This window comes from Lepidochelys kempii, chromosome 5 (genome assembly GCF_965140265.1).
Source record: "Lepidochelys kempii isolate rLepKem1 chromosome 5, rLepKem1.hap2, whole genome shotgun sequence".
Taxonomy (NCBI): Eukaryota; Metazoa; Chordata; order Testudines; family Cheloniidae; genus Lepidochelys; species Lepidochelys kempii.
In genome coordinates this window covers 3167301-3448580 of record NC_133260.1, presented here as the reverse complement: position 1 = coordinate 3448580, position 281280 = coordinate 3167301, and the positions used below count along the sequence as shown (strand labels likewise).

At 56.6% G+C, this 281280-nt stretch overlaps 4 protein-coding genes and 1 long non-coding RNA gene across 8 annotated transcripts; 3 read left to right on the top strand and 2 right to left on the bottom strand.

Annotated features, from left to right (window-relative positions):
• Nucleotides 1–359: 359 nt before the first annotated feature.
• Nucleotides 360–17045, bottom strand: GALT (galactose-1-phosphate uridylyltransferase). 2 transcript variants are annotated; one of them, XM_073343350.1, is made up of 11 exons: nt 16767–17045; nt 15124–15293; nt 13643–13718; nt 12063–12111; nt 10959–11088; nt 9667–9723; nt 5784–5906; nt 5242–5374; nt 2048–2131; nt 1692–1846; nt 360–1391 (listed from the first exon to the last, which is right to left on the bottom strand). In XM_073343350.1, exons 1-11 carry the CDS (start codon nt 16840–16842, stop codon nt 1326–1328), a joined length of 1119 nt encoding a protein of 372 aa, XP_073199451.1. In that variant the 5' UTR covers nt 16843–17045; the 3' UTR covers nt 360–1325. The 2 variants fall into 2 exon arrangements, with proteins under 2 accessions (XP_073199451.1, XP_073199452.1); XM_073343351.1 differs by lacking the exons at nt 360–1391; nt 1692–1846; nt 2048–2131 and adding an exon at nt 2138–3596.
• Nucleotides 17046–19506: 2461 nt separating this feature from the next.
• LOC140911078 (sigma non-opioid intracellular receptor 1-like) lies at nt 19507–29841 on the top strand. Its single transcript, XM_073343352.1, has 4 exons — nt 19507–19693; nt 23798–23998; nt 24755–24847; nt 26289–29841. Exons 1-4 carry the CDS (start codon nt 19546–19548, stop codon nt 26513–26515), a joined length of 669 nt encoding a protein of 222 aa, XP_073199453.1. The 5' UTR covers nt 19507–19545; the 3' UTR covers nt 26516–29841.
• A 4200-nt stretch (nt 29842–34041) lies between these two features.
• LOC140911076 (sigma non-opioid intracellular receptor 1-like) lies at nt 34042–42814 on the top strand. 2 transcript variants are annotated; one of them, XR_012158824.1, is made up of 5 exons: nt 34042–34325; nt 35081–35281; nt 38319–38411; nt 39098–39457; nt 40345–42814. XR_012158824.1 is itself a non-coding variant. In XM_073343349.1 (4 exons), the coding sequence occupies exons 1-4, from the start codon at nt 34178–34180 to the stop codon at nt 39322–39324; spliced, it is 669 nt and encodes a 222-aa protein (XP_073199450.1). In that variant the 5' UTR covers nt 34042–34177; the 3' UTR covers nt 39325–42814. The 2 variants fall into 2 exon arrangements, 1 of the variants encoding a protein (XP_073199450.1); XM_073343349.1 differs by having other exon boundaries at nt 39098–42814.
• A 28333-nt stretch (nt 42815–71147) lies between these two features.
• On the top strand, nt 71148–213467 carry ARID3C (AT-rich interaction domain 3C). 2 transcript variants are annotated; one of them, XM_073343341.1, is made up of 8 exons: nt 71148–71395; nt 73306–73821; nt 164425–164497; nt 195478–195661; nt 196850–197094; nt 197862–198116; nt 209098–209187; nt 213235–213467. In XM_073343341.1, exons 1-8 carry the CDS (start codon nt 71369–71371, stop codon nt 213384–213386), a joined length of 1542 nt encoding a protein of 513 aa, XP_073199442.1. In that variant the 5' UTR covers nt 71148–71368; the 3' UTR covers nt 213387–213467. The 2 variants fall into 2 exon arrangements, with proteins under 2 accessions (XP_073199442.1, XP_073199441.1); XM_073343340.1 differs by having other exon boundaries at nt 71173–71395; nt 197865–198116.
• On the bottom strand, nt 111063–114500 carry LOC140912001 (uncharacterized). The gene is made up of 3 exons (XR_012159198.1): nt 114439–114500; nt 113306–113400; nt 111063–111532 (listed from the first exon to the last, which is right to left on the bottom strand). It is a non-coding gene; the product is annotated as an uncharacterized lncRNA (long non-coding RNA).
• Nucleotides 213468–281280: the final 67813 nt, after the last annotated feature.

Below are 281280 nucleotides of genomic sequence, written 5' to 3'. Positions count from 1 at the left end.
GGCCACGTGAATGCCGGGGTACAACAGCTCAGCCAGACAGGCCCTGCAGGATTCCCTGCCTGCACCTCCCACGAGGGGCTGGGTCCTGGCACCGGCAGGGCAGGGGTGCTGGAGACATAGCGCGAGAGCAATCGAACTAGAGTGCTCTTCACACCTCGCACACTCGAGGGGGAGACGGCTCTGGAGGGCGCTGCACCTGCTGGCTGCCTGCCCCCAGGCAGCGAGACACGTACAGCCCCCACCCCGCAGCCCCAGACGCTCTGGGCCAGAACCTCAGCTGGCATATACCCCCGGAGAGCTCCAGGGAGTTACAGCGGCTGAGATCTGGCCCCTGAGCTCCAAACCAGCATGAGGCAGCATTGCTTTGGTTTTAGGGTTTATTGAAGCGAGTGAAAAGCCAAGCGCCCACAGGCAGCTCCGTGGAGAGCTGGTGAGAGGCAGCAGGCGAGCAAGCAGCCGCTGGCCATGGCGCACAATGGCAGGTGGGCGGCAGGGGCAAAGGGTGGGAGTGAGGAGCTAAACCCCATCATACATCGGGCTCTCTGAGCCCACCAGTGGGGTAGGGGCTGGCCCTGGGGTTGGCATGTGTGGGGCTGGAACTGTGGGCATCAAGAGCTTAAAAAAGCTACAGAGAATTTGTCCCTCAGCAGCAGGCCCAGGGACTCTGGACCACTTCCCGCCACGCCCCTGCCTCCCACAAGCCAGAACCAGGCCCCTTGCTGATGCACATAGGAGCCAGGAGCCCACAGGGGTTACTGGGTGACATCACTCCCTGAGCCCTCCGGAGCACCCTTTCAGTATATGCCACAGCGCGCCCCACTGCTGACACAGTAGGCTGACAGCAGCTCTCCACCCGCTGCAGCCTGGGAGCTCCCATGGGGTGACAGCCCCCAGAGACCCAGCTCTGAGGCTGTGGGGAGCTCACACAGCCAGTCACCCACCCTAGGAGCCAGGGCCCTGGGCTCCGAAATGCCACCTCCAGCGAGCGCACGGGGGATGGGACGGGAAGCGAAGCCAGTGGGACCTGTACTGGTTGCTCCTCTACAAGGGGCAGACTCGGATGCCTTCTGAGACCTGCAGAACTTTCCAACTGGCTCACAAGTTTGCAGGTCTCAGCCTCACCTTGAGTGGTGACTATCATTGCCCGTAAAGTGGCCTGTCGAACAGACTCCACCGTGCTCTGCCCACCAGCGCCTCCAGCTGCAGAGAAGATCCCCCCCAGCCCAATTCCCGCTGGTCAGAAAAACAAAGTAACTGAGTTCCGGTGTGCGGCCGGCGGCCCCCTCTGCAATGTGCCAGCTCCCCTCCTTGTGTGACGCGGCTCGTCACGCTGCCTCCCGTGGCCTCACCCTGTGATGCTCCTCGGGCAGAGCCCTCAGGCGCTCAGCGGCCTGTGGGGAAAGGGAGAGCACGGGTGAGACTTCAGCAGGGAGCCGAGGGCACTAGAACCGGCACCAAGGCCCCACGTGGCTGCTCCAACTGGACGGGCAAAGAAATCGGGGGCTGATTCCTGCAGTTCAGAAGCACGGCCTATTGGGGGCACCAAACCCCTACGCCACAGCCCACCCTTCGGGGGGTAAACTCCCAGCCTGCAGCCCCACACCCGCCCCTGGGTGCCCAGCCTAGGCCACTCCTAACAGAGCCCGCTCCCGAGAACACCCTGCCCCCGATCCAGGGCTCGTGCCGCTCACCTGCTCCGGCGTCAGGTCCCGCTGAGCCTGGGCTAGCATCTCGTAGCCCACCATGAACTTGCGGACAGTGGCCGAGCGGAGGAGGGGCGGGTAGTAGTGGGCGTGAAGCTGCCAGTGCCCACAGTCTTCTCCCAAGTGAGGCCCCGTGGGGGCACCTGCCAGACACAAGCCCAGCAACGATTCCAGGTACCGATCACAGGACTGAGACTCTGCTCACATGGCCCCCCGAGCAGCCACCGTGACCGGCAGGGGCTGGATTTGAACCGTCAACCCCACATGCCAATCTCCTGAGCCACCCGGTGCCCTGACTCGCCCAGCACTCACCTCCCCGGCCCCCCCACCCCCCAGCCACGTACCATGCCAGCCCATGGAGTAGGGGAAGGAAACCTCAAAGAGGTTGTCGTACTTGGTGAGAAGCCTTTTCATGATTGAAGCCAGACCTGCAACACAAGGACAGCGAGTGATCTGTCACCAGCCCTAATCCAACCCGCCCGCAAGCCCTTGGCCCGTGTGGTGGCACAGATAACAGGAGGGTCCCTGGCGCAGACGGGGGGGCAAAGCTTTCAGAGGAAAAGCACAAAAACTCTTCCCTGGGTCGCATCTGGCCACGGGCAGAATCTCACGCCCGCCTGCGAGGCAGCTCAGTGCCCTGGCAGCGACCCAGTCAGCAAGGGGGAAGCTCTCCAGAACTCACGTTCCAAGCCAGAGCTCACAGCAGTCTGACACCTCGGGCTGGGCGCCCACCCCCGGGCTGGGCCAGTTTGGGTCGCAGCTATGGAAACACAAACTGGGGCCTTGCCCTTATGGGACACAGCGAGTGTCGACTCTGGAACCTAACGACAATGCGACCACCAATGCCCTTAACTACTTCACTGCTGGGCAGAGCTTGCAAGGGAGAAGAGGGATCATGTCACCGATTGGCTGGATACAGAGAACACCTCACCCTGGCACTGCTTGAGAAGGGAACGCTGCTCATCCTCCCTTCCCACCCACCAACCTAACCCCTGGTTCAAACTGCTCCAGTGCCTCTGGGGTGGACCCCAAACCACAACCCTCCTCTGCACAGCCACGCCTTCCCTAGTGCCTCTGGGACAGGGGAATCTGCCCTGAGATTAACCCCTTGTTCACTGGGGGCCAGGCAGTGCCCCTGCCCCATCCCAGTGCTTTCCCAGAATCCAAGGCCAGATTGCGATCATCTAGTCTGCCCTCCTGTGGAACACAAACCTGGAACTGCCCCGTAATAAACCCTGAAGCAGATATTTTGGAAAAATACCCAGTTTTGATTTTAAAATTGTCAGTGATGGAGAACCTACCATGACCCTGGCTAAATTGTTCTAATGGTTAATTGCCCTCATTGTTAAAAATTTACGCCTTTATTTCCAGTCTGAATTTGTCTCGCTTCAACTTCCAGCCATTACATTATGTTAGACCTTCCTCTGCTAGACTGACGAGTCCATTGTTAAATATTTGCTCCCAGTGTAGTTACCTATAGGTTATAATCAAGTCACCCCTTAACCCTCTCTTTGTTCAGCTAAAAAGACTGAGCTCTGAGAGTCACATGTCACTCTCAGGCAGGTTTTCCAGTCCTTTAATCGTTCTTGTGGCTCTTCTCTGAACCCTCTGCAATTTATCAACATCCTTCTTGGATTGTGGGCACCAGACCTGGGCACAGGATTCCAGCACCGGTTGCACCAGTGCCAGGTACAGATGTAAAATTACTTCTCTACTCCTACTTGAGATTCCGATTTATGCATCCCGGGATCGCGCTAGCTTGTTCGGCCATGGTGTCGCACTGGGAGCTCACATGCAACTGATTATCCACCATCAGCCCCCAATCTTCTTTAGCTTCACCGCTTCCCAGTAGAGAGTCCCATATCCTGCAAGCGTGGCCTGCATTCTTTAGTCCTAGATGGATTCATTTCCATTTAGCCCTAAGCCCTATTAAAACGTAAGCACATTGTTTGCTTGTGCCCAGTTTACCAAGCGATTCAGATGGCTCTGTATCAGGGACCTGCCCTTTTCATTATTCACCTCAACCCCAGTCTGTGTGACATCTGCAAACTTCCCAGAGCCCCAGGACCTGTTGGGAAAGCTTGTGCCTCGCATACCGAGCCACCTGACCTCAGCACAGCGTCGGCCGCCCCCACCTCCCAGCCTAGTGGGCCGAACATAGGGCAGGCAGGCAGGACGCCCAAGTTTATTCCTTACTGTCAGGGAGTTGCGGGACACACCAAGCACCAGCCCAAGCCTGGCTCTGGAAGCTTCGCATGAGTGGCATGGCACCATGCAGGGACAAGCATGCGGGACTCAGCCTCCCAGCACCCCCACATCCTGAGCCCAGCTCAGCACAGAGCACCTGGGGAACTGAACAACAAAGAGCTGCCCTCCAATCCCTCGTGCTGGGCACACAGCCGGAGCTGCTCCGCCACGCTCCAGAACCCCCACTTCTGATTTCATACAGTGCAAGAGAAGGAAATGGGAACGGGGGCTGGGGACCCTGCAATCCACCAGCAGTCAAAGCGGGGGGTGGGTGGGACAATGGGAAGCAGTGACTGGAGCTGGTATGAGAGACAGGCACGCTGCCTGCATTGCAAATCCAGCATTTCCCAGGAACCTTTAAAGCTCCGGCTGCCTCCAAGCGAGGATGGGACGGGACTGAAGCGGACTCCCCTAGCAGCTGCCTTTGAGACTCTGGAGAGCGCAGTAACGCTCTGGTCTCTTTATGAATGAGAAACACAGCCCACTGCAGCACATCTGCCCGAGTCTGCGGACAGCCTGAAACAACGGCTCTGAGATGTGCAAGCTGTCCCCACTCATCTCAGTCGGGTGTTCCCTCTGAAGTGGAATGATGACATTACATGTTCATATGATTAACTCTCATTGCTGATCAGAGCACACAAGAAAGGGGAGGGTCGCATTGTGCAGATTTTCATAATAGGCTATAAACACTCTCATTCAGGCATCCAAAGTGGGTAGAGCTTGAGTGTAACAACTTCTTCCCACCCCCACATCTGACCCCCGCATTCGCGGGGCTCAAAGCAATTTACAAACCATGACACCTAACAGCTGCCTGCCAGGCAGGGCAGCATCATTACCCCTATTCTACAGATGGGGAAACTGAGGCAGGAAAAGCTAGATTTCCTTGCCTGGTGTCAGAGCCAGGAAAAGAACCCAGAGTCCCAGCTCCTGGTGTTAGGCACCGTGCCATTCTCTGATTCCTTGTTCTGCTGTTAGCCACAAGAAACAGATGCCTCAAGCTGCTTCTCAGCCACTGAACAAAGACTTTTGGTGAAGGATGGGCCAGTGGGCTAATCAGTGGGGAAGGTTTAAGGTCCAAGCCCTGCCTCTCGCCCCCAGCTGGAGCATGGCAGGCGTGGGTGAGAGCAGCTGGGAGGCGGGGCCAGAGGACATTCTACCCCCGCTCCAGGCTCCTCCCCATGGTCCATGGAGCAGGGGTGGACGCATGCAGCAGCTGGCTCCAGAGCAGAGCATGCAGCTGGGGCAGAGGGAGGACATTTCCGCCCAGGGCCAGGAGCGGGCAGCCACTTACTATCCCTTTCGCTGTCGCTGAGCTCCTGGAGGCGGCAGATGTGACGGCGGGGCAGGAGCAGGGTCTGGAAAGGCCACACGGCCCAATAGGGGACCACCACCAGCCAGTCCGCGTTCTCCACCACCAGCCGCTCCTGCAGGGGACAGAGCACCATGCTGAAGGGCTGCAAAGCCCTCCACACTGGGAGGGGGGGCTAGTCCTGCCAGCCCTGCCCAGACACAGTGAAGCGGGGGGCAGGACCCAGGGGTGCTCCCAGGCCGCAGGTCTCTGCCATGCAAGCTAGGGCAGATCTCCCTCACATGGCAGCAGTGGCAGGTGCTTTGAGCTCCCTGCACATCCTTTTGCAAGAGGGTCTCACACAAACATCGAGCTCTCTGAGCCCCATTACAGAAAGAAGCTAATCTTAGGAGAAGGGGCCTTGCTTAAAAGGAGTCCAGACCTGGCCCCAGCAGGATCTGGAGCTGGTCCCCTCCCTGTTGCCTCCCGGGGGGAGCCATGACCACCCCCAGACAGAGCCAACGCCCCTGCCCACAGGCGGCTACCTTCCTCTGGGCCTCCAGCCGGGCGTACTCCAACAGCATGGGCACGCCGCGCTCCTGTAGGTGCTGCCGCTGTGTCCGGTCCTCCAGCCGGGCTTCGTTGGGGAGGAAGTTACTGGCCCAGACCTGGGGGGGGGGGCAGGAGAGAAGCAGTCGCTGAAGGGGAGCAGCTGAGATACCCCGCGGGGACAGTGTGAAGCGATGGGTGGGTCTGCATGGTGCAGCTGTGCTCCACGCAGCGGGCGCCAGTGGGGACAGCAGAGGCCCCCAGCTGTGGTACCAGAGCGCCACCTACTGGCAAGAACAGGGCTGAGCACCTGGTGCCCTGCTATTTCCCTACCCGCTCCCGCTCCCCGTGTACGGCAGAGTCCCCTTTCTGATTCTGTGATCCCCCCCAGCCCCGCATGGGCCGACAGACAGGGATGGCACGTCTCAGCAAGGAATCGAGCCCAGCTCCTCCCCCACCTGCCTCATCTCCAGGGCCCATCCCTTCCCTGGCCTCACGGCCACCAAGGGGGCCAGTCAGCGCGTGCCCTGATGGTGGGTTCTGCAAGGTGGAGACCCACCAACCCCTGCCACAGCCATCGGGTGGGACCGACAGCATCCCCATGGCACACAGCTGGGGGCGGGGGAACAGCTGAGCGGTCTCAGAACAGCCCCTCCCCCAGGGCTTCAATCCACCTAGTTTAGATGTCTCGAGACGGCGCTCCCACCCGGCGGGCAGGACAGGGACCATTCCCCAACCTGACCCCGCTCACTGCAGGGAATGTTTTTCCTGAGATCAGCCTCAACTTCCTCTCTCTAAATCTCAGCCGGTCCCTCTGCGCTGTCCCCTAGGAATCCTCAGAAACTAGAGTCAGATGTTGGGGCCACAACAACCGCTGTGATCATCTGTTCGGACCTCCCGCATAACCCAGGCCGGAGAGCCCCACCCAGAGATCCCCACGTCCAGCCCAAGAGCATGTGACTCCTCACTCCTAGAGGTCAGCTTCCAGCCCCTGGATCTTGTTCTGCCTTTGACTCGGATAAAGGAGGCTCTGCTACAATAAATCATCTCCTGCGCAGGCACTCACAGACCACAAGCCAGCCAGCCCATATCCTTCCCTTCGATAAGACTGAGCTCTGCAAGTGTCTCGCTGGCACCTTCCCATGACAGGCCCCACGCCCTGCCACTCCTGGATGTCTGTGTGACAGATGCTCCCCGAGATGTCACGCGGCCAAGCCTAGCAGATTCTCCTCCCAACCCCCTCAAATCAGCCCCATTGATCGATGGCTTTTCCCTGGTCTCCCTCCAGCTCATCACCAGGTAAGAAGAAGCCAAGCCCCGAACAAACTCCACAGCCCCAGCCCCGAGGCCCTCCCCACAGACAGTCCCCCTCTCAGCATTTCACCCGAGTCACTGGGCACAACACGTCTGAGGATGGGAGATCCAGGAGCCGGCTACTCAGCTGGGCCCAGCCCCTCGGGACTGGGTGGTTCCTGCACGGGAGACAGAAAAGCTCCCCCCATTCCGTGCCCCTTTCTATACTGGGTGCCCATTGCTATAGCATTCAGGGGGTGCCCGACACCCACCTGTGCTGAACTGCAGCCAGCCAGAGCTGCAGGGAGCATCTCAGCAGCCCGGCGTGAACCCTGCTTGGGGGCTGTAACTGGGGGATTTCTATGCGCACAGTGGAGCCTGAGGTGGGATCTTTAGATGCCGTTTGGCAGGCAGGGCTGCAGTGGACACCTGACCAGCAACAGGCCCTTTAGGCGTCCTGCCCCTGGAGGACTGAGGGCACCGGGGAACAGATTACAGCAGACCCTACAGTGGTTAATGGGTTTCCCTGGGCACTCTCCCCAGTCTAGGGAGCTGGCATCACCATTCCTCATGGGTACACTCCGCTGGCTCCCTGGGCAGATGCAGATGGCACATCCCATACCCCCGGAGAGTCACCAGGGTGGAGCTCCAGAAGTCTCTCCCCACACAGCTAGTGCGGGGCTGAGTTCCCAGCTGGGAAGCAGCTCCACAGGGAGGGCTGAGGCAGAAGGTGGCACCTGTGGGCTAGCAGTGGGCCCCCCCAGGGAGGTGGGGGGGGCAGGAAAGCCCACCCTGCCCCTGCAATAGCTGGCAGGGCTACACTAAAGGCTGATGCTAGCCAGAGCCGGAGAGACAGCTTTGGAAGCTAAAGGGCCTTTCGCTCCCAGCTGTATCCCGAGGGCGGAGGCCTCAGCAGCTCTCTGGGAGCACCAGGAAGGATCGCTTCACATGCTCCCCACTTAAAATGCTCCCAAGCGGATGGTACAATCCCCCCCCTCAAACCGCTCTATTCGGCAGCAGCCTCCCCACCTCCCACCACAGGCACAAGGTTGGGGGAGGGATGGACTGGGGAGGTTGCTCAGAAAAAGCAGAACCTGGAACGGCCAGGAGAAGAAGCCAGTTGCAGGTTTATGCTGCCACCTGATGGTGAAATTGTGATCCACAAAGGCTGAGGCTAAACAGCGGAAAACATACAATAAGCCTCATCGTGAAGTATAAATGCACCCGTAACATTTCCCAGATTAGAAAAGACTGGGGGGGAGGAATGGGAGAGAAGGGAGTTGCTCTCAATGAGAAAAGTATTTTTTGAAGATGGACAGCGAAGAGGTTTTAGATTTTTACAAGGCATTTGGTCTCCCCTCCGTTTGCTTTGCACAAGGTGTGCTTTCAACCAGCAACTGTGTGCACTTCCAGGGTTTCATCATTGTAGGGTCCCTCGCAGTGGCTATGAAGTTCTATTAACTCCTTTCTAGTTACCGCTACAGCTGTCCCCCCTTCCGCCAAACAAAACAGAACAGGGAGAATCGGCATGTTTTGTGGGAGGGTAACATAACCCGGGGCCCACATACAAGGCCAGATCTTCAGCTGGCACGAAGAGGCATGCCCCTTTGAAGTCAAGTTAGCTAAGTCAAGATCTACACTGGGTAGGGATCAACCCACAAAAAGTTACCCGGGCAGCCAGACAGTTTAGGAGGAACAAATGGGAAGGTGCATTTATGGGCCACCCAATCTTAACCCTGACCCAATAGGGTGCACTAAGCAGCTCCCATATCAGAAGGAACACTGAGAGGATTGTACGAGTGAGATTAGGGCAGTCCCTCGGCTGGGCTGTCAGCGCCTGGGACCAAGGAGGCTGAGGGAATCCCGAGTCTGGTTCACTTCGCACTGGTGATGCTGGCCCTTTTCTTTTCGCCCTGCCCTGGGTTTGGACAGGGAGATGGCAATAATCAGTTTCACTTGGCAGCTAGTCAGTTTCCCTGCCCACCCAGGTGCTCAGTGCTCAGCCCACACCCCAGTGCTCAGCTCAGTGCTGTCACCTCTGGCTCTCAGTGGGAGGGAGAGGCTGAAGCAAAATCTAGTCAGGAAAGTGGCTGTGCAAAACGGCACCCCCGACACAACGCTCAGCCCACACCCCAGGCAGGAGGCAGGTCCCTGTGCAGAGGAGCTGCAATCAGATACCAGGGTGAGGTCAACCCTCCACCAGCCCAACTGCAGCATCAGGGCCCTAGATGATGGACTTGACTGCCAAGTGAGAACTGACCAGACCTGAGGAAATGGAAAGCATCGGGGGGCAAGGAGGCAGACATGCGTTAGGATTCAGACTCCATGGCTAGCCCTGCGTTGCTGTCTGGACAGCTCAGATGTCGCGAGGGAGAGGTTTAAACACTCATTTGTTGAAGGAGATGCCACAGGAGCAATTTGAACATTGCAAAGCTGGGGGCTCTGCCAGCAGGGCTCACAAGAGTCACTTTTCAGAGAAGATCAAGGGAGGAGCAGGAGGGTGCTGGGACACCCCTTCCCCTCCCCATAACACAACACACCCACCCATGGCACAGTCCCCGGGGTGCGAGCAGCTGGTTCCCTTACCTGGCAATGAGGGTGAGGGTTGGAGCAGCCCATCATGGCCCCTTTGTTCTCAAATATCTGCAGAGAGAAGGGAAAAGAAGCTCTCGGGACTATTCTAATGTCAGCTGTCGGCAGCTGCTGGCAAGGAAGCACAGCCTAGCAGTTGGAGCACTGCCCTGAGAATCTGGACTCCATGGTCCTATTCCCACCTCTGCCCCTGAAAGGCCTTTGCAAGTCACTCACCTGCTCTGTGCCTCAGTTTCCCTATCAACCACTTGGGGGGTGATAGTGACAGTGACCGGCCTCTGGGCGGAGCGGTTCAATGCACAGATGTAGCGAGACTCCGAGACCCCAAGTGGATGGGGAAGGAGGCCAACCAAGCTCAGTGGGTGCACTGCAGAATCCCTTTGCTCTAGATCAGACTCTTCCACACGGGGAGAGGAAGGTTCTCTCCTTAGACCCTGGGAGCGCACATGACCAATGGAGAGGGGAGCCCTGAGCCAAAGGCAGTGGTCTAGCAGCACGGGGAAAGTCTCAGGCTGGGAGCGAGGGGGCTCAGAGACCCGCTCACCAGTGAATCAGTGAGGACCCAGAGAACTGGGAGGAAGCTTGGTCTGGCTCTCCAGACCGTTAGGCACAACTCGATGGCAGCACCACTCTGGCTGGGATACAAAACTGGTGACGTCGCAGACAATCTGCCCAGCACAGACCATGGGGGGCAGGTGGGGAACGGTAAGGGGCACAGCAGGGGCAGGAGAGGCTCATAACACGCCCACTACCATTTTGCACGTCTAGTGGCTCTCAGCAGCACGCGATGCTGCACCAGCGTTAATAGATTTGGCCTCACAACCATGCCCTGGGAAGGTGTGGGTCATTCTCCCGATTTCACAGGTACGGCTACCGAGGCACAGAGCCGTCACACAGGTGAGCCAGTGGACTAGAACCCAGGAATCCTGGCTTCTCACTGCTAGAGCCCACATAACGGTGACAGCACTCCCTAGCTACGCAGACCCTTGCCCCACGTTGGAGGAAAGTCGTTCAGAAACTAACCCCCTGCAGCAGGCGGAGAGCACCGAATGCCACTCAGAGACACACATATCCAGGCACGTCACAGCTTGCGGCTTGGTGTGAGGAGCTGCCAGCTGTCTGATCCCCCCCAAGCCTATACGCATGTGCCCGGAGCCTGCATTCCCCTCACCCACCCCTAGAGGGTGCAATGCGTCTACGGGGGGGTTGGCCTGCCGCTGCCCATGCTGCACCCCTGCAGGACCTTTCCCCACCACCCCATTGGAGAGGAGGGGGGAGGCACTGACCTGCACCCAGGGATAGGAAGCGCCCAGCTCCGCCGTGAGCTCCGCCCACTGGTCAATCACTGCCCGGATCTCGGCCAGCGACATGAGCGGCAGCGTCAGGTCAGACCAAGGATGGAAGCACAAGACCTTGCTGCGAGAGGGCAGGGAGAGACGGCTGTGAGTGCACGAGCCTGGGGGGGGGGGGGAGGAAGGTGTCTTCCTCACTACAGCCCAGTCACCACCACCACCACCCCCCCGCTTTCCCAGCCGCCCCCAGTAATCTAGCCCCACAACAAGCGGTCCCTGCAGCTGGCACTCAGCCCCCAGCCCCACCCCGGGCAGCTCAGCAGAGAGGCCCCAGACTGAGCAGGCCACAGAGACAGAGCTGCCCCACCACCGCCACCCGGGATGGCCCCATCACAGGTCTCCGTCTCCTCTCACAGCTCCCCCAGGTTCCTACACACCCAGAACAGCGGGTCTGACCCAAAGCGATGGAGACGCTGGGCTATTTGCCAGTGTTTCTATGGGACCTGCATCCTCAGCAAGCGTGAACGCGCTCAGCCTCGCAAGCCCATGTCCCCCCCTCCCGCACCCTGGGAGCAGCGGGTAGGGCAGAGCACTGCCCCTATTTAACAGGGCCCAGAGAGGGCAGGTGACTTGCCCAGGGTCACCAGCCGGATGGTGGCAGAGCCAGGGCTGAAACCTGGGAGCCAGCAAGGGGTTTCGGGGTGAAGGAAATAGCTTTCAAATGCCCCACAGCATTAACCCCTGCGGGGACGGCACCATCATGTGATTCTCCTGCCAGGACCCAGCTGGAGGGGACAGTGGACAGGACACGTGCCCGGGAGGGGAACCAAAGCCAAAAGCAAGAAAAGCGTCCATACAGAACACCCCGCTCCGCACATGTCCCGAGGCCGCGTACGGAGCGCCGTCCCTTCCAATCCGAAGCAGGGAACCAGGCAGGGTGGGGGCTGGGGCTGGTGCCAGCTAGAAAGCCTACCGAGCTGCAGGGCCCCAGAGCAGCCTAGGGATAACACTGTTCCCTCATTCTGCTCGAGTGCCGCATTTGGCGTTAGGCCCCTAAGGGATTAATGGCCTCAGCCGAGGCCTTTAGGCTTCATTTACCAAACTCCTTGGGCGGATGCTGCTCGGAACAAGGGGTGGCTGCAGGCGTCTGGGGAAGGAGAGAGAGGAATGAGCCAGAGATGGACGGTGAGTGGGAACAGCCCAGGTCAGGGATGAGCAGCACCAGTCCTAACCTAGAGCAGCGCAAGCATTGCCTGCCTGGCTCCGCCGACGCCCCTCAATCCCGACCCGCAGCTTCTCCTGCTACGCCAGCTTGGAACTCCCCCTGCACACACAGCACAGCTTCACCACTGCCCCTCGGTCCCAACCACAGCTCCAGCCCCAGGCCCCGACTAAGACAACACACACAACCACACCAGCAACAAGCACCCCAGGGGGCGTGCCCGGGTTCCAGGGCTGGCCGCAGGGGCCGGGCTCCCGGGGCAGGTGAGCCCTGCAGGGGGCGTGCCCGGGTTCCGGAGCTGGTTGCAGGGGCTCGGCTCTCGGGGCAGGTGAGCCCTGCAGGGGGCATGCCCGGGTTCCAGGGCTGGCCGCAGGGGCCGGGCTCCCGGGGCAGGTGAGCCCTGCAGGGGGCGTGCCCGGGTTCCAGGGCTGGCCGCAGGGGCCGGGCTCCCGGGGCAGGTGAGCCCTGCAGGGGGCGTGCCCGGGTTCCAGGGCTGGCCGCAGGGGCCGGGCTCCCGGGGCAGGTGAGCCCTGCAGGGGGCGTGCCCGGGTTCCAGGGCTGGCCGCAGGGGCCGGGCTCCCGGGGCAGGTGAGCCCTGCAGGGGGCATGCCCGGGTTCCGGAGCTGGTTGCAGGGGCTGGGCTCTCGGGGCAGGTGAGCCCTGCAGGGGGCGTGCCCGGGTTCCGGAGCTGGTTGCAGGGGCTGGGCTCTCGGGGCAGGTGAGCCCTGCAGGGGGCGTGCCCGGGTTCCGGAGCTGGTTGCAGGGGCCGGGCTCCCGGGGCAGGTGAGCCCTGCAGGGGGCGTGCCCGGGTTCCGGAGCTGGTTGCAGGGGCCGGGCTCCCGGGGCAGGTGAGCCCTGCAGGGGGCGTGCCCGGGTTCCAGGGCTGGCCGCAGGGGCCGGGCTCCCGGGGCAGGTGAGCCCTGCAGGGGGCGTGCCCGGGTTCCAGGGCTGGCCGCAGGGGCCGGGCTCCCGGGGCAGGTGAGCCCTGCAGGGGGCGTGCCCGGGTTCCAGGGCTGGCCGCAGGGGCCGGGCTCCCGGGGCAGGTGAGCCCTGCAGGGGGCATGCCCGGGTTCCGGAGCTGGTTGCAGGGGCTGGGCTCTCGGGGCAGGTGAGCCCTGCAGGGGGCGTGCCCGGGTTCCGGAGCTGGTTGCAGGGGCCGGGCTCCCGGGGCAGGTGAGCCCTGCAGGGGGCGTGCCCGGGTTCCAGAGCTGGCCGCAGGGGCCGGGCTCCCGGGGCAGGTGAGCCCTGCAGGGGGCATGCCCGGGTTCCGGAGCTGGTTGCAGGGGCTGGGCTCTCGGGGCAGGTGAGCCCTGCAGGGGGCGTGCCCGGGTTCCTGGGCTGGCCGCAGGGGCCGGGCTCTCGGGGCAGGTGAGCACTGGTACCACCCTCTGCAGATTCTGGAGCTGGCTGCAGGGGCTGGGCTCTCGGGGCAGGTGAGCACATCAGGGGCCCTTACCGGGTTCCGGGGCATCTGGCTGCAGTGCTGGGAAGTCATTGTCGAAGACAAACGTGCTCGTGTACTGCGGATTCACCTTTACCAAAAGAATGAGAGGCGGGTTATGAGGGCAGGGCCCCAGGGCTCATGAGAGAAGGCAGCCAGAGCCCCCAAGTCCACACCACACCAGAGCTGCGAGTATCCTAACCCACAACCCTGGCATACCCACAGCTCACAGGCATGGAGCCCCTTCCTGCCATGGCCACTGTCCATCAGAGCCATGTGTGGGGGAGGGGGAAGAAAAGGGTGCCCAGAATGCACTGCAGTGAGGCACACCCCTCCAAAGGGGATTGTTTCCGCTGCCTCAGGGGCCACCTCCTTTGCTCCCCGTACACGTTTGGGGGCAGGGAGAGAGATCCCATGGAAGTCGGTTGCGGGGGGTCCTGCACCCTTCCCTCTGCACATGGGACCTGTTCCCCCCCATCCATGAATCCAGGAGCAAAGGAGCTGAGCTCAGCACTGGGCCTGGTGCTTGGGCTTTCCTGCGCCACTCAGTGCAGCCCAGAGGACTCAAGAGAACAGCACGGAGGCTCCCAGGCCAGCAAGGGGCACCCTAGAGAAAGAAGTGCCCGCTACACCCTCCCATGCAGGGCCCACCCGCCCATGCAGAGCCTGGGCTAGGGCCACCCCTCCCCCCGCAAACACACACACTCCGGGCCATCTATGGGCCTGCACTACCCAAGCCCTGCTGGCCTTGACAAGGGGCTCCCAGCAGGGGCCTGAGGGCAGCGCTTTCTGCAGGAATTCCTGGCTCCCAGGAGATGGTGGCGTGGGGAGGAGGAGAAGAGATGACCAGCCACAAACCACCGGGAAATGCAGAGAACTAGAGGGGATGGATAAACTGGGTGCCTCCAGCCCATTTCCAGGGCTACAGCTGAGCAACGGGGCTTCCCTTCGGAAGGAAAAGCTCCATGTCCCAGAGCCATCCCCCTGAGCCACCTGGCCCGGGCCTGGGGGACATGGCAATCTTCACAGGTGGGAATTTACACACATCAAGGAGCACACCGAGATTCCAACATGCTTGACGGGGATCCGCCAGCAGCCTAATGAGCTCTCTTCTGGGGGTCAGACATGCCAACGGTGACGCTAATGCCCATGGACGCTCACGGCTCTCCCGCTGAGAAGATGCCAGGTGTGGAGTCTAGTAGGTTGGGGCTGAGAGCCAGAACTCCTGGGTTCTATTCCCAGCCCTGGGAGCAGAATAGGGTCTAGCGGGCTACAGCAGTGCAGGGGTTGGGAGCCAGGACTCCTGGGTTCTATTCTCAGCTCTGCCAGATTCTCTGCGTGATCCAGGACGAGTCACTCCCACTCTCTGCCCCCAGCTGTTAACCCGGCTAGCGATACCCTTCTCCCGCACACAAGCACAGCTCCATTCATTGGTGTTCACTTCCTGGGAGGTCCCCAAGGGCCAAGCTCCACTCCCCCACCCCCCGGCCCAGTACCTCCCCGTTGGCTCGCGCTGCTCCAGGGCACAGCGGGTTGGACAGGTCACAGCGAGGGACGTCCTCTCGTGGGGGTATCTCCACCTGCCCCTGCCAGGGACGCCTCATCCGGTGGGCGGACACCAGCACCCAGTCATCCCGCAGGGGGTTGTAGCGGACGTGCTGGTGCTCTGGGGGGAGGAAGGGGTCAGAGGCATGAATGCGGCAGAACCTGCTGGGCTGGGAAATGCTCTGCTAAGGGGCCATTGCCTCCACCCAGGAACACCTGCAGCAAAAGTAACTGACCCGTATACGTCTGTGCTGAACATCCCCGCGGCCCAGACACCGACCCAGCCCACACGGGCAGATGGGGAGGGTGTCGAGGGTAACACCTGACAGAGGAGCTGAGCCTCACTCCTGTTACTCCCACAGCCCCCTCTGCTCCACACAAAGGACCTCATGTTTTAAGGGGGGAATAAAATCCTTCCCCATTGCTGTTCAGTGAGAAAAGCGTCGGGGAGCAATGTTGGAAAAACAGACCGGGAAGAGGGGGGCCTGGGCACTGCGGGACGATGATGGGGGGGGTGGGCTGGGGGTCCCAGGAGCTAGGGGGAAACGCTGGGGAGATGGGATGGGGAACTCATCACTGGGGAGGGCATGGTGGTGCTGGGGGAGCGATGGGGAATGGAGGGGGCAGGTACTTAGGGGGAATGATGGGGGAATGGGGCGTGCCAAGCACTAGGGAAGCTTGGGGGCCAGGTGCTGAGGGCGTTAGGGCACGAGGGGGGGACAATGGGGGACCGGGCACCAGGCGGAGGGGAGCCACGGGGGGGGGGGACAATGGGGGGCCGGGCACCAGGCGGAGGGGAGCCACGGGGGGGGGGGGGACAATGGGGGCCCGGGCACCAGGCGGAGGGGAGCCACGGGGGGGGGGACAATGGGGGCCCGGGCACCAGGCGGAGGGGAGCCACGGGGGGGGACGACAATGGGGGACCGGGCACCAGGCGGAGGGGAGCCACGGGGGGGGGGGGACAATGGGGGACCGGGCACCAGGCGGAGGGGAGCCACGGGGGGGGGGGGACAATGGGGGACCGGGCACCAGGCGGAGGGGAGCCACGGGGGGGGGGGGGACAATGGGGGACCGGGCACCAGGCGGAGGGGAGCCACGGGGGGGGGACCGGGCACCAGGGGGAGGGGAGGCCACGGGGGGGGGCGGAGGTGGGGGACCGGGCACCAGGCGGAGGGGAGCCACGGGGGGGGACCGGGCACCAGGGGGAGGGGAGGCCACGGGGGGGGACGGAGATAGGGGACCGGGCACTGGGGGGAGGGGGGCCACGGGGGGGGACCGGGCACCAGGGGGAGGGGAGACCACGGGGGGGGACGGAGATAGGGGACCGGGCACTGGGGGGAAGGGGGCCACGGGGGGGGACCGGGCACCAGGGGGAGGGGAGACCACGGGGGGGGACGGAGATAGGGGACCGGGCACTGGGGGGAAGGGGGCCACGGGGGGGGACCGGGCACCAGGGGGAGGGGAGGCCACGGGGGGGATGGAGATAGGGGACCGGGCACTGGGGGGGGGCCACGGAGGGCGGGGGCGGAGGTGGGGGGACCAGGCACCAGGGGAGGGACTCGGGCGGGGCGAGCCGAGCCGAGCCCCCTCCTACCGCGGGGCTGGAAGGACCCGACCGCCGGCCGCGTCTCGCCGGGCCCCGAACTCGCGGGCTCCGAGCGCGCCTCCATCCGGCCCCGCACCGGCCGCGGCTTCCGCCTCACGTGACCCCCCGCCGTTGCAGGGGCGGCCGCAGCAAGGGGACCACGTGCTGTACGTCACTGCGTACGCGCCGCCACGTTCCCTCCCCCCGCGCGCTGAGCCGGGGGCGGCCGCTCTGAGCCCCCAGGGCAGGGGCGAGACCCTCCGCCCGGGCCTGCGGCGCACGAGCCCCGCCCCCGGCCTGTCCCCGCCCCGCCCCCGGCCTGTCACTCCGAGCCAGTGCCCGCTCGGCCCCGCCCCCGGCCTGTCACTCCGAGCCAGTGCCCGCTCGGCCCCGCCCCCGGCCTGTCACTCCGAGCCAGTGCCCGCTCGGCCCCGCCCCCGGCCTGTCACTCCGAGCCAGTGCCCGCTCGGCCCCTCCCCCGGCCTGTCACTCCGAGCCAGTGCCCGCTCGGCCCCGCCCCCTGGTCTGTCACTCCGAGCCAGTGTCCGCTCGGCCCCGCCCCCGGCCTGTCACTCCGAGCCAGTGCCTGCTCGGCCCCTCCCCCTGGTCTGTCACTCCGAGCCAGTTTCCGCTCGGCCCCGCCCCCAGCCTGTCACCGCCCCGCCCCCGGCCTGTCACTCCGAGCCAGTGCCCGCTCGGCCCCGCCCCCGGCCTGTCACTCCGAGCCAGTGCCCGCTCGGCCCCTCCCCCTGGTCTGTCACTCCGAGCCAGTGCCCGCTCGGCCCCGCCCCCGGCCTGTCACTCCGAGCCAGTGCCCGCTCGGCCCCGCCCCCGGCCTGTCACTCCGAGCCAGTGCCCGCTCGGCCCCTCCCCCTGGTCTGTCACTCCGAGCCAGTGCCCGCTCGGCCCCGCCCCCGGCCTGTCACTCCGAGCCAGTGCCCGCTCGGCCCCGCCCCCGGCCTGTCACTCCGAGCCAGTGCCCGCTCGGCCCCGCCCCCGGCCTGTCACTCCGAGCCAGTGCCCGCTCGGCCCCTCCCCCTGGTCTGTCACTCCGAGCCAGTTTCCGCTCGGCCCCGCCCCCGGCCTGTCACTCCGAGCCAGTGCCCGCTCGGCCCCGCCCCCGGCCTGTCACTCCGAGCCAGTGCCCGCTCGGCCCCGCCCCCGGCCTGTCACTCCGAGCCAGTGCCCGCTCGGCCCCTCCCCCTGGTCTGTCACTCCGAGCCAGTGCCCGCTCGGCCCCGCCCCCGGCCTGTCACTCCGAGCCAGTGCCCGCTCGGCCCCGCCCCCGGCCTGTCACTCCGAGCCAGTGCCTGCTCGGCCCCGCCCCCGGCCTGTCACTCCGAGCCAGTGCCCGCTCGGCCCCGCCCCCGGCCTGTCACCCCGAGCCAGTGCCTGCTCGGCCCCGCCCCCGGCCTGTCACTCCGAGCCAGTGCCCGCTCGGCCCCGCCCCCGGCCTGTCACTCCGAGCCAGTGCCCGCTCGGCCCCTCCCCCGGCCTGTCACTCCGAGCCAGTTTCCGCTCGGCCCCGCCCCCGGCCTGTCACCGCCCCGCCCCCGGCCTGTCACTCCGAGCCAGTGCCCGCTCGGCCCCGCCCCCGGCCTGTCACTCCGAGCCAGTGCCCGCTCGGCCCCTCCCCCTGGTCTGTCACTCCGAGCCAGTGCCCGCTCGGCCCCGCCCCCGGCCTGTCACTCCGAGCCAGTGCCCGCTCGGCCCCGCCCCCGGCCTGTCACTCCGAGCCAGTGCCCGCTCGGCCCCTCCCCCTGGTCTGTCACTCCGAGCCAGTGCCCGCTCGGCCCCGCCCCCTGGTCTGTCACTCCGAGCCAGTGTCCGCTCGGCCCCGCCCCCGGCCTGTCACTCCGAGCCAGTGCCTGCTCGGCCCCTCCCCCTGGTCTGTCACTCCGAGCCAGTTTCCGCTCGGCCCCGCCCCCGGCCTGTCACCGCCCCGCCCCCGGCCTGTCACTCCGAGCCAGTGCCCGCTCGGCCCCTCCCCCTGGTCTGTCACTCCGAGCCAGTGCCCGCTCGGCCCCGCCCCCGGCCTGTCACTCCGAGCCAGTGCCCGCTCGGCCCCGCCCCCGGCCTGTCACTCCGAGCCAGTGCCCGCTCGGCCCCTCCCCCTGGTCTGTCACTCCGAGCCAGTGCCCGCTCGGCCCCGCCCCGGCCTGTCACTCCGAGCCAGTGCCCGCTCGGCCCCGCCCCCGGCCTGTCACTCCGAGCCAGTGCCCGCTCGGCCCCGCCCCCGGCCTGTCACTCCGAGCCAGTGCCCGCTCGGCCCCGCCCCCGGCCTGTCACTCCGAGCCAGTGCCCGCTCGGCCCCGCCCCCGGCCTGTCACTCCGAGCCAGTGCCCGCTCGGCCCCGCCCCCGGCCTGTCACTCCGAGCCAGTGCCGCTCGGCCCCGCCCCCGGCCTGTCACTCCGAGCCAGTGCCCGCTCGGCCCCGCCCCCTGGTCTGTCACTCCGAGCCAGTGCCCGCTCGGCCCCGCCCCCGGCCTGTCACTCCGAGCCAGTGCCCGCTCGGCCCCGCCCCCTGGTCTGTCACTCCGAGCCAGTGTCGGCTCGGCCCCTCCCCCCGGCCTGTCACTCCGAGCCAGTGCCCGCTCGGCCCCGCCCCCTGGTCTGTCACTCCGAGCCAGTGCCCGCTCGGCCCCGCCGCATGGCGTCAGCCTGCGAGCTGTGATTGGTCGGTGCCCTGGGCCCCCAGCGGTGCCATTGGCTGGCGCGGAGCGGGCGGTCCCGCCCCCCGGCGAGGCTCGGCGCGCGCCGCGGCGGTTGGCGGCGAGGGGCGCGCGGGATGCGGGCGCTGGGGTCGCGGGCGCTGCGGGCCGGGCTGGCGCTGCTGGGCCTGGCGCTGCTGGCCCAGGGGCTGCGGAGCTGGGTCGCCTCCCGCCCCTTCGAGTTCCGGCCCGAGGAGATCGCGGCGCTCGGGCGGCACCACGCGGGTGGGTCCGGGCGCGGGGCTGGGACACCCATGGGATGGGGGGCTGGGGGGTAACGCGAGGGGGGCCCGTTGGGTGGGGCCCCGGGGCGATGTGTGGCTCTGAGGGGGTGGGACCCATGGGATGGGGGGCTGGGGGGTAACGCGAGGGGGGCCCGTTGGGTGGGGCCCCGGGGCGATGTGTGGCTCTGAGGGGGTGGGACCCATGGGATGGGGGGCTGGGGGGTAACGCGAGGGGGGCCCGTTGGGTGGGGCCCCGGGGCGATGTGTGGCTCTGGGGGGGTGGGACCCATGGGATGGGGGGCTGGGGGGTAACGCGAGGGGGGCCCGTTGGGTGGGGCCCCGGGGCGATGTGTGGCTCTGAGGGGGTGGGACCCATGGGACGGGGGGCTGGGGGGTAACGCGAGGGGGGCCCGTTGGGTGGGGCCCCGGGGCGATGTGTGGCTCCGAGGGGGTGGGACCCATGGGATGGGGGGCTGGGGGGTAACGCGAGGGGGGCCCGTTGGGTGGGGCCCCGGGGCGATGTGTGGCTCTGAGGGGGTGGGACCCATGGGATGGGGGGCTGGGGGGTAACGCGAGGGGGGCCCGTTGGGTGGGGCCCCGGGGCGATGTGTGGCTCTGAGGGGGTGGGACCCATGGGATGGGGGGCTGGGGGGTAACGCGAGGGGGGCCCGTTGGGTGGGGCCCCGGGGCGATGTGTGGCTCTGAGGGGGTGGGACCCATGGGATGGGGGGCTGGGGGGTAACGCGAGGGGGGCCCGTTGGGTGGGGCCCCGGGGCGATGTGTGGCTCTGAGGGGGTGGGACCCATGGGACGGGGGGCCGGGGGGTAACGCGAGGGGGGCCCGTTGGGTGGGGCCCCGGGGCGATGTGTGGCTCTGAGGGGGTGGGACCCATGGGATGGGGGGCTGGGGGGTAACGCGAGGGGGGCCCGTTGGGTGGGGCCCCGGGGCGATGTGTGGCTCTGAGGGGGTGGGACCCATGGGACAGGGGGCTGGGGGGTAACGCGAGGGGGGCCCGTTGGGTGGGGCCCCGGGGCGATGTGTGGTTCTGGGGGGGTGGGACCCATCGGATGGGGGGCCGGGGGGTAACGCGAGGGGGGCCCGTTGGGTGGGGCCCCGGGGCGATGTGTGGCTCTGGGGGGGTGGGACCCATGGGACGGGGGGCTGGGGGGTAACGCGAGGGGGGCCCGTTGGGTGGGGCCCCGGGGCGATGTGTGGCTCTGAGGGGGTGGGACCCATGGGACGGGGGGCTGGGGGTAACGCGAGGGGGGCCCGTTGGGTGGGGCCCCGGGGCGATGTGTGGCTCTGAGGGGGTGGGACCCATGGGATGGGGGGCTGGGGGGTAACGCGAGGGGGGCCCGTTGGGTGGGGCCCCGGGGCGATGTGTGGCTCTGAGGGGGTGGGACCCATGGGATGGGGGGCTGGGGGGTAACGCGAGGGGGGCCCGTTGGGTGGGGCCCCGGGGCGATGTGTGGCTCTGAGGGGGTGGGACCCATGGGACGGGGGCTGGGGGGTAACGCGAGGGGGGCCCGTTGGGTGGGGCCCCGGGGCGATGTGTGGCTCCGAGGGGGTGGGACCCATGGGATGGGGGGCTGGGGGGTAACGCGAGGGGGGCCCGTTGGGTGGGGCCCCGGGGCGATGTGTGGCTCTGAGGGGGTGGGACCCATGGGATGGGGGGCTGGGGGGTAACGCGAGGGGGGCCCGTTGGGTGGGGCCCCGGGGCGATGTGTGGCTCTGAGGGGGTGGGACCCATGGGATGGGGGGCTGGGGGGTAACGCGAGGGGGGCCCGTTGGGTGGGGCCCCGGGGCGATGTGTGGCTCTGAGGGGGTGGACCCATGGGATGGGGGGCTGGGGGGTAACGCGAGGGGGGCCCGTTGGGTGGGGCCCCGGGGCGATGTGTGGTTCTGTGGGGATGACACCCATGGGACGGGGGGTTGGGGGGTAACGCGAGGGGGGCCCGTTGGGTGGGGCCCCGGGGCGATGTGTGGCTCTGAGGGGGTGGGACCCATGGGATGGGGGGCTGGGGGGTAACGCGAGGGGGGCCCGTTGGGTGGGGCCCCGGGGCGATGTGTGGCTCTGGGGGGGTGGGACCCATGGGATGGGGGGCTGGGGGGTAACGCGAGGGGGGCCCGTTGGGTGGGGCCCCGGGGCGATGTGTGGCTCTGAGGGGGTGGGACCCATGGGACGGGGGGCTGGGGGGTAACGCGAGGGGGGCCCGTTGGGTGGGGCCCCGGGGCGATGTGTGGCTCCGAGGGGGTGGGACCCATGGGATGGGGGGCTGGGGGGTAACGCGAGGGGGGCCCGTTGGGTGGGGCCCCGGGGCGATGTGTGGTTCTGTGGGGATGACACCCATGGGACGGGGGGTTGGGGGGTAACGCGAGGGGGGCCCGTTGGGTGGGGCCCCGGGGCGATGTGTGGCTCTGAGGGGGTGGGACCCATGGGACGGGGGGCTGGGGGGTAACGCGAGGGGGGCCCGTTGGGTGGGGCCCCGGGGCGATGTGTGGCTCTGAGGGGGTGGGACCCATGGGACGGGGGGCTGGGGGGTAACGCGAGGGGGGCCCGTTGGGTGGGGCCCCGGGGCGATGTGTGGCTCTGAGGGGGTGGGACCCATGGGATGGGGGGCTGGGGGGTAACGCGAGGGGGGCCCGTTGGGTGGGGCCCCGGGGCGATGTGTGGCTCTGGGGGGGTGGGACCCATGGGACGGGGGGCTGGGGGTAACGCGAGCGGGGCCCGTTGGGTGGGGCCCCGGGGCGATGTGTGGCTCTGAGGGGGTGGGACCCATGGGACGGGGGCTGGGGGGTAACGCGAGGGGGGCCCGTTGGGTGGGGCCCCGGGGCGATGTGTGGCTCTGAGGGGTGGGACCCATGGGACGGGGGGCTGGGGGGTAACGCGAGGGGGGCCCGTTGGGTGGGGCCCCGGGGCGATGTGTGGCTCTGGGGGGTGGGACCCATGGGATGGGGGGCTGGGGGGTAACACGAGGGGGGCCCGTTGGGTGGGGCCCCGGGGCGATGTGTGGCTCTGGGGGGGTGGGACCCATGGGATGGGGGGCTGGGGGGTAACGCGAGGGGGGCCCGTTGGGTGGGGCCCCGGGGCGATGTGTGGCTCTGGGGGGGTGGGACCCATGGGATGGGGGGCTGGGGGGTAACGCGAGGGGGGCCCGTTGGGTGGGGCCCCGGGGTGATGTGTGGCTCTGAGGGGGTGGGACCCGTGGGATGGGGGGCTGGGGGGTAACGCGAGGGGGGCCGTTGGGTGGGGCCCCGGGGCGATGTGTGGCTCCGAGGCGGTGGGACCCATGGGATGGGGGGCTGGGGGGTAACGCGAGGGGGGCCTGTTGGGTGGGGCCCCGGGGCGATGTGTGGTTCTGTGGGGATGAGACCCATGGGATGGGGGGCTGGGGGGTAACGCGAGGGGGGCCCGTTGAGTGGGGCCCCGGGGCGATGTGTGGCTCTGAGGGGGTGGGACCCATGGGATGGGGGGCTGGGGGGTAACGCGAGGGGGGCCCATTGAGTGGGGCCCCGGGGTGATGTGTGGTTCTGTGGGGATGAGACCCATGGGACGGTGGGATAGGGGGTAACGTGTGGGGGGACCTATGGGGTGGGGGGCTCTGGCGGGGAGAGCCAAGTGTGAATTGTTGGCCAAGCCTGGGGCAGGCCTCTGGGTCCCCGGCAGCCCCTGGGGCGCAGCTGCACCGATTCGTGCCAGGTGCCCACTTGCCTGGTGGGTGTGACATTGGGACCCAGCCTATCAGCTGGTGGGGCCGGGTCGGGGGCTGCCTGCCCAGGGGAAGGGGCAGAGAATAGACTCGAGGTGGGGCGGATGTTCGATCCCATCCCTAATGTCTTATTCCCCGAGTGAAGCAAGGGTCCCCATTTATGTTCTCTGTGTATATAAATTTTCCCCCTGTATTTTCCACTGAATGCATCCGATGAAGTGAGCTGTAGCTCACAATAGCTTATGCTGAAATAAATTTGTTAGTCTCTAAGGTGCCACAAGTCCTCCTTTTCTTTATTCTAAATTTGGTGTCTCATATTGGTGGGAGCCAGGGAAGTGGCGGGGCCATGGGCATCCTGGGGGTGCTGACTTTGCCCAGGTTTCTTGGTGCTGCAGGGTTGGACCATGAGCAGGCCTTCTCCAAGATCATTGTGGAGCTGCGGAAGAAGCACCCAGGCCACATCCTGCCAGACGAGGACCTGCAGTGGGTGTTTGTCAACGCAGGCGGGTGGATGGGCTCCATGTGCCTGCTCCATGCCTCGCTCACTGAGTATGTGCTGCTCTTTGGGACGGCCATCGACACCGGGGGGCACTCAGGTAAGCAGGGCTCAGCTACATTCAAGCAGAGAGGCTTGGGTTGAGGGGCTGCTATTGGGTAGCCAGTGTTTGGAGCTCACTTTGATCTCCAACTGGGGTTCTTGCACCCCAGCATCGAGTGTTGCAGGCATGACCCTAGATCTGCAGTCTCTGGGGTCGTACTCGCTGAGGATGGAGGCAGAACCTTTCCCCCAAGGCTCAGCCTGAAGAGGGCACATAGAGGGAGCCTGTCTTGTGTCTGATTTCTCTCCTCCCCATGGGGAGTTGACTCCAGCACGTTAGCTGCTGAGCAGTGAAGCCAAGACTAATGAGAAAAGCCCAGGCTCCAGAGACCACTGGCCAAGGATGTCTGACTGCCTGTCCCTTTGATGGTCCATGCTCGGGGTGTGCTGATCAGCAGAACCCTCCAGCCTCCAAGAGCCAAAATGAGGGGGAACGCAGCTGGATCCCCAAGAATGGAGGAGGCAGAAGCAACTCGAGACCCTTTCCCTTTATCCTGCAGCCAGCATCTCAAGGTTGCCTCAGAGCCCCTGCTCCCTTTGATTGCCTGTGGCAAACGATCATGGAGAGGAAGGTGGCAGCATGCGGTTGGGTGGGCTCCTGTCCTTGGCAGAGCCCCTGGGGATGCAACAAGCAGCCAGATCCAAGCTGTGGGTGGAAGGGATTTATTCCATGAGGTTTTGGAGACCTGGATATTAAGGCCCCACCTTCCCCCATAGCCGTGTTGAGATTTCACACTGTGTGCCTCTCTCGCAGGTCGGTACTGGGCTGACATCTCCGACACCATCATCTCGGGGACCTTCAGGCAGTGGAAGGAGGGGACGACCAGAAGTGAAATCTATTACCCAGGTGCTGTTACCCAGGGTTCTTTCAACCCAAAGCTCTTCGTAACCTTACTCTGTGCGAGGTGGTGTCAAAAAATAAATCAGTGGCGACACGGCCGTCCAACCGATAGGTGGCTGGCACAAACAGGACAATACAAGAGTGTTCACACTTAAAGCTATACTTTACTTAGTCTTAAACACTTACAAACATCCGCAACAGGTTGGTAAAACACCCCAAAAAATCCCAGATGCATATTTACCCAGGGTCTTGAGGCAGTCTTGAGTGGATAACTACAACTGTCCAGTGGCCAGCCGGATGTCTGTAGGGAAGCTTGAGAGGTGTCCAGGCATTGAAGTGTCCATCAAGCTCAGATTTCTTCCTCTTTTTATATCCAACTTCTTAGTATTAAGTAGCTTGTTCATTAACAAAACTGCTGAGCAGAAACCCAGATAAGGGTGGAGATTTCCAGACTGTCAGGTGGACAATTTTCCATCAGTCAAGCAGGAAAACTTTCCATCAGTTAACTGGCTGTATAGCAATAGTTAACTATTGCCAGACTTTCCATCTTGCCAAACGGCATGCTTCAGAAAAGCAACTCCAATCAGGAGGGCAGAGGGTCATGTTTACTCCTTGCGGTCACTCACTCCACCTTCCCCTCCTGGTCTGTTAGTTGTGCCAGGGTTTCAGAAAGGCCTCCTCTTAGCTGCTTTCAGCAATAAGCATAGCAATTGGTATGCCAGCCGCTGGCAGTGATTTAAACATGTTACTGGGCTCTGGGCTATCAAAACTCTGCTCCCACAGTGCATTTGGCACTGTCAGCACCAGCCCCACCCTTTCGTGCTCGAAGATCTCCCCTGCGTGGCTGCCTCTGCAGGGCTGGTTGCCTTGGGCTTTTCATGTACGGATTTGAACGGATAAGGCTAGAGCTTCGTTAGCCCCACAGGATAGAGGGAAGCTTGCAGGGGACAGCAGATTAGCCTGCAGAACACCACACCACTAGATCTCATGGAGGCCAAGAGTTGAGCAGGATTCAAGGAAAGCATACACACTGACGGGTAATGAATACATCTCCCTCAGGTGGGATTAAAAAACATGGGTGGGATTAGAAAACATAAAGCCTCCTGGTTCAGAGCAGCAGCCAGCCACTGAGTATCAGGAGGAAATCGCCCCTGTGGGAAGGCTGTTCCATGATTCTACACCAGGGTACACGCTTGCAATCTTCCTTGGAAGCAGCTGGTACTGGGCTCTGTCAGGGACAGGCTTCTGGATTAGCTCCGGCCCCACCCCCCTCTGGCAGCTGTCCAGCATGGTGCTGAGCATTCCCCTTGTCCCGGGCTTGGAGTGGAGGTTCATCAGGCCCACAAAGAGCCCTGTGTGCTGTCTCTGGAGACATACCAGAGCAGCACGTTGGAACCAGTATTTTTCAGAATAACGGCCAGTGCTATGTCTGTCTGTCTGCCTGCAGGGGACACCATAGTGCACCAGTCTGGAGAGGCCACGGCTGTCCAGTGGAGCGCTGGCACCTGGATGGTGGAGTATGGCCGTGGCTTCATCCCCTCCACGCTCATGTTCGCCTTGGCCGACACCATCTTCAGCACTCAGGACTTCGGCACCCTCTTCTGCACCCTCCGGGTTTATGCCAAAGCCTTACTTCTGGAAGCCAGTGCCTATTTCAGCCACCTGACCCAGTGAGACCACCCTCCCCAAACACCAGCACGGCGTCACAGGAAGGGGCATCCTTTTCCCATCCCCCACCATCATGCAGATCTTACCAGAAAGGCAACGAGCAAGAGCACCTCTGCCCCTTCCCCCGTGCACACGCAGGTGTGCCAGGTAGGCTGACCATTAGCTGTGTCGTCCGCCTGCCGCAGTGAGCACTCAGCCGGGTGAGAAACAGGCAATAACAGATAAACCTAGATCGCTATTTTTTTAATATCCAAATGTTCCTCTATATTTCTGTAACTAGACTGCAGCGACTGAGCTGCTGCCCACATCTGTGTGTGTCCATCCCCTCTGTCTGCAGCGGTGTCTCGTGTGCTTTGAAAACCGGGGGGCCTACGAAAATCCAATCATGGGGGGGGGGGGTGTGACAGGGATCATCCTGTGCATACACACTCTGGACATGAGAGAAACCATGCCCAGCGTGTGTCTACATAGACTAGGGCCAACTGCTGAGCTCACTCGTCCCCAGCTGAACCCGGAGTAACTGCAGTGGAGTAAATGGGGTTCAGCTAGTGTGAATCTGGTGTCTAGCCTTGGAGGTAATATACAGTAGGGTGGGTCTGACTTCCAGGCGCTGTCTGGGTAAAGTACAGATTGTATATTAGCCACTTCCCATCTCTGTTTCTCAGTGGACAGCGTCTGGTGTAAAGTACCTGTAGATGTGCTCTGTGTGGTACTTCATGCACTCAGTATAGATTGCGTAGGATACCCGTGTGTATCCTGTAATCTGCCTAGTCTTCTATTTACTGTTTCTACTATAGAATCTGTCTGATTTAGAGTTCGCTCTAATACCCAGTGTCACTAGATGGCATGTTCCGTTAGATACTAGCATCGAGTACCATCCGCAGTAACATGCTGCGCTACGTGTTGAAAGGCCTGTGGTTTGTGCACCTCATGCAGTCTGCGTCTGTGTCACCCTGCCCTTGTGTCCTGTTTTGTGTATGTACAATCTGCCTCTTTTGCAAGGCTCTGATGCAGGGAGATTAGGGAGGAAGGCCAGAGACTGGAGCAGGGGCCCTTTCCATGGTGCACATTCTGCAGAGGCCCTGTTATTGTTTGTTCCTATGATGGGGAGAGCCACCATCCATCGCCTTAACAGACAGCCTTATTGTGGTGGCCTCCTGGGCTATGCACGTGTCTGTACCTCCTGGTGATGGTGCCTCGGCTGCGGGGCAGTCTGTGCCCCTAAAGGGATCTGTGTGGGCTGAGCCCCAGGGCTGGGGCGCACATGGCGGAGCTCGAGTGGAGCCAGCCTGCCCTGTGGACTGTCTCTTGTAACCAACCTTTGATGGTTATGGGGATTTGCCCCCATAGCTGTTCCCCAGTCTGAGATACCTCATTCCTCTGTCCCATGTGGCCCTGGCTCTCTCCCAAGCTGATGTACTGATATTTGAGAAATGGACGTTACTGAAGACTTTGGGGCAGGAAAGCAGTTGTTCCAAACCTGAGGGCTACTTTCCCTGTAGGGCTTCACAGATTTTACTGCTGGGGGGAATTCTGCGCCACTGCATGCATGGAGAAACATGTCCCACCGCAGACTTTTTGCTCTCCCCCAGAAAAATGGTTTCTGTGGGGAAGCAAAAAGAAGTGGCACCAGCGCTCGCTCACCCCTCCCCTGCAGTGCAGGTGGCCCAGAGGAAGAGGTAGGTCACTGTGGGGGGGCAAGGGAAGGAGGGAGGATCTGGTGATGCCTTAGCCACCCAGGGACATGTGGGGGAGGGGAAGGAGGAGGAAGTACGGAGACAGAGTTCCTTCTCTGCCTTCCCTGGATGGAGCAGCTGGGGCTGGGTCAGATCAAGGCCAGATCAAGGGGTTACTGTACAGTGAGCTGCTCCCCCTGTCCACCCAACCTCCATCTGGATCTCCCCCGTCAAACCTCACCCCCCACACATACATGGAGTCCCCCCTGCATCTGGAGCCAACATACCCAGAGGCCCCTCCCCTCACCCAAACCCCCATGCTCCTGAGCCTCACCTCTGGCATCAGGTGCACCCCCACCCCACCAAACCCCACTCCCCCAGCATGCCAATGCCCCACTGAGTCCAACCCCAGACACTGGCCACCAGCTGAGCCCTAACCACCTTCACCTAAACTCTCCTGCAGAGTCCCATTGACCTGGCACCCAAATGAGCTCCTGTGCATCCAGATCCCCTCCCCCCAACCAAGCTGCCCACACCAAGATTGCACCATACCTAACCTTAGCACACAATAGCAGATTTAAAGGTGGCCGTCCTGCAGCAAAAAACCTTCAGGACCAGACGTCAAAGAGAAACTGCTGAGCTTCAGTTCATTTGCAAATTTGACACCGTCAGTTCAGGATTAAACACAGACTGTGAATGGCTCGCCAACTACAAAAGCAGTTTCTCCTCCCTTGGGGTTCACACCTCAACTGCTAGAAGAGGGCGTCATCCTCCCTAATTGAACTAACCTCGTTATCCCTAGCCTGATTCTGGCTTGCGTATTTATACCTGTCTCTGGAAATTTCCACTACATGCATCCGACGAAGTGGGTTTTCACCCATGAAAGCTCATGCTCCAATACATCTGTTAGTCTGTAAGGTGCCACAGGACTCTTTGCTGCTTTCACCGATCCAGACTAACACGGCTACCCCTTTGATACTTGATACCTAATCTTGGTCCTCATGAGGGAATTCTGCACCAAAAATTAAAAATTCTGTGCCTACAAATTCTGCAAAAGTTGCACATTTTATTTGTGAAAAGAACGCAATATAATCACACCATTCTCAATTATTTGCTGACAAGTATTTTGAAATAAATTACCAAAATAATTGAAAATGGTGTGATTATGTTGTTTTCTTTTGAAAAATAAAATATGCAGCATTTTAAAATATTGTGTGCAGAATTTTTAATATTTTTGGCACAGAATTCCCTCTAGTATTTTACAAACCTTTGGTCTCTTACTACAAAGGGGTGGCCCCTGGAAACTACAGGTCCTAGCATTCAATGCAAGCAGTCTAAGATGCGGTGTTATATGCTGGGCCTGCAGGTTGCCTGTGGATGGGCTAACTGCCTGGTTACATCTGAAATGGCTTTCCCCCGTGAAACTGTCCAGGGGCCAAATGCTGGTTACTTGCTTTTGGCAACCACGTTTACAGCCTCTTTAGCCCTTCTTCAGTAATGTCCGTTTCCAAACGAGCATCGCCATGAGAGTCAGCCGGCTCCAGAGCATGCGTCTTGTTCCTGGTCCTTGGACTGTCCTCCTGCCTTGGTACATGTACGGCCTGGAATCAGTCACTCTTATTTTTATCAGTGTCAAGAATAAACATGCTCATCTGGCTTAATGTTTTTATTTATTTTGTTTTGAGAGTGCGAGAGAATAGCTGGCCCGTGCAGACCTTTCCTGTATGCTTTGGGGACGGTGAGGGGGAAAGGTGGTTTTCTTGGTGGTCAGTAATGAAAAGTACTGTGAATCCAAGGTTTGTATAATTTCTGCCAGAGAAGCCGAACTGACCCTAAATAAGGCTATGATTTTGTCATGGAGGCAGTGGGGGCCCCAAAGATCTGGGTCGTCGTGGGGGACCGCCACCGCAGGCAACATCAGGTACCCTGCAGTTCCCGGCCGCCACAGGCAGTAGGGGATATCCCACAGCTCCAAGTCATGGTTGGAGGGGACTCTTGGAGCTGTCAGCCCCCATGGGTGGTGGGGACCCCTGCAGCTTCCTGCCAGCCCCTGCAGCTGCCCAGAGGCTTCCCATTGTGTCACCGGTATTTTTAGTAAAAGTCAAGGACAGGTCATGGGCTTCCATGAATTTTTCTTTATTGCCAGTGACCTGTCCCTGACTTTTACTAAAAATATCTGTGACAAAATCTTAACCTTAACCTCAAGTTGCATTGGGGGAGGTTTAGGTTGGATATTAGGAAAAAGTTTTTCACTATGAGGGTGGTGAAGCACTGGAATGGGTTCCCTAGGGAGGTGGTGGAATCTCCTTCCCTCGAAGTTTTTAAGGTCAAGCTTGACAAAGCCCTGGCTGGGATGATTTAGTTGGGGATTGGCCCTGCTTTGAGCAGGGGGTTGGACTAGATGACCTCCTGAGGTCCCTTGCAACCTTGATATTCTATGATTCTATGAACCTTAATCCTAAATAATCAACTCCAGGCTACAAAGGGGGGAGGGGCAGCCAACATCTCATAATGTGCAACCCTGCTCCCTAGGAGTAGCCAGGGTCCTGTCTCCTGAGGGGACCGCCACAAAGGCCTGGTCTAAACAGGAAGGTTTTAGCAGCATAGCTATTGCTGGTGGGGGGGGGAATCACCCCTTCAAGTCATTAGCGTCACTCAGCTGTGAGTGAGTCTGCTTGTGATGCATAAGGCAAGACAAACCCCTGCCACAGTCCATGCATTCCTCTGGGTACAGTCATACCACCCAGTGCCAGCCTTCCCCTCCTAAAGACTCCCTCCCTCATTGGCCTGTCAGTAATAGGCTCCAGCAGTCCATGAGCCCCTTCCCCGGCTCTCCAGGCGTCTGGCACTTTCCGTGTCTCTGGGAGAGTTTGAGCTCCTTGAGGCAGGGATCGGCTGTGGCGCGCTGGGCCCCCTTCTGGGTCAGTGACTGGGTGCTGGTGCTATTTCGTTCCTTCTCAAGAGCCCAGTCACTGAGTTCCCAAGGAGACTTTTGTTGCTCTTCTAACGTCCAGGCTGCCCCTTCCTGCTGGCCCCTCACTGCCTCAGGCAAGGAGATTCTGCAGTCAGAGCCATCCTGTCCTGTGAGTCCAGGAGAGAAGCCGGCTCTGGCCATAGCTAGATCCTCCCAGGCAGGTGTAATGGGAGTTAACATGGCCAATAAAGTCAACAGTTGGGGCTGAGGTGCACAGGGAGGAGGTGTTTTTCTGAGCCCGCTTTTCCCTCTCTCTGCCCTTACATGGCTTTATCTGCACCCCTCCTACGCCCGCGCTTTTCACCTATACAGGTCCTAGAACTAGCTGTGGACAGGAGCCCTCCCACATCCAGACTGTCCCTCACACCCCCAGTGGGTTATTTCTGGCCCACAGGTGACCCCTGTTCCCTATTGTCAGGGACCCTGAATTACTCTGTGGCCAGAATTAAACTCCCCGATGCTCTCCAAGGAGCTGAAGGGAGGTGGCCTGTGCCCTAGAAAAGGGTTTTTTCCAGACAGATGAAAGAAGGGGCCATATCCTCATGGAGCTGTGAAGATTTACACCTGCTGAGGAGCTGAGCCGAGGGCTTTCATGTCACCTTTGATTTCCCAATCCCGAGACAACAGCAATTCTTCCAGGGCTGTGACGAGAGCTGGATCGTTCAGCCCTCTGATGGGAAAACTCATGATGCTTTTTTTCCAGTAGATTTGTTATCATTACTAATGTACATAGAGACTGAATGAATAGAGCTCGTTCTCCTCCTCCATTGTAGCGCTGCTCTGCCACCACCACCCCCCCCCGACCCCCCCCAGTTCTCTTGCTGAACGTCAGCCTTGCTAACCTGGGCACTAACGAAACATGCCAGCCAGTAACTCCTCCACGGGCAGGGGGCTCAGCGAGCTGCAGCTCCTGCCCACAGAGGTCTGTTTTCATGCTTGTAGGCGTTGATGGAGGGAGCTGGAGTTTCCCAGCGGGCACGAGATTTAGAGCTAACTTTTTGATGCCAGATTCTGTGGGCCTAAATATCGCTTTCCTCACAAACGCTGCCTGGGTGGGAAGTAGCTTTTTGTGAAGGGGAACAGGCTGTCTTCACGGCTCCATTTCCCATGGAGGTGACTCTTACCAAGCTGAACAAATCTATTGAAACGCCCTAAGGCAAAGAAAAAGCGTCCACTGGAACCTTTCTCTGGGAGTTACACAAAAACATTTCATTGTGGCCAAGGCCCCGCAATTAGCTTGAAATGTGGGGAGGATTGTCTGCTTTGGGCTCCACTCATTCTCCAGGCTAGCAGGGTTGACCTGATCTTTTCGCCATTTTCTGCGTGGGGCAGACTGTGTCACAAGGCGGTCAGGGATGTGTCTTGGGGCTGTCGCTGCTCTGAGCCTGCTTGCACCCCACAACAGCGTGGGACCTTGGAAAATCCCACAATGCTTTGCTGCAGAGTAGGTCATGCTGTTTCTGGAGGCTGATCTTCCCAAAGGAGCTGCCAGGCTGTTTGTGGGCACAGCAGTTAGGGAGGGGAGCAGCCCCTGTCCTATGTCTAAAGACCTACCAAATTTGTGGCCATGAAAAACGCAGTATGGACCATGAAATATGGTCTTTTGTGAGCTTTTACCCTGTAACATACAGATCTCACAGGGGGAGACCAGCATGTCTCAAACTGGGGGTCCTGACCCAAAAGGGAGTTGCAGGTGGGTCACGGTATTGCCACCCTTACTTCTGTGCTGCCTTCACAGCTGTGTTGGCCAGGCGCCCAGCTCTGAAGGCAGGACCCTCCCAGCAACAGTGCAGAAGGGTGGCAATACCATTCCATGCCACCTGTACGTCTATGCTGCTGCCTTCACAGCTGGGCGGCTGGAGAGCGGGGGCAGCAGCACAGACATAAGGGTGGCAGTACCATACCATGCCATCCTTGCTTCTACGCTGCTGCCAGCAGTAGCGGAGAAGGAAGGGTAGCAGTGCCGCGACCTCTCCTGTGAGAACTTTGCCACCACGCCACAGCTCCTGGTTTTGGGTCAGTCACTCCGAGCCAGTGCCCGCTCGGCCCCGCCCCCGGCCTGTCACTCCGAGCCAGTGCCCGCTCAGCCCCTCCCCCGGCCTGTCACTCCGAGCCAGTGCCCGCTCAGCCCCGCCCCCGGCCTGTCACTCCGAGCCAGTGCCCGCTCGGCCCCGCCCCCGGCCTGTCACTCCGAGCCAGTGCCCGCTCGGCCCCGCCCCCGGCCTGTCACTCCGAGCCAGTGCCCGCTCGGCCCCGCCCCCGGCCTGTCACTCCGAGCCAGTGCCCGCTCAGCCCCTCCCCCGGCCTGTCACTCCGAGCCAGTGCCCGCTCAGCCCCGCCCCCGGCCTGTCACTCCGAGCCAGTGCCCGCTCAGCCCCTCCCCCGGCCTGTCACTCCGAGCCAGTGCCCGCTCGGCCCCTCCCCCTGGTCTGTCACTCCGAGCCAGTGTCCGCTCGGCCCCGCCCCCGGCCTGTCACTCCGAGCCAGTGCCCGCTCAGCCCCTCCCCCGGCCTGTCACTCCGAGCCAGTGCCCGCTCGGCCCCGCCCCCGGCCTGTCACTCCGAGCCAGTGCCCGCTCAGCCCCTCCCCCGGCCTGTCACTCCGAGCCAGTGCCCGCTCGGCCCCTCCCCCTGGTCTGTCACTCCGAGCCAGTGTCCGCTCGGCCCCGCCCCCGGCCTGTCACTCCGAGCCAGTGCCCGCTCGACCCCGCCCCCGGCCTGTCACTCCGAGCCAGTGCCCGCTCGGCCCCGCCCCCTGGTCTGTCACTCCGAGCCAGTGCCGGCTCGGCCCCTCCCCCCGGCCTGTCACTCCGAGCCAGTGCCCGCTCGGCCCCGCCCCCTGGTCTGTCACTCCGAGCCAGTGCCCGCTCGGCCCCGCCGCATGGCGTCAGCCTGCGAGCTGTGATTGGCCGGTGCCCTGGGCCCCCAGCGGTGCCATTGGCTGGCGCGGAGCGGGCGGTCCCGCCCCCCGGCGAGGCTCGGCGCGCGCCGCGGCGGTTGGCGGCGAGGGGCGCGCGGGATGCGGGCGCTGGGGTCGCGGGCGCTGCGGGCCGGGCTGGCGCTGCTGGGCCTGGCGCTGCTGGCCCAGGGGCTGCGGAGCTGGGTCGCCTCCCGCCCCTTCGAGTTCCGGCCCGAGGAGATCGCGGCGCTCGGGCGGCACCACGCGGGTGGGTCCGGGCGCGGGGCTGGGACTTGGGGCCGTGAGGAGAACCTATGGGCCTGGGGATGGAGTCCCGGGGGATCCATGGGGCAGGGGCTCGGGGGGGACCCATGGGGCAGAGGGTTGGAGGGTCTGGGGGGGATCCATGGGGCAGGGGCTCGGGGAGGGTGTGGGGGGACCCATGGGGCAGGGGCTTGGGGGGGTCTGGGGGGATCTATGGGGCAGGGTCTGGGGGGGACCCATGGGGCAGAGGGTTGGAGGGTCTGGGGGGGACCCATGAGACAGGGACTCGGGGGGGGAGGTTTGGGGGTGACCCGTGGGGCAGAGGGTTGAAGGGTTTGGGTGGGGACCCATGGTACAGGGACGTGAGGGTCTGGGGGGGACCCATGAGACAGGGACTCGGGGGGGGAGGTTTGGGGGTGACCCATGGGGCAGAGGGTTGAAGGGTTTGGGTGGGGACCCATGGTACAGGGACGTGGGGGTCTGGGGGTGACCCATGGGGCAGAGGCTTCGGGGGGATGGGGGGTTTCGGAAGGGGACCCAAGGGGCTGCAGCTCGGGGCTGGGGGGGAGCAGCAGAGAATAACTGGAGTGGAGCATGTTAGATCCTGTCTCTAATGCCTGATTCCCTGAATGAAGCCAGGGTCCCCATTCTGGGTTCGGTGGCTTCTATTGGCTGGGCACCAAGAAGGTGGCAGGGTTATGGACCGGGGTGCGGGCATCCTGGGGGTGCTGACTTTGCCCGGGTTTCTTGGTGCTGCAGGGTTGGACCATGAGCAGGCCTTCTCCAAGATCATTGTGGAGCTGCGGAAGAAGCACCCAGGCCACATCCTGCCAGACGAGGACCTGCAGTGGGTGTTTGTCAACACGGGCGGGTGGATGGGCTCCATGTGCCTGCTCCATGCCTCGCTCACTGAGTATGTGCTGCTCTTTGGGACGGCCATCGACACCGGGGGGCACTCGGGTAAGCAGGACTCAGCTACATTCAAGCATCGAGGCTTGGGTTTGGAGGCTGCTGCCTTTGATTTCCTGTGGTAAACCATCAGGGGGATAGCAGGTATCTGGGGCAGGAGAGCTGCAAGTCCCAGCCAGGTAATGCTGAGATGCATTTTGATCCACCGCCTGAGCAGAAGCAGGGGCTGGCCACATCAGTGTGGTCAGCAGCACTACCCATAGAATATCAGGGTTGGAAGGGACCTCAGGAGGTCATCTAGTCCAACCCCCTGCTCAAAGCAGGACCAATCCCCAATTAAATCATCCCAGCCAGGGCTGTGTCAAGCCTGACCTTAAAAACTTCTAAGGAAGGAGATTCTACCACCTCCCTAGGTAACGCATTCCAGTGTTTCACCACCCTCTTAGTGAAAAAGTTTTTCCTAATATCCAACCTAAACCTCCCCCACTGCAACTTGAGACCATTACTCCTTGTCCTGTCCTCTTCTACCCCTGAGAATAGTCTAGAACCATCCTCTCTGGAACCACCTCTCAGGTAGTTGAAAGCAGCTATCAAATCCCCCCTCATTCTTCTCTTCTGCAGACTAAACAATTCCAGTTCCCTCAGCCTCTCCTCATAAGTCATGTGTTCCAGACCCCTAATCATTTTTGTTGCCCTTCGCTGGACTCTCTCCAATTTATTCACATCCTTCTTGTAGCGTGGGGCCCAAAACTGGACACAGTACTCCAGATGAGGCCTCACCAATGTCGAATAGAGGGGAACAATCACGTCCCTCGATCTGCTCGCTATGCCCCTACTTATACATCCCAAAATGCCATTGGCCTTCTTGGCAACAAGAGCACACTGCTGACTCATATCCAGCTTCTCGTCCACTGTCACCCCTAGGTCCTTTTCCGCAGAACTGCTGCCTAGCCATCCACTTTGTACTGCCCATTGTCTGCTAGTGCTGATGGTCTGGGGACCAGGAGTCAGTCTGACCACACCTGCTCAAGCTAGTGCCCTAGGAGGTATGTTGTTATGTGTGCGCAGCTCTGTACCTTATGACCTGCTAGTTAATTAAGGGGGGAGGAGATGCCACTAACCAAATGCAAAGAGAGCTGGAAGATCTTGGAGAACCAGGAGAGCAGAAGTATCAGGAACTTTATTCCCTGGAGCTAAGAACTAGCCTCTCCAAATGCTCTTTCTGTCTGTGCAGCCCTGTGTCTGGGCACTGCAAGAGTGGAGAGAAGCAGCCAAGGATGAGGCAGGGGGGTGGTTATCCTTGTGCTTGTGTATCCTGTCCAGATGCCTGTATTTATTATAGGTCCCTCTGCGGTGGGCTCAGGGTTTTCTGACCATTTAATAGTCCGTGAACAGCCTTTGGTAGCTACCAGTGTTTAAGCCCCTGTGTCCTGTTTACTGACTCAGGTCACAGCAGCCTCTCCCAAAAGGCAGAGAGGGCAATAAACCAGGGTATCTGGCTAGCGGGATTAAAAGGGGCTAACTCATCCACTGTATGATATATCAGTACAACACAAGCATCTTCTCTCCCAGGGGTGCTGGTAACGCCTAGCTCTGGTCTCGTACTCTCCATCCACACACTTTACAAAGAGGGGAGAGTCCATGTTGCTCTCCCCAGTGTACAGATGGGGAAACAGAAGCACAGAGAGGGGCAGCTAGCACGTCCATGGCAGGGGTGAGACTGGACCCCAGGTCTCCCGAGTACCAGCCCAGTGCCCGGTCACTTAGGCCAGTACATCTTTCGGTGGGTGGGTGGGTGGTTCCAGGAGCAGGCTTGGTTGGGCTTCATTTAGCACCTGCCACTGTAGCTTCATGCACATTAATACTCAGCAACCACAAACCAGCTTCACCTGCTCAGCAAGTAGAAGCTTTTCCCTGTGGGTGCAACTTGTTTCCCCCTGTGTTAGCGTGAGAACAGGGAGGTGGGATGAGGGAGGGTGGGGCCTTAATATCCAGGTTTCCAAACCTGGTGCAACAATCCCTTCCACCCACAGCTTGGATCTGGCTACTTGTTGTGTCCCCATGGGCCCTGCCAAGGGGAGCAGTTTCCCCCCCCCCCCCCATGTGCTGCCACTTCCCGCTCCCCTCTCCGTGCTGCTGCCTGTGCATGGAACATCCCAGTGCTCCATGCCCCCACCTATGCCTTGCCCACAAGAGTGGCTGGGTCGGGGGCAGAGGGTTGCCAAATCGCTGCTTGTGGCTGCCGAGCCAAGCCTGCCTTCTCTTCTCCTAGCCTCACCACCACGGGGGGTGAACATGGGCGGCCTTGGCTGCAGCATCCACAAACCCTGTGCAGAGTCTGGCGATGCAGGTTAACCAACGTGATTCAGCCCCAGGCCATGGGGATTCTTTCCATTGACTTCAAAGGGCACTGAACCAGGCCCGCAGAATTGTGGGCAGGCATCTTGTCTCCGAGCAGCCCTGTGAAACCTGTACTGCTCCCCTCGAGGTTTCTAGCCCAGGCCAGTCTCAAGTAACAGGATTTCAAAGTGGCAATGTTGAGGTTCCTATCTCGCTTTGCTTTTCCCCTCAGTTTCAGAGGGGTTTATGCAGCTGCCCTCTGAGGAGCAGCTGCAGCCAGAAAGCCAGCGTGCTTCGTGTTTTACAGACCAGCCTCCCAGCTTCCAAACAGCAAATCGTGGGTCTTCCCCCTGCTGGCTAGCGAGGGCTTGTCTGCCAAGCTCTGAAATTGAGGGTGGAGCCCCAGGGGGTGAGAAATGCCTGGTGTGGGAATGACCTGGCTTGAGATCTCTGGGCTGCCAGGGATAGGAGCACACCAATTCCACTGAGAACCAGCAAGCTGGGATGTGCAAGGTCCTGGATTTGGCTCTTTGACATTGGTCCAAGACTGAAACTAGCAACTCTAGGCACTTGGACTAGCGTAAACCGCCTCTCCCTACTTGTATGAGTGTTGAAGCCTGCTGATGTTTTAGGCTTGTTCTGTGATGGCTGAGCCAACGCACAGAGCAGCCTTCGGGGCTCGTCGGGCACTAGCAGTGGGCTGTCTTGCCCCATTGCTCAGATTTCACGCTTTGTGCCTCTCTCGCAGGTCGGTACTGGGCTGACATTTACTATGCCATCGTCTTAGGGACCTTCAGGCAGTGGAAGGAGGGGACGACCAGAAGTGAAATCTATTACCCAGGTGCGTGTGACACTGTCAGCGCCAGCCCCACACACTCGCAGGCCTCCCCTGTGTAGCTGCCTTTGCAGGGCTGGTTGCCTTGGGCTTTTCACGTCGCGATTTGATCAGGTAACACTAGAGCCTCGTTAGCTCTAGCCCTGGGACACAGGGAAACATACAGGGTTACAGCAGATTAGCCTGCAGAACACCACACCTCTAGATCTCATGGAGGCCAAGAGGTGAGTAGGATTCAGGGAAAGCATACACACTGACGGGTAACAAGCACATCTCCACTCCCATCAGGTGGAATTGAAAGAAAATGGGGAGGGTTATAAGGCCTCCTGGTTCAGAGCAGGAGCTCTGTGTCAGGGGGAAACTGCCCCTGTGGGAAGGCTGTTCATAATTTTCAACTAGGGGACGTCCTTGCATCTTCCTTGGAAGCAGCTGGTACTGGGCAGTGTCAGGGACAGGCTTCTGGATTAGCTGCCCTGCCCTTGGTCTGGCAGTTCTCCAGTGTGGTGCTGAGCTCCTCCCAGGCCCCTTGTCCTGGGCTGCTCAGTTGAGGGTGCTCAGCATCTTGCAGGATCAGGCCCACAAAGAGCTCTGTGTGCTGTCCCTGGAGATATACTGGGAGAGGCGCTCTGGAACTGATGATGTCTCAGCGTTCAAAATAACGGCCAGTGCTGTGTCTGTCTGTCTGCCTGCAGGGGACACCATAGTGCAGAAATCCGGAGAGGTCACAGCTGTCCAGTGGAGTGCTGGTACCTGGATGGTGGAGTACGGCCGAGGCTTCATTCCCCCTTCACTCATATTTGTGTTGAGCGACACCATCTTCAGCACTCAGGACGTCGTCACCCTGTTCTCCACCTTCCGGATTTGTGCCAAAGCCTTCCTTGTGGAAGCCAGTGCCTACTTCAGCCAGCTGGCCCAGTGAGACTACCCTCCCCAAGCACCAACACAACCTCAGAGGAAGGGGTTCCCCTTTCCCATCCCCCACCACTTCCTGCAGATTGTACCAGAAAGGCAATGGGCAGGAGCACTTCTGTCCCCGTGTGCAGGTGTGCCAGGTAGGCTGAACGTTCACTGTCTTGTCCGCCTGCCGCAGCGAGCACTCAGCTGGGGGAGAAACAGGCAATAACAGATAATGGATATACCTAGATCGCTATTTTTTTAATATCCAAATGTTCCTATATATTTCTGTAACTAGACTGCAGCGACTGAGCTGCTGCCCACGTCTGTGGGTGTCCGTCCCCTCTGTCTGCAGCAGGCAACCCTAGCCTGCGTGTGAGTGAGAGACACCCGGGGCTCTGCAGCCAGCCACCCTCTGTTGCCTGTTGTTGCTGTCTCTTGTGCTCTCTGAAAGCCGGGGACCTATGAAAAACCAATCGGGGGGAGGGGGATGTGTGATATGGATCATTGTGTACATACACACTCTGCATGTGATAGAAACCATTCCCAGCAGGTGTATACCTAGCATAGGGCCAGCTGCTGAGCTCACTCATCCCCAGATGAACCTGGAGTAACTGCAGTGGAGTAAATGGGGTTCAGCTAGTTACTGAAGACTGTAGGGCAGGAAAGTCGCTGTTCCAAATCTGTGGGCTGCCTTCCCCATAGGGCCTTACAGCTGTTACTTCTGGAGAAATCCCGCACCACTGCGCATGCGCAGAAATATTGTCCTTCCGCAGCTTCTCTTTGCTTGGCTGCAGAACAATGGTTTCTGTGGGGAAGCAAAGAGAAGCTGCACCAGTGCTCACTCACCCCTCCCCAGCAGGTGGGCGCATGTGTTCAGGCACTCAAAGCAGCTGGGGGAGAGGTAAGTCACCACAGGGGGAGGGCAAGGGGGAGTCTGGGGATGCCCTGGCCACCCAGGAACATTAGTCCTGGCTGGGGGGCAGGGAAGGGAGAAGGAAAAATCAAACCAAAAGCAGCCTTTTAAGCTTTTTTTCCCCTGCAGTGTGCTCATGGACAGAGAAGAGGATCGCACGACCAAGAGTCAATCATGCTCTCCATCAGAAAATTTTTTTATAAAAAAAGAGGGAGCCCCACCCCCAGGAAAGCCACAAAACAAGCAGCAAGCAAAATAGACACAATAGCCTAACAGACAATTACACGAAGAAAGAAGCCAAAATCTGCTTACTGTGAACGGGCTTGGCAACGGGAGGTGAGGCTTAGGGGAGGGGGTCCAGCTTTGTGGGAGTTGGGCAGATGGGAAGCAGCTGCCTATACAGTGACTCTCCCCCCACTTACTGGCCCTATCGCTTCTCAGTCACAGGGAGAGGGGTCATTATAGGGGGAGCTCCTCTCTGTCTGCCTAACCCCCCTTGTATCTGGACCCCCTGCCAAGCCTCACCCACCCTGCACCTGGAAACCCCCGTGCATCAGGAGCTCATCCACACCCCCAGAGCCTCACCCCCTGCATCAGGACTCCGCACAGCTAGACCCCCCACTCCACTGATCTCAACCAGGTGCGTCCTGACCCACACACTACCATGCCACTAGCACCCAGATTTCCCCCCCCCCCCCACTGAGCCCTAACCACCTTTACCTGGACTCCCCTGGAGAGTGCTATTCCCCCTGCACCCAGAACCCCCCAGTGACTTGCTGTGTATCCAGATCCTCCCCCTCCTCCCCCCCACCAAGCTACCCGCACTGAGACTGCGCCACACAGAATCCTGGTGCTCTTGAGGGAATTCTGCACCAAAAAAGTAAAAAAAAAATTAAATTCTGCATATTTTATTTGTCAAAATAACTACTGCTGAGGGAGTTCTGCACCACTGCGGATGCGCAGAAAGATCCCCTGGCCTATTCTCTTTCCTTCCTGCAGAAAAATGGTTTCTGTGGGGAAGCAAAGAGCAGCTGCACCAGTGCTCGCTCACCCCTCCCCAGCAGTGTGGGCGCCCCTGTTTGGGCAGCTGGGAGAGAGGTAAGTCACCCCCGGGGAGGCGGTCTGGGGATGCCCTGGCTTCCCAGGGACATTAGTCCTGGGTGGGCAGAGGAGAGGAGGATGACGACAACAGAGTCCAAGCTCCCACTTTCTCTCCCCTGCATGGAGCAGCCAGGGCTGGGTCAGAAACCTCCCCTGGCTGCAGGAAGATCTGCACCGTGGGGTGGGGGGTGTCTGGGTGCAGCGGGTGAGGCTCAGTGGGTTGGGGGTATGGGTGCAGGGGGGTCCGGACATAGGTGCTGACTTTTATCTGCCTTTGATCTGCCTCTTTCTGCCCCACTCCATCCCGTCCCCGGGGCCCCCACCCACCCAGCGTTCACTGCTCTCTGCCCTCCCCAAGCCATCGATCAGCGGTTTGGCAGCGCCGCCAATCATCTGTGGATAGTGGGTGCTGAGCATCCACTATTATTTTTCCATGGGTGCTCCACAGAGTTAGTGCCTATGCGTCTGGATACACAAGTGTTGGGTGGACAGGGGGAGCAGCTCCTCGGATAGTGACCCTCCACCCCCTTTCTGGGCCCATTGCTCCTCAGCCACGGGGGGAGGGGTCACTGTACGCCGAGCTGCTCCCTCTGTCCCCCCAATTCTTGTGTACCTGGACACCTTCCCCCGCTGAACCTCACCCTCCCTGCTTCTGGAACCCCCCTACCCCGAGCTGAGCCTCATCCCCTCCATCAGGACCCCTCCACACCCAGAACCCCCCACCAAGACCCTGGTACCCAAATCCCCCCTCCCCCAAGCCTCACCCACTGCATTGGCACCCCCCACACCCCACTGACCCCAGTGAGCTGCACCCTAACCCCACCAAGGCCCACTTCCCTAGCATCCAGTCCCCTGCTGAGCCCCCCACACCCAGACCACCCCCCCCCCGAGCTCTAACCACCTTCACCTGGTCTCCCCTATAGAGTCCCAATCCTGCTGTACTCAGAACCCCCCAATCAGCCCCTGTGCATCCAGATCCCCACCGGGCCTCCTACCGAGCTCCCCACACCCAGACTGTACCACACAGAACCCTGGAGCTCCTGAGAGAATTCCGTGGCAAAACCATAAAAATTCTCCGCTGCACATTTTAAAATTCTGCAAAACTCTGCACGTTTTATTTGTGAAAAGAACACAACATAATCACACCATTTTCAATTATTTTGATAATTTATTTCAAAATACTTGTCAGAAAATAATTGAGCCCTTCTTCAGTAATGTCTGTTTCCAAACGAGCATCACTATGAGAGCCAGCCGGCTCCAGAGCATGTGTCGTTCCTGGTCCTTGGACTGTAGAGTGACCAGATGTCCCGATTTTATAGGGACAGTCCTGATATTCGGGGCTTTTTCTTATATAGGCTCCTATTACCCCCCCACCCCCGTCCTGATTTTTCACACTTGTTGTCTGGTCACCCTATTGGACTGTCGTGGCTCGGTACGTGTACGGCCTGGAATCGGTCACTTATTTTTATCAGTGTCAAGAATAAACATGCTCATCTGGCTTGATGTTTTTGAGAGCGAGAGAATAGCTGGCCCGTGCAGACCTTTCCTGCATGCTTCGGGGACGGTGAGGGGGAAAGGTGGTTTTGTTGGTGGGCAGTAATGAAAAGTACTTTGAATCCAAGGCTTGTATCATTTCTGCCAGAGAAGCCAAATTGATCCTTAATGATCAGCTCCAGGCTGTAAAGAGACTGGGGGGAGCTAACGCCTCTTAATGTGCAGCCCTGCTCTCTAGGAGTAGCCAGGGTCCTGTCTCCTGAGGGAGCTGCCACGAAAGCCTGGTCTACATGGGAAGGTTTTAGCAGCATAGCTATCACTGGGGGGAATCACCCCTTCAAAATGCTACTGTTACTCAGCTGTGAGTCTGCTTGTGATGCACAAGCCAAGACCAACCCCTGCCACCTTCTATGCTGTCCTTGGGGTGCAGTCAAACCACCCAGTGCCAGCCTTCCCCTCCTAAGACTCCCTCCCTCATTGGCCTGCCCATAATAGGCTCCAGCGGTCCATGAGCCCCTTCCCCAGCTCTCCAGGCGTCTGGCACTTTCCGTGTCTCTGGGAGAGTTTGAGCTCCTTGAGGCAGGGATCAGCTGTGGTGCTCTGGGCCCCCTTCTGGGTCAGTGACTGGGCTCTTGAGAAGGAACGAAATAGCACCAGCACCCAGTCAGTGAGTTCCCAAGGAGACTTTTGTTGCTCTTCTAACGTCCAGGCTGCCCCTTCCTGCTGGCCCCTCACTGCCTCAGGCAAGGAGATTCTGCAGCCAGAGCCATCCTGTCCTGTGAGTCCAGGAGAGAAGCTGGCTCTGGCCATAGCTAGATCCTCCCAGGCAGGTGTAATGGGAGTTAACATGGCCAGTAAAGTCAACAGTTGGGGCTGAGGTGCACAGGGAGGAGGTGTTTTTCTGTGCCCACTTTTCCCTCTCTCTCCTTTATGTGCCCCCCCCCTCTGCATTTTTCACCTATATCCAGGTCCTAGCACAGTGATTCTTAAACGTTTGTACTGGTGACCCCTTTCACATAGCAAGCCTCTGAGTGCAACCCCCCCTTATAAATTAAAAACACTTTTTTTTAGAACAGATTTAATAATTTTATTAAGATGTTGAAATAAAAAGAAAACGGTACAGAGTTTAAGCATAGAAGTTTCTGGATATCAGGGAATAAGGTACAGATTATCAGGGGGTGCGAAGTTCGGTTTAGGAACGGGTGGCCTAAGGAATACATAATCTGCAATCTCCCCGATTGGGGGTAAAAGATTAACAGGTCAGAGTACAGACATTGAGATATGGGGGTATGTTGTTCATATAATGGTTATGTTCAGGTGTGGAGTATAATGAGTGGATACAATGATGAGGATGGATTTACCCTCCTTTGGTGAGATTTAATGTTCAGTGAGTTTATGTTTCCAGTTCATATGGTCCAATGGAAAAAGTCTCTCAGTCTCTTTCTCATAGTTGATGCACGATGTCGTACCGGCTCACACCTCCTGGTACTGTCGGTGGCCAGTGATGTGTTTGATGTAGGTGTCCCTGGACCATTGGATGGTTTCCGAGACCATGAGACGCCATTTAACACCATTATAAATGCTGGAAGCAAAGCAGGGTTTGGGGTGGAGGCTGACAGCTCTCAACCCCCCATGTAATAACCTCGTGAACCCCTGAGGGGTCTTGACCCCTAGTTTGAGAATCCCTGTCCTAGCACCAGCTGTGTACAGGAGCCCTCCCACCTCCAGACTGTTCCTCACACCCCCAGTGGGTTATTTCTGGCCCACAGGTGACCCCTGTTCCCTATTGTCAGGGACCCTGAATTACAGAGTTAAACTCCCCGATGCTCTCTAAGGAGCTGAAGGGAGGTGGCCTGTGCCCTCGGAAAGGGTCTTTCCAGACAGCTGAAAGAAGGGGCCATATCCTCATGGAGCTGTGAAGATTTACACCTGCTGAGGAGCTGAGCCGAGGGCTTTCATGTCACCTTTGATTTCCCAATCCCGAGACAACAGCGATTCTTCCAGGGCTGTGACGAGAGCTGGATCGTTCAGCCCTCTGATGGGAAAACTCATGATGCTTTTTTTCCAGTAGATTTGTTATCATTACTAATGTACATAGAGACTGAATGAATAGAGCTCGTTCTCCTCCTCCATTGTAGCGCTGCTCTGCCACCCCCCCCAACCCCCCCCCAGTTCTCTTGCTGAACGTCAGCCTTGCTAACCTGGGCACTAACGAAACATGCCAGCCAGTAACTCCTCCACGGGCAGGGGGCTCAGCGAGGTCTGTTTTCATGCTTGTAGGCGTTGATGGAGGGGGCTGGAGTTTCCCAGCGGGCACGAGATTTAGAGAAAAATTTTTGACGCCATATCCTGTGGGCCTAAATATTGCTTTCCTCACAGACACTGCCTGGGTGGGAAGTAGCTTTTTGTGAAGGGGAACAGGCTGTCTTCACAGCTCCATTTCCCGTGGAGGTGACTCTTACCAAGCTGAACAAATCTAGAAACACCCGCAGGGGGGAAAATCATGCGCTGGAATCTTTCTCTAGGACCTACACAAAAACCTGTAATCGCGGGCAGGCCCTGCCCTATATTGGCTTGAAGGGTGGGGAGGGTCGTCTGTGTTGGACTCCACTGCTTGTTCCCCAGGCCAGTGGGGAGGGTCGCTCTGATCTTTTTGCCGTTTGCCTTGTGGGGCGGACCGTGTCACAAGGCGGGCGGGGAGGTGTCCTGGACCTGATGTGGGACCCCTGCTGCAATTTCCTGTCCCTCAGCCCAGACGCGGCGCTTCCCGTGTAGGCCATGTCTGTCCCATTGCAGTGACGGGGCAGGATGGTGGTTATGGGCCCAATCCTGGAAGTCACAACAACAAGTCGTGTGGTTTGGTGCAAGGAGCCCAGCTGCACTCTGTCAGGTTCGAGCGTGTGTCAGGACTTCCCAGCGAGAGCTAGGCCGCAGAAGCGGACGTTAGGACCCCAGCGTCGGGTGCGGCCTAGTCTCCGTAGACAAGGATCAGAGCCACCAAACCTCCTCCAAGTTAGTGTCGCCCGCCTGGCTCTTCCTGCCGCCTGGAGCCAAGGCAGCGCGTCACCCCGATGGGAGGGGAACTAGCGATGCTGGTGGAGCCAGCGAGGAGCAGTCAGAGTTAGAGGCTGTTTAGCCTTCTCCTGTCGGTCATATCCCCCTGTGCCTGGCAGGGCAGAGAGCAAGGGGGCCTCTACCCCCCCCCCCGCCCCGTTCTGGATTGTATGGGGGGGGTGCCAACAGGGTCCAAAAAAGAGACCCATGTAATACAGAGACGCTGGCACGGAGGGGGGACTTTAGCAGAGGGATCTGAGAGGGGAGAACAGTCCTGTGGGAACGAGGTGCATCGAATCACCTCCTCTGCATTAGCCCCGCCTGGATCTGGCTGAGGGCTGGGGAATGACAGCAGTCCTGGCACGGCATCCGGCAGGGGACCAGGCTGCTCTCATGCGGCACAGTTGGTTTCAATGGAAGGACACAGCCTCGAAGACCTCACCACGAGGGTATCCCCTAGAGTCCCCTCCGGATTCCAGCCTGTGGTGAAATCCCAATCCAGCAGGGATCCCGCCCCTATCCAGCATCTGCGCTGATCCCCCGGCCTGGTGGGGATCCCTCCCCCTGCCCAGCATCTGCACTGATCCCCTGGCCTGGCTGGGATCCCTCCCCCTGCCCAGCGTCTGCACTGATCCCCCAGCCTGTCCGGGATCCCACCCCCTTACCTTGCTGATCCCCAATTCTCTTTCCCCACATGACGGTCCAGCAAAGGCGGGGGGAGACCTTTACCCAGCAAATCTTTCCTTGGCTGTGGGCAGCCTGTCCCAGGGTCCCAGCTGCGGAGGAGATAAGAAAAGGCAGTGCCCAGGACACCAGGCGCCCCTGGTGGTTTTGTGGCAGAGGGATGGGAGGGACTGGAGGAATTTTGGGGCTCAGCGGACCTGCGCCAAAATGGGCCAGTTTGGGTCTGACCCCATTCTCTGTGGCCCAGGCCTAGTAATGGCAGCTCTCTTGTTTATGCCCACGTACTCTTACTCGCTGGGATAGGGCCCGGGCAGAACTGCCTGGCAGGGCCACCAGTCTGTCACTTGGCACATCGGCCCCAGGGTGCCGTTCTCCCGCTGGCCCCTGGTCGATGGACAATGTGGAAGCCCCTCCTAGGCAAGCTCCATAGGTGGCAAGCCTGGGGGCGGGGGCATGAGGGAAATCTGAATCATAGAATATCAGGGTTGGAAGGGACCTCAGGAGGTCATCTAGTCCAATCCCCTCCTCAAAGCAGGACCGATCCCCGACTAACTTATCCCAGCCAGGGCTTTGTCAAGCCTGACCTTAAAAATATCTAAGGAAGGATATTCCACCTCCTCCCTACGTAACGCATTCCAGTGTTTCACCACCCTCCTGGTGAAAAAGTTTTTCCTAATATCCAACCTAAACCTCCCCCACTGCAACTTGAGACCATTACTCCTTGTTCTGTCATCTGCTGCCACTGAGAACAGTCTAGAGCCATCCTCTTTGGAACCCCCTTTCAGGCAGTTGAAAGCAGCTATCAAATCCTCCCCTCCCCCCCCCCATTCTTCTCTTCTGAAGACTAAACATCCCCAGTTCCCTCAGCCTCTCCTCATAACTCATGTGTTCCAGACCCCTAATCATTTTTGTTGCCCTCCGCTGGACTCTTTCCAATTTTTCCAAATCCTTCTTGTAGTGTGGGACCCAAAACTGGACACAGTACTCCAGATGAGGCCTCACCAATGTCGAATAGAGAGGAACGATCACGTCCCTCGATCTGCTGGCAATGCCCCTACTTATACATCCCAAAATGCCATTGGCCGTCTTGGCAACAAGGGCACTCTGCTGACTCATATCCAACTTCTCATCCACTCATCGCCATGAGTTTTCAAAGATAATGTCCAATGGCTCTGCAATCACATCCGCCAACTCCTTTAGCACCCTGGGATGCAGTGCATCCAGCCCCATGGACTTGTGCTCGTCCATCTTTTCTAAATAGTCCCGAACCACTTCTTTCTCCACAGAGGGCTAGTCACCTTCTCCCCATGCTGTGCTGCCCAGTGCAGTAGTCTGGGAGCTGACCTTGTTCGTGAAGACAGAGGCAAAAAAAGCATTGAGTACATTAGCTTTTTCCATATCCTCTGTCACAAGGTTGCCTCCCTCATTCAGTAAGGGGCCCACACTTTCCTTGACTTTCTTCTTGTTGTTAACATACCTGAAGAAACCCTTCTTGTTACTCTTAACATCTCTTGCTAGCTGCAACTCCAGGTGTGATTTGGCCTTCCTGATTTCACTCCTGCATGCCCGAGCAATATTTTTATACTCTTCCCTGGTCATTTGTCCAATCTTCCACTTCTTGTAAGCTTCTTTTTTGTATTTAAGATCAGCAAGGATTTCACTGTTAAGCCAAGCTGGTCGCCTGCCATATTTATTATTCTTTCTACACATTGGGATGGTTTGTCCCTGTAACCTCAATAAAGATTCTTTAAAATACAGCCAGCTCTCCTGGACTCCTTTCCCCCTCATGTTATTCTCCCAGGGGATCTTGCCCATCAGTTCCCTGAGGGAGTCAAAGTCTGCTTTTCTGAAGTGCAGGGTCTGTATTCTGCTGCTCTCCTTTCTTCCTTGTGTTAGGATCCTGAACTCAACCATTTCCTGGTCACTGCCTCCCAGGTTCCCATCCACTTTTGCTTCCCCTACTAATTCTTCCCAGTTTGTGAGCAGCAGGTCAAGAGGAGCTCTACCCCTAGTTGGTTCCTCCAGCACTTGCACCAGGAAATTGTCCCCTACATTTTCCAAAAACTTCCTGGATTGTCTGTGCACCGCTGTATTGCTCTCCCAGCAGATATCAGGGTGATTGAAGTTTCCTATGAGAACCAGGGCCTGCGATCTAGTAACTTCTGCGAGTTGCCGGAAGAAAGCCTTGTCCATGTGGAGGAAGTGAGTCTGCCCAGGATCCTTGTGCTGGTCGAGGGGCAGCAGGGAGCAGAGACTGCCCTGCCCGGGCAGTGGAGAAAATTCTCCAGCGGCAGAACCAGCTGGGGGATGCATGTGCTGAGAAGCTCTGTGGTGAGCCTGGGGAGAGGCTGTGGCAAAGCCCCAAGACGGGGCAGGGTAGGAAGTGACCCAGAGAGGCAGCTGGGGGTCTGTGCAGTCAGGCCTGGGCTGCTCATTAAGGGGGCCCTTGGACTGGACTGCAGAGGAGAGGGGCGGCCAGGGCTCCCCCGCTCTCCAACCCAGGAAAGTGGAGTAGAAACCCCTGGTGCCGGGAGGGGTGAGGGCTAGTGAGTCCAGAGTTGGACTGCAGGCCCACCATGCGGTCTGAGGACTATTACGTGTTGGGCCCCGAAGGAGTGGGCTGTGGGTGACCTGCCCGGAGGGTGCAGTCACAAGAAGGCGGGGGCTCGGCAGACTATTGTTTGTGGCTAGCGGATCTGGAGCTAAGGAAAAGCCAGGCATCACACAGAGCTGTCCCCAGGCCGCCGTGCTCAGACACAGCTGGTGGCTCTCTGGCTCCCATGCTGACACAGCCTCGTGGCTAAGTCGCAGCCTGGACAAAGCCAAGGGGCTGGTGCCCGCTGCGTGGCGCTGAGCAAACCCCGATCTCCAGCAGGAGCTGCGGCAGGCTCGGGCCCAGAATCGGGCCTTGCTGTCGGCACGCCTGACCAGCAGGTGGCAGCGTCGCCATTCCCTGAGCCCAGCGGTTGCCAGTGTCCTTTGGCAGCTGCAGGAGCTGGGCACAGACCCCAGCGCTGGGCACGCGTGGGGGTTCTGATCTGTACGGCCGGGCCCCCCGAGGCTCTGTCCAGGCCGCCGGGGGCTCTGGAAGCGGGTCGGAAATCAGAGTCTGCAGAGCCCACGTTGGCCCGTCAAGTTGTCCTTTTGCCATGTGGCTGGGACGTCACCCCTCCGTCCTCCCAGCCGCCAGTGTGGCAGGAGGCCCCGGGATGCCCTGCTGGTGCTGCTCTGTGCCCATGCCCGACGGGAGAGATGCCTCGATTCGCCCAGCATGCCCTGCTCCGCGCCGTGCGGATGCCGCTCAGCCGTGTTTGGCGCACCCGGCTCCAGGCATTGCTCCGGCCTCAGCTGGAAGCCCCCCAGAGCAGAGCTGTGTACATGGACCCAGCTCCAAGGGCAACCACGGCCCCCAACTCCCAGGGAGGGCGGGGGATCCTTCACCTGCAGCTCCGGGGGAGCCGTGTCTCAACAAGGCTGTCAGGGCTGGTCTTGGCAGGCACCGTCCCCCAGCCCTGGACCCTGCACCTCTGCCCCCTGCCTGGTTGATTCCCCCCACATCTAGGCCAAGGCTGAAGCTGGCCTATTCCTCCAGAAAGGTGTTCGGATTCACCTTTGCTTTCTGTCCAAGCCACTCTCCAGGCCCAGACCCCCTCTCATCTCCCGAACACCCGCCTTGCCCCATGCTGACGGGCATCATCTCTCTGGCCAGGAGTTTGCTCCCCATCACCCCCGGCCTTGACTTCATTCCCCAGCTCGCCTTCCAGAGACCCATGTGCAGGAATCTACAGCTTCTCGAGCGAATGAGCCTCTGTGGATGGGGCCCAGAGGAGGACACAGCACATGCTGACCAGTGGGTTCCACTAACTTCTCTTCCCCCCGTCTCCATGCCCTTTGCTGCTCTGTCTCTTCTCACATGAGCCCCAGAGGTGCCAACCAACGGGATGCTGGCAGAGCTGAGCTGTAGCTAATTAAGGTGTCGCTAACGATGTAATATCCTTAGACTTCTGTAAGACGTTTGACTTGCTACCACATGACATTTTGATTAAAAAACCTAGAAAGATGTAAAATCAACATGACATACATTAAATGACTTAAAAGCTGGCTACCTGTTAGGTCCCAGGGTGTAAATGAGGGATCCACATCAAACAGGTGTGTTTCTAGTGAGATCCCCCGGGGCTCGGTTCTTGGCCCTGTGCTATTTAACATTTTTATTAATGACCTGGATGTAAACATAAAATCAATCACTGATGAAGTTTGCAGATACCACACTCACTGATACTGAGTGATTTGGATCACTGGGTAAACTGGGTGCAAACAAGCTATATGTGTTTTAATATGGCTAAATGTAAGCATATGCATCTAGGAGCAAAGATTGTAGGCCACACTTACAGGATGGGGGATTCTATCCCAGGAAGCAGTGACTCTGAAAATAATTTGGGGGGTGGATAATCAGCTGACCATTGTAACCTCAGAATTTGACATTACTGCAGCTAGCCATTTTGTGTGTCCAGTCACGGCTAGCTGAAAGCCAAATGCCACGTCGCTAGAAATAATGTTACGCTCTGAGAGGCAAGGCCACACAGCTGCATGTTTGCAGTTCTGCAAATTAAAATTTAAAAATGGAACAAAAAATTCATGTGCCATAAAAATAAAAAAAAATTAAACAATCAACCTTGGTTAAATGCCAAGCATAGAATTTTACTGTTACAATTAAAACCACTAAAAATTCTTTAATAATAAATAATAAATAGTTTGCTAAAACTGAAAAAATTGGTGACCCACTCGGAGACACTATAAGTTACGTGCTTTGTTTAAGTTAGGTATGAAAAAATTAAGCAAAAAAGATTCTTTGAAGCAGTTCAAGGAAGCTTTTCCTTGGGCAAGGAGCTGGCACCTAAACTCCCCAGCAGCAGGGTGGAAGGAGGGCCCCCTGGAAGGCTGGACTCCTCAGAACTATTTCAAACGCTGGGTATATATAAATGTTTGGAATGCTCTCACCCTACTGCACCAGCATATATGTGAGTGTGTGTGCTTAAGACCTAATAAAGAGTAGGTTTCAGAGTAACAGCCGTGTTAGTCTGTATTCGCAAAAAGAAAAGGAGGACTTGTGGCACCTTAGAGACTAACCAATTTATTTGAGCATGAGCTTTCGTGAGCTACAGCTCACTTCATCAGATGCATGCCGTGGAAACTGCAGCAGACTTTATTTATACACAGAGAATATGAAAAAATACCTCCTCCCACCCCACTGTCCTGCTGCTGGTGATAGCAGGAGAGTGAATTTGTGTGGGGGGGTGGAGGGTGAGAAAACCTGGATTTGTGCTGGAAATGGCCCACCTGATGATCACTTTAGATAAGCTATTACCAGCAGGACAGTGGGGTGGGAGGAGGTATTTTTTCATATTCTCTGTGTATAAATAAAGTCTGCTGCAGTTTCCACGGCATGCATCCGATGAAGTGAGCTGTAGCTCACGAAAGCTCATGCTCAAATAAATTGGTTAGTCTCTAAGGTGCCACAAGTCCTCCTTTTCTTTTTGCGAATAAAGAGTAGTTTTAGGTAAAAGCATTCTGTTTCGCGCCAATCATTTATCAGACGAAGGAGCTGTGTCCCCATCGATTCATTCCTGTCAGTGCATAAAAAGAAACAGTCCAGCTACCACTGCTTTGGGTTCTGAAAACCCTGGGTACCTCCATGAGCTCCCAGGGCGATGCTGTGGCCAATGGGTCTAATGCAATCCTGGAATACATAAACAAGGAACTCTTGACTTTCTGTCTGTCATTGGCACTGGTGCGGCCGCGGCTGGACTCCTGTGTCCAGTTCTGATGCCTGCAATTCAAGAAGGCTGTTGATAAGTTGGAGAGAGGTCAGAGAAGAGCCACAAGAAAGACAAGAGAATTGCAACACATGCCTTGCAGTGATAGCCTCAAGGATCTCAATCGATAAACAAAGAGAAGGTTAACAGGTGACTTAATTACAGGGTATAAGTATCTACCTGGGGAATAAATATTTAATCATGGGCTCTTCAGTCTAGCAGAGGAAGATCTAACACGATCCAATGGCTGGAAGTTGAAGCTAGACAAATTCAGTCTGGAAATAAGGTCTACATTGTTAACGGTGAGAGCAATTAATCATGGGAACAATTTACCGAGGGTCCTGGTGGATTCTCCATCACTGCCAAGTTTTAACTCAAGATGGGATGTTTTTCTAAAAGCTCTGCTGGGGTGATGACTGCCCTGTTGGGGAGGGGCACTGGGGAAGGGAATGACATGTACCCTGAACCCTTACACCCCTGTTTTACTGAAGGCAAGCAGCAGGCCTGCTGGGGGTGAGAGCGGGAGGTTGTGATTGCATCTCCCTGCTGGGGGTTACCCCCCGATGGTACCCTCTCCTCCCGGCACTTTGCTGGGACGGAGGTGGACTGAGTTTCTCTCACATAGTCATGGCCCCGTTTTCCTGAGCCGGATGATGTCCCTGGCATCGCAGCAGCCCCGGCACCTTGACACGAGTGTTACAGCACCACCGCCCGGCTGGGATCTCTCTAGGATCTGGCAGAGATCCCATGGGTCGCACAGCCCTTCAGCAATACCTGCTGGCCACTCAGGCCAAGAGAGTCCCAGGGGACTGTGTCCTCCACTCTGGCAATGAGCAGTGTGTTTATATCACTCCCCAGTGGCCCAGCGAGGGTACATTACACGCCGTGTAGACAAACACATTGCACAGTGTGTGGGCTTGCTACCGCAAGCTCTATTTTGTGCAGTTTAGAGTATTTTGTGTGTGTGTGTTGAGTGTAATAATGTATCTGTGTATAATGATTGAGTGTGTGTGCGGGGAAGATTGTACACACAGATTTTACACATATACAATCGACACAGACACACACTCATTCTACGTCTGCACAATGATCGTACACACACAGATTTTACACATATACAATCTACACACACACACTCATTCTACGTCTGCACAATGATTGTACACACAGATTTTACACGTGTACAGTCATTGTGCTGATGAAGAATGTGTGTGGGTGTGCACAGACTGATTGTGTGCCTCACAAACGTGTCTCACTCTGCGATAACTATCCTTCCGTGCGCTCTGCGGTCTTGGTCATTTAGCGTAAGATGCTGTCCAGGAATATGAGTAATTTTTAATTTGTGTCTGCAGGAAGGCGGCTGAAGTCAGCAGCTCATATCAATACAGCTCCACTTACAGTGAAGGGCGGCGTAATGAAAATCCAATGGCATGCCGGTGGGAGTAAATAAGTATGCCATTAAAATGAGAAAATCAAAGCCCCGGACAGGTCTTTTCTCTTGCCCATTGATTTCTTTTATTATGGAATTATTGCTGCTAAATAACATTAGTGTGAACAATCTGGACAGTGTTTTCCGTAGATTGTGGGTCAATGGCTTGCACACGGGGAGGGGGATCCCATTCGCGGCTGTTGGGGGGGGAGGAGACATCAGCACAAGAGTAAGGGCCATTCCTTTGGTACCCCACATTGTTCAGCAGATTAAGCCGCATGTTCGGCTGGGTGGGAAGGTGCTACACGAGGCATTGATGGCACCATCAGACCATAGCCTGGCCTCCTGTCTAACCCCAGCCCTCAAACTTCACCCGGTCCCCCCTGCTTATGAAGCCCAGGGCCTTGCCCCGCCCCAGACTTCTTCCAGAAAAGGGTCTCTGAGCACTAGGACGCTGGTAACTCGTTTGGCCTCACAAGCCTGGCCCCATTGTACAGGTGGGGGGACCGGTGGCTGGAAGAGGTAGTGGCTTTGCCCAAAGTCACACACTGAAGCAGTGACAGAGCCGAGCATGGAACCCAGGAGTCCGGGCTCCTCGTTCACGCCTCTCCCTCTTGGAAACCCACACGCAGAATGGCACTGGGGGCTCGCGTTACAGAGCCGCCTGCCAGCAGGACAGGAACAGGCACGACCGGCATGGGGACCCAGGGAGCTGAGCCCAGATGCAGTGTATCACCCTGTGCTGGCTGGGTCAGACCCTCTGCCTCTCTTTACCGCCACCTACATAGCTGGGCATGCCGATAGTCTCGTCGAATTCAGCTGGGGAGGTTTGTGATGTTGTTTCTATTTTACATGTAGGAGGGAAACTGAGGCATGGAGCCGAGCACGGGGAGAGAGTGACTTGCCCCATCATGCGGCAGCTCAGGTGAGCCAGCAACTAACCCACCTCTCCATGCTCTAGTTCCAGGCTTCGCCCAGAAGACCCCTCTTCCTCTCTCCCCAGAGGTGCCTCGCCACCAGAGAGGAGGCCCACGCATGCTGGATCAGCCGCTACTGTGCGTCCTGTAAAGGGCTCCCTGTGACTAGCACCGCCCCAGACTAAAGAGAGAGGAAACTCCCCGATCCTGCTCTATGACAAAACACGAGTGCGTCCCGGCGTCATCTGTCCTCCGCCTTGCTCTCCTAGCTAGCCAGCCCCTGCGAGCTTCCGGGCGTGGCTCAGGCAGAGCCCCCTGCTCGTGGTAAACGGGGGACAGTCCGGGCGGGAGTGGGGAGGGGTTAGCTGTTATCCTGCGGGGCGGAGGGTGTCTCTATTCTGTGGCACCAGGGGCTCCCCACAGCACTGAGCAACTCACAGCAGTGCCCGGGGAAGCCCTGGATGTCCTGACCACCGTGGCTGGCAGACCCCTCCCTGCCCCTTTTTCTTTCGCTTAGTGTCCTCGCAGGGGCTGTTCCCCTCCTGACTGGTTACAAGGCAGCTTTGTGGCGGTTGTGTCTAGGTGCCACGTTCTCCTGCCACGGGCATTTCTCAGGGGGTGACTCCGTCTTCCCGGCCTGGAGGTCGCTGGCCGACCCCCTCGCCCTAAGCACTCTGGGGACTTGCAGGGGCAGGTGTGCGTGGCCACGTAGCGACTAACCACAGTACATTGCTCCCACGCATGCCAGGCCTAAGCAGTGCTGTCCACAACCGTCCACCATTTCTTCGATTGCCCCCTGGTTCATTCCTCTCGCTCTGATTTTCAGCGCTGCTTTTCCCAGGCCACTGTCTATTCTGGGACAAGACATAGTGCCAGGACCTGGGGTTCAGAGGGGCATGAGGGGCTGCCTGATGGGAGCCAGGCTGCGGGTTGATTTCACCTTCTACATGTTGCCCGGCACTGTGGACGCCTTTCAGCTGGACTGGTGTGTTAGCTGTGTTTAGACAGGGCTGGTGACGGGTGCGTGAGTGAGCCGTGTCCTGCCTGTGTGGTGGCTTTTAGTTATTTATCCCTTTGAGTGCAGGATTGTAACAGCGTCACTCTTTCCTGGGACTCACGTTCACTCAAGGCGTTTTCACCTTTCTTCCTTTGTCATTGGACGAGGGAGACCTTCACCTTCCCTCAGCAGAACCCCGCCCAGCAGCCGGTGCTGGGGCCTCCCTGATGGGGAATAATAATTGAGGTCAGGTGATTAATTCAGGCCAGGCCTGGGGATGGAAGGAAGAGAAGACGACAGGCTCTTGGGGTACTCGCTTGAAAGGGAGCTCAGCTCTCCAGCTCAGGGCTGGGAATGCCAGGCAGGACAGGAACTGGGGAAGTTGCAGCTGGCTGGACAAAGCAGTGGCTGGAAACGAAGATGCAGTCTGAGCTGAGGACTCTGGACTCGAGGAGCTGGAGTGGCAGTTGGAGGCTGGAGCAGAGAGAGGGGAGAAACTATATTTTTGAGTTTATTTGGACTCAAGGTAGACTCAGCAGGGGACTTTTGTCTCATACCTTTGGGACTGTGTGGAATAATTCAAGGAGTGCTGAAGAGGGTAAACTGAGGCAGGATCACCCTGAGGCCATGAGGGAGTATGTGGGAGGCGGGTGACTCTGTTACACCATGTAACCAATATTACCTCGATAAGAATAAGAAATACTTTGATCTATCTGCACTCGAGTGAAATAAAGTTTCAACCCAAATAGATTCAACGTCTGTTGTGTACATGTGTTATTGTGAGCTAGGTGAAACCTTGGCATGAGTTGGAGTCAAAATCTTGTTCAAGCAGAGGCGTGAATAAGTCCTCCATTTAAATGTAAGCAGTGTCAGGATGAGCTCCACCCTGACATCTGGTGGTGAGGTGTGGCAAGTTGTGGAAAAGAACTTCAGGGGCCGATCTCATTTGCATAGGCACACCCACCCCGCCTAGAATGAGGCCATAGCTGCCCAAATGGTCACTTTGGCTGCTGTGGGATCCCCAGCGTCTCTGTTATTGGGGCAGGAAGAATAAATTGTTATTACCCTGATTATGGGAACTGTGCTGGGAACTGTACGTGGCCTTTTGTTATGATGGAGGGACTCACCATCAATTAAGTAGCACTCGCTAGCCAAGGGTCATGGGTTTTAAAACTCTGTGAATGGAGAGAGGCTGGGGATAAGTATTAATACTTAGAGGTATGGGCCCCTTGGTGGGGGCCTTACATGCTAATTGCACTTCTTCCTCTCTCCACTGTGGAATGTCAGAGCTAATTTTGATTTCATTAGGAGTCTAGTTACAGGCTGCTGAGCTCGCTTTGGGCTAATGGTGCACCAGCACTGGGGCTCCCCTACTGCAAGCTGAATTCACCAAAGAGCTGAACTGACTAGGAGCTGAAATCACTGAGCGTTGTGTTCAGTAGTGGGGGAGCCTGAAGCTATATTGTGGAGAAGTTTGCGGGACGGCTGTAGTGCCTTGTGGACCGGCTGGTGGAGCAGTTCGTAGGACGGCGGGAGCTGCTTGTGGGCCGCGGAGCTGAGCGAAGCAGTTCGTGGGGCGGCTGGCGGAGCAGAGCGAAGGCCTATGGAGCTGTGGGGCGGTCAGCTTCAGGTCATGTAAGGTGCCTTTTACCCCCGCCCCCATCTTCACCCAGGTTGGGAGGTAAAGCTCCGCAGATAAACTTTCGAACTCTGGGGCTGCCCTGACCAGGGACAGAGACTTTTGGGTCATTGGACTTTTGGGACTTTGGGTGATTTGGGGTTGCTGGATTCAAGAACCAAAGGGAAAGGACACGCCCCAATTTGCTTGGGGTGGGTTTTTTTGCTCATGGGTTGTGTTATGAATCCTGTTGGTGGTGTTTCCCCAACATAATGCCACATTGTTTCTCTCTGTTATCAAAAGGCTTTTTGCTACACTCAGACTATGTGCTTGCAAGAGGGGAAGTATTGCCTCTTGGGGGCGCCCAGTGGGGGTGGTATATATTTGTCCCAGGTCACTGGGTGGGGGCTCGAGCCGGTTTGCATTGTGTTATTGGAATGGATGCCCCAGATATTGAACCCGGCCCTTGTTGCTGCCAACTCTGACGGGCAGAAGGGTTACATAAGATAATGCTAAGAGACAGTGAAGGGGCCAGACCTAAAACAAGGCCAAAGAGAACATAAGAATGCCTATCCCAAGTCAGACCAAAGATCCATCTAGCCCACTGTCTTCCGACAGTGGCTGGTGCCAGATGGTTCAGAGGGAATGAACAGAACAGGGCAATTATCAAGTGATCCATCCCCTCTCATCCACTTGCAGCACCTGGGCTTAGGGACACCCAGAGCATGGGGTTGCTTCCCTGACCATCTAGGCTAATAGCCACTGATGGACCTATCCTCCAGGAACTTGTCTAATTATTTTTTGAACCCTGTTATAGTCTTGGCCTTCACAACATCCCCTGGCAAGGAGTTCCACAGGTTGACTGTGTTGGGTGTAGAAATACTTCCTTTGTTTGTTTTAAACCTGCTGCCTATTCATTTCATTGGGTGACTCCCTGGGTCTTGTGTTAGGAGAAGGAGTAAATAACACGTCCTTATTCACTTTCTCCACACCAGTCATGATTTTATAGACGTCTATCATATCCCCCCTTAGACGTCTCTTTTCCAAGCTGAACAGTCCCAGTCTCTCCTCATACAGAAGCTGTTCCATCGCCCTCATCATTTTTGCTGTCCTTCTCTGCAGCTTTTCCATTTCTAATCTATCTATTTTTGAGACGAGGTGACCATAACCGCACGCAGTGTTCAAGGTGTGGACGTGCCATGGATTTATATAGAGGCAACATGAGATTTTCTGTCTTATTAGCTATCCTTTTCTTAATAATTCTCAACATTCTGTTTGCTTTGTTGACGGCCGCTGCACATGGAGTGGATGTTTTCAGAGAAAACTGTGACTCCAAGATCTCTTTCTTGAGTGGTAACAGCTAAGTTAGACCCTATCATTGTATATGTAGAGTTGTGACTAGGTTTTCCAATGTGCATTACTTTGCATTTATCAACATTGAATTTCATCTGTCATTTTGTTGCCCAGTCACCTAGTTTTGTGGGACCCGTTTGTAACTCTTCACACTCTGCTTTGGACTTAACTATTTTGAGTCATTTTGTGTCAGCTGCAAACTGCCAGCTCACTGTTTACCCCTTTCTCCAGAGAGTCTGCTCAGAAGCTAGCACCATGGGAAGTAGCTTGCCTGGTTATTGGGATTAGACGTGCGTGTGTGTCTCTGGGCTCCCAGAAAGTAACTGGGACCAGGCAAGACTGGGAGAGGGTGAAAAAGCAAGAAAGCCAAGCAGCGCCTGTGTGCTCAGCGGTGTCCACACTTCATTGTGAAGCCAGGCCTGTGGGAGCCGGGCGTGTGGACTCAGTGGTTTCAAGCCTCACCACTGCATAGTAAGTCTGGGTTCACTGCCATGCACATCCATACTGTGCAATGCCGACCTTCTGACTCCAGTCTGCAGCTTGACCTGCATCCACACTACAGAATGACAGGGCTTGGCTTGAGTCCCGGCTGAACTCTGGCTCTGACCCATCCTCCTAGCAGGGTGCTGAGTGCTGACTGACCTGAATCAGACGGATTTGCGTGTGGACAGAGTGGGGACATGGGCTCAAACCGGAGTTAGAGCCCGGGGTTAGGGTGCAGTGTAGACATACCCAGTGTGACCCTGGCAAAAGCTAGAGAGATCTTTTCAACTTGGTGTTGGCTTGGGGGACTGGTAAGCTAAGAAACTGCTCCTTTGTGTCCTTGTTTCTTTCTGCAGTCAGAGGTATGGGACTTGATTCATTCCTTGTAAACGAGCAAGATTGTATCAAAGAAAATACATCCATTTTTATTCCAACCGGAGCATGCCCAGGGCCCCCAACTTTGACTAGCCACTTGGCTCCAACGAGCCAGCGGTGTCAAAGCTACCAAAAGACTGCAGCTGGACCCAGGGCAGTGACTGTACCAGTCCTGTGCCTCCCACCGACTCCAGCTCTTTGCCTCGGAGGCTAAGCAGGGTTAGGGCAAGTCATTAGCGTTAGCGGTACTAGCCTTGCTATTCTCTGCCGGGGACACCGGAGATGCTTTCATGAGTAGTCCGGACATTGGTTTCACGGCCCAACTGGAGGGCAGCTTCTTTGTTCATCATGCTGCTGCCATGCCCACTGATTCACCCTCTCCCATGCCAGCCAGCCATTCAGGGTGTTGCTCTGGCTTGCCCTAGGACTGGTCATGCAATGAATTTTTGTTGTGGATAGGAATTGGGTAGTATCCATTTGTGAGAGCTCGGCTAATGCTTCCTTCAGTGTCCCTGGAGTTTCTATTGCATGTGACTAAACTAAAGAACTTTGCATTGTCCCCAAGTGTTGCTCACCTGACAGCACCTGTCACAGCACAGAACCTTGGGGCCCCCCTCCTTACCCTTCTTCCACGGTACAAATTCATTGCTTCGTGATCGTGGCTCTCTGTTTCTTAAACCGCAGCCTGACCTACAGCAGAACTTTACCCCTGCCCCCCAGGAATACTGTACTTAGCCCTCAATAGCCTCTTGCGCGGGACTTTATCGAGGTTTTCAAAAGTCCGAATAACTGTTATCGACCAGTTTTCCTTGAGCCGGTAATTTGCTGATTGCCTCGGAGCCCAGCTTATCGCAGAAATATGAGCTGGCTGCGAGGTGAGGACATGGAGCAGGCCCTGCTGCAGTTTGGTTCTGAGCCAGCCCTAGGCCCACAGTGCATGAGCTAGGTGAGTGCTTGATCCAAACCCATGACAAGAACAAATCCATGATGCTCCCCATCAAAACACATTCTCTCTGCACCTCTCTCTATCTTGCTGTCTTTCTATGCTCAGGCAGCTATTGATCTGCCTACAGGATCTATCTATCTAAAGGGTCCATCTATCTACAGATTCTTTCTGTGGTATCTATATATCTAGTGCATCTCTCCATCTCCTCCGTCTACAGTATCTGTATATCCACAGGGTCTATCTATCTCACTGCAGTATCTACCTTCTGATTTACCGACAGCATCTATCAACACATGGCGTTTAGCCGTGATATTTATCTGCAGGATCTCTGCTCAGGCTACAACTTGTAGCTTCTTAGGCCTGGTCTGAACTTTACCATTAGCTCGACCTAGCTACGTTGGTCAGGGCTGTGAACAGTTTGTGCCCTGAGTGCCATAGTTAAGTCAACCCAACCGCGGGTGTAGGTGCAGCTAGGTCACCAGAAGAATTCTTCTCAGCCATGCAGGGAGCTCTGCTGTCGGGGGTGGGGTCTTGAAACATCTTGACGAAGCAGCCTTTGCTCGAGAGGAGTCAAGGTAAATGGATCTTATACGAGACAGTGTCTGGGCAATGCCGGGTTAAAGTATTTGTACAAAACCTTAAGTCAGTGGAAATGTTCCCTTGATTTTTTTCAAGGATGTAACATGAAGCTCCTTGGGTCATGGACTATTCCAGGGGGTGGCCAAACTTGCTGCCCCTCCGAGCCACATACAACAATCTTCAGAGAGCTAGGGCGCGCCTGCAAGGGCTCAGAGCTTCAGTGTAATAGCGGCAGCCCCAAGACACCCCCTCCCCGCTGGGCAGAAGCCAGAGGTGATACATGGGGAGGGGTCATGTGGGATCACGTGCCCCCCTCCCGATTTTTGCCAGGGTTGGCTGGCCCCATTTAGTCACATGGTGCAGCCTGGCCCCCTCCTTGCATGGCAGCTGCAGAAGCCAGCAAGCTGGGAGCTGCACCCATGGGGCAGTGGAAAACACCTGGGGGCTGCAGGGAGGGGCCTCTGAGGGTTGGGGGGGGCATGCCTGGGAGGGAAGCCGTTGTGGGGGGAACCTTTAAATTGTGCCCCCCGTCATCTCTGGCAGAAGCCCCTTGCCCCACCACACCACAGGGCAGAATCCCCGAGCTCCCCCTCCCCCAAGTCTGGTAGGCGGAGAATGGGGTGGGGGGGACTCCATGAGCTGCATGTTAACTATAAAAGAGTTAGATGCAGCCCACAAGCCCCGGTTTGGCCACCCCTGGACTATAACTTATTCCCTGTGGGTACAGCCCCCAGCACAAGCCTGATTTTGGCCGTTAGGCGCTGTGGCAACATCAACGATGCAATTAGTACAGGGTTTATGGGGGTTTGGGTCTCAGCCCTCCTCTCTGCTCTTTGCAAACCAAACATTTCAGCCGGATGCTGGGGCCAGACAGCCAGGGAGGGGAACAAAAGTGAAAATGACCCATCTGCTTTCAGTGAGCCAGGGGCGAGGAGCTGAGGGTTTAAACCCTGTGCCTTTGATTAGTAACCCAGAGAATGAACGGCAGGGTGCTAATCCAGGAATTTTAATCGGCGCGTGTCCTTTTAAAACAGACAGACACGACTGTACCTGCTGGTGTCCAGCCATTTGAGATAATGGCCCCGTTCTGCTGCTCTCGTTTCCTCTCTGTCTATCTGGGCGCTCCTATGGCCCCATAACCGTGGTCGCTGAGTGCTTGAACCCTCGCCAGGGGAAACGTGCATCTGCAGCTGTTAATGGGAGGGCGGCTGACGTGCAGTATCTGTCATTGCTGTGTTACGTTGGATCAACTTCTGGCCCAGACCCTCGCGTCTGCCCGAGCTCTGGGAGACTCAGTCTGATGGAGTCAGATCTGAACTTCCCAGCTCAGCTTAGACGCTAGTTAAACTTCCTTCCAATAACCAGCCCAAAGCCCCTTTGGTCCCCAGTCTTCCTCCGTCTGGGTCTCTGCCATGCCCTCATGCGGCTCCTCTACCCCAGGGCTTCCTTGCCAGGAAAGGGTTTGTCTCGGCCCCTGCCTGGCTCCAGCCGTTAGCAGGGATGTTCCAGGGCCGATCCCCATCCTGTCAGTAGGTGTCACTATTAGACCCCGTCCTTTCTGCTGCTCCGTGGAATAGGCGCCGGCTCTGGTGTGAGCCCCTCTGCCTTTGACAGGTTTACAGCTGGGATAGAGTGGGGAGGGGGGGAGAGGGACGGGATCTCTGGGCCACCCGCAGCTCTGGCGTGCACGGGCTGCGCCCCCTTGGATTTATCTAGGCCAAGCTGGTGGTTTCGGGGGCCCCCTTTGGGATGTGCTGAGCCTGGTTTTCAGAGATGCTGCGGACGGGCCTGGAAGCTCCTTGGGGCAGGGATTGTTCGTTCTGTGTTTGCGCGGCACCCGCCCCCTGGGGTCCTGGCCCGTGACTGCCACACTCAGTCCAAATAATACAGAGTAGTCATCGGTCCCGCTTTGGCCCTTGGCAGTGGTTGAACCCAACACCTTCAGTGTTAAATGCATGAGCCCCTGCTGCCAGAGCTAAAGGACTAATCCAGTTAGCCAGCAGCGATCATAGGTTCTTATCTGCTTATGGGCACCAGCCCCTAGAAGGGTGAGAGCACCTGCCATGCCTTTCACTAAGTGTCTTGCCTCGGTTAAGCCTGCAAGAACTGACCCCAGCAGCTCCTTTCCTGACTGTGTTTCCCAGGACGAGGATCGCAGAGGAATCCCAGAGGCTGAAGGAGTTCAAAAGCACCTTCTCTCCCCTGCCCAAACCTATCTGCTATGCACTGCCATGTGCCATTACCAGCCCCCTGCACCTCACCATAGTGACACACTTTCTCCCGGCCTTCACCCGGCAACCTGCATTCGCTCAGCGCTCCCTGCCTACAGAAGCCAGTGATTGCTGAATAGAGCTGGCTGCCATTCTATCAATGATGAGTTTGAGGTTGGTTGGGGGGGTTTTGGTTTGTTTTACACAAGAAATGACTTTTTGACCAAAACCAACAGTTTCAGTTGGGTCAGAAATGTTCCTTTTTTGATGAAAAATGGAAAGGGGTGCTTCGTTCTGAAACGTTTCAGGGTCGTCCCCCCCACCCCATTTTAAAAAAACTTTTAAAAAATCTTTTCCAGTGGAAGAGAAACAAGCCAGGATAGTTTTTAAAAGGGTGGTGGGGGGGAACACTTCTTATTTTTGTATTTGAAATGAAAATTTTGGTTTCGTTTCAAATTTTTTCACGGGGGGAAAAATCTTGCACACGTTTTGAATGACACAGAAATGTTCGTCTCTTTCTCATTTGTTTGCAGATGTTGCAACTCTGGCTCTGGGTCTGAGCGGTGCAGGAGAGGTGGATGGGCTGAATGTGGCATCTCTCGCTGGGCCTCAGGGCTGCAGGTGTTAGGGCCTCATCTGGAGCCGACAGCTGGCGGACGGTGGCAGGTCAGTGGCATGGTTTGAGGTCCGGAGAGGCTGTAGGGTTTACCATTATCCTTTTCCTACACCCACTGTGTGTTGTCAGAAAGACCCCAAAGACACAGAAGACACCAGAGAACCTGCATGGCAAGGGACAGGAAGACTGGTTCCTCCATCCAAACTCCCTAAGTGTCCTAGGCCCTATACTGCTCTGCAGGATACAAACGCCGACCACTGGGCATTATTGTCCTGGAGTGGGGCCCTGTTGGGAGCAATCTCCCACTCTTCCCCACTGACAGACACACACACGTGTGCACACGACATTCATGCACACTGACCCCTGCACACACTCCCACTTAGCCGCATGCAACGCAGCTGCACACACGCACGAGAAATCTCCTTAGATAATACGTCTTCATTAGGGCAGGTCTTCTGCCGTCAGCATAAGAGCTCTGCAAACCCCCCAGCTGCACATCGCGGGAGGGGGTCACTTCTGCCCTTCTGAGCATCTGGAGTCAGTTGGCTTTAGAGTTGGAGTCAGAGCTACCCCGAGGGAACCTGAAGGGCACCTTCCTGCCACAAGAAGGCACTGGAAGAGGCCTGGCTTATTACACCCACCTGCACTGACTTCAGTGTTGGGCCCCACATGGAGAGTGTTCCAAGTAATCGAAAATCAGCACAGATTCCTCCTCCCCCCCCCCAGCTCTTTCTGTCATCCCCTCTCCGTGAGCTAGAGATGCCAGCCCTGCAAGAGTTTTAGGGTGTGACAGGAGAGTGTTGCCTAGTGATCAGAGCAAGATGCAGGTGGCTACTTGGGACTCCTGGGTTCTGTTCCCAACTCTGCTGCTAACTTTCTGTGTGACCAGGGGTGCCAATTTTGGTGGGATGTATTCCTGGATTATTTCATCACAGGACATAATCTTTCATTCCTGGAGACTCCTGGACAATCCTGAAGGGTTGGCAGCCCAGCATGACCCTGTCCAAGTCAGTCAGCATCCCCTTATGCTCCTCGGGAAGACTAGAATACCAATATTGACCTGCCTCACAGGGGTGTCTGCCAAGCCCATTGCAACCCTTCATTGGAAGGCACAGGAGCAATTGGAAGTCTTTCAATAGACGTGTATACTGCTGCTCTCCAGTGTATGGAATCCAAACTGCTGAGGTATGTGTCCTAGTCCCTCTATGGCTAACAGAGATCCTTCTTTAGCTCAGGTGCCGTAAAGGCACCGTGAGCTTTCCCAGCTAGAGGGTCTGCGTTCTGTCAGTGCCCCCCCTACAAAGTTGCCAGGGGAGCGTGGTGGGGATGAGTAGCTGAGTGACAACCACCCAGCCCTCTGTCGCTAACAATCTGCTATTGTACGAATCAGACCGTTATTTTTAGGCGCCTCTTGGTGGTTCTTATAGATCTAAAGAAATAACAAATATGATTAATAACTGAATGAGTGACACACGAATCACGTGGGCTTTTCCTTTGCCCTCCCCAGCCCTTGGGTGTTCCTCACCTGTCCAGGAGAGAGACTCCAGGGCTGCGTGTACAAAGATACAAGACACGGGAGTAAGGCATACAGCTCTGTTCGTAAGGGGAGTGACTCCTGGACAAGTCTGGCCAGGGCTGGCTGAGGAAGAAGGTGTGAGAATGGGGGCTCTTCTACTACCAGATCAGCTGGGCCCAGGCCACGTGACAGGACAAACAAACAGAGGGGCCCGTGGGGCACCGTGTCCATTTATCATGACGCTCGGTAATAGGAAACCACCACTAAGGAACTCAGGCAGTACCAACAGCACAGAACAAAAGCCTCTTTGGAAATTCATACTCGTTTGCCATCACTGATCACTTTAAAATCAAGGTGGGATGTTTGTGTAAACGCTCTGCTCCAGGAATTACTGTGGGGCTGTTCCCTGGCCTGGGCTCTACGGGAGGTCAGACTAGATGATCGCAATGGGCCTGTCTCACCTTGGAATCTGTGTATTATAGGCCTTTATATGGCTGACCATCCCTACATGCTCTTGAATGCATATGGACTATCTAAAATACACGGCAGACTCTAATCACCTGTAGCTATTTAAGATCTTCCTAGAGTTACATACTGACCGTTAGCACTAAGGGCTAACAATGAATGACACAGACAGAAAGACGTGTGTGTGTGTGTGTGTGTGAGAGAGAGAAAGAGAGAGAGAGAGACTGCCCTCTGTTGGCTGGAAGCAGATCCTCTCAATTGTGTGTCATAGGCCCTATGCTGCTAGCAACTCGTGGTGAGTTTCCTTCAGCCTGAGTGGTAGGAATGATGTCGGAGTAGGAGGATCTGGGTTCTAGCCCCACTGTTGCTGTGAAGTTCTAAGTTGCAGCAGAGTGACAATGATGCAGTTCCTAGGTAGCCATACAGTTCTGCTAGTCCCATTCATCTGCTCAGCTAGTCGTGTGGACAAAGGCAGCTCCACCGAGCTCTCTGGGGCAGGTGCGGATAGCTCTGTTTTGCAGGTGGGAAACTGAGGCACAGATACACTAACATTGCTATCTTTAAAAGTTGAATGCCAGACTCAGACTCCTCAGGTTTGATTTTCAGAGATGCTGAGCGCCCAGACCCGAAGGCCCATCACCTCTGCCAACCAGGCCTTAGGTGTTACCAGACACTGCGTCAGTGACAGAGCCAGGAATAGAACCCAAGAGTCCTGACACCCCGTCCTAGCGCACAATCAGTAGAAAGCAGCACACCCCAGTACACCACAGCTGGTTTATCTCCTGTCCACAGAGAAACAGTCGCACAGGCACTGAAGATTTGCTTCCGATAGTTCACCATCTGCATGACATTAGAGTCAGCCAGGATCATTGCCAGGGCCCCAAAGACGCAGAGGGGAGGGGGTGTGAAAAAACCATTCACCTGTGAAACTCAGGGCTCAGATTAAGTGGCCACCTGACCGTGATGTTGCTTCCATGTAGTCCATGCTGGATACTTGTCACTGTCACCAAACGACTGCGCCGTTCAGCCCGGATCATAATGTTTCTTCAGGACGAGGCCGGGACCAGTGGGGGTTGCTGCTGGTCTGCACAGAGGTGCGTCAAGAGCCCTGTAGGGGTGTCCCAGGACTGGGCTAGCGGGGGTGAGGTCGGTCAGGCGGGCGGAGGTGGATTAGCAGAGCTGTGCTGAGATCCCAGGATCGGGACCGCAGAGTGGGCTGCCAGTGAGCCGTGTAGGCAGCGGTGCAGGGGGAAGCTCAGGTGGCACCTGCCTGCAGCCTGCCTTGCTTAGACAACACCATCAGACTCACAGCTTCACCATCGCTCATGGATGTAAAAGACCCTCCCCCCAACAAAGCCCCTCCCAGCCTGACCCAGGCAGATACGTATGGAGACTGACTTCTGCAGTCTCCTGGTGACTTGCCATGTAACAACAGCCATGGGCATGCATGATGGCACAGTTCTCCTTAGTCTGTGCAGAAAGTCGTGAAATCTGTGGGGTTCCAGCGGGCAGCCCTCCCCGTACAGTGCCTATCTCACACCCGTGTGCAAAGTAGATTCTGTATTTTTAGTCCATCTCTTTGGACTCCTGTCCTGACTCTTGCACCATCAGATTGTGAAGCCTGTTTCTCCCTGCGGTATGATGAGCTTTGCTCCGTGCTGGCCTAGCCCTGCCCAGGTGGCAAGAAGTTCTGCGACTCATTATCTATCCCAGAATGGGGCGAAGCAGAGCCGAGATTCACCACGGTCACAGGGCAGTGGCTTCAGTGAGATTCTCAGAACAGAGTAGGGCCCATTCCTTAAAGATAATTATCTTACATTTCTATAGAGTGTTTCAGACAAAACACTTTATATGCCATACCTATGGGGCTGACTTCATCCACCACTGCCATGCAGGTGCCTCTGGGGTGGTGCACAACAGCTATCTAACAGCGCACACCAAGAAGAAGAAATGAAAACTACATCCCAATGAAACGGCAGGGGCGTTGGGGAGGCAGAATCTGCCGGACTGGTGATTGCACACAGCCCTACCAGTCAGGAGTGCTCAGCGCTGTTCATAATTCCAGTGCCACTAACTCACTGTGAACCTGAGTAAGTCGCTCCTTCTCTTGCTGGCCTAGCTTTTCCCCGTCTGTCCTGCCGCACCCCGGAGCTGGGGGGATTCTGGGGGTAACGTCTGTAAGACACCTGGAGACCCGCCGAGGAAAGGTGTTGTATGAACACAAACTATTCATATCATAGCAGCCCAACCAGCCAAGGACTGAGGGGAATCACTTTATGGAGAAAGTGCCAGGAAGGATATTCAACCGCCGCAATTGGACAGAATCTCGGTTTTATGTCTCATCCACAAGACAAACGGAAGAAGTAACCACTCCTCCTGGGCCACCACAATGGCTCGGGTTGTGTTAGAGGGAGGGGAAATGGCAGACTGACATTTGGAGATAAAAAAGTTTGCCTTGCTAAAGAAGGAAGGATAGATAGATAGATAGATGGGGAAGGATGTATAGGGGGGTCTAGGAATGGATGGATAGATGGAAAGGATGGATGGATAAATAGAGGTATATTGGGTAGGTGAATAGATAGAGGGGCTGTGGGGATGGATGGATAGAAGGGATGGATGGGGAAGGATGGATAAATAGAAGGGGTGTATGGGGAAGGCAAATAGGACAGATAAAGGGGCTGTGGGGACGGATGGATGGACAGATAAATGGGATGGATGGGGATTGATGTATAGAGAGAAAGTGGGGTGTGCTGGGATAGAGAAGGAGAGAGATCAATTTGGGCCCTGAGCTTTGCAGATGGGGTATTGCTCTGCCATTCCCATGCTGTAAGCATGTTGACTTATGAATGGTTCTAGCTGAATTAGATGCCCTTAAAACCATCAGTGTGTTGAAGCCGTTCCTCATCCCTGAGCTCTGCTCACGTGACAACCTTGCCATTTTGGAAATTCAGGACTGGAAAAATAACCTCCTGAAAGAGTGATCAGTCAAGGGATGTAAGGAGCTACAGTAACCAGCTGCCCCTATGTCCAGGGAAAGCTGCCTCTGAGAGAGAGATGTTATAGAGACCACCTGCTCACCCTGGTCCCTCTTCCTGTTTCTGGTATTCATCTCAGATGTAAACACCCCAAAGGAGGTAGGATAATATCATGTCTCGTCATCCTCCCCTGTCTGTACTTACTAGATGCACTTACTGTATCTTCTGCAGCAGATTGTGTAATATTCCAGCTGTAGGGAAGAGAGTGTGGATCAGTGGTTAAAGCAGCAAGCTAGGCTGCAGGGATTCTGGTTCTAGGTTTCCATGAGTCCCATCCTGCTGCTGTTCTTATTTGATTTCCGTAGGCTTGTCTGATAGGGCCATGTCCACCCTTGGGAGAGTCACTTCACCTCTGTGACTCAGTTTACCCATTTGTAAATCTGGGGGAAGAACACTGACTGTTCCTGTTTCCCTGGAGTGTGGTGGGGCTCTATTAATGAATGCTAACAAAGCACCTGACATCTTCAGTTGAAAGGAGCTACAAAAGCGAAAGGGTGGGCCTGATCCTGGAAATATTTAAACCGATCAGTGGCACATAAAGTTACCCATATGCATATTGCAGGATCAGGAACTATGTTATTTGCTTTGGTCTCTTGCATCTGAGAGATCCATGCAGATGATCAAAGGCAACAAGATTCCTCCCCCATCTATTTATTTTGTGTGTGTGTGCGTTAAAATATGCCGTAAACGTACAAAGAAGAGGAAATGAAGCTGCAAGGATTGTGTCAAGGTGAGGTTTCCTTTCTCTTCTGTGGATTTCTATAACATCGGTACTCACTCCTGCAGCCCTTATGCCAGTGAGGCCTGCAGGATTGGGCCCTACCGGCCCTGGTTCTGAAAGGTGCCCATTCCCTCCCAGGATCAGAACCTAGCCTTTCTTGATCACGTCTAACGCGCTCCTGTCTTCGGGATAAACGTGGATGCCCTTTGTCAGCAGTGCTTAGATGCTGCCGTGATGAATGCGGTGACGAATGCATCATACTGTGATGTATTGCAGATAGGGAACTAGACGGGTGGAATTTTTCTAATCTGTGCAAGAAAAGTAAATTAACAAGAATTTAAGACGTGTGTGTGTGAGAGAGAGATTGAGAGATTCCTTCCAGGAAAAAACCCCTCAAAACATCCTGAAATCCTATGTGCAGCCAACAATGGCCTTTAGGCCCAGGTTAAGGACAAAGTTGCAGCAGTAACTGTGAATTTCCTGGCTTTGTGGGTTTGAGGCAGCTGGTATTTCTGGGTGTGGGTTTTGTGTGATTTGACACAGTTCTATATCTGACACAGGAGATACATATTCCTCCCCAGCCCCCAGCTCTGATGTTAACTTTTCAACCTGCTGCCCCTCACACTTACGCGCTGCTAATCACTTACGGCTGGAGCTCGCTGATGGGATGAAGTGCATCTGATTTAAAAGCACTGGGGGCCTTTCTGCTGTCAGTGGCACAAGGCATATGTGCAGATGTCAGGAGGACTTATCCCAAGGCTTTGTGTAAATTGCAGTGATTTCCCCGGCTGACAGGGAAACATGGGTCTTGCAAATGAAGATATCAAGCCTTGGTAGTAACATTTCTCCTGTTGAATGCGCCTGTCACTGAGGATCCTTTTAAATAAACCACACACACGCACGCACACACCCACTCTCTCTCATGCACAGGCATGGACTGATCACATTTTTGTGTCAGGTATGGCGGAAATGCAGTTTTCAGGCGCCCTGTATGGTGATGCCACGGAGCCTGGACTATGGATTGTCCATGACTGGACAGCCCTTGAAAGACAGCAGATACCCAGGGAGGGAGTTTCTGATCTCACACACATAGAGTCAGGACACTCGGTTGCAAATGCCCCAGCGTGATCCCTGTTACACACACAGCACTAGGCTGGAAATGCACATGTGTGATCGCACCCCCACCTCAGAGCCCTGGGCTGGAAATGCCCGGGTTTGAGCCCCGCTCTGCGGATTGGAAAGATCTCTCCCACGCAGAGCAATGCCCAGAAGTAGGTTAGAAATGCCCTGATCACTGTGCAGCATGTATCCTCCTCTGTGATCTCCCTGCTGGGGAAGCATTACAGCGTTTTCCCCCTTTGGCTGTCAGCAAACCCTGCCCTCTCTATTTATCATTCCCTTGACGTGTCGCTAGCAAATGGGGAGCAGAGAGGGCTGATCTCTCGGTGGAAGGGGTCACACTGCCTCTGACTGCCACTTGTTGCAAAAAAAAAAAAAAAAAAAAGGGAAAAAAACCCCACCCCACCCCCCACCCCCCCATTGCTACAACAAGCTGCAGAATAAAGGAAATATTTGTAACAATCTGATCCATGCTGGGACCGGGGGCCCAGCGCACCAGCAAAGCGCCAGAGGAATAAAAAGACAGCCACAGATCCGATTGTTTTTTAAATCTATATTTATACAGCCCCCCGCCCCCCCCCCGGCCCCCGGCTCCCTTGGGCAGCCAGTCAGTGGGAGAGAAGGAAGCATGGTGGAAAACACGAAATCTGCTTTGGTAAGCTTTTTTTTTTTTAAAGAAAATTGTATGTTTTCGAATGCCTGACAGAACAATTACCTCCGGCTCGCGGCTGGGGGGGGCGGGCGGGGGGGGGGGGGGTTAATGGGGTTGCGGTTGTTGTTTGGTTTCTTTTAGTTGTTGTTGGGCTTTTTGCTTGGTGGGGGGTGGAAGTGAACTCGGGGGCGGGGGTGGAAACTGCATCAAGTCAAACGTCCTGCAACTTCCCAGCCCCCCCAGCCCCCCCCCCAGCCCCGCCGAGTCTGATCATTCATAAAGAGCCGAGCGAGGGGGGATCCCCCGGGGCTTGCACGTGGATCGCGTGTGGGTCTGGCCGCCCCGGGCGGAAAGGGGGGGGGGTCTCCCGGACCTCCAGAGCTGGAGCCGGGGGGGGGCTTGTGGGGAGCCCCCGCGCCCCAATCTCCCCCCGTCTCAATTCTCCCTGCCCTGAAACTCCCTTTACTGCGTCCGTCTCCCCCTCCCCTTCCTCCCCGGCCCATCCGCCGGGATGTTTTCTCGGGCGGGGAGATCCCCCGGCTGGAGCCCGGCTCCGGGCTGCGAACTTCCCGCCGGGGCAGAGGAGCCGCTTCCCGGCTCCCCGCGAGGGGCTTGGGGCCCCCGGCTGGAGCGGAGCCGGGCAGCGGCAAAAGTTGGGCGAGACGCGCCCCCGCGCCCCGAGTTAGTCCGGGTGGGAGCGAGGGGGCGACGCGCTGCGGCTTCTCCCTGCCCGCCCCCGGCCCCGGTTCTCCGGTCCCCCCAGCCCTCCTGCCCCGCTCCCTTCCTCTGTCCCGGGCTTCCTCTCCTCGGCCTCTCCCCCCTCGGCCCTTCTCTGCCCCCCTCCTCCCCCTCTTCCTCCTTCCCCCTTCATCCCCCTCTCCTTCCCCTTTCATCCCCCTCTTCCTCCTCCCTCTTCATCCCCCTCTTCTTCCTTCATCCCCCTCTTCCTCCTCCTCTCCTTCCCCTTCATCCCCCTCTTCCTCCTTCTCCCTTCATCTCCCTCTCCTTCCCCTATCATCCCCCTCTTCCTCCTCCTCTCCTTCCCCCTTCATTCCCCTCTCCTTCCCCTTTCATCCCCCTCTTCCTCCTCCCTCTTCATCCCCCTCTTCCCCCTCCTCTTCCTACTTCCCCCTTCACCCCCCTTCCTCCTCCTCTCCTTCCCCTTCACCCCCTCTTCCTCCTTCCCCCTTCATCCCCCTCTTCCTCCTTCCCCTTTCATCCCCCTCTTCCTCCTCCTCTCCTTCACCTTTCATTCCCCTCTCCTTCCCCTTTCATCCCCCTCTTCCTCTTCCCTCTTCATCCCCCTCTTCCTCCTCCCTCTTCATCCCCCTCTTCCCCCTCCTCTTCCTACTTCCCCCTTCACCCCCCTTCCTCCTCCTCTCCTTCCCCTTCACCCCCTCTTCCTCCTTCCCCCTTCATCCCCCTCTTCCTTCTCCCTCTTCCTCCTTCCCCTTTCATCCCCCTCTTCCACCTCCTCTCCTTCCCCTTCAACCCCCTCTCCTTCCCCTTTCATCCCCCTCTTTCTCCTCCTCTTCATCCCCCTCTTCCTCCTCCTCTCCTTCCCCTTCACCCCCCTCTTCCTCCTTCCCCTTTCATCCCCCTCTCCTTCCCCTTTCATCCCCCTCTTCCTCCTCCCTCTCCATCCCCCTCTTCCTCCTTCCCCTTCATCCCCCTCTTCCTCCCCCTCTCCATCCCCCTCTTCCTCCTCCCTCTCCATCCCCCTCTTCCTCCTTCCCCTTCATCCCCCTCTTCCTCCCCCTCTCCTTCCCCTTTCATCCCCCTCTTCCTCCTCCCTCTCCATCCCCCTCTTCCTCCTTCCCCTTCATCCCCCTCTTCTCCTTTCCCCTTCATCCCCCTCTTCTCTGGGCCGGGCACTCACCCCCACCCCCCACTCTCCTTGTGTCTCCCCGCAGGCTGCCTTCTCCTCCCCGGGGTCGCTGCCCCTGCCGGGGCCGGGCGCCGGCGGCGGCTCCCCGGGGCGCGGCGCTGCCCTGCCGGCCCCGGGCGGCGGCGGGCTCCGGCTGGAGGCGGTGATGGAGAACCTGCAGCGGCAGCAGGCGGCGCGGCTGGCCCGGGTGGAGGAGAAGCTGCGGCGGGGGCAGGCGGAGCCCGGCCCGGGGCAGCTGCGCTCCGTGGTGGGGAGCCGCGTCCAGCAGCAGGCGCTGGCCATCCAGCACTACCAGGCGGCGGTGCGCTGCGGGCTGGCCCCCCGCGGCCGCCTGGGGGGCTCCCCGCCGGGACCCGGCGCCCCGGACCACGAGGAGGAGGAGGAGGAGGAGGACCTGGAGGAAGAGGCGGGGGCGGCCCGGTACCCGCCGCGCTCCCGCAGCGCCCCGCAGCAGCGCCCGGAGCCCGCCCGCTCGCTCTCCCCGCCCCGCCAGCCACCGCCCCAGCACCACGAGTGGACCTACGAGGAGCAGTTCAAGCAGGTAAGAGCCACCCCCAGGGGCGCCTTCCCCCCGGGAGCCAGCGCCCCCAAGTTCCCCCCCGGCCAGCCCCACCACTCCCCAGAGAGCCACCCCCACAGCTGTCCCCCTGTCAAGGGCCTGGGCCTCACCCTCCAGTACCCTGACCCAGAGAGCTACTCCCCTATTTCCCTCCTGCCCCAGGGTCCCCCATCCCAACAGCAGTTCCACTAGCAACCCCCCGGCCCCATCTCCCAATATCCGCCACCCCAGTAGCTACCCTCACCCTGCCCCGATAACTATCCACCCAATGGAGACCCCACCAGTCACCCCCTGGCCTCATCTCCCAGTAGCCCCACTTCAATAGCTATCCCCATATATCCCAGCCTGCCCCGATGCCCTCACCCTGCCCCCAGGACTCCCCACCCCAATATCTCCCACCCCATCCCAATGCCCTCCATCCCAATAGCTTTCCACATATCCCCCATCCGCCCCAGGACTCATCCGCCCCAAGAACTGCCCCAGTATCGACTGCGCGATATCCTCCCTTCTGCTCCCACGTCCCCCACCCCAGTAACAATCCCGCCAGCCACAGCAATATCCTTCACCAGCCATGAGATCCCTATCCCAATATCCACCTCAGCATGCACCCCGCCCCATTATCCCTCCAGAGTATTCCTGTCTCCCCCATATCCACCCTGAGAACTGCCCCCAGTCTCCACTGCAATGTTCTTCACCAATCACTACCCCAATTCCACCCGAAGATCCTGCCCATCTCCGCAAATACCCTCTCCAATAACTGTCCCAGCAGCACCCCCAGTGGGGAGGGCACTGGGGTGGCTGGGAAAGCTTCCTCGCACTGACTTGAATGGAGAGGGTGGGACTGGGAAATTCAGTGACTTGTTCGGTGATGGAAGGTGAACCTAGAGTAATATGCTGTCTAAACTGGCTGCTCCCTGCCTCTAAATATGCAGGGACTTCCCCATCAGGGAACGTATTTCCCCGTTGCTCTGTCTATCTTGCTGTAGTTTGCATGATCATATGATGACAACATGCTTTTTTACCTGGCACTTTGGAGACCTTGGTGTGACACTTCCAACCCCGGAAATGCGGACAAAATTCCTACTGTTTTAGAAAGTGCAGGGCTTGGTACCAATTATTTGTTTCTCCCCAAGGAGTCCTTCCTCCCCAGTGTTTGCAGGGTCAGAGCCCTCCTCTGTGCTGTTCTCAAATATCTCCAGTCCCAAACTTCCTTCTGTTTATCCCGCCAGTAAAACTGCAAACGCTCTCTTGAGTTAGGAAGGTCCTGTTCCCGGTTAATTGTCCCTAGGCCTATTGTTCTCAAGGCCCGGATAGCTCATTGATAGAGTGAACACTTTGGTTAATACAGTACACAGCCTCGTCTCATTAACTTTGGGAGGAATATAGGGAATTGTGCATAAAAGGACATTTCTGTAACTGGATGTTATGTTACCCTCGACTTGGTGGACAGCCAGGGCCAAACCTGCAGCTCTTCTGAGGTCCTTGCTCAGGCAAGTGGTCCAATTGTTGGGAAGAGCCTGCGGCCACAGCCGGATTTAGGGGCAGGTGACCCATGTGACCATCTGGGGGCCAGGGTCAGGGGGCGCCGGGCTCGGGGTGCTGTGTTTGTTGCTAGTGTCTTATATGACGGATAAATCATGCATACAAATCGTGCATCAAAGTGGTGACGGGCTACAAATGCAATACAAAATAAGATATTCAAACGTTTAACCTGGGGGGACACACGCTGAAGATGCCCCTCACTCAGGGCGCTATTTGATCTAGGGCCAGCCCTGCCTACAGCCCTTACCCATGCGGGTGATCCGGACTGCGGTTGATTTCAGAGTGAGAGGATTACATACCTGCGGAATCGGGGCCTGGGTGCGAGGAGCGGTGAGGGCAGAGTCAAGGCCTGCTCCTGCTTCCCTGGGGAGCTGGCCAAGAGGAACTTCCACCCTTCCCTAGAGGTCGATTGCCCAACCTGTTTGCTGATCTGCTGCAGAAAAGCGGAGGAAACGCACCCTTTGGAAACAGGAAATGGAGTCAGGGCTGGAGCTGACCTTCTTTATCCAGCCGGCAGAGGGGCTGAGCTGTGTGTTTGAGATGCTGGGCAGATAAGGAGATGGAGGGGGCAGATAAGGGAGCATGGCTGCTGGACAGGCCCTGGCGGGAGGTGAGGGGAATAGCAATGCCCGCTGTACTTGGCTCTTCAGATTTGCTCCTGGCCAGCGAGCTCCGAGTGACTGACACATTTGTAGCTAAACAGCTTTCAGCGAGCCGAGAGGCGGCATCTGGAGCCTTTATCGAAAGGAGTTCAGCGGGAAGCAGCTGTCCTGGGCACCAGCAGAGCACAGGGCCGGCCCAGCTTGCAGGCACGTCGGCGTGTGTGGGGAAACAGAGATGTGTCTCTCAAGCCGGAAGGGGTAGGCAAGGAGGTGATTGCAGGGTTTCTATTTACCACATGCGCTCCCAGCTCCGGGCAGGTGAGCGCTGGGGCGCTGGGCAGGGGGTTCTCAATTGAACCTGGCCTCCTTTGTCCTGGACATGGAAATGGTTGTGTTTACGGCTCGACAATGCGCACATTGATTCCCTGCGCTGAGTGGGCTGCGGTTTTGTGGTCTGAGGCAGCGACGCCCGCCGGCTGCTCACCCGGCTTCTCTTTGGGTCTCTCGGGTGCTCAGGGTCTGGTCGAAGCTGTGGAAGGGGTGGGGCTCAAGTGGCAAAGACTGAATAAGGAGGAACTCACACCCACGCCTCACCTTACATGGGTGTGTGTCATGGTGGGGCCCCAGCCACTTTGGATCCGCGTTTTAGTTTGTGTGTGTTTGATATCGGCGTGCTCTCGAGCTGTATCCTACACTCATTCATCGATTCCCAAGCCAGACGGAACCCCAGTGATCATCTAGCCTGGCTCCCTATAACACAAGCCAGAGACCTGCCCCTAAATAGAACTAGAGCAGAGCTCTTAAATAAAACTAAATCCAAGACACCTTAGCAGCATGCCAGCCTGCTTTCCCTGAGCTTGGTAAAACCCTCTGTCCGGAGGCAGACCGTGGAAACCTTCAGATGCGTTTTGCATTGTGGCCCCTCTGGCCTTGAACCAAGTTCTGGGGGCGAGGGGAAGGGGGCCAGGAGAGCACCAGGGCCCCGATCCTGATGGCAGCGGAAATGTTATGAACACGAGGAGCGGGGGTCAGGGTCTATCATTGGGTTCTGTTGTCGAGATGGTAAATTAAACTACTTAGTGTTTGTGAAAGGGGGTTCCGTTAAATTTCCTGACCTGTGGCCTTTCACGATGACCCCTGGAGAAAGCCTGGCTTCCAGGAGTTTGTAATGCTGCTCTGATGAGCCCCAGAGACAGTGGGTTTGGGGAGATCCCTGCAGTGCAGTCACACGCTGCGTGGGGAGCGTAGGGGTGGGTGGGTGTGTCTGCGGACCATGGGTATAAATCCAAGCGTCATTGCCAAATCAGTAAGGATCAGCTTAGCAAAGCCGCGGGAATGGTGCTCCGCTGACCTTTCTGTTAGAGAATTGCGCAATCAGTCGCTCGTTCACTGGCATTTCAAGCACAGTAACTGGCCAAACTAGAAATAGATTGTCTCCGCATGTACCTGTCATGCGTCAGGTATGCAAGCAGGCAGTATTTACCGTCTGTCCGTGCCCAGGAACCTTGTGCAGTCGGCCGTTGGTCTATTTCTGGATCCGGGCACGTATTTGTAGAGAGAGGCCCAGAGAATGGCTTGGGTGGGTGTGCTGAGTCGATTGAATTGCACTGCCTGTATGGAGGGTTACGTTACGCACAGGGACAGGCTGGCTGGCCAGTTCAGAGGGGTCAGTGTGAGGGGTGTGACGGGCTCCGTGGACTCTTTTGAGAGAAAGCATTCAGAGCATTTGTGTGAAACAGGGAAAGCCTCCCGCCAGCACTCTGCTCCCTGGATCCTAATGCCCCCCCGTTCCCCCCGCCCCCCCAGTTCCCGTGAAGGTCTGAACACACAAGCAGCACAGAAACGGGGCCAGAGGGTCTTGATTTAAACAGGATATAGAATAAATGCCTGTCTAGATAGATAGAAAAGGAAATTAAACTGGATTGGCTGGCAAATAAAATCCTTCCCTACATGAAAGTTTTTCTTTCTTTCTTTCTGATACGTTTTCTTCTGTATTCTTAAGATCAGATGAGAAGTGGGAGCCGTGCTGGATATTTGTAACGCACCCCAGCTGTCTGCCCAGCACAACACTCTGTAAAACTGGCATCAGGTCTAGCGAGTGCGTTTTCCCAGACACGGAGAGCCTTGCTCCAGGAATTGCCCCTTGTGTGTTGTCTTTAGAGATAGGAATCAAACAATCTCAGCAGAAGGTTTGATGCAAAAAGTGGTGCAGCTTTGGGTCGATCCATGAACAGGGCTTCAAGCCGCAGTGTGACGTGGCAGGCGAGGGTTAATCTGACAGCTGTGGCTGGATGGTGGGGGAATTTAGTTGAGGGAACCCCTGAAGAGCCAGACATAATTGTGTCTCTCCTGTCCCCCCAACACACACACTAGTACCTTGGCGTTCACGCTTTGGGAACCAGCTTTCTCGGGTGGTTTGGGCTGCTCTGAAAACACCGTGGCCTTGGGTTTGCATGGTTAGCGTTTGCTGGATGTTGGAACCCATCAGCGGTCTCCTGTCTGGATGTGCCCCTGCTCCGATGACCTTAGATAAGAGCCCTCATGCTGCAGCGGGTGGCGAGGTTGTCACATCCTCGGAGGATCGCCCACAGCGTGGGGACCAGAATGTGTTCTCCATCCTTCTGAGTTTATACAGGGTCTCTTTTTATTCCTTGTGGGCGTGGGAGAGAAATTCCTCTTGGCATCTCTCCCTCCCCTTCCCTTTCCCTCAATGGCCTTAGTCAGGCAGCCCAGGTGTGAGCCACCCTCTTTGCAGGAGATTGGGCCCTTCACGGGAGGAAGAGCCCCGTCTCGGCTCCGTGCTGTGGCCGTCTGAGTGTGCTTCCTCTGACGGGACGGTCCTGAGCTCCAGCACCCTCCCAACCCCTGGCCTAACCTTCCTCTCTGGGCTAGTCACTTGCCGAGCTCCTCACAGGTCTGCACCATCCACTCTTCTGTTTCCTCCCTATCCCCAAAGGAGTTTTTAAGTGCTGGTAAAATAGCTGACTCTTCCTTGCTGGGTCGGGGCTAATATCACCCAGGAATCCCCAGCCCTTTAATAACAGAAGAGAGCAAGGGGGCAGGATGTTGGGGGAGGAAGGGAACAAGGTAAGCTGGCTAGCTTGATCAAATAGCCCGTGGACCACTTACACTGCCTCAGACGGTGGCGTGGTGAGAGTGTGTTTGTACAGTGCCTGGCACAGTAGGGTTCTGGTTCATGGCTGGGGTTTCTAGGTGTGCTGCTTGTATGTACAATAAATCAACAACAAAATCCTGCAAGAAAATCAAATCTAATGCCTGTCACCAGCGTATCTTAACTCCCCTTCCAGGACCTGCCTTCTCTTTTCCGTAGTGCGCGGCGGGGCAGGACTCCTGGGTTCTGCTCACAGCTCGGACACTGATTTTCTATATGACCAAGAGCAAATTGCCAACCCCACATTTTCCGAAGTCACCACTAATTTCTGGTGCCTCTGTTTGGGGCACTCAGCTGGAGAGGGTTAGGGCCTGAGTTTCAGATGTGCTGAGTATCTGCAGAGCTAATTGACTCAGTTAATAAGCTAAGAGGATAGGAGAGGACTGCAGTGATGCATAAAGGCCTTGCTACTTTAGCATCGGCAGCAGAGCTCAGGGCTGTTGGGTTGGTGGGTCGGGGTTTGAACCCTTCTCTAGCAAATAGACAGCATTTTGCTTTCCCTGGGTTTATTCGGATGGCAAAGCTCTTTCTGGGCTCTCGTGTTGGTGCTGAGGCTGGAATGAAGTGTGATCATAGAATCATAGAATCATAGAATATCAGGGTTGGAAGGGACCCCAGAAGGTCATCTAGTCCAACCCCCTGCTCAAAGCAGGACCAATTCCCAGTTAAATCATCCCAGCCAGGGCTTTGTCAAGCCTGACCTTAAAAACCTCTAAGGAAGGAGATTCTACCACCTCCCTAGGTAACGCATTCCAGTGTTTCACCACCCTCTTAGTGAAAAAGTTTTTCCTAATATCCAATCTAAACCTCAATGTTTAGGTATTGGAGCCTTTCCTTGGTGCCAGGCACTAGATCTTCGCACAACGCACAGTCAACCTGTGGAACTCATTGCCAGGGGATGTTGTGAAGGCCAATCGCTAGGTTTAAAAAAAAAAGAATTAGTTAAGTTCCTGGAGGACAGGTCCATCAATGGCTAGTAGCCAAGATGATCAGGGACACAGCCCCATGCTCTAGGTGTCCCTAGATCTCTGACTACCAGAACCTGGCATGGACAACTGGGGATGGATCATTCAAAATTGCCCTGTTCTGTTCATTCTCTCTGAAGAATCTGGCACTGGGCACTTTCAGAGGACAGGATACTGGGCTAGATGGACCATAGGTCTGACCCAGTGTGACTGTTCTTCTGATCTCCCTGGCGGCATTGCAGTTGTAGACGTGCCATGTGGGTCTTGTCCTCTGCTTTTTTCCTGTTGGTGCACAAAGATAGATAGACTTGGAAAGAGTCTCTTGGAGGTGGAGGACTGTACCTTTGGGACTCCATGGACAAATTAGCTCATTTGCACTGCGAATGCTACCCCGTCCCATGCCCTGGCATGCCGATTTTCAAACTGATCTGATTATAGATGCAGTGTAAGGAGGTTACGTAATTCAGCTTTGAACAGAAACCGTGTTGCACCTTCCCTACGGTGTGTCCGTCACTGCCCTATAACAAAGAAAGATGCTGTTTAAGTGCATGATGCAGCCGGTGAAGTGAGCTGTCGCTCACGAAAGCTCGTGCTCAAATAAATGTGTCGGTCCCTAAGGGGCCACACGTCCTCCTCTTCTTTTTACGAATACAGACTGACACGGCTGCTGCTCTGAAACCTCATGTTAATACGATTACTCACTTTCTGTCCAGAACCGTTGGGTCATGCCGCTGCGTCCCATTAAATGGCTGCCTCCAGAGGTGGTGGGCTACACACATTGAAGAATGGCCCGGAACTAGGATACTAGATCCAGATTTGAACTCTGAAGAAGATCGGCTCTGGATCTGAATCCTGATCCAAGCTCTGTGGTGTTCTCTCACTCTCCTGTGGGAGTCACACAGGTGAAGTCGGCAAGATTGGGCCCATTAAAATTTGCAAAGCAGGTTGACCAGAGTGTGAGGGTCTCTGGGTTTGAGGTGCTGTTTCAGAGTCGTTCCCTAGAACAGGGGCGGCCAGTACACGTGGCTGTCCCACCTTTGATCTGTGCCAGCAGGTGCTCTGTTCTCTGGGGTCCAGGCCAGTTCACAGTCTGTGGTGGGACACGGAGCCAGCCACACGTACAGCAGTCGCGTTCGGCTCTGGAGATCCCCACACGTGTGACGTCATGGCTGGGAACCCATCCTGGGAAGAATCACCAGCCTTTGAATAGCCTATGGGATTGCTGCACCGTGACCGGCTAAGTGGCCTCTGAGGTCACAAAGCCAAGACCCAGCAATGAGCTGTGCAGAGAATCCGAATGTAAAAAGCCCTCAAAGGGGTCTTCCCCCTGGATTTTGTGCTGGTGTTTCCGCTTGGTGGAGACCCCCAATCGCCCAAATAAAGGTGTGATGCGGGAGGGCTCAGGGTGGATGGAGCTTTAATAGAATGTCCTTTTTCTTGTCAAAATCCTGTGATTTCCTTTCCCTGAGGGAAACTGGGCGAGGTGGGTAAAGGTGTATCCAATGGCCCCAGAGACAGCTTGGGCTTCCCTCCTGCCTTTAATGGTGGTGGAGCTGTTAGTTGACCCCTTCCTGTGTATGGTTTTACAGACCATTGGCTCTTGTCCCTCTTCCTGATTGTCACCATCCTTTGGGGAACACCAGCACTTTGCACTTCCATAATACTGCCCGTCCACAGGGCTCACACAGGGCTTTCCAGCAGAACGGTAAGTGATGTGGAAATGGCAGACAAAGGGAACTCATCTTAAATTTGCCCCCACATTTACATTTGATTAGCATTTTTTTAAAAGCAGGGACATTTAAAAAAAAAATCCCCCTACATGAATTCACTGCAGGATTCCCCTGCCCAGTTTGAAACCTGATCATTACAACAGAAAGTGAAACTGAGTGTAAACAGAAGTGAAACTGGCAGGTTGATGTCACTGTCTGAGCTGAGAGAAAAGCAAACAGGAAACAGAAGGGAGGGGTGTTGGCTTTCCAAAGGGTTGTGTCTTTTTCTCTTTACACAACAAACCCAGAAATGAAGGAGCCACGTGGGCCTGGTGGGCTTCAGGGCCGGGCGGCTGGAGCGCGGCGGCTGCTGACGGAGGGCCCAGCTCTGCAGGCAGCAGCGCAGAAGTGAGGGTGGCAACACCCTACCTGGCATCCTTCCTTCGGCGCTGCTGCTGGCAGGGCTCCGCCTTCAGAGCTGGGCTCCCGGCCAGCAGCCCCCGCTCGCCAGCCCCCCAGCTCTGAAGGCAGCTGCGCCGCCAGCAGAAGTGCAGAAGGAAGGGTCGCAATACCACCCCCCCACACAATAACCTTGCGACCCCCCCCACACACACACACACCTTCTTTTTGGGCCAGGACCCCGACAATCACCACACCCAGACATTTCAGATTTAAATAGCTGAAACCATGAAATTTACGATTTTAAAAATCCTATGACCATGAAATTGACCAAAATGGACTGTGCATTTGCTAGGCCCCTATATATAATATAGGTATACTGCTGGAAGGGATACGTTGGGCTCGGTGACTCGTACTGCAATGTCGTCTCTGAGGTGGTGGTTTCTGGACTGTGTACAGCGGGTTAAGATGAGCTGTTGGGGTTTTTGCTGTTTGTGGGTAGTTGGACTGGAGGAGGGTCAGTGGAAGAGTTGGTTCCCTTTATGTGAAGGGGTGTATAATAGTTGATGTTGTTGCCACCATAAACTGGAGCCCAAATCCTGTCGTTCTAGTCCTGAGATAATCCCTGTTGCTCTGGTTCTTTGTAGCTTTATTTACAGCTTGAGTCGAGGGTGGTTCATATTGGAGGTGAACGTGAGTCATTATGGCCTGGATGCGTGCTGGCTGAGTTTACAGGGTTGCTGGTGAATAGTTAGAGGATTACTGTAGAAAACAGGGTCAGAGTTAAGGTTGTTTAGAAGTTCACTTTATGAATTTCATTATTTGGGAACATTTCTTTTTACCGTTGCCTTCGCTTTGGATTTCCGGCCTTTCACACTTCTTTTTGGAGTAACCACAACATGCTTTTAATGTCATTGTTATCTGTTTCATTCTCTGAACAAAGTTTTTTGTCCGGGAATTTCCTTAGCTTTAGAGAGTATTTTTAAAAATACAATGAGATAGGAAAACAGAGTTTTATTTGCCTTTTAAATAGCGAGATTGTATTTTGCTCTAATTCTAGCAGTGCTGCAGAGACAGCTCGCGGTGTTCGATAAAACACAGATCAGTGCAGCACTCTGGTCAAATAAGCCCCGGGTGGAGTTCGTCACCGCCTGAGACTCCCAGGAGTTTGGCTGACAAAGTTTACAAACCCCTCATTGGCGCCTCTAATCTTCCTGAACCGACACGGGCTGGCTGATGTGGCTGGCTAACTGCCTCATGCCTGGGGCACCAGATCTCTGAAGTTTATAGAGGCCATGGAGAAATCAAAGTCATCAGCCCATAATGTGTAATTCACCTGCCCTGATTAGGAATAACTGTGAGCTCCCTCAACCCTGAGCTGGAATCAAAGGTGAAGTTATTGTTGAGATTGACGTTACAGATGAGCACAAAGCTTTCTGGAAGTGAGCTACAGGTCTTCCAGAGAGTCCGGGATCTCGAGACTGGTTGGCCTCCTGTGTCACAAGATAGGTGCCGTTTTGCACACAGGCCAGCCGCGCAAGGTTTCAAGAAGAGACTTTGGGAGGAAGCTGCTGGTGGGAGAAACATCTGAGAATCGGGCTTGCAGAGGAGCAGCTTGGGATTTTATTCCTGCACTCCCCAAAGGCAGCGACCTGCCAGTGGGATCCTGGCCAAGTGCTAGGATGCGAGTCTCGGGGAAATGACCGAAAGGCAGGGAAGAGGGTAGAGGTCGGGGTGATCGGAATATCTCGATCACCCTGTGATTTGCTTCATAAGGAGATGCTGCTGCTGGCTTTAAGTAGGGCTTTGTAATGGAGTGGCTTTGGTTTTGGTGGGCAGGAGGAAGGGATGACTGACGGTGCCCCCCCCACACACACACACCTGACCATGCTTCCCCCCCCAGCCCCGGGCCAGTTAAGGCCCTGCTTTGTGCTAGAACGTGTCCAGACTGTGCCCAGAGGAGGCAGAGGGGAGTTCTGGCTGCCCTGCCGTCTTTGCTCTGGATTTAGTGCAGCAGCTCTCGCCTCCGCAGAGTGTGTGGTCTGCACATTCCACCCAGCTGCCGCCACCGCCGCCTTCAGATCCAGAGGGGACCCTCCGGGGGAGGCTCCGGGATCAATCACCTGCCTGCTCCTAGTTACGCACCCTGGCCCCCTGCAGGTGTGCACACCCCCCACACCATAGGTCCTGCACCTTCGGGCTTGCCCACCCTTGGGTCTGCCCCCCAACGCCGGGGCATGCTCGTGCACCCCCCTCCCCCGATGCCTGGGCAAGCCCAGCGACCACTGAGGGGCTGGAGACAGGATCCAGGCTGCCAGGGCTCCTCTATGCATTGGCCTGTTGGACTTTCCCCAGTGCCAGCTGGGACTTTTGCACAAGAAAGATGGCTGGCACAGGTCTGCAGGGCTTAGGTCCATGCGTGTCCCCTGTCCAGGCAGCACCTGGAGAGGAAGGACAGGGCAGTGGCTAGTATCCAGCAGGGGTTCAAGATCCACTGGGATCCTCCTCGGCTCTGACCCCCCGCAGAGCGCAGCCAGAGGACGGCCGGGGATGAACTCCTGCCCCTGGGCCAGCAGCGGTGGCTGAACTGCAGCCTGTCCTTTAGAAAACAGCCAAACTTGAGTTAAAAATTGCCGGGATGGACAATCCCCCGCGACCCTTGGTCAGTTGTTCCAGTGGCTAACGACCCTCCCTGTTAAAAACATGGGGCTAATTTCCAGTCTAAATGTGTCCAGGTTCAGTTTCCAGCCACGGGGTCTTGTTCTGCTAGATTGGAGAGCCCGCGATAACCCAGTTTCTGTTCCCCGTGTCGGGACTTAGCGACTGGGACTTTTAACCGGCTCTTTGTCAAGCTAACCAGATTCAGCTCCGTGAGTCTGTCACTCGGAGGCAGGTTTCCCAGTCCTTTGATCATTCTCGTGGCTCTTCTCTGACCCCTCTCCAATTTCTCAACGTCCTTCTGGAACTGTGGGCCCCAGACCTGGAGCCAGGATCCCAGCAGCGGCCGCACCAGAGCCAGGTACGGAGGGAAAATCACCTCCCTGCTCCCACTGGAGGTTCCCCTGGTGATGCCTCCCAGGGTCGAGTTAACTCTTTTGGCTACAGCGTCACACTGGTAGCTATGTTCAGCTGATGGATTCTCCACCCTGACCCCTCGCTCTCCTGCCGACATAGCGCTGTCCACGCCAGCCCTGGGGTCCGTGTCACTTACGGTGCTCAGGGGAGCGGCTTATTCACACCCCTGCGCGATAGAGGTTATACTGACAACCTGTAGTGTAGACAAGCCCTGATTGTCCTTAACTCTGCTGGCCATAGCGTCCTCCTTGTGTCCCTTGGCTTCCCTTATCAGTTTTTCACAGTTAGTAGCTTCTAATTTATGTTCAGTGCTATCAGCTTCCCCCTTTGTCCGTGTGTGTGTGTCCGTGTGTGTGTCCGTGTCCGTGTGTGTGTGTTTTATGGCTGCCTTCACTTTCCCCTGAAGCCTGGTTAGATTTAAGCTGTGCCAGCTTTAGCCGGGCAGCTGCCTTGCTGAGGCCCGGGGAGAAAGGGAGACCCCTCTGGGGCAGGTCAGGGCGAAGGCTGGTGCTTCCAGGGCAAAAAGCCTGGGGTGTGACTGACCCCGGAGACCCCCTCCCCCCATCCTGTACTGCACCTTCAATCCAGGTGCATCAGCCAACAACTGGAGGCCTCTTGGTGCCTAATGAAAGGGTCTCTGGTTGCATTCCAACGCTGGGGGAGGGGGAATGGGCTGGGTGGAGGGTGGGGGGGGGGGGCTCAGTGTTGTTTCCTCCCCTGGCTGCCTGGAGATTTCTCAATCTAGGCTGGAAAATCTCCTTGCCAGGCCCTCCTTTCTGCGGAGGAGAAAGCTGGGTGGGGGCCACCTGTCCTGGAGCATGGCTGGGGAGGGGAGGGGGAAGGGCTGCCAGGGGCTGGGGCTGGGAGCAGAGATCAGGTCTGGGGGGTGAAAGGTCAGTGCATTAATCCACTGGCTGGGCGGCTTTTACTGGCAGCCCCTACGCCCAGCCGCTTGCTTGGTGCAGCGTTGTCTGGCGTCCGGCTGCCTGCAGGCGATCGGCGCGGCTGCTGTAAACAGAGCCCCAGCCCGGGGCGGGGGGGTGCGCGGGCATAAGTGTGTGTGTCTTGGTAGGTGTGCACGCCCGTGCGTGTGCACCTACATGTGTGTTTCGGGGGGGGCGTGCACGTCTGTGTCTTTGTGCACACGTGCGGGTGCACGTGTGTGTAGGGGTCCGTGTGCGTGTGTGTACACGTGTGTGTAGGGGTCCGTGGGTCCGTGTGCGTGTGTGTACACGTGTGTGCATGCACAGGGGCGTGGGCGTGTGTCTGCAGGAGCGTGCAAATGCACGTGTGCACGGGGGGTGCACCACTCCGGGGCGGGACTCAGCAGAAATGAGGCCTGCAGGTAGGTTTTCGGAAGCCTCTGACTCCCTCCCACCGATGGCCGCTTTCCTCCCTCCGCCGAGCCGCCCCCCCCCGCAGCACGGCGCCCCCTACTGCCACGCCGAGAGGTCGAGGTCCGCGCTGGCCCGAAGCGGGTCGCGCCCCTCGCTGCTCCGCCCCGCGAGCCCGTCCAGCTGTAGACACCATCCTGCGTCTGTAACTCAATCCGGGGGGAGCAGCGGGCGTGAAGGAGGAAGTGTAAAAGCAATCAAGGGTGTGAAGAACAGAGGGTGGCGGAGGAGTCGGCCGGAGGGAGGGGGGAAGCGAAGGTTAGGGATAAACTCAGCCGTGGGATGGGGGAGGGGGGTCGCAGAGAGCGGGGGAAGCAATTTCCCGACACCAGGGCGAGGTTTCTGAGATGAGCTCTCTCTGCCTGGCTAGCTCTCGCAGAGCAGGCGGGGACGATTTCCCAGGGGAGCTGCCGGCGGAAATTGGGATCAGGCCAGCTTGGGTGAGCAGGGAAGTAGCGCATCTGAGTGACAGGGTGACGTTGGCGGGGGTGGGGGGGACTGGGTCTGAGCTCCTGATTGAACGGGGGGCAGGTTGGAGGTCTGGGCTGAAATCCCACCAGGCCTTGGTGCCAGGGCTTGTGGCGATCGTGTCCCGTTCACACTAGGGGTTAACGCGGCCACAGCTCCAGCTCAGGGGGCCTGGGAAGGACGGAGCATCCCGGAGGGGAGTCGCCCTTGGGGGCGGCCGGGTTAGAGGCACAGGGATGTCGAGCGGGCAGCGACTGGTGTCAAATGTGATCGCTGAGGCAAACTCACTGCCAGGCGTCGCTGTCGGCTGGCCACAGGCAGGTGTTGTCATGCGTGGCCCAGTGCTTAGAACAGGGGGCTGGAAATCAGGATGCCTGAGGCCTAGCCCTGGCTCTGCCACTGAGCTACTGGGCTGACCTGGGGCAAATCACAACCCCTCCGTGCCTCAGTTTCCCCCGTCTTTCAGATGGGGCTAATGAGCCAGAAGCACCCGGATCTGCTGGGCCAAGAGTCCCACAGGATTGGAAATTGCAGCTCCTGATTGTTAGGAGGGTTTGTTCCCTGGATGGGACAAGGGAGCAGGAGACAACGTGACTGGAAAATAAAACAAAGGCGCCCTGGCAAGCCCCCCGTAAGCTCCCCCCAGCCTTTGGGGCTGGCTCCGAGAAGGCAGCTGGCTAGTGGCGTCATGGTCTGGTGGCCTGCTTGATGTGGGAAGCTTGCAAGGCAGCCTTGTGTGCCAGGATGGGACTCTGGCACCAGCCAGTACCTGGCCCCAGTCTCTGAATGCTGATGGTGCCGTCGGACCACTATCCGGGGCCCACATGGAACGGGCTGATGGGCTCCGTCTAGGTCCAGCCCCCAGAAGGGCTGGCACCCCTTGCACCAGTTGGCCCTCTCATTGTCAGGGGAAAACCAGGGACTGAGTGATTTTGCTTCTCCCCAGCCAGGCTGACACAGCGCAGGGAGGAGGTAGCTTTCCGGCGCCAGCCAGGTCCCTTCACCAGCCACACACCCCCTTTGGAGGTAGGTGGGGCACAGCAGGTGCCCCCGGCCATCAAGGCATCACCGGGGAAGCTGGCAGGGGCGTGGGGCAAACAGACAGGGCCAGCCGTGGGATCGGGCTGTGGCGCGGGTTGGCAGGAAGCCCAGACACCCCAGAAAGGGAGAGGAGACTGGGGGTAGCTCTGGAGGGGCCAGGCTGTGATTCCTAGAGCCCTGCGTTTCTCCTGTCCCGGGCTGCTTCTCAAGCCCCTTCAGTAGCGGCAGCCCCCCTAGCCCGGAGCTGAGAGCAGCTTAGCAGCTCGTGCAGACGGGGCAATGCTTCTTCCACCCACTCCTGGCCCCGTGACTCATGCGCGGAGGGCCCACAGCCCCCCGGGGAGAAAGCTTCTTCAGCACCCGCTACCGGGGGCCCTGACAGTGACACCTGGCCGCAGCAATGGGCCTGTTGCCACGTGTGGATGTGAGGAAGACATGGAGGGGCAACCATGTGCCAGCCTGGCTCGCCTGCCCTGCTGGGATCCCCTGTGGTTTCCTCCCTCCCCCGGGTGCTGGGATCTGCTCTGGGTTCTCCTCCTCGCTCTTTGGGGTCTTCCCCCCTTTGCAGGGAGCCAGCTGCGGGGCAGCACCAAGCCCGCGTGAACCTGATGCTGCTCTGGGTCTTTCCAGTAACAATTCAGCCCCCTGCTTGGCAGCCTCAGGCCACGGGCTTCCTTTCTCCTCCCCAACGTCTGATTCTCTTGGCACCTGCTTGATCGGGGCAATTCATCTTCGGGGCAATAAACGCCTCCCCAGCTTTCAGCCTGACCAGAACGGGTGGGGCAGGGGCGGGTTTTCAGCCCTGACCTCTGCCCTCCTGTGCAGGAGGCGTGTGCTTGGAGCTGGCAGCTCCTGTCTGTCTGTGCTGTCAGTGCACTCCCCAGGCTGTCGGCCATTCAGCCGGGATGCTGTGGGCTGTGTTGGAATTGCAGGCGATGGCTTTGTGGGTCTATGGAAGGGGTGGGGCGGGTCCTTGCCCTGCTTGGGGGGGGTCTGTCGGGAAGCATGTGAACAGAGTCAGTCTGGAAAGAACCAACCTAGAACGAGGTGGGGTGAGTTAGGTCAAATGGCACAAGGGAGCAGCCTGCTTTGTCTCTCTCTGGTTCGGGTGCTTTGGGGGTTGGGGTTCTGGATTCTAAGAAATAAAGTCATGCCACATTGCAGCCTTCCAGCAAGAGGATTCAAGGCCTTTGATTTAATTTCTCCGTGTGTGTGCTATGAACACAGCAGGCAGGAGCAGCGGGGGGCACCCGCTGGGGGGGTGGGGAAAGCGGCGAAGGAGAGAGTAGTTTGCAGCTGGTGTCTGGGCCATGGCAACGGGCTGTGCACGGGGGAGCGAGGGCTCCGGGGCTCGGGGGAGCGAGGGCTCGGGGAGCGAGGGCTCCTGGGCTTGGAGGTGGCCATTAAGGGCCGTTGAAAAGGTTCTGAGAGTAACGTGAGGTGGAGCGTTGTGGGGGAGCCAGGCCGACGCAAGACCTTGGTGCCAGGAGCGGGAGTGCTCAGGCTGTGGCAGGCAGAGCCATGCTGGGGCGGCTGATATCCTGCACAGCTGTGCCTCCTCCTCCTCTGTCCCCTTGGCCTGTCCCTCCAGCTGCTGCCAGGTCATTGGCTGTCACTGGACTTTTTGTGCAAGTGGGGGCAGTTTCCTGACCCTCCCTCCCCCCAACATCCCTCGGGCAGGGCCTGGGCTAATCCAGTAATTGGTTTAATAACGAAAGGCCAATCCCCGTATAGAATCGGCAGGCCGGGCTGGGCAGGTCCTTGGGGCCAGTGGAAAGGCAGCCCGCGGATCCCTGTCATCAAACCCGCTGCACCGGGGCCGTGAGCGTCACCCCCTTCATGGCAGTAATTGGATTTCCTCTCAGCCGCCAGCAGCCTGTGTACACACGCGCGTGTGTGTGTTCCACCCACACTGCGCCAGGCCAGCGGGGAAATGCCACTCCCACCCCTTCCTCCAAAGCTTCATCGTGGCAAAGGATCCAACAGCACAAAGGAGATTCCTGACTGTGTTTGACAGAGAGATCGAGTGTGAGGCCAGAGGTGACCATCCGCCCCTCTCGTCTGACCTCCTGGGTAGCCCGGGGCGGAGACCATCACCTGGTTGCTCCTGCTCTGAACCCAGGAACATCTCTTCCAAGCTGGGTTTGAAGACACCGAGAGAGGGAGACTCCACTGCATCCCTAGGGCGTTTGTGCCAGAGCTCGATCACCCTCCCTCTTAGAAATCTTTGCTGCATTTCTAACTGGTATGTGTCTGGCGTCAGCTTCTCTCTCGTCCTGCCTTTCTCCGCTAGCCTGGAGAGCCCATCAGCACCTGGGATTTTCTCCTCTCGCACCGTGCAATCGGGTCACCTCTCATTCTCCTCACTGATGAGCTAAACCGCGGGAGCTCCTTCCGTCTGTCACACAAAGGCATTTCCTCCAGCCCCTAAATCATTGTGGTGGCTCTTCTCTGCACCCTCTGCAGACCTTCAGAGTGGGTGGTGATGATTTCTAGGGACAGAGAGGGATAAATCCGATCAGCGGGGGCAGCTCCCGGCTGCGGATCTTGCCACGCTGTGTGTGTAGCGCATGGTTAGCCACCTGCCACCTTCCCTGGGTGCAGCCAATGTGCAGCTGAGCCATCCCTACTCCGACTGCAAAGTCATGGTCAGCATCCTGTCCTCTCAGCCCAGCCTCCCGCTTGTGTTTGCATTTTCTAACATACCCAACCGGGAGAAACCCCACCTGTAGCCCGTTACTCTCGGGTGTCCAAAGGGTATAAAGGGAAAACCAGCACCCTGGTGAAACAGCTGGGGATTTGATTGCATCTCGCTCCTAGGGAATGGTTCCATTCCTCGGTGCGTCCCATTGATCTTCCTGCCCCCCTGGCCAGCCAGCTGCCTTGCCTAGGCAAGCTGGGTTTTCCCCTCTTTGCCCTTGTTTGCTTGATGGCAAAACAGGGGCCTTGGAAATTAACCAGCCCCTCCTGTATTCATACAGAATCGGAGCGGGCAGGTGGGAGAAGCCATGGGGCCTGTGCTGGGAAATCCCCGGCGACCTGAGGGTGGGATGGACAAGGAGCCAGGCAAAGGCAGGCCCAACTGAGCAATTCCTCTGGAAAGAAGCAGAGCTTCCCTGCCCCCCACATATTGCACAGCAGCCAGGAAGGGACACCGCCTGGCCTGTTCGGAGGGGAGCCCTCACCCCCGGTAATAACCTGCTCGCAGGGCCGAAAGCTGCCCAAAGGTAGCTCCGTAGCCGGCAGCGCTGCGTGGGGGTGCCTGGGGCACGTTCCCATTCCCCCGGTCGACGTGTGCTGGCCCATATCAGTGCAAGTCCTCGGAAAAACCTGCTATCCATCCCTATGTCTGCACGGGACGACGGCACTGGGCGCACAGCCCCCTCCCGGTATCTGGGGAGGAAGGACTTGTTCTGTACATAGCTCTGCCAGGGCCCTCCAGTCCAGACCTGCAGTCCTGCTGCAATCCCTGCCCCAGACTACCCCATCCCCCAACTCAGCCTCAACCCACAGGCCCCTGCTGCCCCAGCCCTGAGTTCTACCCCTTCCTGCCCCCCAGCCCTGCTGGTGTCCCTGGGTCTCGACCCACAGTCCCTTGCTATCCCAGGGTCCAGCTTCCCCCAGATCTGCTGGAGCCCCGAAGTCCCATCCCGCAGCAGATAACAGATTCATGGATTCCCAGTCCAGAAGGGATCATCTAGTCTGAACCCCTGTAGCGCACAGGCCAGAGACCTGCCCCCAAATAATTCCTAGAGCTGACCGATGGCGCACTCAGAAATCCAGAGACTCAAACCCATTTCTGGGGGTATGCACTTCATGCTTGTCCTATCGATTGCCAGCAGAGTCGGGGCTAGGGGGCCCTGACACCTCACCTACCTTTTGTCTTTCTGGTGCCGTTTCACAAAGATCATGTCCCCTTTACTAGGGCTGGTGGGTTTGTTTTCCGTAAGAAACCCAACCCCCCCAAACCAGAGCTCAGAGCAGGCTCACAATAACAGACTAGAGTGGGCAGCCCAGTGCATGGGAACGATCCTAACAAACCAATGTGCCCCCCAGCATTCACCAGCAACCCTACAATAATAAGCCAGCATTTGTGCACTGTGGGGGGTGTGGGTGTGGAGGGGGGAGTTGTCCTTAAAGTAACAGATTCCAGTTACATGGCTGTCGGGGCTCTACCAAAGTCAGGGCCATGAAAAACGTGTCACAGAAATCTGGTCTCCCTCCATGAAATCTGGTCTTCTGTGGGCTTTTACCCTATACTATACAGATTTCATGGAGGGAGACCAGCATTTCTCAAACTGGGGGTCCTGACCCAAAAGAGATTTGTGTGTGTGGGGGGGGGTGTTGCAAGGTTGTTTTAGGGGGGCCACGCTATTGCCACCCTTACTTTTGGATGGCAACACCATACCTGCCATCCTTACTTCTGCACTGCTGTGGGTGGCAACTCTGCCTTCTGAGCTGGGCTCCTGGCCAGCAGCCACCGCTCTCCGGCCACCCAGCTCTGAAGGCAGCAGGACCGCAAACTCCCCCCGCCCCCCGCGCACACACACACAATATCCTTGCAGACCCTCCCCTCCCCCAACTCCTTTCCGGGTCAGGACCCCTGCAATTACAACACCCTGACATGTCAGAATTAAATATCTGAAAGCTTGAAATTTACGATTTTTTAAAATCCTATGACTGTGAAATTGACCAAAATGGACTGTGAATGGGGTAGGGCCCTAGCTGTAAAGGAGCTGCAGGCAGCCAATGAGGGATCGCTCAAGAGCTGCCCTGGATCAGAGCTGTCCCCTTGTCTGGCTACCGGGGCAGAATGGGCTTTCCCCTGCGTTGGGGCTTGGTGGCTCCCGTCCTCAGTGTCCCCCTCTGAGCACGGCCGCTGGCTGGAGGAGCTGCTGGGGTTGGCCGGGGGGCGGTGGTCTGACAGATGCTGGGTTTGCAGAGAAGGGAAATCTTAGACGGCTCCTGTCAGCAAAGCGGTGATGTCCACCTTGGATTTATGGCCGAAAGGGCACCGGGTGGGCTCAGCTGGGCCCTGGAGGGGGTGGGGTCTCTGCGCTCTGGGCTCTGCTGTGCCACTTAACTCTTGTGCGGTGTCACCTTAAGTGCCTGTTAACAAAGGCTGAATTGCAGTGTAAACCTTGTTAGCCCCACGTGGCCTGCCTGTTCAATGGACTCCATGTCCCTGGGACAGCTGCCTGGGAGCCAGGCTGATGTGCGGTCCAACTGGCTTGTGGGGGCTTACAGCAGGGATGGAATGGGCCCGATGCAGTGTGTGCTTTGCTTTAATTGTATTTACTCGCAGCTATTCATTATTAGTAATAAGTTACTCAGCACAGAACCTCGCACTTTGCAGCCATGGCCTGTTGACATACACAGGTCTCATTTCGTCCATCACCAAAATGCAGCCAACTCTGGGGTGCAACGCGGTGGCTCTTTAACCACGCACAGCAACACAACTTGACAGGTAGGCAGTGCAGAGGAATTTGGTATCCGGTGAAGGCCGGAGAGGTAGATGGCATGTGATGACCCAGGATGCCATTGGGCCAGCACACCAGAATTACCCACAAACCCTTGGGGAAAATGCCACAAAAGATGCCATGAAGGGAGCAATGCGGTTGGCTTTTCGTGGTACACAAACGATGCTTAACGCGTCTCCAGCGCCTGGCACCTTCCACACAGTACGTAACATGTCCTCCGAACACCTCAGGGAAATAGGCAAGTGCATATTGTCCCCATGCTCCAGGGAGATCGGTATGAGCGTCGGGGGTGCCTGTATCTGGACACTAGGAGCTTTCCGGTAGGAATCGTGGGGGCCACCTGACTAGTTTGAAGATGGAGTTTATTAAGAGGATTTATGACGGGGGTGGCCTGTGATGGCCGGGGACTGACAGATGCCTTTTTGACCCAAAGGAAAGTCTTTTTTTTTTAACTTGGGGGGGGGGGGGGGTTGACCAAAAAATTCTAAATGAAATTCTTTGAATTTTTTAGAAAAATGATTCATTTTGGTTGGGGGAAAACATCACTATTTCCATTCTCCACACACACCCCTTCTTTTCCAGAAGGAGAAAAAGGAGAGAGCCCCCATAAGGAGAAAAAGGAGAGAGTCCCCAGGGAAACAAAACCTTTTAAAAAGTTATTTATTTTAAAAAATTGTTTAGAAATTTTTCATCGATGTACAAAATCATGGGAAATTTCAAACAAGATTTCCTTTGGGGGTTTGGGTTGGTTTTGCAAAATATACTTTTCCCCCCAGCCACTTCCAATCCACAGTTGCATCAGACAGCACACGTACATTTAGGAGGGATATAATCAGGTCAGGAGGAAAGTTCCTCTCTGGATAAGAAAATGGAAATGGCCCACCTTGATTTTCATACACATTGTGAGGAGAGTGGTCACTTTGGATAAGCTATTACCAGCAGGAGAGTGAGTTTGTGTGTGTGGTTTTTGGAGGGGGGTGGGGGAGTGAGAAAACCTGGATTTGTGCTGGAAATGGCCCACCTTGATTATCATACACATTTTAAAGAGAGTGGTCACTTTGGATGGGCTATTACCAGCAGGAGAGTGAGTTTGTGTGTGGGGGGGCGGAGGGTGAGAAAACCTGGATTTGTGCTGGAAATGGCCCAACTTGATGATCACTTTAGATAAGCTATTACCAGCAGGAGAGTGGGGTGGGAGGAGGTATTGTTTCATGGTCTCTGTGTATATAATGTCTTCTGCAGTTTCCACAGTATGCATCCAATGAAGTGAGCTGTAGCTCACGAAAGCTCATGCTCAAATAAATTGGTTAGTCTCTAAGGTGCCACAAGTCCTCCTTTTCTTTTTGCGAATACAGACTAACACGGCTGTTACTCTGAAACATCTTTGGATAAGTTCTCCCATAACTGCCACCTTCCTCAGAAGTGGCTGGTGCCGGTCACTGTCAGAGACAGGCTGGGGCGAGATAGACCCTGGTTCTGATCCATTTGATGTGCCTGGAACCCTACAGCAAGGGATTGAAGCTGGGAGTTTCTGGCTCCCAGCACTGTCCTCTGTCCTCTCTGCTTAGGGTCTGTGTCAAACTTGTTCTTTCTTTAAAGGCTTCAAAGCAGCCCTACGACGACAACCCCGCACTCGTGACTAATCCCACAGGAGCAAACCAGTGCCTGGGTCTGAACAGGGAAAGGCTGCAATGTTATTCACAGCGCCGCTGATGCACCCCAGTCCTGACCTGCAGCCCCCTGCTACTCCAGCGGTGGGGAGGGGAAGCCCGGGCTCGCCCCTGCTGTGACAGGGTCCTGGGGAGAGCCCTGGCATAGGAGGAGGAGGGGGCCCTGCAGTGTGGGGTCTCCAGTGTCAGTTGCTGGTGTGTGGGGCTGGGAAAGGCAGCGGGGTGGGCTGGGGGTGTTAACCCCAGGTGCTTTGTTTGCGGTAGTCTGTGCAGGGGAAAGGATGCGGGGAACTCCCAGGGGGAGGCAGGGGAGGGGAGCCCAAGCCCAGCCATTGTCAGGGGCCCCAGCCGGCCTGTTTGCTCTCTAAATACTCCAGCAGCTTCTCGTTCAATTAACAGCAGGAAGGGGGAGGAGGAGGCGACTTAACCCTTCCCCTGCTGGACAGGGTCAGGGAGGTGGTGGATGGGAGCCTTGGTGGAGAACCCCAAGGGTGTGCGGGAGGCAGCTGTCAGCCAGCCGCGGAGCTGGGCCTTGGGCCTCCCGGGGGTGGGGGGGTTGTTCCCCGCTTCCAGCAAGAATGGGAGATGTCGTCAGAGCCCTGGGGGAGGGGACAAGACCCTGGACTCTTGGGAACAGGGGGATGAGGGAGGGGGACACAGCCCCGGGGATGGGGGGCCAGTGGGATCTCTCCAAAATGGGATTGGCACAGTCTAATCTGGGCATGGGCTCAGCTGAGCTTGGGTAGGATGCCCCCCACGGGCTGCCGGGAGGCTGCCCTCTGCTACACGTCACCTGCTGCTCCGTGTGAGGTGCATGGGGCTCAGTGCCGTATGGGGAGCGGGGGGCAGTAAAGGGAATAGATACCAGACAGTGCACCCAAGACCCACCCCACTTCCGGGGTTTCACCCAGTGTCTCACAGGCTTGATCTCCGTCTCTCATTACTTCAGCCTGGAGAGAGCCAGCGAAATGCCTTGCCCTGCCTGGGGAATCAGCAGGGCACTTGTCTCATCCCACCAGCAAGCTGCCCAATTGGGTGCACGCCCTGACGCCCATCACGTATACGATTCAGAGATATTAAGGCCAGAAGAGACCATTGTGACCATCAAGTCTGAACCTCTGTAGAACAGAGGCCAGAGACCTGCCCTGAAATAATCCCTAGAGCAGAGCTTTTAGACAAACATCCCATCTTGAGTTAAAAATGATCACCAGGACCCTTGGCAAATCATTCCAGTGGCTAATTCTCTTCACTTCAGATTTGCACCTTAATTCCGTCTGAATTTGTCTTGCTTCAATTTTCAGCCATTGGATGGGTTTAGACCTTCTTCTGCTAGAGAGAAGAGCCCGTAATTAAATATTTGTTCCCCCTGTCAGTACATATAGACTGTGATCGGGTCACCCCTTAACGGTCTCTTTGTTAAGCTAAATAGACTGAGCTCCTAGAGTCTCTCATTTTGAGGCATCTTTTCCAATCCTTTAATCGTTCTCGTGGCTCTTCTCTGAACCCTCTGCAATTTGTCAGCATCCTTCTGGAATTGTGGGCACCGGAACTGGATGCAGGATTCCAGCAATGGTTGTACCAGTGCCAGTTACAGGGTGAAATAACCTCTCGGCGCCTACTCGAAAGTCCCTTTTGGCCTTGGGCAGCACACCGGGAGCCCATGTTCAACTGGTTGCTTACCAGGACCCCTAAGTCCTTTTTGGGTCTCTGCTTCCCAGAATAGAGTCCCCCAGCCAGTCACTTTCTTCCTAGATCTATGGCCGTACATTTGGCTCTATTGAAATGCATCTTGTTGGCTTGTGCCCAGTTTACAAAGCCATCCAGAGCGCTCTTTCCGTGACCTGGCCTCTTCATTATGTCCCACTGCCCCACTCTTTGTGTCACCTGAAGACATTGCCCTAGATGAGTTTTCCTCCAGGTCATTGATAAAAATGTTAAATAGTGCTAGGGTGACCAGATGTCCTGATTTTATAGGGACAGTCCTGATATTCGGGGCTTTTTCTAATATAGGTGCCTATTACACCCCACCCCCGTCCCGATTTTTCACACGTGTTGTCTGGTCACCCTAAATAGCGTAGGGCCAAGGACCGATCCCTGCAGGACCCTGCTGGAGATGCGGGTTGGGCCGTGGGAGCAGGAGAGGGGAAGGCTGGCAGACGGGCCTGGCGAGGAGATGACGTGGGTGGATCATGCCTCAGTGATCTGCAGAGGGCGGAGCACAGGCTGTCGAGGGGCATGCCAGGGCTCTGATCCCGGCTCTGACGGGATGTCTGTGTACACCCAGGTCCTGCTAAGCTGGCAGTTCTCAACCTTCTGCCCAGCGTGACCCAATGTTTCAAACGAGGAAAGTTTTGGGACCTTCCTCCTTCCTTGCCATGAAGAAGGGCTGGAAGTGGATCCCCCCTCGGAACAGCTTATTCCCTCTCCCCCCCTGAATGAGAACCCATTTCCAAACACTCAGCCCCAAGCCCCTGTACCCTGGTAGTCTCTGCTCCCTTCTGCATCGCCAGCTCTCTGAAAGCCCGAGAGAGCATTGTCCAGTGATCAGAGCACAGGACTTCTGGGTCCTATTCCTGGCTTGCCTACTGATTTGCTGTGCCATTGTCTGCCGGTGAGCTTCCCCCTGGGGGTACCAGGGAGCACAGGGCCACAAGGGGCGGGCGGGAGGAGCTGAGGAAGAGGGAAGGCTCCCAGATTCCCTCTCCGCTCCTGCACTGTGCCAGGACAGCAGCAAGGCAGCCAAACACATTGGGGCTTGCAGCTTGTTCCCACTGGCCACCTGGCTAGGGCTGGGCCAGCAGCAGCTGTGAAGGGAGCCTGGAACCCGGCCGTGGCTGGGACAGTCACGGCCTGCACCCAGCTGGGCCCGTGCCAATCCCATTCTTAGTTCATTTCATCTTGCTCTTAACACTATTGCCCAGCCCTCCCTCGCCACTGAGCTGCCCACCTCATGTGCTGATTGCACCTCTCGGGGAGGGTAGGCACCTCCGCCTCCCACAGAAACGCCAGCGCTGAGCGCAGCCAGCCCAGCGGCCCGAGCTGCCGGGGCGGAGGTGGCAGGTTGTTCCCGATCCTTAGTGCATTAAGATAGCAAAGCCCTGCCATCCCATCCCCTCTTGTAAACCAAGCAGGGTCCAGGCTGGGAGGGGAGCCTGAGCCTCAGCAAAGCTTGGGGGAGCTGTGTGGGTGACCCAGGGCGATGTCTGGGTCACAACCATCCCAGCCGCTGTTGCGGATTCCACCCTGGCTGCTCTTCGCTCCGGTTCAGCTCCGGCCCGGATTTCCCCGCCCTGTGGCAGAGGCTGCTGGACGTATTGTCCTCCAGCTGAGCGTGCAGCTGAGGTCCAGCCACCTGTGGTCATCAAAGCGCCCAGGGCAGGTTTCCCTCAGAACAGAGGTTTTAATTCTGGTCTCCTGGCTGCGTTCCAGCTCAGACAGCTGCATTTTTATTTAAACTCCCGCCGCCCTTCCAGCTGGATACAGGGGCTGTTCGCTGTCACAGTGCCGCTACCCGCCACCCCAGAAGTGGCCGCTTTTCACTGGTGGCTGAAGGCAGGACCCCCAGCTTAGCTTGCCAGGGGTGCGATGAGGTTTAATGAGCAATTACTGTTGGTAAAGCGCTTTGAGAGCCTGGGACAGGAAGCCACAGAGAAACACCGTGAGAGGACCTTCCCTCTTATCCCGTGGCAGCTTACTTTGCGTAAGAGCCTTTGGTGAGGGACCTTGTCACAGGCTTTCTGAAAATCTAAGTACACTGCATCCACTGGATCCCCCTTGTCCACATGCTTGTTCTAGTAGATTGGTGAGGCATGATTTCCCTTTACTAAAACCATGTTGACTCTTCCTCAACGAATTATGTTCACCTCTGTGTCTGACAATATTGTTCTTTATTATAGTTTCAACCAGTTTGCCCGGTACTGAAGTCAGGCTTACACCTCTGGAGCCCTTTTTAAAAATTGGCGTCACATTAGCAACCCTCCAGTCATTGGGTAAGAAGCTGATTTAAATGATCGGTTACAAACTACAGTTAGTAGTTCTGCAATTTCACATTTGAGTTCCCTCAGAACTCTGGGGTGATACCATCTGTCCTGGGGACTTATTGCTGTTTAATTTATCAATTTGTCCCAAAACCTCCTCTAAAGACACCTCAGTCTGGGACAGCTCCTCAGATCTGTCACCTAAGAAGAATGGCTCAGGTCTGGGAATCTCCCTCACATCCTCAGCTGTGAAGACAGAGTGGGAGGACTGGCCAGGGAGATGCGGGGAAGTGGGCAGGACTGGCTGGTGGCCACATGGGCCTGGAAGATGCTGTTCCAGGTAGGACATTGCACCACCACTTGGTTCATTTCTGAGCTGTGGGCCAGTCACCTGCACTAGCTCCTGGCTCCCCTCTTCACAGTCTGATCCTGAGCAGGGGCAGCAGGGGTCCTGCTCTCCATACCACCCATGGCAGGGTGTCCCGGGAGAAGAGTTCTTGGAGGCCTGGAACATCTCTGGGCCTGGCTCAGGGGCTGGGGGTCACTGGTAGCGTTTCAGCTCCGGCCGCTAGCACCTGGAACTTGCTGCAGCGCCCCGTGGGGCTCAGCCCCGGGAACCACACTGAGCCTCGCAGTAGCTGTTGGGCTCAGCAGAGGGGTCAGGGACCGAACGGGCTGGCCAGGCTGCACTCCCAACCACAGGGCAGGGTGGCAGACGACAGTAGCGGGGCGCTTTGCCCAGTGCACCCTTCAGCACCCTCTGGGAGCGGTGGGCTGCTCTGACGGATCATAATTCTACCTGCCCCTTTGCAGAGGAGGGCGGCATCAGGTGACTGGCCCCAAGCCAGCCAGTGGCCAAACTGGGAATAGGAGACAAGTCTGGGCCCCAGCACAGTGCTTTAGCCACTAGGCCAAACTCCATGGTCTGGACAGCTGCCTCCGCATCACCCTTGTGCCCCCACCAGGCTGACGGGCCAGAGGCAGGGTGCTGTCACTCTCTCGCTGGGACGTGAGGCGCCGTCTGGCTCTGTCCTGAATCAGTGCCGGGCTCGCGGCGTTCGCAGTGGGGGACTGAATGCAAGGCCCCAACTGGCGGCCTCGCGGATGACAGGTGGTGCCGGGATCAGGGCAGGGTGCCGGATTAGCCCATCTGCTCTCTCATGCTCAGCGGCTTCATCAAGGCAGATCAAACCCCAGGATTAATTCATTTCTCTCGGCCCCTCTCCCTCTCTAACAGAGATTAAACCAGAAACAGATGTTCCCTCCCATCTTTCAGAGAGGTGCTGCCATTCTTCCCAGCATGTGAGATACTCCCTGTGTGGGGAGTGGAGCCTAGTGGTCAGAGCAGGGGGCTGGGAGTCAGGATTCCTGGGATCTGGCTCTAGGAGGGGAATGTGGTCTCTAGAGGCCAGAGAAGGGACTGGGAGTCAGGATTCCTGGGTTCTGTTCCTGGCTCTGGGAGGGGGAGTAGCCTGGAGATCAGACATGGGGCTGTTGTGTCAGGACTCCTGGGTTCTCTTGCTGCCTTTCAGAGGGGCGTGGGGGTTAGCGGGAGGGGGAGACCTGATAGTAAAGGCTCCTGGTTCTGACCACGGTGGCCTTTGGCATGTTCTTTAATCTCTCTGTTGCAGTTTGCCCACCCGTGAAAGGGGGCTGCGTGTCTGGGAGCGCGGTGAGCGACTTGGATGGAAGGGGTATAGAAATGAAGGAACAGCATTAGGACTAATAAGTAGCACCACACACCCGGGGGGCTGCCCTGGTGGGTTTGACCGGGGAGCCGCAAGGGGAAGGAGTCTGTTTGGTGTTGAAGCTGTAGGTAGGGCAAAAATCCCACGAGGGGATTGCAGGACACTTGGGACCCCGGTCGGGACTCTCACCCTCTCCCTGACCCAGCCTCTAACCCCAGGCCCTGAAGCGAGGCCTGCTCTGAATGGGGAGAAGAAAGAGCCAAAGGATCTGGGGTCTCTGACCCTCCAGCCATGAGTGAAGGCCAAGGTGTCTGATGTCGCCAGAGACGGGACCCAGTGGGACGTCTAGTTTGGGAAACAGAACTAGGCCCTGGGGCGCACCGGGAACGACTGCTCCCCCTGAGCGCCCCAGCCATGGCCCCGCACGGTCACCGGCCCGGCGGATGGGCCTGAGAAGCTGAAGCTAGCTCACCTCGAACTAACAGTGAGGCTGATTCACCGCTGGAACGACTCACCTGGGGACCCGTCGCGTGGCGTCTTGACATCCAGATGGCGTGTGTCTTCCTAAAACATCCGCTCCAGCGAGGCCACAAGCCACTGGGCTGGAAGCAGGAATCCCTGGGCGGGGTCTCTAGCCCATCCAGGAGGCCAGACAAGATGATCTCCTGACCTGCTGGGTTGAGCCTCTCTGACTCTGCGGCTGATCTCCGTCCATGCCCAGGAGGAGCTCACCAGCCGCCACCGGGCATGCTGTCTCTGTCGGTGCCCCGAGCCGCAGACCGAACTGGCTGGACTCATGGAGACCCCTAATGTATCATCCCAGCTGCGGGAGGAAGATCAGAGGAAGTGCAGTGCCTGGGGAGATCGTCCCTACAGGGCAAGAGTCTAACGATGGCTTCTTTAAAAGAGGCCAGTAGGCGGGTCCATCCGGGCAGCAGCCCGGGGTCTCTGCCTCCACTCACCCCCAGGGGCAGGGCTGGAAGGGAGAGGCCGCGAGCTCCAGCTCTTCAGCCTCCGGGGTGAGCAATACCGGCTGGAACTCGAGCCGAGAAATCGGCACAGGTGCTTTGACCCGGATCCGGGCGATTTCCGTCTCTTCCCAGGGAGAAATGCTCCATTCTGTGGGCCCCGTCCAGCCAGGTCAGTCTCCACCTGGGACAGTGCCACCCCTGGGGCGCTGAGGGACTCTGCCGGATGTGCTAGGCAGGGGGTCAAACACCTGGATCCCAGAGCAGATGGAGGGGCCAGCTGATGGCCAGTGCATGGATTCCCCAGCTGCGAGGGCCTGGGACATGGCTTTGGGAGGCGCCTCTCCTGACCCCTGCACGGAGATCAAACCGCCTTGCCGCACGGGAAGGAGATGGGTTCACACCTCAGACCTGTTTGGTTACAGCAGTTACCTTTGATTACAGAATCCTCGTCAGTCTGATGGCCGATAGAAAGGGCAGGGGAGAGGGTGCGGGCCCCGTTCATATAGACAGGGGAGGGGCAGGGGGGTCATCTGGTTCCAAGCCAGCCCAATGTTCGGCGGGGGGGATTCAGGACTGGGGTTCCAGCCCGGCTCGTTACAGAGACAGCTCAGCACAGCGGTGACTTGTGGCCCGTATCAGACGTGGATTGGGACGAAGTGGGCAGAGATGGGGGGGTCTTGCCTGCGGGGGGCTAGAGGTTGGCATTCAGGGCTGTGTGGTGGGCGCATGACTATGAGCGACGGGCATGCGCCCAGAGGGCACTTGGCACCCAGAAGGCAATGAAAGAGGCTGCAAATTGATTACATGATCCAACCTAAGGAAGCAAAGATCTGGGGTGGGAGGGCGGTTCTGTGCACTGACCCCCCTGTTCTAGCAGCACCCCAGACAGCTCCCCTGCGTGCTGAACCAGGCAGGGATCCTGGCATGGACCCAGGGCTGAGCGCGGGGAGCCGGGCAGGGGAAGGGCGTCCCTGGAGTGATGGGGGAAGGAGACAGTGTCATGGCTGCTTCCACAAAGCGAGGAGCTCAGGAGCTGTCCCTGGGCCAGTCCGTGCTGGGGAGGGGGCAGCAAAGGGCTAGCAGCCTGGGGACAGTGCAGGGACTCTCCTGGCTCAGCCTGGCCCCGGGCGGGACGCTCCTGTTGCTTGGGCTGGACTCTTCCACCCGGAGCAGGGGAAGTGCCCCGGCCCTTGGGGGCGTCAGCCTGTGACTGGGCTAACGGGGATCCCGCTGGCTTGAGAACACACAGCTCCAGCTTTCTGCTTGGCTGCCCGGCCCTTCCTGGGAGCGGGGAGAGCCCACAGCACCTGCCAGAGGATGGGCGCAGGCTTGCCTTGCAGTGTGGGCCAGGTCCCTCCCCACCCCAGACAGAAGCTGTCAGCTTCATCCTTTTCCTCAAAGGATTCCCACCCCGCAACTCTTGGGACAGTCAGGGAGACAGGACGGACCCCAGCGGGGCCCCAGGGACCATGGGTTGGGGGCGGAGACAAGGCAGACCCCGGCGGGGCCCCAGGGACCACAGGGGAGACGGGATGCACCCCAGCGAGGCCCCAGGGATGACAGAGAAGATGGCGCAGACCCCAGCGGGGCCTCAGGGATGGTGCGGGAGATGGGACGGATGCCTGCAGGGCCCCTGAGGCAACAGGGGATACGGGACGGACCCCAGCGGGGACATGAGAATGTCGGAGACAGGATGGAACCCGGTGGGGCCTCAATAGGGTGACCAGATGTCCCAATTTTATAGGGACAGTCCCGATTTTTGGGTCTTTTTCTGATATAGGCTCCTATTACCCCCTACCCTCTGTACCGATTTTTCACACTTGCTGTCTGGTCACCCAAGGCCCCAGGGATGACAGAGGAGACAGGATGGACCCCAGCGGGACCCCAGCAGGCCCCCAGGGACAAGGGAGGGGGAGGGATAGCTCAGTGGTTTGAGCATTGGCCTGCTAAACCCAGGGTTGTGAGTTCAATCCTTGAGGGGGCCATTTAGGGATGTGGAGCAAAAATTGGGGATTGGTCCTGCTTTGAGCAGGGGTGGGACTAGATGACCTCCTGAGGTCCCTTCCAACCCTGGTATTCTATGATTCTATGACGGACCCCAGCGGGGCCCCAGGGATGACGGGGGAGACGGGACGGACCCCAGCAGGGAAACAGGACAGATCCTTTCAGGGCTGCAGAGCAGGAGGAGGGATGGCCGCTGTGGTTCTGGAGTGCGAGGTCAATGAGGGAATGGGACAGGAGGTAGCAGGTTTCCATCTGGCCCCATGGCAGGCCTGAAGGAAGCTCCAAACCTTGGCTGCATCCCAGCGGCTGGTTCTCCCACCCCCACCCCTTGCCAATGTGGGGCCAGCGGAGCTGGGCTGGGCAGACCGGGAGAGGCAGCCCGGGGGGCGCTGGCATTGTAGCTGCTTGGTGTGGTGTGCACCTGCAGTGGTGGGAACCAGCTGACCCCCGAGGGTCCCAGCCCCTGTGAACAGGGCACTGCCATTTGCCCAGGCCGTGAATCACGGCTTGTGGCCTGGCAAGGCTGTGCCCAAGGCTCGGTGCCGTTCGCCTGCCCACTGCTCCGGGGGTGAACTGGGCTCGGTGCCCGCGACCGGCTTCCCGGCTCCCTGTCCCTCCCCGTTGGCGTCCCTCTGGCTGTGTGTGCACTGAGCCGGGCTCCCCGGCGGGTTAGCCGGGCGGTTACCATGGCAGGCAGCAGAAGAGGAGAATGCTGGGCGGTGCTGGGAGACGGGCTGGGAGTGGGGGTCAAAGCAGGGAAGGACAGCGGGGAGGTGGAACCCCGGAGAGCTGGCTTCAATGTCCTGCTCTGCTACAGACTGCCTGGGTGACCTCAGGCAAGTCCCTGCACCAATCCCAGCCTGTCGAAGGGGAGATAATCCTTCCTTGCTGCTGCCCTGTCTGCCTCATCCACGGGCAGGGACCATTTCCCACTAGGTGTCTGTACAGCGCCTGGCACAGGGGGGTCCTGATCTCTGCTGGGGCTTCTCGGTGCTACCATGCCACACCGAATACCGATCGTCTGGATCGCTAGGCCCGCCAGCTTTCGTTGGGGCAGGGCCCGCGGGAGCAGGCCCAGCAGTCAGCAGCGGGTAAGTGGCGTGGTTGAAGGTGCCGGATCAAGGCAGTTTATCACCTTCCTCTTTCAAGTCACTGTTCAGGGCCTCAGCCACCTAACCGCCTACAAACAAGGGACTCTCCCGCTGCCGGGGACAGCAGAACTGGAGCCGTGAGAGATGAGCCCCGCCCAAACTGCCGGGATCTGACCCTTCTCCCACCGCCCCGTGTCCAGGCGGCCTGTGTAGCAGTGCTTCGGAGAGCTGATTTATTTGTCATGCTCGTGTCACTCCGTTCTCACGAGCCCACTGCACCTGGCTCCGAGGGACGTGAGAGATGCGTCTGCTAACAGGGAGGCTGAGGGATGGCGACTCACACAATCATTGATTCGTTGTATTATAAGACTTCAGCTGAGGTCAGGGCCCTGTTGTGCCGGGTACTTAGGGTTACCAAACGTGTCCAGTTTTCGACCGGAGCACCCAACTCTCCTGAGTCCCAGCCCATTTGCCCTACCCACTGGACCACGCTGCCTGCAGCTACTTGAAAACACTAGGCTCACAGTCTCCCTATAAAGCATCTGGCTTTGGGGGGTCAAGCAGCCTCTCCCTAGCCCCTCGTCTGTTGTGCAGCGTCTTGAACTGTGAGTTTGTTGAGCCAGGACCGTACCAATCTCTGGGTGTGGACAGCGCCCCGCACTGTGCCTGCTGGTGAGATTCAGAAAATCACGGCCGCACTGCAGGACCGCCGAGGACGAAGCCCGTTGGGAAGCTGAGGAAGGGATAATGGAGTCCAGCCGTGGCAGCCCGTGGTGTGTCTGGCTGTGATCCAGTCACTGGGCTAGGACGGCTAGTGCCCCGGGCCCGGGTGGGTCTGGGAAGGGAGAGAAGGCGGCTTGTTCCTTGCAAACTCCGCGGCAGCTGTCTGGAGCTGCTGCACTGTGCAGAGCACAGGGGTAAGTCCCCCGGGAGATGGGGCAGTGCGCAGAGGGTAAGTGTGGCGGTCAAAGGTGCCGGATCAAGGCAATTTATCACCCGCCGTTCTCAACGGGGAGCTCGCTGGCCCTGCGCGCTTCAGACAGGAATGAGTTAATCCTGCCAGCGCCTCCCGGAGGCCGCCAGGAGTGTCCCCATTGCACAGCTAGGCCCAGGGAGGCAGGCAGAGTGGGGATGCCAGGAGATCAGCGGGGCCCACCGGTCCTGGGCTCTTCGGAGCCGGGAGCCCTGCAGCCTGGCCAGTAGCCTGGGGCGAGTTCAAGTCCAGCGTGAGCTGGTGTATTTCCGTGGGCCCGGGAGCCCCCGACTCCTCGGTGTGTGCGGCTCTCTCCATCCCACACACAGCCCCTCTCTCGGTTATAATTTATGTCCCCAGGCAATTACCCGCTGTGCACTCCCATTTCCTGCCCCAGCTGCCGAACGCTCGGGCTGGCTTTCATTTTAATAAGGGATGGTTGCCCTCCAAATTGACATTGATTCATTGGGGCTGATTCGGGCCGGACGCTTTACGACCCGACCCGGGGCTGGGAACGGAAGGGCGGAGCGGCTGGTGCTAATCCTTCCCCGGCCCTGCACTTTAGGATTCAGCTGATGAGCTGGAGAGAGGGGGCTGGTGCGGGTGGGGGAGGGGCAGGGCTGTCTGGACCCCGCTCCCAGAGAAACAGGGTTTGTGTGCGGGGGTGAGATTCACATCAGCAATGCCCGATGTGTGCACTTGGGTCAGTGGGGGACGAGGTGGGGGATTGTGCCCCAGCCCCTCCAGGCCTGACCTTTTGTATTCTTTTGTAAAGTGAGGCGGTAACTCCTAGTGGTGCAGAGCTCACAGGGCAACGCACACACACAAACGCACACCCAGCCGTGCACACAGCCGGGCACGAAACCAACACACGTGTGCACAGCCGGGCACGCACAAGCAGGCCTGCGCACAGCCACAAACACACGTGCGCACGGCTGGGCACGCACAAGCAGGCCTGCGCACAGACACAAACACACGTGCACACGGCCGGGCACGCACAAGCAGGCCGGTGCACAGACACCAACACACGTGTACACAGCCGGGCACGCACAAGCAGGCCTGCACACAGACACCAACACACATGCACACAGCCGGGCACGCACAAGCAGGCCTGCGCACAGACACAAACACACGTGCACACGGCCGGGCACGCACAAGCAGGCCGGTGCACAGCCACAAACACACGTGCGCACGGCCAGGCACGCACAAGCAGGCCTGCACACAGCCACAAACACACGTGCACACAGCCGGGCACACACAAGCAGGCCGGCGCACAGCCACAAACACACATGCGCACGGCCGGGCACGCACAAGCAGGCCGGCACACAGACACAGACACACGTGCACACAGCCGGGCACGCACAAGCAGGCCTGCACACAGACACAAACACACGTGCACACAGCCGGGCACGCACAAGCAGGCCTGCACACAGACACAGACACACGTGCACACAGCCGGGCACGCACAAGCAGGCCTGCACACAGACACAAACACACGTGCACACAGCCGGGCACGCACAAGCAGGCCTGCACACAGACACAAACACACGTGCACACAGCCGGGCACGCACAAGCAGGCCGGCGCACAGCCACAAACACACATGCGCACGGCCGGGCACGCACAAGCAGGCCGGCACACAGACACAGACACACGTGCGCACGGCCGGGCACGCACAAGCAGGCCGGCACACAGACACAGACACACGTGCGCACGGCCGGGCACGCACAAGCAGGCCTGCGCACAGACACAGACACACGTGCGCACAGCCAGGCACACACAAGCAGGCCTGCACACAGCCACAAACACACGTGCACACAGCCGGGCACGCACAAGCAGGCCTGCGCACAGACACAAACACACGTGCACATGGCCGGGCACGCACAAGCAGGCCGGTGCACAGCCACAAACACACGTGCGCACGGCCGGGCACGCACAAGCAGGCCGGCACACAGACACAGACACACGTGCGCACGGCCGGGCACGCACAAGCAGGCCTGCGCACAGACACAGACACACGTGCGCACAGCCAGGCACACACAAGCAGGCCTGCACACAGACACAGACACACGTGCACACAGCCGGGCACACACAAGCAGGCCGGCACACAGATACAGACACACGTGCACACAGCCGGGCACACACAAGCAGGCCGGCACACAGACACAGACACACGTGCGCACGGCCGGGCACGGACAAGCAGGCTGGCGCACAGCCACAAACACACGTGCACACAGCCGGGCACGCACAAGCAGGCCGGCGCACAGCCACAAACACACGTGCGCACGGCTGGGCACGCACAAGCAGGCCGGCACACAGACACAGACACACGTGCACACAGCCGGGCACGCACAAGCAGGCCTGCACACAGCCACAAACACACGTGCACACAGCCGGGCACGCACAAGCAGGCCGGCGCACAGCCACAAACACACGTGCGCACGGCCGGGCACGCACAAGCAGGCCGGCACACAGACACAGACACACGTGCGCACGGCCGGGCACGCACAAGCAGGCCGGCACACAGACACAGACACACGTGCGCACGGCCGGGCACGCACAAGCAAGCCTGCGCACAGACACAGACACACGTGCGCACAGCCAGGCACACACAAGCAGGCCTGCACACAGCCACAAACACACGTGCACACAGCCAGGCACACACAAGCAGGCCTGCACACAGCCACAAACACACGTGCACACGGCCGGGCACTCACAAGCAGGCCGGTGCACAGCCACAAACACACGTGCGCACGGCCGGGCACGCACAAGCAGGCCGGCACACAGACACAGACACACGTGCGCACAGCCAGGCACACACAAGCAGGCCTGCACACAGACACAGACACACGTGCACACAGCCGGGCACACACAAGCAGGCCGGCACACAGACACAGACACACGTGCACACAGCCGGGCACACACAAGCAGGCCGGCACACAGACACAGACACACGTGCGCACGGCCGGGCACGCACAAGCAGGCTGGCGCATAGCCACAAACACACGTGCACACAGCCGGGCACGCACAAGCAGGCCGGCGCACAGCCACAAACACACGTGCGCACGGCCGGGCACGCACAAGCAGGCCGGCACACAGACACAGACACATGTGCACACAGCCGGGCACGCACAAGCAGGCCTGCACACAGCCACAAACACACGTGCACACAGCCGGGCACGCACAAGCAGGCCGGCACACAGACACAGACACACGTGCGCACGGCCGGGCACGCACAAGCAGGCCTGCGCACAGACACAGACACACGTGCACACAGCCAGGCACACACAAGCAGGCCTGCACACAGCCACAAACACACGTGCACACAGCCGGGCACGCACAAGCAGGCCTGCGCACAGACACAAACACACGTGCACACGGCCGGGCACGCACAAGCAGGCCGGTGCACAGCCACAAACACACGTGCGCACGGCCAGGCACGCACAAGCAGGCCTGCACACAGCCACAAACACACGTGCACACAGCCGGGCACACACAAGCAGGCCTGCACACAGCCACAAACACACGTGCACACAGCCGGGCACGCACAAGCAGGCCTGCACACAGCCACAAACACACGTGCACACAGCCGGGCACACACAAGCAGGCCTGCACACAGCCACAAACACACGTGCACACAGCCGGGCACGCACAAGCAGGCCTGCACACAGACACAGACACACGTGCACACAGCCGGCACGCACAAGCAGGCCGGCACACAGACACAAACACACGTGCGCACGGCCGGGCACACACAAGCAGGCGCGTGGGCAGACAGGTGTATGCTGTGACTCAGGTCGGGCTGACCTTTGTCAAGAGCCACTGGAGGCCGATGTGCCAGGAACCATGGCCACTCCCCGCACCGTTGCGGGTGACACTGTGCAGCCCAGCTCCCACGCTTGCTCCACCGCACCTGATCTGACACCCCCAGCAGCGGTCCAGGCGGCGTCCTTCAATGCCCAGCCCTCCTGCCCCATAGCTCAGCAGGGCAGCCTGGCCGTAGCCGTCACGAAGAGGTCAAAAGTCCCCCACCCCTTCCCTCCCCCCATTGAGTGACACACAAGCGTCAGGCCCTGGATCAGGCAGGAAATGTGGCGGCTTGTTCATCTGGCGTATGGAAGGCACGATGGCCCGGGCTGTCAGTGGCACGTGTTCAGTGCCGGGTGCCCTTCCCGCCCCTGGTACCCCCCCCTCCCCGTCTGAATGCCAGGGCCACAGTCAGGGCTGCACTGAGCCCCTGGCAACCAAGAGGAGACTTCAACCAGGCAGCCTCCTCCACCGAGGGTTAGCCCCTCTCAGCCCAGCAGCTGCCCTACCAGGGAGCCCTCCAGTCGTGCTCTGCGACAGGGCAGCAAACATGCTGCTGCCCAGGTGCTAAGCAGCCCCGACCTGCCATGGCACACAGCAGAGGGTGAGAGGCCAGGGCCCGGGCTGGGTTCTGTTCCCAGCTCTCAGCTCTCCTTGTGACCTTGAGCAAGTTGTGTTTGAGGCAGGGATGGTCTGGCAGTATGTGTCCATGCAGCACCCAGCACAATCGGGCCTTGATCTCAGCTGGGGACTCTTGGTGCCCCTTGAACACCAATAATTAATCACAGCAACTCGTGAGCGGGGAACGCAGCGCCGCGGGTCTGCAGAGACGGGGGGGTTGGATCTGTCCGTGTTTTCCAAGCCCAGGGTCCAGGGCACGTGGTGGGAGTGAGCCAGCAGTGCAGATCCTGGCTTTCCAGGCTGTTGACACTGGGCCAAGCACAGCTGTGGTCAGGTCTCTATTGACATGGACGAGCGTGCTGGAATTGCTTTCGGTTTTAACACGTTTTATTTAACCTGATTTACAGACTTGGCTTGGACACGTTTTCAGGACAGCGCATTTATTGATTCACAAACTAAACCCAAATCATCGGGGAGCGAGTGGCGGTCACCAGTTCAGTGACGCTGCTGCCCAGGGTTGGGACCCTTTCAGCCCTCACAAGCTAAGCAGGGCTGGGTTAGGTCAGGGCTTAGACGGGAGACATCCGAAGACAACCTGCATTGGGGTGGGTAGCAATACTGGGGAATTAGGCTGTGCAGCAGCGAGCAGTGTGGGTGACTTGGGCCAGGTCTACACTCAAAAGCCGACCCAGCTGCGTTGCCCGAGGGGTCATTGCCGCTTGGAGAGGTGGATCAACTCCCGCCCTGGGAGAACCCCTAAGGTGCCGGGAGCAGGGTCACGACTCAGTAGGGGGTGATCTCTCTTCCCCATTGTGGGGCTGGAAAGGCAGTGGTTCTTGGAGGAGAAGTGAAAGAGGCTTTGTGACTCAGAGAGTGGCCTTGTGTCTCTCTAACTTCCCCCTGCGGTTTCTTTTGGGCACAGTGTCCTTGGGTGCCATGGTGGATTGCTGTGTGCTGTGGGGTGCTGGTGGAAGGAGATGGCTAGCGACAGCTAACGGGTTCCGTTCCAGTTGCCTTGCACACGCTGCTTTGGCCTCTCTGCCTTCCTGCAAAGGAGGAAAATGCCACTTTTTTGCAGCCCCTGAATCCTTGGGGTCGTAGGACCCAAGTGCATCGAGCTTGTTGGACTCAGCCTAGCCTCGTCATCCCCTGGTACAATTCGATTCACTGTGTCTGCCTGGGAGATGCACGGGGCGTGAATAGCAGGGACCCTGGGAGCTGTGCGGGGTGGGTTGGCATAGCTGTCAAGCAAGGATGGAGGGGCCTGCTGGGCCCTGCTTGCGCTTTCCCTGACTTTACCCAAGCTTGTTACCCTGCCGCTCACAAAGGCAGAAATTCCCTCCTTGTTAAGAAATGCTAATAACATCTGTGCTTATCCAAGCAGCCCCGGCTCCCAGACTCCCAAGGTGGGGAGATTAACTAGAGGAAGGAACCGTGTGCATTTGTCTTTTGGTGGCATAAAGCCAGCTTGCAGAGCTATGAGGGCATTGGGCAGCTATTGTTATGGGCATTTTCGGATCTCAGCATTTCCCCCAGCCTCTCGGCCAGCCAGCCCCAGGGGGATAAGCCCATCCCACAGGTGCCGTTCCCAGCCCTGTCTGCGGGTCAGGAATGTTGCTGAACCCAGGTGGGTGATGCTGCGGGAGGAGCGGTGCCCCCTTCCTTCCCTTGTTTTGTTTGAGCCTGGCTTTCGTGTGTGTTTTCCTGTTTATCTAAAGGGCTGGCCCCTTCCGCACCCAAATTGCTGGTGATCCTGGGAGGATTAAGGAGCTCTGAGCTGCTGAAAAAGCTCCTTTTCGTCCCTCGCCAGGCAGCAAAGAAGCAAATCCCGTTTCCCCCTGTAATGCCAAGAGGACGGCAAGAGACTCTGCACTTCCTGTCCCAAATGGCTGCAGCACCGTCAGCTGCTCAACAGCCGCCGCGCCCCACCCCAGAGGTGGATGCATCACGACAGCGCTCCCTGTGCACGCCAAGCCCCTGGCCATGGACAAGGCTGTGTAAATGCTGGATCGCTACCAGAGCTGCCCTCCCAGGGGTGGGTCCGCAGCTGACCAGAGCCCCTGTCCAGGCCTTGGCTCGTGGCGGGGGAACTGCACGTGGGGGGCGACCCGCAGGGCGCTGTGCGGGGCCTCCTCAGACCAGACCTTTCCCCGAGCCTGGGGGGTTGCCTTGGGGATTCCTTCCCCTGCCTCCTTGGAGGGCCAGGGCTTAGGGGAGAGGGAGCAGGCAGGAGGGGCGGGGGGATGGGGAAGCAGCACAGAACAGGCCTGTCAAGCTTGGAGGAGCCAGCGGGTCAAAGAGGTTAACCTGAACAAATCCCCTCATTGACTTCCTGTCGTCTTCAGCCATGAACTAATAGCAGGAGGCTGGGGGTGGGGGTGGCGGAGCGGGGCTGAGAGGGAAGGGGCTGCGGGGAGGAGGGGAGGGCTGCGCGGGACCCCCCACTGAGCAGCCCTTGCCAGGGGTCCTTCCTCGGATGCAGAGACAGAGCCGTGGGGTGGGGGATGGGGAGACCCAGGGGCTGTACCAGAAGAGGCCTGGGGAGCGAACCCTGCACGTTCTGGGGAGGGGACACTGCCGGGCCAGGGCCCCGGTCCTGCCCCCAGTCACCAGCTAAGGGCCTGATCCCTGTGCCACCGGGGTCAGCGGAATGGCTCTCGTTGATTTCAGGGCCCAACCCCTACTGGCTCCTCTGGATTTACACCTGTGTGACCGAGGGCAGAACCTGGGCCATATGGTTTGAATTCAGCGTCTCCTCCCCTGGCGGCTGCCTCTGGATTTATGGAAAAGGGAGAGGATTTCAAACCCTTCCAACTTACCGCCACCATCCATGCCCTCCCCAAGGGTTTGCATTTCCTCTGGTGCGCTGGTTTCACCTTGGTTTCTCGTCACTTTCATGGCCTGTGTGCCTTAGCTTGGAGAGAAGGGAGATGGATAGAAAGGGGTAGGAGGTTTAGAAAGGGGCTAGGACAGCTGCCTTCTGGGAACCACAACAGACCCGACCTCCGTGTTGGCCAGATTCGGGAGCATCCTGTGACAGGAATTTAGGAATTGCCAGGCCCCATCAGCCCAGGGGCTCATCCTGCCTCTGGTGGCCAGCACCAGCTCGTTCGGAGGAAGGGACAAGATACCCCCTTCCCCCCCACAGCAAAGAATAACTCATCCATCAGGAAGTTTCTGTCTGTCCCCCTTCAGAAGAGGGTCATTCCCTGAAGTAGAAGGAGGTCAGATCATTTCCAAAGCTCTGAGTTATTTTTCATCCTTATGATTTTGACTCTGGATAGTCTTGTTATTCGTATCCTTTTCTGGATCCTGCTCAGCTCTCGGGCCTCAGCAATATCTTGTGGTAGTGAGTTCCTCTGGCTATTTGTGTCTTGTGTGGAAAAAATAATTCCTTCCATCTGTTTTAAATTTGCTTCATTCCCAGCTTATACTTCCTTTTCACTGAGCATCCCCTGGTCCCTGCGTTCTGAGGCTGGGTGAAGAGCAGCATCCCTTCTCCTTTTGTTGCCCATTCGCTACTTTCTATCCTTCTGTCCTGCCCCTCTTTCTCACCTCCTCTCTAAAGTAACAGATCCCAGTCTTTCCAGTCCCTCTTCAGAAGCATTCCTATGCCTTTAATCACGTGACACGAAAATTGAGGGAGGGGTAAATATTGAAGAGGGCAGGTCATTGATTCAGAAATATCTGGATCACTGGGTAAACTGGGTGCAAGCAACCAGTATGTATTTTAATACAGCAAAAATTGGAAAATTACCCATCTAGGAACCAAGGATGCAGGCCACACTTACAGAATGGGGGACTATGTCCTGGGAAGCCAGGAGTCTGGGGGTCGGGGTGGATAATCAGCTGAACATGCACTCCCAGTGTGACGCTGTGGCCAAAGGGGTTACTGTGATCCTTGGACGCCTAAACGGTCAAATCTCAAGGAGGAGCAGAGAGATTGTTTTACCTCTGTGCTTGGCACTGGTGCGGCCGCTGCTGGGATCCTGTGGAATACCAGCTCTGGGGCCCACAATTCCAGAAGTGTGTTGATAAATGGTAGCGGGTTCAGGGAGGAGCCGTGAGAATGAGGAAGGAATTCGAAAACCTGCCTTAGAGTGAGAGACTCCAGGAGCTCAATCTCTTTAGCTGAACAAAGAGAAGGCGAAGGGGTGACTTGATCCCAGTTGATAAGCACCTACTTGGGGAACAATAAAGGGTTCTTCAGTCCAGCAGAGGAAGGTCTAACACGATCCAATGGCTGGACGTTGAAGCTAGACAAATTCAGACTGGAAATAAGATGTAAATTTTTAACCATGGGAGTAATTAACCAGTGGTACAATCTATCAAGGGTCGAGGTGGGTTCTCCATCCCTGGCAATTTTTAAATCAATATTGGATGTTTTTCTGAAAGCTCTGCTCCAGGAATTATTGGGGGGCAGGTCTCTGGCCTGTGTGTTACCAGGAGGTCAGACTAGATGATCACAATCACAGAATCATAGAATATCAGGGTTGGAAGGGACCTCAGGAGATCATCTCGTCCAACCCCCTGCTCAAAGCAGGACCAACCCCAACTAAATCATCCCTTCTGGCCTTGCAATCTATTAATCATTCTCAGCATCTGTCTCTGAACCCCCTCGAATTCTACTGTATCCTGTTACGAGATGGGGTGACGGGAATAGATCACAGTATCCCCATTAAACCACTACCACGTTCCACCCCAGAACTGGGCGAAGGGAGTCTGCTGAGTGCTTTGTGCTGCAGGGGGCTAGAGAAACACCAGCGATGACGCTGACAGCTTTGCATGGGGATGGGGATTGCTCGTAGTGGGGAGGGGTGGCGAGCGGAGGTTCCTGGCTGACAGACAAATGCCGTTAGTAAAAGTCTGCTGGGAATTTCTGTCACTCGTCCAAAGCACATTAGCGGCTGCCGGGACTTAAGCTGATGACATGGGAGGGAAAATTGGGCTTCTAGGGGCAGATGAGAGAGGATTTGGGTCACACCTGCTGGGCTGGGGTGGAGAGGTCAGAGGATGCCGGCTGCGGGGAAGTTTGTGTCTTCCAGTGGACAGGGTGTCAGATCAGCAGCAGAGTGATACACGGGGACCGGGACTAAACTCATGCCTGGGTTTGGAGGCCAGCCAGCCCAGTTCTGAGCCTTGCAGCAGCCTCTCTGGGATTCCTCTTTCCATCCTCCCCCCAGCACCTTCCCCAGCCAAGGCAGAAATGCCCTGGCTCCCGGGGAGAGGGGCTGCGAGGGCAAAGCGGTGCGTGGCCCTGCAGATACTTCAGCAGGGAGCTGCTGCTGGTTTGGGGAAGGGAAAAGGAAGAAGTGAGGGGGGAGGGAGCAGTGCCGGGGGGGGGGACTTTTGAAGGGAAAAGAGGGGCCGAATGCTGATGAAGGAGGGAAGAGTGGAGAATGAGAGGAGTGGGGGATGGTGGAAGGACCCCCCCCAGTGTAGGTGTTGGGGGAAGGGCAGCCTTGTGGCTGAGGCACTACCCTGGGACACAGGACGCCAGATTCCCTTCCTTCCTCTGCCACAGGCTGCTTGTCTGACCTTGGGCAAGTCATTGAATCAGTCCGTGCCTCAGTTTCTCTGTCTGGAAGATGCGGGTGTGGATCCTGCCCGGCTTCACAGGGTGGTGGAGAGGGTAAATTCCTCAATGAGGAGGGTTGAGGGAGAAGCATGGAAAAGCCAGTATGGGAAATAACAAGCAGAAGGCTGGCGGATTTACTAGCCTCAGCTCCAGGCAGCCTGAGCTGGACGCCAAGTGGAAGGCTGAGAGCAGCGTAGGGGGTGAGTGGGGGAAGGGCACGGGGCGCAGGGCCAACGCCATGGGCCCAAGGCCAAGGGGCAGAGCAAACAGTCCCTCACCTTTCCCAAAGCTGGGTTAATGTTTGAAACGCAGCCCGAGTGGGACAGTCTGGGGCTGGGGTTTAATGACCTGCCGGATCAGCCGCATTATCAGCGCTTATTAAACCTGCTGCCCTATAAAATGATGTTAAATATTAAGCATGGATGAAAGGTTGTGTTTGGATGGGGAGGGGGCGGCAGAAAGGTCACCCTGACTGGGAAACTGCAAAGGGCTATGGGGAGGGGAGCTGCTATGTGGGGGCTCTTCTCTGTAGGGGGCTGACCACGCGCTCCCCTCTACAGCAGGTCCCGGACCCCCGGGCGGAGCTTGGGATGCTGCATCACCCCGGTCTGGCTCCCTGTCCAGGGAGATGTTATGGATCGCGGGGCCCTGGAGGCAGAGGTGGGATGGCCGGCTCCTCTGGTACCATGGAGCCATAGCCTGCAGGCTGGCTCCTGCCTTTGGCAAAAGGCAATGGATCGCGCTGCAGAAAGCTTCCCGGCCACCCCAGCCCCGGAACCGCTCGCTGACGCCAGCGGGATGCTTCAGCAAAGCTCTAACGGGGGGTCCCTAAAACCACGAAGTGCCAGATTCAGTGGGGGCGGGTGCTGTTTAGAGCAGGCTGCCAGGTGCCCACCCAAGGTAGCCTGGCACCCAGGCGGGTAGCAGTGCCCTTCAGAGAGGGACACGTAGATTTGCAAGCAGCTCCGTTTAATTCAGCCAGCACTAATAAAAAGCAACTCCTTAACCATTAACTTATTAACGGCTGGATCAGGCCCCGCGGCCATTCCCCAGCCAGTGAGGCGAGCTGGATTCTGACACTTGGCAGGTTTATGCGAAGCCAGCATGCAAGGTCACAGGATACATCCGCCCTGGCCCACGCTTAGCGCTGGCTCCGGCTGGCAGGTGCCCCGGGGGAGTGATGGCGCTGCAGACCAAAGCCCTGTGCTTATCCCTGGGCCGCAGCCGCCTGACACACATTCCCAGTGGGCCTCAGTCCAGCCCTCAGGGCCAGAGCTTGGCCTCTCGGCCACTGGGGCCAGTGGTGCTTGGGGTGAGGATCCTTGCCCAGTGGGAATTGGCTGAGATCCACCAACTCATGTCACCTGCCAGATGGGAGAGGCCGGTCAGCCAGCGCTGACTGAGCACCAGTGACCTCCAGGTGACCTGCCCGGACCCAGCCCCTGTCGAATCCCCCCAGCAGCTGCATGGAGCCCTCAGTCTGTGCTCTCTGGTTGCCAGGAGGGGCCTGCCCCCCATTGCACAGGGCAGGAGTCCTGCAAGCCCACTGTGCTTGGACCAGTGGCTCCCTAGACCGGGGCAGGACCGGGATAGGAGTCTCTGCTTCTGGATGTCACCTTGTGTCAGGAGAGCCACTCACAGCTGGTGGGAGCCTGGGGCTCATGTACCCCAACCCTTAGGGAAGGGATAATATACCCCGTGGTTGGGGCCCAGGCTGGGCCCCAGGAGACCTGGGTTCAATCCCCTGTCCTGTTGTGTGACCCTGGGCAAGCCCCATCTCTTCCTGCACTTTGTCTATTTTGATTGGGAGCTCCTCAGTGAGACTGTCTCTCCCCCTGTATTCATACAGTGCTCCGCCCTGGATCTCGGTTGGGACTTCTCCTTGCCCCTCTTTCAAAACCGACCAGTTAGCCAGCAGAACTCACTGCCGAGACCAGTGAGGCCGAGAACTGGGGAAGATTCAAAGAGGCCTTGGGACATCTGAAATATCTGGGCTGTCAGAAATACCAGAGTTAGAAGAGTTTCAGAGTAACAGCCGTGTTAGTCTGTATTCGCAAAAAGAAAAGGAGGACTTGTGGCACCTTAGAGACTAACCAATTTATTTGAGCATGAGCTTTCGTGAGCTACAGCTCACTTCCTCAGATGCATATCGTGGAAACTGCAGCAGGCTTTATATATACACAGAGAATATGAAACAATACCTCCTCCCACCCCACTGTCCTGCTGGTAATAGCTTATCTAAAGTGATCATCAGGTGGGCCATTTCCAGCACAAATCCAGGTTTTCTCACCCTCCACCCCCCCACACAAATTCACTCTCCTGCTGGTGATAGCCCATCCAAAGTGACAACTCTTTACACAATGTGCATGACAATCAAGTTGGGCTATTTCCTGCACAAATCCAGGTTTTCTCACATCCCCCCCACCCCCATACACACACAAACTCACTATCCTGCTGGTAATAGCTCATCCAAACTGACCACTCTTCAAGTTTAAATCCAAGTTAAACCAGAACATCTGGGGGGGGGGGGAGGGAAAAACAAGAGGAAACAGGCTACCTTGCATAATGACTTAGCCACTCCCAGTCTCTATTTAAGCCTAAATTAATAGTATCCAATTTGCAAATGAATTCCAATTCAGCAGTTTCTCGCTGGAGTCTGGATTTGAAGTTTTTTTGTTTTAAGATAGCGACCTTCATGTCTGTGATCGCGTGACCAGAGAGATTGAAGTGTTCTCCGACTGGTTTATGAATGTTATAATTCTTGACATCTGATTTGTGTCCATTTATTCTTTTACGTAGAGACTGTCCAGTTTGACCAATGTACATGGCAGAGGGGCATTGCTGGCACATGATGGCATATATCACATTGGTGGATGTGCAGGTGAACGAGCCTCTGATAGTGTGGCTGATGTTATTAGGCCCTGTGATGGTGTCCCCTGAATAGATATGTGGGCACAATTGGCAATGGGCTTTGTTGCAAGGATAAGTTCCTGGGTTAGTGGTTCTGTTGTGTGGTATGTGGTTGTTGGTGAGTATTTGCTTCAGGTTGTGGGGCTGTCTGTAGGCAAGGACTGGCCTGTCTCCCAAGATTTGTGAGAGTGCTGGGTCATCCTTTAGGATACGTTGTAGATCCTTAATAATGCGTTGGAGGGGTTTTAGTTGGGGGCTGAAGGTGACGGCTAGTGGCGTTCTGTTATTTTCTTTGTTAGGCCTGTCCTGTAGTAGGTAACTTCTGGGAACTCTTCTGGCTCTATCAATCTGTTTCTTTACTTCTGCAGGTGGGTATTGTAGTTGTAAGAACACTTGATAGAGATCTTGTAGGTGTTTGTCTCTGTCTGAGGGGTTGGAGCAAATGCAGTTGTATCGCAGAGCTTGGCTGTAGACGATGGATCGTGTGGTGTGGTCAGGGTGAAAGCTGGAGGCATGTAGGTAGGAATAGCGGTCAGTAGGTTTCCGGTATAGGGTGGTGTTTATGTGACCATTGTTTATTAGCACTGTAGTGTCCAGGAAGTGGATCTCTTGTGTGGACTGGACCAGGCTGAGGTTGGTGGTGGGATGGAAATTGTTGAAATCATGGTGGAATTCCTCAAGGGCTTCTTTTCCATGGGTCCAGATGATGAAGATGTCATCAATATAGCGCAAGTAGAGTAGGGGCGTTAGGGGACGAGAGCTGAGGAAGCGTTGTTCTAAGTCAGCCATAAAAATGTTGGCATACTGTGGGGCCATGCGGGTACCCATCGCAGTGCCGCTGATCTGAAGGTATACATTGTCCCCAAATGTAAAATAGTTATGGGTAAGGACAAAGTCACAAAGTTCAGCCACCAGGTTAGCCGTGACATTATCGGGGATAGTGTTCTTGACGGCTTGTAGTCCATCTTTGTGTGGAATGTTGGTGTAGAGGGCTTCTACATCCATAGTGGCCAGGATGGTGTTATCAGGAAGATCACCGATGGATTGAAGTTTCCTCAGGAAGTCAGTGGTGTCTCGAAGGTAGCTGGGAGTGCTGGTAGCGTAGGGCCTGAGGAGGGAGTCTACATAGCCAGACAATCCTGCTGTCAGGGTGCCAATGCTTGAGATGATGGGGCACCCAGGATTTCCAGGTTTATGGATCTTGGGTAGTAGATAGAATATCCCAGGTCGGGGTTCCAGGGGTGTGTCTGTGCGGATTTGATCTTGTGCTTTTTCAGGAAGTTTCTTGAGCAAATGCTGTAGTTGCTTTTGGTAACTCTCAGTGGGATCATAGGGTAATGGCTTGTAGAAACTCGTGTTGGAGAGCTGCCGAGCAGCCTCTTGTTCATATTCCGACCTATTCATGATGACAACAGCACCTCCTTTGTCAGCCTTTTTGATTATGATGTCAGAGTTGTTTCTGAGGCTGTGGATGGCATTGCGTTCCGCATGGCTGAGGTTATGGGGCAAGTGATGCTGCTTTTCCACAATTTCAGCCCGTGCACGTCGGCGGAAGCACTCTATGTAGAAGTCCAGTCTGCTGTTTCGACCTTCAGGAGGAGTCCACCTAGAATCCCTCTTTCTGTAGTGTTGGTAGGGAGATCTCTGTGGATTAGTATGTTGTTCAGAGGTATTTTGGAAATATTCCTTGAGTCGGAGACGTCGAAAATAGGATTCTAGGTCACCACAGAACTGTATCATGTTCGTGGGGGTGGAGGGGCAGAAGGAGAGGCCCCGAGATAGAACAGCTGCTTCTGCTGGGCTGAGAGTAGAGTTGGATAGGTTAACAATATTGCTAGGTGGGTTGAGGGAACCATTGCTGTGGCCCCTTGTAGCATGTAGTAGTTTAGAAAGTTTAGTGTCCTTTTTCTTTTGTAGAGAAGCAAAGTGTGCGTTGTAAATGGCTTGTCTAGTTTTAATAAAATCCAGCCACGAGGAAGCTTGTGTGGAAGGTTGGTTTTTTATGAGAGTATCCATTTTTGAGAGCTCATTCTTAATCTTTCCCTGTTTGCTGTAGAGGATGTTGATCAGGTGATTCCGCAGTTTCTTTGAGTTTCTTTCTCTGAAAAAAAAGAAAGAGAGCTTTCTCTGTGTATATATAAAGCCTGCTGCAGTTTCCACGATATGCATCTGAGGAAGTGAGCTGTAGCTCACGAAAGCTCATGCTCTAATAAATTGGTTAGTCTCTAAGGTGCCACAAGACCTCCTTTTCTTTTTGCAGAGTTAGAAGAGTTCATGCCAAAGGACCAGCGGCAGGGTGTTACACCTTCGGCTTCAGGGCGTCAGCTGATCTCTAACTATCGGAGACCAGGGAGAGACCTGCATGGGGGGCAGATTGGCCCACAGCTGCTCCCTCAGGGTTCTCACACCTTCCCCTGAAGCATCTGGTGTTGGCCACTGCCCAAGACAGGACACTGGGCGCGATGAACCCAGTCTGATCCCGCCTGGCAGTACTTGTGTTTGTGCCCCACAGCTGACAGGCTCCCTTAGCGCCAGCTGCCTCGCTGTCCCTCTCGACCTGCCCCCGAATCCCCCTGCCAATGTCTGTGGCCGTTACTATCCTGCTGTCCTGTTCGCTTCCCTCCCGAGCAGATTGGGAAACTGAGTCCTGGGGGAGCTGGGGACCCTGACTCTGCACAAAGTGCTGTCCAACAGGCAGTGGGAACAGACTAGCCAAGAGAGAGGGACAATTCTCCTCCCCGCCCCCAGCCTCAGAAATCTCTGGGGTGATTTGTAACAGCAGCAGAGAAAAACCTTGCCCTTTAGAAGCGTGATCGTTGTTTTCACTGCGTGTCTTACGGTACCGTCCAAAGGGCCCCGCCGAGATCAGGAGCTGGGAGCTGCTCAGACACCTGGTGAGAGACAGTCCCTGCATGGGCCACGCGTGAGCCACCCATCTGGGGAGGCTAGCCCCTGGCCCCGCCCCTTCTGCCCGAGGCCCCTCCCCTCTGCCCCGCCAGAGCCCCTGAGCCTCCCACCGCAGCTACCCCCCACCACCCGCCCGCAACTCCCCCAGCCCCAGAGTGCCAGGTGGCTTGAGCACCAGGCCCAGCTGTCCTGAGTCCTGGGCCGCAGGCTGGCCCACCCTAGCCCCAGCCTGAGCCACGGGGGAAGAGCGGGAAGCAGGAGGGGGCCTCAGGGCAAAGCGTGGGTGGGGCCTCCCCTGGCCTGTGATACCTGCCGCCCATGACTCCCTGCCCTGACGACCTTAGATGGACAAGACAAAGGGGTAGAGGGAAAGGCAAGAGACCTGATGGTCTCCCTGTCATCATAACATCCAGCTGCCCCAAGCACTGGGGCTAGACGTACTTGCTGTCTCTAGCCCCTCTACCCATGGGGCGGGGAGCCTGTATAGCATTGCTGAACCTATCCTGCCCCAGGGGGTGTCAGCATGGCTGGCTTACAGTGAAGATGTGGAGGCCCAGAGAGGTGAAGAGGTTTGCCCGAGCCCAGAGCCAGGAATTGAGCTCCCGACTCCTGAGTCTAAGCTCAGGGCCTCAACCATCAGCCCAGATCACCTTCCAGTCTGTCAGGAAGATGCTCTACCGAATAAAATTGCACAGCATCCTCTTCTGCAGCCGGTGAGCAGATTAAATAATTAGCTTACCCCAGGTCAATGGGGTGAATCTTTAACGGATTCCCAGTGAAAAGATGAAAAAATTAGCACTATTCAAAATCAATGCAGCCCTTATTATGTGGATTAAAAACTAGCTACTGGCCTCCAAACATAACTGTCGATGGGGAACTAGCAGCGAATGGGGTGTTTCTAGCGGAGTCCCAGAGGGGCTGGTTCTTGACTTAACGATAGTCAATATTTTGCTCAATGGTCTGGAAGAAAATGTCACATAATTGTTGTTAAAGTTTGCATATGACACCAAGATTGGTGGCTGGGTGGTAAATACTGAGGACAGGGCTCTGATCGAGAGCTAGCTGGATCGCTTAGTAAGCTGGGCACAATCAAACAATCTGCCTTTTTAATACAGCCAGTGGAAGGTCATACATCCCGGGACAAAGAATGTGGGTCGTACTTAGAAGAAGGGCGACTCTCCCTGGGAACACAGCAACTGGAATAGGACTTAGGCGTCATGATGGAAACCAACAGAGTTCCCGGCTCGATGCTGTGGCAAAAAGCGTGTAAGCGGGAATGCGGACTAGAAGGGATGCAGTGATCCCTGCACACAGCGCTGGTGAGACCCCTGCTGCAATATCGTACCCAGTTCTGGTGTCATAGAATCCTAGGACAGGAAGGGACCTCGAGAAGTCTCTAGTCCAGCCCCCTGCACTCATGGCAGGACTAAGGATTATCTAGACCATCCCTGACAGGTGTTTGTCCAACCTGCTCTTAAAAATCCCCAATGATGGAGATTTCACCACCTCCCTAGGCAATTTACTCCAGTGCTGAACCACTGTGACAGGAAGTTTTTCCTAATGTCCAACCTAAACCTCCCTTGCTGCAATTTAAGCCCATTGCTTCTTGTCCTGTCCTCAGAGGTTAAGGGGAACAATTTATCTCCCTCCTCCTTGTAACAACCTTTTATGTACTTGAAAACTGTTAGCATGTCCCCACTCAGTCTTCTCTTTGCTAGACTAAACAAACCCAATTGTTTCAATCTTCCCTCGGAGGTCATGTTTTCTAGACTTTAAGCATTTGTGTTGCTCTTGTCCATGCTACAAAAAGGATGTTAACAAATGGAGCGGGTGCAGAGAGGAGGTACAGGAATGATTTGAGGTCTGGAAATCTTGTAAGAGCCTAATCTGTTTAGCTTACTGAAGAGAAGGCTAAGGGGTGACTTGATCATGGTCTGGGAGCTGGTAACAAGGGGCTCTTCAAACATGAGGACAAAGAAATAACAAGATCCTGGGGCTGAAGACTGAAGCCAGAACAGTTCAAACTGGAAACAAGACATGAATTTGTAACGGTGAGAGGGATTAACCACGGACCAGGGTGTGGTTCCTCTGCCACTTGGAGTCTGTCCATCGAGACTGGGTGCCTCTCTCGAAAACCTCTGTTCTTGCCCCACCACAAGCAGTTGGGCTCGGCCATCTTCACGCGCGCCGCGGGAATGGCTGGGGGAGATTGGCTGGGCTAGGCAAGAGGTTGGATGAGATGATCGCAGAGCGGTGAAAGTGGAGGGCAGAGAAGTAGCTGGCTAGAGGAGAGAGGAGCCCCGGGGGGCTCTCAGGAGCCTCCTGATAGGCTCAGTTTACTGATGTCAGAAGAGAAGGGTTGGGGATTGGTCTACAACAACTATTTCAGTGGCCACCATGGTTGGGGCCGTCTAAATCCCACCTACACAACCTAACTCCCAGTCAACCCGGGATGTGGCATGGATACTTGCTCAGTGTTGTGAAGGGGATCTGCAAAGGGAACAATACAAGTCCTCTTTGCCCTGCTGTCTCAGGCTCTCCGGCAGCTGCCTTCTGCCCAAAGCTTGCCCTTATCTACCCTAGAGTCCTGCTTGGGTCACGTGACCTCACTGGATATCTCACACGTTGGGCTGAGATCCGGCTCCCCTTAAAGAGCCAGGCCTCCAGAGGCATGCCCCTTTTTTGTTTTTTTTCAGATGGGGAAAGATGATTGGACTTTTTTCCCCCTCCTACTTTCTTATTTCCATAGGGATTCCAAGTCTGATCTGTGCTGTTTTTTCCTGGAAGACTGGGAAAGACATGGGATTGTGGCACCCCACCTGCCAAGGGAGTGAGACCTGAGCTCCTGAGAGGGATGAGGCGATAGGGAAAATGCTTGTGCAGGGAGGAAAGCATCCTTGGTGGCAGATTGAATACATCTTCCCCATCAATCAACACCTGAGCAAGCTCCCCTCCAGCTCCCCAGTCCTCCAAAGAGACCTCCATCTGAAACAGGCAAGGCCACATTTGTAAGGGAGGTGGGAAGAAACGTAAAGAAACATTCCAAGCACCTTTTAGTTCAATTTCACTCATTGTAAAGAAGCACAAAGGGCGACTCCTACCCCAATAGTCTTAGGAACGACAAGCCTGCGCCACATTGTCAACCTCAGAGTGCGTAAGGTGGGGACGCTCGTACGACTAAGCTACAATCAAACATATTTCTGGGGCTTCTGCTTGAGTTGTGCTGAGACGTGTCCGGAGACGGTAGAGCTTTGAGGCGGAACGGCCGGGTCCCCATCTCCAGTGTCGGTGCACGACTTTTCCCCATAGGGTGTTTCTTCCCCAGAGCCTTGTACAATTTAAACTGATAACGAGTTCTTATACAGCACTTTCCATCTGTGGCTCCCGCCCAGCCCCCTGGTCCTGTGCGATCACTGGTCTGTGTTTGTATAGCGCCGTCTGTGCAAGGTGGGGAAAGACAGGCCCAGACAGGGGAAGTGACTTGCCCCAGGCCAGTGGCCAAGCTGAGAATAGAAGCCAGGGCTCCTGCTCCATGCCACAGGCCCGTTATCTTGTCCTTGAACAGAGCTCATGCCTTGAGGAAATTGTTCCTGTTACCTAGCCAATAATGCGTCCTTGCTCAGCAGCACCGTGTTACTCCTGGTTGGGATAACAACACCTAGCCCCTGTATGGCGTTTCCCGTTTCCAAATCTCCCTCTGTATGCGGAGCCAAATTCAGCTGTGCGTAACTCTGCCCCAGTCTGCAGAGTGACCCCCGTTCTGAGTACGACCTGTTAGCTAGTCCTCACCCCAGCCCTGCGAGGGAGGTACCTACCCCTGGGGTTCTTCTTACCGAGCTCTGGGGTCACCCCCCCCCGAATCCAGCACCGCCCCAGCCTCTTGATCATTCCTGATGTCTGCCCGAGGACGGAACCCCCTCCTGCCAGGAGCTCCCCTATGGCCCGAGACGAAGGAAAGCCACGTGTAATAACAACATGAAGATGCTGATTCAAATCCAGGATGTTGCAAGCAATGGCTGTCACCTCCCCTTGCTCTCACCCTGCCCATCCTCGCCCCTACATGGGTCTGCCCTGTCCAGTGACTAAAGACCATCTGTGCATCGTATTACTCAGCGTTTGACTGACAGTTCCCCTGGGCAATCTGCACTCCCCAGAAACTCTCTCCCTCACCGGAGAAACCAGCAAGGTCTCGGGTCCTGCTGAACCAAGGACTCGGGTCCTATCCACGTTTCCCCGGCAGTGCTGACCGGGATGTAAAAATGCCCAGTGCAGAGGTTCCAGTCCCCCTGACCGGGCCCCGGCTCAGCAAGGTACTGGATAGTAACCTACCTCCTGAGGTGTGTCCCTGTGTCACCTTGCCAGGGCGGCAGGGGACCGTCCAGGTGTTTGGCCAACCTGTGTCCTGCCCCTGCGGCTGCCGTCAGCTGTGGGAGCTGATATTGAGGGAGGGGGAGAAAGGAAGGGGGCCACAGGGGGATATGATGGGGAGGGGGAGGGGTGAAGAGAGCCATCGCTTCAGTAAATTAAAGGAACTGAAGTCAATATTTTTAAAAAGAATAATTAGGAGAGGGGAAGAAAAGCGGGAGGGTTTGTTACCGCCCCTTTAATAAAACACGCTGGGCCCTGTGACCTTTAACCCTGCAGGATAAGCACCCATTATCCCCTTAAGTAATAAACACGTCTCCGCGGCAATGGGCTGGGGGAGGCAGGGTCCCTTTGGCTACGACCATCGCCTGAAGAATCACAGATGTGTTTGTGGGACAGCCACACTGGCATCTCGCTGCCTTGAGCCAGCAGCCTGGGGAACTGCCCGCCACAGGGCCTGAGGCGTGGTGCTGGGGGCTCTGCGCATCAGTAGCCACAAGGCTGCCCTGGACACTCCAATCTGAGGCCTCGGCAGGCTGGTGTCTCTTCAGAGACTTGCTCAGGGCCTGATCCTGCCAGCTTCTGACCGTCCTTGGCGTCCACTGACCTCTGGAAGCTCTGAATCGGGCCTGTGGGGCTCTGGTTTGGTCCCATGGGTGACCCATGTGCTGTGCTCTGCCGCCGTGCTTCTGCTCAGGCAGGTGGGGCATCAAAGGGAGCACTGGACCCAGTGGCATGGGATGGTCAATTAAGATTTCGTTCTGCCTAATTGTGGTGAGTTTTTCCCCTGCCGGGCTGCTGGCAAGGGCAGAGGAGATCCGGGAACTGGTGGGAGTATTGATTCCACGGCTTGACAGGTTAATACTTCTGTTTATAGAGGAATATAGCTACATCGATGGCATTAAATGAGTTACTAATTATATCAATACAAACACGATTAAAAAAGGGTCCCGCTCATAGGTTGCTCCCAGCCAAAGACAACAGTGTAATTGCACAATTGGCCAGGTGCAAGGTGCGCACACGCATGTGTGCATGAGAATGTGTGGACAGGCATGCATGTGTGGGCGTGTGTGGATGTGTGCGGGTCCATGGACGTGTTCCCGGTAATGTTCTACGCCAACCCATGTCGGGGCCAGGAAGCCATGCAGCTCTGGAGTGGGCGTGGCACTCCGTGCTCCAGGAGGGTAGCAGCTAACCACTCTGGAGTGCGGCTCAGTTGAGGGGGCCCCTCTCCAAAGGGAAATCGAGGCATGACAGACTATGTCGACCGCATCGCTGGCAGAGCGGAGGGGCAGGGGAAAGGGATGTGCTGAGAGTGACAATCTCCGCAGGTGCATTTTGGACGCGTGAAGGCAGTCACAGAGAGGAGGAGGCTGCGGTAACCGAGACGGCAGATGGTGAGGGTCTGTCAGTGGATTTATATAACCGACACTTTGGGCCTGACCTGCAGCCTGCCCACCTCATGGAGTGCTTCCCTCTGCTCCCCCAGGCTAATTCGGGTCCAGGGTGGGATGGTTCCCCTGGGCCGGAAGATCTCCCAGTGCAAGCTGTGGCAGGAGTGGTGTTGATCCAGGAGAAGATCTCTCCAGAACCAGGGGCTGCCTGTCCGATCAGACCAGATCTGGAACTCAGGCCCCAGCCACTGGTGGCCCTAAATGTCCATATTTTCACACTAGCATTTGAGAGGGCTCATATTGCAGCAGTGCTGGCCAGGCAGGTGAGCATGTGTCCCATGGTGTCCAGGGGCCTATGGATCATTTGCAGTTGTGACCATTCCGGCCTCTGGACCCTCAGGCTTCGCTCTCCGAACCTTTGATCCTCAATGTCCCATGGCAGGTGTTGCAAGAGCCCGACTCTTAACCCAGGTGTATTGTCCAACTTCCAGGTCCGCTGAGCCCATCCTCTCGCCCTTTGTTCCCCCTGTAGTGTCAGTTGGGTGTGGAATTCTTCGCCACCTCCTGGCCCAAACTGGGGCACGACGTTGCTGTGTGCTGTTAAAAAGCTGCCCCATTCCAGCCCAGCCATGGCTGCACTTCTGTAGTGAGTGAAGGGATCTCTGTACATCCCATACATCCCCACATGGCTGCACCGCGGCCGAAACGGGCTGGAGACGAGCACAGGATTATTATTTGTATTATTTATTAACAGAATAAAATTACAAGGGCTGTTTCCCCTCATGCCGCAGGGCATAAACTAAGCAGCAGCTGGCGTGAGAGCGGAATTCCCCCCATGGGATTGCACTGCACTATTAGGTGAATGCTGGGGCTGTTTATCCCATCCTTTGAAGCACGTGGCACAGACCGGGGCAGGACTAGATGGAGCATCGCTGGGATCCAGAGCCGCAGGGGAATAGCCTGCCAGCCTCACATTCGGTACAGCCGGGAGACATAGCCTAGACTGGTGTGGTCCTGTACAGTGGGGTACAGGGCACTGGTCTAGCTGGACCACTGCTCTGGATGGGCCAGGGGTCTGCTCCAGTCCAGCGGCTCCTACGCCCCTGTGTTCTTGTTTGCTCAGATGTTTTGGTGGCAATCCTGACCTCTTGTGTTTGTCCTCTGGGAGGGGCAATAGAAGTGTGTGATGCTGCTGCAGGGCTACCTCACGCCATATCTGTGCAATGCAGCCGTGCAATGCAGCCGTGCAATGCAGCCGTGCAATGCACGCCATTTCCGTTCATGCAGTTCCGGGCAGTGCTACCTCCGTGCAACGGCATCACGGGCGACATGCCTCTCTGATGCGCAGGCAGCGTTATGTTGGGGTGCCTCGTCGCTGCAGCACGGGACCCAAACAAACCCCCGCTTCTTTACTAGCCTTGCCAGGGGCCCTCAGGGAATGGCCCCCATGCTGAAGGGAACTCATCCACTCCTCTCCGTTTCCTCCCAGCACTGTCTGTACCAGGGGGGAGTTCCTGGGGGTGCAGTTCTGGTGCTCATGCTGGCCTATGTATTGTCTCAAAGATTCTACGGCTGGGAAGGACCGATCTGACCCTCCAGTCTGACTTCAGGCATGGCACTGGGTAGAGACCCTCTGCCAGGGATTCCTGCAGAGAGGCAAACACTTCCCCCCTTGTATGTGACGCTAGCAGTAGTTTGTGGTTGAACCAGGGCATATCCTCTAGAAGAAGATCATAAGAACGGCCATATTGGATCAGACCAATGGTCAATCTAGCCCAATATCCTGTCTTCTGACAGTGGCCAGTGCCAGGTGCCCCAGGGGGAATGAACAGAACAGGGAATCACCAAGTGACCCATCCCCTGTCACCCATTCCCAGCTTCTGGCAAACAGAGGCTAGGGACACCATCCCTGCCCATCCTGGCTAATATCCATTGATCGACCTATCCTCCATGAACTTATCTAGCTCTTTTTGAACCTGTTATAGTCTTGGCCTTCACAACATCCTCTGGCAAAGAGTTCCGCAGGTTGACTGTGCGTTGTGTGAAGACATATTTCCTTTTCTTTGTTTTAAACCTGCTGCCTATTCATTTCATTGGGTGTCCTCTAGTTCTTGTGTTATGAGATGGAGCAAATGACACTTCCTTATTTACTTTCTCCACACCAGTCATGATTTTATATACCTCTATCATATCCCCCCTTAGTCGTCTCTTTTCCAAGATGAAAAGTCCCAGTCTTATTAATCTCCATTCTCAATTTAAAGACTCCATGGACAGGATGAAGTCGCCACCACATCCCTGGGGGAGCCATTTCAACCTCTACCAACGTGCATCTCATTTCCAGTTTGAATTCTTCTATTGACCAGCTGCTGGGTCTCATTCTGCCTTCATCTGCGAGATTCAAGAGCCCCTGGTCTCCTGAGAGGGCAGATTGGGCCGGCCTCTGGCAGCTTATCTGCAAGGAATGCACAGTCCTTTCCTGTCTCGCTCAGACGCAGGGAGCGGAAACGGTTAACCCGACGCACGGCAGTACATCTGCTTGTGGGAACTTGTGAGGTAGCCCCTGTCAGCGATGGGCCCCTTCACCTTCCCCTGTTAAAGAGAGAAATGAAATTATCAAAGGCTTGGAGTCCGCTGATCAATGTGTTTTCAGAACACCTAAAAACCTTCAGCCCACAGCTCTCCCTGTTATTTCACTCACCCATTGCCTCTGCTTAAAAGCTGACCTTTGCTCCTTGTTTGATGTAACATGTTTATGCATCTCAGGGCACCCACAGATAAAAGGTTAGAGGTTAATAAATGGTGGAAAAATAGATACCAAAGCTTTGAGGTCACACCTGTTTCTGTTGCTTTAAGTTCCATGCTGCAAGCATCCAGCCGGATTTTAATTGTATTGTAGCAGGGAGCATTCCTGCGTTTATATGAGGATAATTGAGAGGCACCGCCTTGGGGGCACAGGGAGAGGCATCCAGATGCCTCCGCCAGATAGCAGACGCCCTCTCCAGCTCTCGCACATACACGCACGTTCACCAGCACACACGCTCGCATGCACCACCCCCACTGCTAACGTGCTCCCCCAGCACACTCTGATTCAGGCACTCCCAAGCACCCTCACTCACCTGGTCACCAACAAACGTCACCAGTGCAGAGCCGAGCGGCACACATACTCGCCCACCCCCACACGCTCCTGGGCTGGTCAGCGCACACACATCGCCAATACACACCCGGGTGTCCATTCCGCCAGCACCCCACACACACTCACAGGCGCGGCACGTGCCTGCCCCGTATCCCACACGTCCGTGCACTCGCCAGCCCACGGACGCCCCAATCGCACGTGGACCAACGCTCTCACATTTCACCAAGGCACAGGTCCCCCATGCTCCGGCAGCGGCCAGCACACATACAGGCCACCGGCCAGACACGCACTGCTCCACGCGCCCTGTGCACTTACTCTTATTATTAATTGTGTGCACTGTGGAAGCTCCAGTCACAGAGCAGGATCCCATTGCGCTAGGCGCTGTACGTACAGAACAAGTAGACAGTCCCTGCACCAAAGAGCGGACAGTCTAAGTATAAAACAAGAGACAACAGGTGGCTACAGAGAGCCCGTGTCTGCCACCTCTCTCCTTTCTCCCAGGGTCAGGCACAGCTTTGCAGGAACATGGCAGTTCTGGTAAAGTGACGAAATCTTGTCCTTGCCCATCATCACACTGGATGCAGGAGTAGAAGTGTCTCTCTGCAACAGTCTTTTCCTCTGTCACTTCACCTGCACTGTCTCTGGGTCTGCCCCGGGCTTTCGCACTACTGGTCTCCACCGCTACAGCACTAGTGGTCACTGAACATGTGGACAAGGGGGATCCAGTGGACACAGTGTACTTCAGTTTCCAGAAAGCCTTTGACAAGGTCCCGCACCAAAGGCTCTTATGTAAATTAAGTTGGCATGGGATAAGAGGAAAGGTCCTTTCATGGATTGAGAACTGGTTAAAAGACAGGGAACAAAGGGTAGGAATAAATGGTAAATTTTCAGAATGGAGAGGGGTAACTAGTGGTGTTCCCCAAGGATCAGTCCTAGGACCAATCCTATTCAACCTATTCATAAAATGATCTGGAGAAAGGGGTAAACAGTGAGGTGGCAAAGTTAGCAGACAATACTAAACTGCTCAAGATAGTTAGGACCAAAGCAGACTGTGAAGACCTTCAAAAAGATCTCACAAAACTAAGTGATTGGGCAACAAAATGGCAAATGAAATTTTATGTGGATAAATGTAAAGTAATGCACATTGGAAAAAATAACCCCAACTATACATAAAATATGATGGGGGCTAATTTAGCTACAACTAATCAGGAGAAAGATCTTGGAGTCATCGTGGATAGTTCTCTGAAGACGTCCAGGCAGTGTGCAGTGGCAGTCAAAAAAGCAAACGGGATGGTAGGAATCATTAAAAATGGGATAGAGAATAAGCTGGAGAATATCTTATTGCCCTTATGTAAATCCATGGTACGCCCACATCTTGAATACTGTGTACAGATGTGGTCCCTTCATCTCAAAAAAGATATTCTGGCATTAGAAAAGGTTCAGAAAAGGGCAACTAAAATGATTAGGGGTTTGGAAGGGGTCCCATCTGAGGAGAGATTAAAGAGGCCAGGACTTTTCAGCTTGGAAAAGAGGAGACTAAGGGGGGATATGATAGAGGTCTATAAAATCATGAGTGGTGTGGAGAAAGTGAATAAGGAAAAGTTATTTACTTGTTCCCATAATATAAGAACTAGGGGCCACCAAATGAAATTAATGGGCAGCAGGTTTAAAACAAATAAAAGGAGTTCTTCTTCACTCAGCGCAGTCAACCTGTGGAACTCCTTGCCAGAGGAGGTTGTGAAGGCTAGGACTATAACAGGGTTTAGAAGAGAACTGGATAAATTCAGGAAGGTTAAGTCCATTAATGGCTATGAGCCAGGATGAGTAAGGAATGGTGTCCCTAGCCTTTGTTTGTTAGAGGGTGGAGATGGATGGCAGGAGAGATCATTACCTGTTAGGTTCACTCTCTCTGGGGCACCTGGCATTGGCCACTGTTAGTAGACAGGATACTGAGCTGGATGGACCTTTGGTCTGACCCAGTATAGCCGTTCTTATGTTCACTGCTGGGTGCTTGGCGATTGCTCGCCTTCGTTCGGCACATTTCGCTGGAGCCGGGCAGTGTGCTGTCAGGGAGCGGTTACAGTCTAGCTGGGTTTGGGCTGCTCCTTCCATTGACGTGTCTGTTGGCGGCTGGGGCTTTGGGTGAGGTGATTTGCTCAGCTGCTCAGGAGGTCGGTGTGTCAAGCCTGCGCCGTGACACGCTACATTGGTGGATGGAGTTTTCATTGGTTGAGGTGACTTCAGAAGTTGAATGTTCTTTTGGTGGGTTCAGATTTGTATGAAAACTAAGCCAGGTCTCTGTAGGCTCTTCACATGACCTGAAACTCCATCCCCCATCACATCCTAAGGGCGTGGCAGAGCAGTTCAGCACAACCCACCAGCAGCAAGCCAGGCGGTGCGAAAGCTCCCGTACACTGCAGGAGAATGGGTTGCATTCGGCTGCAGAATAGCGTCAGCAGCAGTTGCATTGCAGGGCCTGAGCTCACTAATCATTTCTTTGAGGCCAAGGAGGCCCATGGAGTTTATACCCGAGATGCGTTTATAGCTAGGCAGAAGCTCCTTGAGGCATTTATAACGAGGCGGTCTAATGATGATAACAACGCCTCGGTATGTCTAATTCAGGCCATCTTCCGTTTCTGTGCGTCTCAAATCAAAGGGTAGGGCCCAATTCGCCCCACCGGACTCCAGTCCCAGTGGAATCACACCGTCGGAGAGGTGGAGCAGGGGCAGGGGAGGGGGAGGCAAGCTCTGTTTGGGTGATTTTCCAGACAGATCATGATTTTTCTCTTTTCCAGGTTGGCCTGCACAGTGCAGCCATTGCAGCAGCTTTCTAGGAGTCAGTTCCTATGGAGACCATATTGCCTAGGGGACAGTGCGACCAAGGCAGCAACAGCACATAGCAGACATTTCATCTGGGGCCTGGGCTGTGCACTGGTTTCACTGGTCGCTGTGATCTGAAACCAGCTTAGTTAAACCGGCGCGAACCCTCATGTGGACTCATATCAATGTGAACCACACTTGTATTGGCGTAGCTGGCATGGGTCCCTTCGCAAGGGCAAGCCAGACCTACTGGACAGCTGGGACCATTCCCCGAGTGGATCCATGCAGGACTTTGTACGGTGTTAATGAACTGACTTTTTAACCCAACGTCATGGAAATTGCCGCAAATATTGTGTGTAGCAGGGGCCTGGGCCAGACCGAGGGGGTCTCCAGCTTCAGGACTGGCCCACATCAAAGGGATTAGTACATGGATTTAATGGTATTCTCCGATTTTCCCACCAGTCCCATTTTGTAGCAGTGTACAGTTTCTAGGATGCCAGGTTAAGACCAGAGCTTTTGTAAAGTCTATGGAGCAGGGCACATCTCTGTCCCGCTTCTCATGTCTTACACCTGCGCTAAGGAGCACAGATGTGCCGGGTGGCTGGTTTATCAGGGGATCATAGAATCATAGAATCATAGAATATCAGGGTTGGAAGGGACCTCAGGAGGTCATCTAGTCCAACCCCCTACTCAAAGCAGGACCAATCCCCAACTAAATCATCCCAGCCAGGGCTTGGTCAAGCCTGATCTTAAAAACTTCTAAGGAAGGAGATTCCACCACCTCCCTAGGAACCTGCCAGTGTTTCACCACCCTCCTACTGAAAAAGTTTTTCGTAATATCCAACCTAAACCTCCCCCACTGCAACTTGAGACCATTACTCCTCGTTCTGTCATCTGCTACCACTGAGAACAGCCTAGATCCATCCTCTTTGGAACCCCCCTTCAGGTAGTTGAAAGCAGCTATCAAATCCCCCCTCATTCTTCTCTTCCACAGACTAAACAATCCCAGTTCCCTCAGCCTCTCCTCATAAGTCATGTGCTCCAGTCCCCTGATCATTTCTGTTGCCCTCTGCTGGACGTTTTCCAATTTTTCCACATCCTTCTTGTAGTGTGGGGCCCAAAACTGGACACAGTACTCCAGATGAGGCCTCACCAATATCGAATAGAGGGGAACGATCACGTCCCTCGATCTGCTGACAATGCCCCTACTTATACATCCCAAAATGCCATTGGCCTTCTTGGCAACAAGGGCACACTGTTGACTCATATCCAGCTTCTCGTCCACTGTAACCCCTAGGTCTTTTTCTGCAGAACTGCTGCCGAGCCATTCAGTCCCTAGTCTGGAGCGGTGCATGGGATTCTTCCATCCTAAGTGCAGGACTCTGCAGTTGTCCTTGTTGAACCTCATCAGATTTCTTTTGGCCCAATCCTCCAATTTGTCTAGGTCCCTCTGTATCCTATCCCTACCCTCCAGCATATCTACCACTCCTTCCCAAACTTGCTGAGGGTGCAATCCACACCATCCTCCAGATCATTAATGAAGATATTGAACAAAACCAACCCCAGGACCGACCCTTGGGGCACTCCACTTGATACCGGCTGCCAACTAGACATGGAGCCATTGATCACTACCCGTGGAGCCCGACAATCTAGCCAGCTTTCTAGACACCTTATAGTCCATTCATCCAGCCCATACTTCTTTAACTTGCTGGAAAGAATACTGTGGGAGACCGTGTCAAAAGCTTTGCTAAAGTCAAGGAACAACACATCCACTGCTTTCCCTTCATCCGCAGAACCAGTAATCTCATCATAGAAGGCGATTAGATTAGTCAGGCATGACCTTCCCTTGGTGAATCCATGCTGACTGTTCCTGATCACTTTCCTCTCCTCTAAGTGCTTCAGAACTGATTCCTTAAGGACCTGCTCCATGATTTTTCCAGGGACTGAGGTGAGGCTGACTGGCCTGTAGTTCCCCAGAGCCGCCTTCTTCTCTTTTTTAAAGATGGGCACTACATTAGCCTTTTTCCAGTGATCCGGGACCTCCCCCGATCTCCATGAGTTTTCAAAGATAATGGCCAATGGCTCTGCAATCACATCTGCCAACTCCTTTAGCACTCTCGGATGCAGCGCATCCGGCCTCATGGACTTGTGCTCCGAACCACTTCTTTCTCCACAGAGGGCTGGTCACCTCCTCCTGCTGCTGTGCTGCCCAGTGCAGTAGTCTGGGAGCTGACCTTGTTCATGAAGACAGAGGCAAAAAAAGCATTGAGTACATTAGCTTTTTCCACATCTTCTGTCACTAGGTTGCCTCCCTCATTCAGTAAGGGGCCCACACTTTCCTTGACTTTCTTCTTGTTGTTAACATACCTGAAGAAACCTTTCTTGTTACTTTTAACATCTCTTGCTAGCTGCAACTCCAGGTGTGATTTGGCCTTCCTGATTTCACTCCTGAATGCCCGAGCAATATTTTTATACTCTTCCCTGGTCATTTGTCCAATCTTCCACTTCTTGTAAGCTTCTTTTTTGGGTTTAAGATCAGCAAGGATTTCACTGTTAAGCCAAGCTGGTCGGCTGCCATATTTACTATTCTTTCTACACATCGGGATGGTTTGTCCCTGTAACCTCAAAAAGGATTCTTTAAAATACAGCCAGCTCTCCTGGACTCCTTTCCCCCTCATGTGAGATCCCAGCGTGAGTTCTTGGATTCTGTAGCTGCTGGTCTGGTGTTCCATTAATTCTTCTGGAATTCACACCAGGCAGCAGCCTGTGCGCATTCCCACATGCATCCCACTCACTTCAGCTACTTGGGCCTGCACTGCAGTGAGTTTCACCCTGAGGGAGGATGCTGCAGAATAGCTAGAGGGTATTACAGCTCACAGGGATACAGGAGTTATTGGGATTGAGGGCATCTCTGTGTGTGCATCTTGGGGTCATTCATCCCGGATTAGAGGGGTCGGTTAAATCATTGGAGAAGGGGCTTCCTGGATGTATTCAGTGCTGGTTTTCCAGCCACTTTTGAGTTTGAGATTTTATATCGGGTTTCCTTGAGTTCTGCACTGCTATGGGTGTGTGTGTTAGTTTTTAATGGCGTTTTCTAGCATAATTGTTTTTAAAATGACTTTGTTTTGTTCTCGCCTGATTGTTGGCTTGGATTCCTTTGTACGTTTTGGAAATCCATTCCGGTTTGCTGAGTTTTGTTTCTTTTCAATGGGTTTAAATTCTTCCCAGCTTTGCCAGGAGGAATTGGTGTCTATAGCGGCTTCGATTTGCACTAATTTTTCCTCCGTGTGCTCTGACTTTTACTGCTGGCGCATTGATCTGTGGCTGCACCGTTTGTCATGCTCAGTGGAGCAGAGGCTAGCAGCAAGTGGGCCTCGCAGTTTGAAACTGGAGAGATCCCTCACTTTGATTCGTAGTTTAAGGGAACCTGTATCGAGCCATTTGTTTCCCCTCTCCTCCTTTCAGAGCCGCACTCCTCTCTTGCTGGCTGTGTGGGTCGGGATTGTGTTGCTCTGAGAAGTCTCTTGCAGCAACATTATTGCCTTTGGCCTTAGTGTCTGGTCAGAAACATGTCCGTTAGGTTTTCAGTGACAAGGGTATTCCCAGCTCTCTCCTGTTTGCCTTTGGACTCACATCCCCAGATCTATTGCTTGGCCGATCTCCAAGGGGCAGTTCCACGAGCTCTGTTCTGGGGCAGGGCCAGCGCCCGTTGGCCGTGCTCCCATACGGATGGCCAGGGGTCGACTAGGAGCCGAAGTCTAGGTCCATGATGACATAGTCGCTCTGATGCCTTTTGCTGAGCTACAGGGAAATCTGCCTAGGACGTCTCCTCTTCCTCTATCGACCAAGGCCTTTGACACCTCCAGAGTGGGCGTGCACACATTCACCGGCACACACCCGTGTGCACATCAAACCTAGCGCTCCCCTAGCACTGTTCACCTGAGGATCTCGGGGCCTGGCAGGCGTGGAAATGAACCCCACAGCACCTGGCTCAAGCTGGTAAGTATTAGCATCCTCCTCATTTTGCAGAAGGGTACGCTGAGGCATGGAGGGCCCCGGCCATTTCCAGGTGCAACTCCAGTAAAATCACCAGGGATGAATTTGCCCCGTGATGTGACATGACCAATTTATACCCAGTGAGTCGGTGGCAGAGCCTGGAAACCCCCTCCTCTCCCACACAAACCTCTCCTGACTCCTGGTGTTGCCCTCTCTCCATTACACGGTGCTCCTTGTCTGGAACACAGAGAAAGAGAGAGATGGGTGCATGCATGGACTCCCAGATTCACTAACCCACATGCACACTGAGCAGTGCACTCCCAGACCCCTCGCCCCACCTCGACACACACTCCTGCTTCCCTCGTGCGGGGCTCTAGGAAATATCGCAGAGCCCTGGCTGGGAGAGCAGCTGCAGCAGCCAACACACACTAATCTGTGAAGCAGGCCAAGGGGAAGTGGTTTTGGCAGCGGCTCCCCGTGGGCCCCGTCGGTTGGCTGACCTGCCCGGTGAATATCATTTACTGCCGCTGAGCCAGCAGCCTCAGCGGTGCCACGGTCTGGTGGCCCTGCTGACCCCTCCTCCAGCCATCGAGGGGGCTTGTGTCTTTAGTTCCTCTCTTCTCCCTGCAGCTCAGGACAGGCTACGCTTATCGGCTTGTCAACAGGCCCATCTCCTGGGTCAAGTGCCTGATCCCCGCACATCTCATACCATTAGCAAGCATCCAGCCCCAACTTCCAGGGGCTGTTAACTCTCCGTGGGGATTAAGTGGCTCTGGGTAGCTCTCTCCATAACCAGGTCGCAGGCCTGGCCTGGCTCCCATTGCCATTCATGCCAGCAGCAGCAGGATCAGGCCCGGGCCTAGCCTGAAAGGAGACTTGGGCCATTCATTTTCTCCCCTTCCTCCCAGGCCGGCCGGCGGTCAGCACCATGCTGCCAGCATGCTGCGGTCGGAGGCTCCTGGGCATCTCCGGGGCCCTGGGAAACCCCTTGGGCAAGGGAAAAGCTGCTGGACATGGGGCGGTGACCAGGACAGACAAGCCTGAGCAGTGCACAACATGGGGTGGGGCAGGGAGTGACGGGGCAGCGGGACTCACTTCCAGAGAATGGACCTGATCCGGAGCAGGGCTGAGCACCACCAGGCCCGTTGTACAGTCAGGGGAGGTGCCTGGGGGTCGGGGCCCCTATTGTTGTTCTCCAGGGGAACTTGGTTTTGTTCGGTGATTGGTAAATATCACCCCGCCCTCTTTTAACGGTCAAGCAGCTGGCACGTCTCTGCCTCCTACTGGCCAGTTTGGTTGTTCTGTGGCATTGCGGGATCAGACGTAGTTTGCTCTCCATGCTCCCTATCGGGCCTCTGTAGCAATCCCAGCTTCCCACCCTTCCCCTCCCAGCGAGGACTTTGCACTTCCCATTGTTCTCCCTCAGATGGATTTGCTGTAGTGTTCTAAAATGACTCCCATGCGGTTATTTTCTGGCCATGTTTCTAATCACTCTGGGTCCCTTGATGTTCTTTCTCTGCTCTCCCTGCTGTTGGCCATTCCTCTTCGCCTCACGTCAGCTGTGAATTTCATTAATGTGCCATTCACCCCTCTTCTGGAGCATTAATGACCATCCTTCATCCCAATCCCTGCACTGCTCCTCCAAGCACCTCCCGCACTTCAGCATCTTGGTGGTTATCGTTGCCTGTGTTAAGGCCCTGCAGGTATTTTTTGCCCATGTAGCAGAATCCATGGCCATGACAATTTTAGTTTTGCAAACATTAAATATTTTGTGAGACACAGAATCAAATATGCTACAGAAATCCTGGTACATTCCATCTCACTCATTTCCTTCGTCCACCAGCTTTGTAACTCTGTATATACCTATAAGAGCAATTGAGTTTTCCCTGGAATATTTTTCTTCCTTTAGGAACTCATGCTGCATATTGTCTACCATTCCATTATCCTCAAGATATTTACAATTCTTTCCTTGCTAATATTTCCTCCGGTGTTTCACTAGGCCTGATGTCACAATTATTCAGCAATAATTGTCAGGATCACTCTTTCTTCTTTTTTTGAAAATCTGCACCACATTTACTTAAGTCTGGTCCTTCCCACCTCCTCAGTGCCCGTTGGCTTTTAAAAAAAACTTGTGAGTGGTTTGGTAAAGCCATTAGCTCATTCCCTTGGCATGCTGGGATGTATGTTATCCAGATTCACTGAACTGTGTATGTTCCAGTTCTCCAATGATCCCTGTACCCGATCTTCATTCATATCTATTTTTGCAAGGTCTTCATTGATTCTCTGCCACGTCTTTATTTCTCTTGTTAAAGACAGACTTTTCAAACAGCAGCTCAAATCTCACCCATTTTAGAGCCAGCATCTATAGATACATTTCTGTGGAGATACAGGGAGAAGCTGAACAGAATGATTGCACTGGATTGGAAAGAGCGACGGGTTATGTCACAGGGAATGCCTGTCAGATTCCTGCCAGAGTTACTAGGGGGATTTCTCAGCTCGTATTGGCTGGTAGCCTTCTCTTATGTAATGTCATAATGCTCATTCATTAAGCATTTATATAGGTGCTTTTCACCAATAGATCACAAAGCACTTTAAAAAGGCTGGTATATTACAGGTGGGGAAACTGAGGCACAAGAATTTGGCCTCTCTGCTGAGGATGACAATGGCACCTATTACAGTCAATGATGATATAGAGAGCTAGGCACTAGGAACGACTGAGAACCCCGTTTCACAGAAGCCACCAAACGGCTGTCAGACGGGTTCAGAGAGGGAATACCAGCTCCCTGAGACATCCAAGCCCAGCCGTGGGGCTTTATTTAATTGCCACGTTCAGTGCGGAGGCAGCCTGCTATTCGGACCAGCCTTGCTCAGCTATTCAGAAGCATTCTTCCCCACATTCTTCCCCGGTGCTCCTGCAGAACCAGTTAGCAAGGGGGCTGCGGATGGGGGCTGCCCGAGGATGGCACAGCTGGAGCGATCAGCGCGGTTAGCCAGAGGTGAGGCGTGGGACCTGCTGACGCGCTGGGCTGAATTCACCTGGGGGCGGGGAATGGCAGAAAGGTCAGTGCAGCTCTGCCTGCCCGGGGATGCGCTTGGCCTGTGCTGTGCAACCCACGTCATGTCCGGCTGGAAACCCGGCATGGCCACGTGCCAAGCTGGGGGCGTCAGCTTGAGGGCCAGAGAATTTTACAACCCCCACGTGATCTAGGTGGGGTTAGGTGAGCTGGGGGGAAGGGGCCGCCCCACGTCACTCCACTCAGTGCAACAGCAGCCCCAGCCCAGCAGCTGGGTTGTGATCACAAGGTCACCCCTGCTCCTGGGGCATGCGCCATACTTCAGAGGCTGCAGGGGTTTAACTGCAAGCTGCTCGGCAGTGGCCTCTGCTGGCAGAGTCGGGAATAGCAATATGTACCGAAGGTACCTTTTAGGCCCCCTTTGCCATGTGCTCTGCGCAATCAGTAACGTATCTATCCCAGCTGAACCCCTGGGAGGCAGAACACGGCTGTTCTCTCCATTGTTCAGATGGGGGAACTGAGCCCAGTCTTATTAATCTCTCCTCATACAGGAGCCGTTCCATACCCCTTATCATTTTTGTTGCCCTTTTCTGAACCTTTTCCAATTCCATAGATCTTTTTTGAGATGGGGCGACTACATCCACACGCAGTATTCAAGATGTGGGCGTACCATGGATTTATATAGAGGCAACATGATATTTTCTTTATTATCTATCCCTTTCCTAAAGATTCCCAACATTCTGTTCACCTTTTTGACAGCCACTGCACATTGAGTAGATGTTTTCAGAGAACTCTGCACCATGACTCCCAGATCTCTTTCTTGAGTGGTAACAGCTAAATTAGACCCCATCACTTTATATGTAGAGTTGGAATTATGTTTTCCAATGTGCATTACTTTGCATTTATCAACATTGAATTTCATCTGTCATTTTGTTGCCCAGTTACCCAGTTTTGAGAGATCCTGTTGTAGCTCTTCACAGTCTGCTTGGGACTTAACTATCTTGAGTGGTTTTATATCATCTGCAAATTTTGCCATCTCACTATTTACCCCTTTTTTGAGATCATTTATGAATATGTTGAACAGGACTGGTCCCAGTACAGACCCCTGGGGGACACCACTATTTACCTCTCTCCATTCTGAAAACTGACCATTTATTCCTACCCTTTGTTTCCTCTCTTTTAACCAGTTACCAATCCATGAGAAGACCTTCTCTCTTATCCCATGACAGTTTACTTTGCCTTTGGTGAGGGACCTTGTCAAAGGCTTTCTGAAAATCTAAGTACACTACATCCACTGGATCCCCTTGTTCACATGTTTGTTGATCTCTTCAAAGAATTCTGGTAGATTGGTGAGGCATGATTTCCCTTTATAAAAAACATGTTGACTTTTCCCCAACAAATTATGTTAATCTATGTCTGATCATTCTACTGAGTTCTTCACTATAGTTTCAACCAGTTCGCCCGGTACTGAAGTCAGACACAGCACGGGGTGAAGTCAGAGCCTCCTGCCTCAGTCTCTACCAGTTCTTCTTTAGCAAGGAGAAGTAGGGGTGGGGGGCTATGACACAGAGCTCCGCAGTTCCGATTCTGACGCACTGAGAATTTACTGGCTTTGCCCATCTGTAATCGCTGGCACGAATGAACCTTGGGATCAGTGGCTGAAAAGGGCCGTGCATTATTCGAGGGCAGGGGCTCACGGGAGGGTTGGAAGAGCCTCCAGCCTGCAGCTCAGCCCGGTGTGCGGGTGGGGTTAACTGCCTGGTTTTTTTGCAGAGGCCGGAGAGTGGCAGCGGGACGCCCAGCTGTGCTGTCCCTGCAAGAAGTGGGCAGAGACTGGCTGCTCAGGGGAAACTTTCGGTTGACATGCTAATGCCTTGGGAGTCTGCAGAGGGTGGGAAAGGCAATGCAAGGGGAGCGCAGGAGGGTCCATGCCATGGCCTCATCACCCCAGCTGGGAGCATGGTAGCGCTCATGCTAAGCAGGAGGAGGCCCGGTTAGTACTCGGAGGGGAGACCGCGGCTGGGGTGTGAAGCCAGCAACCCCTCCCCTGCCTGCTTGGGCTCAGCAGCGCTCTGCAGAAGTGGGCTCCCTGGGGCTGCAGTACCCCAGCCCTTCAGCTCCGTGGCTCGCCCCGCGGGGCGCCTGGGCGAGCGGGGGGCTCTGATGGCTGTCCCTGTGGGGGCTTTCCTGGGCAGAGGATCTCCGAGGCACAGTCCCCTTTACCCTCCCGTGCTTTCTCCTCCCCTCCCCCGCTCCCTCCCCCAATGCAAATATTTGTCCTGATGAAGGTTAACAGACTGACAGATCTAAAGTCCGCTGTTTATCCGCAGGCCAGCGCCCAGGCAGGGAGCTAGCGAGGGGCCCCAGCTCCCCGCTCTGTGGCTGCCAGGCCTGCCTCGGGCTCGCCCCTGGGCCTGCCATGCACAAGGGGAAGAGGTAACTCTGGGCCCAGGGACGCCATTGCTGAGCTCCTGCTCGGGGATCACGTCTGCTCCCCCTGGGCCCAGCCGCAGAGCCGCCAGGCAGCCTGGGCTTACGACAATCTCCTGCTGGCTCCAAGAGAATGGCCTCAATAAGGGCCTCTGGAATTTGCTTCGTCTTCACAGCTGCTCAACCTGCAGTTGAAGCCCCATCACTAGGGGAGTCACTGGGCATGGCAGGGACCCCGTCTGGGTCTCAGAGCAGTGATGGGGCTGGCGGCGTAGGGATATCCCGTCTGGGTCTCAGAGCAGTGATGGGGCCGGCGGCGCAGGGATATCTCGTCTGGGTCTCAGAGCAGTGATGGGGCCGGCGGCGTAGGGATATCCCGTCTGGGTCTCAGAGCAGTGATGGGGCCGGCGGCGCAGGGATATCCCGTCTGGGTCTCAGAGCAGTGATGGGGCTGGCGGCGTAGGGATATCCCGTCTGGGTCTCAGAGCAGTGATGGGGCTGGCGGCGTAGGGATACCCCGTCTGGGTCTCAGAGCAGTGATGGGGCCGGCGGCGCAGGGATATCCCGTCTGGGTCTCAGAGCAGTGATGGGGCCGGCGGCGTAGGGATACCCCGTCTGGGTCTCAGAGCAGTGATGGGGCCGGCGGCGTAGGGATACCCCGTCTGGGTCTCAGAGCAGTGACAGGGTCTGGAGGCGTAGGGATACCTGTCTGGGTCTCAGAGCAGTGACAGGGTCTGGAGGCGTAGGGATACCCCGTCTGGGTCTCAGAGCAGTGATGGGGCCGGCAGCGCAGGGATACCCCGTCTGGGTCTCAGAGCAGTGACAGGGTCTGGAGGCGTAGGGATACCCCGTCTGGGTCTCAGAGCAGTGACAGGGCATGGCGGTGTAGGGATATCCATCTGGGTGTCAGAGCAGTGACAGGGCCTGGCGGTGTAGGGATACCCCGTCTGGGTCTCAGAGCAGTGTCGGGGCCGGCGGCGTAGGGATACCCCGTCTGGGTCTCAGAGCAGTGATGGGGTCTGGAGGCGTAGGGATACCCCGTCTGGGTCTCAGAGCAGTGATGGGGTCTGGAGGCGTAGGGATACCCCGTCTGGGTCTCAGAGCAGTGACAAGATCTGGAGGCGTAGGGATACCTGTCTGGGTCTCAGAGCAGTGACAGGGTCTGGAGGCGTAGGGATATCCCGTCTGGGTCTCAGAGCAATGTCAGGGTCTGGTGGCGTAGGGATATCCATCTGGGTCTCAGAGCAGTGATGGGGCTGGCGGCGTAGGGATACCCCATCTGGGTCTCAGAGCGGTGATGGGCCTGGCGGCGTAGGGATACCCCATCTGGGTCTCAGAGCGGTGATGGGCCTGGCGGCGTAGGGATACCCCATCTGGGTCTCAGAGCGGTGATGGGCCTGGCGGCGTAGGGATACCCCATCTGGGTCTCAGAGCGGTGATGGGCCTGGCGGCGTAGGGATACCCCATCTGGGTCTCAGAGCGGTGATGGGCCTGGCGGCGTAGGGATACCCCATCTGGGTCTCAGAGCGGTGATGGGCCTGGCGGCGTAGGGATACCCCATCTGGGTCTCAGAGCGGTGATGGGCCTGGCGGCGTAGGGATACCCCGTCTGGGTGTCAGAGCAATGTCAGGGTCTGGTGGCGTAGGGATATCCATCTGGGTCTCAGAGCGGTGATGGGCCTGGCGGCGTAGGGATATGTGTGTTGCATCCCTGAGTGAAGTCCCCAAGCAGACTTCGGGAGATGCTGGCAGAAGCTGCCAGGGGGCAGGACGGGTGGCAGCTCGGGGATACTCCAGCTCTCTGGGGACCCATAAAACCATAATAGATCCTGAGCAGGGAAGTTAATCTGTATCCAGAGCAGCTTAGTCAGTGAAGAGATGAACCCCTTCCCTCCCTGCCCCCTTCAGCCCCACCCTGGGGGCTCCGGCTGCCTCTGGTTTGCTCCTGTTCGGAGAGTTTCCTTGCAGGCTCTGCAGCCCTCACTTGCACCCCCGCATCTGCCCCCGAGCTGGGGGTCATTTCCTGCCGCTCCAGGAGCTTCCCTGGGCAGGGACCTCCTGCACCACATGGAGCATGAAGATAAACCCAAGATCAGAGCAGCTGGGATCACCAACGTACACCTTTGGTACACCCTTGCACCCCCCCCCCCCACACACACCTCCATACGAATGCACAGGCCCGGCCATACAGACGTGCACACCCTCACACACGCCAATGCGCACCGGGTACACAGCCAGCCATGCACGCGCGTGTGCAATACACCTGTGCATTGTACACACCTTCAGATATGCACAGCCCCGCCCTGTCCCCGGGTGGCTGGCCCCTTTTAGGGCGCGAGGGCCCAGTGTCCCTGTGGCAGGCTACTCGCAGGAGAAGGAGCCCAGCCTGGCCCACCTGTAGCGAACAGCCCAGTGGCTGCCTGGCAGCTGACTGACTTCTGCGCACGTGGCCCTGGCTCCCAGAGCTCGGCTGGAGAGAGGGTGAGCCTGGGAAAGGCGCTTCCAGAGGAGGTAGCCACAGTAGCTGTAGCAGCGGGAGCAGGAGGATGCTGATGCCACTCGCTTGCTGAGTCCCCACGCTGAGGAGGAAAGGGCTGAGGGGGGAAAGGGGGCCGGCTGGGGAGAGGCTAGCTGAGCCCTGCAGCTGGCTGCCATCACTGCCACGTCCCAGGAGCAGAGCTGTGCTACCCCGAGGACAAGGAGGGCAAAGCCTACCTGGATTATTACTGTGGGAATTAATGCAGAGCAAGGGTGGACGTGAGGGGCTGGAGAGTTAATAACGAAGCCCCCCTAGGGGGACTCTCGATTGAAGTACTCTGGTGTGGGAGTAAATCATCGCGCGAGAGAGCGAGTGCCAGGGGCCTGGCACGGCCATGCTGTGCGGCAGGGGTGTGTGTCGCTGGGCACTGCCCTCGCGCCCACCCAGGTGCAGACCCTCACCCACGTGCACAGCCGCGCCCTCGCCCAGACACATTCTCCTCACTCAGGACATTGACATCTGGGCAAGACAGAGCGCCGGCGAACGGAGCAGGTGGAGTGGTCCTGCCCTGCCCCAGGGTGACGGACTGGGTAGCACCTGGATACCCCAGCGAGGAAAGTGCTAGATGTGACCTAATTGGCCATGCTCCATTTAGAGGAGCACCCGAGTGCACCCCCCTTGTCCAGGCTGGTCAGCGACCCCAGCATAGAGACTGGTGGTGGGGGCTAAACCTTGGAGCCTCCTGCTGGCCCCTTCGGTTCTGAGCCCGGTACTGCCTGAGCCCAGAACCCAGGCCCCAGCTCTGCGGCTGGAGTGCTGACTCTGCACTCCGCAGCAGGATTGGCTGGGTAAATACTGAAGTCAAGAGTTTAACGTTTAATGGGTGACTTTTTACAAAGAAATTAAATGGAAAAGAATCCCACATCCACAGTAAAATCTGCTCTGCTAGGCAGTCTGCCCTGTGCCCTTTACCCAGCGCACCCCTCACCCGCCGACTCGTGCTACCAGGGGGATGGGGTCATTTCCAGCCTCCCAGGGATTCTGCCCCTTCTCCTTCTCTGCCAATCATCTCTGGAGAGTCAGCGTTGGCAACATCTCTCCAGTTTATACCTTAGTGTAAGAATAGCCGCTCGGGTGAGGTGCGCCAGTGACTGGAGAAGCAGTTTTGGTGACAAGGTTCCTGGGCTCTGTTCCTAGCTCTGCCACTGACTCACTGCAAGGCTTGCAAGCTCTTTGCCATTCCATGCCTCAGTTTCCCCACCTGGAATAGGGGTTGTCTGTCTCTCAGGAAGGCGCTGAGAGTTAAGGAATAAAAGATTCTTGGATGGAAGCTGCTCTAGTCCCTGCTGTTTGTGATTTGGAACTTTCATCCCAAATGCTTCCCAAAGTGTGTGCACACGACGGCCATGTCTTCCCGCACCACTGAAATGCATCCACTTCTGAGGTGGAGCACAGCAGCTGCTTAAAGCTCACCGCAACACTACGCAACAGCTCTGGCCAGAAAGTAGAGCAGAATCATGCCTCTCATTGGAACCTGCTGGGGGATTTTCCTTCTACCTCTGCTCCCGGAGATGGTACTTCCAGCAGCGTAGTAGTGACTCACAGGCAAGAGCGCCCCCTACTGAATCATTGTGTTTCCCTTGGTGGTTTCCCATCTGAGCCTGGCTTTGCTTGGAAGGTATGACGGGACTATGCTCCAGAGAGCTGCTTTGATTGTTGCCCCCTCTGTCCTTTTCCTTTCAGCCGGAGTACATGATTTCACATCAAGCCCATTTCGACTCATAATTAGACTGTGGAACTCAATGCCACAGGAAGTCATTGAGACCAAGAATTTAGCAAGACACAAAGAGGGACTGTACTCATATGGATAACTAGGTTGTCCAGAGTTATAACTGTGAACGCTACCAAACCTTCTGGGAGGGATGGCACAGCTCCTGCTTCAGGGCTTAAGTTGATCTCGATTAGAGACCAGGATGAGCTCCAATGTGTGGGGGCAGGTTCTGCCACATCTGTTACTGCAGGGTTCTCACGCCTTCCTCTGAAGCATGTGGTGCTGCCAGTGTCAGCGACTGGACTCGGGCTAGGTGGACCCTGAGTCTGAGCCATCCTGACAATTCCTATGTCCCACGAACCCAGAGCCAGGACACAGCTCTTCCGCAGGTACCGGAGGAGCCGCTGAAACCGGTGCCCCTTAGCACTGCCGTCAGCTTCGTGCATGGACAGAGGATTTGAGTCAGAGATGGGCTGGAGCCAAAAGTCTGGATCTGGGTTCAGATGTCAGTTCTCAGCTCCTCTTTACCCCTAGAATCCAAGAGGTTCTGGCTCCCGTGCAGATCTTGACGCCCCGAGCACAGTGCGAGGGGCTGAGGCACTGTTTGATCTCCTAGCGGCAGGACGGTTGGAGCTGGGATTTGGGATCCAGGCCCCTGTGGATTGGTTGTGCCCCCAGAGTTGCGGGGCAGGGGCTGCGTCAGGGACCGTAGGGAACCGATCAGCGCTGGGATGTCAATGGGTGAGGAAGCTGCTCTTTGCCTCCTGCCTTAGTTTCCCTGCTTTTCCCCAGGTGGTCTAGTGGCAGGGGGATGAGCCAGGTGAGAGCATGGCAGCCACTTGTGGCCCAGCCCCTCGCCCTGCAGCGCACGGTGACCTGGCGATCGCCTGGCAGGTGACTGTGTAGCTCTTATCAGCTCCTGCCGCCTGGGTCTTCCCCATTATGTAACTGAGCATAACCAAGGTGCCTTTTCCCAGGGAAACAAAGTCAACAGCAGAGCCCCCGCCCCAGAGAGCAAACACCCTGAGCCGCTCACGCCCTCGGATATCGCTCGCGGGGGGAGTTAGTTCCAGTGTGTAGCGGGGCCAGTCCGAAGGAGCCGGGCCTGCTGGGGCCTGGGCGCTTCTCAGACAGCCGGCGTCCCAGGACTGGTGGATGCGCACTGGACTGATCATAGAATCATAGAATCATAGAATATCAGGGTTGGAAGGGACCCCAGAAGGTCATCTAGTCCAACCCCCTGCTCGAAGCAGGACCAATTCCCAGTTAAATCATCCCAGCCAGGGCTTTGTCAGGCCTGACCTTAAAAACCTCTAAGGAAGGAGATTCTACCACCTCCCTAGGCAACGCATTCCAGTGTTTCACCACCCTCTTAGTGAAAAAGTTTTTCCTAATATCCAATCTAAACCTCCCCCACTGCAACTTGAGACCATTACTCCTCGTTCTGTCATCTGCTACCATTCAGAACAGTCTAGAGCCATCCTCTTTGGAACCCCCTTTCAGGTAGTTGAAAGCAGCTATCAAATCCCCCCTCATTCTTCTCTTCTGCAGGCTAAACAATCCCAGCTCCCTCAGCCTCTCCTCATAAGTCATGTGTTCCAGACCCCTAATCATTTTTGTTGCCCTTCGCTGGACTCTCTCCAATTTATCCTCATCCTTCTTGTAGTGTGGGGACCAAAACTGGACACAGTACTCCAGATGAGGCCTCACCAATGTCGAATAGAGGGGAACGATCACGTCCCTCGATCTGCTCGCTATGCCCCTACTTATACATCCCAAAATGCCATTGGCCTTCTTGGCAACAAGGGCACACTGCTGACTCATATCCAGCTTCTCGTCCACTGTCACCCCTAGGTCCTTTTCCGCAGAACTGCTGCCTAGCCATTCGGTCCCTAGTCTGTAGCTGTGCTTGGGTTCTTCCGTCCTAAGTGCAGGACCCTGCACTTATCCTTATTGAACCTCATCAGATTTCTTTTGGCCCAATCCTCCAATTTGTCTAGGTCCTTCTGTATCCTATCCCTCCCCTCCAGCGTATCTACCACTCCTCCCAGTTTAGTATCATCCGCAAATTTGCTGAGAGTGCAATCCACACCATCCTCCAGATCATTTATGAAGATATTGAACAAAACCGGCCCCAGGACCGACCCTTGGGGCACTCCACTTGATACCGGCTGCCAACTAGATATGGAGCCATTGATCACTACCCGTTGAGCCCGACAATCTAGCCAGCTTTCTACCCACCTTATAGTGCATTCATCCAGCCCATACTTCCTTAACTTGCTGACAAGAATACTGTGGGAGACCGTGTCAAAAGCTTTGCTAAAGTCAAGAAACAATACATCCACTGCTTTCCCTTCATCCACAGAGCCAGTTATCTCATCATAAAAGGCGATTAGATTAGTCAGGCATGACCTTCCCTTGGTGAATCCATGCTGGCTGTTCCTGATCACTTTCCTCTCATGCAAGTGCTTCAGGATTGATTCTTTGAGGACCTGCTCCATGATTTTTCCAGGGACTGAGGTGAGGCTGACTGGCCTGTAGTTCCCAGGATCCTCCTTCTTCCCTTTTTTAAAGATGGGCACTACATTAGCCTTTTTCCAGTCACCCGGGACTTCCCCCGTTCGCCACGAGTTTTCAAAGATAATGGCCAATGGCTCTGCAATCACAGCCGCCAATTCCTTCAGCACTCTCGGATGCAACTCGTCTGGCCCCATGGACTTGTGCACGTCCAGCTTTTCTAAATAGTCCCTAACCACCTCTATCTCCACAGAGGGCTGGCCATCTCTTCCCCATGTTGTGATGCCCAGCGCAGCAGTCTGGGAGCTGACCTTGTTAGTGAAAACACAGGCAAAAAAAGCATTGAGAACATTAGCTTTTTCCACATCCTCTGTCACTAGGTTGCCTCCCTCATTCATTAAGGGGCCCACACTTTCCTTGGCTTTCTTCTTGTTGCCAACATACCTGAAGAAACCCTTCTTGTTACTCTTAACATCTCTGGCTAGCTGCAGCTCCAGGTGCGATTTGGCCCTCCTGATATCATTCCTACATGCCCGAGCAATATTTTTATACTCTTCCCTGGTCATATGTCCAACCTTCCACTTCTTGTAAGCTTCTTTTTTATGTTTAAGATCCGCTAGGATTTCACCATTAAGCCAAGCTGGTCGCCTGCCATATTTACTATTCTTTCGACTCATCGGGATGGTTTGTCCCTGTAACCTCAACAGGGATTCCTTGAAATACAGCCAGCTCTCCTGGACTCCTTTCCCCTTCAAGTTAGTCCCCCAGAGGATCCTGGCCATCCGTTCCCTGAGGGAGTTGAAGTCTGCTTTCCTGAAGTCCATGGTCCCTATCCTGCTGCTTACCTTTCTTCCCTGCGTCAGGATCCTGAACTCAACCAACTCATGGTCACTGCCTCCCAGATTCCCATCCACTTTTGCTTCCCCCACTAATTCTACCTGGTTTGTGAGCAGCAGGTCAAGAAAAGCTCCCCCCCTAGTTGGCTCCTCTAGCACTTGCGCCAGGAAATTGTCCCCTACGCTTTCCAAAAACTTCCTGGATTGTCTATGCACCGCTGTATTGCTCTCCCAGCAGATATCAGGAAAATTAAAGTCACCCATGAGAATCAGGGCATGCGATCTAGTAGCTTCCGTGAGCTGCTGGAAGAAAGCCTCATCTACCTCATCCCCCTGGTCCGGTGGTCTATAGCAGACTCCCACCACTACATCACTCTTGTTGCACACACTTCTAAACTTAATCCAGAGACACTCAGGTTTTTCTGCAGTTTCGGAGTGAGCCGCGTCCCTACAGGGCTGTCTGTCGGCATGTCTGCTCCCCAAAGGCGAGAGCCTGTCCCTTTGGGGTCACCTGGCCGGACACAATGAGCTCACCTGGTCACGGTGCATCCCCATGTCGTGACAGCTGCATCCCCTGCCGGGATGGCGGATGGGGGGTAGTTGTGTCCTTGTGCTGAGTCCACCTTCCTGTCATGATATTGCATCACAGTGTGCTGTGTGTGTGTCATCTCCTTCACCGATCAGAATGGCCATGCTGGGACAGGCCAGTCATCCGTCTAGCCCAGGGTCCTGTCTGCCAACAGTGGCCGGTGCCAGATGCCCCAGAGGGAATGAACAGAACAGGGCAATTTCAGCTGATCCATCCCCTGTCATCCAGTCCCAGCATCTGGCAGTCAAAGGCTTAGGGACACCCGGAGCAGGGGTTGCATCCCTGCCCATCCTGGCTAATAGCCATTGGTGGACCTGTCCTCCAGGAATTGATCTAGTTCTCTTTTGGACCCAGGTATACTTTTGGCCTTCACAACATCCCCTGGCAGTGAGTTCCACAGGTTGACTCTGTGTTGTGTGAAGAAATACTTCCTGCTGCCTATTAATTTCATTTGGTGACCTCTAGTTCTTGTGTTATGAGTAAATCACACGTCCCTATTCACTTGCTCCACCCCAGTCATGATTTTACAGACCTCTCTCATAGCTCCCCTCACTCGTCTCTTTTCCCAGTTGAACAATCCCAGTCTGATGAATCTCTCCTCCTATGGAAGCTGTTCCATCCCCCAAGTCATTCTCATTGCCCTTCTCTGCAGCTGTTCCAGTTCTAATCTATCGTTTTTGAGATGGGGCAACCAGAGGACACTGCATCCTCTCACAGTGTGTGATGTGCTGCTGTGTGACCTGGCATTAATATGCCGGGCTCTGCCACTGGCCTGTCGGGTGACCTTGAGGAACCCCTTCCCTGCTCTCTGCCTCAGTTTCCCCATCTGTAAAATGGTGATAATGAGTCTGACCTGCTTTGTGGAAAGCTCTGAGATCTAGGAATGATAAGCACTAGACAAGAGCTTGGGAGGATGATGGTGGTGGTCGTTATAGACCTGTAACGCCTGCCATCATGTCCCCAGCACTGAAATAAACACGAGGCTCTTTAACTAGCCAGCCTGAGCGTCCGGCACGGACCCTGGAGCATCTTGTAGATTTCAGTCCTGGCTCGATGGGTGCCCTGCCACTACCCTGTGTGTGCTATAAGAAGAGGGAGTCTCATTGCTCGATCCCACGCCGACAGCCATGCTAAGAGCCAGCTGATTCTATGCTGTGTTGGGAGCGGATCACCCATGAGTGTTGCTCAAATAATTGATCAGTTTTCTGGGTGGTGGGAAAGGAGGTGGGTCTTCAAGCTAGCCATCCTGTCTAGCTAGGTTCTTATAGAGACCAATCATCATGGTATCTGGGCGTCTCCCAGAATCCCAAAGCCACCCCATCGGTCTCTGAGGGTCTCTAGCATAGTTGTGGGTCATGGGGGGGTGGTAGTGAGGGGGTGCATCCCTGCACCTGCGGGGAGCCCTCGGGTGCAGCGTCGGGTCCCAGCAGGAGAGCACTCGGAGCGGAGCGTCTGGGGTTCAGCCAGGCTCTGAGTCAGCCAGCGGGAAAGCTGCCAGTTCAGTGGTTTGCTGGATTTTAGCCATGGGTTAATGATGTGACAAATCCAACACAGGAGAAGCCAAACAAACCACAGTGGGGCTGGAAGGGAGCCAAGAGCTGGAGGCAGGAGCTCGGCTTGAAGTATCTGAAAGCCAGGGGGAGGGAATGCCTAGTGATTAGTGCACGGCAACGTGGATAGCTGGCCTCGGTTCCTGGCTGTGGTGCTGTCCTGGCATCTCTCTGCCTAGCACAGGGGCAGCTGGGAGTGCCTCACCCCCAGGATCTGACCCGTGCATTCCCCATCCGTTCCCCCCATACTCTGCCACTGACAGTCCCAGCGGGGGAACCGTGCTCCACACGTGACAGGCTCTGATGTCTGAGCCGCAGGGTGATTGGGGTTTGAGAGGGGTCCCCACCCACGCCCCAGCTCTGAATGCACCTGAGTGGTAATGGGTTCGGCATCCCAAAGAGCACGGGCCCTTGGCAGTGGAGAATCTTCGTGAGCAGTGCAGGGCCTGTGACACGCAGCTGGGCCCTGCCCCCCAGTGGAAAGCAGTGGGGTGCGTACTCGCTAGCATACGGGCCAGTGGCTGGCTGGCTTTTGGAGGACTGTGAACACGGTGCATGCACTGAAGTACCCAGAGATGGAAAGGACCCATCTAGCCTGTGTCCCTTGGCCAAGCCAGGATGGGTCCCTATGGCACATTGATCGGATTTTGACCAATCCTGTTGCCAATGTCCTACCCCATCTCACAGTGCTCCCCGTCTTGGGGTGCCAGCCAGCTGAGATCCTAAGCAAGGGAACCCCCCGCCCACCTACCCTATCCCTGCCTGCGCAAGACTCAAGGCCAGGCGGTGGGTAGGCAGGGTTGGCGGGCAGAGCAGAGATGCTGACTGTGCCCCAGCTGTCCTACTCCCCAGCAGGAGCGCGTATTTCTCTGCCTCCCAGCGTGACTGCTGCCTTTCCCCTTCCTCTCCAGCCCATCAGCCTCTGCCTCCCAGCTGGGTGGGAGAGGGACCGGGGACCTCAGCAGCCCCTAGGGCAGTGGGGAGATGTGGCACCAGCAGAAGGAGGGAAGGGGGTGAAGTGTTCCCTGGTTAGTGTCTGCCTGCAATGCCTGTAACCCCAGCATTGCGCCTCTGGGCTAGTGCATGAGACTCTGCCTGTGAAACTGACCGGAGCAGCAGATGCAGCTGATAGGTCTGGTCTCCGAGCCCAGTGGGGGCATGGGGGGGGAATGAAGAAGCAGCATCAGCGGTGAGAAGGGAATGAGACACTCCGGCTTCCACCCCTCTGAGGCGCTGCCAGCAGCACAAGGAAGGAGGCAGGGGATACAGGGGAAGTGTTGAAAGCTCTGAAGTGTGGAGTCCTGTCCCCACTCCTCTGGCCCCAGGGCAGAACGGATCAGCTGCTTGTTTTCTCTGCAATGAGTCGGTTTTGTTCATGGACCACAGAAGTGCTGAGCACGAGCAAACAGGGTAGCTGCCTGTGTTGCCACTTTCAGCAGAGAGAGGCGTGCAAAGGTGCGTGTAAAGCAGCTGTGGCCTTTGGACGCCTGGCCAGGTGCCAAGACCACCTTTGCCTTAGCCTAGAAAACATCCCCCCAGAGGGACAGTGCTGGGCAAAGTTTGGGCAGGAGGGGACTGACCGTGTGTCCCAAACCTTTTACCTTCCAGTGTTACAAGGCCATAGGGATGGTGTGTGACACTGGGGTGACCGCGGCTGGGATCCTATGCCCAGGTCTGGTCCACAATTCCAGAAGGATGTTGATAAATTGGAGAGGGCTCAGAGAAGAGCCACGAGAATGATCAAAGGATTAGAAAACCTGCCTTAGAGTGAGAGACCCACAGAGCTCAGTCTACTGAATTTAACAAAGAGAAGGTTAAGGGGTGACTTGATCTCAGTCTACAAGTACCGACCTGGAGCACAAATACTTAATCATGGGCTCTTCGGTCTAGCAGAGGAAGGTCTAACATGATCCACTAGCTGTCAATTGAAGCTAGATAAATTCAGATTGGAAATAAGGGGTAAATTTTTAATTGGGAGATTAATTGTTCCGATGGTTAATTTACCAAGGGTCATGCTGGATTCTCCATCACTGACAATTTTTAACTCAAGACTGGCTGTTTCTCTTAAAGATCCGCTCTGGGAATTATTTTGGAGGCGTTCTCTGGCCCCTCTGGTCTGGCCAGGAGGTCAAACGAGATGATCACAATGGTCTCTTCTGGCCTTGGAATCTGTGACTATGAAAAGGTCCAACGGCAGTACTGCAAGTTCCACCCTCACAGTCACCTGCCAACCGTCGTCATCTGGGGGGAATTTTAGTGCCTGAGCCGTTCTTTTTAGGTGACAGATCTGAGGAACTGTCCCAGACTCAGGCGTCGTTAGAGGAGGTTTTGGAACAAATCGATAAACTAAACGGTAATAAGTCCCCAGGACCAGAGGGGATCACCCAGGGGTTCTGAAGAAATCCAAATATGAAATTGAAGAGCTACTAACTGTCGTCTGTAACCTATCCCTTAAATCAGCTTCTGTACCCAATGACTGGAGGATCGCTAATGTGATGCCAATTCTTTAAAAAGGCTCCAGAGGTGATCCCGGCAATTACAGGCTGGTAAGCCTGACTCCAGTACCAGGAAAACTGGTTGAAACTATAGTAAAGAACAGAATTGTCAGACACAGAAATGAACCTAATTTGTTGGGGAAATTCTGTAAAGGGAAATCATGTCTCACCAATCTACTAGAATTCTTTGAGGGGGTCAACAAGCATGTGGACAAGGGGGATCCAGTGTACTTAGATTTTCAGAAAGCCTGTGACAAGGTCCCTCACCAAAGGCTCTTAAGCAAAGTAAGCTGTCATGGGATAAGAGGGAAGGTTCTCTCATGGATCAATAACTGGCTAAAAGACAGGAAACAAAGGGTAGGAATAAAGGGTCAGTTTTCAGAATGGAGAGAGGTAATTGTGGTGTCCCCCAGGGGTCTGTACTGGGACCTGTGCTGTTCAACATATTCATCAGCGATCTGGAAAAAGGTCTAAACAGTGAACTGGCAGAGTTTGCAGATGATACAAAATTACTCAAGATAGCCAAGTCCCAAGCAGACTGTGAGGAGTCACAAAGGGATCTCACAAAACTGGGTGACTGGGCAACAAAATGGCAAATGAAATTCAATGTTGATAAATGCAAAGTAATGCACATTGGAAACCATAACTCAACTATGCATACAAAATGATGGGGTCTAAATTAGCTATTGCCATGCAAGAAAGAGATCTTGGAGCCATTGTGGGTAGTTCTCTGAAATCATACATTCAATATGCAGCGGCCGTCAAAAAAAGCAAACAGAATCTTAGGAACTATTAGGAAAGGGGTAAATAATAAGACAGAAAATATCATAATGCCTCGATATAAATCCATAGTACACCCACACCTTGAATCCGGTCACTCCATCTCAAAAAGATATATTGGAATTGGAAAAGATACAGAGAAGAGCAACAAAAATGATTAGGGGTATGGAACAGCTTCCATATGAGGAGAGATTAAAGAGACTGGGGCTGGAACTTTTCATCTTGGAAAAGAGATGGCTAAGAGGGGATATAATAGAAGTCTATAAAATCATGACTGGTGTGGAGAAAGTGAATAAGGAAGTGTTATTTATTCCTTCTCATAACACAAGAACCAGGGGATACCCAATGAAATTAATAAGCAGCAGTTTTAAAACCAACAAAAGGAAGTATTTCTTCACACAACACACAATCAACCTGTGGAATTCCTTGCCAGGGGATGTTGCGAAGGCCAAAAGTATAACTTGTTTGAAGAAAGAATTAGATAAATTAATGGAGGATAGGTCTACCAACAGCTCTTAGCCAAGAGGGTCAAGAGATGCGACCGCGTGTTCTGGGTGTTCCTGTGCATCTGACTACCAGAAGCTGGGAGTGGCTGACAGGGGATGGATCACTCGACGATTCCCTGTTCTGTTCATTCCCTCTGCAGCACCTGGCCTTGGCCACTGTCGGCAGGCTGATACTGGGCTGAATGGACCTTTGGTCTGACCCAGTCTGGCCGGTTGTATGTTCTTAGTGCAGACGAGAGCTGTTATGCGCCCTCCTGTAAACAGTCATCTGCGGATGTGGCCAGCACTGAGACTCCCCCCACTCCTGAGCCACCTCACGGTGGGGGGCAGCAGCCAATAAAAAAAACCCTGTAACAAGCCCACAACCACCTGGAACTTCATGGGGGTCACTGACCTGCGCCTGCCCCCGATATTCACACAGTAGGAATAGAGCTCAGCTCCGTCTGCGCCAAGTGCACTGGTCTCCTCTATCTTTTGTGCCAAAGGTGAGTGGATCATCCTTAGCTGTGAGCAGTATAGGGCCTATGACCACAGCTGTGCAGTTCTCATTCTGTCCCATGTGGGCGGTGGTAACATCTGCACCAGCCAGCTCCTTGCAGCCCCAAGTCTGAAAGTCAGAATAAAAGCTGCCCACGGGAAGGGGAACAGGGATCGTCGTAGGATGGGTTCTTGCTGAAGTCTGTCAAGTCTATGTTAGAAGGAGGTGACAATTCACATCATCGAATCAAATTCTCTCTCTCTGAGATACGTACAGCACCCCCCGCAGGATCTGAGCCCCTCACGACCCCCTGTGAGGCAGGGCAGCGCTGTTCTCCCCATGAGGCACTGGGGCCCAGGCTCTCACAGGTGTGCACTGAAATCAGTGGGGTTAGGAGCATAAAGACCTTGGAGGGTCTTGCTCTCAGTCACCAGCCCATGGTCACACAGGAAGTCAGCGGCAGAGCTGAGATTTCCACCTGCATCTCTGGAGTCCTAGGTTAGTGCCCCAACCGCGGGTCTGTCCCTGCCTGCACGGCTAATGAACAGCTCCCCGGCCCTGTGGTATTAACGCCAGTGAGGGTGAACCCTGGAGACTCCCCTTTGCTTTTCACTGCTCATGTTCCTTCCCCACCTTTGCATCTCTCAGGCCAGGCAACCAGAAGGGCTCCGCGGTCTCTCTGTGCGTTGCCCGGCTCAGTTTCTGTTAGTGCTGCTTGTGGGTCTGGTCAGAGACGGGGCATTGGGCTGGATGAGGCCCAGCCTGCCATGCCCTTTGCTCCTACTTCTCCTGGATGTGGGACAGAAAGAGCCCACGCCGGGTCCCTGTGACTGCACTAAATGTAAGCGAAGCCGCACCGCTCGGTGGTGTGACCGGTCCCCGCCCCGGCACTTTGCAGCCACCGGTTAGGCCAGCCCAGAGAATTCCCCCGGCCCTTTCAGGAGCGTTATTAACAGCTGCCACTGGCTGCTCATCTCAGGCTGGATCCTGCCCGCCACGTATGCCCGGGACGTCCGTGGTACAGGATCCTTAGCCAAAGGAGAGGTTTTCGCTCCATTCTGGAAGCTCCTTCCCCCGCTCTCCAAAGCCCGGCCGAGTTTCCCAGCCTGTGTGTCCTAGGGACCCTGACCGGCCAGACAGCGTGAGGGGATGAGAGTGAGGAGTTAATTGGAGCTGTGCCGACGGCTGCCTGGCACAGCTCCAGCTGGCTGCGTGCCCACTCCCCGGGGCCGCCTGGAGCAGCGGCTGCGCTTGGCTGCCTCGGAAGCGGAGCTAATGAGATGTGTTTAGTTAACAAGGGGGGTGCGTGAGAATCTCAGCACCGAGCGCTCAGGGATCAGATTCACCCGTGACGCCGGCCAAGAGCGGCTGGATTATTGGAGCCCAGGGAGCTAACCCGCTTGCCTGGCGGCGGGTGAAAAGGGCAGGCAGCGGCCAAGCGCAGGGAGGCAGGGCCTGACAGTGTCAGAGCTCCTGGGGCTTTCCCTTCACCAGCATGGGAAGCCTCACCGAGATGAGAAGCCGGGGGTCAGAGGTGCCTGGCGCAGGTGCCTGGCGGTGGCTGCGTGTCCCCCTGTCCCCTGCACGGTTGCTCCTCTCTCCCCTTGGCAGCTGCAGGCTCCTCATAGGCAAAGCATGGCGGGTGAGCAATGGCTCCAGTGGGGGGGTCCCGGGGTGAGAAGGAGCCAAACAATCCTCCCCTGAGCTGGGGGCCCCCTTCCCAGCTCGCTGTATGCCAGAACCTCCTTCATGCCCCACCCACCCTATAGCCAGGAATGCAGGGTCTGTGCTGGAGGACGTTGGCCCACCCTGGATGGTGCAGAGAAAGGGGACCTGGCACTGCACATAGTGAGGGGGGGGGGGTGGCACCCGGGGAACAGCTGGGAATGAGCCGGGCCTGGGACCTGGGGGCATCTGCGTATCTCCCCAGTTCAGGTTCCCAGGGGCTGTGCTCTGAAGGACTCCCTGCATGTGACACCCCCCAGCAACAGGTGCCTTTGCTTGCTGGGGTCCTCGGCTCTCAGGAGCACTGCGTAATGGCTGTTCCGCTCATTACTCCAGGGAACCCTCCTGCACCTCCATCCTGGGGGGAACCACGCCAGCAGCCAGCCCCCTGCGCAGCTGTGGGGAGGCCCTTTGTCTCCCGGAACTGGGATAACAGAGGTTGATATATTTCAGAGTAGCAGCCGTGTTAGTCTGTATTCACGAAAAGGAGGACTTGTGGCACCTTCGAGACAAACACATTTATTCTTGCATCCGATGCAGTGAGCTGTAGCTCACGAAAGCTCGTGCTCAAATAAATGTGTTAGTCTCGAAGGTGCCACGAGTCCTCCTGTTCTTTTTAGGGGTTGATATAGTTTGGAGCCAGCAAACAGGGGCAGCAAACGGGAGTCTTGCGAGGGGTTCTGAGAGGGAGTGTGGGAGCAGATACAGCTAACCCCCCCACCCCCCGAAATAACCCTGCCAGAGTAAAGCTAATGCAGGCAGACGTCCAGGTTATTGCACTGAATTCAGCCTGTAGGATTACCTGCCTTGTGGGCAGGTCGGTGGCATGTGTGCGCATTCGGTGCAAGCAACTCACAGCCCGCAGAGACCGTGTACGGGCTTTGGAGACCAGAGTGGCTGAGCTGGAGGAGCTGAGGGAGACAGAGAGGTACAGAGAGGAGACTTTCTGGGACACAGCAAAGCCGTCTCCCTCCTCGCCACACACATACTTGACAGCCTCTGTGCGGTTGTGGAGAGGAAAGTCTCGGGGAAGGAGAACACCCAGCTGGAACAGAGGGAAATGATCCCATAGTTGGGACCCTCCTTCCAGACGATAACCTCTCGCCCTGAGGCCACCCCTCCGGAAGAGCCAGGTAATAGTAAGGGGTGGGAGGGAGGGGATCATTAGAGACATAGATAGCTGGGTTTGCGATGACCGGGAGAGAACCGCATGGTGACTTGCCTGCCTGGTGCGAAGGTTGCGGATCTCTCGAGACCTCTAGACAGGCTCATGTGCAGTGCTGGGGAGGAGCCGGTGGTCGTGGTTCATGTAGGTACCATGTAGGACACAGGGAAGGATGGGAGAGAGGGAAGGACACAGGGAAGGATAGGAGAGAGGGAAGGACACAGGGAAGGATGGGAGAGAGGGCAGGACATAGGGAAGGATAGTAGAGAGGGAAGGACATAGGGAAGGATAGGAAAGAGGTCCTGGAGGCCACATTTAGGCTGCTGGGTAAGAGATTAAAGTCCAGGACCCCCATGGTAGCATTCTCTGACATGCTTCCAGTCCCATGCTCAGGGCCAGTTAGACAGGCAGAACTGCAGAGTCTCAATGCATGGATGAGACGATGGTGTAGGGGTTTAGATTTATTAGGAACTGGGGAAACTTTTGGGAAAGGGGGAGCCTGTCCAGGAAGGATGGGCTCCACCTAAACCGAAATGGAACCAGATTGCTGGCATGTCAAATTAAAAAGGTCATTGAGAACTTTTTAAACTAAGGGCTGGGAAAAGCCGACAGGCCTGGAGGAACACATTCTCTGTCTCCTGGTAAGGAGGAGAGGATAGAAGTTGATAACATACAGGTAGGAACTGAAGAAAAACAGTCAGTTGAAGAGAGCCCCATTCAAGTACATCACAGGAAGGCAGACAACTAAATATTGACAGAAGTTGTAAGTGCTTGTACACAAATGCAAGAAGTCTAAGTAGTTAGATGGGTGAACTTCAGCGCCTGGTATTAAAGGATGATATTGATATAGCAGGCATCACAGAAACGTGATAATCAATGGGACACGATAATACCAGAGTACAAAATCGGTAGAAATGACAAAGTCGGTCACGCTGGTGGGCGAGTGCAACTCGATGTGAAAGAAAGCAGAGTCAAAGAGAGTAAAAATCTTAAATGAAGAAAACTGTACCACAGAATCTCTGTGGATAGAAATTCCACCCTGGAATAATAAGAATATAGCGGTAGGGATATATTACCGATCACCTGACCAGCATGATGACAGTGACTGTGAAATGCTCAGGGACATGAGAGGGGCTAGAAAAATAGAAAACACCAGAATAATGGGGGATTTCAACAATCCCCATATTCACTGGGTACATGTCACCTCAGGATGGGATGTAGAGCTGGGCGGTCAGATATCCCAATATTATTGGAACTGTCCTGATATTAGGGGCTTTGTCTTATATAGGCAACCTATTCCCCCCATCCCGATTTTTCACACTTGCTATCTGTTCTCCCTATACCGAGATAAAACAGTACATTGGGGAAGAGTCAACACAGCTTCTGTAAAGGGAAATCATGCCTCACCAATCTGTTAGAATTTTTTGAGGGGCTCAACAAGCATGTGGACAAGGGGGATCCAGTTGATATAGTGTCTCTTGGACTTTCAGAAAGCCTTTGGCAAAGGCTCTTAGGAAAAGGAAACTGTCATGGAATAAGAGGAAAGGTCCTCTCCTGGATTAGTAACTGGTTAAAAGACAGGAAACAAAAGGTAGGAATAAATGGTCAGTTTTCAGAATGGAAAGAGGTAGATCGTGGTGTCCCCCAGGGGTCTGTACTGGGACCAGTCCTATTCAACATATTCATAAATGATCTGAAAAAGGGGTAAACAGTGAGGTGCAAAATCTGTTGATGCTACAAATTTACTCAAGATAGCTAAGTCCAAAGCAGACTGTGAGGAGTTACAAAGGGGTCTCACAAAACTGGGTGACTGGGCAACACAATGGCAGATGAAATTCTATGTTGATAAAAGCAAAGTAATGTACATTGGAAAACGTAATCCCAACTCTACATATAAAATGACAGGGTCTAAATTAGCTGTTACCACTCAAGAAAGATCTCGGAGTCATTGTGAATAGTTCTCTGAAAACATCCACTCAATGTGCAGCGGCCGTCAAAAAAGCGAACAGAATGTTAGGAACAATTGCAGAGAGAAGGTGGGTGAGATAATATGTTTTATTGGGCAAGCTTAGTGAGAGAGAAGCTTAGTGACAGAGACAAGCTTTCAAGCTGCACAGAGCTCTTGGAAACATAATCAGTGTCACAGCTCAACCTAAGGTGGAACAGATTGTTTAGCATACGTAGTTAACACAAATTTCAAGGGACCATTCAAGGTGCAGTGGCCCATTTAATATCATCCAGTCACAGGGAGGAAAGGAAGTGTGTCGGGGGGAAGCAGCTGGGGCGGGGAGTTGTTGGTGGGTTATAGATTGTTAGAATAAGCCATAAATCCAGGGTCTCTGTTCAGTCCATGATTTTTAGTGTCTAGCCAAGTGATGAATTTAAGCTCCCAGGCTTGTCTTTTGGAAATGTTCTGCAGGTTTCCTTTGAGGATGAGGGCTGAGAGATCAGCTAGGGAGTGATCGCTTTGGGAAAAGTGTTCACCCGCAAGTGATATGGCGTTCTTGTCCTTTGTCGTTGTTCTGTGTGAGTTCATTTGCGAGTGCCATGATTGTCTCATTTCACCCACCTAGTTGCTCTTGGGACATTTAATGCACTGGATGAGGTACACCACATGTTGTGGTAGGCGTGTGTAGGATCCATGAATCTTAAAAGGTGTGTTGGGGGGGGAATTGATCATTGTAGCAGTGGCGATATGGCTGCAGGTTTTGCATCTGTTCTGGCAAGGTCTGGTGCTGCTTTGAGTTGGTGTGAGCTGGTCTGTGGGGAGCTTGCTTCTGATGATAAGTTTGGAGAGGTTGGGGGGTTGCTTGAAAGTCGAACGAGGGGGTTCAGGAAAAATTTCTTTCAGGATGGGGTCCCCATCAAGTGTGGGCTGTCGTTGTTTGATGATACCCTGTATGGGTTCCAATATGGGGCAGTAGGTGACAGCTAGGGGTGTGCGGGCAGAGCGGGGTTTATTTCTGTATTGAAGCAGGTATTTGGGTGGCCTGTTCCATGATGTGATCTACTTCCCTGGTGGAGTGTCCTTGTTCAGCCAAGGCAGCTTTGAGGGCAAAAGTATAACAGGGTTCAAACAAGAACTAGAGAAGTTCCTGGAGGATAGGTCCATCAGTGGCTATTAGCCAAGGTAGTCAGGGACAATCCCATGCTCTGGGTGTCCCTAAACCACTGACTGCCAGAAGCTGGGACTGGACGGCAGGGGATGGATCACTCAATAATTGCCCTGTTCTGGTCATTCCCTCTGAAGCATCTGGCTCTGGCCACTGTCGGCAGACAGGATCCTGGGCTGGATGGACCTTTGGTCTGACCCAGTGTGGCCATTTTGATGTTCTAAAGATCACTGGGAGCTGGTCCATCTTTCCAGCTCTCCCAGTGCAGGCAAAGGAGGGGACCGGAGATGGATGCTGGATGTGGGGGCTGAACACTGCTCACCAGGTGCTGGGCCCCAAGGCTGCAGCCAGCACTTCGCTCTTCCATCCTGCTCACGGACAGGGTCATCAGTGCCTGCTGTGGACAGTCCCGGGTTAGGGGACCAGCAACAGGTCCCCGAGGCCCGGGGCTCCGCGTGGAGCAGAAAGGGCCATGACGGGCCAGGAGACCCTCCTGGCCCTGGGACTGGTTACAGCTGGGCCCCCAGCACTGTCCCACGGGGCCCCTCCTGCAGGAGCTTCCTGAGGCCCATTCGCAGCCTGAGCCCTGTAGGAGCTTGTGCCACAGGGGGGCGCTCTCCTTAGCGGGGAGGGATTGCTGCTGCACAGACAGGAGTCAGTCCTCACTTAGTACGACGACTGGAAGGAGCCCAGACACTGCAGTGACGGGTGCGGGGTAAGAACCTACAGAGAAGAGAACCGAGCAAAGGAATTTTGTTAGTGAATCTCGAGAGATCAGCCGTGCAACGCAACCGTGGCATCACGCCCAGGCACGTGGCTGTGGGGCAAACACACCCCAAGCACATGCAGAGCCCCGGACCTGGACGTACACCCCAGACATGCACAACCTCCCACCCAGAGAGACACCAGGTAAACTCCCACAGCCACACCCGCATCCCACAGCCCCTCCGTGAGGCGATCACCACAGGCAGCTGTGGGTCTAAGGAAGGGGACCACAGCCAGATTTGGGGCACGGAACGTCTTGCCCAGGGCTGTTTGACTGGGGGGAGCCAGGACTTTGAATATTCAGGAGGCTCCTGAGATCAGCCTCACTCAAGTCTGGTGGGGGCTGCAGAGGTCAAATACCATGGTGAGGCCAAAACCCAGATCCCCCGACCATGCCAGTTACAGGGGACTCTGCTGGCAGGAGAGGGCCTATGACACACAGTGAAGCAGCTCCGATGCTGTCCAGCAGAGGGCAGTGGTGTCTCTCTCACACACACACACACGCGCGCGCACACACACACTACCCAGTCCATTACAGCGCCCCCTGCAGGACGCGTGTGTTTGCCCAAGGGCTTGCTCGGTTCCTGCGATGCTGACCTGCCGTCTCTCTCTCCTGCCTGCAGCTCTACGAACTGGACGACGACCCCAAGCGGAAGGAGTTTCTGGACGACCTCTTTGGCTTCATGCAGAAGAGAGGTAAGGGCCGGCCGCGGGCTTTGGGGGTCCCTGGCCGGGAGCCCGGCTGCAGAGAGGCGTTACGGGGGGTGGGCTCGTGACTCACTCTCACACTGAGTGGTAACTTCTTTCCAATTCTCCGGACCCATCCTCGACCACTGTCCCTCTCGGTCAAATCGACAGCATGGGGCTGGTGGGAAGGGGACCCTTCATGCTATGGGGGAGGGCCTGTGGGAAGAAAGGGAAGCAGTGGACAAGGACAGGCAGGTGCCCCCTGGGTTGCTGGGCTGCCAGGCTCTGTTGGCTGGGGCCGGCTCTTGGGACATTACGGGACCGGGTTGATGTTGCTGGTTCTGGCTGCAGGCTCTCAGATCTGGGTTGGAGGCGTCCGCAGGACACGGGTCCATTTGCTGGCTCTGCTCCGAGGTTCTGGGGGGCAGAAGGAGCTGCTGCATTCCTGGGAAGGGCCCACGTGTTGTGTTGGAGCTGGGAAGGCCACAGGGACCTCGATCCTTTCGCTGGTTCCACCCTCGCGCCTGTGCTGGATAGAATGGTGTCCTGGCACAGAGGGGTTCTCGCCAGGGGCTATGAGGGGGCAAAGTTAGGGTTTCCTGGACTATGATGGACTGGGGTACTCTACAAGGTCAGGGTTCAGGGGCACCAGCAGGGCTGAGTGGGGAGCCCAGGGCTGGGCTAGCAGGAGGCTGCGGGTCGGGAGCGAGGGGCACCAGCGGAGCTGGGGGGGCTGCGGATCGGGAGCAAGGGGCACCGGCGGAGCTGGGGGGGCTGCGGGTCGGGAGCGAGGGGCACCGGCGGAGCTGGGGGGGCTGCGGGTCGGGAGCGAGGGGCACCGGCGGAGCTGGGGGGGCTGCGGGTCGGGAGCGAGGGGCACCGGCGGAGCTGTGCATGGGGAAGGAGCTCTGAGCCAGGCTCTACGCTGTGTCTTTGTGCCGGAGTGGCCGCGAAGGGCTGACGCAGGGGGGAGGCACAGCTGCACCGTATTGCCAGTCCTCAGCGGGTTCTGTTATCGGCACCGGGAGGGATGGGTAGGAAGCCCCAGCAATTGAGGTGATTCGATAAATGCTTTAACCTTTGACCCCCACCTCCCCCCAGCCAGCCCTGAAACAATTAAAAGGTTCCCCAGTGCTGGGGGGGAGGGGGCGCCGGGCCGGTATTAATTAGAGCCCTTTGCTGGCGGCTGGATTAATGAACATGCTGCTCGATATGGCCTAAACCCCAGGCAGAGGTTAATGTTGTGCTAATTAACAGGGGCTGGCAGGGAGAAGGGGCTGCTGCTGCCTGGCACCCAGAGCCCCCCCCATGCTGGGGGCGCCGCCTGGCTGCTGGTCGGCTGTCGGTGTCCCTAAAGGGGGCCCCAAATACCCCTCGCCTTGTATGGCTCCATGCTGGGGAGGGTGCTCTGATCCCTCCCCACCCCCCGCCTTGCCCAGCCAGCCCCTCACTGGCCTCCCTCCACGGCCCATTCAGAGGTTGGGCTCTGCCCGATGGCCAGTGAGGGGCCGGGTTAGTGCGAATGGTCTGTGGCTGGTGTGGGGCAGGAAATAGGCTTCTGGGCTGAGACCCGGCCAACTTGTGTCACACAGTGGCCACTGGGTCGAGAAGGTGCGGGCTGGGGTGAGCCTGGGAGCACTGCTGCCCTCTGCTGGAGAGAATGGGAACGGCGGGACTGCCTTTTCATAATCTCTCTGCCGCGGGCAGCCCAGGGCGATTCCCCATAGGGGTGGGCGTGTTTGGGGTGGGGGCCTGGCATCCCACAGCGTTGGCTGCAGTGCCAGGCATGTGGGGCACAGGCAGGCAGGGGGTGGGTGGGTGCGAGAAGGGGACTGGGTATTTCCGCCCCTTGGGCCGGCATGCCGGGCGACTCTGTTCTCCCGGGGCCGGTCCACCCGTGGCTGTGATTAACCCCTCGCACCCTGCACCCAGCTGCACAGGTACTGCCTGGCAAAGGCCCGAGGTCAGGACATGCCACCCGCTCCTGCTGGGCCTGCCTGCCGAGGGGCAGCCATGGGCTGAGCTGTTCCCATCCCCTCCCGTCAGGTCCTGCCCAGCAGCTGCTCTCCCCCGGGCTCGGCGGCTGTCACTGGAAACCAGCCCCTCCTCGCCTGCCCCCCAAGTCCTGGTGCTGACTCCTAATGCTGACCCCCGCCCCTCTCTGAGCGTGCTGAGGGCGCTGGTACATCTGGGGGGGCCGGGGCTGACGGTGGGGGTCACGGCATGGGGCAGAACGGAGGCTGGGGAGCTGGGGGAACGGACAGGGGGCAGGGATTCGCGTGGGCCCTGCCTCCGAGCCCTGGGCGCCCAGGAGACACAGCGCAGGAGACAAGATCCATGAGCTGCTGCGTGGGGCTCATTATCTCTCTCTCCAGAGCTAATTAACTCCATCTCCATTTGGACCGGCTGACATACGGGCGCTAATTAACCACCAGCCTCTCTTTGTGCACAGCTGATTGGGGCTTTTGTGCCGCTCCTGAAATCGAGCCGGGGGATCGAATCCCCCGGGGGCTGCTCCCCGGGGCCGGCCCGGTCGATGGCTATAAATCCACAGCGGGTGGCAGCTCCCGAGCCAGCCGGCCCCACGATAGCATTGATCCCGGCAGAGGGACAAATAACTCTGCTCCCTGCCGCCCTCCGTGCGTCCCTCCCGGCCGGCATGCATTTATCTGCCCATCCGGCCACGGTCGCTAACCTCTGCCAACCATCTCTGTCTCCATTAGAGCCCCACCCAGGGGCAGCGCCTGAGGCCCCTGGGCGGCTCCTTGGAGAAGTGAGTCTGGGATCCGAGCCCGATTCCCACCAGAAATGTAATGCTGCGCTCCTTGTCCTAACTTGCCATGCAGCGTTGCTGTGCACCGTTAAGCAGCAGCCGCGTTCCACCCCAGAGCTGGCTGCATGTCAGCCTCCAGGGAGGCCGTCGGCAAAGGGCGCCGGAGCCAACGATTTTATGGTTGTTCCCCAGTGACTTCCCGTGGGCTCCAGAGCCCCGTAGGCCGGGAGGGGCTGCGCCAGGTGATCCCTGCATGGGACATCGACTGCTCGCTGATTAGGCTGCGAGGGGGCTGGAATGGAGCCAGAAAATATTTCAAGCAGCCCCCCCCCAACACGATAACACCCCAGCGTGTGCGGCCTGGCCCCCCACAATAATCCCCCAGCATGTGCAGACCGGCCCCCCACAATAACCCCCCAGCGTGTGTGGCCCGCCCCCCCCCCACGATAACCCCCCAGCGTGTGCGGCCCAGCCCCCTATGATAACCACCCAGCGTATGCGGCCTGGCCCCCTGCACGATAACATCCTAGCATGTGCGGCCTGGCCCCCCCCATGATAACCCCCCAGCATGTGCGGCCTGGCCCCCCCCATGATAACCCCCCAGCGTGTAAGGAACTGGACTTCATTGTCAAGCTTGTAAGGAGGTGCTAGACCCGGGTATTGGCCACAGGATTTCTTAAATGGCACAAAATGGCGTTTGCTGGCCCCGTTCCCGGGGAGGGGTGTGAGGGCACCCTGCCCCTCCGGGAGAGCCCGCTTTCCGGGGACGCTGCTCAGCAATCCCAGCTGTTGGCAGGGTCTGTCCGGCCCCCTCCAGCCCCCCAGCTGTAGTCAGCCACGGGCGCAGACTCGGAATAACGAGGAGAAAAGCGAGTCCCTGCTCAGGGCACCCCCAGCAAACCTGCAAGTCCAGAACTGAGCCGGAGTCCCCCTGGCTAGAGCCAGGGTAATCCTCAGGGTTTGCAGGTCTGCTCTCCCCGCCGTCCCCCAGCCCTGAGCAGTCCCCCACGGAGCGCTGATTTCCAGGTCCTATCGCCCTCGAGGGCTGCGTCCACTGCAGCCGGGCAGGCGACACCCAGGGCACTAAAATCGGCAGCAGCGTGGGCTAGTGGCCGGAATGCGAACCCCCCCGGCTGCGTCCTCCCGCTGCTGCCGAGACGTACCCTGCATGGGACTCGTCAAGCCGCGGAGGGCACCAGTGCGTGGGCCCGGATTACGGGTGACATGGCTGCATTTGTAGGGCCCTATCCCCGCTCGCTGCTGCGCAGACGGTGAGCGTCCCTGTCCCTGTCCCTGTCCCTGTCCCTGTCCCTGCACAGACCGGGGCCCCGCTGCACACGGCACTGCACACAGCCAGGCCCTGCCTCCTAGCTTTCGCCCACGTGTTCTTCTTTACGGGTATTATAGCCCTGTGAATCCCGGTGCGCCGAGACTGCCCGGCCTGCAGACTGGGATTTACAGATCTAAGCAGATGAGATGGGCAAAGGGTGGGAGGGAAACAGAAGCCCTGGGTCGAGGAGGGACTGGCCCAAAGACTCGCCCAGCCCGCGAGCAGAACCCAGGTGTCCTGACGCCCAGTCCAGTGCCCTATTCACTGGGCCGCGCTGCCCCTAATAGGGGAGAGGTGGAGGGGCTGGAAATGGAAAGGGGCTAGATCGCACGCCCTGGTTCTCATGGGTGACTTTAATTTTCCTGATATCTGCTGGGAGAGCAATACAGCGGTGCATACACAATCCAGGAAGTTTTTGGAAAGCGTAGGGGACAATTTCCTGGTGCAAGTGCTGGAGCTTTTCTTGACCTGCTGCTCACAAACCGGGTAGAATTAGTGGGGGAAGCAAAAGTGGATGGGAATCTGGGAGGCAGTGACCATGAGTTGGTTGAGTTCAGGATCCTGATGCAGGGAAGAAAGGTAAGCAGCAGGATACGGACCCTGGACTTCAGGAAAGCAGACTTCGATTCCCTCAGGGAACAGATGGGTAGGATCCCCTGGGGGACTAACATGAAGGGGAAAGGAGTCCAGGAGAGCTGGCTGTATTTCAAGGAATCCCTGTTGAGGTTACAGGGACAAACCATCCCGATGAGTTGAAAGAATAGTAAATATGGCAGGCGACCAGCTTGGCTTAGCGGTGAAATCCTAGCGGATCTTAAACATAAAAAAGAAGCTTACAAGAAGTGGAAGGTTGGACATATGACCAGGGAAGAGTATAAAAATATTGCTCGGGCATGTAGGAATGATATCAGGAGGGCCAAATCGCACCTGGAGCTGCAGCTAGCGAGAGGTGTCAAGAGTAACAAGAAGGGTTTCTTCAGGTATGTTGGCAACAAGAAGAAAGCCAAGGAAAGTGTGGGCCCCTTAATGAATGAGGGAGGCAACCTAGTGACAGAGGATGTGGAAAAAGCTAATGTTCTCAATGCTTTTTTTGCCTGTGTTTTCAATAACAAGGTCAGCTCCCAGACTGCTGCACTGGGCATCACAAAATGGGGAAGAGATGGCCAGCCCTCTGTGGAGATAGAGGTGGTTAGGGACTATTTAGAAAAGCTGGACGTGCACAAGTCCATGGGGCCGGACGAGTTGCATCCGAGAGTGCTGAAGGAATTGGCGGCTGTGATTGCAGAGCCATTGGCCATTATCTTTGAAAACTCGTGGCGAACCGGGGAAGTCCCGGATGACTGGAAAAAGGCTAATGTAGTGCCCATCTTTAAAAAAGGGAAGAAGGAGGATCCTGGGAACTACAGGCCAGTCAGCCTCACCTCAGTCCCTGGAAAAATCATGGAGCAGGTACTCAAAGAATCAATTCTGAAGCACTTGCATGAGAGGAAAGTGATCAGGAACAGCCAGCATGGATTCACCAAGGGAAGGTCATGCCTGACTAATCTAATCGCCTTTTATGATGAGATAACTGGTTCTGTGGATGAAGGGAAAGCAGTGGATGTATTGTTTCTTGACTTTAGCAAAGCTTTTGACACGGTCTCCCATAGTATTCTTGTCAGCAAGTTAAGGAAGTATGGGCTGGATGAATGCACTATAAGGTGGGTAGAAAGCTGGCTAGATTGTCGGGCTCAACGGGTAGTGATCAATGGCTCCATGTCTAGTTGGCAGCCGGTATCAAGTGGAGTGCCCCAAGGGTCGGTCCTGGGGCCGGTTTTATTCAATATCTTCATAAATGATCTGGAGGATGGTGTGGATTGCACTCTCAGCAAATTTGCGGATGATACTAAACTGGGAGTAGAGGTAGATACGCTGGAGGGCAGGGATAGGATACAGAGGGACCTAGACAAATTGGAGGATTGGGCCAAAAGAAATCTGATGAGGTTCAATAAGGATAAGTGCAGGGTCCTGCACTTAGGACGGAAGAACCCAATGCACAGCTACAGACTAGGGACCGAACGGCTAGGCAGCAGTTCTGCGGAAAAGGACCTAGGGGTGACAGTGGACGAGAAGCTGGATATGAGTCAGCAGTGTGCCCTTGTTGCCAAGAAGGCCAATGGCATTTTGGGATGTATAAGTAGGGGCATAGCGAGCTGATCGAGGGACGTGATCGTTCCCCTCTATTCGACATTGGTGAGGCCTCATCTGGAGTACTGTGTCCAGTTTTGGGCCCCACACTACAAGAAGGATGTGGATAAATTGGAGAGAGTCCAGCGAAGGGCAACAAAAATGATTAGGGATCTGGAACACATGACTTATGAGGAGAGGCTGAGGGAGCTGGGATTGTTTAGTCTACAGAAGAGAAGAATGAGGGGGGATTTGATAGCTGCTTTCAACTACCTGAGAGGTGGTTCCAAAGAGGATGGTTCTAGACTATTCTCAGTGGTAGAAGAGGACAGGACAAGGAGTAATGGTCTCAAGTTGCAGTGGGGGAGGTTTAGGTTGGATATTAGGAAAAACTTTTTCACTAGGAGGGTGGTGAAACACTGGAATGTGTTACCTAGGGAGGTGGTAGAATCTCCTTCCTTAGAAGTTTTTAAGGTCAGGCTTGACAAAGCCCTGGCTGGGATGATTTAATTGGGGATTGGTCCTGCTTTGAGCAGGTGGTTGGACTAGATGACCTCCTGAGGTCCCTTCCAACCCTGATATTCTATGATTCTATGTTTTCTGTCTGTGTTACGCACACACGGAAAGCCCCCCAGCCTTTCCCCGGGGAGCCCGTAAACAAACTGGTGGTGTTTATGTAGGACCTACCCCCAGCGTTTCCAGCTGCCTGTGCCATATGGTGCGTCAGCTTCTGGGAACGGCTCACCAAGAGCAGCAAACACCCCCAGGGCTGGGGGACACGCAGGGGGAAAGGCTCCACTCCATCGGCTAGGGGAAGGAAATGCAATTTCCAGGCCCTGGGAAGGTCTTGCCCACAATGGGAGGGTGAAGGCGAATGATTCCAGCCCTCCGCCGGGCTGTGGGTGCCGGCCCCATCCCTGGGTTTGGGAGTGGAGGGCCGGGGGCAGGAGTTTTGTGAGGCTTGGCTGTTTATTTCCTTCCTTTGTACCAACAATATTTACCTAGGCAGGGCAGGGCTGTGAAACCGGTTCTTCCTGATCCCTGGGGGACCCCCGGCCAGCCCCTGGGGGAGGGAGCAGGGCCGGCTGGCTGCCTGGGGCTGGGTGGGGAGTGCACAGGGCTCGGCAGGGTTGTGTTCCACTGTGTATGTTGTGCACACATGGTTGTAGTTGTGAGTGTGGTTGTGGAGGCGTAGTGATTGTATATGAGTGTGGTGTGTGTGTGCGTGAACGTGAGTGAGCACGTGTGTGTGTGCGTGGGGGGGGGCATGTGCACCTACCCAGCGGCTGCCACGCCCTTTCCAGCCCAAACTGCCCCGTTGTGTCCCACCAGCCCTGCGCTGCTGGGCCGGTCTCCAGCTGGCTGCACGGTGCCCCCTCCCCAGGACGCTGGCCGGACCGGGGAGTGGGGGGAGCTAACTCCCTTCATGGTCAATGCCCTGGGGCGGGGATGGGGTTGCTGATGCCCCACGTCGCACCGGGGTCGACTGCTGGTGATGATGTGCTCTTAGCAGAGGAGCCCGTTGGGGATGATCTGAGTGCCCAGCCCTTCCCCCCACCCTGCCCACGGGGCAGCTGGGACACCTGTCGCTGCACCCCCGACCCCTCCTCCTCTGATTGACCCCAGCCCCCCGGAGCAGGCGAGGAGCCTGGCCCCGGACCCAGAGGCAGGGATAGTCCCTGGCGCGGCTCCGGAGCTGCGAACCTCTTCACACTTGCTGCGAGAGTGACTCAGGAACAGCTCCGGGCTGCTCCGGGCTGGAGGAGAACTGAGGCGGGGGGGCATGCCATGGGTGTGAGAGCAGGAGGGCGGATTCCCTCTGCCTCCCACATCGGGGGGACCCTGAGTGGGTCCAGTGCCCAGGCCTGGTGCCCACATCCCTGCGGAGGGTGAATTATTGGCCAGGGCTCAGAGAAGAGCTCTGGGAGCGATCCGAGGGCCCCCCAGTGAGAGCCGCAAGAAGCTCTGTTGGGTTAGCATCCCGCAGAGCAGGGTCCAGCCGGGGGCAGGCTCGCCCCTCGGTCCCTGCATGGGGAGAAGAGCCTGATCCGAGGGGGCTCTTCCCTCTCGTGCTGGGGGTCTCAGCCCGTGGGGCGCGATGCACTGTTAAGGCTCCAGATGCGTCCAAGGGCAGGGGCTGGCTGGACTCGACATCCCTGCTGCGTGGGGTCGCGGTGCCGCTCGGATTCGGCCTAGCCGCCCTTCCCATGTGACGACGGGCCAAATCGGAGTGAGGGGCTCTGCAGGTTCACGCTGGCCCCATCTTCCAGCCACCTTGTCCTCTCCCCAACCCCTGCAGGAGAGGCCCCCCAATGTACCCTTCCCCCACAGCCAGGCAACTTCCCCTCTGTCATTCCATCCCTCCTAACCCCCAGTGCTCCAGATCTTCCCGCACTTCACTCCCCAGCCCCCTACTGTCTCCCAGCACCCCAAATCCCCCACCCCTTTACCGTCAGTCCTCTCTGGGGCCATGTGTGGGGACTGGGTGAATTATGGTCAGCTGCTGATGTACTGTCCCTTCCCCAGATCCCTCTGCCCCATATCATTCCCCCCAGGCCCCACTGCACCCCCACACCTCTCTGCCCCCCCAATTCCTTCCCCAGCCGCTCTGAACCTCCAATTCCTTCTTCACCAACACACCCAGGCCCCCCAATCTCCCCAAGCCAATCCCCACCCTTACCCTCTGCCCCCCCCGGGGGAGGTTTTATGAGTTTTGGGGGGCATCTCAGCTTGCTGCTCCCCTCTCCAGTTGCCGGTAGGGGGGCTCCCCAGCTGTTCGTATCTGGATGGAGCACTGGACTCAGCTCTGAGCCCCCACGCCGATTGGCCCCTTGTGGTGGGGGCACTGGGCCTGGGGATGTGGGCTCTGGCTCACGACAGGCCAGCAAGACGTACAAATGGGCCCTGAGCCCAGCCAGGTGGAGAACCAGTGTGCTAGCAGGCGGAGGCTGAACGAGAACCAGTGTCTGGCTGGAAACCGGCTCTAGAAATGTTCCCATTGGAAATAAGGTGCACATGAGTAACAAGGAAGGGAATCAGCCATTGGACCAACTCGCCCGGGGCCCAGCAGGATCTCCATCCCTTGGGGAATGGCCACAGTGTGTTAAACCGCCCGCGGCACCAAGTCTCAGAGCCCGGCTCAGCTCGGGCCGCGGGACTCTAATGCTGCCGGGGAGACGCCAGGGCTCGGGCTGGAGCCACTTCGGTCTGAGCCCGCACGTCTACACGGCAATGTTAGAGCCCCACAAGCCGAGGCGCCCTGCCCCCGTCTCAGTGCAGCGTGGACGGACCCTGGGCCTCTTTAAACCAAGACTGGTCGTGACTCTCGAAAACATCGGCTGTAGCGGGACCAGAAGCTGTTGGCCCAGTGGGGTGCGTGACGGGGTCGGGTCTCTGGCCGGCGCAGTGCGGCTCAGACTAGCTGCTGGGGGTCCCTGCTGGCTCAGATCCCCCCTGTCGCTGCCTGACGTCACCCTCCCAGTGGGCCACGTCGAGGCTCGGGGAAAACGGGGCCCCTACCTTTGGGTGCCTGACTCAGCAGCTCCAGGGGTCTCCGCTTGGGCTCCCCGACGGAGGCCCCCGAAACTAGGGAGGCTTTTGCAGGCATGCGCGGTGACCCCCACTTTGCACCGGTGTAAGTGACCAAGCAGGGAAACATCAACCCCCCCATGGGCACCTCCCCTCCCCCCAGCCCTCTGCACAGTCTGACGGAGGGCAGCACCTTCCCAGCTCGCCCTGGCCTCCTGCGCCCGTTCCTGCCCAATAGTGGCATTCTTCCCCGGATTCTCCTCCCCTTCCTGCCTACAGCCCGGCTTGCTCAGTCGGCCTTCCCATGCCGCTGCTGCCTCAGTTTCCCACCCCAAACCCTGCCCTCGGGGTGTTTTCTCAGCGACCCTCCCCATTCCAGGAGTCTGCTTTAGCCAGGAATGAAGCTCCTGCGGGGTCACCCCCTTAGGCAGGTCTCTCTATGTTCGGTCGACTTGCAGCCACTGCAGTAATTACTGCGGTGGTTCACGTCCACACTCCCCTCCTTGGTGCGCGTCCTCCCCCGGAGCACTTCCGCACACTGACGAGGGGCAGTGTGGGGGGCTAGGAGCCAGGCCTCTCATGCCCCTCCCCACCAGGAGCCCAGCTGCCCCCTGGCTTCTTGCCTCCCGGTAGCAGAGGGGAAGCCACCTGGAGCTTCTCACCTCCAGCGGGTAGATCTGCGCCCGGAGTCCAGTCAGCTGCTGTGCTCCTGGCGGGGAGCAGGGAACCGGGACCCTGCGGGGCAGCAGGGCTCCCAGCGGGGAGCCTGGACAGCAGCCCAAGCCAGGAGCCTGAACGGCAGCCCAGCTTGGAGTGGAGACCTGGCAGCAACCCAGCTGGGGAGCCAGGAGCCGGCTTCCTTGTCAATCTCATGGCTCTAGCAGTCCAGTCTGAATTTGTCTAGCTTCAACTTCCAGCCATAGGAGCATGTTATTAATATGTTTCCCTGCTAGATTGAAGAGCTAATTATCAAACTTCTGTTCCCCATGTAGGTACATAAAGACTGTGATAGGGTCACCCCGTAACCTTCCCTTTATTAAGCTAAATAAATTGAACCCCTTGAGATTATCACTGTAAGGCAGGTCTTCTAACCCTTTAATTGTTCTCATGGCTCTTCCCTGACCCCCCCTCCAATTTACCAACATCCTTCTGGAACTGTGGGCCCCAGACTTGGACCCAGGATCCCAGCAACGGCCGCACCAGTGCCAGGTACAGAGGGAAAATCACCTCCCTGCTCCCACTGGAGATCCCCTGGTGATGCCTCCCAGGGTTGTATTAACCCTTTTGATCACAGTGTTGCTCTGGGAGCTCATGTTCAGCTGATTGTCCACCATGACCCCCAAGTCTTCTTCAGAGTCCCTGCTTCCCAGGAGAGAGTCCCCATTCCTGTGACTATGGCCAATCCTCTGTTCCTAGATGTAAGAACTTACCTTTGGCTGTATTAAAATGCATACTGGTTGCTTGCACCCATCTTACCAAGCCAGCCAGACGGCTCTATATCAGTGACTTACCCTCTTCATTACTGACCACTCCCCCAAACTTTGTGTCATCTGCATATTTTATCAGTGATGATTTTATGTTTTCTTCCAGGTCACTGATAAAAATGTTAACTAGCGAAGGGCCAAGACCCGATCCCAACGGAATCAGCCCCGCTCAATGAGGCTTCGCCATTTACAATTACATTTTGAGACCTATCAGTTAGCCAGTTTTTAATCCATTTAGTGTGTGCCATTTTAGTTTTGTATTGTTCTAGTTTTTTAATCAAAATGACATATGGTACCAAGTCAAGCACTTTACAGGAAACAAAGAATATTAATTAACACTATTACCTCTATCAACCAAACTTGTAATCTCATCCAAAAAATTATGTCAAGTTAGTTTGACACGATCTATATCTATAAACCTATGTTGATTGGTATTAGTTATAATACTCGCCTATAATTCTTCATTAATTGAGTCATTTCTTTTAAAACCTGTAGATGCAAGTTATCCAGATCTGCTGATTTAAAAATGTCTAACTTTATTAGTTGCTATTTAACATCCTCCTGAGACACTGTTGGGATGAAAAGTATTTCATCATCTTCACCTTCATCATATGAATATATCATCGGGCTTTTCCCCAAATAGAGAACAGAACTACTTATTGGACACTTCTGCCTTTTCTGCATTATTATTGAGCAGTCTACCATTTCCAGCTAATAATGGATCAATACCATTACTAGGATTGCTTTTGTTCCTACTACATTTAAAAAACACCTTCTAATTGTCCTTAACTCCGGTGGCCACAGCATTTGCTTTGTGTTCTTTTGCTTCCCTTATCAATTTTCTACAGTTCCTAGCTTCTAATTTATATTCATTGCTTTTAACTTCCCCTTTTTTCTATTTATCTTATATGTACAGCTGCTTTCATTTCAGCTTTAAGTTGGAGTTTTGTTTTTGTTTTTAACCAATGCAGCCATCTTTCTTGATTGTGGTTTTTGGGCATCCTGTGAAATGTTCTTAAACAACCTCCAATTATCATTCACATGTTTCTGTTTAAATTCCTTCTCCCTGCTGATCTGGCTCATAATTGTTTTCAGCGTTGTGAAATTGGCCCTTTCAAGACACCAAGTATATATATATATTATATGTATACATATATCACTGGTCTGGACTTTGTTCTATTTACACATAACAAATGCAATCAAGTCATGATCATCTGCATCTAAGTGACCAGTAATTTTTAGTTCTATGATCACTTCCTCTTTATCTGTCTAGACGAGATCTACTACAGAATTCCCCCTGTTGGATGCGGCACTTTGGGAATCAGGGAATTTTCATCTATAATTTTTAGAGTTCCAAGAACACATTAGTACTGGCAGCCCGAGACCTCCAGCGTACGTTAAACTCGGGTTGAAATCTCCCCTGATAACGCAGCATGAACGCAGGTGACTTGTCTCCTGTATGTGCATGAAGCACCACATCTGCACACTGTATTCAAGGTGTGGGCGTACCATGGATTTATACAGAGGCAATATGAGACTTTCTGTCTCATTATCTCTCCCTTTCTTAATGATTCCCAACATTCTGTTCACTTTTTTTTTACTGCCGCTGCACATTGAGTCAATGTTTTCAGAGAACTATCCACAATGACTCCAAGATCGTTCTTGAGTGGTAACAGCTAATTTAGACCCCATCATTGTATATGAAGAGTTGGGATTATGGTTTCCAATGTGCATTACTTTGCATTTATCAGCATTGAATTTCATCGGCCATTTTGTTGCCCAGTCACCCAGTTTTGAGAGATCCTTTTGTTGCTCTTCGCAGTCTGCCTGGGACTTAACTATCTTGAGTAGTTTTGTATCAGCTGCAAATTTTGGCACCTCACTTTTTACCCTTTTTCTGGATCGTGTATGAATATGTTGAATAGGACTGGTCCCAGTACAGACCCTTGGGGAACACCACTATTTGCCTTATTTAAAGATCCGGGTACTTTTCCCAGGAGTTAACCTCAGCGTCTAATCCCAGTTCTAACTCCGGAGGTTGCCAGTTTGTGCCGCCCTAATTTGCTTCAGTTCTTCACTGTCCCCCAGAAACTGCTGCCGTTATTGAGACAGCGGCTGAGCATGTGTGTCGTGTTGCTGTGTGCTGTCAGAGCTGCTGTGCTCCACCCCAGAGGGGACTGCATCCCACGTCTACGTTTGTGACGGGCTTCGGGGCGTGAGGTTGGCAGAGATGGCTGTTAAAGCAGTGGAAACAGCATGGGGGGGCTTCCCCAGCCAAGCACGAACACCCATAAGCATGCAGGGGGCATGGAGAGGTGCAGTTTGAAGATTATAATGGAATCCACTCCAGAAAGGGTGAAATGAAGACCAGAGATGTCAGACCAGCCATCTCAGCTCCCATCCAGCCGATCCTGCTGGGGACCAGCTCAGTGCTCTCGGGGTTGGGGCTGGAGGCTGATTTTGCCCTCTGCATCGACTCCTGGGCGTGGCCCGCTGGGATCCACGCTGCAGGGGGCCACTGTTTGCAAGAAATGGCTTCACCCCCTTGCCTGACAGCTCCCCGACTTCATGGGGCTTCCTTCTGTGCCTTGATCCATTCTGGGTCCCTCCCAACCCCTGCCACCCACATGCATCTGATTCCCCAGAGACACACACACACACGCACACCCCTCACGTCGCTCTGCATCCCAGGCGCTCTCCCCTCCAGCGAGCTCTCCCGCCCGGCTTGCTGCAGAGGCAATCTGGGCCACAGAGCTCTGCACCTCATTAGCCACGGGGAGGTCAGGGACCCCGGAGGTGCGCTCTGACCCCGAGCGTCATTAATCAGCCTCTGCCAAGCGCCACACGCTGGACACAGAGGGCGGCCGGGAGGTTCACGCCAGTCTTCCCTGGCAACGTCTGTGGGGCGGGCAAGGCTTGCGGGGGGGCTTCACCAGGCGGGAGGAGCACCCCTGAGTGGAGCGTATTTCACCCCCATAGGAAGGGACATACCTGCGACCCACCCACACGCACACCGGCAGGCACACGCGTGTGCACTTCTGTGCCATGCTCACACGCACACGCGCTGTGTACACACATCCCCAGGCTTTCTGCCACGGCACTCACACATAGCACAAGTGGCCACAGTTAGCACACGGGCTGCACCGGCAGGCACACGTGGGCACACGTGCTTCCCCGTCGCACACTTACCCTTGCCCTTTGGTGTGCATGGATGCACACTCACGCATTCACACCCAGGCGCTGCGGGGCATTTCCTGTCCCCATTAGCGCTCCCTGCGGGTGTGCCTGGCGCAGCATCCCAATAAAGCCCCACTCTCTGCCCCGTGACAAGGGGATGTGATTGCGTAGACCTGCCCTTTGCGCCCAGGTGGGATCTTGTGTTAAAGCCAGACCAGATTTTGAAAGGTGTTTGCAGTCGGGAAAGAGACCAGTGCCTAAAGTCACCTTCCCACCCACCCTTGTGAAGGGCGGGGCACGCGTGGGGTACAGACAGGTGGATGGGACAGGTGGAGACTGGACGGGGTGTAGGGGGGACAGACGGGTGCATGGGATGTGCATGGGGACGTGCAGGTGGGGACAGATTGGTGGAGAAGGGCCTGCGTGGGGATGCACAGGTGACGAGGGGGCATGTGTGGGGATGGATGGGTAGAGGGGGCGTGTGTGGGAATGGACAGGCGGAGGGGGCGTGCGTGAGGTCGGACGTGGGAGGGGGCATGTGTGGGGATGGATGGGTAGAGGGGGCATGTGTGGGAATGGACGGGCGAAGGGCGGGTGGGAGTGGACCGGTGGAGTGGGGGGTTGTGGGAATGGATGGGCAGAGGGGGCATGTGTGGGGATGGACGGGCAGAGGGGGCATGCATGGGGATGGACAGAGGGGGCATGTGTGGGGACGGCTGGGTAGAGGGGGCGTGTGTGGGGATGGACGGGCAAAGGGGGCATGCATGGGGATGGGTGGAGGGGGCAAGTGTGGGGATGGACGGGTGGAGGGGGCATGTGTGGGAATGGATGGGCGGAGGGGGCGTGTGTGGGGACAGATGGGTAGAGGGGGCGTGTGTGGGAATGGACAGGCGGAGGGGGCGTGCGTGAGGACGGACGTGGGAGGGGGCATGTGTGGGGATGGATGGGTAGAGGGGGCATGTGTGGGAATGGACGGGCGAAGGGGGGGTGGGAGTGGACCGGTGGAGTGGGGGGTTGTGGGGATGGACGGGCAGAGAGGGCGTGTGTGGGGATGGACGGGCAGAGAGGGCGTGCATGGGGATGGACAGAGGGGGCATGTGTGGGGATGGCTAGGTAGAGGGGGCATGTGTGGGGATGGACAGGCGGAGGGGGTGTGGGAGTGGACCGGTGGAGTGGGGGGTTGTGGGGATGGACGGGTGGAGGGGGCGTGTGTGGGAATGGATGGGTGGAGGGGGCGTGTGTGGGGACAGATGGGTAGAGGGGGCGTGTGTGGGGACGGACAGGTGGGTGGTTATTGGTTCTGAACATGGCTCTGTAGCACCCAGACGTGCTCCCAGCTACCCAGCAGGGATGGGAGCTGTGGGGAACTGTCTCTTTCCCTCCCCCTTCCCTCCTTGCCCCGGGGGGGGGGACCTCGTGTGTCAGTGACAGCCCCCTGCCCCCCAATCGAGGCCTGTCATAGAGTTGAGGGAGCCAGGAGACACTGCCATGGGGCTTGGGCTGCTCCCGGCATGGCCCCGCCAGCCTGGGGAGACACTGGTGGGTGGCGGGGACATGCGTGGGGATGGATGGAGGCACGAGATGACGGCTTAGCCAGGGAGGGCCTGTTTGGTCACCAGGTGCGGCCAAGAGTGTTCCCCTCCCCTGTCTCTATTCCGCATCCGTCACCCCGACATTTTGCCATCACTACAAACCAGAGACTCATGTCCTGTGGAAATGCCCCAAACCCTCCCGCCCCTCTGGGGCTGCCTTGGCAGTGGGATCAGTCTTGGCGTGGTTTTCCCAGGGGGAATGGTGCCCCATTGCTGTGGAAGGCCCCAGGCTGGTATGGGGCCTGGGAAGAGACAAGACTCCAGCCCCGCCTGCTCTCCAGCAGCAGCTAACTCCGTGCCTGCGGCCCCCCACCGGAAACATCTCCCACTGAGACAGGGTTGCCACTTTCTAATCACAGAAAACCAAATACCTTTGCCCCACCCCTTACCTGAGGCTCCACTCCTGCCCCACCCCTTCTTCAAGGCTCCGCCCCTGTTCACTCCAGTGCCCCCCCCCATCGCTCGCTCTCCCCCACCCTCACTCACTGGCTTATTTTCACCAGGCTGGGGCAGGGGGTTGGGGTGCAGGAGTGGGTGAGGGCTCTGGCTGGGAGTGCAGGCTCCAGGCTGGGGCTGAGGGATTCGGAGGGCGGGAGGGGGCTCCAGGGTGAGGCAGGAGCTTGTGGGGCCGGAGGGGGTTCGGGCTCTGGCTGGGGGTGTGGGCTCTGGGGTGGGGCTGGAGATGAGGGATTTGGGTGTGGGAGGGAGCTCAGGGCTGGGGCAGGGGATTGGGGTGCAGGAGTAGGTTCTGGGTGTGGGCTCTGGGATGCACTGACCTCAGGTTGCTCCCAGAAGCAGCAACATGTCTCTCTGGCTCCTAGGCGGAGGCATGGCCAGGCGACTCTGCACACTGCCCCGCAGCTCCCCGTGGCCGCCCCTGCACCTAGGAGCCGGAGGAACATGTCACCCCTTCCCAGGAGCTGCACGGAGTTGGGTAGGGAGCCTGCCTGCACCATCAACTCGACTTTTAATGAGCCGCCAGGGTCCCTTTTCGACTGGGTGTTCTGGTCGAAAACCAGACTCCTGGCAACCCTACACAGCTACCATGGATGCCCCATGGCTCCCAGCTGCTATGGCTCAGTGTGGTGGAGATCCGGCCGCTGGCAGCTCTGGCCCTGGCCAGCTCAGGGCTATCCAGGAGCCAGGTCTTGTCCCCGGAGCCCTGGGGGGCCAGACCTTGCCAGTCGGTCAGGCTGTGCCTTCCACGCCCTGCAGTCGGCCCCAGGGCCATCGCCCTGCACCAGCCCAGCTGCTGGACGTGTGGCTTGCTCCTTCCCTCCAGGCCGTTCTCCAGTGCTCCCCGCAGTCCTGGGCACTGGGGCCCCTGCAGCCTGCGGGGAGGGGCGGGGCGAGGGTTGGTAGAGGGGAGTGTTTGCACAATCAGCTGTGCTTTCCCTGTTTTACACGCCAGCTCCTTCCTAGCCACCAAAGCCGGGCGGCTGATCCCAGGGGAGAGTCAGTGGGGCTGTGACTGCCTGCCCTGCCCCAGTCACCCTGGGGGCAACCGCGGTGCTGATCCCCTCACATACCCCCCGCGGAAGAGCTGGGGTGAGATGAGGGTGGGGAAAGGCCAGCGGCAGCCCAAGCCCCCAGTCTCGCTGGGGCCTCCCCCGTGTGGCTCGCCGGTGGGACATGGCGGATTGATGTGGCCGCCGTCAGCCCTGATGAAACTGAACGTTTGTTCTGTTCGCTGCCTGTCTAAGCAATTAAACCCCTTTCATTTGTCAGTGGGACGTACAAAATTAGCAGGCGTGAAAAACGGGGCGTCACAGCGGAGTTACTGCGGCACCCGGCGCGTGGAGCTCAGCGGGCCCGGTGCCCACAGGTGCACCCTGCCCTGGCACTGTGCCCTCCTCGCAGGACAATCCACCCACCCCGACTGTCCCTCCCGCATATCCGCCCGGCCTTCTCACCCCCATGACAATCCCCCAGCCCAGGCCGCCCCCTTCCTGCACGACGATCCCCCCCAGAACTCATCTGTAACCTGCCCCCTCCGTTTCTAGAAAGCCATGGTGCCCGCCAGCTGGCCCTGCCACAACCCCAGGCTGGCCCTGCTCTGTGGCTAACCAGAGGTGTTCAGTGACTCCGTCCGTGCTAGGGTAGTTACACAGGTGGGACTGAAATCCCAAACTGGCCTGGATCCATGCAGCCAGCTCTGGAGCGGAGCGCTGCCCACGGTCGCCCGTCCAGGAGAAGAGGAACAAGCCATGCCAGCAAGAGCTAGCGGGAGATCTCGCTCTGCTGCGGATCTGGCCAGGACACCACGGAGAACAGCTTGGCTCCAGATCAAAGGGCTGTCAGTGAGCACAGCTGGTCAGGGGCTGGCTTCACATCCCGTCTAAAGGACGGGTGCCCCCCACCTGCCCTGGAAGGGCACTGCTGAGCTCAGGCCTGTGGCGCATCCCGTAATGAACCGCCATGGCAGGGCGGCATCCCCATGCACCACGCTGGGCATAGGTGTGGTACCGGCTCAGCGGAAAGGGCCTGACTGCCTGAATCTCCCCAGGGAGCACCTCCTCTCGGCTTTAGGGGTATCACTTCGCCATCTGATGCCTGAAAGTGAGCCCAAGCCAGGCCCTTGCCCCCCATGGGCACAGCATCCTGGGCACCAGCAGGGCTGGGGGGGGGGGCTCAGCCAATGAATGCCCACCTGGCAAGGGGCGTCCATGTCCCAGGGCAGGGAACGTCCCCCCCTCTCCCCCGGGCACCTGTTCCTGCCGCCCCCTTGTCCGCGGCAGGTCCCCGAGCAAACGGCGCAAGGCCGTGGCCGAGGCGTGCGCAGGGCCCTGCCGATAATGCTTCGCCATAAATCAATCCCCAGCTAATTGGAGCCCCACAATGGCTATGCCTCCTGAATGGGCTTTTGTGGAGATCTCCGGCAAATAAGCCCGGCGCCATTACTCTTCGGGGGGGCCGGAGACAGGTGCCTTTGTCCCGGAGCTGGGCAGCAGCCACCTCAGCGGGAGGGCCCCGAGATTAATGAAAAGCCATTTTAATTAGCTGGGGGTGGGGGTGGGGGAAAAAAGGGACCATCCATCGTTGCAAACAGGCCGTGTTTGCTTTAGCCCTTATTGAGGCAGGACCCCAGGGATCAGCCCCCCCGGGATCTGAGGATGCGAGGGGCTGGGGCTGGCGAAAGTGCTGGGGGGCGGGGCTGGCTAAAAAGCCCTTGTGTGTGTGTGGGGTGATCTCAGATGTGGGGGCCTGCTGAGACGGCAGGGGGCCTGTCCCACTGGGGACTGGGACCGAGACCCCAAGCCCACTTCCCAGGTGCCGTTCCCACAGGCAAGGGGCAGAAATGGCCAAGAGAGCGCTTGGCCTCAGGGAGAGAGGACTGCAGGGAGCCTGGCCTGCCATGGGGAGAGACATGGGGTCAATGGGAGGAGCTGTGATCCCGTACCATGGGGCAGAGCTGTGATCCCGTGCTGTGGGATGGGGAGCTGTGATCCCGTGCTGTGGGGCACGGGGGAGGAGCTGGGGAAGATCTGTGGTATCTGGCGGGGTAGAGGGGAAGAGGCTGGAGAGGCTGTCAGGTAAGGGGTCGGGGTGTGAGATCAGGTAGGGGTCTAAGCCTGCCGGGGACTCATGCAGGACACTGATGGGTAACCAAGCTCAGCCCGAGCATGTCCCGCAGAAACGCCCAGTGTAAAACACCCCACTTCTCTGTCACACTAAGGGGCTCAACGCAGGCAGAGCCGACCCCTGAGCGGGGGTGCACGGGCCAAAGGGCTCTGCGCTGGCCCTGCTCCCAGCCCGTTCTGCGTGGGCACATCGGGGTGGGACCGGGGCGCTCTGCACTGCGGCTATGCCCTGCCATCCCGGACGCTAACGGCCGGGCAGGCCCCGGCGCTGGCCCAGAACATGGGCAGCACGAGGAAGGGGGCTTGACGCCCCCATGGATGGGAGGGAGCAGAGGAGCACGGCTGCAGCACTGAGAAAATTGATCTGCAGGGCGAGACCGGGAGAAAGAACAAAAGCCTCTTGCCACCCAAGCCAGACACCGAAATTCAATGGAGACAGTAAAGGAAGAAAGGGAGCTCATTTCTCAGGCTTATGAGAAGAAGCCAAGCCAATATCGGGGCCATAAATTAGGGCCGCGGGAGAGCGGCCCTGAGTGACGGTTTCGTTTGAGGTGGCGAGGGCGCCGGTGACAGTCTTGGTGAGCGGAATGGATGGCTCTTCGATCCGCGCCGTGGCCCGCCCCGAAGAAAGGACGGGAATAAATTTGGGACCCTTCTCCCCGAGGCAGCAGCCGGCGTCAGAACCCGCCGGCCATGGTGCCGCAACACAGAGTGGCCGGTGTGGAGTTTGCCAAGTGTCACGTCGGCGGAAGCCGGGGCGGGCACGTTGGTCGGCAGCCCGAGCCCTGCACTGCGGGGTGGGGGGCGCGGCTCGCGCTGAACTGGGGCTTCTGCTTCCCCAGCCCTCCCTGGCTGTGCTGTTCTCATTGGTCCCTCTCCGCTCTCCAGGGCCGCCGGCCCGGAGCAGGGCTTACCCTCTGCTCCCCCTGTGAAAGGGCCGTGGGGAGGAGCGCACGTGTCAGGGTCAGATGCCATCGGCTACGGCTCCTCCCTGCCAGAGGTCAAAGAGGTGGGAGCCGCTGGTCCATGGGCTGTTGCCCTTGAGCCTATGCTCCATGGCGCAGCCCTCTGGCCACCTGTAGGAAAGCGTTAGCAGAGTGTCCCGCTGGCCCTCAACAGGTGGGAGAACAATGGCTGGGGAAAGGGGTGTTTTTGGGGCTCTGATAACATGGGAAGCGGGATTTCTTTCCTAACAGTGCCATCTGGAGGTGGTATCTACTGGAAAGCAGCAAGAACTCGCATGGGGGAGAGAGGGACTTTTACAAACAACATCAAGTCAGCCTGTGGAACTCACTGCCTCAGGATATTATGGAGACAAACAGTAAGATTCGATAAGAGGATTAGACGTCTCTTTACTAAGAGCCACTTCTGCAGTTAGATTAGTAAGGAAATACTGAATAGAGTAAATAAGGCTACAGGAGCCAGGAACCCTCATGTTCCAGGGCATAACTAGACCCCGGTAACTGAGGTCAGGAAGGAATTTCCTCAGATGCTACAAGACGGGAAAATCAGGCATTTTACAAGGATTTCCCATGTTCTGCTAAAATACCTGGCATTAACCCCTCTCGGAGACAGACTGTCAAACCCAGGGACCCCTCTAGGACACTTCAACATTTTCCGAGGGCACAGCATCCGTGAGGTGTGTGTTCCCTTCTCACCTTCACACACACGGGCCTCCTCCAGGTGCAGTCAGGGGTAGAACCCAGGTGTCCTGGCTGCTGCCAGCCCGTTGTGCTGGGTGACCTCTGCGTCTCAGGTGCTGTTCTCTCCCCGTGCTGCGGTCCAGACGGGCCAGGCCTGTGCTCTGGCAGGAGGGCTGTGATCCTGGGGAGGGGGGACACTCATGACCAAGGTGATATTTGCCACCTTCCAGCCCCCTAGGGAGTGGATTCCTGGGGCTGACTCCAGGCTTGTGGCACAGCCCAGAGGTGGGAATCGGGAGACGGATGCGGACAGGGCGCCCTCGTTAGCTCTGCAGCCTTCTGATCATGGGAGCCCAACCGAGCCTCCCCTCCCCGCCCCTCCAGCCCGCCAGCTGATCCCAGCTGACCGCACCCAGGGGGGTCAAGAGTTAGGGGCAGCGGGGACCAGGAGCTCCACACCGGAGCGGGGAGCTCTCATCTCCCTCTGCAGTGACCTGCTGACCACTCGCTCCGCAGGCCAGCGGGAGAGAGAAGCTCCCAGTTCTCCTGGCGGGAAATCCAGAACATGCTGGGGGGGCCTCTATGGGGGCAGAAAGAGGGGAACCCCAGGGACTCCTAGAGGGTGGGGATTTCGGTCAGTCCCTTCCCCCAGCCAGGGGCTCCCCCCATCCCTCAGGTGGATTATTTTCAGGAGATCGTAGCCAGCCAGCCCCAGCCCTTGCCCAGCCCTGCTGGGGTCTGGGGGGTGGGCAAAGGCCCAGGTGACGGCAGGGTGTGTGGGGCTCTGGTGCAGCTCCCCCTGCCCTCCCCAGAGAGTTATGGCATCAGAGCACCTGTAATTCTAGCTGCCTATTGAAGGCTCCGGCCATAAATCCAGGCAGCCCCATGAAGCTAGAAAGGCAAAGCCCAGGTTAACGAGGGCAGGTGAGCCCCAGAGCCCCTGGCCCAGGGAGGAGGCCCTGAAGCGAGGAGCCCTCCAGCCGGGAGCTGGTCTGGGCAAGGGGGAGCAGCTGCTCTGAAAGCCTGGGGCTTCCCCTTGGGGCAGAGGGGAGTGAGGGGCAGAGGGTCCTGTGTTCCCTGCTGCGGGGGTGGAGAGCCGGCAGACAGTCCCGTCCACGCGTCGCCCCTCCGCAGCGGTGAGGGTAAATCCCACCTCTGCCCTGCCGTCGGGCTAGGCTCTCACCAGGGCCCAGGGCTGGTGTGGGGCTGAAGGGGGCTCCGTGGGGCCGCAGAGGACAGTAATTAGCCCTGGGCTCTGCAGGAGGAGCTGTCGATGCAGCAGGGTTATTGGAATTGATTTCAATTTAGAAGCTGAGAGAGGCCTGGCAGGGAGCCACCGCTCTGCAGCACAGCCGCACGCCACGTTAGCACCAGCGGCGGCTCCTCCCGGGGGGCTAGAACCGGGCACTGGGGGTCGGGGCTCCTGGGTTCTCGGCCTGTCGTGGGGAGGGCGTGTGGCTGAGTGGTTAGAGCGGGGCACTAACGGTACGTCCGCACTGCAGCGTAAACCTGGGCTCCCCACTGCCGGGTCTCCCGGCCGTGCTGACGTGGCCGCACCTCACTGCATAGACCACCCGAGTCAGGTCTCGTCTTGAGCTCCATCCACACTGCACAGTGACAGGGTGTGACGCAGCAGGGAGCGGGGCGGATGGACCGGGGAATGTCTGCATGGGGAATGGGAGAGGAGGGGATCAGCCTGTAACCTGAGCCAGGAGGGGGCTGGGGCCAGGTGACACCTTTGCCTGGGGAAACTGGACAAAGGCAGCAGGAGAGAGCCTGCTGGTGTGTGTGTGTGTGGGGGGGGGGTTGGTTTCAGTTTGGGGCTGGGTGGAGGAACACAGGGAACCCCAGGGCTGGGGTCTAAGCTCCCTGCCCCCCAGAAGGACTTGACTGAGGGGTCCTGGTTGTACCCACAAGCTCTGTTTTAGACTGTGTTCCTGTTGTCCAATAAACCTTCCGTTTTACTGGCTGGCTGAGAGTCTCAGTGAATCCAGGAAGAGGGGTGCAGGGCCTGGACTCCCCCACACTCCATGACAACTGGTGGCAGCGGTGGGATGTACTGCACCCCATGGACGGCGCTTCCTGCAGTAAGTGACTGGGGAGCAGTAAAACGAAGGGGAATTGACGGGGACCAGGCGTGCTGAAGAGTCAGAGAGAGACGGTTTCAGGGGGCGGTTAACCCCTGGGAGTGTGTGACCAGAGAGAAGGACTTTTGCACCAACAGGGTCCCCCTGGGGATTGCAGCGAGCGGTCCCAGGGGCGGAGGAGTCTGCAGCTCGACCCTGGCAAAGAGGTGGTGACCTCAAGAAGGACTGGCACACTAGGCGTTCTCCCTGGAAACCATGGAAAGCTGCCCAGGCCTGCAAGTGGCCAGCAGAGAGATGTACGCTAAACGCCTTAAGAGCGACCTGGTGGAGCTGTGCAGGCACAGGGGGCTGCGCATTGGGAGGTCCACCAAGGAACAGCTGATTGCCCAGTTGGAGGAGAGGAATCGCTTGGATGACCCGATCCCTGTCCCTGAGGGAAGGCGCCCGGTGGACGCAGCGTGGGCCCTGGGGCCTGACCTGGCTGGGAGGGGTCAGACTGCTGCTGAGGACATCCCGAGACCCTGCCTACCTATGCCTAGTGGAGGGGTTGGGGGAAGCCCAGGGAATACCGAGGGCACCCTGACCCTGGCAGCCAGCAGGGGATCCTCCTGGTGGAGCTCCCCATCCCTGGAGCGGAGGCGGCTGGAATGGGAGTGGGAGATGAAAATGAGGGAGTTGGAGGATTGTGAAAGGCAGCGGCAAACTGAGCTGGGGGAGAAGGAGAAACAGCATCAGCATGAACTGGAGCTGGCCAGGCTGAGGAGCAGTGGGGCCCCGGCTGCGGTGAGTGAGGGGGGACCCAAGACTGCAAGGAGCTTTGATAAGTGCTTCCTGGCCCAGCGGAAGGAGGGGGAGGACATAGATAGCTTCCTGACGGCCTTTGAGAATGCCTGCGAGATGCACAGGGTTGACCCTGCAGACAGGCTCCAGCTCCTCACCCCCTTATTGGACCCCAAAGCCATGGAGGTGTACAGCAAAATGAAAGGGCAGGAAGCAGGGGACTACGAACTGTTCAAACAGGCCCTGCTCCGTGAGTTTGGGCTGACCCCCGAGATGTACTGGAAAAGGTTCCGGAGTCAGCGTAAAACGCCTAGGGTCACCTACCTACAACTGGTCAACCGGATGCAGGGATATGCCCGCAAGTGGACAGCTGGGGCCCAAGCTAAAGAGGACCTGCTTGACCTAATCGTACTGGAGCAACTGTATGAACAGTGCCCTTCCGACCTGAGGCTGTGGCTGGTGGACAAAAAGCTCGAGAACCCCCAGCACGCAGGGCAGCTGGCCGACGAGTTTGTGAACAGTCGGTCAGGGGGTAGCAGGGAGGAGTCCCAGAAGAACAGCCCCCCCCTCCCCAATGCTGAGAGAGAGTCACCATGGGACCTCCCAGTGGGGAAATGTGGAGAACCCCCTCCTAAGGGGAACGCCTGGCGTCAGGACCCTCCGACCTGCTCGAGGGGACCAACGTGACCTGAGCTGCTATCACTGTGGCCAGAGAGGCCACGTACGGACCCAGTGCCCCAGGCTCAGGGACAGACTGAGCAGACCCAACCTACCCAGGGTTAACTGGGTAGGGACCCAGTCGGATGAGGGGCAGACGACCCAGACAAGGGGGGCTGCCAGCTTACCACCTGCCCCGGAGGGAAGAGTACCCCAGGCCAGCTCCGCCGGAGGGCTGGATGCTCCAGACTCAAGGTTCTCGGTTTACAGGGTGGGCGCAGGGCAGTCCCTCCGGAGAGAGTGCCTTGTTCCCCTGGAGGTGGATGGGAGGAAGGTCAACGGATACTGGGATATGGGCACGGAGGTGACACTGGCCCGGCCTGGGGTGGTGGCCCCATATCGGGTGGTGCCCGACACCTACCTGACCCTGACAGGGGTGGGCGGGACACCATTCAAGGTGCCCGTGGCAAGGGTACACCTGAAATGGGGGTCCAAGGAGGGCCCCAAAGATGTGGGGGTACACCACCATTTGCCCACTGAGGTGTTGATGGGGGGAGACCTAGAGGACTGGCCAAGCAAGCCCCAGACCGCCCTGGTTGTGACCCGTAGCCAGAGCCGGCGAGGGGCACTGCGCCCTGACCTTGGGGAGGGTACCACACCGGAGGCGCTTGACCCTACCCTGGTGGGGAGGGAGCGCCGAGGGGCACGGCTCAGAGAGGCGGAGGCCTCAGACCTGGCCACTGAGGGGGAACCGGGCCCCATCCCTTCCCCAGCCGCTGAGTTCCAGGCCGAGTTGCGGAAAGATCCCTCCTTGCGGAAGTTCAGGGACCTGGCCGACCTCGGTGTGGGACGGACCATGAGGAGAGGCTGCCAGGAGAGGTTCCTGTGGGAGAAGGGGCTCCTGTACCGAGAATGGGCTCCCACAAGGGAAGTAGAGTCCTGTGGGATCAGGAGGCAGCTGGTGGTCCCCCAGAAGTATTGCAGCAAGCTCCTGTCCCTGGCCCATGACATCCCCCTCGCAGGGCACCAGGGAATCCGGCGCACCCGGCAGAGGTTGCTACAGAACTTTTACTGGCCCGGGGTCTTTACCACGGTCCGGCAGTATTGCCGATCCTGTGACCCCTGTCAGAGGGTGGGGAAGGGCCGGGACAAGGGGAAAGCGGCTTTGAAACCTTTGCCCATCACAGAGGATCCTTTCCAGAAGGCGGCCATGGACATCGTGGGGCCTCTCAGCAGGACGACCCGGTCGGGGAAGAAATACATTCTGGTGGTGGTAGATTTTGCCACCCGCTACCCTGAGGCAGTGCCCTTAGCTTCCATTGAAGCAGACACCGTGGCCGATGCGCTCCTGACCATTTTCAGCCGAGTGGGGTTCCCCAAGGAAGTCTTGACAGACCAAGGCTCCAACTTCATGTTGGCCCTGCTCCGGTGCTTGTCGGAGAAATGTGGGGTCCGGCACGACTGGGCCTCAGCTTATCACCCCCAGTCCAATGGGCTGGTGGAGAGGTTCAATGGGACGCTAAAGATGATGCTGAAAACCTTTATGAACCAGCACCCGCAGGATTGGGACAAGTACTTACCGCACCTGCTGTTCGCGTACAGGGAGGTGCCCCAGGAGTCTACCGGATTTTCGCCTTTCGAACTGTTATATGGCAGGAGGGTGAGGGGCCCCCTGGACCTGATGAGAGACGAGTGGGAGGGGAAGGCCACTCCCGATGGAGAGTCAGTGGTGGAGTATGTCCTGATCTTCCGAGAGAGACTGGCCGAACTCATGGGCCTGGCCAGGGAGAATCTGGCCAGAGCCCAGAGGAAGCAGAAGGTCTGGTATGACCGCACGGCGCGGGCCCGTGCCTACGCCACCGGGGATCAGGTGATGGTTCTCATCCCCATGAGAAAGAACAAACTACAGGCCGCCTGGGAGGGCCCTTTCAAGGTTGTCAAGCAACTCAATGAGGTAAACTATGTGGTGGAGCTGTCGAACCGGGCGCACCACCGCCGGGTGTACCATGTGAATATGATGAAGCCATATTATGCTGGGGGAATGTGGTGTTTGCCGTGTGTGGACATTGGGAGGAGCAGGGAGATGACTCTTTAGTAGATCTATTCCCTGGGACCAGAGCTGGTTCCCCCCTGGAAACAATTCCCCTCTCGGATCAGCTAACCCCTACCCAGTAAGCTGAGGTCAGGGGGGTGCTGCATCCGTACTGACAGCTGTTTTCCAACCAGCCTGGACGCACTAATCTGACTGTCCACCGGGTGCAGACAGGGTCGCACCCGCCGATAAGATGCTCCACCTTCCGAGTCACAGGGAAAACTGCTCAGGACCTGGAAAGAGGGGTCAGGGACATGCTGGCTTTGGGGGTGATCCAGCCATCTGCCAGCCCTTGGGCCTCGCCGGTGGTGCTGGTCCCCAAAAAGGACGGGTTGGTCTGGTTCTGTGTGGACTATCAGAAGCTCAATGCCATCACTGTATCGGATGCCTACCCCATGCCCAGGCCTGATGAGCTCCCAGACAAGCTGGGAGGAGCTCGGTACCTTACCACCATGGACCTTACAAAGGGCTACTGGCAAGTGCCGCTGGATGCAGATGCCTGGCTGAAATCGGCCTTTATCACCCCTCTGGGCCTCTATGAGTTCCTGACCCTGCCTTTCGGCCTCAAGGGAGCGCCGGCCACCTTCCAGCGCCTGGTGGATCAGCTACTGAGGGAGATGGAGAGTTTTGTTTTGGTGTACATTGATGACATCTGTGTCTTTAGCCAGACCTGGGAGGACCACATGTTCCAGGTTAGACAAGTGCTGGACCGACTCCAGGGGGCTGGGCTGACTGTAAAAGTGGAGAAGTGCAAGGTGGGGATGGCGGAAGTATCTTACCTGGGCCATCGGGTGGGGAGCGGCCGCCTAAAGCCGGAACCAGCCAAGGTGGAAGTGATCAGAGACTGGCCCACTCCCCAAACCAAAAAGCAGGTCCAAGCCTTTATTGGGATGGCTGGGTACTATCGAAGATTTGTGCCCCACTTTAGCACCATAGCCACCCCCATCACTGAGCTATGCAAGAAGGGGAAGCCAGACAAGGTGGTCTGGACCGAGCAGTGCCAGGAGGCTTTCCGGGCGTTGAAGGAGGCTATGGTCAGTGGCCCAGTTCTGGCAAACCCAGACTTCGACAAGCCCTTTGTGGTGTTCACCGACGCCTCCGACACGGGACTGGGGGCGGTGTTAATGCAGGAGGATGGAAAGGGGGAGAGACACCCCATCGTGTACCTGAGCAAGAAGTTGCTACCCCGGGAGCAACACTACGCGGCCATCGAGAAGGAGTGCCTGGCCATGGTGTGGGCCCTCAAGAAACTAGAGCCCTATCTCTTCGGGCGACACGTCACCGTGTACACCGACCACTCTCCCCTGACCTGGCTGCACCAGATGAAAGGAGCCAACGCCAAGCTCCTGAGATGGAGCCTGCTCCTGCAGGATTACGACATGGACGTGGTCCACGTGAAGGGAAGTGCCAACCTGATAGCGGATGCGCTGTCCCGGAGAGGGGGCCCCGAACTTCCCTAGGTCACTGGTCACAGTGACCCCACTCAGTTCAGTCTCGAAGGGGGGAGAGATGTGACGCAGCAGGGAGGGGGGAGTGTTGACCTGGGGGTGTCACAGGGGAGTTTCAATGGGGATGGGAGACCTGAGAGCCTGTAACCTGAGCCAGGACGGGGACGGGGAGGTAACACCTCTGCCCGGGAAACTGGACAAAGGCTGCAGGAGAGAGCCTGCTGGGGGGGCGGGGGTTGGTTTCAGTTTTGTGCTGGGTGGTGGAACATAGGGCACCCCAAGCTCCCTACCCCCCAGAAGGACTTGACTGAGGGGTCCTGGTTGTACCCACAAGCTCTGTTTTAGACTGGGTTCCTATTGTCCAATAAACCTTCCGTTTTACTGGCTGGCTAAGTCACGGTGAATCCCAGGAAGAGGGGTGCAGGGCCCTGACTCCCGCACACTCTATGACACAGGGCTTGGACTGTCCCAGCAGGACTCAGGCTCTGACCCTCCCCCTGGCAGGGCCCTAGGACCTGGCTGCGCACTGACCCGAGTCAGACTGATTTGTGTGTGGACGGAAAGGGGGCTTGGGCTCAGCCCTAAGTCAGAGCCTGGGCATGGTGAGCTGTGTAGACGCCCTCGGTGTCAGCAGGAGATCGAGGTTTTGAACCCCACCCTCGTGATCCCAAACTCTTTGTTTACTCCCACGCCCGCAACGCTCTGCAACCGTGACCTGCCATCCCTGTGTGGCCGGCTGCTTGGTCGTATCCAGCCCTGGCATTATTACTGAGTGTCATCACTGAGACAAGGGGGAGCTGGGCTGGCTTATTCCAGGGCTGCCTATGGCCCCAGTTGTGCCTAGGGACACCCAAAGCCTCTGCTGCCCATAGCCACAATGCCGGTTGCTTTCCAAGGGCCTGGTCCCTCCCCGCATAGCCTCCCATGGCTCTTGGCTCAGTCCTCGAGGCAGGTAAAAGGAGCCCGGCTGTGTGGGACCTGGAGGGTGCTTGGCAGAGAGGCTGTCTCCGTGACAGCGTGGCAGTGATTTTCCAGCAGTTTCTAGCCTGACATGAATAGTTGGTGGAGTCCTGCTCCCGGGTCAGACCCAGGAATCTCTTACTAGCCATGTGGCAGGCTCTGAGCCCCGAGTACAGCCCCCCAGTGTCCTGGGGAAAGGGCAGCCCAGCTCCCATCTTTGCCTTTGGTCTGTCTGGGCCGTGCAGAAGCCCTGGCTCAAACCCGTCCGGATCTGGAGAGTGATCTGATGCAGATCTGGTTCCAGAACCAAGCCTTGCTGCTCAGCCCCGGAGCTGCTCTGGGTAAGGAGGGACACCCCCCAATGGGACATAATGCAGCTCGTCTTCTAGCCAGGGGGTCCCACTAGCACCTGCCCCCCGCGAGTGAAACCTGAGTCCCCAGGAGCCCCCATGGTGGAATTGCAGCCTCCACAGCTGTGTGCTTTGAGGCTGCCCCATTTACCGTGTGCACTGGAGTCGTGGCTAATGCAAAGCCCAAGAGCCACAGGAAGAAGCTCTCCGAGACCCAAATGCAGCCCTTGGCTGTGTGTACTGTGTGATCCCTAAAGACTACAGGTCCCATCATACATTGCCACACCTTGAGCTGACTTAATGCCTCGGAGTTCTCCACCCCTTGCACGTGCACCGTTGCCCTCTCCAGGACAGAGCCAGAACCGCCGCACTGTGTCTCATAGACTCTGCACAGGGCTGAGAACTGGAGCAGGAAGAGGGGCTGCGCCGTCGCCGTGGGATGAGGCGTGTGCCCGCAGGCCTGGTGCAGCATTGAACCGGGGGGCGGCTGCAATCTGCTCCAGAGCAGCCAAACTGGAGGAGGCTCTCGGGCTGCTGCCAAGTTTCCCACCCTCGGCCTGGTGCCGTTCTCGTGCCCTGCGCTGGGGGCTGTTGCTGGGACGTGGGTTGCTGGAAGCTCCAGCAGCCAAGCAAAGTAACTTTTTTCATCCAGGCCTTTTTAGGGTTTGCTCCCTTGACTTCGCTCCTGATTCTTTGGTGACATTTCAGGTTCGTCCCCTTGGGCCCCCTGCCGGACCCAGCAGCAGCGCAATTAGCCATACAGGCTGCTCTCCCAGGGCAGGTGGCATGGCCCAGTGGGCTGGGAATGAGCTAACGCCTTCTGCCTCTTTATGGGGGGCACCCACGGGGACTTCGCTTCTAAAGCTTTTCACCTCTGGAGGGCTGATTCCAGTCCAGCCCGGGGAGCAGGGGACACTTGCTGCAGCAGCCAGGGTGCGATGAGCTGATCTGAGCCCCGTTCCTCGTTCCACGTGCATCCGTGTTACAGGACCAGCCGGCCCAGTGAGCACTAATCTGCCCTCTCTCCAGCAGAGCTGCCAGGGACTCCGAGATTGAGACAGGGTCTTGCCGGGTGCTGGGGGAGAGGTGGGGGGAAGCTTCCCCTGGTTCTGCCCAGCTCCTCCCACCAGCGTGAAATTGACTGTGCCCGCGGGAAGCAGCCAAGCAGGGCGACGACGGTGTATGTCGAACAGCCCCCCTTTCTCTCTCTCTCTTTTGCATTCCCTCTCTCTGCCTGGCACGCGCGTGAACACACACACACCCCCTCGTGCTCTCTGGTGCACACACGTTCTCTCTTTCACTCGCACCCTTTCTCTCTCTCTGTCTCTCTGTCTCTTTAAGGGACTCCAGTGAACCGAATCCCCATCATGGCCAAGCAGGTGCTGGACCTGTACACGCTGTACCGACTGGTGACCGAGAAGGGCGGCCTGGTCGAAGTGATCAACAAGAAGATCTGGCGGGAGATCACCAAAGGCCTCAACCTCCCCACGTCCATCACCAGCGCGGCATTCACTCTCCGCACGCAGTGAGCTGCTGCCGCCTTGCAGGGCGCGCGGGAGAGAGCTGGGCTGGGGGTGCCAAGGGGGCAGGGTCTGGAGGGTGGGGAAGGGAGGTTATGGGAAGGGGGGAACCAGATTGGGAGGACCAGGCTTTGCAGAGGGGGTCAGCCCCACTCCAGCGCCATCCCAGTGGCTCCTGCTTCCCGCAGGGTTTGGCCAGGTCCAGTAGTGATGATGGTGTGGTCGTCGTGAGGGATAATGGCCGGCGTGTGCGCCATTTGCCCTCTGGCGGCCGTCCCACAGGGACGCTGAAGGCCTTTCCTCTGCCCACCACGGGGCCTCTCCCTTAGCTCAGGTAGTAGAGGCCGCCAGTTTGCGCCCCAAAGGTCCAGGGGTGGCTCAGAGAACGTCAAGGCTGCCAAGGGACTCACTCAAAAGTCAGTAAACGCCAGAGTGAAGGTTGACGACCGAACCGTAACTCTGCCCCTTGTGGGTTTGCACCTGCATTTGTGCAGCACCTAGCACCGTGGGGCCTCGATGCTGAATGGGCTGACACAGCCCTGGCTGGGATGATTTAGTTGGGGATCGGTCCTGCTTCGAGCAGGGGGTGGGACTAGATGACCTCCTGGGGTCCCTTCCAACCCTGATATTCTATGATTCTATGATTCTAGGCAACGCTGCAACCCAATCATTAATGGTAACACCAGACAGGCCTTGCCATAGGTGCCGACTCCCCCTCTAGCCGGGGGGGGTGCTCAACCCCCGCTCCCCGAGCATCCCCCGCTCCCCGAGCATCCCGAGCCCCGCCCCCACTCCACCCCTTCCCCCAAACCCCCTCCTCACCTCTTACCCGCCTCCTCCCCCGAGCATGCCCCGTTCCCGCTCCTCCCCCTCCCTCCCACAGCTTCCTATGTGCCGCAAAACAGCTGTTTGGGTGGGAGGCACTGGGAGGGAGGGGGAGGAGTTGGTCAGAGGGTGAGAGGTGCTGGGGGGCAGAGGGGAGGGGGCAGCTTGGCTGCCGATGGGTGCTAAGCACAGGGTGGCTGGAGTGGTGACCCATTGTCCTTGGATGGGAGCATTGCTCTGAACCCTTTGAAATGCTCATGTGGGGTCATTAACCGGCCAGCCGGCAGCGGTGCGGGGTGGAAGATGCCACCAATCACAGCCAGGGGCTCATCACCCTCTGTGTCCCCCTCGCCCCCGCCCCCCTCCAGGTACATGAAATACCTGTACCCCTACGAATGTGAGAAACAAGCCCTCAGCTCCCCCGGCGAGCTCCAGGCCGCCATCGACAGCAACCGGCGAGAGGGGCGGAGGCAGACCTTTGGGACAGCGCTTTTCAGCTACTCCCCCGTGGGCACCCCGGCCATGCTGGCCTCCCCGAAGATCCCCATGCCGGCCCTCACCGTCTCCACGCACAGCTGCAGCCAGACGAGCCAAGTGCACGCCATTAAGAAAGGTGGGCGGGGCGGGGAAGCCCCACAGTCAGGAGGAGATGGGGGACGGGGCCGCCTTCAGTGGGACGGGATCGCAGCATCCGCCAGCAGCTAGTGGGGGCTCGCCTTTGGCCCCGGGGGCAGGAGACGCGGGTCTGTCCCCCGTGCTGCACGCACGCTGCTTAGTGGGTGGATCGTGGGGATCCAGCCGAGGGGGCTGCCCCGGGAAGGAACTTGGCCACCCACTCGCTGCTGGACCCCGCAGAGGCCACGGCGTCCCGGTCTGCTGCAGTCTGGCAGGCAGTTCTTGGGGGGGAGACACCCAGCTGGTCCTAGTGGATGACCCCGGGCAGCTTCCTGGAGGCAGGCGATGTGCCCGGCTCCCTAGCCAAGCCCCCAGAGAGGGGAAATGCCTTCCCGGCGACCCCGCCGGCCATGCCTGGGCACAGGAGCGGCACCGCGCGTGGGCACCGCTGCTATGGGGATCCCAGCCTGGCAAGCGCCCGGATTCAGGGGCTGCTTTGACTCCAGCCCCGAGGAGCTTGCCCACCGCGGGGCGTTGGTCTGGCGGCCAGCAGAGGCCGGGAGGGGTCAGCAGCTCGGGGAGCCGCTCTGCCCCTCGTCACGCAGCCGGGCACAGGAGCCGGCTCCTTCCGCCCCGGCGTCTCTCCGGGCACAGCACCGCGGGGGCCCTCCTGCGCTGGCCCCAGGGGAGGGGGCCCAGCCCACCCTCTGGCCCTGCCACCCGCCTGCCAGCCCCTGAGCCCCTTGCCCCGCCTTGCGGTTCCAGAAGACGGCGTCCTGTCCGCGGCGGTGCCCAGCCGCATCGCCATCCCCGTCAGCCTGGCAGGGCACCACGTCGCCGCGGCCTCCCAGGCGGCCGCGCTGCAGCAGCTGCGGGAGCAGCTGGAGACGGGGGAGCCGCCCGAGAAGAAGGTGGCGCTGATGGCGGAGGAGCAGCAGCGGCTGATGCAACGCGCCCTGCAGCAGAACCTGCTGGCCATGGCCTCCCAGTTCCCCAGGGACATCAAGATCAGCAACCGAGGTCCCGGGCGGGGGGCGGGGCGGGCAGAGGGGGAGGGGCAGAGGGGCAGGGGCAGGGGCGGGAGGGGCAGAGGGGCAGGAGGGGCAGGGGCAGGGGCGGGTGGGGCAGAGGGGCAGGGGCAGAGGGGCAGAGGGGGAGGGGCAGGGGCGGGTGGGGCAGAGGGGCAGAGGGGGAGGGGCAGAGGGGGAGGGGCAGGGGCGGGTGGGGCAGAGGGGCAGGGGCAGAGGGGGAGGGGCAGGGGCGGGTGGGGCAGAGGGGCAGGGGCGGGTGGGGCAGAGGGGCAGAGGGGCAGAGGGGGAGGGGCAGGGGCGGGTGGGGCAGAGGGGCAGAGGGGGAGGGGCAGAGGGGGAGGGGCAGGGGCGGGCATCACAGCCTCGCTGGCTGGCGCGTTGTCACTGTCTGAACAGCTGTACCACCATGGGCTGTGACATGCTGCTGAGCTTGAAGCTAAGCAGGATCGGGGCTGCTCACTGGGTGGAGGGGGGACCCCAGCCGGGTGCCCCATTCCCCATGCTGTCCTCCGAGTCGGTACTGAGCCAGCAGCCCTGCATGGTGTTCAGGGACCGCAGGTTTGTTCGCCCTGGAGTCCCCGCAGGGTCCCCCCATGCGCCCCCCGGGCGAGATGCTCTTCCTGGAGTATTTCACTCCGGCGGCGGGACATGTGGCTGGTGGAGATAGGGCTGCTGTCTCCCCTGCCCATCTCCTGGAGCTCGAAGGAGGGAGCGCAGTGGAGAGCGGCTGAGCGGACCCAGTCCAGCCCTCCCCTGCGTGGGACAGATTCAGTCAGAGCCTGCTGGTCTCGTCACACCCACGCCGCTCAGCCTCTGGTGGGTGCCTGACCCGCGCCCGGCTGGCCTGGCCGTCCGGGGGGAACCAGCCAGGCTTTCCTGGGGCTCACATGGTATCTCTGCAGGTACCAGCCATAACACAACTGCCCTGGGGTGGGGACTGCTGTTCCCCCCCACAGGGGTTAATGAGAACCTGCAAACACACCGCAATAGAGCAGAGGGACAGGGCAGGATGGGGGCGGGGGCCACCCCGTGTTCCTGGATTTGTGATCCAGCCTGATGGCAGTGAGCACAAGCCGAACCCCCGGTGGATTCGGGCGAGCGGAATGTCTGATCTAGAATGAGAGGGATACATGTGGGTGGATAGAGAGGCACGTATGTTGTGTAGAGGGGTATGGACGATGTAGAGACAGTGAGCTAGATAAGGGTTATGAACAGATGGAGGGAGACAGAGAGACAAGGTGGGGGAGGTGATATCTTTTATTGGACCAACTTCTGTTGGTGAAACAGACAAACTTTTGAGCTACACAGAGCTCTTCTTCGGGTCTGGGAAAGGTAGATAGACAGAGTGGTTTCCCCAGGGAATTGAAATTGGGGGGGTTTTCGAATTTACGGGAGCGGGTGTCAGGGCCAATGAGGGGTGAGACCGTGAGGGTGAAGGTGGGCTGTAGGGCACTATAGTAAAAACTGAAAAATGTTTCATGACCATTTTATTAGATTTTAAAATCATCACACAAATTAAAGTTGGCTACTCAAGCCTTCTATGAAGCACAACGTCTGCATCCTTCCTGGTTTCTTGTTATAATTTTGCACAACTCTGTTAATGAACTTCGTGAATGCAATGCATTCATCTTTGGTGGCTTCTCGTGTGTCCGGTACTTCCATTCCTTCAATTGATATGCTCATTAGTTCAGTCACAGGATCAGGCAGAAGGCGACGTCTTTCTGAACACAAAATTCTATTCAATGAGGCAAAAGAACGCTCAGCTGTGGCTGTTGTGACTGGGAGTGGCAAGAGATGAATTCCCACTTCTCTCAGCCCGGGAAACAGAGCACAAAGATCGGGTCGAGCCACTAGTGATGATAAAGAAGTTGAAGTCAAATCTTCATTCATTCGTCGTAGGATATTCCACTCTGTGTTCAAATTCTCAATTCTCTCCTGAGCACATGGCAGCCCCATGGCTGCTCGTGCCTCACTCCATTCAGCTGTCAGTGTTTTATAGGACAGGGATCTGTAAAAGCTGCATAGAGGTTGAGCAGAATCTAGAAGTCGCTGTTGTCGATTTTTAAGAATCTACTCTGTGTACTTTTTCAGTTGTCTTAACAAACACTTCTTGTCCTCTTCACTTAAGGATTCAATATAAACGCCTTCATTAGTCAACTTCTGGACTGACGTCTTTGCTTCTTCCAGTACTTTTTCAATGGATAGCTCTCTGATTGATCCAAATGTATCTTCTGTTGCTGGACAAAGATCTACTATTGTTGTAGCAGATGCCTGGATGGCACTGTTTAATGGCCCAAGTGCTTTCAACAGTAGACTTACGAAAGAGAGAGAATGGCAAAAGTCTTCTCTGAACATAGTAGCAAAAGTAATCCACCAGCCTCACTACTTAGATCCATCCCATCTTGGTAGATACTTTCCAAAGCCAGTATTAACGGCTGGAGTAATTTTAAGACAACAGCCAAGGATCGCTCATGAGAAAGCCAGAGGGTTTTCCCAGGTTGGACTAATTTGAACTTCAGTCCCAGTGTATCTTCTATACTTTCCCTGATTTTCAGTCTTTTTGGACTCTTGCTGAAAAAAGAATACAATGAAGACATTAAATTTGTAGCTTTTTAAATGTCTTTTGAAGAGTCTGCAGCCCGGACTAGCACTGCTTGGAGTAGATGGCCTCTGCAGTGTGTATAGGAGAGACTAGGGTTACACTTTTCTCTGAGCAAAGCTTGTGCTCCACCGTGTCTTCCAGAGAAGTTTGCAGCTCCATCAAATGCGCAAGCAGCCATCTGTTTGGGGTCCTATTGACAAGCATTTAACTCTTCTAAGATGTGGGTTGTCACAGATGCAGCCAATCTGTCCTCTATAACTTGAACATCTAGAAATGCATCTACTGGCCTACCGCTGACCTCAAGATAACGTACACAATGACTTAATACTTGATGCCCATTTGCATCGGTGCATTCATCAGCCATGTATGCAAATTTTTTGAATGTGGTGAGAGAGTTCTTCACTTTTTCAGCTGTTGAGTCTTTCATTGTTGCACCACATACATCTAGCCAGTCAGTTGAGTTTCTTCCAGAAAGACAGTGAGCATTTGCTGGTCTTGTTTGGAACCAGTGTTCAACTCCAGGATGAAGTGACCATGCACTTAACATTGGCCTCCAGTTCGTAGTGTGTGGCATCTCTTGCTTAAATAGACAGTAGGATGCCACAGCCATGTTTGTTCGCATGAACTGTGTTGTGTCTCCAGCATTCTTAACAGCCTCATTAAGTACTTATAAAATTGGCTTTGAAAGGGGCTTATGAGGCTTTCTGCATGTTGATGCACTCCAGAGGCCCTGTGTTTTTCAGCCTTTTCACGTAGTTTGTCAGCATTGGCTTTGCTGATCGGTTTGACAAACCAAGCTCCTCCACTTTTTCCAATTATAGCACTGGGAAGCTTTCCTTCTTCATAAGCTTTTTTGCAAGAGGTGCACCAGTAGCCATCTTTTGTAACTTCAGTAAATGGGAACACTTTGACCGACAAACATCGGGAACTGCCTTTAGGTTTTGGAGACACGGTTTCTTCAGTAGGTAGCTGTTTTCATGCTTCGGGCTGGCCGGATGTAGATACACCACTTGACCATTCAGATGACATGTTGATATAGAATCATAGAATCATAGAATATCAGGGTTGGAAGGGACCCCAGAAGGTCATCTAGTCCAACCCCCTGCTCAAAGCAGGACCAATTCCCAGTTAAATCATCCCAGCCAGGGCTTTGTCAAGCCTGACCTTAAAAACCTCTAAGGAAGGAGATTCTACCACCTCCCTAGGTAACGCATTCCAGTGTTTCACCACCCTCTTAGTGAAAAAGTTTTTCCTAATATCCAATCTAAACCTCCCCCACTGCAACTTGAGACCATTACTCCTCGTTCTGTCATCTGCTACCATTGAGAACGGTCTAGAGCCATCCTCTTTGGAACCCCCTTTCAGGTAGTTGAAAGCAGCTATCAAATCCCCCCTCATTCTTCTCTTCTGCAGGCTAAACAATCCCAGCTCCCTCAGCCTCTCCTCATAACTCATGTGTTCCAGTCCCCTAATCATTTTTGTTGCCCTTCGCTGGACTCTCTCCAATTTATTCACATCCTTCTTGAAGTGTGGGGCCCAAAACTGGACACAGTACTCCAGATGAGGCCTCACCAATGTCGAATAGAGGGGGACGATCACGTCCCTCGATCTGCTCGCTATGCCCCTACTTATACATCCCAAAATGCCATTGGCCTTCTTGGCAACAAGGGCACACTGCTGACTCATATCCAGCTTCTCGTCCACTGTCACCCCTAGGTCCTTTTCTGCAGAACTGCTGCCTAGCCATTCGGTCCCTAGTCTGTAGCTGTGCATTGGGTTCTTCCGTCCTAAGTGCAGGACCCTGCACTTATCCTTATTGAACCTCATCAGATTCCTTTTGGCCCAATCTTCCAATTGGTCTAGGTCCTTCTGTATCCTATCCCTCCCCTCCAGCGTATCTACCACTCCTCCCAGTTTAGTATCATCCGCAAATTTGCTGAGAGTGCAATCCACACCATCCTAGTCTTGGTTCTTGACGTGTTCTTCACCTTGGTTAGTTTTTGAGGCCTTTGAGTGGAAAAATTGTTTTTTGTCTTTTCATTTTCACTTTGACCTGCAACATATAAAAGAGATCTGAATAAAGTCAATGTTTTGTTAGGATAATGCAAATTTAACGTAAGGATAATGCAAGTTACACCAAAACACATAACAGGTCTAGATTTCTAAAAAGATATAATTTTTTTAAAAAAATGTATTTAATTTAAATTGACTTTTGAAAAGTAAGCCATCCTGGGATAAGAGGGAAGTCCTCTCATTGATCAGTAACTGATTAAAAGATGGGAAACAAAGGGTAGGAATAAATGGTCAGTTTTCAGAATGGAGAGAGGTAAATAGTGGTGTCCCTGAAGGATCGGTACTGGGACCAGTCCTATTCAACATATTCATAAATGATCTGGAAAAAGGGGTAAACAGTGAGGTGGCAAAATTTGCAGATGATACAAAATACTCAAGATAAGTCCAAAGCAGACTGCGAAGAGTTACAAAGGGATTTCACAAAATTGGGTGACTGGGCAACAAAATGGCTGATGAAATTCAATGTTGATAAATGCAAAGTTGCAAAACACAATCTCAACTATACATACAAAATGATGGAGTCTGAATTAGCTGTTAACACTCAAGAAAGAGCTCTGGGAGTCATTGGGGATGGTTCTCTGACAACATCCACTCAATGTGCAGCGGCCGTCAAAAAAGCCAACAGAACGTTGGGAATCATTAAGAAAGGGAGAGAGAATAAGACAGAAAATCTCATATTGCCTTTATATAAATCCATGGTTTGCCCACATCTTGAATACAGTGTGCGGATCTGGTCACCCCATCTGAAAAAAGATCTATTGGAATTGGAAAAGGTTCAGAGACAGGCAACTAAAATGATTAGGGGTATGGAACAGGAGGAGAGATTAAAATGACTGGGAATTTTCAGCTTGGAAAAGAGACGACTAAGGGGGGATATGATAGAGGGCTATAAAATCTTGACTGGTGTGAAGAAAGTGAATAAGGAAACGTTATTTAATCCTTCACAGAACACAAGAACTAGCAGTCACCCAATGAAATTTATAGGCAGCAGGTTTTAAAAAAACAAAAGGAAGTATTTCTTCACACAACATAAAGTCAACCCATGGAACTCTTTGCCAGGGGATGCTGTGAAGACCAAAATTATACAATAAAAAAAGAACTAGATAAATTCCTGGAGAATAGATCCACCAGTGGCTATTAGCCAGGATGGGGAGGGATGCAACACCATGCTCTGAGTGTCCCTGGCCTGTTTGCCAGAAGCTGGGAATGGGCGACAGGGGATGGATCACTTGATGATTCCCTGTTCTGTTCATTCCTTCTGAAGCACCTGGCATTGGCCACTGTCGGCAGACAGGATACTGGGCTTGATGGACCCTTGTTCTGACCCATTATGGCCGTTCTTATGTAAAAATTAATTATAATAATAAAAATGTTTAGTACAGAAACTCCCCAACATAATGACCTCTCAGGATAGCAACAATGTGAGATAACATTGGTTGAGTTCAGGATCCTGACGCAGGGAAGAAAGGTAAGCAGCAGGATACGGACCCTGGACTTCAGGAAAGCAGACTTCGACTCCTTCAGGGAACGGATGGCCAGGATCCCCTGGGGGACTAACTTGAAGGGGAAAGGAGTCCAGGAGAGCTGGCTGTATTTCAAGGAATCCCTGTTGAGGTTACAGGGACAAACCATCCCGATGAGTCGAAAGAATAGTAAATATGGCAGGCGACCAGCTTGGCTTAATGGTGAAATCCTAGCGGATCTTAAACATAAAAAAGAAGCTTACAAGAAGTGGAAGGTTGGACATATGACCAGGGAAGAGTATAAAAATATTGCTCGGGCATGTAGGAATCTTATCAGGAGGGCCAAATCGCACCTGGAGCTGCAGCTAGCCAGAGATGTCAAGAGTAACAAGAAGGGTTTCTTCAGGTATGTTGGCAACAAGAAGAAAGCCAAGGAATGTGTGGGCCCCTTACTGAATGAGGGAGGCAACCTAGTGACAGAGGATGTGGAAAAAGCTAATGTACTCAATGCTTTTTTTGCCTCTGTTTTCACTAACAAGGTCAGCTCCCAGACTGCTGCGCTGGGCATCACAAAATGCGGAAGAGATGGCCAGCCCTCTGTGGAGATAGAGGTGGTTAGGGACTATTTAGAAAAGCTGGACGTGCACAAGTCCATGGGGCCGGACGAGTTGCATCCGAGAGTGCTGAAGGAATTGGCGGCTGTGATTGCAGAGCCACTGGCCGTTATCTTTGAAAACTCGTGGCGAACCGGGGAAGTCCCGGATGACTGGAAAAAGGCTAATGTGGTGCCAATCTTTAAAAAAGGGAAGAAGGAGGATCCTGGGAACTACAGGCCAGTCAGCCTCACCTCAGTCCCTGGAAAAATCATGGAGCAGGTCCTCAAAGAATCAATCCTGAAGCACTTGCATGAGAGGAAAGTGATCCGGAACAGCCAGCATGGATTCACCAAGGGAAGGTCATGCCTGTCTAATCTAATCGCCCTTTATGATGAGATTACTGGTTCTGTGGATGAAGGGAAAGCAGTGGATGTATTGTTTCTTGACTTTAGCAAAGCTTTTGACACGGTCTCCCATAGTATTCTTGTCAGCAAGTTAAGGAAGTATGGGCTGGATGAATGCACTATAAGGTGGGTAGAAAGCTGGCTAAATTGTCGGGCTCAACGGGTAGTGATCAATGGCTCCATGTCTAGTTGGCAGCCGGTATCAAGTGGAGTGCCCCAAGGGTCGGTCCTGGGGCCGGTTTTATTCAATATCTTCATAAATGATCTGGAGGATGGTGTGGATTGCACTCTCAGCAAATTTGCGGATGATACTAAACTGGGAGGAGTGGTAGATATGCTGGAGGGGAGGGATAGGATACAGAAGGACCTAGACCAATTGGAAGATTGGGCCAAAAGGAATCTGATGAGGTTCAATAAGGATAAGTGCAGGGTCCTGCACTTAGGACGGAAGAACCCAATGCACAGCTACAGACTAGGGACCGAATGGCTAGGCAGCAGTTCTGCGGAAAAGGACCTAGGGGTGACAGTGGACGAGAAGCTGGATATGAGTCAGCAGTGTGCCCTTGTTGCCAAGAAGGCCAATGGATTTTGGGATGTATAAGTAGGGGCATAGCGAGCAGATTGAGGGACGTGATCGTTCCCCTCTATTCGACATTGGTGAGGCCTCATCTGGAGTACTGTGTCCAGTTTTGGGCCCCACACTTCAAGAAGGATGTGGATAAATTGGAGAGAGTCCAGCGAAGGGCAACAAAAATGATTAGGGGACTGGAACACATGAGTTATGAGGAGAGGCTGAGGGAGCTGGGATTGTTTAGTCTGCAGAAGAGAAGAATGAGGGGGGATTTGATAGCTGCTTTCAACTACCTGAAAGGGGGTTCCAAAGAGGATGGCTCTAGACTGTTCTCAATGGTAGCAGATGACAGAACGAGGAGTAATGGTCTCAAGTTGCAGTGGGGGAGGTTTAGGTTGGATATTAGGAAAAACTTTTTCACTAAGAGGGTGGTGAAACACTGGAATGCGTTACCTAGGGAGGTGGTAGAATCTCCTTCCTTAGAGGTTTTTAAGGTCAGGCTTGACAAAGCCCTGGCTGGGATGATTTAACTGGGAATTGGTCCTGCTTCGAGCAGGGGGTTGGACTAGATGACCTTCTGGGGTCCCTTCCAACCCTGATATTCTATGATTCTATGATAACAACCTTGGCAAATAATGCATTTTAAAAATCTTGGCCTACTAGGAAACATATGTATATAAGTTTCCATTCCCAGTTACAAATCTAGCATTCTGGAGCAAAGTCACTAAAGTATAGTCCAACAAACAAATGTTTATTTAACGGGCCCCTCACTTTTCCTTCCACCGCACCCCACTCACCGGTGTTGTCCTTGGTCAGTGGGGACTCAGAGTTCAGAGGTGCTTTCACACGAGTTCATCTCCCTGGTGCGGGGCAAGAAGGCGCCTTGCTCGTTCCTCCAGCGGCTCACTGTTCGCTCTGGCCACTGTTGTTCGTTGTGCCACCGTTCGCTCCATCGCGCTGTCCCCCATGGCCCTGCGCCGTCGCCTTCGGCTGCCACCTCCACTGTGACCTCTGCCAGTGGGTCTCTTGAGGTTCCTCCGGCTCTCCGTGATTTCAGCCGAGCTCTCAGTGGGGAACCTCGCTGCTGGTGCAGACTGGGCCGTCTCTGCCACAGAAACGCTGTCCCCCAGCCGGTGTAAGCGCTTAGTCCTGATTCTCAGTGATTTCAGCTGAGCTCTCAGTGAGGAACCTCGCTGCTGGTGCAGGCTGGGCCGTCTCTGCCACAGAAACGCTGTCCCCCAGCCGGTCTAAGCGCTTAGTCCTGATTCTCAGTGATTTCAGCTGAGCTCTCAGTGGGGAACCTCGCTGCTGGTGCAGACTGGGCCGTCTCTGCCACAGAAACGCTGTCCCCCAGCCGGTCTAAGCGCTTAGTCCTGATTCTCCGTGATTTCAGCTGAGCTCTCAGTGGGGAACCTCGCTGCTGGTGCAGGCTGGGCCGTCTCTGCCACAGAAACGCTGTCCCCCAGCCGGTCTAAGCGCTTAGTCCTGATTCTCAGTGATTTCAGCTGAGCTCTCAGTGAGGAACCTCGCTGCTGGTGCAGACTGGGCCGTCTCTGCCACAGAAACGCTGTCCCCCAGCCGGTGTAAGCGCTTAGTCCTGATTCTCAGTGATTTCAGCTGAGCTCTCAGTGAGGAACCTCGCTGCTGGTGCAGGCTGGGCCGTCTCTGCCACAGAAACGCTGTCCCCCAGCCGGTCTAAGCGCTTAGTCCTGATTCTCCGTGATTTCAGCTGTAGTGGTCACTGAACACAACAAAAGACTCTCTATGGAGCCTGATCAGCTCTATCCTTAAACAGGGGAGCGAGGCAGGTCAAACAGTACTTGTGACTCAGACAGACCGTCAAGCAAAACACCTGTCCCCACCCTCTCTCTCCATGCCCTCAGTCAGCACAGGCTAAGGACAGTTCTACTGCCCTTTCCTCCTATCATAAGAAAAACAACATTTCATTCCCCCTCTTCCCCCCTCATTCAAGTGATTTGTAACCTAACCCCAGCCAAAATCTATCACTTGGGCAAGGCAGCTCTGTTTGCTGGATACCTAGGTAGATGAGGTGTAAATGTAAATACAATCTGGTCCTGAAGCCTTTCCCCCCAGCCCCCAGCTCATCGCTAGCTGTCCGGGAGAGCTCATTTAGACTTTGCTTACAAATCTTCATTTGAAATGATTAGGTTGGCCAACATCACCGAAATGAATTCACTGACATGGTCATAAAAACAACAGCTATATAAGGAAGCTAGTCCATGTTCATACTTTTCAAATCTATGATACTTTTTCAGATACACTTACTTTATCATACACTGTATATGCTTTTAAAGTCTGTATTAACGTTTCCATTTAAATTCAAATTTCCAAACAGTCACTAAATTGGCATGTAACTAGTTCACAAAACTGGGGTGGGGGGGAATCACTGTATGTATAGATGAGGAGGTAGGGAGGACACACCAATAAATGGCTAGGGAGGGAGGCATAGCTCGATGGATGGATGAATGGGTACCTAAAGCTGGATGGATGGATGGATGGATGGATGGAAGGGGGTGTGTGGGGATGGATGGATGGATGGATGGATGGGGCATGTGGGGATGGATGGATGGAAGGGGGCATGTGGGGATCGATGGATGGAGGGATGGATGGACGGATGGACAGATGGATGGACTGATGGACGGAGGGAGGGATGGCTCAGAGTACGTATAGATGGGGAGGTAGAGAGGACATACCAATGAATGGCTAGGGAGGGAGGCAGAGGGGTACCTATAAGCTGGATGGACGGGCAGATAGATGGGTATGTATCGATAGACAGCGAGAGGAGTACGTATGATAAGTGGAGAGGTAGAGATGGACGGATAGGGGGCGGGCTGTGATGACCAGATCTTGCGCCTCACCGGCACTGCTCATTGGATGTTACTTTTGGGGGAGCCTGTCAAACCCTATTGCTGTTGCCTGGTGACACCAGGACATCATCGTGCAAGTCGGCACCACGTGATTTTGTGCCCCAGGGTGTGAAGAGACTCTCCCTTCCAACAAACGTGGCAGCCACGGGGAGTGATGGGAATTGCTCCCCAAGCTGGGCCCTGCGAGATCCCACCCTCTGCCCCAGCAAAACTGGGGAGGAAAATGTCCCAGTTGCTAACCCAGAGAGCCAAACGGGGTTAGCCAGCTGGCTGGAGCAGGTGGGGGGGGCCATCCCACTGGCTTTGTTTCCCAGGCAGGCCTGTCTAATTTCTGTTTCTCTTAATGCTCATATCGGTCTTTCCTTTCCCTCAGATGACAGACAGGAGACCGCATTGAACCTGTCCACCAACGGCATTAGCAGCATCAACATGTCAATAGAAATAAATGGAGTTGTCTACACAGGTAAATAGAAGGGCTGCTCAGCCCATGTAATTGCGGCCAGGAAATCCAATAAGTTATAGCCACTGCCCGGCCAGCGAGTCCTTCCTTCAATCTGATGTCTTTACTATAAAATCCATTGTAATGAAGTGGCAGGGCCGAGCATGCTGGGGAGGCGGGGGCGGGGAGGCAGAGCTGCAGATTGCCCTGGTGAGCCCCAGTCGATTCGGTGGTGGAGGGCGCTGGGTGGGCGGAGGGGGGAGCAGCACCAGAGGCCTGGGCTTTAATCACTGCGGGATCAGTTGGCCGTAGCGTGGGGGTGGGGACTCACTGCACAACCAGGGGGACTGGCACAGACAGATGGAGGGACTTATGCTGCAGCCAAGACGGTGGACGGCGGCTCCTCAGCTCGTGCCCGCTGGAGAACTCACCTTCCAGAGCCAGGAATGGAACCCGAGATCCCTGAATCTGAACGTTTCTTTGCTGTCCACAAACGTCCATCCATGAAACCTGCTGGCAAAGTGTCTCCCATGGCAGTGGGCTAGCAGGAGGGCTATGCACCCCAGACATCACCGGCACCCCAAGGGGCACCAGCCGCTCTGCACGGGGGTGAATTTCACTGTTAGATCCCCTGCCTTTAATCTAAACCACTCCGGTGCACCCAGACACCACGGTGATGGGTGCCATACAGGTGCTGGTACGAATGCTTTTGCTGAGGGTCATAGTGTTATTTACCCCTTCACATAACACAAGACCCAGGGGGTCACCCAATGAAATGAACTGGCAGCAGGTTTAAAACAAACAAAAGGAAGTATTTCTTCACACAATGCACAGTCAACCTGTGGAACTCCTTGCCGGGGATGCTGTGAAGGCCAAAAGTATAACTGGGTTCTAAAGGGAACTAGATAAGTTCCTGGAGGACAGGGCCATCAATGGCAATTAGCCAGGATGGTCAGGGACACAACCCCATGCTCCGGGTGTCCCTAAACCTCTGACAGCCAGAAGCTGGGACTGGTCGACGGGATGGATCACTCACTAATTACCCTGTCCTGTTCATTCCCTGTGAAGCACCCGGCACTGGCCACTGTCAGCAGACGGGATCTTGGGCTGGATGGCCCCTTGGTCTGACCCAGGATGGCCGTTCTCGTGTTCTCAGAAGTGCACTGGGTGCATGCGTGGCTGGGAGCAGAGATGCAGGCGGGGACAGATCTGTGCTGAGAGCCGAGGGCACGGCCCAGAAAGCTGGAGTTCAGTGGGGAGCCTGAATGATCCAGAATCTCCCACCCTTTTCCTGCTCACGAGCTGCGAGGGATCAAGGCTCCGTCTCTGAGCAGAGCAGCGACAGCCCCTCGGCCGAGAGCCCCTGTGGGAGCGGCTGGGAAGGTTTCGTACAATCTGAGGCCTGTCCCTTTAAGTGTGCGTTCCCACTTTGCTAAGTGGGTCACCCCACTCCCCCCTGGAGACGCCTCCTAGCCATGCTGCGCTGCCCCAATTAAAATATAAAGCTGGATTTGACAGCAGTTAAATATTTAACTATATGGAAAGGTCAGGGCTGATAACAGCCCTGTGTCTGTACCATCCTTCCTTTGCCTGGGGGAGCCTGCTGGCCTGACACCCCAGCTATTCCCCAGGCTCCTCGCCTACAGGCGCCAGGCACTAGGCAGCAGAGTTGGGAGGAGAAGTCAGAGCCAGAGGCCGGGGAGGAGAAAGCCATGCAGCCAGAGATGAGAGGTGGGGCTGCAGGGGAGACGGCTCCTGCACCTTCCGGGATGGGAACGTGGGGAGGAGAGACCAGCGGGGAGGGCCAGCCAGGGCGAGTCCATGGAGGGCGTCACCGTGAAGGCAATGGTGAACTGGGTGCAGGACGTGGCTGGAGGGGACCTGATCTCGCTTCGTGGTGGGTGAGAGAGGGATTCCCCTGTGCGTGGCACGTGCCCTGCCCCTCTTCCAGAAGCAGCCCCGTGGGATGCTCCAGATACGGGGCTCTCGCGCCAGGCAGGGAGAAGCCACGTGAGCAAAGGGACAGTTCCAGAGAAAGGTCCTGGCTTCATGACGATCCCTCCCTGCCTAGATCCCGGTTCTCCCGAAAACCTGCCACACGCGACACGGGCTGTGGACCCCCGGGCCATGCTCCTCCACCTCCCGCCCACACATGTCTCTGACGCTGGCTGGCAGCTGCCCCCAGCTCCTCTCCTCCAGGTGCTGATGCCAGCGCTGGCTGCTGGCGAGGTGGCAGGGTGGGTTCACCCACGTGCAACACACGCACGCTGGCTATTGCAGCCAGGGCGCCAACGTGCTGCTGCGGGCACGGGAGCTTCAGCCCTGCCCTGGTGCCACCCCGGCCCCCAGCTGCTCCTGTAGCTTGGGCCAATCAGGCTGAGCCTCTCACAGGCCTGTGGCCTCAAATGCCGGGGGGCGAGGGCTGGCCAGGGAGCCCCCAGCCCCGGGCCAGCGCAGGAGTGTTCCCAGAGCCAGGCCGCAGGTGTCCCAGGGGACCACTTCCCCCAGCAGCCCCCCGCATGGCTCTGTCTCCTCTGGGCGGCTGTGATCCTTAGGCATGTCACAGGCCTGGCATCCTCTGCTCGCAGCGTCTGGCTGCCCGAGCCCAGCTGCGACGGGCGGCACGAGAGGCTGTAGCGGGCACCTGCCAGGAGTCCAGGGCTCTCGCTGGCGTCGCCGGCTCCTGGTGCACGGCTCTGCTTCTCCCTGGCCTGTGATGGGATTGGGTGGGCCCTGCTCAGCCGCCCAGCTGGGCCAAGCTGGGAGTTGGTGGAGTGGCACCAGAGAGGGCTCTGCCCAGGCGGGTGGGCAGAGAGGTGGCCAGGCCCCATGGGAGGGGCCTGGGTGTCAGGAGACCTGGGTTCTATCCCCGCCACTACCTAGATAGGTGACCCTGGTCCAGTCCCCTTCCCTCCCCAGGCCTGGCGCCCAGTCACCCTTCCTGGTGGGGGGGTGGCCAGCTGGGCCGGGGCCTTGAGCTTTGCTGGGACCCAAGGGCAACGGTCATCGATAAATAACCCTAAATGAAGGCAGCAGCTCCACCGCCCCACTGCACCTCTGGGCTGGCTGCTGCCTCGTCCCTGTGCCCACTGGCTTCCACAGAGACCCCCTCCCGTCCCGCATGGCTGGGGGCTAGCCCTGTGCTCCAGGAGGGAAACCAGGGCTCGTGGGCAAGCTCACAGAGCAGCCACCCACTGCAGGAGTTGGACTTACGGCCAGTGGGCGACAGGAGGGAGCAGTGCCCCGGGGTCTCAGGCCGGCTGCGTGTGTATTGACTAGACTAATGCAAAACCAGTGTGCGATGGGAGCCAGAGCTGGCCTGAAGCTGGGGCAGACCTGAGCACACGCAGGGGAAGCAGGGGGCCAGCACATAGGGCCCCTTGGGGTATCACAGAGAGGAGATGAGACCTGATCCTGTACGTCGGATCAGCGTGCGGTGGCAGGGGCCCATGTACACGATTTGGGGGGGGAAGGGGTCCATGTATGGGATCGGGGTGGGAGAGGGGTCCATGTATGGGATCCGGCAGGGAGAGGGGTCCATGTATGATCGGGGTGGGAGAGGGGTCCATGTATGGGATCCGGCAGGGAGAGGGGTCCATGTATGGGATCGGGGTGGGAGAGGGGTCCATGTATGGGATCCAGCAGGGAGAGGGGTCCATGTATGGGATCGGGGTGGGAGAGGGGTCCATGTATGGGATCCGGCAGGGAGAGGGGCCCATCTACAGGATGGGGGGGGGCCGTGTACATGATTGTGGGGGGAGAGGGCACCCCTAGCATGGCTCCAGGTGAAGGTCTGGGGCTGGCAGTGTTGTCACCTTTGTAGCAAAGCAGCTGTTGGGATACATTTGGGGAAAAGGCAGAAATTGCAGGGCAGGATCTTGAGGGGCCCGGGGTGCAGAGGGAATAATGGGGGGCATAGGGGGAATTGTGGGGTCTGGAGAGGGGGAACATGACGATGGGGTATCGCAGGGCCCACGGGCACCGTGGCTGGGGTGCCCGATCCCCATGCCATGGGCTCTGTTGTGCCCTCGGGGGCGTGCTGGGTCACCCTATGTCTCTTTGCTCCCACAGGTGTCCTGTTTGCCCGCAGACCCCTTGGCCCAGGGGCACCTGGCAACAACAGCAGCAGGAGCTCCCACGGCCCCTCGAGCCCGGTGCCCGCGCAGAACCAGCGGCTCTCGGCCTCCTCACGCAGTCACACTCCCGCCAGTGCCTCGCCGTGAGGGCGGGAGAGTCGCCAAGGACCCCCCACCCCGCCAGCCCCCCCATCAGCCCCCTCAGAAATAAAGCAACTTGGAGTCAAAGTCCAGAATCCCAGGGGAGCACCCGCGACATGCCTTCTGCATGCGTGCCCCCCGCCTCTGATGCAGCAAGACCCCTTCTGCCCTGGCCACCTGGGCCACAGGAATCAGCTGGGGGTGGGGGGCGGGCGCTCTGGCTGGGCTGCAGTGGGGTGAGGGGCTCTGGCCAGGCTGCTCTGGCCTGTGGGGCTCTGACCAGACTAACTGTGGGGTGAGGGCCACTAGCCGGGCTGCAGTGGGGTGAGGGGCTCTGGCCAGACTAACTGTGGGGTGAGGGCCTCTAGCCGGGCTGCAGTGGGGTGAGGGGCTCTGGCCAGGGTGCAGTGGGGTGAGGGGCTCTGGCCGGGCTGCAGTGGGGTAAGGGGCTCTGGCCGGGCTGCTGTGGGATGTGGGGTGAGGGGCTCTGGCCAGGGTGCAGTGGGGTGAGGGGCTCTGGCCAGGCTGCTGTGGGGTGAGGGGCTCTGGCCAGGCTGCTGTGGGATGTGGGGTGAGGGGCTCTGGCCAGGGTGCAGTGGGGTGAGGGGCTCTGGCCGCGCTGCCCTGTCCTGTGGGGCTCAGGCTGGGAGTGCTGAGGACTTTGGCTTTCACTGCACACACTTGGACTTGACCCGTGTCAGGGGTGGGGGCGGGGAATGTGGCTGCTCACGTGTCCAGGCCGAGGCAGTGAGCGGGGCAGAGGGATCTGCATGCACCCCGCCCCTAACACACTCACGTATGATGCCACACGCACACGCACAGCACATGCCCCCCCAGCATGCCCACGTGGAATCCCCTCTCTCCGTTACACACACACACACACAGTCTGTGTGTTACCTGCCCATGTGGGACACCTTTCATCATTATACATAGAGCCTGCCCTGGTACACACTCGCTCGTGGTACCCCCATTACACACTTGCTCGTGGTACCCCCATTACACACTCGCTCGTGGTACCCCCGTTACACACTCGCTTGTGGTACCCCCATTACACACTCGCTCGTGGTACCCCCTGTCACACACTCACTTGTGGTACCCCCATTACACACTCGCTCGTGGTACCCCCGTTACACACTCGCTTGTGGTACCCCCATTACACACTCGCTCGTGGTACCCCTGTCACACACTCACTTGTGGTACCCCCATTACTCACTCGCTCGTGGTACCCCTGTCACACACTCACTTGTGGTACCCCCATTACACACTCGCTCGTGGTAGCCACCTCTCTTGCACACGGTCCTGTTGTCTCCCTGCTCATCCTTGGCAAACCACATGTAGTGTCCCTGGGGAAGCTCCCAGCCACCGGCCCCAAGGCCAGGCCAGAGAGCAGGACAAGGAGGAGCGGGTGGCGGGGGCAGGGAGACAGAGCAGCAGGCAGGGGAGGGGAATGTCTGGTCCTGGGGCTGGCCACAGTGCTCCTCATGGACTCAGCCAACCCCTAAGTGCCCCATCCTGCCCCCAGCCGGGGGCACTGGCAGAGCTGATGGGGCTGGCTGGGTACAGAAGCCTTTCTGGCCCTGGGGAGGAGCGGAGGGGCTGTTTGGATGCCAGCTGGGGACAGCAGCCCCTCGTAGTGGTGTCTGGGCTCCTGTGCCAGGCAGCTCCTAGTTCGGTTGCTGGGTGCTCTTTGCCCTTCCTCTCAAGTCGCCTTCACCTTCGTTACTGAATTCCCTCCCTGTGGGGCTCAGGGCCACAACCCTGCACTGTGGGTACAGGGAGGGCACCCCCTGCGGGCCTGCACTGTCCCCCGTGCTCCCCTCCTCCACCCACAAGGCCCCCAAAGATGGGAGAAGGAGCGGGGCACTTGGATAAGCTGGACCCTGAGGTGTAAGGAGGATTCCTGGGGTTAAAGTGGCGACCTCAAAGCACCCACCTGAGCCAGGAATCCCTGGCCCCAAGGCGCCCGGCTTTGCCCGCTGAGCTGTGGTGAGCTCGGCATAGATCCCGCCCGGCCCCCTGGTGCCAAACCTCACCAGACTCCTGCCCACCTCCCCCGGGGCTCGCAGGGCAGGATCCGTGCCCCCTCCAGGCCACAGGCAGAGGCGGGGTAAGGCTGTGGCGGGCGCAAGCCCAGCAGCAGGTGGATCTCACACGGACGAGGCCAGGCTGGGCGATCGGCCCCAGGGAAACGCCCGGAAGGGCCAAAAAGCGTGAAAAGGGAAATGGGGGTTTTCCACTGAAATTGCGATATTAAAAAAGCAGGACGTTTCCCCTCCCCCAGTCTGTACCCCACCCTCCTCCTCCATCGCCTGCAGAGCCCCTCCCCACCCCACTGGGGCAGCCTGCTGCGGGGGAGGGGGGATGGGAGGGGCTAGGGCTAGTGGGAGGGGCAGAATGGGTTGCGAAGGGGCGGAGTCTGGGGGTGGAGCATAGGTGGTGGGCGGAGTCTAGAGCAGGCAGTGCAGGAGGGGGGCCAGTCTAGGGGAGGCCGTCCTCGCCGAGCATGTCGCCCAGTTTGTCCCACGGTTGTCACCATCCTGGCACTGAGATCCAGCTCCCCCACCGATGCCAGCTGTGGTTCTCCCCATCCCATCAACTCCCCCCCCACCTGACTGCAAAGACACCCCCCCCAAATACCTCACTGTGCAGAGAAGCAGCCAGGCAGGGAGCACACGGCGCTACCTCATCCACCCCCTGCAGGGCCCTTGCCCGCCGCGACTCCAGAGCCCTCTGGGGAGCCCGGCGGGATGCTGCCTTCCTTCCCTCCACTCGCTGCCTCGCCCAGGGCTGGGGGGTTCGTTTGCACGCGTGTAAATTGCTATGGTACTAAAGAAGGGAACAAGCAGATCTAACCTCACGGCTACCTCATTGTGCGCTAGGAGGTGCCAACCTCCAGGCTGGCAGAGGGTGCCGGGGGTGACACCCAGAGTCTGGCCTGAGTGGTCTTTGCAGCCTCAGTGCTTTCTACTGCAGGGCGAGGCCAGGAGATCCGTGCCGAGCTGAGGGCCACGGCGCCGTCGGCAGACTCAGAGCCGCGGCCCGTGGGCTTGGGCGGTTCCTGGTGGGAATCCCCTTTTCATCTTCCCAAAGGGTCAAAGAACAATAATCCTGCAACTGACCAAAGACGCCCTCTTCCCCGAAGAGGATTCTCTTCCTGTGCCCCCCGGGGCTCCCCAGAGCTGCCTCCCGGTGGTGGCGCAGGGAAGGAGCGGCTGTAGACTGCCAAGGCTCCCCAGCTTGCGGGCGCCAGGGCGAGCCTGGCAGCAGCTGGGGCCAAGCCTCACCACCAGCTTTGCGTTCAGCCCGTCCTGCTGGGACGTGCTGGGCACCGCATCAGCGCCCGGCGTGGCTGGAAGAGACGGACACTTACGGTGCCGTTCCACCGGCCCCTGAGGACAAGGGACTGGACTGAGCCAGGGTGTGGGCGGCCGGGGCTGGGGTTGAATTTCAAAGCTCTTGTACCAAAGATCCAGTGCCTCAAGCACTTGGCTTTCACTCTGTAGGGCCAGTAGCACCCGGAGAAGGGGAAAGGAAGCAGAGAATGATCTTACTTCTGTCTATTTGTCTGTCTGTCTGTCTGCTCTTGGCTAGGAGCTCTTCCTTTGCTGTGCTAGGCTTAGAGGCTGTATTGGCTTTCGCTCGCTGTGTATGAAGCTTTCCGAGGTTTCTTGCTTTTCCTCCGTTCAGTTTCTTCTCTCGTAGGGTTCGGAGTCGATCCAGTGCACGCAGTGGCAGCTGGATTGTGGTGCTCAGGGGTATCAAATAACCAGTAACCAAAAAAGGATGAAAGAGACATTTTCCTGCGGCTGCTCTGAGTTCCAGCGTGTTCAGACAATTAAAATGCTGCTTTTCACTGAGCTCTCAGCTGCCTGTCTTGTGTCTGGCGTTCCCGGTACCCACAGTGCTCCCTGCCCTCGGGCCGGGATTCTCTGGGCATGGGCTGGGCACCGGGCTGGGCACCGCAGCATCAGGTCATGCACAGGTCTCCCAAGAGTGCCGCCTTGCCGGGGGCAAAGTGGCGGTGAGGAGGGGGCTAAGCCCACACCGCTCAGGGCGCTGGGACAGGGGCCCCTTGTGTTCCCTTTTCTCTGGAGAGATCTGGGTTTAAGGCCAGCCCAGGCTGAGAGTGGTGACGGGTCTATTGGTCTCTCAGGCCCGAGCACAAACCAGGCTGCATGGCAGAACCACCCCACATTTCAGCAGAGCCTCGGACCTGCCAGGACAGCACCAGGAGGGGAGTTACTGAGAGGCGTTGGCAGAAGGGTGGTGGGAGCCAGACCAGGGATAGCAGGGGCTGCAGGGCGTTAGCAGGGACCGTTGGTCCAGGAGGGCATTGCTGTTTGAACATTTCCCATCCCCCCCACCCCCGCATCCATCGCATGCTGTTCCCATCTGTGGGGACTGCACCTGGGACTTTCCGGGCCAAAAGCGCAGGCCTCTGTCATTGGAGCCAATGGAGAGTACGTCCCTGTGTGCAGCAGTGGTAGGTTGTTATCATCCCTGGGGCCAACTGCTGGAGCGGGACAGGAAGACAAGCACAAGGTTAGCAAATCACACACATTCAGGGCGCAGCAGAGGTGGGGAGGCATGACCGTGAGGCAGCGTTGTGTCCCCTGGAGGTCAGGCCCCATGGGGCCCAGTCCCAAGGATAAAGCCCATCTTGGCTGAATTCCCTTTGGCCGTGCTCTGATTGCGTCTGTGCAGCGAGCTGGCTGTTATCAGCCAACACACGCCTCCCGTGGATGGATTGGCAAATCCATACTGGGAGCAGCGAGATAATCGGCTCAATAGCTCAGGCCAGTCACTCGCCTGGGAAGGTCCCAGCGACAGTCTGCGGTCCCCAGGGGTCCCTCCCAGGGGCCCAGGGCGAGGAGGGGATGTACACCGCACACCAGGTGACAGGCAGTCTGCAGCTCTGCCCGGTTAACAGTCATGTGGGCAGTGCAGCTGGCATCCACAGCCACCTGGGGGTGAGATCCCCTCGCACACGGGCAGGAAACGCACCCCCAGAGCAGAGGGGTGCTATGGACCGTGTTGCTGGCCACTCAGTAGATGGCTCATTGCCCTTTGACTCAGCCCAATGCTCCAGCCCGGTACTGGTGCCAACCCGCCAACAAGCCAGGAAAGGCAAGGCCCGGCGGGTCATACCCACCCCCAGTGCTGCCCGTCTGGGGTCTCAAAGCACTTTACAGCCCATTAGACCTCACATTGAACCTCTTCCTAAGCAGGCAGCAACTTCTACGCTCCCGGGGTGCCCCCCCAGAGCCTTCCCGCACCCCCTACATGGCCACGTCCCCAGCCGAGCAGGGGGTGCACTGCAAACCCCGGGAGATTCGCTCCCTCAACTTCACGCCCAGCCCAGCCGCCCCCATCCTTTGCTGCACACCGAGGACTGAAGCTTCCTCCAGCTTCCCCCTTTCAGAAGGGCTTTTGCCAGCTGGGACGGGGCAGGAAGCCTCCAAGTGACCAGTCTGCAGGGGGCGTTCCTCACTGCAGCCCCGGTACAGCGGGGATTGACCCGGGGACCCCGGCGCTAAAAGCACAAGCAGCTACAGCTCAGGCTGACCCAGACTCACGGCCCCTGGGGGCCAGACGCATCACACCCCCTCACCAGTGGGTTACCCTGCTCCACTCGCAGCCACCCCAGGCCTCCTGCTGCCCAGCCCTAACGGGAGCCTTGATACACGTGGGCCCTGCAGCTTTCACCTGCTCTGTTTGCCCTGCTAATGGCCGGGGCTAACCTGGCCCTGCTCCAGGATCAGGCCTCTGGTCAGAATGGAGGAGGGCTGAGCCCAGGGCCCACGGGCAGCTCCCTGGAGAGGAGCCAGAAGCAAAACCCCAGCACGGGGGAGGCTGGACTTGGAGCTGAGCCTGCAGCTGGGGCGACAGCGACTCTCAGGGGATCTCGCCACCTGCCTGCAGCTGCCCTTGGCGCATCCGCCTGGGAGGGAGAGTGCCCCCGGCACTGCTTCCCCCCACACCTCTACATAGGTCCCAGAATTCCTGCAGGGACCACGTCCCCATCGCCCGGGGCCTGCGATCTGGGGGCGCTGGTCTATCGCTAGTGCCCCGCGAGCGAGTGGCTCGCCCTGTGCGAACATACGCTCATGCCCGGCACCACCGGGGTCCAATACGTGGCCCCCCAAGCCATGGCAGGGACAGGGAGTGGGGCGGTGCTGGGCTCTTCTGGTGTAGCGATGCTGATCCCATGATGCTGCCGTGACTGTGCACGCCAGGGGTACCGATCTGCTCCCTTTCAGGGGGGTTCCTGGCACGCTGCCAACAGGGCTGCGTCCCTCGAGTACCCCACTGATGGCCTCGGGATGGTGCCAGGCCAGGCCGCGGGCCTCTGCCTGCCACCCACATCCAGCCTTATGGACCTAGGAGGTTGATATTAACCAAGACCGCCCCGCAGGCGAGATGAACGGTTAGGGCGACTACGTGGTAATATTGACCGGGGGAGCCCCGAGCACCCGACAGCTGTTTACAGCCTGCCTGGGCGACGGGCGGGCGAGTGCCCCTGTTGCGTGGGGACCATGTCGGTGCACTCGTGGGACACAGCCGCTTGCTGAAATCAGCTCCTGCAGCCTGGGTGTGGGGGGGCTGTGTTAGGCCAGGCTTTGGGGCCGATACGAGGGTTGAGCCTGGCCAGGCCGGGGCAACACCACAGCACAGGGGTGTGGCAGGACCTGGGCAAGCTAGCCCAGCTACTGTGCAGCTCGGCAGCGCCTCTCCAGCCGCAGGAGTGGTGAAGGGAAACGGGCAGCTGCTGTTTCTCTGGCCTCCCCATGGGTGAGGTCTATGGGTCCGACTAGAAGTGCCGCCCCGGCTGGCACTGGCTGACGCCTTCCAAATTGGAGTGGGCCCCAGGACGGGGGTTTTCCGGAGCTGAACCTGCTTTGGGACCCTGTCGAGTGTGGAGGGTTACTCAGGGCCGAGGGATGGGGGCAGCCCAGCCGGGGATGCGAAGCGCATGCAGGGAAATCTCCCTGGTGCAAAGCGCTAGCGGGAGAAGGGGCTGTTTGGGTGAGGCGTGTAGCACTCCCCGCAGTTCCTGGGCTCCATGCGGTGAGTGCTAGGGAGGGTCTGTGCCCTGGCTCACAGAGGGGCTCAGACTAGCCTGGGGCCTCCTGGCCTTGACATCATCAAATGGAGTCTGAGACCCCAACAGCTGGCTCTGCCCCCCGACTTGCTCAGAGCCAGGGCTGCCCCTGCAGATGGGGGGGTGCCTCTGAGGGCAGGGCAGGCCCAGAGACCTCAGCAACACCAAGACATGGACAATGACACCGGGCACGGGCCAGCAAACATGAGCCCTAGTTTCTACCTGAATCCTTCCCCGGAGCAGCACTGGAGAGGCCTTGGTCCTGCAGGCCACCCACCCGCAGTCCTCAGCTCAGACCGGCCACGGCTTTTCCAGACACACGCTAGGCAATGAGCATAACACTGGGCCATGCTTGATGTGCCTCTGCCTTTCCATACACGGAGCGCCCGCTGCTTGATGGGCCACGGAGGATAACAGCCTGCAGCTGCTACCAGGTAGGGGAGCTGCGCCTGTAACTCAAGTAGCAGAGGCTCTTGTTTGGAATGGGGAATGTCCCTGGTTCAATGCCCCCTGGGGACACATGGGCTCATAGGCCAGCAGGAACTACTGTGGTCCTCTAGGTAGACCTCCTGTATAACCCAGAGCAGAGAACCTCCTGGGGACCCCAGATGGTAGCTATAACATGCACACACTCTTTCCACAGGAGAGCACAGCGTGTACATCTCCTTCGGTAACATGCAGCAACAAAATGGCCACTGTCTCTCCACAGCCCCCTTCTCTAGGCTAGAGAGGTGCAGACAATGGGGCACCCTGGGACTTGTAGTCTCTGCAGGCCTGTGAACGAGGCAGCAGGCCTGGGCTGTGTGGACGGGAGGCGCTGCTGGCTTGAGGAAGAAGACTTAACTAGAGGCTGAGCGGTTGGGTTAATTAGGCCCAGGGGAGGTTTGTGGGAAATGCAGGCCTGTTTCCTGCAGCTTGTTGGGCTCTCGGGCTGGCTCGGCGTGGGGACAAACCCCAACGCATTCCCCGCTGTCAGCGCCGGACAGACCTGGGGCGGAGAGAAGCGGCCCCGGCTGGCTGCTGCAGTGTTCATTTGGTGCCTCGCTGACCAGCGGGAGACGGGCAGGGGACACGGGTCAATACGGCGCCAATAACCGGAGCAGCGGGGCGGGGGGGGACACAAAGTGGCCATTTGTTACGGAGGCGGCATCGGGCAGGGGAGTTATGGCCCGTAATTATCCGCCCTGCTTTGATTTTGTGTTGGAAGCCCTGATGGATTTCCCCCCAATAACGACGGACGGGAGGATTGCTTCCCCAGCCAGCGCCGTCCCGCAGGCCGGGCTCTCGAACGGGGCCACTGGCCGCGCCTGGAGTCAAGGGAGGGCAGGGCACCGGCAGCCACTCTGCTCTCCCGGACGCGTCGGGGTTGGCGGGATGGACGGGGCAAAGCATCCGGCTCTTCCACGACCGGGGCAGGCGAGGGGGGGTCACGCCTGGGCTGGTGAATGTTCATGGTGGCGTCCAGCCCCGAGCTGCGGGGCGCTGTCCGCTGTTTAATTGCGGAGACGCGGGCGAGAGGCCAGAGGAGAGCGGCCAGACGTGCCAGGGTTTCGCAAACCTGGCCTAGGAGGAAAGGTTAAAAATACTGGGCCTGTTTAGTCTTGGGACCTGAGACGTCTTCCCCTGGGTTAAGGGCTGTTATAACGAGACGTCATAACGAGATGTCTTCCCCTGGCTTAAGGGCTGTTATAACGAGGCAGAGCTGGGAGCACAGGGCAGTGAGGCCAAGTTGGCTAGAAATCCCCCCTCCCCGCCACGCCACCCCAGACATGGGAGGTGGCTGGGCACCCGCCTGGTGCCAGGATAAGTTGGAGGAGCATCACCGGGGCCGCCCTCTCCCCCAGAAGATGCTTTATTCTGGGGGTACCATGGTAGCCATCACTGGGAAGGGCTTTATCTTTTCAGCCCTCCCACATTCCTTGGCCTGCCCTGTTCCGTGCTGTGGGGCGCATGTGGGCCAAGAGCCAGCTGCATTCCTGCGCTGGGCAATAGTTGTGCCGGGGGCAGATCCTTGAGGCCCTGGCTAGGGATGGCAGCTTAGCGCCACTCCCTGTGGAGGCTCCATAGCCACCTGTCCTGCATGGCTTAGGCACAAGAAAGCCGGCCTCTCGGCAGGGGTTTAGACTAGCTGACCCCTGTGGTCCCTTCTACCTCTGGCTCTAGGGGTCTCCCCTCGGAGCCCTGGCACATGGCGAAGCGCGGCAGGGCTGGCCAGCACGGTCTCCGCTGTGGGCCGTGCCGCGTGATGTCCAGCCTCCTTTCTGCAGCTCCCCGGTTGCGTGTCGAAGGCGACTCTCGAGGTGTCTCCGAGAAGGGACGGTTTGGAGCCAGATCCAGGGGCACTAGAGGAAGCGTTGGCCCTCCCGGGTATTTGGACCGGGGGCCTTAGCTGTTGGCCACGAGCGGCCCCGGCCAGGGGGCACATAACGCACTGGTTAAGGGGGCCCTGCCTGCTTCTAGCTGCTGGCCCCAGAGAAGAGCCTGCTACTGCTGCCGGCTGGGAGAGTTCTTCCCGCACTGGGGCCCAGTGCTTTCTGCAGGGGCTGAACACATTGGCCACTGAGCGCGTTAAACTAAGGACCCTGATTGCGGGGGCTGAGCCAGCAGTGCCAGGTTCTAGCCCTGCTGCCAACCCGAGCCAGGCTGGGGTCACTGCAGGAGAATACATCGTCCTCGGAGGACCTCAAAGTCCTTTGCTGGGGGAACTGAGGCACAGACGGGCGTGGCAGCGGTGAGGGTGAATTGCAGTCATCATGTGCCTCGGGCCCCGGTGCGCCCTACAAACCATTTCCCCTGGAACTTACCCTCACGTCCAGGCCCCTGCACTGCCTCAGGGAGGGGTGAGCCTGTCCCACATGGGAAAAGCTTTATGCCCACCCTTCCCAGAGCAAGCAGGGGCTCAGGGTTGGGGCGGGAATAACCCGACCAGCTGATTCCTGACCACGTTGACTCCCAAGTAAGAGACGCTGCCCGTGGGCCCTGCCCTGCACCGCAGAGCGAAGGGGTCATCTCAGCTCTGGTCCCAGCACCCTGGTATTGGCCGCTCCAGCTCCCAGCCCGGCGGGCCAGGGCAGTGCAGGGCTGCCAGGGCGCGGGTGAGGGCACTGGGGTCTGACCGGCTTGGGGAAGTGGCCCGTTGTGGCTTCCTGCACCCGCGCTACCCAACCGACCTTGTGTGGGGCTGTCATCTGAAGGCAGGCGATGCATTATAGAGTGACAGCAGCGCCTGGCCAGCCAGCCTCAGCTGGGTGTCATAGTCCCCATACCAGCAGCTAGGAGAGAGTCTCCCTTAGCTCCAGCGGCCAGGGATGGTGCTCTCGGAGCCGGGGACCGCAAGTTCTATCCGGGCTGTCTCTGAGGACGTCCAAGTGGCCTCAGCAGGGCCACCTGCATGAGGCGTAATTCCCAGCCCAGTCAGGCGTCCTGGTGACAGCTCTGCTGGAGCTAGTGCCTGAAATCAGCAGGGCGGCCGTGGCGGCCTGGCAGCGGGCTGGACTAGCCACCTGCGTGCAGCCCTGCCTGACCCCGGGCTGCGCACTTGAGCAGAGCGAGCACGTGTCCGTCCAGCTGGCCGGGAATTACGCCCCCGGTGAGGTGCCGTGTGGGTCCCAGGAGACGAGGGGGGCGAGGGGGACGAGGTGATCTCTCTTGTTGGACTGATTTCTGCTGGGGGGAGAAAAGAAGAGCTCTGTGTGGCTCGAAAGCACGTCTCTCACCCACAGAAGTTGGGGCGACACCAGATATCACCTCCCCCACCTTGTCCCTCTGACCCCCCAGGGATAGACAAACACCAGGTCCTGGACCCCACAGGCTCCTCGCAATCAGACCCACCCCCGGCAGGGCTTTGTCAAATAGTATCTCACTGGCTCTGGGTCTGGCCCTGTGGCTGGTGCAGAGAATCCTGCTGCAGGCTGAGCCATCCAAGCCCTCGGCTCTAGGAGTCTCCCCAGGACTGGGGGGGCCAGGCCGGTTGCTCGTTTGGAAATCCCGCGGGCACGGCCCTTGCTGTGACAGCTGGCCCCAGGCTCGCCCGGGAGCCTACAGCACATTAGACGTCAGCTTGCAGTGCCAGGTGGCTACCAAGAGGCAGGGCAGCTTTGGGAGCCTCCCGACCCCAGGGGCCAAGAGGCAATAGCCCTCTCCAGGGCCGGGAGCGTGCCTGGTTCAGAGCAGCACGTCTGGGCCACGCAAGCAGGCTCAGAGCCGGGGGAGGCAAGCGGTCACTGGACATGGTGCAGAACTTGGACGTCTGTCTGGCCAGCTTCACCGAGCAATGACTGGGGGGGCAGGGCCACGAGCCACGGACAGGTGTCGTCACCAAGGAGGGAAGGGGGCTTTCCCCTTGTGCCTGGGGGGTCTACCTAGGAGGGATGGGAGGGAAGGGGGAGTCTGGCCAGCGGGAGACGTGTCCAGTCAGGGCTGCGTATCTCTCCCCACGGGACGGGCTGAGAGCGCCAGCTAGCAGGCTCCAGGCAGACCCGCCGACTGCAATTCCAGGCCCCAGGACAGAACAGTGAATGACCCCCCCAGAAAGGAATGGCTGAGGTTTAGGGGTTGGGGCTGGGGGCGGCTGGGGGCTTCTGACCCTCGGGACCACCAGGCTGAGGGCTTTAGACACAGGAGGAACGCTGGGGTTCGGGGCTTGAGCCCCGTTGGGGGTGCCGTGGCTCGGGCTTTAGTTACAAGGGGAATGCTGATTTCAGCCACAGCACTCCCCCCATAGCTAAAGCTCCGAGCCCCAGTGCCCCCGCCCCCCCTGAAACTGGGAGCGGAGCTGTGGGGAGCCCCGATCTCCGATGCCCCCCACCCAGCGGAAGCCGAGAACAGAGTCACAGGGCTGAACCCAGAGCGCCTGCCACACCCCCCCCCCTCCCAGATCTAAAGCGCTGAGCCCTGGTGCTCCCAAGAACCGGTGCCAACTTTCTTCTTTCCCCCAGGCCCCACCCTCGTTCGGCCTCTTCCCACCCCCCAGCCCTCCCCCCAGCTGCAGCCCCAACCCCCCCTCCCCCCCCACTCTTCCCAGTAGCTGAAGTCCATAAGCTCTTGTCCAGAGTTACAAACATTTCAGAGTTACGGACAGCTCCATCCCGAGGTGTCTGCAACTCTGGGGTTCTCCTGTATCTATCCCATCCGCCCGGGCCCTTTTAAATCGCTGGGCCCCTGGGCAACTGACCCCTCTACTTCCCTCCCCACCGTCTGCGGGCCTGGCTGCAGGGGCTGGTCCCACCGCAGCCATGGGGAGGAAGCTCTGCTGAGCCAAAGGGCCCTTGTCAGCTCTGCTTTCGGGGACGCCCAGAAATGGGGAAGGGAAGGCGTGTGTCAGTGAACAGGCCAGAGCAGGCGTGGCCGGGAGCCCAGGCGATGGCCTGGCGGGGGCTGAGCTCTCCCAAAGCAGCTCCTCTGGGCCGGGGCCGGGCGCAGTGCCCACCGCAAGGAAACGCCCTCGTGCAGAGGCCTGAGCCACCAGGGGAGCGGCACATTAAAGGGGGTTTCCATCCCCAAAGCAGAGGCCCCGGCACGGCCCCCCGTCACTGGCTGCCCGGTAGGATGGCAAGGGGCTGCCGGCAGCAGCCCCGTCTGCGATGCCCCGTCGCCCAGACTCCTGGGGTGCGCCAGGCACAGGCTGACAGGCAGACGGGCAAGCACACATGCACATACAAACACATGCGCGTGCAAACACACGCGTGTGAGTTCACACACGAGAGCACGCGCGCATATTTCAAAGCCGCTTGAGGCAATGGTGACGGGCTGCTGCCACCTGCAGGCCACGGTGAGTAGTGCATGGCCACAATCCAGCTGAGCAGGGGAGAGGCGCTGGGTGCGTAAATGCTAACGAGGTACAGTCACAATCCCATTATTAAAAGGGGAGGCCCAGATTAGCAAAACTGAGCTCCCCACGGGCACCTCCAGCAGGAACCATCCCTCTACTGACGATCAGTCCACGAGAGACCCAGCAGGCCCTAAGGCTACCAAGGGGGCCGGGAGTGTAACCATCTTTGTAACTGGTGCATCGGGCTGGGTAGGATTTCTATAGGCTCGAGTAATCGTAACTTTAATAGCACTTGTAAAACAGCCCAGACCTTGTACGTGTGAATGTCTGGGTGGTCACTGCCCCTGGGCTTTGTGTCCCGAGAGACTCTAACCTGAAGCAAGGAGCAGAGGTGACTTTCTCTCTGTTAAGCTTGAAGCCGCAGAGCTGACCCCAGAGCGGTGCAATACCACCTTACCAAATTCACTTTCACTACAGTAAAAGGCAACCCCTAGTTCCTGAAGCCTGGATTGCCGCCCACTCACCCGGTCCCTCCGGGGAATACGCTATAGCAGTGCATGGGATCACGTCTCTTTCCTGCAGCGGGCCGCGGCGGTAGCCGCTCGCTACTCTGAAACCTGTCCCTTAGCAGTTACTCCTCTGGCTTGCGTGCCAGGCCGGGGGTGGTGGTGCCCGAGGAGCAGGGCCCGGTGCCCACTGCTAGCTGGTGTCTGGCCATGCACCCATGGGGCGCTCCCTGTCTCTGTCCCGCGGCAGGTTCTGCACCTCGGTCCCTTTCCTGAGATGCTGCCGGCTTGTGAAACTGATTAAAAACCTGGCAGGGAAAACCACCCTCCAGGGTGTCTCCCTGCCTTGGGCGCACGGATCCGAGCTCCTCCCCGGGGACAAACAAGCGCTGGCTAGTGGGGGTGTTTTCCCATCACCGCGGCTGCTCAGAGGGCTTGCTGGGTCAGAATAATGATGGGCAGCTCTTCCGCAAAGAGATGGGGATCACAAAGCATTGCCCAGCGCCCCTGCAAAGGGGGACGGGCTCTGTCTCAGCTGCCCGGAGGGCACAGCACCCCACGGCAGCTCTACAGCCCCAGACGCAGAGCCCCATAGGGCCCTGAAACTGCAAGGGCTGAGGGTGTCTGAGCAGCCTGGCACAGCGCCCCCTAGCACCAGCCGACGGTGCTGTGTCACCCATACCACGCCTTGGGGTGCCTGGGTTTGGGGAGGTGGCTTATCCCTGCACTCAGCCTGCCTGAGGCAGTTTAATTGGGGTCTGGGGGTGGACGGGGTGTCAGGGTTGGGGGCTGGGAGTGGATAGGGCGTCAGGATTGGGGTGGACGGGGGTGTCAGAGTTGGGGGCTGGAGGTGCAAGGGGGTGTCAAGGTTGGGGGTGTCGAGAGCTGGGAGCAGACAAGGGGTATTGGTGTCAGGGTCTGGGAGATTTGGGGTCTGGGGATGGACGGGGTGTCAGGGTTGGGGTCTGGGGGTGGATGGGGTGTCAGGATTGGGGTGGACGGGGGGTGTCGGTGTCAGGGTCTGGGAGAGTTGGGGTCTGCGGTTGGACAGGGTCAGGGTCTGACGTTGGAAGAGGATGTTGGGGTCTGAGGGTCGGGAGTGTTGGGGTCTGGGAGCAGAAGGGGGGTGTCGGTGTCAGGGTCTGGGAGAGTTAGGGTCTGGGGGTGGATGGGGTGTAGGGATAAGAGTCTGGGGGTATCAGTGTCTGGTGTTGGAAGGGGGTGTTGGGGTCGGGGTCTGGGGACGTTGGGGCTTGGGGAGGAAGGGGGTGTCGGGGTTGGAGGTGTCGGAGTCTGGGAGAGTTGGGGTCTGGGGGTTGACGGGGTGTCAGGGTTGGGGGCTAGGGGTGGAAGGGGGTGTCAGAGTTGGGAGCCGGGAGTGGACAGGGCATCAGGGTTGGGGTGGATGGGGGTGTCAGAGTTGGGGGCTGGGGGTGCAAGGGGGTGTCAGAGTTGGGGGTGTCGAGGGCTGGGAGCAGACAGGGGGTATTGGTGTCAGGGTCTGGGAGATTTGGGGTCTGGGGGTAGACGGGGTGTCAGAGTTGGGGTGGACAGGGTGTCAGGGTTGGGGTCTGGGGGTGGATGGGGTGTCAGGTTTGGGGTGGACAGGGTGTCAGGGTTGGGGGCTGGGAGTGGACAGGGTGTCAGGGTTGGGGTGGACGGGGTGTCAGGGTTGGGGGCTGGGGGTTGACAGGATGTCAGGGTTGGGGTGGACGGGGTGTCAGGGTTGGGGCCGGGGCGCTCCGGGCGCTTTCGGACACTGCTGAATTGAAGGCTCGCGACGCCCTGGGGGCTGGGTCCCTGTCAGATGGGGGGAAACTGAGGCACCGAAGGGCACAGCTGGACAGAGGAGCCAGATCTTGAGCTGCCCAGCTGTGGGCTGGAGCCTGGCCTGGGCCCTGCAGACCCCCTGATTCCTTGACGAAGGCGGGTGGAGGAGTGTGGCCGGCAGGCAGAGCCCACAGCACAGCCAGGAGCCAGCAGAGCTCGGGGCTCCAGCGGCAGCCACCTCCCCAGCCTTCGATCCCGAGACCCTCAGGAGCTCAGTCGTTTGTATTTAAAACTAATGACCGAGCTCGTGCCCTTCCCCCGAGCAGAGTGTGGCCTGGGTCATTAGCAAAGGGGAGGGGGCATGTTTCGGGGGGGGGAGGTAAAAGCCTCTTGAGGAGGAGCCGGGATAAAGGGTGGCTGGGGCAAGGCCGGGGCAGCAATCGATGGGCAGTGACTGGGGGAAGCGCTGCCCAGCACCGCGCCGTCTCCGAGGTGCCCTGGGGGTCAGAGCAGAGCCGTCCCTGGACGCTGACTGGCGAGGGTGGCCAGGGCCAGGCTGCAAGGGACTCTGGGGTGGGTGCCCAAACTGGCGGCCCCTGGCCTCCTCTGCAGCCAGATGTGTTCAACGGCTCAGCACCTGCCTGCAGACCTGTCCCAGGCCCCGGGCTGGGGCAGGGCTCGGGGGCAGGCACCCGTCCCGGCAAGAAGAAAATCCTTCAAGACGGGCCAAAGCCAGCCCTGGTGTAAGTCCGCCGATTTAGGGGCGTTCTCCTCTCCGGTGGGTGCTGGCCTCTGCCCGCTCTGTCCAGGTCCTGAAGGCTGAGTGGGCCCGGCAAGGCTCCCCCTTCCTTGGCTGTTCATCTGCGGTGCCCCAAAGTGCAGGATCTCTGGGGCACGGGCTGCCTCCCCGTTGCACCCTGGGCAGCCCAGAGCACACTGCTCGTACTAACCACCGGGCCACAGCTCTGCCCACAGGTCACAATCCCCCTTCCACAGAAGGGGAAACTGAGGCACAAAGCAGGGACAGGGCCAGCCCCAACGCCTACACTGAGCCAGTGGCAGAGCTGGGACTAGAACCCGGAACTCCAGGCTGCCCGTTCCCGCCAGCTCCAAGTACGAGACACGTGGCAGAGGTGGAAGGCTGGAGCATGCAGGGGCCTGGGAAACCAATGGTGTGCAGTGCCCAGATGCTGCCGCCAGTCACATGCGAACCGTGCCCATGGAGGTGCCCAGGATTCTGTTCCCAGTTTACTGCTGGGAGCCCTTAGACCAGTCACGTCCCTCTGTGCCTCAGTTTCCCCTGCTCTAAAACGGGGGTAACGAAGCAACCTCCTTTGGGCAGCGCAATGCCATCTCCGGATGACGTAGTGTGTCTGTTGATTGCTGGTGGATGTGGCTATGGGATGCCAGGGATGATGTGAGCACAGGTTGGGGAGCTGGCTGTGTATGCACGGGGGGGTGTCACTGCAGGGGGCGGGGAAGGGGGTGGGTGCAGCGTGAATATGCCCAGGGGTCGGTGTGTGTCTCTGGGGTCTCACAGGGCCATTGCCTCCCCGCAGCAACTCCTGCCAGTAGCTGCCCTGTGCATCGCGGGCCTGTTGGTCAATAGCTGCCGAATGACTCGAACTTGCCTGGTGCCAGGGCGGCTGCTGGGGGCTCTTCTCGGCCCCCTCCCCCAGGGCAGGCGGAGTGGCCAGGCAGCCGGCCTCGGAAAGGCTCCCCGGGGAGCCGGGCTAACCGAGCCTAACAAGCCGGCATGTCTGGCGCGCGTGGCCGAGGATGGGGAGATTGATCCGGAGGATAATTGGGGTCTCACCTCGGCCTGTCACCGCCAATCAGTTCCCAGCATGGTTAATCAAGTGGCAAGCGCCTCCGGTGGGGCCCGGGCGCGTCATGTGGCCCCGGGGCTGGCCTCAGCCTCCAGCGCGTTCATTAGGAGACTCAGGGCAGGGGCACGAGGAGCTGCCCCCCCCCGGGGGGGGCATAGGGTGGGGGGGAGCCGGCTGCTGTCTCCTGAGTAACCAGCCATCAATCAATGCTGGGCTCTCGCCTCCCGCTGGCACCTTAATTGACGGGGGAGGGGGCGAGCTTGGGAGCCAGGATGGTGCCGGTGGGGGCTGAGGGCCTCCCCATGCTGATCTGCTCCCAGGCTCAGCTCGGAGCTGTGGGAGCCCTGCGACAGGCAGGGCAGCTCCACGACCCCTTCAGGCCCTGTCCTCCCTGCACAGCCCACTGCCGACGGGCTGGCCCCGAGGGTCAGGCCAGGAGCCAGGCCCAGCAAGCAGGAGAGTGGGGTTGGGGGGTTCCCCCAAGGCCCTTTGGACTCCTCCCCATGTGTGTGATTGGCCCGGTCAGCCCAGGGCTCCAGCTCAGTGACTGGCACCAGTCACTTCATAGGAAGGTTCAGGAAGCCCCCCGGCCCCTGTGGCCCCGCCAGAGCTCCTGGTTATCAGTAATCCCTCTGGTTGTCACTCTGGATAGGTTCCTTATGCAGTAGACGTCCAATGTTTTCTGAACCCTGCTCCGCTCTTGGCCTCTGTATCATGTGGCAGTGAGTCCCACAGGCCAGCTGGGCCTGGTACAAAAGAGTAAAAACTTGGATCACTTTTCAGTTTGCCCCCCTCCAACTTTTCTGACCTGTCCCCTTGTCCCTGTGCTAGGAGAGAAGAGAAGCGCCCGACCCCTCCTCCCTTCTCCAGCCCACTCTCTAGCTTCAGTCAGAAAGCCCCTCGCATGGGGGACCTTGCAAGCTTTGTGCAAAACTGGCTCAATGTGTAACTGGAACAAACTCTGGCTTCGGATTGCACTGGGCACTGCCCTCCAGATCATACCGCCCCCTTCCTGCCTCTCCCCACAGCGATATCTCCAGCCTGCCCTGGAGCCGGGCCTTCCTGAGGGGCACCAGCGGGTCCCCAAGGGGCTCTGCTAACATCTCCGCAGGCGGGGGATATACTTTGCTGAGTCCAGCTGTCCCCCATTGAGTGGCACTTGGGCTGCCCTCTTACAGCCTGTAAATCTCTTGAGTACAACTCCCCTGCTGATTAATGGTCAGTTAACACCCGCCTGGGAGTGGCTCCCTTCCTTTGTTGTGACTGGAGAACTAGCCCACATGGAGACTCTCGAATTTACAACAGCGTTCAGTCACAACCACACAGCACAATCTCATCACTTCACACACACACAGATGATATACCGACTTTGACAGAACAATGGGTGTCAGCAGATCTTGACCGTTCATGTGATACCTTACCTGGCATAAAGAAAAGGAGTACTTGTGGCACCTTAGAGACTAACCAATGTGTCGCGGAGTGTGGGGGAGTCCAGGCCCTGCACCCCTCTTCCTGGGATCCACTGAGACTCTCAGCCAGCCAGTAAAACAGAAGGTTTATTGGACAACAGGAACACAGTCCAAAAACAGAGCTTGTGGGTACAACCAGGACCCCTCAATCACGTCCTTCTGGGGGAGCAGGGAGCTTAGACCCCAGCCCTGGGGTTCCCTGTGTTCCTCTCCCCAGCCCCAAACTGAAACTAAACTCACCCAGCAGGTTCCCTGCTGCAGCCTCTGTTCACATTCCTGGGCAGAGGTGTCACCTCCCCCTCCCCCTCCTGGCTCAGGGGACAGGCTCTCAGGTCTCCCATCCCCAGGGCACATTCCCAGGTCAACACTCCCCCCTCCCTGCTGAGTCACATCGTCACATCTCTCCCCCCTTTGAGACTGAACTGAGCGGGGTCACGCTGACCAGTGACCTGGGGAAGTTCGGGGCCCCCTCTCCGGGACAGCGCATCCGCTATCAGGTTGGCACTTCCCTTCACGAGGACCACGTCCATGTCGTAATCCTGCAGGAGCAGGCTCCATCTCAGGAGTTTGGCGTTGGCTCCTTTCATCTGGTGCAGCCAGGTCAGGGGAGAGTGGTCGGTGTAGACGGTGACGTGTCGCCGGAAGAGATAGGGTTCTAGTTTCTTGAGGGCCCACACCATGGCCAGGCACTCCTTCTCGATGGCCGCGTAGTGTTGCTCCCGGGGTAGCAACTTCTTGCTCAGGTACACGATGGGGTGTCTCTCCCCCTTTTCATCCTCCTGCATTAACACCGCCCCCAGTCCCGTGTCTGAGGCGTCGGTGAACACCACAAAGGGCTTGTCAAAGTCTGGGTTTGCCAGAACTGGGCCACTGACCAGAGCCTTCTTCAGCGCCCGGAAAGCCACCTGGCACTGTTCGGTCCAGACCACCTTGTCTGGCTTCCCCTTCTTGCATAGCTCCGTGATGGGGGTGGCGATGGCGCTAAAGTGGGGCACAAATCTTCGGTAGTATCCTGCCATCCCAATAAAGGCTTGGACCTGCTTTTTGGTGTGGGGAGCGGGCCAGTCTCTGATCACCTCCACCTTGGCTGGTTCCGGCTTTAGGCGGCCGCTCCCCACCCGATGGCCCAGGTAAGATACTTCCGCCATCCCCACCTTGCACTTCTCCGCTTTTACAGTCAGCCCAGCCCCCTGGAGTCGGTCCAGCACTTGTCTAACCTGGGACACGTGGTCCTCCCAGGTCTGGCTAAAGACACAGATGTCATCAATATACGCCATGGCAAAACTCTCCATCCCCCTCAGGAGCTGGTCCACCAGGCGCTGGAAGGTGGCCGGTGCTCCCTTGAGGCCGAAAGGCAGGGTCAGGAACTCATAGAGCCCCAGAGGGGTGATAAAGGCCGATTTCAGTCGGGCATCTGCATCCAGCGGCACTTGCCAGTAGCCCTTTGTAAGGTCCATGGTGGTAAGGTACCGAGCTCCTCCCAGCTTGTCTAGGAGCTCGTCCGGCCTGGGCATGGGGTAGGCATCAGATACAGTGATGGCATTGAGCTTCCGATAGTCCACACAGAACCGGACCGACCCGTCCTTTTTGGGGACCAGCACCACCGGCGAGGCCCAAGGGCTGGCAGATGGCTGGATCACCCCCAAAGCCAGCATGTCCCGGACCTCTCTTTCCAGGTCCTGAGCAGTTTTCCCTGTGACTCGGAAGGGGGAGCATCTTATCGGCGGGTGCGACCCTGTCTGCACCCGGTGGACAGTCAGATTAGTGCGTCCAGGCTGGTTGGAAAACAGCTGTCGGTACGGATGCAGCACCTCCCTGACCTCAGCTTGCTGGGCAGGGGTTAGCTGATCCGAGAGGGGAATTGTTTCCAGGGGGAAACCAGCTCTGGTCCCAGGGAATAGATCTACTAAAGGGTCATCTCCCTGCTCTTCCCACTGTCCACACACGGCCAACACCACATTCCCCCTGGCATAATATGGCTTCATCATATTCACATGGTACACCCGGTGGTGGTGCGCCCGGTTCGACAGCTCCACCACATAGTTTACCTCATTGAGCTGCTTGACGACCTTGAAAGGGCCCTCCCAGGCGGCCTGTAGTTTGTTCTTTCTCACGGGGATGAGAACCATCACCTGATCCCCGGTGGCGTAGGCACGGGCCCGCGCCGTGCGGTCATACCAGACCTTCTGCTTCCTCTGGGCTCTGGCCAGATTCTCCCTGGCCAGGCCCATGAGTTCAGCCAGTCTCTCTCGGAAGATCAGGACATACCCCACCACTGACTCTCCATCGGGAGTGGCCTTCCCCTCCCACTCGTCTCTCATCAGGTCCAGGGGGCCCCTCACCCTCCTGCCATATAACAGTTCGAAAGGCGAAAATCCGGTGGACTCCTGGGGCACCTCCCTGTATGCGAACAGCAGGTGAGGTAAGTACTTGTCCCAGTCCTGCGGGTGCTGGTTCATAAAGGTTTTCAGCATCATCTTCAGCGTCCCGTTAAACCTCTCCACCAGCCCATTGGACTGGGGGTGATAAGCTGAGGCCCAGTCGTGCCGGACCCCACATTTCTCCCACAAGCACCGGAGCAGGGCCGACATGAAGTTGGAGCCTTGGTCTGTCAAGACTTCCTTGGGGAACCCCACTCGGCTGAAAATGGTCAGGAGCGCATCGGCCACGGTGTCTGCTTCAATGGAAGCTAAGGGCACTGCCTCGGGGTAGCGGGTGGCAAAATCTACCACCCCCAGAATGTATTTCTTCCCCGACCGGGTCGTCTTGCTGAGAGGCCCCACGATGTCCATGGCCACCTTCTGGAAAGGCTCCTCTATGATGGGCAAAGGTCTCAAAGCCGCTTTCCCCTTGTCCCGGGCCTTCCCCACCCTCTGACAAGGGTCACAGGATCGGCAATACTGCCGGACCGTGGTAAAGACCCCGGGCCAGTAAAAGTTCTGTAGCAACCTCTGCCGGGTGCGCCGGATTCCCTGGTGCCCTGCGAGGGGGATGTCATGGGCCAGGTACAGGAGCCTGCGGCGATACTTCTGGGGGACCACCAGCTGCCTCCTGATCCCACAGGACTCTACTTCCCTTGTGGGAGCCCATTCTCGGTACAGGAACCCCTTCTCCCACAGGAACCTCTCCTGGCAGCCTCTCCTCATCGTCCGTACCACACTGAGGTCGGCCAGGTCCCTGAGCTTCCGCAAGGAGGGATCTTTCCTCAACTCGGCCTGGAACTCAGCGGCTGGGGAAGGGATGGGGCCCGGTTCCCTCTCGCTGGCCAGGTCCGAGGCCTCCGCCTCTCTGAGCCGTGCCCCTCGGCCCTCCCTCCCCACCAGGGTAGGGTCCTGCGCCTCTGGTGTGATACCCTCCCCGAGGTCAGGGCGCAGTGCCCCTCGCCGGCTCTGGCTACGCGTCACAACCAGGGCGGCCTGGGGCTTGCTTGGCCAGTCCTCTAGGTCTCCCCCCATCAAAACTTCAGTGGGCAAATGGTGGTGTACCCCCACATCCTTGGGGCCCTCCTTGGCCCCCCATTTCAGGTGTACCCTTGCCACGGGCACCTTAAATGGGGTCCCGCCCACCCCTGTCAGGGTCAGATAGGTGTTGGGCACCACCCGATCTGGGGCCACCACCTCGGGCCGGGCCAGCGTCACCTCCGTGCCCGTATCCCAGTATCCATTGACCTTCCTCCCATCCACCTCCAGGGGAACAAGGCACTCTCTCCGGAGGGACAGCCCCGCGCCCACCCTGTAAACTGAGCACCCTGAGTCCAGAGCCTCCAGCCCTCTGGCGGAGCTGGCCTGGGGTACTCTTCCCTCCGGGGCAGGTGGTAAACTGGTAGGCCCCCTTTCCTGGGTCGTCTGCCCCTCGTCCAGCTGGGTCCCTACCCAGTTAACCCTGGGTAGGTTGGGTCTGCTCAGTTTGTCCCTGAGCCCGGGGCACTGGGACCGTACGTGGCCTCTCTGGCCACAGTGATAGCAGCTCAGGTCACGTTGGTCCCCTCGAGCGGGTCGGAGGGGCCCGACGCCAGGCGTTCCCCGTGGGAGGGGGTTCTCCCTATTTCCCCGCTGGGAGGCCCCCTGGTGACTCTCTCTCTGCATCGGGGGGGGCCTGTTCTTTTGGGGCTCCTCCCGGCTACCCCCTGACCGACTGTTCACAAACTCGTCGGCCAGCTGCCCTGCGTGCTGGGGGTTCTCGAGCTTTTTGTCCACTAACCACAGCCTCAGGTCGGACGGGCACTGTTCATACAGTTGCTCCAGTACGATTAGGTCCAGCAGGTCCTCTTTAGCTCGGGCCCCAGCTGTCCACTTGCGGGCATACCCCTGCATCCGGTTGGCCAGTTGTAGGTAGGTGACCTCAGGCGTTTTACGCTGACTCCGGAACCTTCTCCGGTACATCTCGGGGGTCAGCCCAAACTCACGGAGCAGGGCCTGTTTGAACAGTTCATAGTCCCCTGCCTCCGGCCCTTTCATCCGGCTGTACACCTCCACGGCTTTGGGGTCCAGTAAGGGGGTGAGGAGCTGGAGCCTGTCTGCAGGGTCAACCCTGTGCAGCTCACAGGCATTCTCAAAGGCCGTCAGGAAGCTATCTATGTCCTCCCCCTTCTTCCGCTGGGCCAGGAAGCACTTATCAAAGTTCCTTGCAGTCTTGGGTCCCCCCGCACTCACCGCAGCCGGGGCCCCACTGCTCCTCAGCCTGGCCAGCTCCAGTTCATGCTGTCTTTGTTTCTCCTTCTCCTGACGCTCATGTTGACGTTGTTTCTCCTTCTCCTCCTGCTCATGTTGACGTTGTTTTTCATGATCCTCCAGCTCCCTCATTTTCATCTCCCTCTCCCATTCCAGCCGCATCCGCTCCAGGGATGGGGAGCTCCGCCGGGAGGATCCCCTGCTGGGTGCCGGGGTCAGGGTGCCCTCGGTATTCGCCGGGCTTCCCCCAACCCCTCCCCCGGACATAGGTAGGAAGGGTCTCGGGATGTCCTCAGCAGCAGTCTGACCCCTCCCAGCCTGGTCAGGCCCCAGGGCCCACGCTGCGTCTGCCGGGCGGCTTCCCTCAGGGACAGGGATCGGGTCATCCAAGCGATCCCTCTCCTCCAGCTGGGCAATCAGCTGTTCCTTGGTGGACCTCCCGATGCGCAGCCCCCTCTGCCTGCACAGCTCCACCAGGTCGCTCTTCAGGCGTTTAGCGTACATCTCCCTGCTGGCCCCTCGCAGGCCGGGCAGCTTCCCACGGTTTCCAGGAAAAGCCCCTCGTGTGCCAGTCCTTCTCGAGGTCACCACCTCTTTGCCAGGGTCGAGCTGCAGATTCCTCCGCCCCTGGGACCGCTCGCTGCAATCCCCCGGGGGACCCTGTTACTGCAAAAGTCTTTCTCTCTGGTCACACATTCCCAGGGGTTAACCGCCCCCCGAAACCGTCTCTCTCTGAATCTTCAGCACGCCTGGTCCCCGTCAATTCCCCTTCGTTTTACTGCTCCCCAGTCACTTACTGCAGGAAGCGCCGTTCACGGGGTGCAGTAGATCCCACCGCTGCCACCAGTTGTCACGGAGTGTGGGGGAGTCCAGGCCCTGCACCCCTCTTCCTGGGATCCACTGAGACTCTCAGCCAGCCAGTAAAACAGAAGGTTTATTGGACAACAGGAACACAGTCCAAAAACAGAGCTTGTGGGTACAACCAGGACCCCTCAATCACATCCTTCTGGGGGAGCAGGGAGCTTAGACCCCAGCCCTGGGGTTCCCTGTGTTCCTCCACCCAGCCCCAAACTGAAACTAAACCCACCCAGCAGGTTCCCTGCTGAAGCCCCTGTTCACATTCCTGGGCAGAGGTGTCACCTCCCCCTCCCCCTCCTGGCTCAGGTGACAGGTTCTCAGGTCTCCCATCCCCAGGGCACATTCCCAGGTCAACACTCCCCCCTCCCTGCTGAGTCACATCGTCACAGCATGCTTTCGATGAAATATGGCATAAATGATGGGGTGACTGTGGGGTTTCAGGGTGCTGGTTTGAGTACAGAGTGTCATAGTCACCCTGCTGAGCAGATGGGGAAACTGAGGCACAGGGTGGGGAAGGGACTTGCATCAGGGAACAGCCCTAAGGTCTTCTGAAAAATACAATTAATTTAGGCTTGAATAGAGTCTGGGAGTGGATGGGTCATTACACAAAGTAAAACTATTTCCCCATGTTTATTCCCCCTCCCACCCCCCACTGTTCCTCAGATGTTCTTGTCAACTGCTGGAAATGGCCCACCTTGATATTCACGACAAAAGGTTCCCCCCCGCTGGTAATAGCTCACCTTTCCTGATCCTCTCGTTACAGTGTGTATGGTAACACCCATTGTTTCATGGTCTCTGTGTTTATAAATCTCCCCACTGTATTTTCCACTGGATGCATCCGATGAAGTGAGCTGTAGCTCACAAAGGCTCATGCTCAAATAAATTGGTTCGTCTCTAAGGTGCCACAAGTCCTCCTGTCCTTTTTACAGATACAGACTAACACGGCTGCTGCTCTGAAGCTCTTCTGACTGTCAGCCCGGTGCCCGGACCTCGTGCCGCAGGGCTGTGTCCTGCCTGCCCGGCACGGGGCAGAGAGGTGAGCGCGGTGGACCTAGCGAGGCAGAAGAGCCGGGCTCGGCTGCGGCTCCAGGATCTGTCCGTGGTTCTCGCCGGCTCCCTGGAGCTGCCTGGTGTCACCCCCACCCCCCACTTGGTTCTGCCTCTGTCCTGGCTGCTGACAGGGCACCGCTGAAGGGCACCCGGCTCCTGTCCTGGGGGGCAGGTTAGCCCCTGTCGAAGGGAGGCTGAGCCCTCGTGTCTCAGTGTGTCCCTGAGCCCCGGAGAGCCCTGGGCTGTCGAGGGGCCGGGACTAATGGGAGTGGTTGATCTCGTCCAGTGGCTGCTCTTGGACTCCACTGTCCTGGGCCAGTGACACTGGCTGGGGGGGACTCTGCACGTCCCCTGGGGCAGTGACACTGGCGGGGGGGGAACACGCTGCACATCCCCTGGGGCAGTGACACTGGCGGGGGGGGACACACTGCACATCCCCTGGGGCAGTGACACTGGCGGGGGGGGACACACTGCACATCCCCTGGGGCAGTGACACTGGCGGGGGGGGAACACGCTGCACATCCCCTGGGGCAGTGACACTGGCGGGGGGGGACACACTGCACATCCCCTGGGGCAGTGACACTGGCGGGGGGGGACACACTGCACGTCCCCTGGGGCAGTGACACTGGCTGGGGGGGGACACACTGCACGTCCCCTGGGGCAGTGACACTGGCGGGGGGGACACGCTGCACGTCCCCTGGGGCAGTGACACTGGCGGGGGGGACACGCTGCACGTCCCCTGGGGCAGTGACACTGGCGGGGGGGACACGCTGCACGTCCCCTGGGGCAGTGACACTGGCGGGGGGGACACGCTGCACGTCCCCTGGGGCAGTGACACTGGCGGGGGGGACACGCTGCACGTCCCCTGGGGCAGTGACACTGGGGGGGGAACACGCTGCACGTCCCCTGGGGCAGTGACACTGGGGGGGGGGACACGCTGCACGTCCCCTGGGGCAGTGACACTGGGGGGGGGACACGCTGCACGTCCCCTGGGGCAGTGACACTGGGGGGGGGACACGCTGCACGTCCCCTGGGGCAGTGACACTGGGGGGGGGACACGCTGCACGTCCCCTGGGGCAGTGACACTGGGGGGGGGACACGCTGCACGTCCCCTGGGGCAGTGACACTGGGGGGGGGACACGCTGCACGTCCCCTGGGGCAGTGACACTGGGGGGGGACACGCTGCACGTCCCCTGGGGCAGTGACACTGGGGGGGGGGGACACGCTGAACGTCCCCTGGGGCAGTGACACTGGGGGGGGGGGACACGCTGAACGTCCCCTGGGGCAGTGACACTGGGGGGGGGGACACGCTGCACGTCCCCTGGGGCAGTGACATTGGCGGGGGGGGGACACGCTGCACGTCCCCTGGGGCAGTGACACTGGCGGGGGGGGGACACGCTGCACGTCCCCTGGGGCAGTGACACTGGGGGGGGGGACACGCTGCACGTCCCCTGGGGCAGTGACACGGGGGGGGGGGACACGCTGCACGTCCCCTGGGGCAGTGACACTGGCTGGGGGGGGAACACGCTGCACGTCCCCTGGGGCAGTGACACTGGGGGGGGGGACACGCTGCACGTCCCCTGGGGCAGTGACACTGGGGGGGGACACGCTGCACGTCCCCTGGGGCAGTGACACTGGGGGGGGACACGCTGCACGTCCCCTGGGGCAGTGACACTGGGGGGGGGGGACACGCTGAACGTCCCCTGGGGCAGTGACACTGGGGGGGGGACACGCTGAACGTCCCCTGGGGCAGTGACACTGGGGGGGGGGACACGCTGCACGTCCCCTGGGGCAGTGACATTGGCGGGGGGGGGACACGCTGCACGTCCCCTGGGGCAGTGACACTGGCGGGGGGGGGACACGCTGCACGTCCCCTGGGGCAGTGACACTGGGGGGGGGGACACGCTGCACGTCCCCTGGGGCAGTGACACGGGGGGGGGGGACACGCTGCACGTCCCCTGGGGCAGTGACACTGGCTGGGGGGGGAACACGCTGCACGTCCCCTGGGGCAGTGACACTGGCGGGGGGGACACGCTGCACGTCCCCTGGGGCAGTGACACTGGGGGGGGAACACGCTGCACGTCCCCTGGGGCAGTGACATTGGCGGGGGGGACACGCTGCACGTCCCCTGGGGCAGTGACATTGGCGGGGGGGACACGCTGCACGTCCCCTGGGGCAGTGACACTGGCGGGGGGGACACGCTGCACGTCCCCTGGGGCAGTGACACTGGCGGGGGGGGACACGCTGCACGTCCCCTGGGGCAGTGACACTGGCGGGGGGGGACACGCTGCACGTCCCCTGGGGCAGTGACACTGGCGGGGGGGACACGCTGCACGTCCCCTGGGGCAGTGACACTGGCGGGGGGGACACGCTGCACGTCCCCTGGGGCAGTGACACTGGGGGGGGGACACGCTGCACGTCCCCTGGGGCAGTGACACTGGGGGGGGAACACGCTGCACGTCCCCTGGGGCAGTGACACTGGGGGGGGGGACACGCTGCACGTCCCCTGGGGCAGTGACACTGGGGGGGGGGACACGCTGCACGTCCCCTGGGGCAGTGACACTGGGGGGGGGGACACGCTGCACGTCCCCTGGGGCAGTGACACTGGGGGGGGGGACACGCTGCACGTCCCCTGGGGCAGTGACACTGGGGGGGGGGACACGCTGCACGTCCCCTGGGGCAGTGACACTGGGGGGGGGGACACGCTGCACGTCCCCTGGGGCAGTGACACTGGGGGGGGGGACACGCTGCACGTCCCCTGGGGCAGTGACACTGGGGGGGGGACACGCTGAACGTCCCCTGGGGCAGTGACACTGGGGGGGGGACACGCTGCACGTCCCCTGGGGCAGTGACACTGGGGGGGGACACGCTGCACGTCCCCTGGGGCAGTGACACTGGGGGGGGACACGCTGCACGTCCCCTGGGGCAGTGACATTGGCGGGGGGGGAACACGCTGCACGTCCCCTGGGGCAGTGACACTGGCGGGGGGGGGACACGCTGCACGTCCCCTGGGGCAGTGACACTGGGGGGGGAACACGCTGCACGTCCCCTGGGGCAGTGACACTGGGGGGGGACACGCTGCACGTCCCCTGGGGCAGTGACACTGGGGGGGGGACACGCTGCACGTCCCCTGGGGCAGTGACACTGGGGGGGGGACACGCTGCACGTCCCCTGGGGCAGTGACACTGGGGGGGGACACGCTGCACGTCCCCTGGGGCAGTGACACTGGGGGGGGGACACGCTGCACGTCCCCTGGGGCAGTGACACTGGGGGGGGGACACGCTGCACGTCCCCTGGGAGATGCACTGACGCAACTGCCAGAGGCCACAGGCCAGATCTAGACACTGATGGATAAAACCAGGGTCTGGCTGCCCAGGGGAGGCACAGGGGTGCAGGGCAGCCTGACACCCCGGTGGGGAAGGTGGAGGGGGTGTCTTTCAGGGGCAGGGTGGCGGAGCCAGTGGCTAGGGGCTTCCCAGGGGACAGCTTAAGGGGAGGGCATCTGATGGGGCACAGCCCCCATGCTGGCAGCAGAGTGGTGTGTGGGGTAATCCAGGGCTGGGCTAGCAGGGGGCTGCGGGTCGGGAGTGAGGGGCACCGGCAGAGCTGGGGAGGGGGAGCCCAGGGCTGGGCTAGCAGGGGGCTGCGGGTCGGGAGTGAGGGGCACCGGCAGAGCTGGGGAGGGGGAGTGCAGGGCTGGGCTAGCAGGGGGCTGCGGGTCGGGAGTGAGGGGCACCGGCAGAGCTGGGGAGGGGGAGTGCAGGGCTGGGCTAGCAGGGGGCTGCGGGTCGGGAGTGAGGGGCACCGGCAGAGCTGGGTGGGGGGAGCGCAGGGCTGGGCTAGCAGGGGGCTGCGGGTCGGGAGTGAGGGGCACCGGCAGAGCTGGGGAGGGGGAGTGCAGGGCTGGGCTAGCAGGGGGCTGCGGGTCGGGAGTGAGGGGCACCGGCAGAGCTGGGGAGGGGGAGTGCAGGGCTGGGCTAGCAGGGGGCTGCGGGTCGGGAGTGAGGGGCACCGGCAGAGCTGGGGAGGGGGAGTGCAGGGCTGGGCTAGCAGGGGGCTGCGGGTCGGGAGTGAGGGGCACCGGCAGAGCTGGGCGGGGGGCAGGGCTGGGCTAGCAGGGGGCTGCGGGTTGGGAGTGAGGGGCACCGGCAGAGCTGCCCACTGGGGTTCAGCAATCGCATCACGGGGTCCCCGGCTCGTCACCGCGCTGCAGGGCGAGCTGTGGTGACTGGGACGTCTGCTCACCAGACTCCCCTGCAGACCATTGTCACCCTGACAAATCCCCGGGGACGTGGCCTCCTGGCGGGTCGAACTGTGGGACGGTGGCTGAGAAGGTCTGGCTGGATAGTCACTTTATGGCCATCGGTGAGGCACCCGTCTCCCCTCCAGGGCACCCCCTCCTGCCCGGACACGCCATTGCCAGGGGCTTTGCCTCACACCTCTCTGGGGGCTTCTCTGGGTCCGCAGCGGCCACAACAGTTCAGTCCCGTCCAGGGTTCGGCTCTAAACCGAATGGTCCTTCACCCTCCTGGGCTCCCCTTCGGTTCCTCCACCTTGGCAGGGGACTGACACCCCCCAGCCTCTCCCAGCTGGGAGTCCAAGTACCACGTCCACTGGCCTTCCACCTTTCCTGGCCCCCGGGGCTCCTCTCTCCTCTGGGGCCCCATCACAGGGATTGGCCCTGCTCCCGCAGCTCGGCTGCCTCCTGGTCTGCCTGTGGGCACCCCACCACGCTGGTGCGGCTGGGAAGCCCGTGCAGAGTACCGCCGTGGGACCATGGCAACCGGAGCACGCTGTTTCTCTGCTTTAGCTAATTTCACAGGCGGCCGCACTTCACTCCCCCGAAGCTGGCCCTGACCCTTGCCCCAAGCCCCGTGGCACGGCCGCCTCCAGGTGACCTCTGGCCTCCCCCCGAGGCTGCTGTCCCGGTGACCTGATTGATTCGGGGGCCAGCGGACCATGGGCAGGTTTCATCGGAGCTGTGGGTGGGGCGGAGGAGGAAGCCCAGCTGGGTAACAGGAGCACTAAGCCCTGGCGAGTGTCCCCCCCGGGCAGCGTGCACCGCACAGGGACTGGCTTTGTTTTACCCAGTGGGCAGCGGTTCGCTGGAGCCGGTGCTTACGTTTAGAAGCCCGTTTAGAGCCGGTGGTCCCGCGAGGGAGAATGGAACCGGAGCTTCTACATGGAACCGGCCCAAAGTGGCGCCTTAGGGGCCCACTCCCTGGGTGCTCCGGGGCTGGAGCCCCCACGGGGAAAATCCGGTGGGTGCAGAGCCCCCACCAGCAGCTCCCCGCCCTGCCCCCAGCTCACCTCCCCTCCGGCTCCTCCACTGAACACGCCGCCCCGCTCGGCTTCTCCGCGCCCCCCCCCAGCTTCCCGCGAATCAGCTGTTCGGCGGGAAGCCAGAGGGCTGAGAAGCAGGCTGCGGCTTCGCGCTCAGGCCCAGGGAGGCGGAGGTGAGCTCGGGGGGAGGGGGGCAGGGGGGCACAAGGAGGGCCGCCCACGCCGCAGCAGGTAACCCGGGGAGGGGGGCTGCAGGGGAACCGCTCCCTGCCCCAGCTCCCCTCCGCCACCCTCGGCCTGAGCGGGGAGCCGCGTGGCCTGCTTCTCCGCCCTCCCCGGCTTCCTGCCGAACAGCTGATTCGTGGGAAGCCGGCGTGGGGGGCGCGGAGAAGCAGAGCGGGGCGGCGCGTTCAGGGGAGGAGGCGGAGGCGGAGCGGAGGTGAGCTGGGGCCGGGCGCGGGGCCGGGAGCTGCCGATGGGGGCTCTGCACCCTCCAATTTTCCCCGTGGGGGCTCCAGCCCCAGAGCACCCAGGGAGTCGGTGCCTAAGGTGCCACTTTTGATGTGATCCGTGGGGGGAGCGGCCGCTCCCCCTGTTCCCCCCAGCTACGCTACCCCACCCCTAGGAGCCAGAGGGACCTGCCGGATGCTTCCTGGGAGCCGCCCCAGGTAAGCACCCCCGGGACTCCCCACCTCGCCCCCCGGCAGCTCCCTCTGGCTCTTGGGGGTGGGGTCGGCACCCACTATGGTGGCCCACGAGACTCTCCTGCCCAGTTCTGGGGGCAGTCAGGGGACAGGGGTGGATGGGGCAGGGGTCCTGGGGAGGGGGCGTCAAGGAACGCGGGGGGATTGGATGGGGCAGGAGTCCCGGGGGGCGGGGGTGGGCAATGACCCCCTCGTGGGGTGAGGAGGGAACCCGTTGTTAAGATTTTGGCAGCTCATCACTGGTTTTAACCTGAGCTTCGATTGCTCCAGCAGCAACTGCAGACGAGGAGGGGACAGTAAGTGTGCAGAAGTGGGAGTGAGTCTGCCCGAGCCGGGAAGAAATCCACCCAAGCATTGCAGATCTCAGAGGGACAGTTCCCCCTTTGCACTCAAGCAGTTAGGCAGTATTGGGGGCCTTACGAGCTGTTTGTGCTAGGAGGAGAAATTGATGCGGGAGTCAGGTGTTTGATGCAACCCTGTTTATTTACCGAGAATGTACAGAGTGCTGTTCTCCTGAATGGAGATCTGTGAAGTTAGAAGAGCCAGGTACAGCCCAGTAGGGGGGGTTGCTGCCCAGGTGTTCAGTTTATGTTGCATCCTTCTATTGCAACAGGCCCAGCCTGCTTGGCCTGGGTCTGAGCTGCCTGAGGCTGCACCCTGCTGCTGTGAAGATGAACCCCCCTTTTACCGGACTTTCCCGTTCTGTGGGGGGTGCACAATTTGCACTGAACACAGGAAGCGGATGGTATTTCATGGACTGGCACCCATTGTGACGAATTGGGAATTTTCTGTAGTAGTTTTCTGTAGCTTATGTGTGCCTCAGTTTCCCCCTCTACTTTGCATGGCTACCTGGGGCACGGGGGTAGGGGGAGGATTAAGTTTGCTCTCAGAGGAAGAAAGGAAACATAGGTGTGTGAGTGTCACCTCAGTGTCTGGGTGGATTGAATAGAGAGATTAAAGAATTGGCTGAAATCGACCCAGATTAACAAAGGATCCAGAGACAGAACGCCAGCTCCAGGGACTCCTGGAAAGTGAGCTGTAGCTCACGAAAGCTTATGCTCTAATAAATTGGTTAGTCTCTAAGGTGCCACAAGTCCTCCTTTTCTTTTTGCGAATACAGACTAACACGGCTGTTACTCTGAAACTCTCAGCAGGGAAGCAGAGCAGAGACCGCAGCTCGAGAACAAAGGACTGGGAAGGTGGGAGGTGAGGGATAAGTCTCGACTCTCTCACCTGGGAACTGACTAAGGAAGGAGGTCGTAGAGAGAGACCGAGAGCCGGAACATGGAGTCACTGCAGCGTGGCTGGGCGCTGGGCTGACCACAATGGAGGATGCTTTAACCTTCATCTGTCTGTGCTAACCTAAGGCCTTCTCAGGCTGTGGCCAGATGACTAATAAACCCGACTGTTTGCAAAATGCTGCCTGACTGTCCCACTCCCCGCAAATACTGGCTGGGGGCAAGTCTCTGCAAGGGCTGGGCAGAGCTCACAGGGGACAGTAGGAGCCCCAAGGTTCAGTGGCTTACCCTGGAGGCAGAGTGAGACCCCTCAGGGGTCTGGCACACTACCTCCCAGAGACTGTTGCAAACCTGGGGGCGTAGCACCGGTCCTCTGGCTGTGTGACACCCACACTGCACGGCTCCCCAGCTTAGCACCCGGGGGAGACCCAGGCTGGGATAGCGGGGGGCTGCAGGCCAGGATTGAGCGGCATCGGCAGAGCTGCGGGCAGGAACAGGACCCCACCTCTGCTATCGCCGCTCTGGCCGCATGCAGCTGAATGCTCCCCCTTCCTTTCCGTTACCTGGCTCCAGGCCGAATCTGTGCCGCAGTCATGCCCCTGCTGGGATTTCCGCTCAGGCCTGCCTGCTGCATGGGCTAATGGGGGCAGGAGGAGCCGGTCACTCCAGGCCGGATCCTGCATCCCCTGGCATTGCCCCTACGGCTACCCCGTCCGGCACAGTGCCAGGCTCTGGCCACCTGCCGCCAGCAGGCGGGTGTTGAACCTGAGCAGAGCCAAGGAGCATGTGGCTAAGCCTGTTTAAAGGGAGCAGGGCCCTGATCTCCCTGGGCAGGGCCCTGCGGGGGACAGTGCTGCCGTGCAGACTTGGGAGTTCACATGCCACTCGCCCCGGGGTCCGGAACAGGCAGAGGGATCTAGCCCCCATGTGCCCAGGCACTGCGGGGGAGATGCAGGACAGCCACAGAGGCTGGGCCTCACACAGGGCCGGCTGGGGGCTGGGCCCCCTGGCAGGGCTCAAGGGGCCCCACCTCAGCCCTGCCCTGGCAGCTCCCCGTGTCTCAGTCCGCGCCCCCAGCCACGCCCTCGCTGCCCCAGGCACCTTGCCCAACTAGCCCCAATTACATTTCAGTCTCACCCTTCAGAAACCCAGCCCAGCGGGGAACGTGCCCCACACTCTGTGTCCCCAGCGAGAGCCTAGGGAAGGGGGTGTCCATGGGGGGGGGCAAGATCTGGCCCATGCAGCTTATAGGGGGGTCAGAGAATAACAAGCCCCCCATCCTTCTGTCCCTCCCAGCAGCAGCCCCCACCGCTGCAGGCTGAGCAGCGCGTGCTGATGAGACACAGATTAAGGGCCATTGATTTCCTTTGCTCATTAACTCTTCCACTTGAGGCTGCGGCGGTCCCAAGCCCCATCCCCTCGCTAATCCCAGGGGCCAGGCTGCCAGCAACTCCTTTCTTCTGTGCCGTCGATACCGTGAGGGGAGAAATCGATGCTGGGACACTGCACTGCGGCTCTTTGGGCCAGGGCCCACCGTCCAGGGAGTAGCCTCTGAGCGCCGCGGGGCTGTGGGATCGGGGTGCCAGGACTTAGGAATGCCAGCCGGTGGGATCGGGGGTGCCAGGAGGGTGGGCAGGGCTGGCAATGGCAGCAGGGTGGGTGTGGCACTCTGTGCCTCAAAGCAGCATCCTGGAACCCCCATATTCACCAATGCCATATGGTTAGGATCGGTTGCGTACAAAGCGTGCCAGGTAAGTCTGCTGAATCTGCTGAAACCCCTTGTTCTGCCCAAGCGGGCATATCGCTAGTGCGTATGAAGTCATGAGATTGTTACGGAAATGTTCGCAAGCGGCATACAAAGGATCCCTGCTCAGGTGGGTGCTGACCGCCCATTAATCAGCTGAGTGACTCAATGATGCATGCAAGCACCTCACAATGGGAACAGATCGCTCATTGTGACTTGGGGGCTGTTTGTTCACTGGGACGCAGCAAAGCCCACGGGACATGCCTGGGCTAGTGTCTGCCAGGCACACGGGCTCAGGGTACAAAATAAGGAACAGTTGCAGCACAAGGGGCCCTTTCTCCACCCCCCACCTGCACTGGAAACAACTGCAATGCCAAGAAGATCATCGGAGGAGGCTGGACCAGGCTTCGGGGGGGAAGCCTGTGCATTAAGGACTGTAACATCCAGGGGGGTGAGAACATTGCTTGATCTAAATACTGCCTAGTGTAATTCCTTTGGTACCATATCTGTCCTTTTAGGCCTCCCACTTATAATCATTTACAATCAATCTTTCTGTAATTAATAAATCTGTTTTATATTTTACCTAAAACAGGGTATTTTGCTTGAAGTGTTTGGAAAACCTCTGCTCAGTTTACAAAGGCTAACGTGCGTTCTCTCCACATTGAGGGAGGGACGGACTGGGTAATAAAATTACACTGGTCAGGCTTCTGAGCAGGACAAGATGCTACAGCTCTGGGGTCATAGGCTCGGAAGCTGGGTGGAATCGGCTGATGCCTTTCTCTGTGATTCATGAGAGGCTTTGGGTGCCTTCATGTGATCTAGCTGGGTGGGGGGGCCCCACTTGCTGTTGTGCTGAGTGATAACAGCTCCCTGAGGGGTTTGCTGCTTGCCACTAGCAAAGCATTGTGAGAGACAGCCCAGGCTGGAGAGTTAGGGGCACCGCGGTACCACAGATCCAGGCTGTACAGCGGGGATCCCGTCACAGTATACACTGGTGCAGAGATTTGAAGTGTGGTGGCTGATAGCAGTCAAAGCGGTTACCGGTTTGTTCTTTTCTGTTTGCTTATTTGGGGCAAGGGAAGTAGGAACAGAAAGGCACAAAGACGAGTGAAAGAAGTGAAGCCATTTTCATTCCTGTTGAAGAATCCTGGCTGTCACTTTATCAGTCTTCAGTGCAATTGCGACGCCTTCAGCGGCCCTCCATTCTCCTTCTGTGCGGTGAAGCTCCTGGCTTGAGATGGTCACGTCCTGGCATCTGAAGAAGTGGATTTTTTACCCATGAAAGCTTCTGCCCAAATAAATCTGTTAGTCTTTAAGGTGCCACCGGACTCCTGGTTGTTTTTGTGGATACAGACTGACGCAGCTCCCCCCCGACACTTCACATCCTGGCAGAAATCCCTGAGCCCGAAGTGTCGCTCAGGTAGGCTGTGCTGGCTGCTCGCTGCGGCGGCAGGGCTGGGCCAGCGGCACCCCCAGGCATACACTCTTCTGCAGGCAGAACTTGTCTCTGACTCCGCCATAGCCAGCCAGGACGGGTGAAGAGAAAGACTAACTGGGGGGGGGGGGGCTTGCAGGTGGCTATCAGACTGTGCCCTCGGGGGTGACAGGTAGGTGGGAGTGGGCCCTGCAGATGGCTTCAGTGGGAAAGGGAGTTTGTAGCATAAGCCCTACCTCAATTGGGGCAACTAGAGGGAGGAGCTGCCCTTGGGGTTGGGGAGGGTGGGCGAATGCCAGTCTAAGAGGAGAAGGTTGGGGAGCCGTTAGCTTTGCCTTTGGGCTTGAAGAGTTATTGTGAACTTCAGGACCCAAGGAGTATCCCACCTCTTCTGTCCCCGTGGGGGTGGGGGGTATCTCAGAGATGGTTCATCTACCTCTGGGCCACCCTTCTGCCTCCCATGGTCTGCAGGCAGCTTCCAAGCTTCCCCTCTCCCTGCCTGCTCTTGTGGGCTGGCCCCCTTCTATTCTTTCTCTTCTCATTAAGCCAGAGAGAGAGAGAACGAGGATAGCCTGGTGGTTAGGGCATCCACCAGGAAGGTGGGAGACCCAGGGGCCTGTGACCAGGGACCTCTTAATGCCAACTGGAATAAGAAACAGGGGTAGCACAGGCTTGTACAGGGATCCCCTGGGTCAGATATGTGTGTGTTTGTTCTCCAAAGGATAGCTACCAAGAGCCTGTATCCCACTGGTCATGCTGATCACTGCAAAATGTATGTCAGGACAGTATTTAGGATGTTGTAATTTACCTGTGGCTACAACATGTCTCTGCGCGTACAAAGTCACAGAAACTGTATGAGCATTCTTGAGAATCAGGCTGCTCATGTTATGCGTACGATATTTAAATCGACAATGGAGCTGTAATATTCTGTACATTAGCACAGTCACTCATGAGAAAATCAAAGGGACAGCTGTAACTTGATTTTTTTTTAAACTGAGTGCATTTTAAAAATGCCATTTCTGACAGAAACAACCAGGAGTCCTTAAAGACTAACAGATTTATTTGGGCATAAGCTTTCGTGAGTAAAAAACCCACTTCTTCAGGTGCAATCTTTAAGGTGCCCCCGGACTCCTCGTTGTTTTTGTGGATACAGACTAACATGGCTAGCCCCTGATACTTGGTACCATTTCTGATAGAGCACCTTGTGACAAGGTAAAGGCATGGCAGTCTGAGAAGGGTTCCAGGACCTGGGTGCTCAAAGAGGAGGATATAAAAAGGAAGGAGAAGCTGGGTCAAAAGAGAACTCTCTAGGGGAAGGGTGCGTGCTCTGAGGATTATTCCCCAGGGTTTTTCAGTTGATTTACTTTTTGTTTTGTGGATAATAGAACAAGCCCAGAGGAACGCTCTTTAAAAGCTTTATTTCCCTTCCCTAGCTGGTGAAGTAGAGGGCAGTAGATTCATTTATTCATCTAGTTCTTGCTTCACTTTCACAGTAAAGAATGGAAAAAAGAATCTGTGGAGAAGTCCAAGACTGTTGCCAACAGCCTCTCAAGAGAAGGAAACTGATACTGACACGGGTGATAATTCAAGGGCGGGTGGACAAAGTCAGGATTCCAGACAAATAGGTATAGAGGGGACTGGGTTTTTTTCCGGAGTGCTATTAGTTAAATAACACCATTCATATGAATACAATTCAGTTGGGGAAGTCGTAGTGAAAACTAGAAGTGAATACAACGATCACCAACTTTTGGGACCCACAAAACCCACATTTTGTGGGATAATCCCAGTATAGAGCCTCATTCTGCAACCTTTAATCAAAGGGACTGGGACGTTGCTGCTAAAGTTGGGTGACTGCCCCTTGTCAAATGCCGAGACGTGGCGGGACAGACCAGCAGGTCGCCTCTGGGACACGGGGTAGTGGGTGGTTGCACCTTTTCTGCATCTTTTGTTGTTGTTGCAGATGTTTCCTCTGTAACCTAAAATTCTGGCTGCTCTTCCTTGCCCAGTTAAATAATGGAAATGGTGGGTAATTTACCCCCTTCTTTCTCTCAATAGGCACTTACAGTCAGAGACAATGTGTGACGGGGTGGACTAGGCCCCGAGGACCCCTGCTGGAGGCTTTGTGGCCCTGCCACACCCCGCCCCAGAAAAGAGCAGTAGAGAAGTCCTCCAAGCTGCCTGGAGCAGCTGTATGAGAAGCAGCCAATCGGGACCCAGCAAGGTGGTATAAAGAGAGCTGCTGGGCCAGAGGCAGTTCAATTGCTTGCTGGGGCTGTAGGAGTGTGGATGGTGGACAGGCAGCTCCGCTCCCCAACAGGGTGTCATGATGGTGCTGCCTGTGGGAGCCAGCTGAGGTCACTCAATCAGGGTGATCTGCAAACAGACTGGGGCAGACAAACCCCAAACGCTGGTGGGTATTCCAATACTTAGATTTACCCAGCCAGCCCAAAACAGCTTCTCTAGCACCTCCCTGGGTACTCAGACGTCCACACAACGCAGTTCCCTTAAAGTGATCCAACCTCAGGCCCCCATCCAGACACACATGTCAAACAGAGGATGATAAACTCTGAAAATTATATTTCATTATATAAAAGAAAAGGTTCCCCTGACCCCAAAGGACCAAGCCCCAGACCCAGGTCAAATGATAACTCAGATCTTACCCAAAATACACGCTTACAGTCAATTCTTATTTAAACTAAAATGTATTAAAAAAGGAAAGCGTGTTGGTTAAAAGATCAATATACAGACAGACTTGCATTCAATTCTTGAGGTTCAGCTATACAGCAGAGATGAGTTTGTAGTGGCCAAAAGTCCTTTTAGAAATAGTCCATAGGTTATAGTCCAATGTCCATGTTCAGGGTGACTCCAGTCAGTGACTGGGGATCTCAGTCCTTGTGGTTTAAGGTTCCCACTCTTGAAACCCAAAGCAGATCTGAGATGAAGAAGGATCGTATCCCGAGATTTTTATGTTTCCTGCAGCCATTTGGCCTGAGAAAACAATAGGCTTAATTTTCCTTCTTCCAAACATCCTGGCAATTAGACAGGATCATTTATCCATTAAACAGTTCAGACACAGGTTATCACAACCTTCAATGAGACACAGACAATACTATTGCACTCAAGTGTCTTCCTAAATGTTAATATTCCTTTTTTGATCTTTGAATCAAAGCTATAGCCATAGCCAAGACTTGTTTGCTGACATCACAAGACCTGAGCAAACCTCTATCCTTCTACCTCTAACAATGCAGACCTGCATTTCAAAGCTCTGTTCATTTCCATCTCTTCCTAACCAGTCTTTAAAGTTCAGCCATGAGTCAGGTCCAGAGAGAACGAGAAGGAGTCCTGAGCTGGTTGCTGGGACAAAGCCCTGAGGTAAGGGCGAAGACGGTGCAGGGCCATGGGGAAGTGGCCCAGGGAATTAGAGCAGCATTAAATGAATGGACACAGCAGATAGCTTCTCTCTACAGGGTCCCTGGGCCAGGACCCAGAGTAGTGGGCAGGCTCCCAACCCCATTAGCCACTGGGGGGAAGTGGCCTGGACATTGAGGCACCCCAGAGTGGGAACTGAAGCATAGTGGCCCAGCTAGAGAGCTGTAGCCAGTCCCAGGTTTACAGTGGCTCCATGGAGCGGGGCCCATGCTCAGAAGGGGCCCTGGCCTGCTCAGCTTGCCTTGCGCCCCAAGACCCTTCAGCCCAGCAGACACAGTTGCCTCCCAGCAGGGCCAGTGAGTGTGGATGCGAGGCAGGGTGTGGGGGAGAGGGTTTCTTGGCGGGGGGGGGGGGTTCTGGGCTGTGAGGGGGCAGGGAAGATGTGTATGTTGGGCACTAGGGAGTGGGGTTCTGTGGGGGGTGCTGGGCAGTTGTGGTGTGGCTGTGGGCAGGGGGGTGCTGGGCAGGGGAGGGGTGGTGTTAGGCAGAGTGCTATGCATTTGTGGGGAGGGGGTTGGGGGGGTGCTGGACATAGTGGGGCTGGAGAGCTCTGGCCATAGGGGGTCGGGAGGATGTTGGGTGGAGCGGGCTATGTGGCGTGGCCTGGGCCTGCCCCCTGAGGGGAAGGGCATGCTGGCAGCACAGGGCTGGGCAGGCCACTGTGTGTCTGGCAACTGCTGGTTTGTAAATAGTGCCCTCGCACTGGGCTGGGCGGAGCCGGGCCACCCCGCCATGCCATGCCCCATTACCCCTGGCTGGCCCCTCGCTCTGGGGACTGACCTCCCTGCGCCACGCTCCACTGCTCCCATGGAGACCTACAAATAAGTTTGGCACCGGGCCCACGAAAGGTTAATCCGGCCCTGGCTGTAGCAAGGAAGCCCCAGGAGGGAGGGAGCCCTGTGACACTGCTCTATCCTGGAGAAGGAAGAAACCAAGGGAGTGCAGGAGTGCGCAATTGGCCAAAGCGCGTACTCATGAGAGGAGAGTGAACCCCATCACAAAGTGCCGAAGAGTGACTCGACTTCTAGAGAAGGGTCTTCAAATCCAAGTGAGAAGGGCCAGTGAGATGAGAGTAAGTCCAACTAAAAAACAGATCTCTGTTTCCTTTTGTAAAGCGCTCTGCGCTACTTTGGGAATGAAATTGTAAAATATGATAATTTGTGCTAAAGGTTGGCAAGCCAGCTGTTTTTTAAAAACCTGTCAAAGGCAGAAAGGCAAGAATTCTGCAGATGGACATTTCCACACCTATGGCCCAATGCTTATAAGTGCTGAGTAGTTGTGAGTCCAGTTGACTTCTCGGCACCTGGTACCAAGGTACTGGGGATTCCCAGGTAATGGCCTGGGGGTGACTACACTGACATTGTTTAACATAAACAAAATTACTCACCTGCTTAAGTTCTTTGCAGGATGGAGAGCTCCCTGGGCAAGTTTGTGGCTCTGGTTGCTCTGATGGTTTTGATTCCACTGGCTAATACTTTTTCACTGAATTATGGGTTCCTTTCATTCCTCCTCGTACGGCTGAAGCAGCTACTGGAGAATCATAGAATCATAGAATATCAGGGTTGGAAGGGACCCCAGAAGGTCATCTAGTCCAACCCCCTGCTCGAAGCAGGACCAATTCCCAGTTAAATCATCCCAGCCAGGGCTTTGTCAAGCCTGACCTTAAAAACCTCTAAGGAAGGAGATTCTACCACCTCCCTAGGTAACGCATTCCAGTGTTTCACCACCCTCTTAGTGAAAAAGTTTTTCCTAATATCCAATCTAAACCTCCCCCACTGCAACTTGAGACCATTACTCCTCGTTCTGTCATCTGCTACCATTGAGAACAGTCTAGAGCCATCCTCTTTGGAACCCCCTTTCAGGTAGTTGAAAGCAGCTATCAAATCCCCCCTCATTCTTCTCTTCTGCAGGCTAAACAATCCCAGCTCCCTCAGCCTCTCCTCATAACTCATGTGTTCCAGACCCCAAATCATTTTTGTTGCCCTTTGCTGGACTCTCTCCAATTTATCCACATCCTTCTTGAAGTGTGGGGCCCAAAACTGGACACAGTACTCCAGATGAGGCCTCACCAATGTCGAATAGAGGGGAACGATCACGTCCCTCGATCTGCTCGCTATGCCCCTACTTATACATCCCAAAATGCCATTGGCCTTCTTGGCAACAAGGGCACACTGTTGACTCATATCCAGCTTCTCATCCACTGTCACCCCTAGGTCCTTTTCCGCAGAACTGCTGCCTAGCCATTCGGTCCCTAGTCTGTAGCTGTGCATTGGGTTCTTCCGTCCTAAGTGCAGGACCCTGCACTTATCCTTATTGAATAGCAGAAGCCTGCTATACTATACTATAACCTTCCCCCTTTACAGCTTCTTCTTCAGTTGCTCAGGCTCTTCAGTGAAGGAGGAGCCAACACTAAGTGACCAGCAAATGCTCTCGAGACAGCAAGCTCTGCTCTATCGGCTGTGAGCCGTCTGGGCAGCTTGGTGTGAGAACAGACAGTCTAGTCTCAAGGCATTTTGTTGGTCACCTCTACTCATCACTAACGGCAGAAAGAGAATGGGAGGAGAGCAAATGGAAGGGGAGACACAGAGAAAACAAATTTTAGATCCCAGCAGCACTTAGACTCCACCTGAATGGTTGGAGTTAAATAGAAATGGTGCATAGATGCTGGGATGAGTTGCCTACCTAATGACATGATGAGGTATCAATGTCCAACTTGGTAACTGAGACCGACACCTGCAGTAGGAAGAGGGCCTGAAACATAAGCCCTTGTATCAGAGGCCTGGGCCTGGGCTAAAGTAGTGGTCAAAGCTTTGTTAAAATAAAGCAAAATCAAGAGGCCGGGCCTGCTCGCAGAACCCGGCAAGAACAGGGCTGATATTGCAGAAACACACATTCCTAAGCAGTTCTAGGCACAAGAACACACAAACACATTCCAGAAGGATGGTACCAGAATGTCTCGATATCAAGACATTCCCCAAAGAGAACAGGAACATGCTGACCCATCTTAAAGATAAGGTCAGGATAACAGCATGATGGAGAGAGAGGTTTTGATGGAACCAACATGTAAAAGGTGGCACCTAGATATGTCAGAGGGTGGCACCTAGATACATCAGAGGGGCAATACATATTGGCCAGCCTAGGGGGATAGTGGAAAGTCCTGCCACTAATTGAGCTGTCCTTTGTCATGGGCATACATGCACTGAGTGTACTTGTAGCAAGTCAAGGTACCAATATCATGCTTTGTTGACAATAAACCTGACCAAGTGCCTTCGTACCATAACGGATCTTGTAGTCATTGGGCGTTTCTATCGAGGTCTGCTCTGCCAGCAGTCTGCGCAGAGCTGGGACAGCGTGCAGAGAGAACACACACACACAGCCAAACAACGGACAGCACTGAGCAAAAACAGCAACATAGAATACACTTGGGCTTATCGACTCCCAGTGTATGGGAAGAGGACAAAACAGTTGAGGCCCTTAGCAGGAATAGAATGAGACCCCTGACACCAAGTATGGTGCGAACACACTCCCTGAAGATGATACAAGGATATGCTGACAGCCCCCCCGCCACACACACACTTAAAGATAAGGTCGGATGACAGTGTGATGGATAGAGATGTTTCGATTGAACCAACATGTAGAAGGTAAAGGGTGGTAACTAACCACGTCAGAGGAGCAGTAACTAGCTACCTCGGAGGGGCACTACACAACTTGTGTATAAAGAGTGGTCTCGGAGAGAGTGTCCTGTGTAAGAAAAGCAGCAGCACCAAGGAGAGCACTCAGCCACACAGCTGGAAGCAGATAGAGGGAGAAAAACATCAGTTAAATTTCACCTACCCCTATCAGCATAACAAAAGTGTGACAGTCAGGAAGACGGAAGATTCTCAAATAGGTGCCGCATGCTAAATGGGTAGAACTGATTCGCTGAACAGTTCAGGCCATCAGATCCAAATACAGGGGTCACGACACCCCGGTAAACAGTTGCAGTCAAGATCAAGACCAAGATCACAACAGGATCAGATTGCAGAACAGAAGGGTGGAAACTGAGGTTGGAAGGTTTTAACCAAAAATTTGTAAATGACAGCACTTTGGACTTCATTAAAACAATGTAATATCAGGCTCTTAAGGAGACCCTGTCCTAATGGCACCCACTATCACCAGATCAAGAAACAGATCTTATGATGGTTAAAGAAAACTTAGTTTGATAGCATCCTGTCTGGCAAGAAATCACTTATCAATAGTAGTGGTTGTGAAACCCTCCTTTCTTTATTTTTTTGTCATTATGGTCCCCACTTCCTTATTGTTTATCTGTCTGGTCTCTGTCTGGTTCTTTGATTGTTTCTGTCTGTTACATAATTAATTTTGCTAGGTGTAAATTAATTAAGGTGGTGGGTGTTGGGTTATGTCCATTTTGTATGTTTTGTATAATTTCAGGAACCCATATTGGTTCCCAAAATGGAGGTTGTGCCCATGTGACCCAGCTTTCCTGCCTTTTATTTCTCCTCAGATGTGGTAAACAACTTCTGGATAGAACTGTTTTTCTACTGCCTTTTCCACTGGGTTTCCCAGAGGGGTTTTCTGCTCCTTCTACGGAGTTTCCCAGGCAAGGTTAGATAAGTCTTTCTGGAGCATTGCTCAGGAGCTGTCCATCTGAGTGACAGCAAGGGACTGTCACGGGTCTGACTTGCACTTACCTACTCATCCTAGTGGTAGAGGGGGCTAGGGTTTTCTTTTCACAGCTCTGCCTCCATTGGATGTGCATTTGCCATCACCTGCAAGAAGAAGAGAAGGACAGACAGCCACATCCCACTTACCATCATCCATCTTCAGCTGCTGTCCCCTGACATACCATCTACTCTTCTTCAGACCCAGAGGAAAATCAAGGGACTCCCTGGAGCTCCTCTCCGATGGCTTTCAGCTAGCCGTAGGACTGAGGTCCCAGGCAACAATCAAAGCTTAATCTATAGAAGAAGGTTTCTATGGAGGGGTTTACTTACCTGTTTATAGGGTTTATTTTGGGGAATCACTGTATTGCATAATTTTAGTGTTTACTCCCTCCTTTTCTTTTCCCTATTCATTGTACACCAATTCTTCAATACACTTTATTTGTTTTTCACCTTATCCCAACTGACTCCTCATCATTCAAGGTGGGAGGGACTGTTTATGGGCAAATCAAAACCTACCAGTTGATAGATGCTGGCCAGAGAGGGTCGAATCTAAGGAAACAGGAAGCACAGGCCCACATATATTTTTTTGTCTTTCTGTCCTTTTCTCTAACATGGTGTATGATTAGATTAGAGGATTTTGTTACAATATGTTAGGATTGGTTAGTAAAATTTTAGTACAATGATGGGTTACAGTATAGCCAAGCAGGACTCCAGTTTCACTATATAAACTGGGGTCCAAAAAGGAGACCAGCAGAGAAGGAGCAGAAGAATAAGAAGGAAAGACCTGGAAGAAGAAGAACTCACCTCTAAGACACAGCTTGAGATCAGAGCTGCTAAGAATCCTCTGCACGACTGTGACATTCAGCAACCAGCATCCAGACGCGACTGACCTTGCCTGGCCAACAGGGAAAGTGCGCCTGCCTGATCAGGATTGGTGATCATAGCATTGTATGTTTAGCATGTGTATTCTCCTTGGTAATTGTAGAGAGGATAACGATATTACTGGGAAAGGCTCTTTCACTGGTAAAAGGTCCTGCAGATCCGCAAAGAGTACGCTCTGAGCCCTAGGACCTGGGTAAAAGTGGGTGTCCCCTAGAGTATGTGAGTAACAGACAATTTTGTACGGGTAACAGTGGTCTGCGTTCATTGGTCGTCCAATTTTTAAAAAGGGCTCCAGAGGTGACCCTGGCAACTACAGGCCAGTAAGCCTCACTTCAGTACCAGGCAGATTGGTTGAAACTATCGTAAAGAAAAAATTTGTTATAGAATCATAGAATATCAGGGTTGGAAGGAACCTCAGGAGGTCCCCCCAACCCCCTGCTCAAAGCAGGACCAATCCCTAACTACATCATCCCAACCAGGGCTTTGTCAAGCCTGACCTTAAAAACCTCAAAGAAAGGAGATTCCACCACCTCCTTAGGTAACGCATTTCAGTGCTTCACCACCCTCCTAGTGAAAAAGTTTTTCCGAATATCCAACCTAAACCTCCCCCACTGCAACTTGAGACCATTACTCCTTGTTCTGTCATCTGCTACCACTGAGAACAGTCTAGATTCATCCTCTTTGGAACTCCCTTTCAGGTAGTTGAAAGCAGCTATCAAATCCGCCCTCATTCTTCTCTTCTGCAGACTAAACAATCCCAGTTCCCTCAGCCTCTCTTCATAAGTCATGTGTTCCAGACCCCTTATCATTCACATCTTTCTTGTAGAGTGGGGCCCAAAACTGGACACAGTACTTCAGATGAGGCCTCCCAATATCGAATAGAGGGGAACGATCATGTCCCTTGATCTGCTGGCAATGCCCCTACTTATACATCCCAAAATGCTGTTAGCCTTCTTGGCAACAAGGGCACACTGTTGACTCATATCCAGCTTCTCGTCCACTGTAACCCCTAGGTCCTTTTCTGCAGAACTGCTGCCTAGCCACTCGGTCCCCAGTCTGTAGCAGTGCATGGGATTCTTCCGTCCTAAGTGCAGGGCTCTGCACTTGTCCTTGTTGAACCTCATCAGATTTCTTTTGGCCCAATCCTCCAATTTGTCTAGGTCCCTCTGTATCCTATCCCTACCTTCCAGCATATCTACCACTCCTCCCAGTTTAGTGTCATCTGCAAACTTGCTGAGGGTGCAATCCACACCATCCTCCAGATCATTAATGAAGATATTGAACAAAACCGGCCCCACGACCGACCCTTGGGGCACTCCGCTTGATACCAGCTGCCAACTAGACATGAAGCCCTTGATCACTACCCATTGAGCCCGATGATCTTGCCAGCTTTCTATCCACCTTATAGTCCATTCATCCAGCCCATACTTAGAATCACAGAATCATAGAATATCAGGGTTGGAAGGGATCTCAGGAGGTCATCTAGTCCAACCCCCTGCTCAAAAGCAGGACCTATACCCAATTAAATCATCCCAGCCAGGGCTTTGTCAAGCCTGACCTTAAAAACTTCTAAGGGAGGAGATTCCACCACTTCCCTAGGCAACGCATTCCAGTGTTTCACCACCCTCCTAGTGAAAAAGTTTTTCCTAATATCCAACCTAAACCTCCCACCCTGCAACTTGAGACCATTACTCCTTGTCCTGTCCTCTTCCACCACTGAGAATAGTCTAGAACCATCCTCCCTGGAACTACCTCTCAGGTAGTTGAAAGCAGCTATCAAATCTCCCCTCATTCTTCTCTTCTGCAGACTAAACAATCCCAGTTCCCTCAGCCTCTCCTCATAACTCATGTGTTCCAGACCCCTAATCATTTTTGTTGCCCTTCGCTGGACTCTCTCCAATTTATCCACATCCTTCTTGTAGTGTGGGGCCCAAAACTGGACACAGTACTCCAGATAAGGCCTCACCAATGTCGAATAGAGGGGGACGATCACATCCCTCGATCTGCTCGCTATGCCCCTACTTATACATCCCAAAATGCCATTGGCCTTCTTGGCAACAAGGGCACACTGCTGACTCATATCCAGCTTCTCGTCCACTGTCACCCCTAGGTCCTTTTCCGCAGAACTGCTGCCTAGCCATTCGGTCCCTAGTCTGTAGCTGTGCATTGGGTTCTTCCGTCCTAAGTGCAGGACCCTGCACTTATCCTTATTGAACCTCATCAGATTTCTTTTGGCCCAATCCTCCAATTTGTCTAGGTCCCTCTGTATCCTATCCCTGCCCTCCAGTGTATCTACCACTCCTCCCAGTTTAGTATCATCCGCAAATTTGCTGAGAGTGCAATCCACACCATCCTCCAGATCATTTATGAAGATATTGAACAAAACTGGTCCCACAACCGACCCTTGGGGCACTCCACTTGATACCGGCTGCCAACTAGACATGGAGCCATTGATCACTATCCGTTGAGCCCGACAATCTAGCCAGCTTTCTACCCACCTTATAGTGCATTCATCCAGCCCATACTTCCTTAACTTGCTGACAAGAATACTGTGGGAGACCGTGTCAAAAGCTTTGCTAAAGTCAAGAAACAATACATCCACTGCTTTCCCTTCACCCACAGAACCAGTAATCTCATCATAAAAGGTGATTAGATTAGTCAGGCATGACCTTCCCTGGGTGAATCCATGCTGGCTGTTCCTGATCACTTTCCTCTCATGCAAGTGCTTCAGAATTGATTCTTTGAGGACCTGCTCCATGATTTTTCCAGGGACTGAGGTGAGGCTGACTGGCCTGTAGTTCCCAGGATCCTCCTTCTTCCCTTTTTTAAAGATTGGCACTACATTAGCCTTTTTCCAGTCATCCGGGACTTCCCCGGTTCGCCACGAGTTTTCAAAGATAATGGCCAATGGCTCTGCAATCACAGCCGCCAATTCCTTCAGCACTCTCAGATGCAACTCGTCCGGCCCCATGGACTTGTGCACATCCAGCTTTTCTAAATAGTCCCTAACCACCTCTATCTCCACAGAGGGCTGGCCATCTCTTCCCCATTTGAACAAAACCGGCCCCAGGACCAACCCCTGGGGCACTCCACTTGACACCGGCTGCCAACTAGACATGGAGCCATTGATCACTACCCGTTGAGCCCAACAATCTAGCCAACTTTCTACCCACTTCTTTAACTTGCTGGCTGGAATACTGTGGGAGACCGTGTCAAAAGCTTTGCTAAAAAGTCAAGGAATAATACGTCCACTGCTTTCCCCTCATCCACAGACAAAGTGTCATAGAAGGCAATTAGATTAGTCAGGCGTGACTTGCCCTTGGTGAATCCATGCTGACTGTTCCTGATCACTTTCCTCTCCTCTAAGTGCTTCAGAATTGATTCCTTGGGGACCTGCTCCATGATTTTTCCAGGGACTGAGGTGAGGCTGACTGGCCTGTAGTTCCCCGGAGCCTCCTTCTTCCTTTTTTTAAAGATGGGCACAACATAAGCCTTTTTCCAGTCGTCCGGGACCTTCCCCAATCACCATGAGTTTTCAAAGATAATGGCCAATGCCTCTGCAATCCGCCAACTCCTTTAGCACTCGTGGATGCAGCGCATCCGGCCCCATGGCCTTGTGCTAATCCAACTTTTCTAAATAGTCCCAAACCACTTCTTTCTCCACAGAGGGCTGGTCACCTCCTCCCCATGCTGTGCTGCCCACTGCAGCAGTCTGGGAGCTGACCTTGTTTTGTGAAGACAGAGGCAAAAAAAGCATTGAGTACATTAGCTTTTTCCACATCCTCTGTCACTAGGTTGCCTCCCTCATTCAGACACATAGATGAATATAATTTGTTGGGAAATAGTCAACCTGTTTTTTGTAAAGGGAAATCATGCCTCACCAATCTACTAGAAATCTTTGAGGGGGTCAACAAGAATGCGGACAAAGGAGATCCAGTGGATATAGTGTATTTAGATTTTCAGAAAGCCTTTGACAAGGTCCCTCACCAAAGGCTCTTAAGCAAATAAGCTGTCATGGGATAAGAGGGAAAGTTCTCTCCTGGATTGGTAACTGGTTAAAAGATAGGAAACAAAGGGTAGGAATAAATAGTCAGTTCTCAGACTGGAGAGTGGTAAATAGTGGTGTCCCCCAGGGATCTGTACTGGGCCCAGTCCTATTCAACATTCATAAATGATCTGGAAAAAAGGGTAAACAGTGAGGTGGCAAAATTTGTAGATGATACAAAAATACTCAAGATAGTTAAGTCCCAGGCAGACTGCAAAGAGCTACAACAGGATTTCACAAAACTGTGTGACTGAGCAACAAAATGGCAGATGAAATTTAATGTTGATAAATACAAAGTAATGCACATTGGAAAACATAATCCTAAATATACATATACAATGTTGGGGTCTAAATTAGCTGTTACCACTCAAGAAAGATTTCAATGTGCAGCGGCCGTCAAAAAAAAAGCAAACAGAATGTTGGGAATTATTAAGAAAGGGATAGATAATAATTGCCTCTGTATAAATCCATGGTACGCCCACACCTTGAATACTGAGTGCAGATGTGGTTGCCCCATCTCAAAAAAGATATACTGGAATTGAGAAAGGTTCAGAAAAGGGCAACAAAAATTATTAGAGGCATGGAACGGCTGCCATATGAGGAGAGATTAATAAGATTGGGACTTTTCAGCTTGGAAAAGAGGCGACTGGGGGAGATACGATAGAGGTCCATAAAATCATGAGTGGTATAGAGAAAGCAAATAAGGAATTTTATTATTTACTCCTCATAATACAAGAACAAGGGGCCACCAAATGAAATTAATAGATAGCAGGTTTAAAACAAACACGAGAAAGTATTTTTTCATGCAACACACTGTCAACATGTGGAACTCCTTGCCAGAGGGTGTTATGAAGGCCAATACTATAACAGGGTTCAAAAAAGAGCTAGATGGTCCATCAATGGCTATCTTCCATGAATCTATTAGCCAGGATAGGCAGGAATGGTGTCCCTAGCCTCTGTTTGCCAGAAGCTGGGATTGGGTGACAGGGTATGGATCACTTGATGATAACCTGGCTGTTCATTCCCTCTGTGGCACCTGCCATTGGCCACTGTCAGAGGACAGGATACTGGGCTAGATGGCCCTTTGGTCTGACCCAGTATGGCCGTTCTTATGTTCTTATGTCTGCTGGAGCTAGGATTCCTGACCCCTGGGGTTTGCTCTGTCTCTGCAACTAGAGATCAGAGCTCATTGACTACCGGCTTTGCCCTGTCTCTGCATCAAGAGACCAGGGCTAATTTACTACAGGGTTTGCTCTGTCTCTGCAGCTAGAACCTGGATCTAATTGACTGTTGGGGTTACTCTGTCCCAGCATCAAGTACCCAGAGCTAAGTGACTGCTGAGATTGCTCTGGCCCCCGCCGAAGAGACCCCAAGCCATAGCCTACGGTGGTTGCCCAGTCCTGCTTAAAGAGCCCAAGGACCATAGACTGTTGGCTGTTCAGCCCCGGCCTCAGGGCAAGGGCAAACAGACTCCTGGGAGAACCTGTTTCTGCCTACCGGCTGAAGCTAATTGCCTCTCTGGGAGTTCAACCCCATTAGGCCAGTTGGGGTACTAACTGCTAATTCCCCCAATACTAGGCCGAGATCTCAATGGCATAGTGAGGCGGTGTGGCCTCCCTCTGACCCGGAGGGGGAGAGACGACTGCCACCTGACTACACAGTACTAAATACGACATACATCCCAGCAGATATCCTCCCATATCTTTCTTTAGAAACAATAGAAATATGGCGGCGGTACAAGGAATAAAAGTGAAATCCCACTAAGCATTCCACTGGTGGTCAGCCTGGGAAATGAAAAAGTAACACACGCACGCTTTGGAATTATGGAGCTTGGAGTAAATGGACTCAGAATAATAGGAGTAGACCTTCTCAAAGTGTTGTGACGTTCAATAGATCTCATCAAGAATGTTCTGTAGGCAATAGATTAAGTTAGTAAAAAGAATAAAATAAGTGTGTGTATATAGTAATATTTTTCCTCATTAAATTTGATAGAAAAAAAGAAAGAGGCGGGGGGGAGGGATGGCAGGAGAATGGTTTGATGACCTTCCTGAAATGAATGAGCAGGAGATGGTAGAACTGATAACTATGCCAGGAGAAGAACTACTAGACTTAATGGCAGTTACAGAGGCAGAGAGCGACAGTGGAATAGATGAGGAGCCAGAGGAAGCACCCCCAATGCTTTCAGGAAACTCCCCTGCCACATTCCCAGGTCAACACTCCCCCCTCCTTGCTGCGTCACATCTCTCCCCCATTCGAGACTGAACTGAGCGGGGTCACTCTGACCAGTGACCTAGGGAAGTTCGGGGCCCCCTCTCCGGGACAGCGCATCCGCTATCAGGTTGGCACTTCCCTTCACGTGGACCACGTCCATGTCGTAATCCTGCAGGAGCAGGCTCCATCTCAGGAGTTTGGCGTTGGCTCCTTTCATCTGGTGCAGCCAGGTCAGGGGAGAGTGGTCGGTGTACAAGGTGAAGTGTCGCCCGAAGAGATAGGGCTCTAGCTTCTTGAGGGCCCACACCATGGCCAGGCACTCCTTCTCGATGGCCGCATAGTGTTGCTCCCGGGGTAGCAACTTCTTGCTCAGGTACACGATGGGGTGTCTCTCCCCCTTTCCATCCTCCTGCATTAACACCCAGTCCCGTGTCTGAGGCGTCAATGAACACCACAAAGGGCTTGTCAAAGTCTGGCTTTGCCAGAACCGGGCCACTGACCAGAGCCTCCTTCAGCGCCCGGAAAGCCTCCTGGCACTGCTCGGTCCAGACCACTTTGTCTGGCTTCCCCTTCTTGCATAGCTCAGTGATGGGGGTGGCTATGGCGCTAAAGTGGGGCACAAATCTTCGGTAGTATCCTGCCATCCCAATAAAGGCTTGGTCCTGCTTTTTGGTGTGGGGAGCGGGCCAGTCTCTGATCACCTCCACCTTGGCTGGTTCCGGCTTTAGGCGGCCGCTCCCCACCCGATGGCCCAGGTAAGATACTTCAGCCATCCCCACCTTGCACTTCTCCGCTTTTACAGTCAGCCCAGCCCCCTGGAGTCGGTCCAGCACTTGTCTAACCTGGGACACGTGGTCCTCCCAGGTCTGGCTAAAGACACAGATGTCATCAATATACGCCACGGCAAAACTCTCCATCCCCCTCAGGAGCTGGTCCACCAGGCGCTGGAAGGTGGTCGGCATTCCCTTGAGGCCGAAAGGCAGGGTCAGGAACTCATAGAGTCCCAGAGGGGTGATAAAGGCCGATTTCAGCCGGGCATCTGCATCCAGCGGCACTTGCCAGTAGCCCTTTGTAAGGTCCATGGTGGTAAGGTATCGAGCTCCTCCTAGCTTGTCTAGGAGCTCATCAGGCCTGGGCATGGGGTAGGCATCCAATACTGTGATGGCATTGAGCTTCCTATAATCCACACAGAACCGGACCGACCCGTCCTTTTTGGGGACCAGCACCACTGGCGAGGCCCAAGGGCTGGCCGATGGCTGGATCACCCCCAAAGCCAGACTGTCCCAGACCTCTCTTTCCAGGTCCTGAGCAGTTTTCCCTGTGACTCAGAAGGTGGAGCATCTTATCGGCGGGTGTGACCCTGTCTGCACCCGGTGGACAGTCAGATTAGTGCGTCCAGGCTGGTTGGAAAACAGCTGTCGGTACGGATGCAGCACCCCCCTGACCTCAGCTTGCTGGGCAGGGGTTAGCTGATCCGAGAGGGGATTTGTTTCCAGGGGGAACCAGCAGTGGTCCCAGAGAATAGATCTACTAAAGAGTCATCTCCCTGCTCCTCCCAATGTCCACACACGGCAAACACCACATTCCCCCTGGCATAATATGGCTTCATCATATTCACATGGTACACCCGGCGGTGGTGCGCCCGGTTCGACAGCTCCACCACATAGTTTACCTCATTGAGCTGCTTGACAACCTTGAAAGGGCCCTCCCAGGCGGCCTGTAGTTTGTTCTTTCTCACAGGGATGAGAACCATCACCTGATCCCTGGTGGCGTAGGCACGGGCCCGCGCCGTGCAGTCATACCAGACCTTCTGCTTCCTCTGGGCTCTGGCCAGATTCTCCCTGGCCAGGCCCATGAGTTCAGCCAGTCTCTCTCGGAAGATCAGGACATACTCCACCACTGACTCTCCATCGGGAGTGGCCTTCCCCTCCCACTCGTCTCTCATCAGGTCCAGGGGGCCCCTCACCCTCCTGCCATATAACAGTTCGAAAGGCGAAAATCCGGTAGACTCCTGGGGCACCTCCCTGTACGCGAACAGCAGGTGCGGTAAGTACTTGTCCCAATCCTGCGGGTGCTGGTTCATAAAGGTTTTCAGCATCATCTTTAGTGTCCCATTGAACCTCTCCACCAGCCCGTTGGACTGGGGGTGATAAGCTGAGGCCCAGTTGTGCCGGACCCCACATTTCTCCCACAAGCACCGGAGCAGGGCCGACATGAAGTTGGAGCCTTGGTCTGTCAAGACTTCCTTGGGGAACCCCACGCGGCTGAAAATGGTCAGGAGCGCATCTGCCACGGTGTCTGCTTCAATGGAAGCTAAGGGCACTGCCTCGGGGTAGCGGGTGGCAAAATCTACCACCACCAGAATGTATTTCTTCCCCGACCGGGTCGTCTTGCTGAGAGGCCCCACTATGTCCATGGCCACCTTCTGGAAAGGCTCCTCTATGATGGGCAAAGGTTTCAAAGGTGCTTTCCCCTTGTCACGGGCCTTCCCCACCCTCTGACAGGGGTCACAGGATTGGCAATACTGCCGGACCGTGGTAAAGACCCCGGGCCAGTAAAAGTTCTGTAGCAACCTCTGCCGGGTGCGCCGGATTCCCTGGTGCCCTGCGAGGGGGATGTCATGGGCCAGGTACAGTAGCTTGCGGCGATACTTCTGGGGGACCACCAGCTGCCTCCTGATCCCACAGGACTCCACTTCCCTTGTGGGAGCCCATTCTCGGTACAGGAACCCCTTCTCCCACAGGAACCTCTCCTGGCAGCCTCTCCTCATGGTCCGTACCACACTGAGGTCGGCCAGGTCCCTGAGTTTCCGCAAGGAGGGATCTTTCTGCAACTCAGCCTGGAACTCAGCGGCTGGGGAAGGGATGGGGCCCGGTTCCCTCTCGCTGGCCAGGTCCGAGGCCTCCGCCTCTCTGAGCCGTGCCCCTCGGCCCTCCCTCCCCACCAGGGTAGGGTCCTGCGCCTCCGGTGTGATACCCTCCCCAAGGTCAGGGCGCAGTGCCCCTCGCCGGCTCTGGCTACGGGTCACAACCAGGGCGGTCTGGGGCTTGCTTGGCCAGTCCTCTAGGTCTCCCCCCATCAAAACCTCAGTGGGCAAATGGTTGTGTACCCCCACATCCTTGGGGCTCTCCTTGGCCCCCCATTTCAGGTGTACCCTTGCCACGGGCACCTTGAATGGGGTCCCGCCCACCCCCGTCAGGGTCAGGTAGGTGTTGGGCACCACCCGATCTGGGGCCACCACCTTGGGCCGGGCCAGCGTCACCTCCGCGCCCGTATCCCAGTATCCATTGACCTTCCTCCCATCCACCTCCAGGGGAAAAAGGCACTCGCTCCGGAGGGACAGCCCCGCGCCCACCCTGTAAACTGAGCACCCTGAGTCCAGAGCCTCCAGCCCTCTGGCGGAGCTGGCCTGGGGTACTCTTCCCTCCTGAGCAGGTGGTAAGCTGGCAGCCCCCCTTGCCTGGGCCGTCTGCCCCTCGTCCAGCTGGGTCCCTACCCAGTTAACCCTGGGTAGGTTGGGTCTGCTCAGTCTGTCCCGGAGCCTGGGGCACTGGGTCCGTACGTGGCCTCTCTGGCCACAGTGATAGCAGCTCAGGTCACGTTGGTCCCCTCGAGCAGGTCGGAGGGTCCTGACGCCAGGCGTTCCCCTTAGGAGGGGGTTCTCCACATTTCCCCATTGGGAGGTCCCATGGTGACTCTCTCTCAGCATTGGGGAGGGGGGGGCTGTTCTTCTGGGACTCCTCCCTGCTACCCCCTGACCGACTGTTCACAAACTCGTCGGCCAGCTGCCCTGCGTGCTGGGGGTTCTCGAGCTTTTTGTCCACCAGCCACAGCCTCAGGTCGGAAGGGCACTGTTCATACAGTTGCTCCAGTACGATTAGGTCAAGCAGGTCCTCTTTAGCTTGGGCCCCAGCTGTCCACTTGCGGGCATATCCCTGCATCCGGTTGACCAGTTGTAGGTAGGTGACCTCAGGCGTTTTACGCTGACTCCGGAACCTTTTCCAGTACATCTCGGGGGTCAGCCCAAACTCACGGAGCAGGGCCTTTTTGAACAGTTCGTAGTCCCCTGCTTCCTGCCCTTTCATTTTGCTGTACACCTCCATGGCTTTGGGGTCCAATAAGGGGGTGAGGAGCTGGAGCCTGTCTGCAGGGTCAACCCTGTGCAGCTCGCAGGCATTCTCAAAGGCCGTCAGGAAGCTATCTATGTCCTCCCCCTCCTTACGCTGGGCCAGGAAGCACTTATCAAAGCTCCTTGCAGTCTTGGGTCCCCCCTCACTCACCGCAGCCGGGGCCCCACTGCTCCTCAGCCTGGCCAGCTCCAGTTCATGCTGTCTTTGTTTCTCCTTCTCCTGACGTTCCTGCTCCTTCTTCTCCTGCTCATGTTGATGTTGTTTTTCATGATCCTCCAGCTCCCTCATTTTCATCTCCCTCTCCCATTCCAGCCGCATCCGCTCCAGGGATGGGGAGCTCCGCCGGGAGGATCCCCTGCTGGCTGCCGGGGTCAGGGTGCCCTCAGTATTCGCTGGGCTTCCCCCAACCCCGCCCCTAGGCCTAGGTAGGAAGGGTCTCGGGATGTCCTCGGCAGCAGTCTGACCCCTCCCAGCCCGGTCAGGCCCCAGGGCCCATGCTGCATCCACCGGGCAGCTTCCCTCGGGGACAAGGATCGGGTCATCCAAGTGATCGCCCTCCTACAACTGGGCAATCAGCTGTTCCTTGGTGGGTTCCTTTCCACAAGGAAACTAGCTGGGAACTGGATTGGCTGGCTATATGGATACTTAGGGCAGCTTGCTATTAAATAAGTATGCTAAAAAAAAAAATGTATAAAAGCCTGTGTAACTTCCTGCTCTGGGTGCAGGATTTGAGATCTTATTCTCCCTGGACCTTTTTGCAGCTGCAAATAAACTTTTCTGCTTCTCCACCCCGTTGTGATTATTGGGTGACGCACACCGGGTAGCGAACCAACCCCAGCTGTTGTTTAGCCTCTCGGCACTGGGTGCCAGCAAGAGGGACATGGTCAATTACCGCTTTTGATTTGGTGTTAAATAATTGGGCATCTCTTTTCAAGCTTGTTTTATTTAAGAGAACAGACAATTTCTCTTGTAAGTGGCATTTTCTCCAAAAAAGTCAATCTCTACCCTGATGGAGATTTGCTCACAATAACTTCTGAGTGGGCACCAGGGGAAAGTGGAGAATTTCTGAGAACCAAAATGGAAATGTCTCAGGTGTCTCAGGTGCCCTACTGGCTTTTGAATCATAGAATCATAGAATATCAGGATTGGAAGGGACCTCAGGAGGTCATCTAGTCCAACCCCCTGCTCAAAGCAGGACCAATCCCCAACTAAATCATTCCAGCCAGGGCTTTGCCAAGCCAGGCCTTAAGAACCTCTAAAGATGGAGATTCCCAGGGAGAATTCCATCCTGCTTACTTATTAAAAGGCAGGCTTATGAGCTCAGACCAGAGAGTAACAATGGCATGGAATGAAAGGGATGTAAGGGACACCCCCTTTAAGAGTGACTTTAGAATGACTTGGTTTACTTAATACAGCACTAGATATTTGCCCTTAAAATTATCCTTGAAGTCTAATCTAAGGGCCTCCCTTCAATAAAAGTTCTATGTGTTCAAACACTAGTTAATTAAGACAAAAGGCCAAAAGCATGTTATTCAAAAAAGAAAATCTCCTTCCCTTCCACCAACCCTGCTGCCCGTGCACCATTCTCTCAGACCTCAGAGACAGTGATTAAAAAGGGGCTCTGGTGAAGCTTGCAACTTCCTGTGGATATCAAAGATGTATGTTTCCACTAGTGCAAGCTTTCACTTTCACAAGCATTCTACAGACACTTCTCTTCCTCTGCGGACAGCACTGTTAGCCAGCCAGCTAACTGATGAACCAGCCACTCAGTTAAGTACACACAGATTTTAAAACCCTGCTGCAAGATGCTCCAGAGTTTGGGCAAACGGCCTGCTGTCTGCTCCTGGGCTCAGCTTCTCCCCCTCGCACATGGCCCCCTGCAAAGCAGCTGCCTTGACTGCTCGCCTGCATGGAGTCTGACCCCAGCAACAGGGAACCTAATGGAGCAGACGCCAAACGACCACACCCAATTCCAGAAGCTTCTGGGTGTGGAGTGCTCAATCCGCCTAGCAACAGTGACCCAGACACAACTCACTCCTTCTCCCCTTCCCATGGGTCTCTTAAAGAGATATCTCCCTATTTTAGACATGGGTTAAGACCACCTTCTATGCCAACTAATTCAGTGTTTCTGCACAAATTAGCCCCTATATTGAATTTTGTACCATTCACTTTCTTCCCCCTTCTGCATCCCATCACTTGCTCTCTCTTGTTTTTAAGAAGATTTACCCCCACGTTCCGTGTATTGTTCCACAATATGACAATCAAGAGCTGATCTCAGAGTGAGGGGCTGATTGACATCCTCTGCATTCACGGCTCAGCTTTTGCTCGAAAAATGACATCAGTCAAACCTCTTGACTAGGACCTTTATGGCTCGTCAGGGAGAGCCTGGTCCTGGCCTTAATCAGTAATACTGTGCATGCTAGAAAACGGCTTTTCAGTCTTTTTCTGACTGCATACATTCAACAATAAGTTTCATACCAAATGCAAAGAGACTTGTGCAGCCGCCATATGTGACCCAAATAGTTTTACGGGTTCTGCAAAGATACAGCGTTGTTTGAAAACAGACCCAATGGACCATTCCTCCTTTACTGCTGGTGATCTTTGAATCAGGGGTGGGCAAACTTTTTGGCCCAAGGGCCATATCTGGGTATAGAAATTGTTTGGCGGGCCATGAATGCTCACGAAATTGGGGTTGAGGTGGAGGAGGGGGTGAGGGCTTTGGCTGGGGGTGCGGACTCCGGGATGGGACCAGAAATTAGGAGTTCAGGATGCGGGAAGGGGCTCCAGGCTGAGGCAGGTGGGGTGGGATGTGGGGGAGGGCTCCGGCTGGGGGTGCGGGCTCTGGGGTGGGTCTGGGGATGAGGGGTTTGGGGTGCAGGATGGTGCTCCAGGCTGGGAGGGGGATCAGGGCTGGGGCAGGGGGTTGGGGCGTGGGAGGGTGGCTCAGGGGTGCAGGCTCCACGCAGCGCTTACCTCTAGCAGCTCCCAGAAGCAGCGGCATATTCCCCTTCCAGCTTCTACACGGAGGCGCGGCCAAACAGCTCTGCTGTGTGCTGCCCCACCCGCAGGCGCCGCCCCTGAAGTTCCCATTGGCTGCAGTTCCTGGCCAATGGGAGCTGCGGGGGTGGCGCTTGGGGCGGGGGCAGTGTGCGGAGCCGAGCCCCCTGGCCAGCCCTACGTGTAGGAGCCGGAGGGGGGACATGCTGCTGCTTCTGGGAGCGGCGTGGAGCAGCCCCCGCCCCCACTCCCTGGCTGTCCAAACCCCAGACCCCGCACCCCAGTGGGAGCTCAAGGGCAGGATTAAAATGGCTGGCAGGCCGGATCCAGCCCGCTGCCAGTAGTATGCCCACCCCGTTTTAAACAGTCATCTGCCATTTACCTGCTAACTTTTGACTGCTTCTGTATATAAAGAGGCTTTTAAACAGCTGTGCATGACGATACCTAGGCCTTTTTCCTGAATGGTTCATTTAAAACCAGCATTGGTTATGAATACAGGCAGTCCTCAACTTTACGACGTTCAAGGTATGACAAACGGCACTTACGCCGTTTATAAATGGACACCCTGTTTCAATTTTCCAATGCCGATTTCGACTTTACGACACTTGACCTGACACAACGCCATGCCAGCGAACAAGTTCATATGTGCATCGAGGTTCTGCGCCGCCCATCTCCCTGAATCAAGATGCTCAGTAGCTGTTCCAACACCATTTTTACATGTTGAATCTTTGTGCTTCCAAACTTTTTCTTAAAAGTTAGTGTTTCTTTGCACATAATAAAGGCAGAAAAGGGAAAAACTGGTGCAAGTGATGTTTCTTCTTCTAAGAAACATAGAACAATTACTATGGAAAGAAAAATTGAAATAATTAAGAGGTCCGAGAAAGGTGAGAGGCCAACTGAAATTGGTAAAGCTTTGGATTTCCCCCGAAAGACTATCATGACCATCCTGAAAGACAAGGTAGGAATTCAGGAACGTATTAAGGGCTCAGCTCCTATGCAAGCCACTGTGATAACTAAGCAGTGTGTTGGACTTATCGCCCAGGTTGAAAAACTGTTAATTGTTTGGCTGGAGAATAAAAATCGATGCCGTGCTCCTTTGAGTTTAGGCAGAATTCAGGACAAAGCCAGGAGTCTTTATGATGATCTAAAAAAACAACAGGGGGAGAGCCTGAGCCTTTTAATGCCAGTAGGGGCTGGTTTATGCCTTTTAAAGCCAGGGCCAATTTGCATAACATCAAGGGCTCTGGTGAAGCAGCCAGTGCTGATGAGGAGGCAGCTCATGTTTTTCCAGAGATATTGGCTGAGATCATTGGGGGGTGAGGGAGAATTGTGCTCAGCAAATTTTGAATGTTGATGAAACTGGGCTCTTTTGGAAAGAAATGCCGTCAAGAACTGACATTGCCAAAGAGGAGAAATCCATACCAGGGTACAAAGCTGCTAAAGATAGGCTTACTCTTTTCCTCGGTGCAAATGCTGCAGGTGACTTTAAACTTAAACCTTTGCTTGTGTACCATTCTGAAAACCCCAGGGCTTTCAAGGGATATTCCAAGGCATTTCTCCCAGTGATATGGAAATCCAGTCGTAAGACGTGGGTCAATAAGAACATTTTTGAGGATTGGTTTAATCATCATTTTGTGCCAAGTGTCAAGGATTATTGCAGCAAAAACAGTCTTGCATTTAAAGCATTGTTAATCCCTGACAATGCTCCTGGTCATCCAACCATCCTTCATGACATGCATCCTGACATCAAAGTGATGTTTCTGCCCCCCCCAGCACCACCTCATTGTTGCAACCCATGGACCAGAGGGTAATTGCATCCTTCAAGGCCCACTATCTTAGGAACACATTTGCACAGCTCATCAGGGCAACTGAGAGGAAGGTGGACCAACTCTGAAGGAATTCTGGAAGGGCTTCAACATTTACCATGTAGTTAAGAATAATGGTGAGGCATGGAATGAAGTCAAACAATCATATCTGAATGGTGTCTGGAGAAAATTGTATCCTGATTTTGGGTCTGACTTCCAAGGCTTTACAGACACTATTGAGGAGGTGACCAATACTATTGCTGAAATGGGCAAAGAACGCAACTTACATGTTGCACCCAAGGATGTTGATGAGTTGCTGGCATCACATTCTGAAAAATTAATTAATGAGGACCTCATTGATCTGGAACAGCAAAAAGTGGCAGAGGAAGAAGAAGATGCACCCACTGTTGAAGAGACTCCTCCTCGTAAAGTCTTGACAACAAAAGTGATGGCTGAGGCATTTCAACATTTGGAAGCTGCCATGTCCCTGTTTGAGGAACATGACCCCAACATTGAGCGCAGTGCATCTGTAAATAGGAGCATATCCAACATGTACAGCTGCTACAGAGAAATTTACAAGGAAAGGAGGAAAACATCTGTCCAAACTTCCTTGGGCACTTTCTTTAAGTCCTTCCAAATCACCTCAAAACCCCCTGAAAACCTCACCCAATTAGACCCACCCATGAGCTCAGAAGAAGGTGTCCCATTTCCTTCTTCATTCCTTCAGTAGGTTGCTTAACCTACAAATCAAATGACAAGATCAGCAATGCCCAGGAACCATTTGTGTGGTAGGTCCGAGGACTGCCTGTACTATATTTCTTTATGTATTTTAGCTTATTATGTGTTTGTTTCAGCTTATTATGTGTCAACCATAGTCTGGAAAGGTTGAGAGACATTGCCTCAGAGGGTGCAGAATCAAGGCTTGGCTACCCCTTGCCCCTATCCAAATCCTCCCTGCCATACCTGCGAGCATGCGGAGGACAGCTCTTTGGAACCTGCTCTTCCTCCCCACCCCTGGACTAGACATGCAGGGAAGCTACAACATGGGAATGGGATGGGAGTCTTACTTCCTCTTCACAGACCTATTCGAGGTAGGCACAGTTTAGCCCCTACACACAACCACCACCCACCCCAGAGCCCAGGTGCCAGTCCTGTGATCTTTGCTCTATGCGTAATTTAGGTGCATGTATGGTACTGAGGTGACAGGCTGTCCCTGGTCACAGATTAGTGTCAGACCCAGCTCCCAGTCCCTGACAGAATGAATTTGCAGCTTAGGTTGTACTGAGGATGCTCATTAACATCTGCTGAAGGGGAAGGAGCCTCCTGATCTGCCCTGACCCCTGCCCTGCTGAGACCCTGCTGTCAGGGTCTGACCCCCTCGCCCCCCCCCCGCCTGCCTTGGGTGACGTTTGCAGCATGCATGACGGTTGTGCTGCCCCTGCGCCCCCCACCCTGGAGCCGCTCTGGCTGCAGCTGCTCGGGGCCTGAAGACTCCTAATCTAGGCAGAACCAGGCCGGTGCTGAGGATGGGGTGTCGTCCCCCCGCTCGTGTGCCTGGGCAGCACATGCCCCTCATCCCAGGCGCTGCCCCACTGAGAGCGCCCGGGGGGCAGGTCGGGACAAGGCTTCGAGGCTGCTGCCCCCAGCACATTCAGGGCAGGGATAATTGTCCAGCTTTGGCGGTTTCAGGCTGCAAGAGCAGTGCTGCAGAAGGGCCCCCTGGGAATCTTTCCCTGCTGGGAAGAAACAAGCATCTGCCCTGGCATCACAAGTATTGTTTACATTCCACTTCAAACTTGCACAATTGTTTCCCAGCTCTCTAGTCTGCAGTGCCCGGCAGTGCCCCAGTGTGCCCATTTATTCTGCCAGTTAGTCCCCCTTGTCTCTGAGAGTCTTTCCTGTGCCTACGGTGGGCGTTGGGCCGGGTGACCAGGCAGGTCCATACAGGCTCTGACACAGAAACACGGATTGCTCTGGGAATGCCTTGATCTTACCAAATCTCCCCAGGGTTGCACTTTTTTTTATTACTCTTATTACTCTTAGCACTTCATCATTTAGCTTTGCTAGCATGGTGCAGATGCAGGGCATTGTGCTATTTAATTTACATTTTAATAGCAACTACTCAAAAATATTTATCAGTAAGTAGTTGCTAGTTGTTTTAGCAATGACCTCTGGGTTTCTAGCAGAGCACTTGCTGCGTTTTTCCCTGTGATTTTTAATTTGGAATTTTTAATTTGACATTTGAGTGACTCTTTCCTGAGATGCTGGGGTGGATGAAGTGGGTATCGATCGACCAGGCGGTGTGAAAGCTTTGCACGGGAAGGCGCCTCTTTCTACAGTGCAAATCAGCATTGATTTGCTTTAACTTTTTGTGTTTGGCTTTGAGATCGGCTTCACATCTCCCGCTCGGTTCCAGAAAGCCAATTTCCATGACCTGCCCTCATGTATTTTGCCACCACCATGCCGTAGTCTGGACCTCACTAAGCCTCTTCTGAGGGGGGAGCTGCATGAGCTGGAGTTTAGCTTAGCACCTGGCTGTCATAGAGGACAAATGTGCCCTTCAAAATGAAGGTCTAAGAACTTTCAGGCTGCAAAAGCAGAGCCCTCCTGTGAGGGTCGGACCCTCAGCAGCTGTGACGCGACTGAGCTCCATTGACTTGGCTCAAGCTGGGCCCATGCTCTCATGAGGCTTAACTGTGGTTGTAGCATAGCTTAGTGGTCAGTGCAAGAGCCCAGCAGACAGGACTCACAAGTCCTGTTCCCACTTCTGCCACTCACTTGCTGTGTGATCTTCAGCAACCTGCCTGGGCCCCAGCTTATCCACCTGTAGAACAGGTAGAATAATAACAGGTGATTGACGTCACCCTGGCCGGTCGCCTGGGGCCCAGCTCCTCTTCCCTTGCACCACACTTCTAGCCCCTCTCCAGATCTTGCTGCTTCATCCTCCGTAATATCTCTAAGAGCCATCCCTGTCCCTCTGTCCAGCATAGTCCAGGTTGCAGGATCAGGGTCTAGGCTGGAAGCAACACATCTGTGATGTGGAGTAATTATCATTTACAGAGTGCACAGGCCACTTTGCAGACAGAGAAGGAGTCAAGCCCCTGACCTGAGGAGTTGTAATTCAGTCAGCTCTGGAAGCCACATTGGCAGTTCAAACACAGGCAGACACGGAGGCACCATCGATGCGGAAGTGTCAAGTCCTGGGGTTTGAAAACAGAGGCTGTTCTGTTGTGCAGTGTTGCTGTGCACTGTTCTACTGCTGTGCTTCACCCCAGAGATGTCTGCACATCTGCAGTGGGCAAAGTAGCTGATGTGTGTAGCCTGGTAAAGTTTGTTAAGTACTGGATGACATGCATTATATAAATACATGGGCATCTAGGAACTTCCTTTTCTGCTGCATGAAAAGACCTTCCTACTCCTAAAGGCCTCTATCCCTAAAGCTACAGGAGAATCTTCATTAGCTGGTAGCAGTATAGGGTCTATAGCACACAGTTGAGAATCTCTGATTCCACCCCACAGAGGGCAATCGTGGACATACACATTGCATACTGTTCCCTTTCTTTATGCCTCTATATTTTTCTCCCTTTCTGCTCTTGGGCTTGAGAGCCACACTTTAATTTGTTCTCTGTCATTTATATGGTCCACTGTTTACATACAGTTGAAGTCCATAGAGCGTTTTGGGATACTATTTATATAAAAATCACCCCAGTAAATACAATTGTATTGGACTATGACTGGGGAGGAGCTGCGGGGAAGATTCCATGTTTCAGAGGAAGATTTTAAAAGCCTCCATTTTAATACTTCTTAGATAGGATGCTGAGCTTCTCTCGGTTGGTATGAGATGGGATCTCTTGGTATTGGGGAGACAATATAGACTAGTAAGCATGGGGCTAGGAGCCAGGAAATCCTAAGTCCCAATTGCAGCTTTGCCACTGACTCAACTCTGTGGCCTTGAATGTGTTATTCAACCTCTCCCTGTCCTCAGCCATAACATGGTAATAATAATAATAATAAGAATTAATAAGAATGTCATGATCAGACTCGTGTGTATTCAGAGTGTAAATCTCTTATGTGGACCAGCCACTGCGGGGGATAAAGAACAACAGTCTTGGTTTGTAAGTCGAGCACTGGCCTGCAGTAGATGAAGTCAGACTGTTCAACTTGTGCTTCTGAAAATCTTTTCCCGAGATACAGAACATTCTGCTCCAGCTCAGTCGATAGGGGCCTGAGTATTTGGAGCATTTTCTGCTTGCAGTTTCTGCGAAGCTCTGAGTGGCCACATTGACAATCAGACATTTCCTAGACGACCATAATATGTCCTGGGTCTGGTACTGTGCGACATTTTCAGTAATGACTTGGATAATGGCATGGAGAGTATGCTCATAAAATTTGTGGCTGACACCAGACTAGGACTGCAAGAATTTTGGAGAACAGGATTAAGATTCAAAATGACCTTGACAAATTGGAGAATTGATCTGAAATCAACTAGATTAAATTCAGTGATGACAAGTGTAAAGTACTACACTTAGGAAGGAAAAAATCAAATGCACAGCTACAGGATGGGGAATAACTGGCTTGGTGGAGGTACTGCTGGAAAGGATCTGGGGGTTATAGGGGATCACAAATTGAATATAAATCAAAAGGCCTATATTATTCTGGCGTGTGTTAACAGGAGTGTGATAAATGAGAAGGGGAGGGGTAGCTCCCTTTTGTAGACACCCAGCCAGCCAGTTAGCTATAGAATCCCTCTTGGTAGTTGTTCTCTGCTTGCTTTTCCTGAAAAGGGTTGACAAGTCCATAGGTAAAAGGAAGGGAGTGGGCACCTGACCAAAAGAGCCAATGGGAGGGCTAGAACTTTTTAAAATTGGGAAAAAACTTCCCCTTTGTCTGTCTGTGGTTGTTCTCTGGAGAGAGGAGACACAGAGCAGCAATGCTATAAGAAGCTTTAAGCCAGGTATGGAAAATCATCAGATCATACCTAGAACTACTTATTTGAAACCCCAGATATGTAAGTAGATCAGGAAGTGTCTAGAAAGATGCAATTAGGTTTATCTCTGTTTATTTCTTATTGGCTTGTGGACTCCTCTGTGCTAACCCCAGGTGCTTTTGTTTTGCTTGTAACCTTTAAAGTGGACCTCAGGAAAGTTATTTTGATGCTTAATCCTTATAAGTGGTTCTTTTTAAATGTAGCAAAAAGCCTAAGTTCCAGATGTATTTTCTTTCTTTTTCTTTTAAATAAAATTTACCTTTTTTAAGAACAGGATTGGGTTTTTTGTGTCCTAAGAGGTTTGTGCATATGTTATTTAATTAGCTGTTGGCAACAGCTGATTTCCTTTGTTTCTTTTCTCAGCTATTCCCTGGAGGGGGTGTGAAAGGGCATGTGGGTACCCCACAGGAAGGAATTCCCAAGTGCACCTTCCTGGATCCCATACAGTTTTTTGCACTTGGGTGGTGGCAGCATCTACCCATCCAAGGTCAGAGAAAAGCTGTAACCTTGGGAGTTTAATACAAGCCTGGAGTGGCCACTATTAATTGCTAGAATCCTTGCAGGCCCCCACCTTCTGCACTCGAAGTGCCAGAGTGGGGAATCAGCCTTGACAAAGAGTGTTGTATGTAAGACTAGGGAGGTAATTGTTCTGCTCTGCTCGGCACTGGCGAGGCCCCAGCTGGAGTACTGTGTCCAGTTCTGGGTGCCGCACTTTAAGAAAGTTGTGGACAAATTTAGATTTAGAGCAGGTTGCACAGCGGAGCCAAGAGGCCAGTGAAGAAGCTTGGCAACATGTGACCTCCAGAAGAAGAAGGGAGAATGTCCGGGTACCAGCAACCCAGACACAGGTAAGTAACTGTTTTCATGTTCTCTCCACAGGTACCACAGGAGAGTGGACCAGATGATATGTCTGGGGGGAGAAAGCAGAAGGAGACTCCGCTGATTGGAAGGCATGAGATGCGCTGTCCTGAGGTTGGGGGTTCCACGATCACCACTCCCAAGAGAAGGAGGTGGGTGGTGGTGGTCGGGGACTCTCTCCTCAGGGGGACTGAGTCATCTATCTGCCGCCCTGACCGGGAAAACAGAGAAGTCTGCTGCTTGCCAGGAGCTAGGATTCACGATGTGACGGAGAGACTGCCGAGACTCATCAAGCCCTCGGATCGCTACCCCTTCCTGATTCTCCACGTGGGCACCAATGATACTGCCAAGAATGACCTTGAGTGGATCACTGCAGACTACGTGGCTCTGGGAAGAAGGATAAAGGAGTTTGAGGCGCAAGTGGTCTTCTCGTCCATCCTCCCCGTGGAAGGAAAAGGCCGGGGTAGGGACCGTCGAATCATGGAAGTCAACAAATGGCTATGCAGGTAGTGTCGGAGAGAAGGCTTTGGATTCTTTGACCATGGGATGGTGTTCCATGAAGGAGGAGTGCTGGGCAGAGAAGTGCTCCACCTTACGAAGAGAGGGAAGAGCATCTTTGTGAGCAGGCTGGCTAACCTAGTGAGGAGGGCTTTAAACTCGGTTCACTGGGGGAAGGAGACCAAAGCCCTGAGAAAGTGGGGAAGTGGGATACCGGGAGGAGGCATGAGCAGGAGTGCGTGAGAGGGGGGGCTCCTGCCACATACTGAGAAAGAGGGGCGATCAGCAGGTTACCTCAAGTGCCTATATACAAATGCACAAAGCCTGGGAAACAAGCAGGGAGAACTGGAAGTCCTGGCACAGTCAAGGAATTATGATGTGATTGGAATAACAGAGACTTGGTGGAATTACTCACATGACTGGAGTACTGTCATGGATGGGTATAAACTGTTCAGGAAGGACAGGCAGGGCAGAAAAGGTGGGGGAGTAGCACTGTATGTAAGAGAGCAGTATGACTGCTCAGAGCTCCGGTACGAAACTGCAGAAAAACCTGAGTGTCTCTGGATTAAGTTTAGAAGTGTGAGCAACAGGAGGGATGTAGTGGTGGGAATCTGCTATAGACCACCGGACCAGAGGGATGAGGTGGACGAGGCTTTCTTCCGGCAACTCGCAGAAGCTACTAGATCGCACGCCCTGGTTCTCACGGGCGACATTAATCATCCTGATATCTGCTGGGAGAGAAATACAGCGGTGCATAGACAATCCAGGAAGTTTTTGGAAAGTGAAGGGGACAATTTCCTGGTGCAAGTGCTGGAGGAGCCAACTAGGGGGAGAGCTTTTCTTGACCTGCTGCTCACAAACCGGCAAGAATTAGTAGGGGAAGCAAAAGTGGATGGGAATCTGGGAGGCAGTGACCATGAGTTGGTTGAGTTCAGGATCCTGACACAGGGAAGAAAAGTAAGCAGCAGAATACAGACCCTGGACTTCAGGAAAGCAGACTTCGACTCCCTCAGGGAAATGATGGGTAGGATCCCCTGGGGGAATTACATGAGGGGGAAAGGAGTCCAGGAGAGCTGGCTGTATTTCAAAGAATCCCTATTGAGGTTACAGGGACAAACCATCCCGATGTGTCGAAAGAATAGTAAATATGCCAGGCGACCAGTTTGGCTTAACAGTGACATCCTTGCGGATCTTAAACATAAAAAAGAAGCTTACAAGAAGTGGAAGATTGGACAAATGACCAGGGAAGAGTATAAAAATGTTGCCCGGGCATGTAGGAATGAAATCAGGAGGGCCAAATCGCACCTGGAGCTGCAGCTAGCAAGAGATGTTAAGAGTAACAAGAAGGGTTTCTTCAGGTATGTTGGCAACAAGAAGAAAGCCAAGGAAAGTGTGGGCCCCTTACTGAATGAGGGAGGCAACCTAGTGACAGAGGATGTGGAAAAAGCTAATGTACTCAATGCTTTTTTTGCCTCTGTCTTCACGAACAAGGTCAGCTCCCAGACTGCTGCGCTGGGCAACACAGCATGGGGAGTAGGTGGCCAGTCCTCTGAGGAGAAAGAAGCGGTTAGGGACTATTTAGAACAGCTGGACGTGCACAAGTCCATGGGGCTGGATGCCCTGCATCCGAGAGTGCTAAAGGAGTTGGCAGCTGTGATTGCAGAGCCATTGGCCATTATCTTTGAAAACTCATGGCGATCGGGGGAAGTCCTGGACGACTCGAAGAAGGCTAATGTAGTGCCCATCTTTAAAAAAGGGAAGGAGGAGGATCCTGGGAACTACAGGCTAGTCAGCCCACTTCAGTCCCCAGAAAAATCATGGAGCGGGTCCTCAAGGAATCAATCCTGAAGCACTTACACGAGAGGAAAGTGATCAGGAACAGTCAGCATGGATTCACCAAGGGAAGGTCATGCCTGACTAATCTAATCGCCTTCTATGATGAGATTACTGGTTCTGTGGAGGAAGG

What these genes read in the sequence shown, in the direction of transcription:
- GALT (XM_073343350.1), bottom strand. Translation starts at nt 16,842, where the DNA reads ATGGAGGCGCGCTCGGAGCCCGCGAGTTCGGGGCCCGGCGAGACGCGG. An exon ending in GCCAGATGCCCCGGAACCCG is followed by an intron (nt 12,112 to 13,642) that starts GTAAGGGCCCCT and finishes CTCCTTCCCCAG; the next exon opens with ACGCCTGCAGCCACCCCTTG. An exon ending in GGCTGGAGGCCCAGAGGAAG is followed by an intron (nt 5,375 to 5,783) that starts GTAGCCGCCTGT and finishes TGTCCCCTGCAG; the next exon opens with GAGCGGCTGGTGGTGGAGAA.
- LOC140911078 (XM_073343352.1), top strand. Translation starts at nt 19,546, where the DNA reads ATGCGGGCGCTGGGGTCGCGGGCGCTGCGGGCCGGGCTGGCGCTGCTG. An exon ending in GCTCGGGCGGCACCACGCGG is followed by an intron (nt 19,694 to 23,797) that starts GTGGGTCCGGGC and finishes TTGGTGCTGCAG; the next exon opens with GGTTGGACCATGAGCAGGCC. An exon ending in AAGTGAAATCTATTACCCAG is followed by an intron (nt 24,848 to 26,288) that starts GTGCTGTTACCC and finishes GTCTGCCTGCAG; the next exon opens with GGGACACCATAGTGCACCAG.
- LOC140911076 (XM_073343349.1), top strand. Translation starts at nt 34,178, where the DNA reads ATGCGGGCGCTGGGGTCGCGGGCGCTGCGGGCCGGGCTGGCGCTGCTG. An exon ending in GCTCGGGCGGCACCACGCGG is followed by an intron (nt 34,326 to 35,080) that starts GTGGGTCCGGGC and finishes TTGGTGCTGCAG; the next exon opens with GGTTGGACCATGAGCAGGCC. An exon ending in CGACACCGGGGGGCACTCGG is followed by an intron (nt 35,282 to 38,318) that starts GTAAGCAGGACT and finishes CCTCTCTCGCAG; the next exon opens with GTCGGTACTGGGCTGACATT.
- ARID3C (XM_073343341.1), top strand. Translation starts at nt 71,369, where the DNA reads ATGGTGGAAAACACGAAATCTGCTTTG. An exon ending in AGTGCACGCCATTAAGAAAG is followed by an intron (nt 197,095 to 197,861) that starts GTGGGCGGGGCG and finishes TTGCGGTTCCAG; the next exon opens with AAGACGGCGTCCTGTCCGCG. An exon ending in CATCAAGATCAGCAACCGAG is followed by an intron (nt 198,117 to 209,097) that starts GTCCCGGGCGGG and finishes CCTTTCCCTCAG; the next exon opens with ATGACAGACAGGAGACCGCA.